This window comes from Peromyscus californicus, unplaced genomic scaffold (genome assembly GCF_007827085.1).
Source record: "Peromyscus californicus insignis strain IS unplaced genomic scaffold, ASM782708v3 Scaffold_8__1_contigs__length_139910024, whole genome shotgun sequence".
NCBI lineage: Eukaryota > Metazoa > Chordata > Mammalia > Rodentia > Cricetidae > Peromyscus > Peromyscus californicus.
Window position 1 is genome coordinate 124,946,339 of NW_026294606.1, and position 264,730 is coordinate 125,211,068.

Consider the following 264,730-nt stretch of genomic DNA (forward strand, 5'->3'; position numbering starts at 1 on the left):
TCTCAGAGCTGACAGAGCACAGCAGACAGAGGACCTGCCGCCCCCCCCCCCCCGCCCCCCCAGTCCTGCCGGCAAGAAAGATCACGTTTCCACAGATTCAGAGTTCCTCCCATGTTCTCCCTCCTCGATCAGCTGCTGTTTTTCTTTCCTTTTTAGAATGTGGAACTTTTTATGTCACCTCTGCCCAGGGGCCACACTAATCAGGTTGTTCAGGCTTTAGGGTCTGTGTTGCCAACTCAAGCACTGATTGGCCAGTTTTTAACTGAGGTAAAATTTAGTGAAATGTTATGGACCTTTAGTATAAGTCAAAGAGTTCTGACAAACATACACTTGGACAATTAACACTTTAGTTGGTTAATTTTCTCTTTGGGAAGGAGGGGTAAATATTAATTTGGGATAAAGCCCACATATGCCTGAATTTTTTTCTTTTGATTTCTAGGAAAACTTTTTGTGGTAAAATGTATATCACAGAAAATATGCCATTGCTGACATCCAGCACCTTCTCCTGCAACCACTGCCTAGCTCTAGAACATTCTCATCAGCCCAAAAGCAAGCCTTGACTTTTTGTTTCTTTGGCTTTTTCTGTTGATGACGTTTGACATAAATAGCACACGCAGTACTGTCCCTTTCTTTGCCCTTGGCCTTTGGTTTTCCACCCAGCACAACGATTTCAAGGTAGTGTGCATCAGACTTCACTTCTTCTTATGGCTCAGTAACGCTCCACCTGACCGGTGGCTGTGCCTTAGCCCATGCATCCACTCTTTCACTGATAACCTCTTGAGTTGTTTCTACCTCTTAGCTATTGGGAAAGTTCACGCGTGAATTTCGCTTGGCCATTGATTTTCAATTCTGAAAAGGGTATTATTTCATTTAAGCAGTTCCAGTGTGGCGTGGCATCAAGGTAACTGTGGCATTGAGGCCCGCTGGTCCATGGCCACCCCTGGTGAAATTGTCAAGGAGAAAATGTCCGCAGCGCTGATGCTGTGCTGGGTCAGCACTCTGTTCTTGAGCTGACAGCTTTGCTGGGTGCTCAGGAAGGGAAGTACACACAGATGAAGAACAGGAAGGAGGGGCCCGTGCCTTCCTAGTCATCAGAATCACAGACTTTGGCAGCGTTGCACGTGAAAGGCTTTCATTCTGTGTTTATGTCCAAAGCTCTGGCCATTTGACACACAGCAGCTTCTTAGTGCCTGGTTAGCATCCAGGCTGGAACGTGCAACAGTTATAAAGTGACAGCTGCCCACTGAGCAGTCTGGTGACAGCTGACGCCACACTGACTGCAGTGGGCAGACTGTAGGAGGGGCTAGAAGGAGCTAGGGGGGAAGTCTGGCCTCACCAGGGGAAGTGCTGCCCACAGTGTGTGTGTCTGGTAGCTGGGAGCTCCACTAACTCTCTGTCCTCAGACCTTTCCAAACAATTCCTTCCTCAAGCCCCAGAAGTCAAGGATTCAAGAGCTTCAAGAGGTAGCAATCCTAACTACCCATTCTCTCTGGGAATCTCGTTTGCTCAGAACACAACTACAGATACGACCTGGGATACACGCATGGGGGCTAGCAGCATCCTAGCTCAGCAGGTGTGTGCTGCAAGTCTTTCTCTGTCCCGCCAGCCAGCTCCCAAATCATGACATGAAGACTTCTTATTAATTATGAAAGCATGGCCGATAGCTTAGACTTGCTTCTGACTAGCCCTTACAACTTAAATTAAGCCATTTCTTTTAGTCTGCTTCTTTTACGTGGCCCGGTTACCTTTACTTTGTAATGCCCATGCTGCTTGCTCTGTGTCCTGGCATCTACTGGTGACTCCGCCCTTCTTCCCAGTGTTGTCTGTGCCTGGAAATCCAGCCTAGCTATTGGCTATTCAGCTGTTTATTAAACCAATCCTAGTGACACATCTTCACAACGCACAAAAAGATTATTCCACAACAGGTGTGTTGGCCAGCAAGGACTGTGTAGGCGACCTTCTCCATTTCTGTGGCTTTGGGTCTCCACAAACAGCTTCTTTTCCCATTGACCACCTCAGGATAGTCAATTGCATACAGTAGGCCACTGGAAAGTCACTTAGTTTCTTCAACTAAAGAACAACGTTACTAAAAGGCTGTACTGTTTAGGCTAAAGAGGCAATTGGTTAGTTGGTCTGAAGTACTTAGGAGGAGACCACCTGCCATCAGTAAAAAGAAAGAAAAGTATTCTTCTGCGGGCAAAGTGGGGCAGACATGCCTTACTACAGATGTAGTAGCTTCCTAGGCAGGGCTAGATGAAGCTCAGTGGTAAAGCCCTTGCCTAGCAAGTCCAAGACCCTGGGTTCCATCTCAGCACAGTAAATAAAAAATAATAATAATTAACTTCCTGGTCACCCTGAGGCTCCTCTAGAGGCCCGTAAATGGGAGAGATGTGAGAAGGAACAATGTCCCCAGATGCTCATATGTCATGGGCCATCTTGAATAGAAGATTATCTCTGCATCCTGGCTACTTTGAGTACACATGACCTGTAGCTCACCTGGGGGACATCCCAACTACAGAATCCTTAGGTTGTAATCATTACATAAGTGAGATCATGTAATCATTCATTCATGTACTGATCAGGAACCATTTATGGGTCATCCACTGTGTTTTGTCCTTTAACCTCTTTATACCTCAGCTTACCATCCTGTGAAATGTTGATGATGGTGATGGTGATGACGATGATGATGATGATGATAACGATGATGGAGTCATCATGAGTTTTTAATGACTTACTGTCATCAAGTACTTAGAAGAGTACAAAGAAGGCCTTAGAGATAATTCGGAGGGTGAAGGTGCTAGTCATCCAAGCCTCGAGACCTGAGTTTGAGGCCTGGAACCCCCATATAGGTGGAAGGAGTGAGAAAGTGGTTCCTTTGACTTCCATATGCACATCTTGTCATGTGGGCACATCACACACACACACACACACACACACACACGCACGCACGCACGCACTAATAATATACACTAATAATAAATGGGTATTTAAGTGGAAGGAGGAGGAGAAGGAGGAGGAGGCCCAGTACTGCATCAGCAATCTCTTCTGGTTTGGAAAAGGCTGCATGAGAAGAGACACTGTTGAGGATGAGATCAAGGCCTCCCCTCTGGAGTGGAAGATTTCCACTCTGAAGTGTCTATTAAACAGCAAAGTGGAGATTGTAGATCAGGAACTCTGATACATGTGCCCGGAAGTCAAGGGCTGGTGTATTGGAGATAGAATCTGTGGGCAAGTAGCATTTAAAGTCAGTTGCTATTTAAAGTCATGAAACTGATTGTGATTCCCAACGGAGTGGACATGGAGAGTAGACTCATCCTGAAAAGCAAGACCTGGGATGGCCTGAGGCTTAGGGATTGCAGATCTCAGAGACAGATGAACAAGGAGTCTGAGCAGGGGCAGGAGAAGGGGACAAACCCTGTGGAGCAGGGTCCTGGAAGTTCATGAAAGAGGAGCTTTGCAAGAATCAGGGAAAGAAGGTTGTCATGGGATGTGGAGACAGGAAAGTCGAGAGTTCAAGATCAGCCTCAGCATCATAACAAGCTCAAGGTTAGCCTGGGCTACACACAACAATGTCTGAAACAAGACCAAAGAAAGAAAAGGATCACAGGTGTGTGTCATTCCCTCTGAAAATCATTTTTAAAGTATTGAGGAAAGTGAGGAAGCTAATTCAAGTGGCTGAGCACACAGGCCACTGGTGTTCAATAGTTGATATTACAGAATCATTGATGAGCCCTGCCTATGATGAATACATATGCATGTAATTAGTATGGCATGCATCATTCTATATCATACTTGAAAGAAACAATATATGAGTTATGGGATGGACAGATGGCTCAGCAGTTAAAAGCACTGGCTGCTCTTCCAGAAGACCTGGGTTCAATTCCAGAGCCTACACAGTGGCTCACAATTGTTAGAAATTCTAGTTCCAGGGGAACTGACACCCTCTTCTGACTTCCCTGAGCACCAAGCACACATGTAGTGTACAGACAAACGCGCAGGCAAAACATCCACATACAAAAAATTAAATTAAAAAAATTAAAAGCACTGACTGTGTTATCATCATCATTATCATCTAACCAGGTGGTGCACAGTCAAAGCTGTATGTCTACAGATATGCACACACATACCAGAAAGCTAGTCACTCAATTTAAAACTCTTGCATGAAGAATGAGGGAGCCAGTGTGCTTTACTGAAGCCCCTGACTATCAATGGAGTAAAATAGAACTGTGTTCTGGGGTCATTCTATAAAATCAATGAACATAGTGTAAGCAAAGTTCTGACCCGTTGAGGTGTGGATGTAGAGTAGCCTCCCGACGGCTCCTGTGCTAAAGGCTGGGTCTCTAGCTGGTGGTACCACTGTGAGGTGATTGAACTGTGTGGGTGCTGACCCCCTCCATGGATGACCCATTGGTGACACGACACCGATTGGGCTATTAGGACATGGGTCCTAGTTAGAGGAAGTGGGTCTTTGGGCTGTTCTGTGAAGGGTATTTCTTCAACTTCCCTCCTTCATACCTTCCCGCCAGGCACCTCTGGCCTTGCTACAAGCCTGAGAATGGTGGGGCCATCAGAATGAAGGTTCCTCCTGTAAGCTGAATTCGTGGATGAAAACTGGCACCACACCTCTTTTCACTCTGCACCAAAAGGGACGAATGCTTCTGATGGGTGGGGTGGGGATCCCAGGAGGACAAGCAGTGGGCCCTGAGGCAACCTACAGCCAGGGAGCCAGGGCATTCTTAGAGGGTCAGGGTGTTCTTAAAGGGTCAGGGCACTCTTAAAGGGTTCCTCTGAGAACAGAAAGCAAGCCTGCCCATGAGAAACTCCCCACCAGGAGTTAAGGAAAGTCCTTCTCAGCAAGCTTTTAATTTTTTAATTAGATTTATTCATTTTATTTTATGTGTGAATGTTTTATCTGCATGTGTGTATGTATGTGCACCACATGCATGATTAGCACCCGTGGAGGTCAGAAGAGGGTATCAGTTCTGGACAGAGTGGTCTGTGCTACATGAGACCCAGTTCCAGATCTATCGGAACTGGACTTGCATATGGTTGTGAGCCATCAAATTGTGCTGGGAATTGAAGCAAGTGCTCTTAACCTCTGAGCTATCTTTCCAGCTCTATCTCAATAGTTTTGAAAGACCTGAATCAGAAAAAATTCCCAAGCTCTGCAAAGGGAATGTTATTCAGCATTGTTTATTAGAGAAAATGCTACATATAGATTGAAGTTTTCTATAAAGATTTAGTTTGAGCAAAATGTAAGACTAATTATTACCCTACAGACCCTTAGGTATGTTCAAGTTATTTGAGTAGGAAACATACCTGAATTTCTGCAGTGTTACACTTCAAACAGGTTTCTAGGTTTTGCTTATGTCTTGAAACAATGTTGCATGTAGCCCCAGCCCCAGGAACTCCCCATACAGACTGCCCTTTCAGGAACTTGCTGCACTCTCTGGCTTCTGCCTCTCAGGTGCTGGGGTTACAGGATTGACTCTCACTGGCCAGCCTGTCGAGCCTACTCAGTGAGCTCTAGGCCAAAGAGGGACAGTCTCGAAAAGAAAATGGTGGATGGTAGCTAAGGAACAACACCTGACATTGTTCTTTACCTTTGGCACATGCGCACACACACATGCATGCACACCCATACACATGGGTACACACACAGGCACACACATATACACACACAAATGCTGTGGATGATTGATTGATAAATAAAACACTGATTGGCCAGTAGCCAGGCAGGAAGTATAGGCAGGACTAGCAGAGAGGAGAATTGGGGGAACATGAAGGTGGAGAGGAGGAGACACCAGCCTGCCATCCAGGGAGCATCATGTAAAGGCAGCAGGTAAAGCCATGGAACATGTGGCGACATATAGATTAACAGAAATGGGCTGAGTATAAGAGTAAGAGCTAGACTATGGTAGGCCTGAGCTAATGGCTGAGCAGTTTAAATAATATAAGTGTCTGTATGTTTATTTTATAAGTGGGCTATGGGACTGCCGGGGCTTGGCAGGACCCGGAGAGAAAAACTCTAGCTACACACAAACAATCTTCCAGATCCTCAGGGGATCAGACCTGATTCTGAAATAAGAGAGCGATCAGTGGGATTGAAGAGTGGGGGGCTAGATTGTTTATCTGATGAAGGCGGAGGAGGAAGAGGAATAAGAAGAAAAAAGAAGAAGAGGAAGCAGCAGCAGCAGCAGAAGCCTCTGCAGCTAATGTTACAGAACAAGGAGTAAAAAACAGTTCTCCAGGGCCTGGACTTGTTCTTGCTTCCATTATTTTACTTACATATTTAGAAAGACTTATTCAGGGGCTGGAGAGATGTCTCTGTGTTAAGAGCACTGACTGCTCTTCCAGGGGGCCTGGGTTCAATCCCCAGCACCACACAGCAGCTCACAACAATCTGTGATTCCATTTCCAAGGCATTTGACCCTCTTCTGGCTTCCATGGGCACCAGCTACACACGTGGTACACAGGCATACATACAAGTCAAACATCCACACACATAATAACAATCATTTTTAAATGCTTGGTCAATATAGAAAGTTGAATTATTAATTGTCATGTGAGTATCTGTGTTTTCTGATGGTCTTAGGTGACCCCTGTGAAAGGGTCATTTGACCCCTGCCCCCAAAGGGGTCACTACCCACAGGTTGAGAACCACTCATCTAGCGTCACCTCTAGGACCGTCTGTGAGAGAATTTCTAGACAGGACTAATGAAGGAAAAGACTCACCCTAAATATGGGCTGGGGTCCTGACCGAGAGGAAAGTGGGCTGATCCCCAGTGTTCATCTGTCTCCTGACTGTGGATGCAATGCGGCCAGCAGTCTTACGTTCCCACTGACATGGCTCCCCTGGCATGACTCACATGCACTCTCAAATCGTGACCCAGAATAAACCATTTCTTCCTTCAACTTTTCCTAATACAGGGAGAATTTATTCTGGTTCACAGTTTCAGGGGTTGAGTCAATCATTGCCGGGTCCTACGTGCTCGGGCAGAGCATGGTGATGGCAGGAAAACGTGACGGCGGAAGCTGTTCACCTCATTTTGACGAGAAGCAGAGCATAGGGAAAGAGACTCAGGACAAGACAGACTTCCAAATACAGACCCAAGGCTAGGGAGGTGGCCCCGTGGGTAAGAGCACTTGTGCAATGCAAGCCATGAGGACCTTAGTTTGAATTCCCAGCAAATGCGGAAGAAGCTGGGTGTGATGCGATGCTTCATACTGGATCACTTTCCCTGTGTACCATCAGCCCCCAGGGGTAAGAGTGCTGTGGGATAATGCTAAATAAGAGCATCTTTTCCAGACTCTGATTCAAGATGAGGATTCATCTTACAGCCTACTGTCCACCAAGAAGGGAAGTTGGGGCAGAAACTCAAGGCAGAAACCTGGAGGCGGGAACTGAAGCAGAGGCTGTGGAGAAATGCTGTTTTCTGGCTTGCTCCCCAGGGCTTGCTCAGCCTGCTTTCTTATGCACCGCAAGACCACCTCCCCAGGGCTTGCACAGCTCCCAATGAGCTAGGCCTGCCCAAATCAATCATTAATCAAGGAAATGCCCAATAGGCTTGCCTACCAGCCAATCTTACAGAGGCATTTTCTCAATTAAGGTTTCTTCTCAGGTGACCTTAACTCTAACAAACATCTTGTCAGCATATACCCCATCCTAAGAAGTCTGTCTGCTTTCCCATAAGCCTCAGCCCCTTTCTGGAAGGTCTGAGGCAAGGAAGGATGGAAACTTTCCATCTTGGGTGACAGGAGCTTGTAATGGGACCTTTAAGTCTGGATGATGGATAGCTTTGCAGACACATCCAAGCTCTGAGTCCAGCACCCCCGCCCCCATGGTAGAGACTTGGCACATGCCAGCATACTTGGTGGATCAGAATGCAGGGAAGGCCTGCGCTCCAACACCTCCAGCGCTGCTGCTGGAGAAAGGGGACTGTGAGAGCACACTGACTGTGTGTGTGCAGAGCTCAAGCCTAGAGACAGGACAGGGTCCACTAAAACCAGGGAAGTGGAAGAACACTGCAAAGCCCAGCGCCTGCCTGTCTCTAGAAGGCCCACCCTGGGTTCAAGGGCATCTACTGGCAAGAGAAAAGGCTAATCTTTTTAAGACCGTAGAAGCTCTGAAATGCTATCCACCCTGGCTCTCAAAACCCCTTTACTGTTGATGCCACCAACAGTTGCTAAGAGACCAAGCAGGCTTACCGGCGCCACTGAAGGGGATCCCCAGGGTGCCATGCAGAACCAGCCCTGCCTGGCAGCTGCCTGGGGCTCTGCCCACATCCTCGTCTGTCTTCTGGAGCCAGAGGTCTCGGCCAGCAACCGGTGGCTGTTCTGAGAAACCACTTGCTTGGAGTGTGCTAACTGTGCCCAGCACTCCCAGAGAGCAGAGGCAGGCTAGAGGAGGGCCTCTCTGAACTTGGGCCTTCTTCTCAACAAAATGAGGATCACTAAACATCAACTGGCCTCCCAGGGTGATGGCTGGGAGTTCAAGTGATAATGGGCCAGAGAGAGGGCTCAGAATGTAAAGGTGCTAGCCACACAAACCTGGAAATCTGAGATGATCCTGGGAGCCAACATAAAGGTGGAAGAGAGAACCAGTTCCACAAAATTGTCTTCTTACCTCCACACACATGCTGCAACACATTCACCACCACCCCACCCCCCCAACCCCCCCCACACAATTATGAAAAAAATTTTTTATGAAAGTGATAACAAGCTGGGCAGTGGTGGTGCATGCAGTCATGTCTGGCTCTCTAGTTCCTTTACTGATTACGATGGCGATGAGGGGACTCCCCCAATGACTCATTAAGGTCTCTTCAGCTGTTACACTTAAAAAAAAAACCTTTGGGGGGGAGATTGAGACATGGTTTCTCTGTGAAGCCCTGGCTGTCCTGGAACTTGCTTTGTATATCAGGCTGAGCTTGAACTCACATAGATGGCCTGCCTCTATCCCCACTGGCTCCTACACTCTGTCCACTTCCTTCTCCACAGCATTCTCTGAGCCCTGAAGGGAGGGATTTGATGGAGGCATCCCATTTAGGACTGGGTGATATGCTTGGACTCTTTGGGGTGTACACCTAGGAAGTGGACTGTAGGGTAGTTCCAATTTCAGTTCTTTGAGAAGCCTCCATATGGATTCCTATACCAGCTACAGTAGTTTGCTTGCTTGTTAATTCTTTTTTAGCTTGTCAGTATTCTCCCTCTTCCTTGCAATGGTTGATTGCTTGGGTGTCTCTTGTAGAACATTCTGGCAGGCCACTCTTTGGAGGTTACTCAACTCTGATCTTATCCAAATTCCGCTGGCCAAATGACTCAGACCCTGCTGAAGTGGCCTCCCTCAGGCTGTGGTTTCCTAGCAAAATCCTTTTTCAAAGAAATCACCCAAGGAAGTTCACACTGTGGTGTGAACAGGCAGAGGCAGGTGAGCCTCAGGCGTGGAAAGTGCGCAGTGGTGTGTACAGGCAGAGGCAGGTGGGCCTCAGGCGCAGAAAGTGCGCAGTGGTGTGAACAGGCAGAGGCAGGGAGCCTCAGGCACAGAAAGTGCGCAGTGGTGTGAACAGGCAGAGGCAGGTGAGCCTCAGGCACAGAAAGTGCGCAGTGGTGTGTACAGGCAGAGGCAGGTGGGCCTCAGGCGCAGAAAGTGCGCAGTGGTGTGAACAGGCAGAGGCAGGTGAGCCTCAGGCACAGAAAGTGCGCAGTGGTGTGAACAGGCAGAGGCAGGTGGGCCTCAGGTCAGAAGGAGAAACCTGGGGCCTCCGAAGAGGCCTTCAGCCTTCACTCTATCTGTGGGATGGGATACTGGTTGTTGGTTATGGGAGTCTGGTGTGCTCTCTACAGAGAGGCACCACACAAGTAGTGCCTGGTTCACAGTAAATGTCCCCAGAATGCTTATTACTCAGTGCTTTTTAAACAAAATAAAAGCAGAACTGCTTTGGCTAGAACTGTTCGACAGAGGCCTTGGAGGGACATAGGGACCAATGTGCAGCACGGAACAGAGCTGGCTGAGGTGGGCACTGAGCTAGGGTTCAGGCCATGGCACAAGGTGGAGAGTTGGCCTTTGGGGAGGTTGCTTTCTCTCTCTGCCCCAGCTTCTCCGCAAGCTATCTGTAGAGAGCTGCATGGAGCTGCATCCTTAAGATGGCGCTGGCTTCCGCCCCCCGCCCTCCCAATGGCGAGCGCTCTCTATGTTAAACAACTCCTTATTTGGCCTGGCTTTAGATTTTGGCTTGCTAAGGCATACGTGTACCTATCCAGGAATTCCATGTGGCACATGGTGGCTGGTGGACTGAGACCTATATAAGGCTGGGGCGGGCTCTCCCTAGGGGTAGAAGAACAAAGGAAACAGATTGAAAAGGCCTGAATAAACAGTTTGAAGAAGAGCTCGGTGTTGTGTCTTCCTTGCTGGTCGAGGCGGACGTGAGAGCTATCCATCAGTAGGAGGGTTGAAAACGCTGTCGGGAAGCAGGGGCAGATTCTGGCTTGTCACAGTGATGGGTTTTGCCTGTGTTCTGCCATGTCAGGGTTGTTAGGCAAGCACCCATTCTGTGAGCTGCACCCCAGCCCTACAGGTTTATGAGAGATTTCTTCCTGCCGGGCCTTTGACTGCTTCAAACAGCCTCAGATTATGCACTTCTTAAGAGTTACGTTTGATGATCAATTTTATGTAATTCTGTGTTACACACAAACACCAAATTTTTCTTTAAAACAGGGTCTTGCTAGTGTATCTCAGGCTCACCCTGAACTCAAGATCCTCCTACCTCAGCCTCCCAAATGCTAGGAATACAGGCCTGGGCTACCACACTCTGCTCCTCTCGGATGCAGAACCCGTGGATGCAGAAGGCCACTGTAATACTTCGTCATAAAATTCTAGAAAATTAAAACAATGACAGCAATAGTTTATGGTAATTTTTGTTGTGTTTGGTTTTGGCACAGGTGCTGTGGGATGGTCTGTATGTCAAATGTGTTGCTGATTGGTCAATGAATAAATCACTGATTGGCAGTGGCCAGGCAGGAAGTATAGGCGGGACTAACAGAGAGGAAAATTGAGAGAACAGGAAGCTGGTGGAGGAGACACAGCCAGCCGCCATCAGGACAAGGAAGATGTAAAGTACCGGTAAGCCACAAGCCACGTGGCAAGGTATAGACTAATAGAAATGGATTAATTTAAGCTGTAAGAGCAGTTAGCAAGAAGCCTGCCACGGCCATACAGTTTGTAACCAATATAAGTCTCTGTGTTTACTTGATCGGGTTTGAGCGGCTTGGGACTGGCGGGTGAGAGAGATTTGCCCTGACTGTGGGCCAGGCAGGAAAACTCTAACAACACACAGGGACTCATCATATAGCCCAGGCTGATTTGAAACCTGCTGCTAAGCTGAGGCTGCCCTCAAATTCTTGACCTTTGTGCCTCTGCCTTTCAGGTGTTGGGATTATAGGTATGCATCACCACACTGGGCTCAGCTCATGATATTTCACATATCATCAGGTCACAGGCTGAGAGAGAAGGGTTCCCAAGAGTTCAAAGCTAACTTGAGCAGTGCATCAAGCCCCTGTTTCAAATAAGAAAGAAAAAAATCAGGCTACAACACCAAAATGAAATGTGAGGTAATACACGTGTTAGTTATCTAGATTTATAAGCGCCAAGGTGAACATATATTTGGAAAGCACTGTGCATGACAAACATAAATGATTTTTATTTTCCAGTTAAAACATTATTTTTAAAAGAAGCTAGGCCAAGGTGGGGGCACACAACTATAATCCCAGCACTTTGTAGCCTGAAGCAGGAGGGCCAGGAACTCAGGGGCAGCCTATGCTCTAAGCAATTCTATGCCAGTCAGAGGTACACAGCAAGATCTTACCACAGGAAGACAAAAAGAAGTAACAGAAAAGAAAAAAAAAGTCACATAACAGGGGCTGAAGAGAATGCTCATCAGTTTAGAGCCCTGACTGTTCTTCCAGAGGAGCAGTGTTTCATTCCCAGCACCCACATGGCAGCTCACAACTGTCTGTAACTCCAGTTCTAGGGGATCCAAAACCCATGGCAAAGCACTAATGCACGTAAAGATTTTTTAAAAATCACATAACAAAAGAACACACACATTTAGAATAACCACACAGAGATACAAGCACTGACTCCTTTGAGTCCATTAATACTGTTGGGCCGGGGCTTTTACATATTGAAAACATGCTACTTTGTGTTACGTTATTATGGATTTCTTTTATGTCTGTGTAATACTATGAAATTTAGATTGGGTCTTCCAACTGCCTGGTGTGCTCCTGGTAAGGGAGAGTGGTGAACCTCATCTTATTTTAGTTGTAGTGTTTGAGCTGGCCCTGTGCTGAGAGCCTTTGTGTACAGCTTCAGGATAGGAAGGCTCACTGGAAAGAGCTAATGTGATGGTCATTTGGGACTTTAAACCTTGACAGATGGAGCAGCTGAAAGTAGAGCTGATCACCAGAGACCAATAATGTGAGCAGTCGGCCCACACAAAGGAGCCGCCATAGATCCCGACAGGACGGGGCTGATAGGGTGGCTCGAAGGGTAAAGTCCTTGCCACCAAGCCTGAGAAAAATCCCAGAGACCCACATGGTGGAAGGAGAGAGCCAACTCCTAAGTTGTCCTCTGACCTGCACACACATGCACACAACCTATCCACCATACACATCCAGGTAAGTGTTATTAATTTTTTTAAAAACCTGTAACAGGGTAGGTTGGGATTGCTAAGCACATGGAGGCCTTGGAGGATGACTGTTTGAGAAGGGTCTGGAAGCTGTGGTCCCTCACAGGTGCCTTGCACTGGGTACTTCTTCATCCATCTTCTTTACAGTAAATCACTAGATGTGTCTCTCTGGGGTCCATGAGCTGTACAAATGAATTGATTAGCTCTGAGGAGGGATGGAGGAATGGAGTTTGTAGGCTTGTCATCAAAAGGGGGTTGTGGCCTTGGTAGCAGGAGGTGGGGGCATCAAGCATTGAGCTCTTCACCTGTGAGATCTGTCCCCATCTCCAGATGGGTGATGCCAGAACTGACTGGGCTCAAGGAAGCTGAGAGTAGGAAGGAATCCCACCTTTTTTTTTTTTTTAGTATTGGAGATTGAATGCAGGGCCTTGTTCTACCACCAGACTGCATCCCAGGCCCCACATCTTGGGATGAGCTTCTATTAGAAGCTTCTATTACAGAAGTCTTTTGTGCTAATTGTGATTTTAGAGGGAAAACAGATTTACTTTTTGTCTTAAGGTTTTTATTGCTATGAAGAGACACCATGACCAAGGCAACTCTTATAAAGGAAAAAATTCAACTGGCTTTGAGTTCAGAGGTTTAGTTCATTATCATCATGGTGGGACATGGTGGCATTCAGGCAGACATGGTGCTGGAGAAGGAGCTGAGAGTTCTATGTCTTGATCCATAGGCAACAGAAGGAGTCTGTCACACACTGGGTGTAGCTTGATTTCTGAGACCTCAAAGCCCACCCCTCAACCCTTGGAACACATTTCTTCCAACAAGGCCACACCTACTCCAACAAGGCCACACCTCCTAATAGTGCCACCCCCTATGAGCTTATGGGGGCCAATTACATTCAAACCACCACACTTCCCCACTAGGTCAGTTTGTATACATTTGACTTCAGAACAATAAAGGAGTTTTCAAAATATTTGTTATAAAGTGGAAACATTAACAATTATGTCAAGCTGTGGGAAGAGGTGGTATGGGGACATGGGTTGAGAACTTCCACTGAGGCAGAGACAGGATTTTAGATGTGAACCCCAATCCTGTCTTCTCTGGCCCTTGAATGAAACTCAGAAACCATCCCTCCCATGAACCTTGAACCAAGCCTGAGGAGGCCACATTAGAGCCAAAGACTGCTCCCAGGAGCCTCTCAAAAATGAGGTTCCAAACCCAGTGGGATTCACTAGCTGAGAAAACCCTGTGTTAAACTGAACACTGCACACAGGGAGTCTCCTGATGATGCTATTAGCTTCAAATGGCTTCCGGGAGGGACTCAGCTCAAACCGGAGCGAGAAGGGAGGGGGAAGCATCTGCAGTGTGTCCCTGGGGTTCTGATTGCCAGGGCAACTGTGGCTACTGGAGTGTGATCTCAAGGGCCACCTGGCTTCCCTGCTGGAGCTCAAATCCTACAACAAAGCATCTTAAAAGTTGGTCCCCTGACTGGAGGTAGTGGAGTCAGAGGCCACTGAGGTTACAAAGCAAGATCTATGTGTCCTGGGGACGCATGAGGAATTCAAAGACAATCTGTATTTAAAAGTAAAATCTGGCAAAATTCCTTTCTTTGAAGGGCCATCTTCAATGCTAATATCATGACCTGTCCACACTTATCTCATAGCAAAGTAGTTAGCAATCCTCTCTGGTCCCCAAACCTGAAAGTCTTGTGATGGAAGGAAAAGACATGAAAACAGACAAGTTTCACAGTGATGCGGACACCATGGTGACCATCCGAACTCGACACAGTGAGGCCACAGGACAAAGCTCTACCTGGAGAACTTCACCAAAGAGCTGACATTCCAGCTAAGCCTTGACCTGTCAGGGGTACATGTGGGAGGCGGGGGTGGGGTGGGGTGAAGGATGAAGATGGGTATGAGGGAAGGGCGTGCCAGGACAGCCATTTTGGAAAAGCTGATATCAGAGTGCCTCCTGGGAGATGAGTCCTGGCAGACAGTGATGTGGGAACAGCTGAAGAAGGCCAGATAACACATGCTGACCCACGAGTTCCACACACCAGAACTAATGCCCTCAGTGCCCATGTTTGCTGTTCGAGATGTGACACTCCAAACTGAACACAGGGAGGTGGGTGAATCGTGGGGCTGTAAGCTGGTAATCCATTTCAGAAGAGGCTGCGGAGACTCCCTTAGGAAGCCCACCTGTGTTGGGTAGACTTGGTCTTCCCTAGACTCCAGGATTATTCTGAGCCTCCCCGGGCTCCTCAAAGCAATGGTGTGTGCCCTAGACAAATGCCACCCGTGCAGGGTGACAGTACCTGCAAACCCGGTGTCTTGGAGGAAAGACACCTGCTTCCCTAGCACCCCTTGCCTCAGCTTTTGCTCATGTTGGCACAGACACAGCTCTCACCTTAAAGAGAGTAAGAGATCATTTATTCGGAGCTGACTATGAATGACTGTGGCTCAGGAACCTAGGTGCAGGTCACCTCAAACAGCAAGTTTGACATAAACGTGGTTATGTGAGCTTCTATTAGTTACTAAAAAGAAAGTCCCAAGTCAATGTGTTAATGCCAAACAGATTGATGAGTGTCGCAGGTAGGCAGGATATAGCCGAGTAGGAAATCTCAGCTAAGGTCTCGGGTGCTATCTGATAACATTCTTAGCTTTGGAGTTGCTGGAAGCTGGTGACCTATAGGTTAGTGTAGTTCAAAGATTTTTGACTGATAATAGGAGAATGTTAGATCAAACACAGAGGTCGGTAATGAATGGCTATGAGAGAGACAAAAGATAATTTGGTCCTGGATCTGCAACATTCCAACATTTCCAGCCAGGGAGTTCTAATCTGTAAGTCTGCCTATGGAATCTCCAGCACAGGTGTGGGGTTTTTGTTTGTTTTTGTTTTTGTTTTTGTTTTTTTTGTTTGTTTTGTTTTTCTGGAAAGGTTATTTTATACTACACGGCAAGAACATCACGTCAGGCAACTTTGGGTACTCACCTCCTTCTCAGAGTTGCCTATGATTTCTGGGGGGGAATGTTATCCAGTGATTGTTTTCAAGGACACAATGACCGAACTGTCCTCACAGCTTGTTATTGGGAACCCTCCTTGAGGTTCTATAGATAGAGTTCTCCTAGTGGGGGACACAGGAGTGCCCAGAGTGCCCCTCTGCTCCCCACCCTGGAAGCTTCAGGATTGCCTCTGACCTGAGACTCGGGCAGGGTTCAGGGGTCAAAGGTTTCCTCTCACACAGTCCTCTATTCCAGGGACTTCATGCCCCCATGTTAAGCAATAGAACAGCCCTTGATGCTTGCACAAGAGTGTAGACTTTTAAGTGCAAAAGAAAAGAGACTTTTCTCTCTCACTTTCATTGCTTCCCCTGAGGCATCAGGAATTCTGGGCTTAGCTGCCGGAATGAGGTCAAGGGTCAAACATACCACAGTTGGGTCTAGATATTCCCTGATGATGAAAACAAAGCCAGACTGTAACACAAACAAACAAGCAGATCAAAGCGCAGACCCCTGCGGCCCTGGCCTTGCTGCCCTGTGGCTGCCGGTCGGAATCTCCCCATGTGTCCTGGCTGCAGAGGGGACACTGCAGGACAGAGCTGGGCCCTCAGGTCAGTCTCTCTTGCTCTCACACTCCTTCCTGCTTCCAGGAATTGTGTTCCCTCAGCCACGACCCGGCTTCCGTGCCCAGGGATGAGGGAGGATGACCAGCAGGAAAAGCTGTCTTGCTTGTGATTAGAGCCAAAAATCAAGTTGTTCTTCAGGTTCATTTTTGACACTGAAACAAGACAAGACAAAACAAAAAGCCAGCCACGGACAGCCATCGCATCCCGTAGTCAGCCACCACCCACAAACCAAGAAACAGGAGCTGCATTCTGACCTCTTTGTCTGGGGCTGAAGGGCCGGGTCTGCTTTTCTACCCCTGTGCTTAAGGACTCTGGAGAGGAGATTTGTGTTGCCATGCCCAGCTTTCCGGTCTGCAAGGCTGGGGGGACAATGCGGCTTGAGAGGACTGCGTCACTAACGGGATGAGGAAGAACGAGGTGGCGGCACTCGGCCCTGCCCACAGTCAGCCCCATAAGTGCTGCCTTGAATTATTAGGTAGCCCTGTGAATTGTAAGTATGAAGCCAGCCCAGCTGCTTAATATGTTCGAGGCTAGCCTAAGCTACATAGTCCAAAAGTAGAAAATGAATTGTTAGTGGCAGAATTATTACTTCTCAGAGGGCCTTTTGAATTTCTGAGGAATCTGGCACTAAGGAACTCAATATTAAATATTTAATATTAAATATTAAAACAACAACAGCCAGGAATGGTGGTATACATATTTAATCCTAGTACCTGGGAGGCAGAGAGAAGCAGATCTCTATAAATTCAACACCAGCTTGGGCTACATTTTGAGACTCTGTCTCAAAAACAGACAGAGGGATAAATATCAGAAAAATAACAAATAAATAAATAACAAGGCTGGAGAGATGGCTCAGCAGTTAAGAGCACTGGCTGCTCTTGCAGAGGATCCAGGTTCGGTTCCTGGCACTCACATGGCAGCTCACAATTGTCTGTAACTGCAGCTCCAGAGGATCTGACACCCACTCCAGGCCTCCACAGACACCAGGCTTGTATATTGCATGGGTTCACACATGTAGACAAATACTGATGCACATAAAATAAAAATAAATAACATTTTAAAACCAACAAAAACAAAACAACAACTGCCTGGGAAGGAAAGGGGGTGTGGACACTTAAGTAGAAGGAGTTCTGGGGATTTCAGGCTGTAGGAAGGAAGCAGAATGACATCATGTAATCTATAAATACCAGCGTTGCCATCAAGTTCTCCCCCACCCCCGTCCTGCAGACAATGAACCTCCTCCCCTCCACCAGAGAAGCATGCTAGAGTCTCATCTTACGGACCCACCCACTCAGCACAGCCACAGGGAAGTGAGCAGAGCCGTGTCCACCAACATGGGACCAGGAGTGGGTACTGAGGCCCCAGCTTGGTAAGAAAGCATTTTAGGAACCTTCCTTGGCCACTCAGAGGAAGACCCCGTGCACTTGGCTTCCAGGGACTTCACCAAGTCCCTAGACTATCATCTGGGCTTTCGGGATTGGGCCTTTGCATCCCCTGCCAGCTGCTCAGCCTCCAGCTACTGTGACAGGGAAAGGAGGGGAAATCCCCCCCCCCCCCAGTCCAGAGCTGGGTCTGTTCTTAGCACTGGCCCCGGAGTCTATCTTCAGACAGCACTTTAGTCTAAGCAGCAGCAGTATACACCACCGCCACTGCTGCTGCTGCTACTGTTACTCTGATGTTTCCACTGAGTATTTATCACCGCCTGGCAGTTTGCTAAATGCCAGTACCTTGTCATGCCAGCACCAAAGTCCCCGAGACTTCCTCCAAGCCCACCCTAAGGCCATGTCTCAAGAAAGCCTCTGTTGTCTGCTGAACCTGTGGGTGTCAGGCCACTGTTGCATACCTGTTCTGTGTTGTACATGCTGTCACTGCCCTTAAACATGGAAAACCGGTTGGGAGTGAGAAAGAGAAGGTATAGTCTGACACAGAGGAGAAGATGGCACATTTCACTTGTTCCACTTTCTTTTTTTGTTTGTTTGTGTTTGTGACAAGGTCTTATTATATAATCCAGACAGGCTTCCAACTTGCCATCCTCCTGCCTCAGCCTCCCCAGCACTGGGATTTACAGGCACGCGCCACCACCGTTGGCAGCTGCTCCATTTTCTTGGCCATTTTGACCCGTCAACGGATGGCCCGTTCTTACTGGTGGACAGACAGTTGAGTGACTTACAGTGGACAGAGCTGTGGATGGATTCCGGGTGTGTACAGGTTGTGAGTGCCTTGAGGCCAAGGGCAGGCCACACACCTGCATTCAGAAGTAGACATTCAGACTTGACGAGAACTGATGCAAGACAGTGCCCATGTCCTTCCTCAAAGGTGACCTTACAGAGGCTTCTGGGCTACTTTCCATTCCTCCCTCCTCTGTGCCCCGTCTTGTGGGCTCAGAGGGAGAGATGCTGAGTGAAAGAGAGAAGAGAGTTAGCATGATAGCGCAGACAGGGAGGGGATACATGATCTGTAAATGGTGGACAATACATTGAAGAAGAACTTACAGGCAATTGTGCACTCAACTTAGAAGGCGACCAGAAAGCTTTTTGCCCCTTATCTTCCATTAGCGTTAACTGATGAGAGCGGAACGTGATTCAGTACTACAGAACTCAGCACATGCAAGGCTGTGGGCTAAAACCCTAGTACCAGAAAGAAAGAAAATAAACCTCTTAGGAATGTTTACCACTGATAGGCTTTCTACAACCACACGCTTGTTCGTGCTGTTCTTGAAATAAAACAGCCCACTATGGGGAAAGGTGGGTAGAGCCTCCTCCAGACACTTCTCATGTGAGCAGCCAGATGGACTGGAGAGCCTGCTGGGGTCTTCAGCTGAGGCAAGGGCTGCTGGAGCAAGAGGTGGGGACCAGGCAGAAGCAGCCTGCTCAAGAATACAGTGGCCTCAGTCATCTGCTCCCTGGGACTTACTCTTTTCTGTTTTCAACATCATTGTCCAATTTCCTTATTTGTTCACAAGATGCAAAACAAACACCCAGATGGGTCCTTCATTGTGGGAAGGCATTTAACTTGATTCAGGAGGGCGGCTGGAGTCTGGAGAGGTTGACTCCATGGTTACAGGATACAGCAACAAGCTCCTTCATAGGCTTTGTTTCAGAATCCCATCTGTTTCAGCTTTACCCTCCATCAAAGAGTCAGAGACAGAGATGTGAGGCAGAGAAACTTGGTGGCTGAAAGCAGAGAAGGACGCTGGGCTGAGTGGCTCTTGGGGGCTTTGTGATGGCTACCTGCCCCTCTGCTGTCATCAAGCACACTTTTGACTTGCCCCCCCCACCCCCGCACCCCCTAAAGGTGATCAGGAGAAGATCTTTATTTGCCACCTACCTTAGTAACTTCTGCCTTTTTTACCAGGGATATTTGTGTGTGTGTGTGTGTGTGTGTGTGTGTGTGTGTGTGTGTATGTGTGTGTGTGTTGTTTTTTAAGAACTGGGCAGATGACTCAGTAGTTAAAAGCATGCGCTGAGAAATCATGAGGACTAAAGTTCATATTCCAGTACCCACTTAACAAGCAGATAGTTGTGTAGAAGCCTGTACCTCCAGCTCTGAGGGATCTGATACCACCTCTGGCCTCTGAGCATGCACACATGCACACACACACTAATAATAATAATAATAATAATTATTATTATTATTATTATTATTATTATTATTATTATTATTATTTAAAATTAAATATGTTTTGGGGGGTTGAAATCTCAGTGATTAAGAACACTGACTGTTCTTGCAGGACCCAGGCTCAATTCCCAGCATATCAATGGTAGTTCACAACAGGGGATCAAGCATCTCTTCTGGCCTCTGAAGGATGGATCTTGTACTCATGTGGTGCACATACATGTACTCAGACACATATACACATAAAATAAAATAAATAAGACTGGCAGTGGTGGCGCAAGCCTTTAATCCCAGCACTTGAGAAGCAGAGGCAAGTGGATCTCTGTGAGTCTGAGACTAGCCTGGTCTACAGAGTAAGTTCTAGGACAGCCAGGACTACACAGAGAAACCTTGTCTCAAAAAAAACAAAGGCCGGGCGGTGGTGGCGCACGCCTTTAATCCCAGCACTCGGGAGGCAGAGCCAGGCGGATCTCTGTGAGTTCGGGGCCAGCCTGGACTCCCAAGTGAGTTCCAGGAAAGGCGCAAAGCTACACAGAGAAACCCTGTCTCGAAAAACCGAAAAAAAACAAAACAAAACAAAAAAAAATAATATTAGTAGTAGTAGCAGTAGTAGCAGTAGTAGCAGTAGTAAAATATTTATTTAAACTAAGTAACTAAAACAAGAGAAAGGAAGGAAGGAAGGAAGGAAGGAAGGAAGGAAGGAAGGAAGGAAGAGTTTTGTTCAGCCTACAGCGTTGGAGACTGAAAGCCCCAGTGCAGATGTTCCAGCTGCAATTCTCCTGAAGATCAGAGTGGGCTAGGAGCAAGGAAAGGCGCCTACTCAAAAGCACAGTACTCCAGGACTCATGGCCTTTTTACAGGTCGTTTTCACAGCACCCTGCTCTTGGGTGTTCACTTATCGTGGCCTTTCTAGTGCATGCTCTGTTAGTTACGTGTAGCCTAAGTGGGGAAATGTTTTTATACTTCTGCCAACCAACTTCTTTCATGTGTTAACTGTGGTGCGCTTTTTTCTGTGCCTACTCTCCTGGCACACAGGTGGCCCTGTCACATCTCGTCGGGGTTCCCTTGGCTGGGCACACATAGACAAGCAGAGTGGCTCTGCTGTCCAACAAGCTGCTGTCACCAGAACAAGCTCACTGTGGGAGGCTAGCCCTCCAAATCTCAGAGCCATGTCCTTGTCACTTCAGTACCTGTGCTAGCCCTACACCTTAAACGGTCTACCACCCCAGCCAGCATGGTCACACCAGGAACTGAGCTTCCAGCAATGAGCCTTTGGGGACAAGCACAGTAAGCAGTTGTCATGTTCTCCTTGAGGCATCAGAGGAGCAGGAGAGAATTGAGAAGTGGCCAGTTGGTCACTCACAGGTGAACTGTTACTCCGTGTTCTGTCTGGTCTGCTTGCCACTGGCCTCAACGCCTCTGGAGCAGCTCAGTCATGTGTTCCGTGCCTTGGAACTTGATGCTGTGAGGCCCCAGGCTGCCTGCCCAGCTCTGCCTCTCTACAAAGGTCTCCATTTCCCAGCAATTTCATCGAGCAGCCTTACTTTCTTGGTGAGGCATGGGGTTTGTTCTCCCTTCCTAACGCTCTGCTCTGTATTGCAAAAGGCTGCATTTCCAGATTTCCCAAAAGGGCTTTTATGTAGCTTTGCCTAATGGAGAACCCGCCTGAAGGAAGAGGGGGAGAATTGGGGCTTTTCCCCTGCTGCTCCTTCAAGTGCGTACCGGCTGCTTTTCCATTGCTGTGATAAAATATCACGTCTAACAGCAGCTTATAGAAGGAAGACTTTGTTTCAGTTTGTGGTTGCAGAGGGATGAGAGCCCATCGTGACAGGTAGGCAAGGCAGCTGGAGCAGGGAGCAGAGAGACCACGTCTTCAATCACAAACATGAAGCAGAGAGAGAGAGAACTGAAAGTGGGATGAGGCTACAAACTCTTAAAGCCTGTCCCCAGTAACCCATTTCCTCTAGCAAGCCTCCATCTCCTAAAGGTTCCATAACCTACCCCAAACAGCGCCACCAACTGGGGACCAATGTTTAAATACGAGAGCCTCTGGGAAGACATTTTCATTCAAATCACCACAGGGTGGCACATTCTACAATGGCCACGCCTGTAGCCCAGCTCCTGAGGACCACTCTCACCTCCACAGAGCCTGCTCCACAGGCTGCCTTTGCAGTTCTAGCCTCTGCTGGCCGGCACTACATTAGCCTGGGGATCTGGCTTTCTGCTTCCTGTGATGTGCTCTTCACTATGCCCCGTCGAACTTGCCATTTTATCCATTGTCTGCATAAGCAATTCACTGTGTTCAATTTTCTCTGCTGATAGATCAGAAACCTAGAGTTCTTTCTTCACTACTGACTCAGAGAAGAAGCGAGCCAGAGCTGAGTGTGGTGGTGTGAACCTATAACCCCTGCTCTCAGAAGGTCTAAGTTCAAGACCAGCCTAGGCTAGAAAGTAGATTCTAGGCTAGCTTGGGCTGCCAGAAAGACCTCTCTCAAACAAGCAACAAGCTAGATAAGGTAACACACATGTAGTGTACAATGTGACCTCTAAGAAGTCCTGCATACATCTATGGTAAGTCCAATGATTTGTTTGCAAAAGTCAGCTCATTGTCCCTGCTTAAGTCCTAGATATAACACAAGTGGAGGTGGGAGAATCAACTCTTCACAGGCCTCTTGGAAACCCAGGTATGAGTTCATAGTCCTGGTCTTGACCTTGCTCATTCCCTTCTCCTCTTCCCTTCCTGCTGTGGTTAGTTGAGACCAATGCCTTCCTGCTATTGTATTAGGTCATAACCGTCTTGGCAGGAGTGCAGATATTCTAAAGAGATACCTGTGTCCCTGTTTATCTATCAGACTACTGAAACACTGGACCCCAAGAAATTGGAATTTCCTCAGGAAACTCATGCTGAGAGAAGGAAAGAAGAGATGGGAGCCTGTTGCCAGCCATGGCAAGGACTAGTCTTCCAGGAAAAGATTTCACACAGTTCTGACAGTCTTGGAGTGGAGACAATGACAGCCAGTGGGTGGAAACACATCTATCCCAGGATTCCTTAGTTATGCTGTGGTGGTTTGAAAGAAAATGGCCCCCAAAGGGAGTGGCACTATTGGGCGATGTGGTCTTATTGGAGGAAGTGTGGTCTTGTTGGAGGAAGTGTGTCACTGCGGGGGTGGGCTTTGAGGTCTTTTTTTCAAGCTTCACTCAGTATGACAATCAGTCAACTGAGTCATACTGTTGTATGCAAGATGTAGCACTCTTGGTCCGGCACCACATCTGCCTGCATGCTGCCATGTTCCCCATCTTGAGGATAACGGAATGAAGTTCTAAAACCCATCAGTTAAACGTTTCCTTTATAAGAGTTGCCGTGGTCATGGCGCCTCCTCACAGCAATAGTAAACCCTGAGTAAGACATATGAATACCATTGCCTTCCATTTAAAGCTAACCCCATGTCTCAACCCTGAAGACAGACTTGCAGCGGCCACTGGACCTCTTTGTTCTCTTCCCAGTGTGGCCACACTGAACGCATCTTCTTTCCCTGCTCGTCTTCGTCTGTTTAATTGGCCTGCTGAGGGGGTGACAAAGCCTAGCTTGTCAGGACTGCCGGGGCCTGGGCTCTGAACCTCAGTTCCTCCTGCCACTGCTGCGAGAAAGCTCATGAGAACAACTTTAAAGAGGAAGGTCTCATTGTGGCTCCTGGTTCCACAGGACTCAGTCCGTGGCCCGAGCACTTGGGCAGAGCATCGTGACAGTGGGAGCGTGTCAGGGCAGACAGGAAGAAGGGGCTGGGCAAAGTACTGCTGAGGTCCCACGTCCTGGAGGTTCCAGAACCTCTAAAATATCACCACCATCTCAGGATCAGATCTTCAATATACTGGCCTTTGGGGATACCATATTCACACCATAGCATCTGGCTTATTAACAAACAAACCAACCATAATTTCTCACTTGCCTCACCTAGCATCTTGTTAACAACTAGAATATAAACAGACAGAGAGAAAACATAGTAGGACTTAATCTGAAACCACTTAAGTGGATGGTTTTATAAAGCCCAGTTCCCTCACGCTGTTTCTGAGGGTACCAATGAAAAAATTCTAAAGACGTATTTACTTTTGTTTTGTGCACATGAGAGGTTTGTCTGCATGTATGTATGTGCACCATGTGTGTGCAATTCCTATGGAGGCCAGAAAAGGGTGTTGGATCCCCTGGAAATGGAGTTACAGATGGTTGTAAGCTGCCCATGTGGGAGCTAGAAACTGAACCTGGGTCCTCTGCAAGAGCAGCAAATGCTCTTAACTGCCAAGCCATCCCTAACTTCTGAGCCGACTCTCCAGCTCCACCAGTGAGAATTTCACAGAGGATCTGGGTGGGAAAGTTGGGAGGAGAAAGAGAAGTGGGGTTAACGTTGAAGCTGGGACCCTGATGCTGTGCCTGCTGGGGATGAGATGCCACTTTTTCACTGAAAATGGGCTAAGATTAGAGAGAACCAGAAGTGAGTTCTAGTGGGGCAGGCCCGGGGAACAGAGGATCCAAAAACTGGGGCAGCCTAGGTGCCTGGTTCAAGTGTCTGTCTCCCTAAACTGATCCCAAGGCAGGCACACAAGAGAGTTTCCCAGAGAGTGGGATCTGCTCCCCTCAGGGTGGCCTCAATTGTGACATGTACTTTGTTTAAGAAGTGTTGTGGAATATTACTTTAACTATGTAAAAGTGTGTTACATTTGTTTATGCTGCATTTGTTTGGCCATATAAAGATGTGTTGTCTTTGTTTCACCTTGCCTGCCTAAGGCACCTGATTGGTCTAATAAAAAGCTGAACAGCCAATAGTTAGTCAGTATAGGGATAGGCGGGGCTGGCAGACAGAGAGAATGAGTAGAAGGAGGAATCTAGGCTCAAGAGAAGAGAACAAGGGAGAAAGAGGGGGAGAGACCTGGGGTCAGCCAGCCAGCCGGCCACCAGCCAACCAGACACGGAGGAAGCAGGAAAAGCAGGATGTACAGAATGAAAAAAGATAAAAAGCTCTGAGGCAAAAATAGATGAAGAGAAACAGGTTAAATTAAGTTATAAGAGCTAGTGGGACAAGCATAAGATAAGGCCAAGCATTCATAACTCATAAGAAGTCTCCATGTCATGATTTGGGAGTTGGCTGGTGGAGGCAGTGTGATGGCTGTGGGTTTAGGGTCCACTGATGCTGATGCCTGATGCTTTCCAAGTTCTAGTGTTTTCAAGAGCCAGGTTGGTCAAGGATGAGGGATACTGAGGCTTCTCCTGCCAGGGACAGCTGTGAAATTACTCCAACCAGGACTCATCAAACAGGGAAATGGAGAAAATGGCCCGGAGCCAGCCTTGACAGCATAGAGCAACAAATGGACCACTGGGCTTATCCCTTTCTATTTTGTGGCTCCGTGTGTGTGTCTTTGTGTGTGTGTGTGTGTGTGTGTGTGTGTGTGTGTGTGTGTGTGTGTGTGTCTGTGTGCCTCTATTTACTTTATCCTTTTTTTTCTTTTTATTCAGCCCATGGGATGGTGCTGCCCACATTCAGGGTGGGTCTTCCCTTATCAACTCATCCTCTCTAGAAACACCCTTACAGACATGCTTAGAGGTATATCTCTTAGGTGACTACAAATGCAGTCACAATTAACCATCACAGTAAGTTCATAGAGCAGGTGTACAGAAAATATGGAATCTTAGTTTTTCAGTGTATTATGAATACATACTCTGCAGAAAAATAAAGATGAGAAAGAAAAGCAGGGCTCCTGTCTCCTCCAAATAGGGAGCCAAGGCAGTGGCCCCTTTCCAGGACACCCCTTAACTTCCCTAAAGTAGTGCTTTGATTCAGCTGGTTCCTGAATCTTGCAACCAATAGCAAGGTCACTCCAATCTGGTGCCTGTAGATGCTCCCTGATTTGAAGCTAAGTATCTCCTCCACCTGCCCTTCAGATTGGTGACCACTGAAATATGACTGTTATTCTGACTTCCACTATCCATGCCACAATCCCTACCATGGTGGCTCTTCACACAATCCAATCCAGGCCTTTGATGGTTCACAGGTTCTCTGAGTCTTCTCACTGGGACATGGAGAAACACCAGAGTCCTCGAATGCCACACTTCAGAGAGCCACAATGTTAGACTGGTTTTTGTAGCTACCTTTGATGCTAGATCCTTGCCATCTCTCCTATGTCCCATTGACATTGATCCAAGTCACTGGACAACTTTCACAATAGCCAAGTTATAAAACCAGCCTGGCTGTCTATCAACAGATGAATAAGCAGAGAAAATATCACATACACACACACACACACACACACACACACACACACACACACACACACACATACACACACACGGGCAGGGGGTGGAGGGGGAGTTATTCAGGAATGAAATCATATTACCCTCAGGGGAGTGATGGAACTGGAGACCATTGTGTTAAAAAATCAGCAGCTTTAGAAAGACAAATATCAGATGTGCAGAATTATGGGGTGTGAGGGTGTGGGTAATGGGGTGAATATGTGTGAAGTGCCACATGCATATTTGAGTACATCATAATAAGGCTCATGTTTTCACAAACTCACTTTAAAAAAGAAAGTGAAGTTTTAAAATGGGCCAAATCAGAGAGCAGAGTTATCCTTTGGGCCAGCAGCCTCCCCAGATCATGTCTAGAGGTGACAAGCCTGGACCTTAGACTCATCACACACACCCTAATCCTCATTGGAAGCACAGCCCTGAGGACACAGGAAGCAGCAACCTTCCCGTACTCCCTCCAGCTCCCTTCTTTTCAGTCTTTTGTGGAGGAAAGGGGATGCTTCAGGTCCACTCCTGTGTGCCTGTGATTTCCGCTAAGCCACCTCCCCTCCAGCTCCTGTGTCACTGCTTCCCTGGTGGCAGAGGAGAAAACAGTACATCAGTAAAGGAACCTCATAAACACTGCTTCAAGAGATTACACTGGTGTGCAGTGAGCTGAGGTAAACCTGAAAAGAAGGACCATTTATTGTCAAGAAATGTGGGTCTCACGTGGCCCTGTAGGCAGGCAGGGAAGCAGAAGCAACAGGCCAGGCCCAACTCCACTCTCAGGCCCCTGTAGTAAGGAACGTGACATCTAGCCTCAAATATTGATTCCCATGGAAGAAACAGTTTGCCCATCTCAGGGCTGCCGGGGCATGGGATCATGAGGTACAGATATGGCTTCCAGGGACACCCTCCTATGTGTGGGAGTAGATGGTGTGTGGGTAGGTCTTTTAGAAAGCACAATGTTTTCTGGATTAGGCAAATGCCCTTCTAACTGCCCACTGTGGTGGGAACCAAATTATTCATGAAATAAGAAACAACCTTGTATGGGAAAAGTATCTGATAAAATGTTTTAGCCAATAGTGTAAATATGTAGCTTTCCAAATATTTCTACACATAATGATGTTGATTTAACTGTTTATTCTTTTGTGGTCTATCTATGTGCCCTGGCTCTCCTGCATAAGAGTCTGAAGGTAGCAAAAAGCGCTCATATCAACAAAGTTGAAAGCAAACAGTAGATGAATGAATTTAATCAAAATGAAAGGTTTTTGTGCTTCAAAGGACATTATCAAAAAGTGAAAAGGTAACCTAGAGAATGAGAAATAGGGCTGGAGAGATGGCTCAGCCGTTAAAGGCTAGGCTCACAACCAAAAATATAAGAGAAATAATACATAGAAATTTAGGGAAAAAATACATAGGTTTCAAACCCTGAGGTTTGGGATTCAGAATGTGTAAAGAACTCAATAAAGAAAAGAAAAACATACCAATTAAAAGTGGGCAAAGGGAATGGGGAGACAGCTCAGTGGGTAGAATGCTAGCTGTGCAAGCTTGAGGACCTGAGTTCAAATCCCCCAAACCCACATCAAAAGCCAGAAATGCAGCATACATATGTACACCAGCCCTGAGAGGCAGGGCATGGGGAAACAGAGACAGATGGTCTTGGGGTCTTGTTGGCTTGCTGGTCTTAACCAAAACAGTGAGCTCCAGATTGATTAGAGACCCTGTCTCAAAACCTAAGGCAATGAGCAATAGAAGAAGACACCCAAGTTGACCTCTGTCCCTCACACATGTATGCACAGGTATGTGGAACCACTTCCACATGTAGGCATAAGCACATGTATACACACACACACACACACACACACACACACACACACACACACACACACACAGGGTGGGAGTTGGAGAGAGAACAAAAACTTGAACAAATATTTATTCAAAGGCATAAAAATGGCCAAGATGCTCAGTAAAATTAATCACCAGGAAAAGGCAAATCAATCCACAGTGCACACCATCTCATACTTCCTAGAACAAGAATATTTTAGCTGGGCAATGGTGGCACACACCTTTAATCCCAGCAATCAAGAGGCAGAGGTAGGTGCACCTCTGTGAGTTTGAGGCCAACCTGGTCTACAAAGCAAATTCAAGGACAGCCAGAGCTACACAAAGAAATCCTGTCTCAAAAACAAATCAATCAACCAACCAAAGGGAAAAGAAAGAATAAGGATTTTGAGACAAGGTCTCCCTTTGTATTTCTGGCTATCCTGGAACTCACTATGAAGACCAGGCTGGCCTCAAACTCACAGAGATCCACCTGCCTCTGCCTCCCAACACTAGAATTAAAGGCATGCACTGCCACACCCAATTAAAATAAGCGTTTTATAATTTAAGAACTAAGTATTGATGTAGGTGTAACAGATTGGGATCCTTATGGGCTGTGGTAGGAATGTAAAATGGTGGATGTGCTTTGGAAAGTATGGGAATTAAAAAAAAAAAAAGTTAAACACAGAATTACCACATGACCCAGCAGCTCCACCTCTAGAACACCAGAGAACAGAACAGAGGGACTCAAACATATCACTAGAATTTCCCATGTCACTGGTCACTGTTCACAACAGCCATAAAATGGAAGCAACCCTCGTCACTAGATGAGGGGATGGATGAGTGATGGAACTTGAGAACATTACGCTAAGGAAAATAAGCCAGTTACAAAAGGACACATGCTGTGTGGTCCACTATGTAGCATGTCTAGCCTAGGGGAATTCACACAAAGTAGACTAGAGGTCACCAGGGGCAAGAGGGAGGAACTGAGGGGTTTTTAAAAGAGGTTCAGAGTTTCTGTTCATGTAAATGGAAAAGGTTTGGAAATAGACAATGCTGACAGCTGTGCAATGTTAGGAACTTCATTAACACCACGAAATTGTACCCTTAAAAGGAGGTGAAGTTGCCGGGCGGTGGGGGCGCACGCCTTTAATCCCAGCACTTGAGAGGCAGAGGCAGGTAGATCTCTGTGAGTTCAAGGCCAACCTGGTCTTCATAGTGAGTTCCAGGACAGCCAGAGCTGTTACTCAGAGAAACCCTGTCTCAAAGAAAAAAAATAATAGTAGGCAAAGTTATATGTCTTGTTGCTGTGCAGAGTCTGCCAACACTGTTTAAAGAAAGAGTCCTGGAGAGGGTGGATGCTCTATGGAGCAGGGCTGCACTGGACGCCCACCTGCAGGAGCCAGGCCTGCTACAGCGACCGTGTCTCTGGTTCTGTTTGCTCCCTGACAAGAAGCAAGCAAGCCTGTAAAGAGGAAGGAAGGACATGCTTGCCTGCATCCCTCTCATCCTGTAATTATTATGAAATGGAATGAAAAGCTAAGAAGAGATCACGTGGTGTGGCGAGGGTCGCTTTGAGTCATGCTAATGAGCTGGATGTGCTGGATATAGTGGCACAGGGCTGTGATCTGGGCTACTCAGAGGTTGGGGCCCGAGGGTCACAAGTTTAAGAGCAGCCTGGGCAGCTTAGGGAAACCATGTTTCAAACTAAAAATTAAAATAAAAAGGAGTGAAAGCCAGGGGGTGGCACATACCTATACTCCTCAGAGGAGCACCACAGGAGAATCTGGAATTCAAGGGCAGCCCTCAGTTCAAGACCAGCCTGAAAGACACAAGACTCTTCTACCACGTGGGTACTGTTAGGTCTCAAACCTGGACAGATGGCTAACTGAGGTGCCTATTTAACACACCAAAGTGGGCCTGGCCACCAGGTTCTCCCTGCATCCCTCAGTCCCTACCTGTTACAGGGTATGACTGGCATACACCACCCCCTACCCTAAATTACTCCAGCCCAGGGGCTGGGCTGCCCTTCCCTGAGCTGCTCTTCCCTGTATAATCCAGCCATTTGGTCACCCAGTCCCCTTTGGTCTACCCTTTCCCCTCCTGGCCTCTTGGTCTGGCTCTTCCCTCTCCTCTCCCCGCTCTCCACACATGGCCCGGCTCAGGGTCATATTCACTCTGGACTCTCCCAGATGTTCCTGCCTCTGGTCTATGCTCCCCCTTTGATCTACAATAAACCTTCTCCTCCACCATACCTAGAAGCAGTCATGCCCTTCCTTTATTTTATTTTTTTCCATGTAGGACCCAGAGATGTAGCTCAGGTTGTCAGTCCGAGGCAGGTTTTCTTTCCAGCCTTACCCACTGAGTCACCTCTCTGGCCTGAACTAGTTTTTAAGAAGTGATTGTTGGACTAGCATTTCTAAGATAAAAACACATGCATCAAATTACATTAACAAGACACAAAAAAATCTAAATTACAGAAATCTGCGTGTATCATACAGCCAAAAGATGACTGGTTTCAATGGTTTATTTAGTGAGACGCCAGGAGAAAATCGCACTGCTTGAGTTCCATTAATGCAATCTTGTTAGCAGCTGTATTGGGACCTGAGTCACACGTCACACATTTCACCCATCCAGGACGTACAGTTCAGGAGTACTTACGTATTTCTTTGTGAATATTTAGCGTATTCACAAAGTTCTGAGACCATCACCACATCCAACTCTAAAACTTCTTATTTCCCCCATAAGAAACTCCAAACACTTCAGCAGTCACCCCTCAGGTCTCACTTCAACTCCTCCCGAAGTCTAGGCAGCCACTAACCTTTCTGTCTGTTGTAGATCTGCTGACTCGGGGCTTTTCACCTAACAGTCATGAATGTGGTATTTTGTTTCCTTAGCTCAGTGTCTCTGGGGTTTATATATGCCTCAGAGTGTGGCAATGCTGTATTCTTTTTGACTCATGAATAATACCCCATTGCATGGGTAGACCACATTTTATTTATCTCTACATCAGCTGACAGGCTTACCACTTTTTGGCCATTATGAACAATGCTTCCACAAGCATCCACAAATGTGCACGTGTCCTCAGTTCTCACGGTACATACTCAGCCAGTGGATTGCTAGCTAGGTCATGTAGAAGCTGACTTGAGGAACTTCCAGAATGATTTCTATGGTGATATTTTATTTGTATTAAAATGTTATTTGTATGTTAATAAATAAAGTTGCCCGGGGATCAGAGCTATTAGCAAGCCATAGGAAAGCAGGGCAGTGGTAGCATACACTTGTAATCCCAGCACTTGGTAGGCAGAGCTGGGTAAGTCTCTGTGTGTTCAGGGATACAGCCATTATTGGATACACATTCCTTTAATCTCAATACCAATCATGGAAAACCTGGAGGCCTATACAGACAGGCCATGACGAGGCGGTCATGTGGTTGTGTTTACAACCAATGAGAAGGCAGAACAGGAACTCTATATAAAGACTTTAACACAGGGGTAGCTCTGGTTCGGAGAGGTAGGCCCACTGCAGGAGGAAGGGTAAGGTTTTAGCTCTTAGCTCTGACCTCTTGGCTTTCTTCTTTGCATTGGTTCTGTGTTTCTTATTTAATAAGAAGGTTGGTTACATCTACAGATTTCCAGAGTGGCTGCACCATCACTACTCCTCACAGCAGTGAAGGAGGCTTTCAATTGTCTGCACCCTGGCCAGCACTTGTTACTTGCCTTTTTAATTATAACCATCCCTGGTGGGTATGATGTGGCATCTCATGGTAGTCTTGACTGACAGTTCTCTAGTGATTGGTGATGCTGAACATCTTCCATTCTCTCTCCTTTCTAACTCTCCTGCCCTCATTGGCTGGGTCATCACCATTCTCCATGGCCTGGTGTGAGAAACCTCCCAACAGGTTTCTCCATTCTCTACTCTGTCCCCGGAAGTACAGTCTCAGGTGGTCACTTTCGGCCTCAAATGCCTCCCTACTGCCCACAGGGCAGAGTCCATGCTTCTGAGCATGGGATAGGAGATCATCAACTCTATGCCTTTGCCTATCCAGCTCCCTCTGCCTACAACCCCTTCCTTGTGATGTCTACCTTATTGACATTTACCCTTTAAATCTTAAGTCAAGAAGAATCTTCTAGCTGGGTGTGGTGGCACGTGCTTGTAATCCTAGCAGCCGGAGGCTGAAGCAAGATGATATCAAGTTTGAGGCCAGTCTGGACCATAGAGCTAGACAGAGTTTCAGATAACTAAAATGAAATGAATCTTCTGAGGAAGCCAGCCTATGTCACCCTCAGGCATGGCCTGAGTGCTGCATGACTCCTGGGGAGACCATTTCCATGGCACTAAGTCAGGGTCACCCAAGGACGGTCCAAGGGCCAAGCCCTTGTTTACACATTGTGTGTGGCTGTTTGGGCTGTGAGAGCAGATCTGAGGGGTTACAACAGAGCCAGACCTGGCTTGTAAACACAGATTTCTTCCTACCTAGTCCTTGGCGGAAAGTCTGCTGCCCTCTCTGTGTTAGTCAGCCTGTCATTGTAATAGAATTCCTGACAGAAACAACTGAAAAGGAGGAAGGATTTATTTGGCGTACTGGAGAATTGACATTTTGGAGCATTCAATCCATGGTCAGCCGGTTCCATTGTTTCTGGGCCTGTGATGAGGGACAGCATCATGGCAGGAGGGTGTGGCGGAACAGACCTGCACACCACACAACCAGGAAGAAGAGAAGATGAGAAAGGGGCCAGGATAAGAGCTATCCCTCTAAAACACTCTCCTCCCTCCAACTAGGCCCACTTCTGAAAGTTTCCACCTCCTTCGGACAGTGCTTTCAAATTAACCGAAAGATTAAGACAGCATCTTCATGGGCTACTCACCTCTGAACAGTTGGCCTCAGCATTGAGGGATTAAGCCTTCAATCCCTGAGCCCTCTAGAGGACACTTCACATCTAAACCCTAACACTTGGGTCTGTGTGACCAGTGCCCTGGAGTTGTGCAGTGGATGGCCCATGTGGATGGCCCCTAGGAGCCCCGCCTACAGACTCTTCTGGAGCTCTTTTCTAGCATTTACAGTATGGGCTTCAGTTTCTTCTCTTCCCCACAGATGCTGTGTTCTAAGTCTGCAAGGTCATCTTTGTATCCTCAGGATATGGCCTCGATCTGCAGTGTTTGAGTCACTGCACTGAGTTATAATTTTCCTGGATATTGCTGATAAGCCCATGAGACACCGTTTCAGGATTAATACAATCTCTAGGTAAAAACAGCATGGCATCCTGACAGTTCTCTCTAGACCTGCTGCTGCTGATGTTAAAAGCACTCCACACTCATGCATAACTAATTTGGCTCCACCCATTCCTCCTCAGAGAGGTTTTACTGATTGGAACATTTCAGTGATGCTAATGTAACCCCTGGGGTTGTTGGAAGATGTTAAGGATACCAGAGCACACCTAAGGGATGGGACACTGAAGTAAAGCTGACAGACAGCCTGACTCTGTGACATGGTGCCAGCAAGGGCAGATGAGGTGGAGTCCGTGGAGCAAAATCTCAGAGCTCTTGGTGGAGAGGGAGCCCGGCTGAGTTAGGACGAGGCTGCAGAATATGAATGAGTACCAGAGAATTGCCAAGTACAAAGGGCAGGCACCAGGGGAAACTGGCCTGTGCTGGGTACCATGAGACCTCTGACCTCCCTCCTCTCAACAACTCAAGGCTGCAACAATCTAATTCAGGTCCAATAAGGTGGTGCCCTTGTCCACACCTTTCCTGGGAAAGCCCGAAATCTACTCCAAGGCTCTTAACCCTTTGGTTGCAGCCTGCTGTAGGTCTTGATGAATGTTCACCCATCAACAGGGACTTCCATGGCCTTCTGTGGCTCTGCAGTGTTGCTAGGCAGGCACTAAGTTAAAGCGTCTCACCCCCCGCCCCCTGCGCCCCAAAGATAGGTTCTTGCTCTGTAAGACATGCTGACCTCAAACTTACAATTCTCCTGCCTCAGCCTCCTAAGTGCTTGGATGACAGACATGTAGGAGCACAGCTCGCTCTGTAGTTTCTTCTTCTTAACATACCCTCTACTTTGCCCAACTAATATGAATCACTCTAGATCTAAGCCAAAATATCGCCTCCTCTGGGAAGCCTTTCTGGATTCCTGCACCTGCTTGTCATGGCCCTTGTGGTGTAGCATCCTCTGACAAGACCCTTGTGTGGCACTTCCCACAGTTGATGGACAGAGCTGTTGCCTCGCCCCCACCAGAATGCCAGCTCTGGGAAGCCTGGGAACACGTGGGGTAGGTTTGTGTGAGCCATGTTGCTTTGTTTTCCTATTCAGCCTGATCCAGATGAGTGTCTTAGTGTCCATCTCTCTCCGCAAGACCCCTCCTTGAGGTTATCCTGGATGTTAAGAGTCCAGTCAGGTTTTCCATGTGCTTGAGGGAGGTAGAGAAAACTGAGGTCCCCTAGATCATTGGCACGACTCACAAACTCGATCTTTCTTCTACTTCCATAAACCAGCCCGAGAACTTACATGCTTTCAGCAAGGCATCTAAGTCACAGCCCCTCCCCTGCATGACCAGGAGTGGCATGGGCCTCCCAACCTGAGCTGCTAGGATCACAGCTATTAGCGACCAGATCTTCATTCAGAATGCCACAGAGCAGCAGGTGGCTCAGCCTTTGCTGCCCATGAGGGAGAAGGAGGCCCAAGAGAGCCCGAAAAGCATGGCACTGTCATGATAGAGAGTCATGGAGCAAAGAAGAAAGGGTCAGAGGTCAGACATATCCATATCACTGTGCTTCTAGAAGGAAATGGGGTGTTTTCCAACAGCCCTGAGACACTGAATGACAGGGATAAAAGAATTCCTTTTTATTGCAGATGCTTTGATAAAGTTAGAGTTTTGGTTTTTTGTACTTTTATCATGGGTATGTGTTGTCTAATCCCGACAGAGGTGTTGGCTTTTAGAATGGATTTTTTTTTACATTTATATATTTTTTGTTGATGAGTGTGTGTGCTCATGTGCCACAGTGCACAGGTGGAAGTCAGAGGACAGCTTGCAAGAGTCAGTTCTGTCCTCCTGCTATGTGGGTTCCAGGGATCAAACACAGGTCATAAGGCTTAGCAGCAGGTGGCTTTAACCACTGACGTATCGTTTTAATATGGATCTTACCATGGAGCCTATACCATGAGTCCTATAACTCACTATGGAGCCTACACACTGAATTGTTGTAGAATATTATTTTAAGACGTGTTACATTTGTTTATGCTGTGGAACATTCAATTAATGATGCAAAGATGTGTTGCATTCTTTTTCTTTCTTTCTTTTTTTTTTTTTTTTTTTTTTGGTTTTTTGAGGCAGGGTTTCTCTGTGTAGCTTTGTGCCTTTCCTGGAACTCACTCTACAGCCCAGGCTGGCCTCGAACTCACAGAGATCCGCCTGCCTCTGCCTCCCGAGTGCTGGGATTAAAGGCGTGCACCACCAATGCCCAGGCTTGTGTTGCATTCTTTTATGTTGCATTTGTTTAACTCTGTGAAGCTGTGTTACTGTGCCTGTGTAAAACACCTGATGGTCTAATAAAGTGCTGATTGGCCAATAGCGAGGCAGGAGAAAGGATAGGCGGGCCTACCAGGCAGAGAGAATAAACAGAATGAGAAATCTGGGAGAAAAAGAAGAGCAAGGAATAAGAGAGGGAGGAGGAGGACAGCAGGGGCTAGCCACCCAGCCACCCAGCCACCCAGCTACACAGCCAGCCACAGAGTAAGAAGGAAAGAAAAGGTATACAGGAAGAGAGAAAGATAAAATCCCCGAGGCCAAAAATAGATGGGATAATTTAAGTTAAGAAAAGCTGGTTAGCAACAAGCCAAGCTAAGGCCAGGCACTTACAATTAAGAATAAGCCTCCATGTGTGATTTATTTGGGAGCTGGGTGGCGGACCCCCCAAAGAGTAAAAGTAACCACCAACACTGAATCCTCCATCTTTTTGCCTTACTCACCCAATGCTGGGGTTACAGGCATGCACCACCACATCTGTGTTTTTTTTTTTTTTTTTTTTGACAGTGTTACTAGGCAGCCCAGGTTAGCCTGGATCTCAGAGCAACCTTCCTGCCTATCCTCTCACGTGTGGGGATTACAGATGTGAGCCACCATGTCTTGCTGGTTTTAAAAAATCAAAGTAAAGAGACAGGCTGGCTGCAGTCTCCTTACCCAGCTCTGGCTCTGCCCCGAGCCCTGGAGGCAGCTCTGGCTGGTACCCAGCACTGCAGTCCAGCTGATTGGCTGGGCAAGCTCCTCTCTCCTGAAGCTGTGGCTTCTATACCTTCTTGGAACTTCAGGCTGTCTTAACTTTCTCCTAAGTGACTCATGAGGGAGGAGTGTTTCTCAGCTAAGTAGCTTGCTGGCAACCTACACCCATCATTAGGGAAGGACTCACAGCTCCAGTATCCCAGATGTGGTCAACAATACCACCTTGTCAACAAGCCTGTCAGTGGGAGGGACTTCTGGCTTTCTGTTTTGATGATTTCCTTTGGGAAGTTATTGTTATTGCTATATTTTTTGTATTTGAACTTTTACTATGTATAAGTATTTGTTTTTCAAACAAAAATGTAAAATTATAAACAGCCTGAAAATCTATATGGAGCCAGTTCACTGCCACTGATTCTGCACAAGTCTTGCAGAAGCCCTGGGCCTTAAGTCACAGGCTGTGTAGGAGGCATCCTGGGGTTCAGGAACACAGACAGGCTAAACCAGTGCCGTGGGCAAGAGGCACCTCAGGAGACACTAAGTCGCAATACACTGGTCTGCCATGCACTCACGTGTTCTTGGAGCTTCTCTTCAGCATGTGCATGAATTCCACAAATTTCTTAAGAGCATTTCAAACTTCACTGTTGATTTTTCCAGCTCCATCCTGAGCACACATGTCTGGGTTAATTTGCCATGTCTCTTACTTTGGGTTGCTATGGCAAAGAGCCACGAAACAGATGGCTTATATATGACAAACTTATTTATCACATTTCTTGAAAGCTAGGAGGCCATGATCAGGGAACCCAGCAGTGTTGGGTTCTGGTGAGGGCCCTCTTTTGGGTGACTGACAACTTACCGTTGTATCCTTACATGTGAGAAAAAGGGCCGATGAGAGCTTCCTGCGTCTCTTATAAAGGAATCAGTCTTTATGAGGACTCCACCCTCGTGACCGAGTAGTCACCTCCCAAAGACTCCCCCCCACACACTCTCTCTTCTGAGACAGGGTTTCTCTGTGTAACTGCCCTGACAGTCCTGGAACTCACTTTATAGACCAGGCTGGCCTCGAACTCACAGAGATCCTCCTGCCTCTGCCTCCTGAGTGCTGGGATTAAAGGAGTACGCCACCACCGCCCAGCAGACTCCATCTCTTAATGTCTTATTAAGAATTAGGGTTCAGTGCCGGATGGTGGTGGCGGCGTATTCCTTTAATCCCAGGACTCAGGAGGCAGAGGCAGGCAGATCTCTGAGTTTGAGGCTAGCCTGGTCTACACAGCAAGCCCTGGGATAGCCAGGGCTACACAGAGAAACGCTGTCTCAAAAAACCAAAAACAAACAACAAACAAAAAAACAAAAACAAAACAACAGCAACAAAAGAGAATTAGAGTTTCAGCCTATACATTTGGAGAAGGGATGTAATTAGTTCATTATACCATGTGATTGAATCACATTCAGCTGGTGCTCAAACAAGATGTTTGTGTTGTGTGTGTATGTGAGGAGATGTATGTGTCCACACATGTGTACATCTACATGTAAGGAGTACATACTCGTATGGATGTGTGGGGATGCATGCATGTGAGCATGTGTGTGGGTATAGACGTGCAGGTATGAACATAATTGCATGTGGAAGTCAGAGGGTAGCCTCAGGTACACTGTACCTTTTGTTTGAGATTGGGCTTTTATGGCCTGAAACTCCACCAAGTAGGTTAGGTTACTGAGCTCCAGGATCCTCTTGTCTCTGGCTCCTGTCTCAACATTGTGGAGATTACAAACACAGGTTGCTACACCTGCTCTTTCTCTCCCTCCCTCTCTCCTCCCCCTTTCTCTCTCTCCCTCGCCCTCTCTCCTCCCTTTTTTCCCCCAGAGAGCCCCAGATGTTTTGATCTGGCCTCAGCTCTTACCTCCCTATCCACGCCACAGTTTGGCCCATAGCTATCTTTTCCTACTTACCCTTCTTTCTGCGCCCAGATCATGACCAAAACAAAGACTGTCTCATGCCTGAGTCACTGCAACAGCCCTTCCCTGGTTCCCTGAAGCCTCTTTGGCCTCTCTCCAGCCCTCCAGAACTTGGTGACTAGAATGGTCTTGCCCAGACACAGCCTAGTTACTTGTTTGCTTGGGCTCTTTTGGACTCCCCAACAGCTATAAGCTAAAATGGAAGCTTCATACCATGACGTAGAAGATTCCCCAGTCATCCTGTCTCCCACATCATCTCTCACACCTCCATGTGGACTCACACTGACACTTCGTGCTCACGTATCTCACCTGTGCTTACTTCTCCCTGGACTTATTCGCTAGAACCAGTTTCTTTTCTATTTCCGTACCTGCTCCCCAAATGGTGCCCACCAACCCTGTCTCCAACTCCTAGCAGAACGATAAAAGTTGAGTCCATCTTCATCAAGGCCCCCTCTACTTATTATTGGGGTGAATCACCCGTTTAATTTTTTTTCTGTACTGGTAATTAAGCCCAGGACCCTGCAAATGCTAGGGAGGTGCTCTATCATTGAACTACATCCTCAGCTTCCTCTCTGTGTCTCTGTCTCTGTCTCTCTCTAACAGCAATCTATCTATCTATCTATCTATCTATCTATCTATCTATCTATCTATCTATCTATCTATCTATCTACATAGAGACAGGGTCTCCTGTAACCTACTGGCCTCCAATTCATATAGTAGAAAATGACTTTGGGATCTCGAGCCTGAACAGCGGAACTACAAGCCTGTACTAACACGCTTGGTTTTATGTGATGCCGAGATTTGAGCTAGGGCTTCGTGCATGCCAGGCCAGCACTCTACTGATTGAACTACACCCACAGCTCCACACTACCCTTTTATTATTTTGAGTCAGGCTCTTTCAAACTTGCCCAGACAGGCTTTGAACTCACAATCAGAATCATCCTGCTTCAATCTCTTAAGAATCTGAGCGTGTACTACCACATTGGCACTTGGTTAGAAATTAAGTTCAAAACCAAATAGGGGCATGCTATCTGACAATGCTCAAAGGGGTCTGAGAAATGGTTCCAGTCAGTGTGGTTACTGTGGGGAAGCCCTGAAACATGCATAGAAGTCTGCCCAATCTATCTGCCACCTCTGGAGGACAGAGTCATGACCTCAAGGCCAACACTGGGCAGAAAGAGAAGTGTTAAGTGTTGCCCTGAGTTGATCACTTCTCTGATCGAGGGCTTTTGCGATTAGCAGTAATTAATAGGGCTTGGAAATGAGGAATGGTGTTTAGCTGGCTCTCAGAACATCTCATCCACTCCACCTTCAACAACCAACTACCTTCATTAGTCAACAATACATTTTTTTATCTGTTTGTTGCCTAATCCCACCTTTACAAAATTGTCAACAAATACTTGCAATTCTGAATTCTAAGGAACCCACGTTCAAATCCTTTCAGAGAAAGCTGGTGGGTATAGTCTATCTTAGTGTACTATTTAGGGATGGATAATTTTTTTGAGCTGGGCCAAATTGCTTTGGTTGCTAAGTAACAATTGGTTTTTAGTGGAAAAATTGGCTGAGGCAAGGATTGTGCAATGATATCCTTACCCTGGTTACCTCAAGGTATTTCCATTAGCAGAGGCTGCTGCAGAGCTGGCTGAGGAGGTTGGTCACATGTGTGGACAAACCTCTGTAATTAGCACTTAAGAGGTGTGGAGAGATGTCACAGAATTTTTGAGTGAGTGCCAAGGTGGGGCAGGACTACCACCCAATCAGGAAGGCTCCTGCTTCACTCTGTGAGTTCAAGGACAAAGCCCCTTTCCTGGATGTCACCCACCCTTGAACTCTAAAAGACTCTAAGGCACCTCACAGGTGCCTGTTGAAAACTTGAGGCAGGAATGGTGAGGGCAGAGAACACAACCCTCACCTCAGGATTGCTCAAGAGTGTGCACTATGACCCTTGGCCTACTTCTGATGGGTTGTTGCTTGTCAGGGACTTAAGAGGTGGAGCCACTGAACTGGCTGTCAAGGGTGACAAAGAAGCCTCCTTGCAGCAAGTGTGGACTTAGGACAAGTGTCACCTTGGAGGGAATGGAATGCGAAGTCTGCTTGTAGTATTCCAGGCCATCCCAAAGGCGTTGCCTGGCAAGGCTCTCAAAAGCTTCACCTAGCAAACAGATTTGTCTATTTGTTTTTATTAAAAGGAGGAAGAGGGCTGGAGAGATGGCTCAGTGGTTAAGGGCACTGAATGCTCTTCCAGAGGACCCACCCAGGTTCCATTCCCAGCACCCACATGGCAGCTGACAACTGTCTGTAACGCCAATTCCAGGGGATCCCACACTTTTTCCTGGCCTCTGTAGTGCACATACATACAGGCAAAACATTCATACACACTTAAAAAATCTTAGAAAAAAAAGAAAAGAAAAGGAGGAGCCATGTGTGGTAGTGGATACCTGTAATCTCAGCACTTGAGAGATGGATGCAGGAAGATCATAGGTTCTAGACCACGCTAGACTGATTACATAGAGAGACACTGCCTTAAAAGATCAGATACCTTTTTTAGAGAGGAGAGGAAAGAGAGGGGGAGCTGGAAGATGTGGGCTCTTCTTTTTCTCTCATCGGATAAAAGCATTCAAGGTGCCCAATCTGAAAATACCTCAGATTCTAAGAGTTAGCTATTAAAGGGAGATCTGGTTAGATCCACGAACACAAATGCTTCCCACGTCTAACATTTTAAATTCTCGTGACTCCGATCTGTTCCGAAGGCAGGATGAAGTGTGACTTTAGGTGGAGGCTGCACCCTTGCTGAGCTGGCGTTCTGAAGGAAGATGGCAGAGGCCTCTGCCTGTCAGCGTGAGTCTCCGCGGGTCTCTCCACAACCAGGGCAAAGGGGAACAGTTTCCCCGGGGAATTCCCTCTGGCCTCTTCCCTGTTCCCATCTTATCACATTGCTCTCTGCTGTGACTTTCAACCCTCCAACACCCCCTGCTCTTCACATGTCGCCTTGTGTGGCCCGCCAGCTCCAGCTGGTACCTTGAGCCCACACTCCCACAGCACACACCAGCTTACTCACTTAGTTCAAAGTTCTCCTAAAGCCACGTCTCAGCTTTCCTCCAGGTCTTGAATCCAACTCCAACTCCACCCTCCTCAGATGCACCCATTTCTCTGTGTCCCCCGAACAAGCCTCTCAGACCACGGATGTTCCCCACCTTCTCCAGCCTCCTGTGTCCAGGTCAAAGGCAATGTGCCCCTGCCTTAAATTCCACCTTTCACGGACTCACTTCTGCTTTGTTCCATTTCTGTGCCCAGCCACCTTCTCAATAAGAGGTCAGAGCTCATATGCTTTTCTACTTCACCGGGTGAGTGCTCTAGCCTGGAGCTACACCTGTGCCTCATTTATATGTGTGTGTCTATGTTTTATATATAGGTAATATTGTAGATAGGTAGGTAGGTAGGTAGTGAATGAATTTGCTTGCTTTCAATGGCGCTAAGGATGACGAATGTTAAACACACCCTGCTACCACTGAGCTACACCCCCTTCCCTGATTGAATTTTTAAAGAACTTCTCTTTTCTCTTTATCTCAGTCCAATTATTGATTCCCCACAGAATAATATGCCTCAGCGATACTAATCTCTTTATAAAACAGGGGAAAGGGAACATGATATTAGGATTTATTTTTGACATAATGAATTACATTTTATTTTTAGTGTTTGAAATTGCTTTACCATACAACTAAGTACGGATAGTTATTACATTCTGTCCCATGAGAACAGAAATCCCCTCAATGGTGCCAGGCTACTCTGCCAGGGTTGTGGAAGAGAATTCACATGTACTGGAGTGCCATAGAGTGGGCAGCAATGGGGACAGGGTGCACGAAAGGGCAGGACGAGGCTCCAGACGGAGGATGAAGGGAAATCAATGAGCTCTTTCTACTGCCGAGCTTATGCAACTCAGTTCTAATGGGTCTGTTGGCTGTGCCATCAAGTCGCCTTGTGATGGCCCCTGCGTCCACTTCCTGGCAATGCACAGACCAGAAGCAGAATGGATTTCAGGGCTGCCTGAACTTGTGCTGGCCCTGGATGCTGGCAGTGTGGGTGCACAAAAGTGCGTCACCAGAACTGAGCACGGGGTGGCTTGTTGGGAAGCATGGGAAGCTTGGCATATGACCTCACCTGCAGGCTAACTGGCTAGTCTATAGATTCACCGAGGCCTGGGAGACACAAGAGGCAGATTTTTATTTCAAGGTTAGCAGTGGCAGAACATCAGGATTTCCCCATCAGTTCCCCAAGCCCAGGGAACAAATGATAGACACATTTACAGCTGGTTATACCACAGAAGAGGCCCCCCAGAGCGAGGAACCTGAGGTCCTTCCCTTTGCTGGTCAGTGAGATGCATTTTCCACCTTTTGATGCTGTAAGCAGGCCTGCTTTTTGAAGGAGGCATCATCTCTGTCTTCAAAGGCTGCTCACCAGACAGACCCTTGAGAAGGGTCTGGAACAAGACAAACAGAGCCTCTCTTCTAGTGGAGAACTGTTCTCAGAGCGGGATTGTGTTTGTGCTGATGTTTTCTGTTAATCAAGGATCAGTGAGAGGGGTCGAGGGGACAGGATAATCAGGGTGTGACTATGAGCAAAGTGCAACACATCATGAAAATGTCATAACAAAACTCATTACTTTGAATATTAAATGAAAATAAGAAAAACACTGAGGAGTGGCAATAACTTCAGAGTGTTTTTGCTTGAGGAAGGAAGAAGGTCAGAAAGTCATTTGAGGAGACTGGAGGCAGGGCCTTCTGCATGCCAGGCTAGTATTCTATCACTACACTGCATTCCCAGCTCCAGGAACAAAATTAATAAATAAACTAAAAGTCTTTGAAAACATAACAAACAAACCCAAGTCAGAATTATCTGGCCATGTAAAAATCAGACAAGAGGCCAGATCACCTAAGGCAAAATCCTGGACTTTGTTTAGGTGTATAGAGATCTACTGGAAGGTTTAAATAGGTCTGGGGTCATGTGATAGAAAAAGAAATCGACCTACTCAAAGGGTCACCTACCTCCCTGTCCTCATGTCCTAGGCTTTGGGTTGTCATGAGAGTGGTCATATCCAGCCAGTCATCTTAAAATATAATCATAGACTGGCTCTGAAAGCAGATGTGTCCCAACATTGGCAGGGTGGGCATGCAGAAAAGAGACATGGAAAGGAGCAAGTTAGACTAACATTGCATTCTTGATGTGTGGAGTGTGAATGCTTCATAGCTGATACAACCTGCATTATGGAGCGATCATCAGCCTTTGGGAATGGTCATTTCCTTTACAGGGCAGTCATTTGTCTAGTGTATGAGACAGTCAACCTCTTATTCCAACCTGCTTGAGCAGTTCCCGCTGGGTTTCATGAACACTCTGGGTCTGAAGTGTGGACCACATGGTGCTCATGTCATAGACTGGTACTGAGGGTCACAGGATCACTGGGAGAGCCCTTCACTGCTAGTGCCCAGTCCAAAGCAAAGTTCAGTCTATATTCACTGTCACAAGATGGAGTGGGCCAGGGCCTGCTGTTGAAGGCTCAACTGTGAACCCTAAATACAAGACAGAGGCTCTGAGGGCCCCAGGGAGAGCAATGGGGGTTTGGGCTATTCTCTTCTGTCAGAGATTTGTCAGAGCCTAGGACTTGTAATCAAAAGTGATTGGGGAGGGGGCCATAAAGGCAGACACAGACCTCAATGTGAAGGGCAGCCCTATGGCCATCTAACCACAGTGGCCTTGGTGCAGCATGTGACATTTCCTGAAGCACGTTTCCTTACTTATGGAAAAGGGAGAACAGTCTAGCAACTGCATTGTCATGGCTGTGGTGACAGAAGGGGCCTTGCTTTTAATCTTCCTAGACCTCCCACCCTGTGAAGAAGTGCCTGAACACGCAGAACCAGGGTGAGGAAAGTTCCCTCATTTCATGGACAGATAAACTCAGGAATAAGGTATTTGCCCTGTCCAGCTCTCTCTGCCAGCTCCCAGACCTTGCTGGGCTCTCATCTCTGTGGCCCCCAGTGACCCACTTACTTAAGATGAAAGAAAGACTTTGAGACCCCCCCCCCCACCGCCGCAGGAGGATTGAGAAACTGTACCCCACGGGGAGTTTGTGAGCACCCCAACTGGGCCTGTCAGTTAGTTTAACTCTTGTGCTGACCCAGCCAGGATCCAGAGGGCACAGTAGTGACTGCCTTTTCGGCTCACCTGCTGGATTTTGTCAGTGCATATCCTTGTATTGAGTTCAAGGCCCTTAATATCTTTCTTGCTATTCCAAGGTCCTGAAGGATGCCAGGTGCATAATACCCTGCTTTGTCTCTTAATACCCAGGGGAAAAGGGGGACTGTTTAGAACTTGCACTCTCTTTCTGGTGGGATGGGAGGGGATTTAACATGATTCTAAGAAAGTCACATAAAGAGTTATTTGGAGGGTTCTGGGCTGGGATAGAATTCAGTGGTAGGGCCTTCCATAGCAAGCATAAGGCTCTAGTTCAATCTTCAGCACCGAAAGAAATTGAACTGAATGGAAGATCTTTCTTAACAAGACTTTTACCTACTCTGGGCTTTTAAAACCTCCCTGCCTCAGGCCTGAATGCACCTTGCATGGCTTTCAGGCCTTACCACACTTGCCATGCCAGCAAAGGACTGCTATGAATCTTTTAGACCCGTCTAGACAGTTCTCTCCTCCAGTACTAAATGTCAGGGGTTGGTGCCATGGCTATTCTTCACTGGATGCTTTGTTTTTGCTTTTGAGACAGTCTTAAGTAGCCAGGCTAACCTCAAACTCCATATGTAGTTGAGGTTGGACTTAACTCTTGAGCCTTCTGCTTCCACTTCCCAAGTGCTGGGATTACAGGCATGTACGACCACAGCTGGCTTCTTTTGCTTCTTCTTCTTCTTCTTTTTACATTTATTTGTTTACTTATGTGCCTCTGTGTGTGTGTGTGTGTGTGTGTGTGTGTGTGTGTGTGTGTATGTATGTGTGTGCCAAGTGCATGCAGTGCCTGCAGAAAGCCAGAAGAAGGTGTCAGATTCCCTGGAACTGAGTTACAGGGGGTTGTAAGCCAATTTTTAAGTTCTGGGAACTAAACCTGGGTCCGCTGCAAGGATCTCTGTTCTTAGTCCCTGTGCCATCTCTCCAGGTCCTCATAGTCGGCTTCTTTGCTAGGAGCAGTTTGTTTCCTTTGGCCAAAAACTAATTATGTCAGGGTGATGAAAAATAGTTCCAATCGGTCCACGTAAATATCTGCTTTTCTACTAAATTTTATCCTACCCGGTAGAAGTAAACAGAAGGAGGTTATGCTACTGATGAAAGACAGAAACACTTAAACCTAGCATGAGAATCCCCTAAATTCTCTGTCTTTAGAAAAGGATTTTGCTGCCAGGTGATGGTAGTGTACACACCTTTAATCCCAGCACTCAGGAGGCAGAGGCAGGCAGATCTCTGGGTTCCAGGCCAGCCTGGTCTACAGAGCCAGCTCCAGGACAGCCAAAGCTACACAGAAAAACCCTGTCTCAAAGAAAAAAAGGAAAGGAAGGAAGAAAAAAACTTGCCGACTGTGGAGTTCCATTCCTCTAACCTCAGGAGGTAGAGTCAGGAGGAGAGAAGTTCAAAATCACCCCGAGAAAGGCACAGACCCCATCATTCTTCGAAGTCCCCGCTTGCACCTGCTTGTTGTTCCTCTGGTTCTGAGATGGAACGGCTGGATGGAACCCCAATTCCCCCTGCTCTCCCCACCGCTCAGCTGACTCTCCTCTTCCCACTCTCTTGCCTTTCTCTGTGGCTCTTCCCTCTACCTCTACCTCTTGCCCTTTGAATTCTCACTGGCTTCCAGGTCAGCTTTTTGTTCTGATAGCAAATACCTGAGGCTATCCACCTACAGAAAGGTTCTTTTTGCTCACAGTGTTGAAAGCTTCAGTCTGTGATTGGTTTAGCATCGGGTCTCCTGGTGAGTCAGCACACTACAGTAGAGGTGTCTGGGGGAGTAAAGCTTCTCTGCTTGTGGTCAGAAAGTGAAAGAGATCAAGAGGAGGTGCCCTATGCCCTTCAAGGACACACTCACCACAACGTGGAGCCCCCTCCCTAGGCTCCTTGTGGTAAAGATTTCACCACCTCCCAGCAGGCCATGCTGGCACTAAGCATTTCTAACACGGACCTGCTCTGGCTTTAAACATCTGCTCTAGGTAGATGATGCCCAAAGCATACTATCCTCTTAACTTCCATATTCCACAGTTCCCTGCTCTTCGCTGCTGCAGTTCTCCACCTCAACCCCCCACAGAACACTCCCAAACCACATCTCCGTTCCCTCCCCCAACCCCATCACTGTTCCTAGTCACTGAGATTCACAACTTGGGGTGTTCTGGCCTTTCTCTCTCCTTATACATCTGTTCTGCTATGCTTGAACTTAAACCCATGTCCTCGCAAATTCAAAGCAAGCACTTTACCATATGGTCAAATCCCCAGTGCCTCCCCTCACGTGTCTGTTTTATTAAATAAGCATTTTATTTTGTTCCACCACCACTGCTGGGCTAATTTACCCCGGTCTTCTGCTTATCTATGATGTTCAGCTGGATCAGCCTGTCTTTCTGAGTTCTGATTCAGAGGGACATAATTCCCTTTCTTCTTTTTGTTCCTGATGCGGGCCAGAACCCACATATATTTTTAAACTCCCCAACTAGCCCTTTAGAGGCTTCAGTCTGTGATTGGTTGAGTGTTAGGCCAATGGTGAGTCGGCATATTATGGTGGGGGTGTATGGTAGGCATCCTTGTGTCTCTCTTGAGCTTCCTTCCTGGCTGTGTGGCTGCCTGCAACCATGTCTCTGGCCTCCATGCTGGCTTAGCTTCTCCATTCTCTTCCCTGCAGCTGTGAGAGCTTGCCTGCCTTGAAATTTTCCTCTTAAACTCTGATAAACTGTTTCTCAGGCTTCTGTTTGAATGTGTGTGTGTGTGTGTGTGTGTGTGTGTGTGTGTGTGTGTGTGTAATTAATGAGACTGAGAACCCTAAGAGGGGATCCCATTTTCCCCATTATCATATGATGGCTCTGCCAGGACTCCCCAAGATTTAATTCTTTAATTGGAGGAGAAAACGAACCTGTTCCTACACCCCTGGATGGCATCACATCTTTTCTGCTCAGCTTGTACAGATGAATCACAATACAGCAGGACTCTGTGTGGGTAACACCCCCTGCCCAGAACCTACCTGCCAATGGATTTTCCTGAGGACAGATTGAGGGATGGACTTTTCAGCTTGGTACCATACAGGTGTCACAGTGTGTCAAATTATTGTGGGTTAATGTTTAAGTCGCAGTAGCCTTAAAATTCCAAAACCTGGTAAAAACCCTTAAAGGTGTCTTTTTCTATTGGTGTGACTCTGGCTGGGTAAACTGCTTCACCTCTGTGAGCCTTTACCTTCTTACATCAGAATGGCGTTCTATATGTAAAGTCCTTAACCTTGTTCACATTAGACCATGAGCTACTTTGTTACTGCTCTCATTAGCCCATATAAAGAAGTTCACCTCGCCTAAGTACTGCCCTGAGGAGCACAACAGCAGTTTCCAAAGCTTCACTAGAGGATGTACCTCTGGGTTACTTTCCTTTGAAAATTATCTCTTCTAGTTACTACTCATCTGTACTTTGGTTTTAAAATTATCTTTTCTAGTTTACTATTCATTTGTGACAAATGATAAGATTTTCAAAGGCTTGTATCAATGTGTTTACTCTAGCAGAGGCTGGCAGGCTTTCTATAAAGAGCAAGAGGGTAAATATTTAGCTAAGGCAAGCTGTGTGGTCCAGGAAGCCAGTATTCAACTCTGCTATTGTAGCAAACTCCAGAGTGAGTGGATGGTTTGTAAATGAAGGGGTGTGGCCATGTCACAGTAAAACTTTACTCATGAACACTAAAAACTGCACCTTAAAGTCATTTTTACGTGTCATGACTATTTTTTCCTAACCACTTTCAAATGTAAAACCTCTTCTTGGCTAGTGGGTTGTTCAGAGCTCACGAGGCCTCTTGCTAACTCCTACTGTCGGGAGTTTTCATTTGAGCACAAAGCAGCGAAGTGACTCAAGAATTCTGTGACATGAGGAACAGTGCAGACAGTCTGTGGCTCTTCAGAATATTCTGACAGCGATTAAAATAATCAAAGAGACCAAAGTTGGATGTGGGATGTCCCTCCATAGGAGAGTGCTTGTCCAGCATTGCAAGGCCTTGGGTTTGATCTCTCACAAACCAAAGCAGAAACACCATAGGATGAAACACCATAGGGCGATTCCTTCCTGCTCCTGATGAACAGCGCACCCCTTCCCGTGTGCAGCTCCTCTCGGTGGTGGCTGGCTGGTGCCTCCACCACTGGGTTTGCAGTGTGGTTATTTTCTGAAAATGAGGCACTTGAAGTCTGAGCCAGACCCAGGGCTCCGTAAGTGCCTGACATATAACAAACACTCAGTAAGCATTTCTTAATCTTTTGCATCAGAATTGAAAGTAAGATCTGAACATGAGGGCTAGAGAGATAGCTCAGCAGTTAAGAGCACCTGTTATGAGTTACAGGGGACCTGAGTTCGATTCCCAGAATGACACAATGGTTTGCAACTATCTGTAACTCCAATTCTAGGGAATCTAACACCCTCTACCGACCTCTAACTGCACCAGGCACACACACACACACACACACACACACACACACACACACACACACACACACACACGTGGGCAAAACACTCATACATACTAATGTCTTTTTAAAAATCTGAAGATGGGTTTGGTGACACAAGCCTGTAATTCCAGAACTTGAGGCTGAGGCAGGAGGATTGCCAAGAGTTCAAGGTCCATCTGAGCTATATAGGGAGTTCAAGACCAGCCTGGACTATATATCAAGATAAATAATAATAATATTTGATGCCATTCCTGCCATTGTGTAACAGATCAGGTGGTGAGAATTTCAAGAACTAGACCAGGTTTTGATGGGGGTGGGGAGTGAAGGCAGCCACTCCTGAACTGGGCTCCCCCCAGGCACAGCTGCTCTATTTTTGTTAGACCTTCCGCAGGAAGCAATTCTGAATAGAGAGAAAAGTGTGGCCTGGAGCTTCCCACGCACAGGAGGTGAGCTATGAGCACGTGGAGGCCCGCTGCCGGTGCTCAGGGCCTCAGGAGAGCGGAATTCTGAGAAGAGCTGGGTTACCACGGTGCCCCAGTTCCAGCGAGTCAATCGGAGGGCCGCTGATGCAATCGGCTCAATCTCCCTGGTTCCCTACAGACGCACTTTGTATTCCTGCTCTCCCGGGAATCACTGCCCTTTCTCTTCTAGGCTTTCAGCAGCTCCCCTTGGCCCGCCAGAGTCCAAGGAGACAGCAATTCGAACCGCTCGGATTACCAGGTTTCATTAGGTAAGGGCCACTGATGCTGAGGTGGCCCAAATAACCTTCGTGGGACAGACATGGCTTTTCGAAGTCAGCAGAAGGCTTGCCAAATTGAAGAAGGTCAGGATGAAGTTCTGTGAATATCTATGTCTTTCTCTTTGGCACCAGAGAGGATTCATTAAGGGCCCTCAAAGTGCTTTGAAGTTTTTAGCTCTTAAGAGTTATTATTCTGGGTAATGGGAGGAGGTGAGGGAGGGGAGAAATAGAATTTTTGGCTCATTCAAACCATAATGATGTAAGCCTGAGCAGCATTTTCAACATATCTTTAAGGTCTACATTTTTATTAAGAAAGGGGACAAAGACAAGGAATGCAGCACACTACTGAAAAGTCGGACTAGTCAATGCCTCCTGTTTTATACCAGGAGTTGAAGCCAGAGTCACACAGACCAGGCAGTTGCTCCACCACTTCCCCACATCCTCATATTTATTTTATTTTCTTGGGGTCTTGCTCTGTAGTTTGGGCTGGTCTCAAACATCCCCATCTTCTTGCCTCAGCCTGCTGTTTGTTTGGGACTGGGATTAGAACCCATTCAACGGGACTGGAGCCCATTCAGGGGGTATGGAGAGATGGCTCAGTGGTTAAGAGCTGGCTGTTCTTCCTGAGGACCTGGGTTTAATTCCTAGCACCCACATCAGGCAGACAGGAAATCTGACACTCTTTTCTGGTCAACTAGTCACTGGCTCTGCTCCCGCCCCCACCCCCCATTCAAGGTTAACTTTATTAACACAGACAGTCTTGGAGTTTTACAGTGAGATCAAATATCCTGCAACAGGGGTGGCTTACAGTTAAAGAATGCAAGCAGACAAGGTGCTGGAGAAGGAGCTGAGAGTTCTACATCTTGATCTACAGGGAACAGGAAGTGAACTCTGTCACTGGGCACACGAGCACAGGAGACCTCAAAGTCCACCCTCACAGTGGCACACTTCTTCCAACACAAGGCCATACCTACGCCAACAAAGTCACACCTTCTAACAGTGCCACTCCCTATGAGTGGTGTACACCACCACACTGTATGCAGGACATAGAGAGAACAAACTGGAGCTGATCTAGAGGTATCCTCCTGTTGCCTGGCTTTCATAATGCTCTATAGACTATTAGGGGAGAAACGTCATCCATGGTCTGATCTAGCTGTGAACCCTGTGAGCTACAGAACCAACCTGTCAGGCAAGATGTGCCCACTGATGCAATAGTAGAATGACTGTCACGTGGGTAACTGTGGTGATTTGAAAGAAAATTGCCCCCAAAGGGAGAGGCACTAATGGGAGGTGTGGCCTTGTTGGAGTAGGTGTGGCCTTGGAGGAAGTGTGTCACTTTGAGGGGTGGGCTTTGAGGTCTCTAATGCTGGAGCTACACCCAGTGAGACAGACCACTTCCTGTTGCCTGTGGGATCAAGATGAAGCTCCTTCTCTACTCTCAGTTCCTTCTTCAGCACCATGTCTGCCTGCATGCCACCATGTCCCACCATGATGGTAACAGATTAATTCTCTGAAACTGTAAGCCACCCAATTAAATGTTTTCCTTTATAAGAGTTGTCATGGTCGTGGTGTCTCCTCACAGCAATAGAAACCCTAAGACAAAAACCAACCACTTTTTCCCCATTGCATTTGAGGCCTGTTCCATAAGAGCCTAGTATTATAAACATGGTCAAAAATCTCCCTATCTGGAGAGGTCACATTACTGTGATTTGCTATATGGTCATGATGTCTCTAATTGCCTTCTAAATATTTATGTTTCATTGATTAGTGTTACTCCCAGTCTTGGCGAGAGAAACTTCTGTTTGGAGTGGGCAATGGTTAACTCATGACCAATCACAGTCCTGAGGATCGGTGGCTATGCGTGCTCTGAATATCTATAACACTCCCTTCAAGGGCTGGAAACACTGTGGGAGGGGATAGGAAGAATGTAAGAGCTAAAGGATAGAAAGAAGTGCCACAAAGAGCTCTGTTTTGAATATGAATGGCTGTCATATTCATTAAGTCACAGTAGGAGTAGCCACCAGCACAAGATTGGCTTCATCAAGATTCCATTATGACCAGGCAGTGGAGGCTCACGCCTTTAACCCCAGCACTCGGGAGGCAGAGGCAGGCAGATCTCAGTGAGTTTGAGGCCAGTCTGGTCTACAGAGAGAGTTCCAGGACAGTCAGGACTGTTGCACAGAGAAACCCTGTCTCAAACAAACAAACAAAACAAACAAACAAACAAACAAACAAACAAAAAGATTCCATTAAGGATGGGGAAAAGTTTCACAAGGCCTCATTCCTGTCTGGAAAGCTATGGGCAGTTCAGGGCTGTTGGGGTAACCACCTATAAGTTGCCCTTTCTCCAGTCTCCCATTTTGACCCTAATTAAATGGGCTGCAAACCAACTATGGTGGTTTTAATGAGGATGGCCCCATAGGTCCATGCACCTGACTGCTTGGGAAAGGTTAGGAGGTGTGGTCTTTTTGGAAGAGGTGTCTCACTGAGTACAAGCTTGATGCTTCAAAAGCCTCCCCCATGCCCAGTACACTCTCTGGCTACTGCTTATAGATCAAGATGTGAGCTCTCAGCTGATCCAGCTGCCTGCTGCCTTGCCTTCAACCCATGGTCATGGACTCCATCCCTCTGGAACCATATGTCCCAAATAAACCCGTCTATACTTTGCTTGGTCATGGTGTTTTATCACAGCAGTATAGAAGTAACTAAGACACTAACCAACCAGCCAACAAATATGAAAGCAGTCAGAGGACTTGATGAGAAGATGAAGGGGCTGGGTGGAAGGGAGAAGATAACAGTGGAAAAATATATAATCAAGGTACATCATACATAAACATGAAATTATGAAAGAATAAAAATTTCAAAACAGAGATGACTTTGCCCCTTCCCCCTCAAAAGAAAAAAAAAAGACATTTGAAAAGTAATTGTCAATACCACTTGCCTGCCTGGAACCACCAAAATGACAAAATAATAAAGATGTAAAGGATTTTCTTTTCTTTTTAAAAATTTTTAAGATTTTTTTAAAAAAATTCTATGTTATATGTGTCAGTGTTTAATCTGCATGCATGTATGTGCACCATGTGCATGCCTGATGCCTGCAGAGGCCAGAAGAAGGTGTCAGATCCCCTAGAATTGGAGTTATAGATGGTTGTAAGCCATCACTTGGGTGCTGAGAATCAAACCTGGATCCACTGCAAGAGTAACAAGTACTCTAAACCACTGAACCATCCCTCCAGTCCCCTGTAAATGGTTTTCTAACTTCTTGCAAAATGTGTTGGCCAACACATAACCCTTTTCCCGAAGACATAGAATAGTATGGAAAACTACAGTCAACTATAGTCATGGGGGCATGCATTCCCTGACCATTCAGGAACTTCTTTTGCAGCTAGTTCCATTCTTGAATACCTCAATTCTTCTTTCAACCTCCCATTTGTTAAGAGTCTTTTTCTGGATGCTGTTTAATGAGTTCTTCAACCCCAGACAGTGAATGGATGGGGACAGGTGTGTCTGATAAAGGAAACATTGTTTCTGCTCTGCTTCAGGCATGTCTGACAAGCCTGGGAACTGCTTTTCTTTGCAGAGCTGATAGGAATCTGGGAGGGAGGAGCACTTCCCAGTTTCAGGCCAAGAAAGGCTCTGCTGTCTGGCTAGCGGCAGAGGGAAGTGTTGAGAGGAATGCGATTATGTCTCCAGGACCGTAAATGTGAACTCACAGCCATACATAAAACGAGATAACATAGCTGGACCCTTACCTGTATAATTCTAGCACTTGTGAGGCAGAGGCAGGAAGATTGCTGTGAATATGAGGTCATCCTGGGCTACATGGTGTAACCAGGGCACCAGAGCTAGAGAGTAAAACCTTGTCTGAAAAGAAAAAAATCCAGCCAGTGAGGTGACTCATTAAGAAAAGGTGTTTGCCATCAAGCTGAGGACCTGAGCTCATCCTCTGGAATCCACACGGAGAATGGAGAGAACTGGCTTCAGCAGGTTGTTCTCTGACTTGCACACATACAGCTTGCCAACTACACACTCACACACATACACACAAAATAAATTTAAAAATTAAAACAACATAAATAGGAGAAAAGGGGAAAGTGTCTTCCAGGGCAAAAGACACTGTAACTGCCTGGAAACAAGGAGCACAGGTGGGAGACCTAAGCAGGAGGTTGTCCTTGTGAGGCGATGTTGTAGTCACATGGCATCTGGAGAACATGTGACTGGTTCGGCCGATTTGGCACCATTATAGGGCTTGGTTCTTTTGTTTTCTTATTTGCTAAAACCTAGTCTTGCTATGTAGCCAAGGCTGGCTTCCCGCTTGATAACCTCCTGTCTCGGCCTCTCAAATGTTGGGAGGACAGGGGTGGGAGACCCTGTCTGACACGAACTGCTTTAAACGCATGCAGAGGACACCATGCATTGACAGTAGAGGCCAGTCAGCCAGTGGGCTTCTTTAAACACCAGTAATACATTCATTCCTCGTAGAGTCAGTGAACCGTAGTGGCTTGATGGAGGAGAGATTGAGTAGGTTTTCTAAAAATGGAGAGACTGCAGAGACCCTGGAAAACTGTTCATGAGTGTAGCAGCAAACAGATGAAATAAGAGCAGGATCTGTGCTTTGGAACAGGGTACTGCAGACTGCTGGGGCGAAGGCCATGCTGGCTGAGACACTTTGAAAGTTACTGTGGTGTCGCATATTGGAGGGATGAGTTTTGGGATATCTGAACTGTATACATACATGAAGCTTGAATTCACCTTTGTGCATGCTTGCGCTGAGGCAGGGTCTCATATATCCCAGGTTGTCCTTGAACTTGCTCTACAGCACAGGGGCGATTAAAGAGTTCTCAGTACGCCTATCTAGTCAGGTTTATAGGCATCCCAGGGTATTTGAAACTTGAATTTAAAACAGGTGTGGTAGCACACACCTATAATCCCAGCACTCAGGAGGACTGTAAGTTGGAAACCAGTGTGAGCTATTCAGTAAGACACTATCTCAGGGAAAAGGGAGGCGGGCAATGCAAGACCCAGTATGTTTATTCTGCTTGTTCCTACTTCATTTCTTAAGAAAATCACCAGGCATCAAAGACTTCTTGTGAGACAATGCCAGGAACTGTGTATCTCATCTATATTAACTATTCCAATAAAGATACAGTCATGGATGTCCGCTTTGTTCCTAAGAGGAAAGTGAGTCATTTCTGTCACTGGAGCCCTTCAAGGGTCAGAACAGGACAGGTGCTTTATATCCCATTGGAGATGTGATTGCCACTCAACAGGATCCTTAGGCACTCTTATTTTGAAGTATTTCAGGACCTGAAATGCCCCCATTACAACATTATTATTTACAAAATGCCTTTCTGGTCTAGAGATGCAACTTAGTGGTGTAGTTGGGTTTTGTTTTGTGTTTTTCTCTTTGTTCTTTGTGGGGGGGCCTACCACCCAGCTCCCAAATAATCACAAGGAGACTTATTCTTATGAATGGCCGGTCTTAGCTTGGCCTATTTCTAGTCAGCTTTTCTTAAATTATCTAATGTACCTTTTGCCTCCAGGCTTTTACCTTTCTCTATTTCTGTATATCTTTTCTTTCTTTCTTATTTTTTGTCTGGCTGTGTGGCTGGCTCCCAGAATCCTCCTCTCTTCCTTTCCTTGTTCTTCCTTCTTCTCTTCTTATTTATTCTGTCTGCCAGCCCCGCCTATTTTTATCTCCAGCCCCACTATTGACTGTTCAGCTCTTTATTAGACCAATCAGGTGTTTTAGACAGGCAAAGTAACACAGCTTTACAGAGTTAAACAAATGCAACATAACAGAATGCAACACACCTTTGCATCATTAAACAAATATCCCACAGCATAAACGAATGTAACACATCTTCAACTAATATTCCACAGCATAGTGGCACAGTGCTTCTGTAGCAAGCCAGGGGTTTTGGGTTTGATCCCCCAACAGGACAAGTAGTAAAATAGTGCTTTTCTACAGTATCATGGAAATGCCACCATCCATGTGGCATTTTACTTTAAAATGGGAAGTCCATTAACTTTGTGACAGTGAGGTTCATATCCTACCCATACTTATCACCTGGACTTAGCCAATCGGGCTTTTAAATCTCATTAGACCCCTGAGATGAAATTAATCTGATGAGATTAGCTTTGTATAAAAAGGAATCAGAAAAAGGAAGGAGAGAATTTTGGTTCCTGGAGGAGAGGAGGCTTGAAACAGTCAAAGGGAAAAGCAACAGGTCAAGAGGAAGAGGACTGAACAAATTCAGGAGGCAGGACTGCATCTGGGTGCTGATGTAAAAGTGCCCACACCTTGAGACTTGCCTTCCTCTGGCGTCTTTGGGAACGCTCTGTCCTGGGTACCCAGCAACTTCAAAGACTCCAGTCATTTATAAGGTTCTTGGCTGTCTGTCTGTCAGCTTCAGTCCAGACAGCTGTTGTCATTTTCAGATGGACAAATGCTATTGGGAGAAAGGAGGGGTAAGGTGTGAGGGGCAGAGATGCCCTGTCTTTGGGCTGGCAGGATCTCAACGGCAGCTTCTCTTATTCATCTTGCTGTGTTTAGAAAGACCAAGAGATTGGGGGTGGGGTGGGGCTCAGGGACTATGTCCCACCCCAGACCGGCTAGCACGCTCTTTCCCAAGCCTGTATCCAGGTCCAGTGCCTGTGAAAATGCAAAGCTCACTCCTGAACTGTCTCTATTTTCTCTTACAAAGGAATTGTAAGTTTATTGCAAAAAGTGAAAGAAAAACAGCTAGTTTTAAAATATTTTTTCCTTACTACTGGGGATCAGACCCCGGGCCTCAACAATTCTAGCAAGTGCTTTACCACTAAGCTAGAGCCTCTGATAATTCTGTAGTCTTTATAACTTATTGAGACAGGGTCTCGCTATGTACCTCTGGCTGGCCTTGAGCTGGATATGAAGATCAGGCTGACCTTGAACTCAGTGATCTGATGGCCTCTGCCTCCTGAGTGCTAGGATTAATGACGTTCAGCACATCAGTCTCACTTTTGTAAACAAAGTCTCACTGGTAATTGAAGAACAATGTGGGGCCACAAGAGTGAAACACCATTCCTGGCTTGTCACCTTTTCTGTTTTATTCCTGCAGTTCGTTAAGATTAGAGCTGTAGGCAGTTTGTTGTTGTTACTTTTGAGACAATGTTTCATTCTGTGCTGACAATGTAGTCAAAGCTGGACTTGAACTCTTGCCTCGGCCATGAACCATCATTATTTAAAATTATATTCCATAATTCCATTTTATAGTATCTAGTTATGCAGTAATGATATCGACAAACCTCAAAATGTCCATTCCAAAACAAACCCTTTTTGGTTAATTTAAAATCAGTTTACCTGTGACTCCAGAAAATCTGCCTTCATGTAGCCACACAGGGCTTTCCTTCAGGGGCAAGGGACTTGAATTCTCCTTGAATTCTCGATCCCTGTTTCCATGCTTTCTACATGTGTTCTAAGCTCTTTCTATTTAAAGAATGTGTCTTGTGATGAGCACATCCCCTTAATCCCAAGCAGAGGCAGGTGTCTGAGTTCGAGGCCAGCCTGGCCTACAGACTGAGTTCCAGGGCAGCCAGGCTACACAGAGAAATCCTGTCTTGAAAAACAAAAACAAGGATGCATCTTGCTTTCTGCTAGAACCTTGGAATAGTAGTTAGGACATTGAAGCTGCCTTTAATTTAGTAATTTAGTTTTTTTTTTTTTTTAGACAATGTCTTCAGTGATGATTCATTTATCTCATTCTCCCAAGTACCGGGTCTACAAGCATGCTCCATTGTGCACTACCTGGGTTGGATTTGGATCCTGACTGACATCTAGCACCTTCTAGGTTTCCTATGCCTTACCTGCTCTAGCAGAGCAAGAATGGGAACAATAATGGTAGTTATTTCGAGAGGGTTTCTGTTTTTTGTTTTGTTTTTTTTCCTCCCGAGATAGTTTCTCTGTGTAGCCCTGACTGTCCTGAGACTCTCTGTGTAGATCAGGCTGGCCTTGAACTCAGAGATCTGCCTGGTTCTGCCTCTGGAGTGCTGGAATTAAAGGTATGTACCACCACTGTTCGGCTTATTTTATGGAGTTTTTGTGGGACTGATGAAGTAAAATGTGAATCTGGCACTGAGGTGTAGTAGCATTTGATATTATTTTCCTGTGCCCATCCCAGATCACCTAAAAAAGATTCTTCTCTGTGGCCACTTCCTGGTTTAGGCTTTCATTTTGTTGTTTTCTCTCGAATTTCCCCCATTTCTTCTCCCCATCAGCTTCTTTGGCCTCCCCAAAGAGGAGGCTCACACTGTTTTGTCACCAGGCTGAGTACTGTCCCTTAGGAGCCACAAGTGAGCACTTTGGTCCTCAAAGCACAGCATCTCTGAACTCCACTGGCTTTGCAGCACCCCAGGGCCTTATGCCCTCCCTTCCTCTGCCCACCCCCTAAGAAAAAAAACCCAGTGGAGAAGTGGACAGCCACAGGGTTGTCTTCTGACATTTTTCTTACTTCATTAGTGTCCCTACAATTTCCAGGCTCCCTCCAATCTAATTCCTTATCCTTCAGCTTTGTGCCATACACCTATGCACTCACATCCCCGAGTCAGGCACCTTCTTTGGGGATTTTTTTTCACAGCAGTAGGGGTATGTTTATGAGACTAATGTTTGTGTCTCCTACAAGATTATAAATACTTCCTAAGTGCCCAGCCAATGGTTCTGTATTCTCAGGACTAGCGTGGTGACTATCATTTGTTCAATGAATGGGAGAGTGAATAAATATCTTCCTATTTGGTAAGGTCCGTGACTAAGCACAGTGTATGATTATTTTAGACAGCCTTCGTAAATAAATATTTGTTGAAATGAACAAGAACCCTACTAAAATCTAAAATCTTTGTGGACCTACAGAACACAAACTCTTCATCTAGCTTTTGGACTTTGAGGACCAACATATTGGGAGTATATGGTGCTTTTGGCTAAAAACACCTTAAAAAAAAACTTTGTCAACTAGATGTGCTAATGGTCCCAGAGGAAGGCCACAATAAGAAAAATATTAGATTGAGAACAGAAGTATCAACGCAGGCACAGACTACATATATGCTGAGGGAAGCTGAAAATTCTGCCTTTGAGCACAATCTGGGTTCTGGCTGGGGCGGTGTTTGTGCTGATGGTTCGGCTGGGAGGAGACTTTCCTGAAATCCCATATAAAAAGTACTTTGTTTGCACACAGCATTCCATTCCTACAGTTCTTCCCTGGAAATCCACTCAGGAACTTGGTCAGACTCAGGCACCCATCAAAAGTTGTAACTGGGACTGGTGACATGGCTCAGCCCTGCCACCAAGGCTCACCACTTGCGTTCCACCCCCAGAACCCAGAACAAGTTGTCCCTCTGACCTCCACACACACAGCCTCACACCACAGGATCAAATGTAAAGGCTTCACCCCTTCACCCGCAATTGGGGAGTCTCATCCTAGGCAAGAACTCCTCACGAACACATCCTTAGCCCTGAAGATGAGGTTTTCATTTTATTATTTTAGATACAGGGTCTCACCGTGAAGCCCTAGAACTCTCTACATAGATAAAGACCGGACTGGCCCCAAACTTGTGAGGATCCCGTTTCTGCTTCCCGAGTGCTGGGGGTCACAGGCGTGCTCCACAGTGCCTGGCTCCCATTTTTTATTTTATTTTATTTTTTTTAATTTAGAGCAGCAGGATGGACAGTCCCCAACGAGGAGCTTCCTAGACGAGAGGGGATGTAGAAGAAAAGGCGTGCTTCTAACTGGCCAGCTTCCAACTAGCCTACCGGGAGGCGCGGCCCCCTCTTCTTCTAGGAGTGGGGTCGTGGCAGCCGCTACAGGCCGCGGGCCCGGGGAAAGGAGAGGCGCAGCCCCCCAGAAGGGCCGGAGACCGCACAGCCGCCTCGCGGGTTTGCTCGGGGCGCAGCTCCGGTAACCGAAGCGTCCCGACGCCAACCGCCACCGCGGGAACCAGTACCGCGGCAGGCGCGCGGGCCGCCGCCGCCGGCCGCCTCTGCGCCTGCGCGGCCGTGGGAGGCCCCGCCCCAACGGGCTCTCGGCGCGCGCCCGCTCATGGCGGCCGCCGCAGTGTGTGGTGTTTAGCGGGCGCGCGCGGCGGGCTCGAGGACGCGCGGGGCGGCGGCGGCGGCGGCGGCAGGGGAGCCGGGCTGCCGGGCGGGCGCGCTCTCGAGGGCGGCGGCCCAGGGTGTCCCGTCGGTCTCGGCGCTGGGAGAGGTGGAGGCGCGGCCCGTGGCGGCGGCGGCGGCGGCAGCTGGCGACCGGGCGCGTTAGACGGGGCCGGGGTCCGCGGCGCGCTCTCCGCCCACAGGTAAGCGGGCGGCCTGGAGGGAGGAGCCGGCGGCGGCCCGGGGAGGGCCGGCGGGTCCCTCGCGGAGCCGCGGCGCCTTTGTCTCGGCCGCCCCGGGCGGGCCCAGCCGAGAGCGGCCGTGTGGGGCGGCGGCGGGCGGGCGGGCGCGCCGAGGCTCCGGCCCGCGCCCTCGCGCAGCCTTTGTTGTGCGGCCGGGTGGACGGCCAACATGGCGGAGGTCAGCCGCGCGCTGCGCGGGCCGCGGCCGGGCCTCGCCTCGGCGGCTCCGGTCGGGCGGCCTTCCCCCGGACCTGCGCCTTCCTTGTGCGGGGAAGAACGCAGCCTCCTCCCTTGTTTATGTCGCCACGAGCGAGCGCGCGGACGCCCGCCCGGGCCGCTCCAACCTTTAAGCATAAGCCTTGCTCCGCCCAGCTTCCTTTGCGGGATAGTTGGGGTCCTTCCTCCACGCTCCCAGATACAACTTAGTGTGCACGCCCTGGGCCGCTGCGGAGCGCCGGTTCCTGGAAAGATAGGGAATTTGTTTACCCTGGCAGGAGTCACATTTGTGCATTCGCAAAATGAGGCCATGTAGTTGATTTGTCAAAGTCATGGAAGCCCCGAGTGTGGATGTAGGACAGGGATCTTAACTGCTCTTCCTAGCCTTGAACATTTGCCATTTCTTGATAGGCGACTGTCAAGGGTGAAATGTTAACTCGTTGAAGCGTTAGGAGCACGGGCTCCGAACTCTGCTCTCCTGCTTTGAATCAAATCCTGCCCCACCGGTTTGTGACCTTGGGCAAGATTCCTAATTTCTTGGGTGCTTCATTTTCCTATTCTGCAAAATGGGTTTCATGGAGAGTATTTACCTCAAGACTGTTGAGAACTGATGAGATGGGAAATAGTTGAAGTGCAAAGAGCTCTTACAGTAAGTGCTCAGCAAATGATTACTGCTAAGGCTCTTGTCTCATAAAATACGCTTAAGTTGTCTTGGCATGGATGCGTTGAAAGTACGTAGACCAAAATATTTGGAATTATAAATCGTTAGTGCTTGAGTTTTGTTGTTAAATGAAAGGATTTTAGGGGACAGAATGACATACTTTCTGAGATGGTGAAATTTTGGGACTTGAGTCATGGGGATATGAATTGGTAGATACAGTACATACATTCTGGAATTTGGAAAGTCAAATAGATTAAAATGAAGGTTCCTTTTGGCAGTTTTAGATTATGGATCAGTTCACTTTCAAGGACTTCAGTTACCTAACTTGGAAAAGTAGGACAGTGAATCCCTTTAATTAGTGTGGTTACCTGTGGTGTCACCGTCTCCTTCAGAAGCTGCTGTGACAAATGGAATGACATAGTAACTGTCACAGAGAGATTGGCTCACGTGGTGGAGAGTGTATTTACCTGTGGGATAAGTTTGTGACTGGTAGATTTTCCCAAAGTGGATTACATAAATTACCCATACTTTTTTGTTTTGGAAATTTAAATAACAATACAGACTTCTGTAAATCTGAATAGGTTAGGTGCAATTTTGTTCAGACCTTTTTACTTAATGTGGGTTTTGCCAGATTTGTTGTGTATTAGAATTAATTTAAGAGACCCCTTTTGGCATCTTTGCAGCATAGCTTTGTAACAGTATCTAAAACTGAAATACAGTGTAGCAAATTTGGGGAATTGCAAATTTGTCAGGATAGTGTCTCACAAAAAAAAAATTACATTTAGAAACAAATGTAATTCATTTTGCATCAGAATATCTGTTCTCTGAAGTCTTCGGGAAATTCCTACACCAGAAAGCTGGGTTTGGTGGTAGAAACCTGTATTCACATTACTTGCCTATGATTCCAACATTTGAGAGGCTGAGGCGGGAGAAAAGTTTTAGACCAGCTAGGGACGGACGGACACACACACACACACACACACACACACACACACACACACCTCAAAAAATTGCTATATTCTTATTATCTGTAATTCAGAAAAATATTCTATTTGGCTAAAAGTAGTAACAGGAGAACTAGCCAGATTTGCCAGTGATTGGAAGAGTAGAGTTTTGTTCTCAGTGTGTAAGTTATTTTGAAAACCAGTCTTACATAATGAAGGTAACAGAACAAGTTGAGTGACTTTGCATAGTTGTAGATGACTTACATCTAGTTGATACACTCCACTTTAAAGACTGGACATTCTCTTAGCAAGATCTGTTGCAGCTCTTGAAATAAAAATAGGGATTTCTCCATGTAATCTGTAAAATATTTAAATGTTTGATGTATTTCATTTAGACCTTGCCTTCAACCAGATCTGTATGAGAATTTTAGAGCTCACCCTTCCCTAGAAACAGACAAATATGGGAAAGAAATTTTCTTATTTACAATAAATATAGTTACTGGTAATCGTCTGAAGACAGAGGCCAGAAGAGGGCAATCAGATCATTTGGAGCTGGAGTTACAGGTAGCTGTGAGCTCCTGACATGGATGACTGAGCTGGGGTCCACTGGAAAAACAGCAGATGCTCTTAACAGCTGAGCCTTCTCTCCAGCAACGCTTTAGCCGTTCCTATGGCTGCCTAGTGTATCAGTGTACATGAGCGTTCTTATTAAACCTATGAACCCGACTTGAAAAGCCTTCAAGATGGAGTCCCAAGTTCCTTGATGTGTTTAGTAAGTACAACGCCTTGCCTGAGCTGGCCCCTACTGTTGCTTCCTTGCCTTATTGATGGACTGTGTGCTTCCAGGTCCCTCTGTTTCTACTAATTTCATAATAGCCTAGTCATCATTAGCTGAGCTCTTCCTGGACTCCCCACATTGAATTGGGTGCCATCGCTCCATATTCCCAGAGTATTCTGCTTGTCTCCACTGCAGTGTCTCCTGAGCTGCTGGTTTTCTGTGTAGTTCTCTGCTTCTCCAGATAGGCTGTGATGTCTTTGCGATTTGGCTTCGTTTGCCTGCTTGTTCAGCACTACGTTTTCATATAGTTGGTGCTCAGTAAATCAAGGCTAAATGACTTACATTGACTTAAATAGACTTTTCCAGCCTTACCCCAGCATGGCATCTTCGTTCTACTTATTCAAACTAGATTGTTTTGTTCTTGAATACTGTAGGTTTCTATAGTGTTTGGTGGTTGTGTGTAATCTTCAGTGTCTGCTTTTGCTACTTTGGGAAGATTAGTTTCTCTGAGTCTTAGTTCCTAGTACTACTATGTGAGTAGCTGTTAAATGTATTACTCTACCCACCACCCAGGTCCTACTGTTGAAGTACCATTGTAATTGTGTAATTAAAAGGACAGGCCATTAAGAGTCAGACCTGGATGTGTCTTTTTCCCTGTCATTTGTCAGTTGTCTAAGATCCTTGAGAGCAGAGATACTGCCTACATCTGCATTAAAAAACACAATGCCTATACACACAGCTTAAATAATTAAGATTGCAGTAAGATATTTCTAAATATTAGTCTTACATTTGAGTGGAGAAATAAAATTACAAGTTATTTTATGTCCTATAAAAGGAGTCACAGGTACTGAAGTAGAGACAGGGTGGGAGGGACAGCTGCTGTTTGGGGTGGTAACGTTTAAAGGAAGATGAAGAACTGGAGCTAGCCCTTTGAAGCAGGGGAGCAGCCTAGTAAAGGTCCTTGAGGCTGGAGAATTTGGAGTGTTTAAGAAGCTGGGAGAATGCCACTGAAATGAAATGATGGATTGAGGAAGTAGGTAGGTGGTGGTGGTGGTGGTGGTGGGGTGTCCAGATTTTGTTGAGTCAGCAAGAAATGTGAATTTTCAGAGTCCCAAGGAAACTCATAAAGGTTTCCTTACAAGGATAACATAATCCACTGACTTTTAAAGATTGCTTTAAACTGAGTAGTGGTTGTGGTGAATGCCTTTAATCCCAGCACTAGGGAGGCAGAGGCAGGTGGATCTCTGAGTTCGAGGCCAGCCTGATCTACAGAAAGAGTTCCAGAACAGCCAGGGCTGTTACACAGAGAAGCCCTGTCTTGAAAAACCAACAGCAAAAACAAAAACAAAAACAAAAACAAAAACAAAAAGAGGTTGCTTTAAGGTGTTTGGAGACTTTAATTTCTTATAATCCATGATAGTTGATTATGACCTGGATTAAAGTGCTGGCAGTGAAGATGAACAAAGTGGATGGATTTCAGATATTTTTTGATAGGTAATAATAACATATCTTGCTGATGGGTTGACGTGAGAGGTAGGAAAAGGAAGGAATGAAGACTTCTGGCTATAGTGACTATGGGTTGTGTTGCCACTTGTCAAGATGAAAAAGACTGGAGGAGAGGATGAGCCAGGATGGCAGTAAAATTCAGAGTTGTCATGTGCTTGAGTTGAGATGTCTGTGCAATTGGAGAGAGAAAACACAATAGGCATGCAGTGGCTTAGAAGCCAGATGGGGGCTCTTAGTGCATCGTTGTGTTGGAGAGACCTGGTTCAAGAGGGAAGTGTAACATTTAGAAGCAAGAAGATAGCAGGTAGGATTCTTCTTGAATTCTCAAGGAAGAGAAGTTAGCCTGTAGGCTTGATGGAGAGAAGATAAGGTAGTTTTGACTTTGGTGGTTTCTGCTGTCTTTTCTGAAAGTAGGAGAGGTGAAACCCTCAGTAAATGCAGGTACTGTATGTTGCAGGTCAGAGGTATAGACATGGGTTGAGCATCTGTGCAGGGTGAAAGGAGCTGCTTGCTGTTCAAGGAGATCCTAGGAGAATACTAAAGTGATTGAATGATGCACTTTGGTTCTTAAATGTATGCTTTCTGATCGACATTTTACATAACTACATATAGAAAGGTGCTCAAATCATGTGCAGGCCTTGAATTTTCACAAAGTGAACCCCCTCTTGTAACCATTCCCTGGAGTTAAGAACATTACCAGAACAAGAAACCCCTTTTCCTCATCTAATTACTGCTCCCGACAGGAGGCACCTCTTGTCATTGAATGCCAAAGATGGAATTTATTTGCTTTTGAGCTTTCTATGAATGGATTAATGCTGCATGTGCTCCTTCCCATCTGTTTTAGTTCTTGAGTTTGTTCCTGACAAGGTCACCAGCCAAATGGCATAGCATCCCAGTACTTAACACATCTTGTGCGTCCTTGCTGTAAGTCAACAGAAAGTGCAGCTTGAATAATGCTGATAAAGTCTGACCAAGTGATTCTGACTGGCAAAGACTTTTCATTAAGTTTAGGTTTTTTTTTTCTTTTCTGTAGATTTTTTTGTTTGTTTGGAATAAAGGTTTGGGCACATGAACCAGAAGGAGAAAAACGAATCTATATTTATAAGCAGAGACTGCCAGTGACAAATACGTCTTTCCCTCCTTTCGCCCTCTTCTCTTTCCTTTTTGGTTTTCTGTGAGATGTTCTTGCTCTGTAGCTGGAACTTTTGGAACTGGAGTTATAGGTGGCTGTGAGCTGCCATATGAGTGCTGGGAACCAAACCTGTGTCCTCTCTGCAAGAGCAGTAAGTGCTTTTAAGCACTAAGCCTCTGTGCAGCTCCCAGTTTATTGAAGATTTTCTCTTTTACAACATTTATTTATTTTCAAATTATGTGTCTTTGTGTGGGTTTGTCTATGAGTATGCTGTGCCCTCAGAGCCAGAGGAGGGCGTTGGATCTCCTGTAGTTGGAGTTGTAGGTGGTTGTGAACTGCCCAGTGTGGGTGCTGGGAGCTGAACTCAGATTCTCTGCAAGAGCAGACATGCTCTTAACCATGGAGCCATCTCCAGCCTCAGCCATAAATATTTTAAAGTTAACTTTGTTGGCCTGACTGAAATTGGCATTTCCCATTAAATGTTAGGTAACTGTTAGTAACTGTTGAGCTGGCTATCTCAAAAGGAGTTGGTGCTTATAAGTCTTGGTATCTTACAACTTGATACTTGTGATGGTAGGTACATTTGCCCCATGCCCTCTGTGCTAATTCTATTCTAGACTTTTCTTCCCTCTACTTGTTATTGTTGTTGTTTGGGGTACTGGGGAGAAGTCTAGAGCCCCAGGCATGCTAGGAAAGTGCTCTACCACTGAGTTTTGTTCCCAGATACCTTACCAATTTTAGCAGTAGATTCACATTTAAATCACTTTTTTTTTTTCTTTTTGAGATAGGATTTCTCTGTGTAGTCCTGGCTGTATGGGACTGTATGGAACTCAATCTATAGACTAGAACTCACAGAGATCCACCTGCCTCTGGCTCCCGAGTGCTGGGACTGAAGGTGTGCTCCACCACGCCCTGTTTAAACCACTTTCTTGAGGAAGAGCTGCTTTTTAGCTTAGTCCTTTTTATACATGTTGTAGGTGTTTGTGTTCATATACCTTTGCCAACATGTGAATCAGAAGAAAGGCCCTTGGAAGAAAATGTGCTAGATCACAGAGATATACACTTAATATTGTGGCATAAACTGCTTAATTGTGAGCACCTTTTACACAAATATCTCCCAAAGAGTTGGAAAATTCCCTACATTTTTTGCCAGGAGTTAAGACAAAAATCTTTGAAAACAAATTTATGTATGTCATTTCTTTACATTTTGAACTTTCCCTTTCGTTGAAAAGTTTTATATATAGTGTAGAATTCACAAGGTTTTTGTGTGTTTCTGTTTTGTTATGAGACAGGGTCGTACCATGTAGCCCAGATTGGTATAGTCCTGTCTGGTTAACTTACAGCAATTCCTCTGTCTCTGCTTCCCAGTCACTGAGATAGCAGATGTGAGCCACTATGCCTAACTTCTCAAGAGTTTTGTTTTGCTGTATTTGGGATAGAACTTAGGGCCTCTCAAATGCCAGGCAAATGTTCTGCCACTGAGCTTTACAAAAGCCTACTCACAGCCCCCTACAAGGGTTTTGTTTTTTTAAATTCATGTCTTTCATATTTTGCCTGCTTGCACCAGGTATATGCCTACTGCCTGAGAACAAAAGAGGGCATTGGATCCTCTGGAACTGGAAATACAATTAGGAGCTGTGCTCTGTGGGTGCTGGGATCCCAGGTCCCCAGGGAGAAAAGCCTGTGCTCTTAACCCGGAGCCATTTCTCCCACTCTCTACAAGGTTTCAAAAGAGGGATGACTCCCCATTTCTTTTTCAGAAACAGCTAGGCTTAGTTGATTATTTTTGTACTTATCATTGTCTATTGATTTCCTGCTGTGGATGAAGTGAGAGCCCTTCCTTACCCCCCCCCCCCCCCCCCCCCCCCCCCCCCCGCCACCCAGCCTGGCTGGGAAGGTTGCTTATAATTGCATCTATATAGTAGACGATGATTTTCCCCTTGCACTCTTAAAGTTGTATTTCTTACAGTTAAAACCCTCTTTTTATTTTAAGCTTTACTTTGTTTTCTGTGCTTTACTGTAACTGTCACCACATCCCTTGCTACTTTTCTAAATATTCAAGTTGCTTGCAGGCTGCAGACTGTAGGTCACTGCCTTCTCTAGTCTAAGTTGTCATTCTTAGAGCCCCCTGTACTGCACTGAATTTATTTTAGGCTCTGTTTACTGCAGCCCCTGTTCCTTCTTGCTTCATTTCCTTGAATTTGAAGAGCTTGTCCAGTTTCCTGAGAACATATGTAGAAGAGGTAGTATTTCAAAACGTTGCATCATTATTTTGCTCTCAACACTTCCAGCATAGTTTGATCTGGATAATTATTTTCTTCAAGAATTTAAAAAGCAATACCATATTGCTTTGTAACTGGATATTCAAAAGTGCAGTGCTTCTGTGCTTTCTACTTACCCATCCAACAAATGTGTTTTGAGGTGATGCTTTGTGTACTAAGTCTTGTTTTAAGTATTTGAGGTACGTCATTGAACTAGACAAATTCCACCTTCCAAATAAGGGTGAATGGGCCTGGAGCAATTAACATAAGTAAATTGTATAGTATATAGAAAGTAATGCAGTCTAAGGAATAAACATTAGAGATGCCTGGGAAGTAAGGAGAGAAGAAAAGAGGTGTAGAGGTTTTAGGAGTGCACAAAAGAGGGGTTAGTAGTCAAGGCACAGGGTAGGTTCTTTTTTTGTTGTTGTTAAAAATCTTTTTTATTACGTTTTAGTGTGGGGGTGTACACATGTCCATGTGGCATGATAATGTGTGTGTAAGCAAGAGGATACCCTGTAGGAGTTGGTTCTTTCCCTTTCACTTAAGTATGGGTCCTGGGGATTGAACTCAGGATTGAACTGTCCTTGAATGAGGACCTTTTTTTTTTGTTGTTAATTTTATGTACATTGGTGTTTTGCCTGCATATATGTCTGTGTGAGGATGTCAGATCCCCTAGAACTAGAGTTACAGACAGTAACTAAGTTGCCATGTGGGTGCTGGGACTTGAGCCCGGGTCCTCTGGAAGAGCATCCAGTGCTCTTAACCACTGAGCCACCTTTCCAGCCTGCTTGAATGAGGTTCTTGTTGCCTCATCCTCCTGAGTTGCAGACATGCCCCACCATGCTCAGATGAGGTTACAGTTTAAAATAGAGAAACAAGGTTGGTCTCATCTAGGAGGTAATTTATGAATGAAGATTTGAATCTAGGAGAAAAGTGTTTGAAGACAGAAGGTCCACTGAAACAACCTAGCCTTGTCATGGAAGAGTGAGGAGAAAGAAGTGATTGATACAGAGTATTGCAAACACATCATCATATTGTTTAGGCCTTACAGGCCATTTATAGGATTTTAGTTTTCAATCTGTATGTGCAGCCATGGGAGGATATGGAGAAGAGGAGTGAGATAATGTGATATAAATTTGAATTGGACTAAGCTTGCTGTGCTTGAACATATTAGTGGATGAATGTGGAAGCCAGGTGAGAAATAGTGTCTTAGGCCAGATGGTAGTGTAGAGATGTTGAGGAATGGTTAGATTCTTACATGACTTTTAAGGAGAGACACTAAGATTGACTGGTTGTTTTAGGTATATGGTGTAAAAGGGGTGACTTAAGTCTCCTGATCTTCCGCCTCTTCCTCTCATGTGCTGATATTACAGACAACTTTTTTTTTTTAAATTTGGGCTAGGGATATACTTTTTAAAAGTTATTTTTTGAACTTATAATTAACATCATTTCCCCCTTTCTCTTCTCCCTCAACCCTTCCGTGCACCCTTCACTTACTTTCAAACTCATGGTCTCTTTTTCTTCAATTGTTTAGTTGTGTGCATTACATAATATATAAATAAAACATGCTCAGTTTGTATAATGCTAACTCTGTGTATGATCTCAGAGTTGACCACTTGGTATTGGATAACCACTTGTGGGGGAGACTTCTTTCCTGGGAACAACCATTTTTTTCTCCTTTTAGCATTCCCCCATTTGCCTGTAGTTCTTTTTCTAGGATTTAGGCTCCCTGTGAGTTTTCCCACTTCCGTGTTAGCATGTCCAGTGGTGGTGTCATTGTTCGGATCTTGTTTAGGTAGCCATGTTGCTGAGACTTCATGGGTGTAGCTTCCGACATTTCTAGGAGACACAGTCTCTCGGAAGACTGACACACTCTTGTTCTTTGTCTCTGAGTTTTTCCACCCCCTTCCCTCTTATCCCGTGATCCTTGAGCTTTAGGTTCAGGAGTTCTGTTGTAGATGTGTCAGTTGGGACTGGTACCACATGATCTCTTGTTCTCTGGATTTTGGTTGGTTTTAGTTTGCTGTAATGGTCAGTTGCAAAGAGAATGTCCTTTGATGAGGGTTGAGAACACTTATCTGTGTATAAGGAGAAATACTCAGAATGTAATTAATTAGAATGTAATTAGGAATTATGTTGATTTAGTAAAGTGGCGCTGTAGGTTCTTCTCCAAGATCTACGATTTTACTAGCCCTAGGTGATTGGCTAGGTTTCCAGTCCCAGGCATGATTTCCCTCTTGTTGAGTGAGTCTTAAGTCCAATTAGAGAGCTGTTGGTTACTGCCAAGGTAGTCATGCCACTGCACTCTGTGGTTACTGTGGTTCATGGGTGTCATAGCTGTGTGGGAGTATTGGATGCTTCCTTCCTTTGGAAGCCTGCATGGCATCTTCTGGTACCATGAATGCTAGTCCTCAGAGGAGACTTTCAGGTCAGATCTAGTTCAGGTCCTCTGGGTCCTGTGTCCAAAGTATATGGTATCTTCAAAAATAGGGATTTAACCTTGCCACCTCTGTGAGGCAACCAAGGACAATAGCAATAGCCTGTAATGTTTTGGGAGTCTATTGGACAACCCTGACCAACAACTCCAAAGGTTTCATGCATGGTGTTGGGATTTTTGCTAGATACGCTGTGGTTCTTGTGGGAGCATTGTCAGCCCAGAAGGAAAAATTTCATTTAAACTATATATGTATATTTATACACAGATTTATATGTATTATGTATAATTTCAGTAGATAGATAATAAATGATTCCTTACGACTTTCTGACAGACTTCCTGTTGTTTTACCCTCCTGTAGTTTATCTCCCTCCTCCTCCATAATTAAAGGCCCTCCCTGTTTTTACCATTTCTTCCACAAAATCACTTATAATCTGTTTCCTCTTTGTTGCTCTTCCTCCCTCTCCCCAGTCCCCTCTACTTTCCTAGTTTCTGAGGTTACTCCAGGTTTTATACTCACATCTGAAGCTTTGAAGTTAGGAGCCTCGGCTGAGAGAGAACTTGCAGTTCACCTCTCTCAATGTGATCTTTTCTAGTTCTATCCATTTACCTGTCTAGACTCTGGTGAAGGATGTACGTAGAGATACAAATTAAAATTCTTGGAGAATTTAAAGAATCATACAAGTTACCAGTGTAAGAAAAGGTGCCTGTGGGCAACTCTGACGTTCAGGAGTTAGGAGAGAAAATGGGTAATCAAAGGATGATGAAAAGGATAGAAAGTCATCAGTTAGTGATTAAAGTTTATAAGGAAGGAGACTGATCTGTAAACTGTCACATGTTGGTGACAGTTCACAACTTGCAAACAAAATGTCCTGAAATATTGGATACTGTGTGCTAAATTTATGTCTTAAGGCAGTTGTGGAATGAGCTGGTCAGCATGCTGGCAGTTGGTTCTGGAGGTCAGAATACCTGGCTGGGGATCCGGTTTAATTGATAGTATTTTTGCCCAGCATGAAGCTCTGAGTTCGATCCACAGAACTTCATAAAACTGGACATGGTGGCAGGAGGTTCAAGAGTTTACATAGTGAGTTAGAGACTAGTCTGGACTACATGAAACTCTGTCACACACACACACACACACACACACACACACACACACACACACACACACACACAGTTTTATTAGAGAGCTAAATGTCTAGGCCAGTTTGTCTCATTGAACCCAGAAATAGTTCAAATTCTGGTGTTTCTTTGGATTTGGGGATATTTGCGTAGACTTTGTGAGTTAAGCATTTCTCATCTAGAAATCTGAAATGCCTCAAAATTAAAAAGCGTAAGTGTCATATCATTTTGGATTTTAGATTTATTGATGCTTTGTGTGTGTCTAGACAGCCTGTTGGGGGTGAAGACTACCTAAAATCAGCATATATTGCATTTCATGTGTGTCACTAAATATCAGAACACAGCAGAGAGTTCACATAGCCTAAGTGGAAAAGGCAAGACCTTCAGGTGTCGAGCATTAGTCAGTTGTCTGACTTCTCAAAACTTTCTTGAGATACTGTGGTTGTAACAGAAAAGAAAATGGTTGTAACACATTTATTTTTCCCGGTAAATGGGAAAGGGAACAATCTATTATGGTATTTCCCTATATCTGTCATTTTTGTCACTGAAGTTTCATTTATCTGTGATCACATGTCTCAAAAATATATGGAAAATTCTGGAGAGAATACATGAATTTCAGATTTGTACGATGGAACCACTTGAGTCATGAATTACCCTCATCTAGAGTGTCCATGTTGTATATGCTACTTGGAGCCAACTAAGTTATCGTACCATCTACCAACATGACAGACAATCTTGTCATGGCATTACAGTGAGTAAGTCTGAATAGTCCTTGTTTTACTTAAAGTGGCTCAAGAGGGCTAGAGAGAGAGCTCAGCAGTTAAGAGCATTGGCTGCTCTTCCATAGGACCCAGGTTTGAGTCCCAGCACTCACGTGGTAGCTTCTGGCAGTCACTCCAGTTCCAGGATGTCTGAAATCCTCTTCTGGCCTCCATAGGCAATAGACACACACATGGTGCAGAGACATACATACAAGCAAAACATTTATACACATTGAATTTTAAGAAAAAGAAAATTTAAACACTAGTTCAGAAATCTAAGAGTTTTATTACTGGTGATTAAGATCTCGAGAGGGTAGAAACAGCTTTCTTTAAATGAAAAGATCAAGCTCTTGATTTAATAGGGAAGAAAAGTTATCAGAGAACACATAGAGTAAATTACTGGTAGTCTCTTAATTGTGCCTAATTTTAAATTAAACTTTGTCACAGGTCTGTATATAATATATATGTATATATGTATATGTACTACCCCAAACCACAATATATGTAGTGTGCAATACTGTCCACAATCTCTAGCATCAACTGGGTTTTGGACTTGCTCATGAATAAGGAAGGAAAAAGACTCTATTGGTAAAGTGTTTTGTTTGGGGGATGCTAATACTTCATTTTTGACATTATGTAGACAAATTGTGTGTGCTGTGTAGCAGAACTGACTACAGTGGTGAAGTTATGACTGTACCATTCTTACAGTGAAGTCTGAGGTTTGCAGGGCTCCACGTACTTAAAGCACTCAGTCCTGATGACAGTCATTTAGTTCTCCTTGGTATAAGCTAATAATGACAGATCACTTTTCCTTTGGCTAAGAAAGACAGTAGGAAGAGGTTTAGGGGATTCACAGTGATGTAACATTTAGCAGGCTTACTTCTGTCTGCAGTGCCCTGTTTGGTTGGTTGAGTTTTTGTTTGTTTGTTTATTTGTTTTTGAGACAGGGTCTCTATGTAGCTCTGGCTGGCTGAGAACTCACCTGCTTCTGCTTGCTGGGATTAAAGGCACAAGTTGTTATGATGCCTGGTTTACATGCTCTTTTGATGTTTCAAAGGGATTCCTTAAAACTTACTTTGTCTTTCTCATCTTTCTCATCACCCATTCCCCTCCCCCAAGAGAGGATGACTATGCTTCCTTTACAAGGAAGATGGAAATCTGGTATTTTCTTAGCCTTCTCCAGCCTGACTATATGTATATACTTTCTTCTGTTGATATGGAAGAAGTTCCTTTATTTTCTCAGGTACTGAGAGTTGTGCACAGAGTTGTGTACCTGCTCAATCTGTCTTTTTAGTTTTTGAGACAGGATCTTACTAAGTTGCCCAGGCTGGCCTTGAACTCAGTTTTCTTGTCCTTTTGCTCAGCCTCCCATGTAGCTGGGATTACTGGCCAGACTCAGCAGGCCTGGATATATGGGGGAAGTTCTCTCTTCCAGCAGTCTGGTTCTTAATAAGAATGTTACTGCTTTGCTGTTTCTTGTGCTCTCTCTCCTTCCCTGTTTACTGAACTCTAATGCTTGCAGTATTCTGGTATCTCCTATTTAAAGACAGAAAAGAAGTTTAAAGTTTCAGCCTTCCAGCTACCATGCACTTGCTTCTCTTTATGGTCTTCTTAAGTGCTACTCTCAGACCACACCCTCCTCAACCTTCTGTGTGACTCTACTCTATTGTATCTCCAAGGCTGCTTTTGATGAAGTCCCCTCTAGGTGTTCTGGATTGGGGCTATTTCCTTACCACGTGATTACTACCTTGCTGAAGGGAGTAGGGTGAAAGACCCCTTTTGCTTTACTTTTAAGAACCTGAACCTCAACTGGGTGGTGGTGGCCCACACCTTTAGTCCCAGCACTCGGGAGGCAGAGACAAGCGGATCTCTTTTGAGGAGAGCCAGGGCTACACAGAGAAATCCTGTCTCAAAAACCAAACCAAACCAAAACCAAACAAACAAAACCCAACAATTACAAAGCCCTTAACTTCTATAGGTAGGGGTTTCATACCTACCAAGATCTCCCGCCAGCACCAGTTGGGTATCCTGTAATTCAGTTCTATGCTGTGTCTCAAGTTTGACCCTATAGGTTAAGCTCTGGGTCTAGAGGTTCGAATGTCATTCTCAGATTGTAATTTACACTTCTGACCAACAATACATTATGGATGGATATAAAGTAGGGTTTACAGGACTACTTTCTCTGATTTGGTAGTTAGCTCGGGTGGCTCACAGAACTCTGTTACATATTTTGCTGATGTTCATTTGTTATAAATGATACAAATAACATACAATGAGCAGCCAAGTAGAAGAAATGAATAAAGCAAGTTAGGAGGGAAGGGGCTCTGTGTCTTCTTGTGTATACCCTCCAGACACTTCTTCCTGCTTCTTTTTCTGAAAATTAAGCCCTATCCTTCTGGGATTTTTATGGAGGTGTCATTATTTAAACATAGTTGATTAAATCTCTGGCCTTTTGCAGTCAACCCTACCTTTAGCCAAGAAATTCTCCCTCTTTGAAAAGTCAAGTTTTTGAGTGACAGAGTTGTATCCATGGCCACCAGCTCTGTCCTCTAGCAAACCTGTAACCCCAGATATCAGCCATTCATTAGCATACAAAGATTTCAAGGATTTTGGCCCTCCCCTCTTGCCTCTCCAAAGTGCTGATTAGGGATTGAATCCCTGTGCTGGGCTAAGACTTCCATTTCTTGTTAATTATTTGATTAGTTTGATTGCTTCAGTAGTAGTTTTCTTAAAGATTCCTTCTATCACTGTTATTTGAGTCCTTGCATAGTTATGTCTGCTTATTATCATTTTACTATCTTTTTAAAAGTATGAATAATATGAGTTTCTTGAAGAATTAATTAAGATAATTTATCCTAACAATGATGTACATGTGAGTTTTTTTTAAACTTTTTTGTTTGTTTGTTTTGTTTTGTTTTTGAGATAGAGTTTCTCTGGGTAGCCCTGGCTATCCTGGAACTCTCTCTGTAGATTAGGCTGGCCTTCTGAGTGCTGGGATTAAAGGCCGTGCATCAACACTGCCTGGCTCCTTTTCAGTTTTTATACTTTGTTATGGCTTCCATGTTACGGTTTTCCATGTTACAGCAGAACTGGCTATACTTAGGAGTTCTGTGAAAATACAGAAGGCTTGCTGGTGGAGCACTTCCCTGGAATATTTGAGAGCCCTGTGTTGCTGGACTCAGGTTCATAGAATATACCCCATTATGCCAGGTTTGGCCACCCATCCTCAATAAACCAATGAAAAGAGCCAAATTAATAATGAAAAGCAGGGGCTGGAGAGATGGCTCAGCAGTTAAGAACACTGGCTGCTCTTCCAGAGGACCTCAGTTCAATTCCCAGCAACCACATGATGGCTCACAACCATCTGTAATGAGATCTGGTACCCTCTTCTGGCCTTAAGGCATACATGCAGACAGAACACTGTATACATAAAAAATAAATAAAATCTTTAAAACATAATGAAAAGCAGAAAGGGGGATTTGTTCAATGTAGTCACATTGGGAAGAGGAATAAAGATAAGTTATGCCTGTCCCCAACTAGAGTTTAAAGGGAAGGGGACAGATATACCTAATTAAGCAGTGTGGCCAGGTGGCCAAGGTATTGCCTTATCATTGCCTCTATTCCTTGTCTTTCCTCCAAGGTCTTTTGACAAGTTGTAAATCTTTCTGTTGGAGACAAGATTCTCCTCTTGTTGTACCTCAGTGCCTCAGGCAGTTCCTGAGGAATTCTCATTTTGGGGGATCGGTTTCTGTAAGAGAGGCACAAGCATGTCTTTAGACCTGCCAGGCAGGCTGGTTATGCGTGGGTTAGATCCCCAGCAGTACAACATATAAAACCAAATGAAACCTAAAAGACAGAGTCCAGCTTCAGACCTTGCAAATTAGAATCTATGTTTTTTTTTTTTCAAGACCCTTAGATGGTTAGTAAGCACAGTGGGCTTGACAACCATTGTGGTCTAGGGATGGACTCTTTATTTTCTTAATTTAAAAAAAATTTTTTTTTTCGAGACAGGGTTTCTCTGTGTAGCTTTGCGCCTTTCCTGGATCTCGCTCTGTAGACCAGGCTGGCCTCGAACTCACAAAGATCTGCCTGCCTCTGCCTCCCAAGTGCTGGTATCAAAGGCGTGCGCCACCACCGCCTGGCTGAGATGGACTCTTTAATGAACACTTCAGATGCTGGGATATCTCATTGCTTAGATGACTTACTCTTAGTTTGTATTTTATTTATTAACCATATTGCAGGATCTCTTTTTTTTTTTTTTTTTTTTTTTTTTTTTTTTTTTTTTTTTTTTTTCGAGACAGGGTTTCTCTGTGTAGCTTTGCACCTTTCCTGGAACTCACTTGGTAGCCCAGGCTGGCCTCGAACTCACAGAGATCCCGCCTGGCTCTGCCTCCCGAGTGCTGGGATTAAAGGCGTGCGCCACCACCGCCCGGCTGCAGGATCTCTTTTACATAGTACCTATGAGGTTCTGATCAGGTATTTTTCTGAAGTGGAAGCCTCAATAGGGAATCTTGGAAAAAGCAGATGCTTCACAGATTTGAGTTGCCTTGTAGTGATGCCTATGTTCTTTTTCCATATCAGCTTTCTGTCAGGCTCTTTTCTTGACACATACAAAGAGACCCAAGGACAACCCCTGTCTTCAGAAACACCTCCTTTGAGAATGAGTCTCATTGGCCTGGAATGCACCATTTTTGCTAGAATGACTGGCCCTGGAGCTCCAGGAATCCTCCTTTCTTCATTTCTCAGTGCTGGAATAACAAGTACTCCCCTACACTTGGCTTTTTATGTGTGTGAGGGATTGAACTAGGTCTTCATGCTTGCAGAAGTGAGCCATCTCCATCATGTTTAAATATTTTAATTCAAACCCATAATATAAAGTGTAAATTCATAATTGGATAGTTGCAATTTTATTAGCATTTTTTGCCACTTAGAATTTGAACTCAAGGTTTTGCATCTGGTAGTTAGGCATGAGATCTACCATTTGAATGAAAAAAGAAATAAAAAAGGAAGGACATGAATGCTCCTAGGCATGGTGGAGAAGGTTTATTGTAGATAAAAGAGAGAGCATAACCAGAGGCAGGAACATCTGGGAGAGTGAGGAGAAGGGGTGAGGGGAGAGCCAGGACGGTAAAGGATAGACAAGGAGTGAGTACAGGGTGGAAGGCAGGGGACCAACATGGCTGGATTATGTAGAGAAGGGCAGCCCAGCCCCTGGGCTGGAGAAATTTAGGGTAGTGGGGCTGGGGAAATTTAGGGTAGTGGGGCTGGGGTATGCCAGCCATATCCTGTAACAGGTTGGGACTGAGGGATGCAGGGAGAACCTGGCAGCCAGGTCCATTTGATATGTTAAATGGGCACCTCAGTTAGCCATTTGTCTGGAGTTTGAGACCTAACATCCCCTCCAGTCTCTTTGTTGCTAATCAGTGATAAGGGGGACACAATCTTTTCTGTGACTACTTCCTGCTGACATTGGGGTGTTGGGGACCCAAGACAGTTGGAATATTGGCCAAGGCCAGGAAGAGCAGGGTGCTTCACTTGCTGTCCAGGCTCTATGGGATCATCTGGGGCTAAGGAAGTGCAGGCCGCATTGGAGCAGTCTGTGAGGCTGGACCATCAGGGGCCAGCTGCTTTGGAGCTGTCTAGGATGCAGAGGCTCAGGCTGGTTGGAAAGTCCGTCTGAATGAAGCACACGGGGCTGGTGAGTTTGGAGTAGTTTGCAGTATTTAGGTGATTGGAGATCTGCTGAAACAGATAAAATAGGTTAGGGACAGAAGGTAAAGTTAAGAATTTTAGGGGGAATTTTTAAAAATAATTTATTTTTATTTTATGAGTATTGGTTGGTGTTTTGCCTGCATGTATGTCTGTGTGAGGGTGTCAGATCCTCTGGATCTGGAGTTACAGACAGTTGTAAGCTGCTATGTCGGTGCTGGGAATTGAACTTGTGTCCTCTGGAAGATCAGCCAGTGCTCTTAACTGCTGAGCCATCTCTCCAGCCCCTAGGGGAAAATTTTTTATCTAGGGTGTACATTTGAAACTTTCAGACCCATGGTCCTGGTAGTTGGAGGACTGGATTCCCAAGACGGGAGGGGGGGGGGGGGATCGAGAGATCCCACTCTCAGGAATAGGCAGGTAGAGGGAATTAAGGAGTACTTGAGTCTGTTTGGCCTGCAAGTGGTGGATTCGATTCTATTCCCTGAAGCCATTACCTAGATGGTTGCCCTAGGCTCCTGTGGTCTCAGTGTTCGTAGGTCTTTGTCATTTAGGACAGCATTTAATCTGTAGCTGCCACATAGAGCAGGCTTGGCCAGACCCAGGTCTGAGAGATGTTCCTGTGGAGAAGGACTTGGGGGATGACCTCACTTTGACCAGGCAGAGTAGAGCAGTTAACCCAGAAGTGTCCCTGGCAGCATCAAAATAAAAATTAAGCCATAAATACAGCCCATAGGGAGACTGGGAACTTTTCTGATCCTATATACTATAAAAGTGCACTGTTATAGAATATCAGTTTTTTGTATGACTTAGTTTATCCAGATAGCTAAAGCTTAACAAGGTGAGCATAGACAAAGAAGCTAGACAGATATTACTGTGATCCTGAGTAGACCTTAGGAATTTATAAACCTTATTTGTCAAATACACCTTATTTATCAAACATATGTTGTTACTTACCTAAATTTTCTAGAAGCCTGGGGTTGAACAGTTAGCAAAGACATAAGTAGTTAGGTATAAACCTCTAAGTCAGCTTTTGTTAATCTGAGTAGACCTTTATAACCTTAAAGTTTTATCATCATGATCCATACCAATCCACAATATTTTGGAGACCTGTTATTTCATTAGAAAGCAGAAGGCTCAATAGGACTAAAAAGTTATATAGGTGTTGCCTTAGTTGGTTTATACTATGTGGTCATCATAAGATGGTGGATAAGTCCCCTGGCATGTACTTTTTAACCTTAGTAAAATGGATGCCAGCCACATAGCTGTTACTTAAAGATTTATTTATTTATTATGTATACAGTGTTCTGTCTGCATGTATGCCTGAAGGCCAGAAGAGGGAACCAGATCTCATTACAGATGGTTGTGAGCCACCATGTGGTTGCTGGGAATTGAACTCAGGTCCTCTGGAAGACCAGCTAGTTAGTTCTCTTAACCGCTGAGCCATCTCTCCAGCCCTTAAACATTTTTTTTTTTTTAAGATCTCTTTTTTTTAAACAGGAATTGAATCCAACTGGTCAGTGATGGTGCACACCCTTAATCCCAGTACTCGGGAAGCAGAGGCAGGTGGATCTCTGTGAGTTCCAGGACAGCCAAGGCTACACAGAGAAACCTTCTGTCTCAAAAAACAAAACAAACCAAACAAAAAAACCCCCCCCAAAAATCAAAACAAATTGAATTGAATCCAAGTTGCATATACAGTATATTCTAAACAAGAGTTGAATCACACACACACACACACACACACATATATATATAGTAAGTTGTAGCAAATTAAGATTGCCTATGTATAGATTTTTAATTACAAGCCTTTTGTTAAAAGTTTAAAGCCAAGTTTTGTTACAGATTTATAGGTTTCTTTTTTTTTTTTTTTAACTATACCCAAAGAACTTACAAATCCTGAGATAGGATTTACAGCATAGTTTTAAGAGATTTTTTTTGAGAGCAGAGCAAAGAGAAGTTATAGAGATAAAGGTTTTTAAGAGTAGGAAGTAGAAGGGTAGAACAGAGCTAGTTTAGATATAAGAGATTTGGGGATCAGTTGTTTATGCTGTGGCAGATGTTAAGATTGGTGAGAATTTGGAAATCAAGTGTGCCAGGTTTTGGCCATTGATCTGTACTGAGGCCAAGCTGTTTATAGTCGGAGGACAGGAGGGTGGTGGATGTTGAAAACTGAAACTTCTCTGGAGGAAATTTCTGTCAGCTCCAAGAGGAGCTGAGAGAGCGAGTAGTGGCCCAGAGGGGCTCGGGCTTAGAGGGTTTAGAGACTGTGCGGGAGGAGGAGAGGCCTGTGAGGACTTAAGGAAGAGACAGAGCAGGCAGCTCAAGAGGGGAGAGGCAACTTTAGGAGGGAGCTGAGAGCAGAAGCTGTGGACTGTAGACGGGAGCTGAGAGATAGCAGGTAGGACTGAACGAAGTTCCTAGGGGGAGGCGGGAGAAAGCTAGCTGAGCTGAGGTGGATAAAGAGTCTTTGTGACAAGAATTTCCATCCAGGGCATCCTCAGGGGAACGGGAAACTTGTCAAAGAGAAGAGTGTTCCAAATCACGAGGAAAGATGTCCCTTCCCACGTGACTGGGGCCCAAGTAGGGCGAGAGGAGCTTTCTGGCACACTGGTGTGGCTTTTGTAGTAATTGTTATGATACAGCATGCGGGAGGCCTTGGTGGGTAGAGCCAAGGTGGCCATGGCAGGTGAGAGATGGAGATGCCATGCAGACAGCGCTCAGTGAAGAGTTTGATTTGGTGGGGGGAAGAGAGAGGGGAGAGAGAGGGTGAGAGCGAGGGGGGAGGAGGGGTTTTCTTTTTTAAGGGGACTTTACATCAGGACACAGGGCAGCCTCAAGGGGCGGGTCAGAATACTAACAGTAATAGTAGACAAAGCAGGCAGCTTGGGGTGGCACTTACCTGGTAGAGAGATGAGAGAGCAGGGAGAAGGGAGACCCAGGTGGATGTGGCAGGCCAGAGCTGAGAGGTGTTGAGGCGAGTGCCCAGGTGGGTGGGTGCCCATCCCAAGGCTGTCGAAGGCTCTAGGAGTCTGAGATTCATTTCTGGCGTAGACAAGGAGAGGCATGGTTAGAGCATGTGGGGTTGGGGGAGAAGTAGGGAGAAGGCAGACTGTAGATGTGGGGTCAAATTTGATGGGTGACAGGAGTCAGCGGAAACAAATGATCCCTACTTAGGAGAGTCAGGTCAGCAGCCTGGTTCAGAGCAGCCGAGTTCCTTGGAAGGGAGCTCATGTATGCTAGTCCCGGCTTTTGGTACCAGATGAGTGAAAATAAAGAAATAAAAGGAAGGACATGACTGCTCCTAGGTATGGTGGAGGAGAAGGTTTATTGTAGGTAAAAGGGGGAGCATAGACCAGAGGCAGGAACATCTGGGAGAGTCCAGAGTGAACATGACCCTGAGCCTGGCCTTGTAAAGGAAGGGGAGAGCCAGGAGAGTAAAGAGTAGACAGAGTAGAGTGATTGGTGGGAGGGGGCGGGGAGAAGGTGGGGAGTAACCAAAATGACTGGATTATATAGGGAAGTGCAGCTCAGCCCCTGGGCTGGAGAAATTTAGAGAAGGGGATGGAGTATACCAGCCATACCCTGTAACAGGTAGGGATTGTGGGATACAGGGAGAACCTGGCAGCCAGGTGCCACTAAGTAGGCACCTCAGCCATCCAATTGTTCTGGGTTTGTTCTCACACCATTGATCTATACCCTCATCATTATAGCTTTATAGTAAACATGTAATTTCTTAGAAGAATTTTAGGGAATTAAGAAGAGGTGAATAGTCTTTGCATTCTTTCGTTTTTTCCTCTAAATAAAGAATGCAGGGCTTGGAGAGATGGCTCAACAGATAAGAACACTTGCTGCTCTTGCAGTGGATTGTTTTCCAGCACCCACATGGTGGTTCACAACGCTCCAAACTCCAGTTCTAGGGGATCCTGTGCCCTCTACTGGCCTCTGCTGGCACCATGCATGCAGGTAGTGTACATATACACACACGCAGGCAAAACACTGATACACGTTAACACATGTGTACGAGCTGCAGACAGAGCTCAGTTGCTGGAGTGCTTGCTTAGTGTTTGCAAAGGCATGGCACCACGTAAAAGTAGGTGTGGTGCTGAGCGGTCCCAGTACTCACTAGAAAGAAGGTGGTGGAAGATGGATGATCAAAAGTTCAAGGTCATTTTCAGGCTCTTAAAGTTCAGTGGCAGTCTAGGATTAATGAATGAGTGAGTCCTGACTCGACAAAGAAACCCCCAAAACAACAACAAAAAACCCCAACCATGGCTAAATGCCCTGAAACTATTAAGAGAAAATTAAAGGCATTAATTAATACTGTTTTCTTCCATGTAGATAATAGCTATTTAAGCTTTCTGCCAAAAATGGGCTTGGTGTACAATTTAGAAAGTGCAGGTTGTATTTCTGTTCTTAAAGATGTTTATTGTAGTCTAGTATTAAAGTTAGGTGGAAGTAATTGAATACAGTAAAGGTGGGCAAGTGATTGGAGAGTTGAAGTTGCTGAAAGTGGGTAAAACCCATTGTATTGGAGGCACTCACTGCCAGTTTTTGGTTGTATTTGAAGGTTGTCCTAAAGCATGATGTAATGCCAGCGGAAACCTTTGAAGCTTCAGCTGACACCATCCAGGTCTGAAGTGCATAGGACTTTATGGGGCAAGGGTAATGCTTGTTTAAAAATAAGGCAAGCTACTCCAGATTAATGAGGCCAGTTAAGAAAGCTTTCCCAGAGTGGGATGAGAATATAATCTCAATTCGGAGGTAGAAGTAGAGTCTTATGTGTCCTGAGTGTGTTTACGATTCTTACTGCACTGGAAGGGGGCGTTTGAAATATGCTGGCACACAGTGGCAGAGTTAGAAGTGAGGAAAATAGTAGCTGAGGCCTGTAAGTATTGAGTGAGTTGGGGAGAATGTCTTTCATTCCATGCAAACTTGAGAATTCATAGGATGAAGTTGGCTTTAGGAGTGCTTGCCTGGCTGCACATTTGCCTTAGTCCCTGTATGTTTCCTACCCTGGAGCCTTAAGAAAGCACTGAGATCCTGATTTCTGGAAACATGTTCTACCAGACTTCAGTGCTGCCAAGTGCACAGGCTTCATGTTGCGGGTGGCGCCTGCCAGAGCTGCTCAGGTGGTCTGTGGGGCGGGGCTTGGGGCAAAGTCCGCCCCTTCACTAGGCCTGCCAGGTGTTAGAGCCTAAGCAGCAGGACACCAGAGCCGCATGCTGCCTTCTGCTGACCACCCAGTTTAGAGTTCATTGGAGGTGTTGTCCCTCCTGGGGACAGGCCACCCTTGAGCTACTTTAAGACTGAATGGAAGTGAGCAGCCTTCTATGCTTAGGAGCCAAGGGCCCACGAGGGTCCTCTGGTGCAGGCTGGCTTTGTGGATTGCAGGAACCTGACGCCTCGCTTCTCATGACCTGGAAGCTGCCTGCACCCTTTCTGCATTCCTGGAAGGGAGTCCTGCTCACATGCTTGCCAACAGTTAGGACCAGGACCAGGAAGAGGAAAGGTACGGGCATAAAAGCATCTGTTCTCAAGACAGAAACTGGACTGTGTGAATCCGTAGATTCTGGTTTAGGCCACACGGCTGTGTCTGGCTGTGGGGTGGGCAGTGAGGGTTCACTGGAGCTTCAGCAACTCCAGGTTTAAATCTAGCTTCAGGTGTGCCACGACTTCTGCAGACTTGTCCTTGGTTTCTACCTTGGGCTGCTGCCTGGTCGGAGAGTCTTTGTGACTCAAGATGGAGCCACATTCCACCCTTCTAACTTGGGAATGGTGTAGCAGTTTTCTGTACTTCCAGCCACATTTTGTTTATCATGCCAGTAGAAATCAGTGTGCTTTCTCCAATGTTTAGAAGGTAATAAAAATACGTTGTAACATGACCTGAACTTACGCTGATAAGTTAGAGGAATTTTGCCAGGTCAAAGCACCGGGCTAGTGTTTTTCTTCTGAACTTGGCTATATTGTGTTTAAATATAAACTGAGCTAGCTCTTTGATGTGACTGAGGCTGGTTTCAAGGAATCACTTTCCAATTACTGTGTTCCTTTAAGTGAGCCACACTTACCATGGTGGAGTAGGTGGGAAACTGATGGCTTTGGTAATGCCAAGCCCATTGTTTTACAAGTGATCTAAAATGCATAAATCATCTGCATAAAGAATTTGCTCAGATGGAAAGTAGATTACAGAGTGCCCTTTTTATTGTGACACCTGGATCACAGGGCTTCAGATGATGAGAGTTGATTCATGTTATATTCTTCCATAGCAGAGCCGTTGTGATGAGTTTTGTTATACTTTATGTATGTGTTGGAGATGAAACCCGAGGAACATGGGCAAGCTAAACATTTGTTAGTCTTTTTTGTCCTTTGAACTTAAGAGTATGCTTTAGTAACAAAAGATAAAAAATTAAACCTCCAATGCTGCTCTTAGCTCCCTTATTTATAATGTCTACTGTCTACTGCAATCCAGAAATCCGTTTGTATTGACTTGGTTACATTTATAACTATGGTTGTTTTTGAAACTTAAAAGGTCTTTACAACAGGACGGTTATAACTAGGAGGAATTACTATATTAAGTATTTAGTCTCAGAGAGTACACTGTTAGGACATTGATCTTTTGTCAGCTTCTGAGATCAATTATGACCTGCCATATCCCTCAGAGGCAGAGTCCTGGGGAAAGGAGCTTATTGTGCTTGATGCTCACTCGCTGGTCCTTTCCAGATGACCGAAATCGTGTGTATAGTTGGTGTGTGCTGCAGCCGCACAAGGGAACTGAAGGGGGCAGAGAGTTCTTTGCTTGTGGAGTCTGCCCCTCATCCCCATCCAGTGTTTGTGTTTCTGTGGTGCTTTTACCCTTATTTCCTCCTATCTTTTGCTGAGTTCCCCTTCCCCTTGTACGTTATATGAGATTTGTGCTGCAGAATGGAAGCAGAACAAGGACTTTCTTAAATACCAGAGCGATCACTCACTGAAGGATGCCTCTCTACTTCTCCCTGTTTCTCCAGCCTGGAGGTGGGCACTGATTGACAGGAAACAAAATGATGCTTAGCTGATTCAAATGAAGACCTAGTAGATAGCTGCAGGTGGATAACGGGATGATAGCTCTTCCTTTCCCTCGGCCCTCTGAGCCCCATTCCCAGAACACACCTCTCCAGAAGATGCTGTTCACTGCTGGGAAGAGTTGGTCTGGCTCTGATAGTCTTTGGCATATGAAGTACATAGGACTCAAGCTGTAGGTCCTGAAGCTGTGAGAGTTAACTCAGACCTGAGAAGAAGTAGACAGAGAGGGAGACTCTGAGGAGAAAAAGTCAGGCCAAATAAGTCTTCTGTTGTATTTAAGGTCGTCTTCTTTTAAAGAAGATTTATTTCCATTTTATGTGTATGGGTGTTTTGCCTGCATGTATGTCTGTGCACCACATGTATGCAGTGCCTTGGAGGCCTCTCTTGAACTTCCATTTGGGTACTAGGATTTGAACCCTGGTCCCCTGGAAGAGCAACCAGTGTTCTTAACTGTTGGGGCATCTCTCCAGCCTTGTATTTGTTCTTTTTTTTCTTTCTTTCTTTTTATTTTTTCCCCAAAATGGGATTTTTCTGTTTAGCCCTGGCCGTTTTGGAACTTTCTCTATAGATCAGGCTGGCCTCAAACTCAGAAATCCATGTGCTTCTGCCTCCTGAGTGCTGGGCTTAAAGGTGTGCATCACACTGCCTGGTTACATTTACACTTTTTGTTTGTTTGTTTGCTTGTTTTGTGTGTGTGTTTTGTTTTGTTTTGAGACAGGGTTCTTCTGTGTAGCCCTGGCTGTCCTGGAACTCAGGCTGGCCTCAAACTCACTGAGACCCATATAACTCTTGTTTCCCAAGTGCTGGGATTAAAGGTGTGTGCCACTGCTGCCCGGTTGCGATTCTTATGTAGTCTACCCGAAGATTTTCAGTACTTGTTTTAAACAGCAAGGTATTTTAAGTGTGCTATAGAACATTTTGGAAATATGGTTTACTTATTATATAACTCTAATAAAACTCACCTTTAACATTAATTTTTATTTGTATATAGTTTTAAAACCATATTTATTTAACTTTATTCTTTTGCTCATGATAATTTTGTGGGATATTTTACAAGTGTTTATGACATATATACATTATTTATGAATGTGTTAAAGTTATAACTTTTTCTCCTGCCTCCTTTTATTTTCTTGTGTTTTATTACAGAAATGAGCCGTCAGACTGCTACAGCATTACCCACTGGCACCTCAAAGTGTCCGCCATCCCAGAGGGTACCTGCCCTGACTGGCACAACTGCATCCAACAATGACTTGGCGAGTCTTTTTGAGTGTCCTGTGTGCTTTGACTATGTGTTGCCACCCATTCTTCAGTGTCAGAGTGGCCATCTTGTTTGTAGCAACTGTCGCCCCAAACTCACATGTTGTCCGACCTGCCGGGGCCCATTGGGATCCATTCGCAACTTGGCTATGGAGAAAGTGGCCAATTCAGTACTTTTCCCTTGTAAATATGCCTCTTCTGGATGTGAAATAACTCTGCCGCACACAGAAAAGGCAGAGCATGAGGAGCTCTGTGAGTTCAGGCCTTACTCCTGCCCCTGCCCTGGTGCTTCCTGTAAGTGGCAAGGCTCCTTGGATGCTGTCATGCCCCACCTGATGCATCAGCACAAGTCTATTACAACCCTGCAAGGAGAAGACATAGTTTTCCTTGCTACAGACATTAACCTTCCTGGTGCTGTTGACTGGGTGATGATGCAGTCTTGTTTTGGCTTTCATTTCATGTTAGTCTTGGAGAAACAGGAAAAGTATGATGGTCACCAGCAGTTCTTCGCAATTGTACAGCTGATAGGAACACGCAAGCAAGCTGAAAATTTTGCTTATCGACTTGAGTTAAATGGTCATAGGCGGCGATTGACTTGGGAAGCGACTCCTCGATCTATTCATGAGGGAATTGCAACAGCCATTATGAATAGTGACTGCCTAGTGTTTGACACCAGCATTGCACAGCTTTTTGCAGAAAATGGCAATTTAGGCATCAATGTAACTATTTCCATGTGTTGAAACGGCAATCAAATATTTCTGGCCAGTGTTTAAAATTTGCATTTGACTTCACAGAGAATAAGGCACCCATCTGCTTGCCAACCTAAAACTCTCCTGGTAGGTAGAAGCTAGACACATGAAGGTAAATAAAAAGAAAGGCTGTTAATACAGGAAACAGTTGCATGTAGTAACACTAATATATTTAAAAATAATTCAACAGTAAACCACTGAAAAAATATATATATACCCAAGATGGGCATCTTTTGTATTAAGAAAGGAAACATTGTAAAATATTTCTGAACTTTGTGTTTGTTGTAGATTGATTGTATTGTTGACAACAATTTTTTGGGGGGTGTGTGTCTGTGCACACATGCGTGCACGTGTGTGGTTGGTTTTCCTTTAACTGACAAGCCATCTGCGTGGTCATAGACCACTGCTTTCCCCTTGTGAGTCAATACATAGTGCTGCTGTGTTTTTTGTTTTGTTGGTTTTTTTTCTTTTTTTTGTGTGTGTGTATTTGCTAATTTTTATTCTAGTTTTTCATGAAATAAATTTGACTTTCTTTTCTGTAATTCAGGTTTTTCTCACTTTTGTACCTTTTAAGTTAGTGTCTTTTTGATATTCATAATTGCTTATGTCAAAAGTTTGTGTTCAGTACATACTTTCTTTTCCTTCAGTCAATTTATTAGAAATATTTTTAATTCAGCCCTTTTGTGAAAATAGGAATTCCAGAAAGGGAAGGTGATGTGAGAGCAGCTGTCACAGCTGCAGCAGGTGTAGGATGGTCTTGTCTGTGTGAGTCACACCGTCAGGCTTGCTCTTTGAAAGGTTAGGTTAGGGAGTAAACTCTGATTTATATGACTATTTAAAAATCAGGCTTTTCCTCTCTTCAAATGTCTTGGGCAAATCACATGTTTAAATTGGTTCTTGCATTTATTGGTTTTGCAAAAGAGTGCATCATCATACACAGTATTTGTAATTAAAGTAAATCATTTGTTTTTAAAAAAAGGCAGTTTGCAAAAAATGTTTTTGGTCTTTTATAATTCTCATTAAAAGATTATCTGGCAAATTAAAAAAAAATCTTAATGTGTTTACTTTAGCTCTAGGTTGGTTGGTTTTTTTTCCCCTGGAGCTGAGGACAGAACTGAGGCCTAGCACTTGCTAAGCAAGCACTCTACCACTGGGCGATATCCCCAGCCCCTGGCTCTAATAAATAGAGCTCTTTGATAAAGTCCAAAGGTATTTTCCTGTTCCAGTCTGTATTTTAGAGCAGAAGATTGTATGCCACCGTTTGAAGTGCATTAGTTTTATTCTGAAGCACAGAAAAGACTAGGCCCCCCCCACTCCTGTTTTGATTCCCAAAAGGACATTCGGAGTATGGCTAATTAATGCTGATCACAGTTTTCCTTTATAAAAAGTAAGTTGTTTTATTATTTCATACTTCCGGTGGTAGAGTCTTGACTATATAGCCTGATTGCCAAGTTCCTATGTACCAGTTTACCTTTACCCAACTTAGCCAGCTATCTGACCCTGGGCTCAGTTTCCTAATGTGTTAATTATGATGAGTATGTGAAGGGTTAAATGAGGAACTAGTACTTTAACCTGAAACAGTGCTTCATACAACATAAGCAGCTAGCCAGTGTGGGGCCCTGGATTTTGCCTTCAAGTGTCATGTTCCTAGTTACACTCAGGCACACAGCAGAAATCTGCCATTGATAATTTTGTGTTTTCCTAGTGGGTACCCCAAGCTTAGAAAGTCATTGAGGATTAATTTGCATTTCTCCTTTATCCTATTTCCAATTCTGGATTATGGAGCTTGGTTCTGTTAGCCATTTTCAGTACAGGTAAGCCTTCTAGTGAATTGGTTGTCATGTGCTTATAGAGCTATATTTGGGGTGAAAGGAATAGTTTAGCCACAGATTACAACTAGATTTTTATTTGCATGAAAATTTAGAAAAGCAGCTTATGTGTATGTTGAGACAAGGTCTTGCTAGCCCTGGGAAGGCCCTGAATCCTACATCTCACCTCAGTCCCTCAAATGCTATGATGACAGATAAGATGGCTGAAAAGCAACTGAGTATATGTCTGGGGGAATGCCATTTTTGGTTTCACTGTATTTTGCCCAGACTTTTAACATCTCAAACGGCATATCCAGTAGAAATCCATACTGTCCTCCATGAAGTGAGCTGACTAACATTTTTATTTTACTAGTTAAATGCATGTGCATGTTCTTATACACAACATTTTGAGAATGTTGATTGGTTATTTCTGTAACCCTTAACACATACATTGATCACCCTAGACTTCACCATTTTGATGGTCTTGGGAAGGCTGGTCATGGTTCATGCTTATAATCTCAGAGCTTGGAGGCCACGGCAGACTCAAGAGTTTGAGGTCAACCTGCTCTACACAGCAAGGCTTTGTCTCGAAAACAGAAAAAAAACAAAAACAAAACTTAGACCTTTTTTTTTTTTTGGGGGGGGGGTTATTATTGGGCTTGAACCTAGGGCCTCTGCTTAACCCACAAGCAAACATTCCACTGAACTGAATCCCTAGCAAAAACATTTTAGAAACTTGACCACTCACTGTAATCTTAGCTGATATTTTGTTGTATGTCAATATTTTTTATTTTTGCTGCTTACAAATTAGCCTGTACATTCTAATATCTATCTATCTATCTATCTATCTATCTATCTATCTATCTATCTATCTATCTATCTAAATATGTTTTGGGCATTAATATTTTAAAAGTCTTGACATTTTTAGCAGTGCTCTCTGGAGAGGCTTCAGTGGGACCCACAGTTGTGAAGGACTTTGTTTACCTTCTGTTTTTGCTAATTTTAGCAAGTGAAGGCATATTTTATGTATATTTAGCAGCAGGTAAGGCTGACACATTAACATTTATTAGCTATTAAGTCTTTATATTCTTGACCCCCACAGGTGAGAAATGTAGCTACATTTCTTTTTTCCTTTGTGATTTGGCATACAAAAATGAACTCTTGTCTTTATATTGTTTGTTAGAATGGATAATTTCTGTTGTGCCCTTGACCCTCTTAGTATCTTTCAGAAGTTTTATGGGTAGGTATACATGATCCTCCTTGATTTTGTTCTTTTGCTTTTAATACTCCTGTTTGTGTTGCTCTGGATCAAACTAGGGCCTCTCATGCTACACCCCTACCTCTTAAGCTTGAGTTTGTCATACTGAATTAAGTCCTGGACCAGTTTAGTGTGTATCAGTGATTGGTGGAAGTTTACCTTTGCTTTAATTTTTTAAACTGTGTGTACGACTTGAAAGCTCACATTTATGCCATGTACACTTAGGTGACTTTAATTCAGAAAAAGTGACACTCATTTCTCATTTTCTGTCCTCAAATAATTCCAGAGCTCTTCAAATTCAGGAACATCTACAATGATGATAAATAAAATGTAGAATTTTATTCAGATTCCTGAAAGGAAAATCTAGTAAGTAATCCAAATTTAAAAATAAAAAGTGGGCTGGAGAGAGGAGTCAGTGGCTGAGAGCACTAGCTGCTCCTCCGAAGAACCTGGGTTCAGTTCCCAGTGCTCTTGTGGCAGCTTACAACTGTCTGTAACTCCAGTTCCAGGGGATCTGATGACTTCTAGCCTCCATGAGCACCAGACATGCACATGGTACTCAGGTATATATACAGGTAAAATACCTGTACACATAACAAATTGAAAAAAACATTTTTTTTAAGTTACCAAAACAAAAACAAAATACCCACAACCAACCCAACACTGGATCAAACTAAATATACCTGGGGTCAGTTTGTGACCATCTCGTTAGTTGGACAGAAATAAGATCAGAATGTAAGAGTGCGTAGAGCTTATTACTTCCTGGTCCTGCCACTGTATGCATTATCTGAAAAAGGTAATCCCAAACCAGCACTTGGGAGGCTGTAGGAGGAGGATCATAACATACCACTGCATAGGAAGTTAAGCAGCATGCCTGGGCTACACAGACCCTGTCTCAAAAAAAAAAAAGGTATGGATAGTGTGCACTGAGCAGTATTCCATTGTGGGTGTGTAAAACACAAGAGTTCTCAGTGTCTGACTTGCCCAGGTAAGCTGGTTACATCATTTACCAAAAGAAACTCCTATTTTTCAAGCTGGCATTACCCAAACAAAAGTGAGCTTTCATACAAAGCACTATAGTATATCTGAAGTGAATTATTATTGAAAACAAATTTTTCCTAGAATTAAAATCCTTTTGATACCTCTTTTATGAAGCCAGGTCTTGAAGTGCAGCTCTGCAGCATTGGCTAGCTTGGAACTTGCTCCGTAAGACCTTGGATTCTCAGCATTTGGCGGGGATTAAAACCATGCCCAGCTCATTTGTTGTTTTTAATAAAGAATAATTTTCACTGTAAGGAGAAGTACTTTAGCGTTGGATCTTAACCATCAAATCAGAGACTGAATAAGCCTACTTCTCTTGTCTGAAGGAGCTGCTAGGGGTTTCCCAGGGAGGGCCTCATACCTTTGGGTCTGAGTAATGTGATGAACATATTATTTCATTAAACAAAACTAGTGAATAATCCTAGCTGCATTTTGTATTTGGAAGAATTGTCAAAATTAATACTTTTGTGTGACTGTCAAGACTCTTACTAATAGTGTGGTTTACTTCATGTAATTTTCATAGGGGAAGACACTAAGTGCTTTTGTCCTCTGCAGGTGACGACCTGATTTGCGTTGGTTTTGGTGGGGGAGATGTGTCTTGACATGAAGCATCCTCCAAAATGGCTGGTGTCAAAGGCTTGACCCCGATGATGGTATTGAAAAGTGGGTCACTGATAACTACATCAGTGGATATGTTGATGGCTGAATAGATTGTTTGGGGAGGGCTAGTTGGAGGAAGTTATGTCACTGGGGAATATATTTTGGAAAGATGCATCTTGTCTTTAGATCTTCCTCTCTGGCTCTTCTGCTTCCAGCTGCCATGAGGTGAACAGCTTTATTCTGGCATGCCTTTCCTTCCCACCATGGTGTTCTCCTTCAACGCAAGCCCACAGCGATAGGGCGGGCAGCTCAGCTGTGGATGGCAACCTGAAACCATAAGCCCAAAGAAGTCTTTTTCTCAGGTTATTCTGTTACAGCAATGAAAAGTGACTGTTCCTTCATCTAGTATTGGAAATGAATGGTAGACATCACTAACCACCGTGCCCAGATGGGAATCGATGTACTCGGTGACTGCCTCTGACTTGGGAGTTGGTGCTGTAAATGAGACCCTTGTGTCCCCACTTTTATGAAGAGGGTATGTGGTATGGCCACAAGTTGGTTTGTATTTTAGAGATTGAAGCCATAGCCTCTCCAGTGCTAAGCAAGCATTCTACTGTATTATACCTCTAGTCCAGAATACAAATTTTAATTGCTATCAGGGAAGAGGAAAGAAAATAATGTTTTAGTATATACACTGACCTGGTGTTTTTTTAAAGATTCATGTATGTTTTATATCATTTATAATCTGGTATCTTACTTATAGTCACTGATTTACCAATTGCTATTAAATATTTTAGGAACAACTAAAACAGAAGGTATTTGCCCCTAAATTTGCATATAGATTATTATGTGACTCAGGACCTCAGAGTCTTATTTTGTAGTACATAGAAAAATCCAGAGGAATGATAAATGGGCAGAACCAATTGAAACTGTCCTATAAAGCTGATAACCAAGGTACTTACAGCTTTGTTCGACTTTGATACCTGAAAACTTATGTGCATGTGAGAATTCCAAATGGTATGGCCAAGGTAGAAAAGCTGGAGCTGGGGCTGGAGTTGGGGCTGAGGTGTTGTTTAGTATTTAGTCCCTAGTACATGTACACACATACATACGCATGCAGAGCCAGAAAGTTGGACAGACTATCTCAGTTGTTTGTGGCTAGTAAAGGACAAAAGCATTTCTCACAGATCTGGAGGCGGAAGTTGGAGGTCAGGGTTGGTGAGTTGAATGGTGGGGGCCGAATGCCCCTACGTGTAAGATGTCGCCTCAGTGCTAACCTGGTAGAGAAGTATGCCCATACAAAGTAACTAGCTAGTTTTCTTGAGCCCTTTCCTAGTGAGAGTGGAACACATGCATTTTGGGAAGGCATTCTGATCAGAGCACCACCACAAAAGTTCTACTTCTGCGCACACATCCCAAAATAATTAGAAAAGCAGGGATTTGTACCTTCCTGTTCATAGCCAACAGTCACAAAACAGTAGAGGAATGGATGAACAAAAGGTGCCATATGTGTACAGTGGCTTGTTCAGCCATAAAAAGCATGATACATGATATAGGGATAAACTTGACCACTTGGTAAGATGTCAGACAAGGAAAACAACAACAACAACAACAAACGAAAAACCTTCAAAGCCTTTAGAATAAGGAAAATGGAAGAAGAGTGGTTACCAGGTCTGCAATTGGGGGAATGAGTTCAGTTGTTTGTGCTGAAAAAAATCATGGACAGTGGGAACACTGAATGCCACAGAGGTCCCTGAATAAAATACTTGTAAGTGGTTACAGTGGTGAATTTTATGCACATTTTCTCAGATCAAAAACTCCTCCTTAGCAAACCAAAAACAGTGTTAGAAAAACCAAAAACATACTGTTAAATCCCAAATGGCTCCTTTCAAAAGGAAAGATGGGCTGGAGAGCCAGCTCTCCAGTTGAGAATGCTCACTGTTCTTGCTGAAGACCTAAATTCAGTTTCCAGCACCCACACCAGGCAGCTCACAGCCACTTGTAACTCCAGCTGCAGCTGCAGGGGATCTGAGTCCCTCTTTTGGCCTCTTCAGTACCTATATGCGCGCGCGCGTGCGCGCGCACGCACACACACACACACACACGCACACACAGATGGGCACAAATCTTTTTAAAAAAAGAAATACATACTTCAAACAGCACAGAAGATGGCCTGTGAAGTGTCCTGTGCAGGTCACTGCTGATGTCTAGGACCCAGAGAAGCTGGAGCTTTAACATGTTCTGTCAACACCTCAGGCAGGTATGAGGCAGAGCTCGATGTTCCTTCATTCCTTGTGTAAGATTACAGAGGTTGGTACCTCATCAAGTGCTGTGAGTGCCCCAAGTAGTCCTGGTTTGGCATTTCCTCCAGAGATTTTTAATTAGCAGGCCTGAGCAGGGTTTCAGGTAACTTGTATACCCCATTCTCATCCAGGAAGTATCAAAAGTATCTTTATAATAGCTCTTACATTTTGTAATGTAAGATTCTGACTCCAGAATTAAAATTGCATTGTTTACATTGCATTCTGTTGAATCAGCAATAATACTATTATTTCACACATGAACATGTATGAAACGGATCCAGAAAGCTAGTAAGTACAAGGGGCCTTTATCTTGGTGCCTTGGGCTGAGCCATAGGAGAGGACAGTCATGGGAAGTTGATGTACTTGGGATTTGGCATAAACAAATGATTCCAAGTTTAGGGATCATCCCAGAACACAGCTGCTCCCTTGGGCCTGTAGTTTTTTTGAGTTACAGGAACCCGAAGCCCTTGTGTTCCTGTAATGACTGCCAATACATGCCTCAGCTTAAGACCTGTACTGTCATGTGTGGGCCTCATCCTAGACTCTTAACAAGAACAGTTGCCTAGAGTTTTGTCTTTGCTAGATTTCCTTCTAAGTGATTGGTTACAGGATCCAGTAAAGTGTATATGGGTCTCCAGAGTTAAAAGTATATGTCAACTGTTACTTATTCTGAGATAGGGTCTCCCTGTGTAGTCCTGGCTGTCCTGAAACTTGGTGTGTAGACCAGGCTGGCTTTAAACGTCAAGAGATCCACCTGCCTCTGCCTCTGCCTCCTGAGTGCATGTGCTACCACACTTGACTCACCCAGTTATCAAGCACATCAGACACATCGGAGGGATTCCTAAATCTCTACTCCACATCTCTGAGTTGGATTCAGGTCTGTAGTAGGCCTGATAGTTGACATTTCTAGCAAGTTTTTTTGTTCTGGGACCACAGAGAACCTCTGTTGTGTATCTTTTCCAGGGACACCAATCCCACTGAAGACCACACTTCAAGTTTTAATTCTTTATTAAACTAACATTGCTGTAATAAACATCAACAGCTACTTGAACAGACCCATTGCTATTTTGATTATGTCCACAAATTAGAGATATTTTGCTTACTCTTACTGGTGCCTAAAACCAGCCTTACCAGGACCTCCTGGCACCTCATAATTGAAATTCCAGCTGAAGTTGGGGCTTAAAGTTTGCTGTCAATGAGACCAGGTCTGGTCTTGACAGTAAAGCCACCATCAAAAGCTGCATTTAGAACTTCATCCAGGCAGCTTGCTGTGACAAAACTTAGATCCTGTCTGACGTTGCTTGGGATTTCTTCAAGGTCTTTCTCATTCCTCTTGGGAATTATGACATGTTTCAGCCCTGCTCGGTGTGCTGCGAGTACCTTGTCTTTAATTCCCCCCACCTGTTAGTGAGAGAAGACAGCTGTCAGGGGTTATTGTCTGCCAAGGGGATCTCCTTTTCACTGAACTATCACTGGCTTAGATATTCAGCCCACCTCCCATTTGTTAATAGTATGAGTTGGGATGCCACTAAAAGGCTTAATGGTAGCCTATTTTAATGTTTGTGTTACTTCCATATTAAATATTTTTAATGAGAGAAAATCTGAAATTATGATGGCTGTGGATACCTTTAAAAAATACATATATATGTCATTGCAACCTTGTATTTCGGTTGATTCCGTGGCAGCATTACATTAGCTTTGTTATACTATTCTTAGCTAGAAGAAAGGATTTTGGAGATTTTCGCCATAAAGAAATGACAAATGGAGGAAATAAATATGTTGATTTAAATGTTATATAATGTGACCTGTATCTTAATATATACAATTTTGTTTTTATAAAATAAAGTTTTAAAAGTTAAATGAACAAACAGAACTGGTCTTACAGAAGAAGCTCAATTGCGTTATGAGATCATTGCCTTCATTACCACAAAGCAAAGACCTTTGTGCCACTTAAAAATGAGAACACTCCAAACTAGCTCTGGTGGTTTTTTGTTGTTTTGTGACAAAATCACTGTAGATTACCCTGGCCTTTACTCATAGAGATCTGTCTGCTACCGTTTCCTGCTCCCAAGTGCTGGGATTAAAGGCATGTGACACCAGGGCTGGCCCCTCTTGTGATCTAAAAACAAACAGAAAGCTATGCCCCCGATGGTTCCTTCACAAACGATGGGGTCTGATTCCCTTTCCCTCCAATGTGAACCTGGCTTTGTAACCTGTCTGTAAGAAGCATATGGAAGTGATGCTATGTGAGTTTCAACACTAAGGCATAAAAAGAAAGCTCCTGCCTGATTGTTACCTTGGACCACTTGCCCTAGAGGTATCGAGGTATCATGTTTGAAGTTACCTACACAGACTGGGAAAACCCGCAAGTGAGGACTTGGGCCTCCTATGCATCACACAGAAGCAGGTCCCCCGTTGAGTCACCCAGGTGACTGTGGCCTGCAGTCAAGACCCTGAACCAGAAAAGGGCTAAGTTTCCCGGGCCTTCCCACATGGGCTCCAGCCTAACTGGCTAGCTTCCTTCTTACACAGCTGTCACCCTGCCCCAGACTGCACTTTTCTGGAGTGCTGCCTTCAGAGAAAATTCTGAGACAGACTGCTTCCTTCCAGTGTGAAATGTTTGTTTTTACACTCACACTTGATTGACACAGACACGATATATAATCCTGTTACACTGTATATCCACTGTTACTCAGTGAGCTGATATATAATCCTGTTACACTGTATATCCACTGTTACTCAGTGAGCTGATATATAATCCTGTTACACTGTATATCCACTGTTACTCAGTGAGCTGAGAACTCCTGAGAACATCTTGGCTGCTTGGTGTAGTCTTTCCACTCCAGGACATGCTCTGTTATTTCTTTGGTTATTTGTTCTAGTCCGTCTTCCTGTTTGCTCTAATTCCTGTCAGATGTTGGACATGTCAGACTGATTATACTGTATATTATTTTCCTAGTCATTCTTTAACCACACTCCACCCATAAGATTCCCTTTTATTTCAGCCTCAGCAATTTTTTTAAAAGTTCTACCACTTTTCTTCATACTTGCATGGTTGAATGAAAATCTGGGGGTACAATAGTTTCAGTGGTTTTCCAATATTAGGAATTGAGCTGAGTCTTACATGCAAGGCTAAGAAAGTCCTCTGCTAACTGAGGCCTATCTCTGGCTCCTTTTTACTTTGAGGCAGGGTCTCACTAAGTTGCTCATGCTGCTTCAATCTTCCTGAGTTGCTGGGGTTTTAGGTGTGTGTGCCTGGCCCCTTTAGTGTTCTTAACTGGCAATTCTATAATCTACTTTCATTCATATTTTGCAGAGTAAAGAACATTAGCTCTTTTCTTTTTTCCTATGGATCTGTCAATCTTTTGTTTTTGGTTTTTGTTTTGTTTTTGGAGACAGGGTTTCTCTGTGTAACAGCCCTGGCTGTCCTGGAACTCACTTTAATTCAGTTTCCATTTCTATGCTGCTAGTTTTGCTATAAATCTTGCCAATTACAGTAACCTAAGATTTCTACAAGGTTCTAGAATGTCTCAAACAAACTTCAAGAAGTGTGGGTTGAGCTTAAAAGCAACCATCTGACTTTATGTACATGCAAGGCACTTTAACTGCTAAGTAGAGAGACTGCAGACCTTGATCTTCCTATCAACCACACTAATAAATCTTTTTAGATGACAAGGGAACATGGAGAGAGTCAGGTTTTCTTTTGCTTGACCCAAAGTTTAAAATATAAATTAGTTACAGATTACATTTTTAATGTCTATTTTAAACCAAAGTTTTTACAAAAATAAGGCAAACTACTATTCATGTAAATTTAAAAATATTAATTTGAGTAAAAATGACAAGCACATGAATGTTTTCTATACTTACTGGGAGAACAAGCCCTCTCAGAGTAATTTCCCCAGTCATGGCTACATCTGAACGCACCAGCCGCCCACTGAAAAGTGAGGCGAGACAAGTTACTATGGTAACACCAGCAGATGGTCCATCTTTTGTGACAGCTCCAGCTGGGAAGTGCAGATGGATGTCTGTGTTGTCAAGAAGATCAAAACTTCCAAAAGCTTTAAAAGGGGGGAAAAAAAGGGGTTTTAATGTAGAAAAATTAAACACTTTTTTTTCTCTGAATAAAACCAAACACAAAAATGGATGTTTTGTATAAATGGATCCTTCAAAAAATATTAGTGGATAGTGTACTTAGAGTGAGGTCTGGACAGAAAGATTCATTCTAAGTATGATTTAAAACAAACCTTTGCTCTTGTTTCTAGTTCAGGCACTAAGCCAGATAGCTCTAACATGATCACTAGTCTCTGTAGGCATTCAGAAGCCAAGCCCTAGACTTTACTGAATGGGTCACCTTTGTCACACACTCTAAGATGCTTCCTGGATCATGATCCTAGCGCCCTCCTTCCCAGCTGGGTCCCCACAGCCACTAGGCCATGTACCATTAGTCAGGTGGTATTTCTTTGCATTGCTTCGAAGCCAGCTAATGGCGAGATGGGCAGACTCCTTCATGACGTCCCCGAGCTGGCCGGTCAGCGTTAGCTGGCCTTCACCGTCCATTCGACTTGCCTCCACGAACATGATTTTGCCACCCAAGGGAGTCCATGCTAATCCTATTGCCACTCCAGGCTGACTCAAACGCTCAGATACCTTGAAGGAAGAAAAAATGATCAGCTATATCAACATGAAGAAATTGTTTCCAGAGCATTTAATTGTACTGTCCTCTAAGATTCTGCCTTCCCAGGGCAAGCTTAAGCACTAATCTCTGAGAACTTGGTACCTGACATTATTTGGAGTCATACCTCTTACTACCCTGCCACAGAGATACGTACACTTCTTATTTAGTATTTACCGGATGCAGTTTAGCTCTAGAACATGGGTGAGTCACTGACTTCCAGAGCTGGGTCCAGTTATATATACCTTGACTTTCAGGAAACAGTCCTTCTATCAGTGTGCATGCCTCAGGGAGCAGAACTCCTCCCCCTGACACTCAGCCGAGAAGCAGTAGCTCTCGAAGGCTTTCTACTTGCTACTGCAGAAACACTGCCACTCCTTAGTGATATCCTAGACTCGGGGCATGGGACAGCCCTGTGCTGCGTGGCTGCAGTTTAAGTAGAGCTGCTTAGCTGGGATTATGAGTCTAGGTGATAAACTATAGGTTTAGGTTGACATACCCCAGGTAAGAAAATGCAAAGTAGCAGTTAAAGACAGCAGTGCTAACTTTGCTGCACCCCCATGTCTCCAGACTGCCCATTCTGTTGTGTCACCCGAGTCAGGAAGTAAGTACAGTATGTCACCCAGTACCAATCCACTGTGAGGTTTCTCCACTGTCAGGTACCTGTGTCACTATGGGACAGCAGAGACTGGCTGGCTTCTGATAGAAGACTGGGTGCTCACACCGTCTTTCTCTAGCAGGTGTGTGCAGAGAAAACTGTGGCATCAGGGGAGCCACTGGGTAGTCACCTACGTTAAGAGCTAACTTTGACCTTTCACTTCACAGGGAGACAGCAGATTTAGCTAGCCATGGGCGGGCACCAGCCCTGCTCACCCACAGTCACTTCCTCTGTGCTGTATTTAATGAGAAAGATGGGAAAGATAGGCCAGTGCTGTTTAAGAACAAGACAAATAGATGATAAAACTGTTCACAATCTTAAAAAATTAGTACAGGATCAATTTTCTTATTCTTTTTATTGCATGGCTTCTTTCCCTGGCTGGATGAACTAACCCTAAAGAATAATCTTAAGAATGCAAAGTCATCTTTAACACAGTAAGCCACAATTATTAATTAAAATTTTATTAGCTGTCAATCACATTCTTACAGCTGAATCCTCAAAACTATTAACCATGTTGCTTCAAGAAACCAGGCAAGGGGATGGAGAAATGAGTCAGCAGTCAAGGTCACTTAGTGGTCTTGTAGAGGATCCAGATTCAGCTACTGGCACTCACATGGCAGCTCATAGCCAGCTGCCTGTTAACTCCAGTTTCAGGGCATCCCATCCCCTCTTCTGGCCTCCACAGGCACCAAGGATGCAAGTGGTACGTAGACAAACATTCAGGCAAAACACCCATACACATAAAATTTAAAAAGAAAGAAACCAGACTGGGGAGATTATGCTGAAAGTAAAAGAGCTTGCTCTGTATCTGATGTCCTGAGTTCAATCCCAGGCTCAAGTAAGAAGCTGAGCATGGCAATGTGCATTTAATCTCAGCATTCCTACAGGCAATTGGAGGCAGAGAGGGAGAATCATGGAAGCTTGCATACAAGTTTGTAGCTGGAGATTTCTCCAGTCCCGCCAGGCCCACAGCCACTCAGAACCAAGTAAAAACACAGAGGCTTATATTACTTATAAACTGTATGGCCATGGCAGGCTTCTTGTTATCTAGTTCTTATATCTTAACCCATTTCTATTAATCTAAGCCACGTGGCTTGTGGCTTACCAGTACTTTACATCTCCCTTCTCATGGTGGCAGCTGGCAGTGTCTCCTGAGTCAGCCTTCCACTTCCCAGCATTCTCCTCTTTCTTTGTCCCACCCATACTTCCTGCCTGGCTACTGGCCAATCAGCACTTTATTTATTAACCAATCAGAGCAACACATTCACAGCATACAGATATCCACAGCACCAGTTAGCCTGATATATGTGATGTCAAAACCAAGAAGGACCCTGCTATAGTGTAGGCGGGACAAGAGAGACACTGTCAGCTGCCACCATGTAAGATACTGGTAAGCCACAAGCCACGTGGCAAGGTATAGATTTATAAAAATGGGTTAATTTAAGACATAAGAACTAGATACCAAGAAGCCTGCCTCGGCCATACAGTTTATAAATAATATAAGTGTCTCTGTGTATTTACTTGACTGCGGGACTGGCGGGTGAGAGAGATTTGTCCTGACCGTGGGCCAGGCAGGACCAGGAAAACTTCAGCAACACCCTGCCTCAAAAACAAGGTGGGAAGGCAGTTATCCTCTGACTTCCACATGTATATCATGGCATGCAAGTGGACTGGCATGCCTATGTATGCATGCACATGCACATACATGGCTACTTTCCTAACATTGTCTGCTTGAGAATCTTGGTATTCTGGGCAGGAGACTGGGAGATTGTTAACTGGAAGAGTGGGTGTGACCAGGCTGAAAGTGTCAAGACTCATAGTAAGTGGAGACTGACCTGAGGCGGAGAACAGTGACATACACAAGCAGGAGAATGAAATTATGATCAAACAGCAGATCCCTGTGGTCAAGGTTAGTACAGTTACCCAAGGAAAGACCAAGACTTGGGGTCCTGAGATTTTGTGTTCTCACATAAAACTCAACAATCAAGCTCATGGGGAGCCCAAACATCTCTTAAATGCAATCCTAAATCCTGGCCCCTCTACAGAGCAAGCTGTGTTTTACAGTGTTTCTTAAGAAGTGACTCAACAAAACAATTCAAAACCCTGTTTACCCATTATTACTACTGATTTGTGGAGTCAGCGGTTCTATCAACTAAGACAGGTGGACACTTGAGGTTTAGACTGTTTTCTAGGGCTGGAGAGATGGCTCAGCTGGTAAAGGTGCTTGCTGCCAAGTCTCATGTCCTGAGTTTGATTCACAGAAGAACCCATATGATGAAAGGAGAGAACTGACTCCCAAAATATGTCCCCTGACCTCCACATGCATACTGTGACATGTGCCTGTGCACACACACACACACACACAAAACCTTTTAAGAATGTTTTTCTCACTGGGCAGTGGTGGCGCATACCTTTGATCCCAGCACTCGGGAGGCAGAGGCAGGCAGATCTCTGAGTTTGAGGCCAGTTTGATCTACAGAGAGAGTTCCAAGACATCCAAGCGCAGTTAAGGCTACACAAACAAACAATGTTTTTCTCACTATGCGCCAAAGTAGAATAAGAGTATCTCAGGTTCATCCCTGCCCTCCAATGCCTTGTGCGTGTTAGGCAGACAGTCTACCTCTGAACTCTAACCCCAGCCCTCAAGGAGATACTGCCAATTATGCTACATGCAGAAAAAGGAAACATTTAACATGTTTAAAGAAAAGGTTATTGGACACTAGATTGGGTCTCTTAGTGGCATTTCTGCTGAGTTGTTTCTTCAGCCCTATTGGTTTTAAAACTTCAAATATCAACATTTAAGAAGCATTTGTAAAAGCCGGGCGGTGGTGGCGCAGGCCTTTAATCCCAGCACTCGGGAGGCAGAGCCAGGCGGATCTCTGTGAGTTCGAGACCAGCTTGGGCTACCAAGTAAGTTCCAGGAAAGGCGCAAAGCTACACAGAGAAACCCTGTCTCGAAAAACCAAAAAAAAAAAAACAAAAAAAAAGAAGCATTTGTATATCTAATTGTGGCCAAGTTGATATTGCTTTTACCTCACATGACTAAAATAATGGCATCTTCAAATGTGCAGAGTTCTTTTGACTCTTTTAGTTTAGAGGAAGACTTGTGGACCCGCCAAGATTTTACAGTCACTCCATTCCTTTCACAAAGAGCCATGGTGTCCTAGTAAGGCCCTGGCAAACATTACAGGAATATAAATGGGAATGTGCCCCAGGACTGATAGACCATGGACAGATGAAGAACGTGGAGCAAGTGGAACAAGCCACAAGTGCATCCACAGAGTGCCTGTTTCTGCAGGGGCCCTGGAGAGGCGAGGTCCCTGTCTGGGGAGAGGGACAGCGTCAGAGCAGACTCTTAGAGTAAGAGTGGGCTTGCAAACCGCCTGCTGGAGTCCTCCTTTCCATTCAACTGGTAAAGCAGTCCCAGGTAACAGCTCAGAGCTGTTAGGAAAAGAAAGCGACACCAAGGAGCACTGCTAAGCCATGTGTACAGCTTTTCCTTTCTGTTCTTCCTGCTCTTTCTCTGCCAGAGCTCTTGGAACGGCAGAAACTCAACATCAGCTGGGAAGGGTTACGACAGAAACAAGTATCAACTCTGTTTCAATAGTTCAAATTCTCAGAACTGCTGGAATGAGCTTTTTCTGAAGTCTAGAGAAAGTGGATCAGAACATGGGATCAGAACCCCTGTCTTCACTCACAAACTCACTGACTCTAACAGCGAGAAAGATTAACTACTTTTCTCAACAAAAAGCTCAATTTCTTTAAAAGCTTTTAAATTCAAATCCACGGTATCTTAAGAATTCAAACAGCCCAAATGCCTTGGTTGTATGGTTCCAGTTCAGATTTGCTGGCAAGAATAAACAAGGACAGTTCTGGTGACTGGGAGCTTTGTCGGGGAGGCTCGTTACCTTCGACAGCCACTTCAAAAATTAATACGTGAGCAAGGAAGATGGGTGCAGGGAGTGTTTCTTCTCCCCTTTGCTTGTGAGCCCTTGGGAAAAACCATCATCTCTGGTAAGGATTTTGAATTTTTGCCTTATGCATGTTTTAACAGATTCATTTTCTAGACATCTTTACAAAGCTTTCCTAGGAACTGTGAAAGCACCCTGAACATCTAAACACCCCCAAACATGTCATGATGCCTTCAACATCCTATTTTATAACCTATGTCCATCTGCTGCCTCAGCTCATCCTGGCTCTTAGTTCTTCTGTGAAGTAGGAAAGGGAAAAGCAGAAAAGAACAGTAATAGGGTGAGCCCAGCACTTGGTTTAACCCCAAAGGAATTATCCATGGGTCAACAGGCTCCTGAAAGACACTAGCAGCTGTCTGACACTAAAGGTGGATTCTTGCTTTCAGACAGTGGGGACCAGGCAGATTCCCTGCCTCTTTCCCAAGCCCTCAGTGGCACAAGACATCCTTGATTAAAATCCATACACTAGAAGACGGGATTCTCTGCAGCAGCAAATCCACTAGCATGAGCCACTCCTGAGATGGAGCGGATGACTAAATCAAGCCAGCCTGGCTGCCCAGAAGAGGACATGACCAGGGTCTCTTCCCTTACAGATCCACACTATCACATGTAACAGTACACAGGGAAATTTCCCATTTAAGACAGAACTTCAGCCTCAGAAACCACAATTCTACTTGCCAGATACCAAGTAAGCATCCACGTAAATACAGTTATGAGAATTATCACCTCTAGCTCATATAGTGGTGGCCCCAGGATATCTTTCAGAGCGTGGAAGTCGATCAGAATCGGCATTTCAGGTGGCAGGGCCAGGTCCGCAGTGTCAGTGATGGATTCAGGCTTCGCATCTTCTAGCACGTGCTCTCTGCAACCTAAGAGAAACATTTCTTTACAAGTTCTGAGAGAGCTGCCAGTTTGAAAATCCATTAGTAGTAAAGTGCAATTGGAGGCATGGTGGATGCCATCAGTTCAGTTCTTTATGCACTTAGGGGCAGAGCCTTCCTTTACCTGTGCACAAGTGGAGACTCAGTCTTTCAGAGCCCTTAAGGGAGTATCTGCAATGCCTTTACTTGTTTACTGTCTCTGCCCAATCACAAGAGGCAAACTGGACTGTCTTCTTTTAAAATATAAATTCTCTCACTGGGAATAATGTTTGGTTGAGTGTGGTGGCTCAAACCTTCCAGCAATTGGGAAGCCGAGAAGGAGGGCTGCTGAAAATCCCAGGTTAGCCTGGTATACAAAATAAGATCCTGTCTACAAACAACAAACACCTTCCAAAGTAGTAATGTTGAGGCGGGCTAGGTAAAATGGACTATATCCCAGCACTTGGGAGGTTCAGGCAGGAGGATCACAAGTTCAAAGCTTGCCTGGGCTAGAGAGGGAATTTAAGAGCAAGCTGGGCAACTTAGTGAGACTGCCTCAGAAACAAAAAGTCGGGCATGATGGCACACGCCTTTAATCTCGGTACTTAGGAGGTGGCAGGCAGACCTCTGTGAATGTGAGGCCGTCCTGGTCAGGACAACAAAGGCTATGTAGTGAGACCCTGAACAGTGTAAATAGAGAAATAAGTAAATAAGAAAGGAAAGCAGCTGGGGAAATTTTCACTGGGAGTGTGCTTGCTTAGCGTATATGAGGACTTAGTCTCAAAACTTGCACACTAGGAAACAAAGCAACAAGGAACACCAGGCACAATTCAACTACTGGCCCCAGAGACCAGAGGCTGAGGGTGTGGACACAACGTCCCTTAGTACAGTTCTGTTGGATCGGTAGAGCCTGGGCCATAGGACAAACTCAACTCCCTCTTGAGGAGTTTGATATGGTGTCCCATTTTCTTATATGTTTTTGGAGATAGGGTTTTATTACATAGAATAAACTGGCCTCAAATATTCATTCTCCTGCCTCAACCTCCTGAGTGCTGCCATTACAGATACGTGCAACCATTCCTGTCCAGGTGTCCTGTCTCACTATCTAATGGGCAATGTAAACCTGGAGATGACAGAGCCCTGATGGTCTATATACGGGTTTTGTTTGTTTTTTAAACACAGGGTCTTGCCTTGTAGCTTGGTTGGCTTCCAACTCATGACCCTTTTGCTTCACTCTGAGTGCTGGGGTTGAGGGCATGTGCCATGGTACCTAGCCAGCAATGGCTCTTCTGTATGGATAAAGCTCAACTTTAAGGTTATTACCTGCCCATAAATAATTGGGCATGCTATAGCGGAAGATGCAGAAGCCTAGTTTGAGGTGCTTCTTCCCCTGGAGCATGCTGCTTGATGATAAAGTAAAAAGTACCTATTTTCATTTGGGTTTAGCACATGGGGGCTGGACCATGCTGAACTCAGAGGTTACCTCTCCTATCACCTCTCCTCAGGTGAAAGATATTACATGACCTGCAATCAGACCTAAAAGGAGTTGAGGTTTAAAACTGTAGGGATCAGGGGAGCTGGAGAGATGGCTTAGCAGTTAAGAGTACTTGCTGCTCTTGCAGAGGACCTGGATTGGTTCCCATCACCCATATGGCAGCTTACAACTTTCTGTAACTGCAGTTTCAAGGGACCCAATGCCTCTTCTTGCCTCCTTGAGTGCCAGCCACATATGTGGTGCACAGACATACATGTAGGCAAAAAAGGCAAAACCATTCATACACATAAAAAATGAAGGAAACAAAACAAATCATCCCCCAGCCCCCAAATGTGTATGGACTGGAGAAACAGCTTCATGGGTAAAGGCACTGCAGCCCATTCTGACAGGTTCGATTCCTGGGCCCCCACATGGTCGTCTGACTTATGTATGCATGCAGGTGCACATGGGCACACCCACAATTTGTAAATCAGTACACATATTTTAGACAGGCTCTCAATGTATAGCTCTGGCTGGTGTGGAACTCGCTATATCGACTAGGTGGCCTCAAACTAAAAATTAACTGCCCTTCCTGAGTGCTGGGAATAGTGAATGGCATGTGTCACCAAGCTGGGCATAAAAACGTTTTAAACACTGTAGGAGATTGTGCCTCTGCTCTGTCTCATAGCTCTTGTGCTGCCTGAGTCACCTGGAAGAGGAAAGGGCAGTTGAGGAATTGCCGGCATCTGATTGGCCTGGAGGCATGTCTGTGGGTTTGTTTTTGTTAGGTCTCAAACCAGGGACAAATGGCCCAGGTGCCTATTTAACATATTAAAGCTGGCCTGACAGCAGGTTCTCCTAGCATCCCCCAGTCCCTGCCTGTTACAGGGCCCTCCTGGTTGGCACACCCTGCCCCCTTACCCCCTTACCCTTAATTTCTCCAGCCCAGGGGCTGGGCTGCCCTTCCTTAGATAATCCAACTATTTTGGTTACCGGGTCCATTTTGTCTACTCTTGGGGCCTCCTGGCTGCTGCACCTGGTCCCCCTCTCTTCCCTCTCCCTTCCCTGCCCCTTCTCCTCACATGGCTCAGGGTATGTCCTCTATGAAGTCTCCCAGAAGTCCCTGCCTCTGACTGTGCTCTCCCACATATCTACAATAAACTCCACCACCATACCTAGGAGCAGTCATGTTCCTTTTTATTTATTTCATTTTTTTCATTCAGTTTTCCTTATTAATGTTTGATGTGGGAGGGCCCAGCCCACTGTGAGTGATGCCACCCCTGAGCAAATAGCCACGGATTGTGTAAGAAAGCAACCTGAGCAAGCCCTGGAGAAGACCCAGTGAGCAGCATTCCTCCACAGTATCTGCTTCAGTTCCTGCCCTGACTTCCCTTGAGGCTGGGCTGTGATGTGCAAGTATAAGCCAAATAAACCCTTTCCTCTCTCAGGCTGATTATGTCATGGTGTTTATTACCGAAAGAGAAAGCAAACTAAGACACCAGCCTTGTGCTCCTTTTGGTCTTGCCTTGATTTCTTCTGCTATCTAAGATGTACTTAAATTGTCTCATCCTCCCAGTGAAAATGATCACTGTGCACACAATTAGAAAGATACAGTGATTACAGTCAGCGAAAATCCTACGTTTATATATTTTCATTTTGTTACAATTTTCCCATTTTTTCTTTTTCTTTCTTTTACTCTTACAGGTCATAACATTAAGACTTTTTGTTTCATTAACTTCTTTTCTTCCAAAAATGATTACCAAGTATGCATAACAGCAGCAAACCCTGAATTTAGTCTCTAATGCTAACTGGAGTCATTATGAGGGGACCATTAAATGACACAGTGTGACCTGAAGGGTAAAGGCTCTTCTGGCCTTCTCTTTACAAATGAATCATGGGTAACAGAGGAATGAAAATAAGACTTGCAGGCAAGTTGATAAAAGAACAAGCTGAGCTATGCAAGGTCCTCACTACCTACTTCTATGGGGTTCTAAGAATTGAAAAGAAAATCTTTCTAGATTCCACAGTGCGATGGACATGTACTGGAAGTGTGGAGTCTTCTTACTTACACGCTCATAACTATGCCTGTAATGCACAGGATCTTCCAAGGTTTGGCTCAACATATACTACAAAGTCTTTTTGATCTTCCTAACTTCCTTCATAGCACTTCTTACACACTTACACACACACACACACACACACACACACACACACACACACACACACCACACGAGAGCAACTGTTGGCTTCTCTGAGGCTTGTGAAATGGCAGACTTTCTGCACGTGACTGTTTTCAGCTGCATTTGATCTTCGAGGAGAAGAGAAAGCAGGTGTCCCTCGTTAGCTGCTGGAGAAAGCACTCCCTGCTTCAGGTTACTACACCCAAGAGTGCAAGGAAGTGCCTCAGACAGCTGCCAGCTGCCAGGAAGTGCTCTGTGGGCTCTGCTGAGATGGAATTGCTGTTGTTGGATTGTCACAGAGGGGATAAGGCCACACAGGGTGGTGTGGGGGATCAAGAAACCATTATGGAGGTACTGCCTTGGGACAGCCAACCTTTTCCAAGTGTAGCCTTGGACTCAAGGCTCTGTACACAGAAGAAGGAGACCTTTCTACAGAAAGGATGGCCCTTTATGCACCAGCAGCTACTATAAAAATCCAGTGAGCTCAGAGCTAATCTATAGTAAAAACGTTCCATAATTAAAGCATCCAGCTTTGATCACCAGCACTGGCCTCTCTCCTTTCTGACCACTGGCAGATGGAACCAGCCGCTCCTACTGCCCTGGAGCCGTCTCCTCCAACTGTGAGCCAGAACAAATCTCTGCTCCTTTAAATTGCTTCTTGTCGGGTACTTAAAATAAAACTGGTCTAGCCAAGTGGAGCTGTTGGGATAAACATGACTATATGGTTTGTAGCTTTTTATAACTGGCTTGTAGAAGAAATCTGGAAGAGTTTGGAGTAGTGGCCTAGAGATACTGTAGAATGCTGTAAGCAGAGGTACATGGGCTATTCTGATGGACGCTTGGGAACTAGAATGTGAATGAAATAGGAATGTGGAGAGAGAGCTGGGCTCATGGGGTTTCAGAAAAGATCAAAGGCTACTGGGAACTGCACTAGAGGCCATCAGTGTTACATTCTGGCAAAGAATGTGACTGTGTTCTGTCTGTGTCCTGAAACTTTGAGTAAGGCTAAAGTAATAAACAGTTTTTGGTGGAGGAGATTCAGAAACAGCATGATATCCAGGCCATTTATAACCAGACAAGCAGGATGATACTTCTAAAAACATGCAGTTTGGTGTGGAAAGGAATATGAGTAAGTTTAAAGTTGTGAACAGAGTTAAAGCTGTGGCCAGGGATGGTGCTGGCAGTGTGCACAGTGGTTAAAGAGTTGAGTGCCACTGAAGACAGCGGAGGGACTTGGCACTTGCATGGTACTGAGAAGCTGTCTTGAGGTAAGACCTCACCCACAGAGAGCGCCAGCATGTATCAGTGCAAACCCATCTGAAAAGAGAATGACTGAACAAAGGAACTTCTAGGACACCCTACAGGACCAGGACTACTCAGAGAACCAGTCCCAGGCAGAGGCCACTAAAGCTGTGGCCCAAGGGAACTAGGTTAAACTAGTGGTACAACTTGGCATCATCTATATGGCACTGGTCTTGCAGGCATGCAAAATGTAAGAATTATAGGACCATGGAGGCTTACACCAAGGTTCCAGAAAGCCACCAAAGCCAGATTCCCTGCATGGAGCTCCTGAGTAGGCTGTGTGTGAAGCTGTGTAAGTGAAACCTAAGTTGTAACAGAGACCTCAAGACACCAGAGACACAGAAACATTAAGCTGAGGAAAGCTGCTCTCAGAGACTAATGCAACTGTGGTCAAGCTAGCTGCACAACTTGGCAATGGCACACAAATAGCACTTAGCAAGTGTTGCATTACTGAGGAGGTCGTGTGGGTGTGCACCAAAGGTCCAGAAAGCTGCTACACCCAGGCAATATGTATTAAGGTTGGATAATGAACTCTAATCTGTAAGACTTCACTTTCTAAGTATTCCTGTAAAGGAAGAAACCCTTTCCTCCCCAAGATGCTTTCAATCATGTTGTTTATCATAGCAACAGAAAGTGAACTATCACAACACCTATACTCCTAGCACTAAGGAGGCCGGCGAGGCATGATGACAGCCAAGAATTCTAAACCAGCCTGGGTTACATGGTAGTTTGAGGCCAGCCATGATGGCTACATAGCGAGAGTCTATCTTAACGAACAAAACAAAATAAACAAAATCCCCACAACTCCTTCTAATAAATAACCTGACACAATTTAAAATTGTTTTCAAAGTGTCTGAAAGTAGTATACAAAAGGTTTTTTGAAACAAGATTTAGGTGGGAAATGAGGGGAGGGTGTAATTTCATACAGCACAACACACACACACACACACACACACACACACACACACACACACACACACGTGCTGTAGTCCTATCTCTGGTTTCCAAGTCACCCTTGAACAAAATTACTTTACCTCCTTGCATTTGTTTTTCTAATCAAACAAAACAAAAGCAGTCGCAGCGCCTCCAGAAGACAGGTACTGAATGACACTATTAGCTGCTTTTCAGAGTCACAATCATGACATATTTCTAGAACTCAAGTGTTCTACCCCATTACCCTCTCATTACAAGAACAGAAAGTGCTCTCTACAACTTAATTCTATCCAGGAACAAACAGGGCTCTGATCACAATTACACAATTGTTTCCAATTATGTAAATTAAACATATGTAAGAAAACAAGATGTTAATACTCAAGACACATCTATACTTATTATATATTGCCCAATATTTAATATGAATGGTATCTATTAAAGTTCTCGAAAATGACAGGAGCATATTATTGGAAATAACAGAGTATTCTGTAGTAAAGTTCTACTAAACAGGGGATGCAAAGAAAGGGTATGAAAAAAAAGTGACTTTTCAACTTAGTGTAGCTGTGCCCACAATTCACTTCCTAAGTATTCCTTTCTTATTTTCCATTATTTAATGTTTGCACTTGCATATTATGTATCATGATGGTTTTGCTTTTGTTGGTATTGTTCAGTTAGGTTTCAGAACTGGTATTGATGTTCTTCCACTTAGGTTTTTCTCCTCTCTCTTATCCTTAACCCCTCCTCTTTTTCCTTAATTAAAGCATTCTATAGCTTTAACAATCCCTAATAGCTGTGCACTTCAACAGTATCCCAGCTTTCTCTTCCTAGCTGCTTTACCCAGTTCACTTTTTTAAATGTAATACTTAACCTCCATCTTTACCCACCCTCTCCCGACCCTTACACCTCCCTCCCACTCCTAGTCTACGATCGGAGTCTACTCCACACTGTCCTTGGCTCTTCATCTTCGCTCTAGCAGCGACTGAGGTCACACGAGCTGCTGTCACTGACCGGTTTGCACCACACATACAGAGTGGGAGTATCCAACAGCTGGGGTTGACCTCACAGTCACCATTCCACTCAGGGAACAATAAAGAGGTTCCACCAGGGACCCTGGGCTCTTGGACTAAGGAACCATTTTCTGAACCAAACACTCTACTCCACCACATTAAAGTCCCACATGAACACTGTAAATATGTCAACTGAAAGAATATAGCTGATAAAAAAAACAAGCAAATAAATAACCCCATATGTGTACATCCCTAGGCAATAACATAACATGAAAACTCAAGCCAACTCCAAAAATTACTAATCCAACAGTAATGGTGAGAGTGAGTTAGATGAAATGCCAGCTAAAGAACTCAACAGAATGACCATAATAATTATAAGGGTGTTCAATAAAATAAAAGAAGAAAAGAGGTGCCTGTTTGAGAACCAAAGAGCTGAATGAGACAAGGAAGGTGACACACGCCATCAGAGAGGAGTTATACAAAGAGCTGTACTGACGGCAGACCACGTGACATGGTGGAGATGAAGGAAAAACCATTAGTCAGATAAAAGTCTCTGGGGAAAACATCACCAATGACTGGATCAAGGGAAGGACAGAATACCTGAGCCTGACGACACGGTAGAGAAACTGGAACCATCCAACAAGGACAAAGATAAAACAATAACAAGGTGCCAGCAGGAATTCCAAATACACATGGCATGCAGAAAAGACTGAATCTATGGATAATAGACAAAGATTTAGAACAGAATATAATTCCATTATATTCTTATATATTATAGAAGATAAATATAATTCTAGGGACACAGAAAACCTTAAAAAGTCCTAACAGGTCAGGCATGGTGGTATATATCTTTAATCCCAGCACTTGGGCGGCAGAGGCAGGTGGATCTATGTAAGACTCAGGCCATTCTGGTCTACATAGCAAGTTCTAGGCCAGCCAGGACTATACAGTGAGACTCTTTCTGTCCTAACAAACAAACAATCATCACAACAAAATTTCCCAGAGTTTGGAAGAGATGCCAATCCACACAAAGGAGGCATTTAGGACAGCAAACAGTTAAGACCAGAAAAGAACCCCCTCTGTCATATTATAATTGAAACACTAAATATACAAAACAAAAAGTATACAGGAAGAAGCAAGCAAGAAACACCAAGCCACAGAGAGGCAAGCCCATCAGAATAGCAGCAGCAGATTAATTAGCTAAAACTTTAAAAGTCATGAGAGCCTAGACAGATGTATTTCAAGTTCTGAAAGACAATAACTACCAACTCAGACTACTATGCCTATCAATTTTATCTGTCATAATTGAAGGAAAAATAAAAACTTTCCATGATAAAAATAGGCTAAAGGAATGTATGAACATTACATCAGCTGTATAGAAGTTACCTAAAGGAGTCATTTGGACTGAAGAAAGAGAGAAAAATCCACCCACAAGGTCACTGGAAACAATAAGCCATGCTAGAATAATAGTTAAGGAAGGAAAGAAAAGGAATAAAAACCCAAATACTACAAAAATCAACAAAATAACAGAAATCAATATATAATACTAGCTCTTAATGGTGTTAATTTCCCAATCAAAGACAGAGCAGTGGAATGGATCAAAAGGCAGGAACCATCTTTTTGCTGCCTCCAAGAACACATCTAACTATAGAAGACAGTACTACCTCAGGGTGAAAGGATGGACAAAGGTATTCCAAGTGAATGGACCTAGGGAACAAGCAGGTGTGCCACTGTCCTGATATGTGACAAAACAGGCTTCGGAAGAAAAGATAGCCACTCAGTATTGATTATGGGAACATTATGATTCTAAACATATGCCCCTAAACAGGTGGACTCAATTTCAAGGAACAGTTATAGTAGCTATAAAGCCACAGATTAAACCTTGCACAATAATAGTGGGTGACTTTAGTACCTCATTCTCATGAACTGACAAGTCTTCCTAACAAAAAATAAATAGAGGGACAGGAGAGATAGCTCAGCAGTTAAGAGAACTGGCTGCTCTTCCAAAGGAGCCAGGTTTGATCCCAGCAACCACATAATAGCTCACAACCTTCTATAACTCCAGTTTCAGGACATCTGACACCCTTTTCTGGCCTCCATGGGCACCAGGCACACATATTGTTTACAGTATATATTCAGGCAAAACACTCATATACATTAAGTAATATACATTTTTTAAATTAAAAATAAATATGTGAATTAAACAATTATAGATCAAGTGGACTTAACAGTCATTCTAGAACATTCTATTGAAGCACTGCAGGATATACATTCAGAAGCCCATGGAACTTTCTCTAAAATAAATCATGTTTTAGGACACAAAGCAACTTTCAACAAATACAGGAACATTGAAATAATTCCTCATATTCATGACAATGGAATAAGACAAATCAACAGCAGGAGAAACCCCAGAACACAGACAAACTCCTGGAGATTAATACCCTACTGAATGATGAGCAGGTCCCTAAAAAAATCAAGAACAACAACAACAACAAAATCTTAGAATCAAATGAAAATGAAAACACATTTCAAAACCTATGAGATACAACAAAAGCAGCCCTAGGAAAAGAGGTTTACAGCTCTAAGTGTCTACATTAAGAAATCAGAGAGGTTACAAATGAGTAACAGTGAATGATCCACCTTAGGGCCCTGGGAGAACAACAGGACAACCCCCAAATCAGTCAACAGAAAGAAATCAGTAAGGTCAGGGCCAGAACTAATGATATGGAGACGAACTTTTGTACAAAGAATCAATGGAACAAAAACTGATTCTTTGGAAATATTGATAAACCCTTAGCCAAACAAACCGAAAGAGAGAGAGAGCAGACCCAAATCAATACAATTAGGGATGAAAAGGGAGCCATTATTTGAAATACCAGTGGGATTCAGAAAATCATTTGGTCTTACTTTGAAAGCATATATTCTACCAGATTGGAAAAATCTCTAAGAAATGAGATTTTGAATTTCTAGATGCATACGACCTATAAAAACTAAGCCAAGTGGAGATGAACAATTTAAACCAATCTGTAGCAAGCAGTGCGACTGAAGCAGTAATTAAATGTCTCTACACTGAAAAAAGTCCAGGCCCTGATGGAGTCATAGGTGGATTTTCCCAGACCTTCAACGAAGAACTAACAATAACATGTCTAAAACTAGTCAATAAAATAGCAAAGAAAGGAATATCACCCATTTCCTTTTTTTTTTTTTTTTTTTTTGGTTTTTCGAGACAGGGTTTCTCTGTGTAGCTTTGCGCCTTTCCTGGTACTCACTATGGAGACCAGGCTGGCCTCGAACTCACAGAGATCCACCTGACTCTGCCTCCCGAGTGCTGGGATTAAAGGCGTGCGCCACCACCGCCCGGCTCCATTTCCTTTTATAAAGCTAGTATTACCCTGATACCAAAGATAGATAAAAAAGAAAAAAGAAGGGAAATTTCTCTGATGCACTTAGATGCAAACCTTTTCAACAAAATACTTGCAAACTGAATTCAAGAACACGTCAAAAAGATCATTCACCATGATCAAGTTTGATTTAACTCCAACTATATGCTGGGATGGTTCAGTACATGTAATCAATAAATGTTATAAATTATATAAGGTCAAACATGGCTGTCTCAATAGATGCAGAAAATTAAACATCCCTTCATGTTAAAAAATTCTGAAGAAACTCTAGCCAGTTGGTAGTAAAGCATGCCTTTAATCCCAGCACTCGGGAGGCAGAGACAGGTGGATCTCTTTGAGTTCGAGGCCAGCCTGGTCTACAGAGTGAGTTCCAGGACAGACTCCAAAGCTACACAGAGAAACCCTGTCTCGAAAAAAGAATTCTGAAGAAACTCATAATAGAAGAAACACATATGACACACCCACAGCCAACATCCCATGGGACTGGGGAAAACACAAAGCTCCTCTAAAACCAGCAACAAAGGAGGCTCTCCACACTCTCCACTCTCATACAATATAGTACTGGAAGTCTTAGCTACAGCAGTAAGACAAGAGAAGAATAAACAGATACAAACGGGCAAGGAAGAAGTCAAAAGTGCCTCTCTATTTGTAGGTGATATGATTCTGTATATTATGTATATAAGACTCCATGCTCCAAAGACTCTACTAGAACTCTTAAAACTGATAGCAGAGTGGCCAGATACAAAATAAACACACAGAAATCATTAGCCTTCATATACATCAATGGCAAACAAACTGAAAAGAAACCAAGGAAACAATCCCATTTACAACAACAGTCTTAAAAATACCTTGGAATAAACCTAACCAAGTATGTGAAAGACAGCTACAGGAAAAACTTTAAAACACAGTTGAAAGAAATTGAAGAGAACTGGACATAGTGGTGTATGCTTTTAATTCCAGCATTTGCAAGGAAGAGGCAGGTGGATCTCTATGGGTTTAAGGTCAGCCTGGTCTACAGAATGAGTTCCAGGACAGCCAGAGCTATATAGTGAGACCTGTCAAATAATATTGTGAAAATGACCATACCATCAAAAGCAACATACAAATTCAATGCAATCCCCAACAAAATTATGCCATTCTTCACAGAATAGGAAAAACAATCTTAAAATTAGTATAGAACCACAAGAGAATAGCCAAAGTAATCCTGAGCAAGAAGACTGCTGGAGTTAACACCATACCTGATTTTAAGTTATATTACAGAGTCGTAATTATAAGACAGCATGGCTAGTCAGGTGAGATAGCTCATCTGCCACTTCAGTCCCTACAGTCAGGACCTACATAGTGGAAGGGGAGAACCAAACCCTACAGGTTGTCCTCTGATGTTCACATATGCCTCATAGCATGTGTGCACCCACATATATACACACAAAACAAACACAGTAAAATAATGTTTAAAAAACATGGTACTGTCACAGAAAGAGACATATAGATTAATGAGTAGATAGAGGCCTAAGATGTAAGGTCACTAAACTACAGCCACCTGGTTTTTGACAAAGAGGCCAGAAATACACTAGCAAAAAGCTAGCATCTTCAATAAATGATGCTGGGAAACTGGATACACATGTAGAAGGATGAAGTTAAATCCTTATCTCTCACCCTTCACAAAACCAGCTCTAAGTGGATCAAGGGCCTCAGCATAAGACTTGAAACTGAAACTGCTACAGGAAAAAGTAGGAAGTACATTTCAAGACACTGACTTTAGGTGAGGACTTTCTGAATAGGACCGATAGCTCAGGAAATAAAGCCAACAATCAACAAATAGGATCTTAAAAATCCCAGGGCTTTTGTACAGCAAAGGAAACCAATAATCAAGAGAAGAGACAGCTTACTGAGTGGGAGAAAATCGTTTTCAGCTTTGTATTTGACCAAAGATTAGTGTCTAGAACATACAAAGATCTCAAGAAACTAAACAAACAGCTCAACAAAATACTCGGCCATAGAACTGCCAACCTGGAAAGATACTCCTAAGGATGCAATAGTAGCACTTATATCTTGGCAGCAACCAGCAGCTGACTAATTAGACTAAAGACCTGCTCAACAAGAGGGAAGTCATGCTTATTATTGTAGACCTAGCCAACTACCTGTGGCTGGTAAGGTCAGGACCCTAGAGGAGAACCTACTACTCCCACTTTTCTGAAACCAATTCAATTTCTAACTGCATTCTAAGTATTTATCCTTATATACATAAATGAGTGCAGCTCTCACCCCTTATTGAAGAAGCTTCTTTTTGCAGCAGATGGAGACTATTACAGAAATCCACAATTGGTCAAAATGTAGAGACCATCTGACTATAGGGTGCCCAGCTAGTAGATACATTTATAATACAACCTGCATACCTAAGGCTCAGGGAACATTGAAGAGGAGGGAGCAGAAAGATTGTAGGAGCCAGAAGACCAGGGTGTCTACTGTGATAGTGTCTTCTATATATGACAGGGAAGCTATACTCATGAAATCTCAAAAGTATGGGTGCCTAAACAAGACCTGCACAACATCACCAGTTGGCATGCCAACATGGATGGGTGTGATCTCACAAGGCCCTGCCCCTAGATGAAGAGCTATAAGCAATTAATGTCTTGGAGAAGGAGAATCAGTCTTCTCTAAAAATGAGTCCCTTGATAGGTTACCCAATCCCAAGAAGTCAGTTAAACACACACACAAACACACACACACACACACACACACACACACACACACACACACACACACACACACGAACACTAAAAGGACTCAGGATGCATTTATATATTTATATATTCATATGTATGTATATCCATATACACACATACACACAGATACATACATACATACACACACACACACATATATATATATATACATATATACACACACACACACAGGATCTCATATATAGGATCTCATGTACATACATACATACACACACACACACACATATATATATATATATATACATATATATACACACACACAGGATCTCATATATAGGATCTCATGTGGATCCTAGCTTCAAACTTTTATATCTCTGGGTTAAACTTGGACTGATTCATAAAGGTCAGGAAGCTTTAAAAAAAGAAAAAAAAAAGGTCTATGAGATAGGAAGGGAAGACACCTTAAGGGATAAGGGGACAGCACACACATGTGCTGTGGAAGTAACAGAGGGAAGACTGGGGGGTTAAAGGTTTAAGCAGGGGGAGGAGTGGAGGGAAGCTAGTCAACACTAAGAATTTATGAGAAACCTTTACTGAAAGACACTACTTTGTAAGCGAATTAAAAATATAATTATAAAAAGGAGTTTGAATACAGATGCACTGCATAGATGGACAATACAGAGGATTCCAGAAGACATGGGCTACTAAATCAAAATCGCAGTGTCAGTCAGATGTGGGATACCTCCCTTTGAGTTACTGTTAGGGAGGACTCAGAGGCCCCCCAAACAACACAGGCTATTGTTATTGCTCATGGTTGCCCATCATAACTAGATGCTAAGACCCCATTGCTGATGACATGACGTATTCTTGTTCTAAGACAGAAAAATCAAGCTGGAACTGATCTGAAAACTTCCTCCCTGTTAGCTAGTCTACATAGTGCCAGTAGATACTACGCAGGCTGCTGGGGGAGAAAAGTCACCAATGATATTATCTAATGGTGAACTCTGAAAGCTACAATACTGGCCTGGTTAATCCTTTGCCAACTGGATGCAAGTGAGAGTCATTAGGGAAGAGGGTACATCAATTGAGAAAATACTCCCACCAGATTGACCCACAGGCAAGCCTGTGGGCATTTTCTTGATTAATGACTGATGTGGGAGGGTTCATCCCATTGTAACAGTATCATCTTTGGGCAGGTGGTCCTGAGTTGTATAAGAAAACAGGATGAGCAAACCATAGGAGCAGACCAGTAAGCAGTGTTCTTCCATGGCCTCTGCCTTAGTTCTTGCCTCTGGATTCTTGCCTTGAGCTCCTGCCAGGATGTCCTTTGATGATGGACTGTGATGTGAAAGTGGAAGTGAATCAACCCTTTCTTCCCTAAATCGCTTTAGGTCATGGTTTTTATCAGAGCAATAGAGAACCCAACTAAGGCTACCAGGAGAGTTGTGTGTCAGCGCAATAGTGGCACAGAAGTTATGGGATGCCCAGCGACTTTCTGACTGGATTTGAGGCCTGTTCCACAGGAAGGGATTTATGCCTGATACTGTAAACCTAATCAGAAGTCCATGGCTTGGGCAGTGATAGGCCTAACAGGTAACCTACCACTGTCGCTTTGTTAAATGGACATATTGTCAAACTTATTTTTACGTTCACAGATCTGGGCTTTTCTCAACCTTGGCCAGAGGAGCTTCTTTTGCAATGGGTAGCAGTTAATACAGAAACTCAAGACTGGTCAAAGTGCTGAGTATAGTGATTGTTGCATGCTCAGCCCTAAACTGAACATATGTATTAATCTCTTCTACTCAAGACTCAGGGAACACTAGGTAAGGGAAGTGGAAAGAGTGTAAGAGTCAGAGGAAGGGAGAAGTGCTGTGAAATGCTGTCCTGTGGACATGACATGGTCACGGCACTCTTGAACACACTGCAGCTGTGGTTACCCTCACAAGATCAAGCCAAAGAGATTGGTCAATGGTCCAGCAGGCAGCACTAATTGGACTCCATAAGGTAAAGAAGAGGATGTGAAAACAGGAAGGGGATGTATTGGAGGATGCTCTAGAGGGTTAGAGAGGAGAGCTGGGGAGGATATGATCAAGATACATTGTATACACATATGAAATTGTCAACAAATAAAAGATGTTAAAAAAAAAACCAACAACACGAGTAGCAGAAAAGCTAGGTCAATCCCATCCCATAACTTTTTCCTCCCTGCTTCAACTGGTTTGAAACCAACAGTTTCAGAATCCGCTCCAACCTATCAAAGGGTTCTTGGGGAGAGGAGAGAGGAATGAGGAAGTATTAGACAGAAATATAGACCTAGACAGAGAGAAAGTCAGAGACGCAGGATAGCTTCAGGAGGGCCCTGGGTCAATACCCAGCTGCCCAGAGATTTAGTCTAATGGGCATTTTATATACTGCCAAGGGGAGCGGCAAAAGACCTCCCCCTTTCAAGATCAAAGCACAATGTACAGTCAAGTAGACTCTTTTCAAAACACCTGGTAAACACGCCCGTGGCCAAATCATCCCATTATGCAGCCCTGCTGGGTAAAGCAAGCTCAGATTCTCTGGCCTTGAGTGAGGCCTTACTAGGGAGCCTCTGTGGGCCCTCACACAAAAGGAAGTTGAAGTTTTTAAAAAGTGACTTACTATCTTCAGATAATCTTCAAGCCCTTCTGATAGGTAATCCAGACTGTTCTGAAGTTAATTCAGGATATAGCCAAGATGGTCAGAGGAAAATCAAGGTACCGAACTGCACTAAGGTAGCAAGGAAGCACGCCGCGCAGGGTGCTCCAGTATGGATGCTGGGAGCTACAGATGCAAGGCGGAGTTGGAGGTGGGTGAATTTCCCAGAGACCAGGCACACTCTTGAGCTGTCTCCAGCTACAGACCCCTCAGGAAGAGAGGTGAGTTTTTCCTCAAGCAGCTGTCAGCTACTGAGAGACTTGAGGTGTCCTCTTCACCTTTTCCATCACTGAACATGATTTTGATGAAAAGCAGGTCCCAGAGCTATCGAAAAGTCATGAGAAGGGCAAAGAAGGTTCTAGAAATTGAGGAAGGGGCTGACAATGTAACTTAGTTGGTAGGGTGCTTGTTTATCATGCATGCAACCCTGGCTTTGATCCTAGCACATTAAAAAAAAAAAAAGTGGTGACACATGCCTGTAATCCCAGCACAGGGGGTGAAGGCAGGAGTAGCCAAAGTTCAAGGATTCATACTTGAAGGGTCCAGGAATATAAAAATACAAAACTGTAAACATAAAAATAAAAGCTGACAGTCATCAGCTCTAAAGGTTAACTTCTAACAATGACTCTGTTTACAGTCAGCTCCTCTGTCAACAGGCAGGGGTTAACTTTTAACCATCTTGCCCCTGATAGCCAAAAACTGCTTGGACCAAAGTTAACTTTTAATAGACGTTTCCATGTGACTCCTAGAACGCACCCCATGCCTGATGCTTTCCCCCTTACTATAAAAAGGGGGCCAGAACCGCCTCCATTGCCACAGCCTTGGAATCCTGAACACTGGCTGTGGTCTCAGGTAGCTGATAAGCTTTTGTGCACCGCGGTGATTTTTTCCCCTCCTTTGTTTTTTCTGTAATAAAGTTTGCTTCTGGTTTAATAGACTTTGGTGGTTTGTCCCCATTATTGTGTGACCCCAGACCCAACATTTTGGTGCTGAAAACCAGCATTTCTCATAATACTGGGTTTGGGGAGGGTACCCCAGTCTCTGGCAAACTTTATTCTACTGGTTTTGGTCAAAAGGTAAGTTTTCTGTATCTGGTGTCTAGACAAAACTGGAGCTAAATAAGAGTAGGTGGATGCACCAAAGACCACTGAGCTGGAGGGGATGAAGGATGCTTCAACCCCTCTTCTGGCCATTGGGTTGCTTAACTGCAACCCTTTGGGACCCCAAGCTCCCTGCAGCGTTCTTCCTTCTGATTGTCAGATAAATTTTATTGGGGGACACAAATAAAATATCACCACACTTAAAAATTATTTTTTATATAAACTATTCAAGATTATCATCTGGTTCATATTTAGACCTAGAAGAATCAAAAGTTTGATTCTGGTTATAAATCAAGGGGAGTGAAGGGTCCAGGAATATAGAAATATAAAATTATAAACCTAAAAAAATAAAAGCTGACAGTCATCAGCTCTAAAGGTTAATTTCTAACAGTGACTCTCTGCTTACAGCCAGCTCCTCTGTCAACAGGCAGGGGTTAACTTTTAACCCACTTGCCCCAGATAGCCAAAAATTGCTTGGACCAAACTTAACTTTTAATAGATGTTTCTCTTTGACTTTTAGCATGCATCCCATGCCTGATGTTCCTACATTAGTCCTAGCATGCACCCCGTGCCTGATGCCTTCCCCCATGGCTATAAAAGGGGGGCCAGAATCCACCTCTATTGCCACAGCCTCAGAATCCTGAACACTGGCTGTGGTCTCAGGTAGCTGATAAGCTTTTGTGCACCGCGGTGATTTTTTTTTTCCTCCTTTGTTTTTTTCTGGAATAAAGTTTGCTTTTGGTTTAATAGACTTTGGTGGTCTGTCCAACATACTAAGTTTGAGGCTAGCCTGTATTACATTAGACTCTGTCATTAAAATAAATAGGTGAGGTAAAGAGAAAGATGATACGGTATAAAACCTCAGGAAATTGTAGCAGGTCTCTAAATGCCCAGAGAATCACCTTTGAAAGAAATCTGTCATTACAATGGTGTCTCCTTAAGGTGATCTGTCCAAGCAGGTGGCCTGTCTTGGGGCTGGGAATCAAACCCAATGCTCCCACGAATGCTAGGCAATTGCTTCACCACTGAGCCCCACACTGAATTGTCACAAGCTCAACACCTGTGAACAAAATCCCTGAAAAGAAGCTGTGTCTGGCTATGAACAAAAACCTCCTGGAAGGCATTTCTGTGTCTGCAGAGATCTGTGGGCTGATCAGAATCTCAGTGCTGCGAAGATGGGAATTTTGTAGGTTCAGAGACTAATGATTTTATCTTGAGCTAGTTTTGGCATCTGGAACAGCCATCCCTTACCCCACTCTGTATCTGAACTAACACCTTGTGATATTAAAACAACAATAAAACAGAACAAAACCAAACCACCACCAACAGAAAATTGGTAGAAGCTGTTAACAGCAAACACTAGCTTCCACCAATCCAAGGGCTAAGAATGTCATCAGATAACATCTTGGGCCTATAGAAAAGTTTCCCCGTTGTAGAATATTATTTTAAGGTGTGTTACTTTTGTTTATGTTCTTGAACGTTTGTTTAATGATGCAAAGATGTGTTACATTTGTTTGATTAAATAATATTCACCCGCAGTCAGGAGGCTGAGTCAGCAACTAGCTGACAGGAAGTGGTAGGGAGGAGCCAGGGGCATACGGCTTTTCAGTGGGGCCTGGGGGAAGGTCAGGGGCTTTTTGGGAGATGCAAGCAAGAAGAGGAGGTGAGTGACTTGCTATTCAGCCTCTCTGAGGGGCAGAATTACACCTCAACTTTTGAATCTTGAGTTCTTTAGAGGAACAGAGATTTAGATAAATTCCCTTGGTAGCTTTGAAAGAGTCAGAGCCTGAGGGAACGGAATCCCCTCAGGCTGCGGCCTTTTCATGGGAACTGCTGCTGGTAGTGGCAGAGTTGCAGTTGCTGATTAGCAAGTGGTGGCTTAAAAGGCAGCAATGGTTAAAAAGACAACATTTCCCCATCTTGATGTATCTGCCTCTGTGATGTAACCACCAATGTATTTTAAAGTTGGCTTGATTTATGACTTCCTTTGTTCTATACAACTATAAAAACCCTATGAAACTGCTTCTACATTGGAACATGGAATTTAGGGCAACATAATCTATGTTCATGGTCACTCAGAATGGCTCGAGAATAAACTATCTCTTATTCCCTTTAAGATAAAAGCTGTGGTTGGTTGGTTTATTTATTTATGACACACCCAAAGACAGCTCTAGGATGGATACCTATACCTGCACTCCATCCTTGCTGGGGCAGAAAATCCTAGTTACCATTTGTTTTTTTTCTCTACACTGCTTACCCAGCCCCAGTTCCATAAGTTTAAAAGCTACATTTTGTGGTCTTTGGGCATAATCTTCCAGAGATTATGAAAGGTGTATCTGTTTCCAAAGAAAGCAGAATTCTAATGGCTGTTGGGCAGGCGAAGGCTGAAACAATAGAATGTACAAGAGTACTGAACACAGTTAACTACAGCTAATAAGAGAGTTCATAGACAAAGGTAATTTCCATAGAAATGTTACTGTTTGTGTCATACTAACGTGATGTCCTTAGGTGACAGCTTTCTGGTAACACCTAGGTCACTCCTGAAGTTAGGGAATTTAGGAAGAACTGGGAACTCAAGAAGCACATGAGAGAAGCATGATATTTAAAATCTTAAAATTTGGGCTAAGCTGGTCCAATTCTCCATTTTGTGCCCAGGGAGACAGACCCTGGGAGATGAAACATCTCACCCGAATCCAGAGCAATCATAGATGTATCAGGCCTTGACTCCCAGCCAGACTGATTTTCACAGTCCAGTCTAGAAAATACACCTGTAGCCCAGGAGTTCTTTGACAAGGCAAAGAGTGGCAAATCTGGAGACTAGACTATCTGAGCTGAACGTGGCAGTGTGTATCTGTACTCTACCTACAGACAAGGCTGAGACAGTAAAACCACTTCAGGCCATGAGTCAGAAACCAGTCTGAGCAACACAGACAGAATCCCAGTTGAGCAAGAGAGAAGACGGAAGACTGCAGGAAAGATTTTTTTTTTTATTGTGCTGGGAATCGAACTTAATGCCCCATGAATGCTAGGCAATTGCTTCGCTACTGAGCCACATCCCCCAACTTCTATAAAGACTTTTTTAAATATAAGGCGAGCATAATGAAGACACGATGGGAATAGGGAGAAGCAGAGTGCTAGGGAGGTCCCCAGGAATCCACAAAGATGACTCCACCATAGACTACTGGCAATGGTCGAGAGGGTGCCTGAGCTGACCTATTCTGGTGATCGGAGGGCTGAATACCCCAACTGTCATGATAGAACTCTCATGTGATGAGTGACTGATGGAAGCAGATGCAGAGATCTACGGCCGGGTCCCAGGCAGAGCTCCAGGAGTCCAATCAACAAGAGAGAAAAGGGATATAGAGACCATGATTGGAAAAAATACAGGGACAACTAGCCAAACTAGTGGAAACACATGAACTGTGGACCAATAGCTGAGGAGCCCCCATGGGACTGGACTAGGCCTTCTGGATAAGTTAGACAGTTGTTTAGCTTGAACTGTATAGGGGGCCCCCAGGCAGTGGGACCGGGACCTGTCCCTAGTGCATGAGTCGGCTTTCTGGAACCTACTGACTATGGTGAGATACTTGGCACAGCCTTGGTGCAGGGAGGAGGGGCTTGGACCTGCCTCAGCTGAATGCACCAGGCTCTGCTGACTCCCCATGGGAGACCTTGCCTTGGAGGAGATGGGAATGGGGGTGGGATGGGGGAGAAGGCTGGGGGGTGGGAGGAGGGAGGACAGGGGAATCTGAGGTTGATATGTAAATTGAATAGAAAATCTCTTAATAAAAAATTTTTTTTAAAAAAGACCTTTTTAACTGAAAATAACCAGTACAAGTGGTATCAAAACATACCTCTGCGCCAGGTGGTAGTGGCACATGCCTTTGATCCCAGCACTCTGGGAGGCAGAGGCAGGAGGATCTCTGTGAATCTGAGGCCAGCCTGGTCTACAAAATGAGTTCCAGGACAGCCAGGACTGTTACACAGAGAAACCCTGTCTCTAAAAACCAAAAACTAAAAAACAAAACAAAACAAAACCTATACTGTAGTGGATATCTATTCTATCTATAACCTTGAAGTACCTGCCCTGCTGAGGGCTGTCTTTCTGTACACTGTGAATATATGTTGTTTCCATTGGTTAATAAATAAGCTGCTTTGGCCTATGGCAAGGCAGCTTAGAGGCAGGCAGAAAATCCAAGGAGAGAGGAAACAGAAAGGCGGGGAGTCTGGAGAGACACCAGCCTGCCGCCCAAGGATCAACATGCCAGCAGCACACCAGTAAAGCCATGGAACACGTGGCAAAACACAGATTAATAGAAATGGGTTAATTTAAGATGTAAGAGCTAGCTAGCAAGAGGCCTGCCATAGACCATACAGTTTGTAAATAATATAAGCCTCTGTGTGTTTACTCGGGACTGTGGGTAAGAGATATGTCTGGACTGCGGGGTGTGGGAGTGAGGTGAGGGATGGGGGGGTGGGCGGAGGGGGGCGGGGTGGGTGGGGTGGGAGGATAGGGGGTGGGGGGAGGGGTGGGGAACCCGAGAAATTAACAGCTACAGTGGTCCTGGGGCTACCCCTAAGACCTGAGATGTACTTAAGCTCCTTCTTGCTGGGACAGACTCAGGTGGAAAAACAGCATGGGACTGTATCTCAGCCTTCCAGGACCCTACAATAAATCTCCCATGCTGTAGTGAGTCTTTCTCCCTAATAAATTCCTTTACCCTTTAAGCCGGCTCCCTGGATTTCTTGTGATACTATACCTCCGCACTTCTTTGACTATCACTAGGTGAAACCAGGAAAGACTTGGAAATAAGAGAAGGGTTTGTGGTCTGTTTACCCTCAAGCTATCTACAGCTTTCCATCTATCTTCCAATTCTGTTAAACTGCATAAATTGTTAGAAATAAAAATAAATTGTGTCTGTGGGGTACAGGTGGCCCCTCCCACTCCAGGAAATAGGCTTTGTTAACAAAATGATTTCTGGTTTCAGCACTCCCACTTGCAAATATATTTTTTTTTTTTTTGGTTCTCTACTGAACCAGAATGAAAAACCTTACAGGTTCTTTCAACTGATGAGTTGTCTAAATCTTCGACACATCAACCTATTTATACACTAGTAATGACTTTAATTACTAGTAATGACTTTAATTATATAGGAAACATTTTTTTCCCTTAAAGAGAGGTAGATTTTTCTGAGTAGACTGCTCAGGGATAATCTTTTTGTACACTGTAAAGATGTATCTCTCTAATGCACCTTCTGATTGGTTTAATAAAGAGCTGAACGGCCAATAGTTAGGCAGGAGAGGATAGGCGGGACTTCTGTGAGAGATAGGAACTTGGAGAGGAATCTGAGCCATGGGAATTTGCCAGCCAGGTATGGAAGAATGGGACACATTTGATACTGAGCAGAGGTAACGAGCCACGTGGCAGCATGTAGATGAATATAAATGGGTTAATTTAAGTTTTAAGAGCTAGTCTGGAACAAGCCTAAGCTAAGACCAAGCTTTCATAATTAATAAGTGTCCACGTTATTATTTGGGAGCTGGTGGTCCAAAGAAAGGCCTACTAAGAAAGTCCAGCTACAGTAAACACTTTTTAACTTCTAAGAACAATGGATGTAGTTTGGGTTTTAAAAATTTAGGGGATTGTTGACATGGTAGCACACTGATTCCAACACTCAGTAGGCAGAGGCAGGAACAAGTCCTCTGGAAGCTTGAGGCCAGCCTAGTCTACATGGTGAGTTCCAGGCCAGCCAGGACTACAAGGTGAGGCCCTGTCTCCAAAAGGCGTGGAGTAGGGGAGAAGGCTCAGTGGGTAAAGTGTTCACTGTGCAAGCCTGGCAACTGGGTTCAAATATGTAGAGCCCACAGAAAGGCTAGACTCAAAGAGTGACCATCTGTAGCCCTGCATACCCCTTTGGGGAGATGGGAGGAGAGACAGAATTGTGCATAGAGTAGTGAAAATGAATGAGACCTTGCCTCAAACAATGTGGAAGACAAGGACCAATACCTAAGGCTTTGGGGGAAATTCTCCAAAATGTTCAGCAGAGGCGCAATTGCTTTTTCACTCCACCTTCAAGATGCTTCATGGTCAGACAACCTGGCGTACAAGTCCAGCTCTTTCATTCGCAAACAGACGTTGGGAAAGTTCCTTTGCATCCTTTGCTAGAAGCTGCTTTTATTAGAGTAAAATGTATAGCTCAGCATTCATCATTTTAACCATCAAATGAACAATCTGGACACATCAAATACACCCACAGTGATGATACAACATCATCATTATCTATACCCAAACTTCCCATCATCTTTAGCATAAGTGAACCTGTTAAACCAGTGGTTCTCAACCTTCCTAATGCTGCGACCTTATAGTACAGTTCCTCATATTGTGGTGAGGAACCATAAAATTATTTTCATTGCTACTTCATAACTATAATTTTGTTGCTGTTATGAGTTATAATGTAAATATATGATATGCAGAATATCTACTATGCGACCCCTCTGACCTGGTCATTCATCCCCAAAGGGGTCTCAACCCATTGGTTGAGAACCACTGTATTAAACTATAATTATCCATTTTTCCTTCTCTACAGCCCTGGTAACCATTATATTTACATATCATATTGTTTCTCAATTCACTTGATGATAGACACTTGGACTGTTTTTGCCTTTTAGCTTATGGAAATAATTCTGCTATGAACATGACAATATACATATCTGTGTTCTTCCCTTCAGGTATATGCAGTGCCCAGGAATAGAACTGCTGGATTACTTTAGTTCCATTTTTAATTTTTTTGAAGAACTGCTATGTTCTTTTCAAAGTGACTACACCATCTGACAGAAATGCAGAGTTGTCCTAATTTTTCCACATTCCTGCCAACACTAACATGTCCTTTAAAAATTATTATAGTGACCCTACTAAGCATGAAGTGGATCTCACTGTAGTTCTGATGTGCATTTCCTAGTGAATTATGGTATTATGCATCTTTTCATGTGCTCATGGACCATTTGCACAACTTCTTTAGAGAAATAGCCAGTCAAATACTTGGCATTTTTAATTGGGTTGTTTCTATGAATTATGTTTTGTTCTTTATATGCTCTGGGTATTAATTCTTAATCATGTATGACTTACAAGTACTTTCTTTCACTGTGTAGACTTTGTTCACTTTCATTATTAACTTTATAAATTTATTTTATGTGTGAATATGTGCAGATAAATGCATGCCATGGTGCATGTATGGAGGTCAGAGGACAGCTAGCAGGAGCCAGGGGTTGAACTGAGATTGTCATGCTTGGTAGCAAGGACCTTTACCCCCTGAGTCACCTCACCAGCCCTTCTTTCAACTTTCTAAAAATTGCATCTATTTTATGTACCATTTATTTATGTGTGTGTGTGTGTGTGTGTGTGTGTGTGTGTGTGTGTGTATGTGTGTGTATGTGTGTGTATGTTTACCATACTGCATATATGAGGATCAGAGGACAACTTGCAGGAGTCAGTTGCAGGAGTGGCAGCAAGCATCTTTACTTCCCAAGCCACCTTCCCAGTCCAATACACAAAATTTTAACTGTGATGATAGTTCATTTCTCTTTTTTGTTTCCTGTTTCTGGTGTCATGTCTACAAACCCAGTGTCAACTATAATATCATTAAAAGTTCTACCAGGGTTCTTTTAAAAATATGGTTATAGTTCTTCAGTTTAGAGCTTGGTCCATTTCGAGTTAACATCAGTGTTAAACATCCAAGTCAAACTTTATTCTTTGGTGGCATGTGGACATCAAGTTTGAACATCTCTTGTTGAAGAGAGTCCTTTCCTAATTAAATGGGCTTGGATCCCTTGCTAAAATACAATTCATCTGGTTAGCATTTATTCTTTGTGTCTCCATTCCATCACATCCATCTGCACTTCTGTTCTTAGGCCAGCATCATACTATTTCCACTCCTACAGCAGTGTAGCAGGTTTTGAAGTCAGTGAGTCCAAAGTCAGAAGAACTGCAATGTGAAGTATAATATATCTTGCAATTCCATTCCTACACACAGTGCATATCTAAAGAACTGCAAGTGGGGACTTCACGTGCATGAAGCATTACTCTCACAAGCCCAAAGATGAAAAACCACTTTTTTCTTCTTCCCCAAGACTTAGCTAATCTTTCTTTCAATTCTATGTGATCTGAAGACTGTCTTTTTCATTTCTTTTAAATAGGCTACTGTACATGCTTATAACCCCAGCAATTGGGGGACTGAGGCAGGAGAATTATAAGTCTGAGGCCAGCCTCAGTTGCAGAGTGAGATAGTAAACAGTTTCAAAATCAAAACCCCAAACCAAGGCAATTGGAGTTTGGAAAGAACTACATTGAATGTGTGTATCACTGAGGCATCCTAACAATGTTATGTTTCCTGAGCACAGGACTCTTCAAACATCTTTTCAGAATAACTCACTAAACCTGTCTGGGCCACACTCACTCTGTAGTAACCCCTATCAATTGCTGGTGGTATATCCAGTAGAGCAGCTGTGCTAGATAGTTTCTGTCAAGGGGATACAAACTAGAGTTACCTGGAAGAGGAACCTCAACTGAGGAATTTCCTTTATCGGACTGGTCTGTGGGGCATTTTCTTGATTGTGAGTGGTGCCACCCCTGGACAGATGGGCCTGGGCTATATAGGAAATACTTGAGCAACCCATAGAAGGCAATTCAGTAAGCAGCACTCCTCCATGGTCCCTGCTTCGTTTCCTGCCTCCAGATTCCTGCTCTGAGTTCTTGCCTTGGCTTCCTTCAGTGGTGGACTGTGATGTGGAAATATAAGTCAAATAAACCTCTTCCTCCCTCAAATTGTTTTTGGTCATGGTGATCATGTTTTTGGGGAAGACTGTGGAAGGATTTTATTTTATTTTATTTTATTTTACAATACAATTCAGTTCTACATATCAGCCACGGATTCCCTTGTTCTCCTCACTCCCGCCCCCCTCACCTTCCCCCCAGCCCACCCCCATTCCCACCTCCTCCAGGGCAAAGCGTCCCCTGAGGACTGAGATCAACCTGGTAGACTCAGTCCAGGCAGGTCCAGTCCCCTCCTCCCAGGCAGAGCCAAGTGACCCTGCATAAGCCCCAGGTTTCAAACAGCCAACTCATGCAATGAGCACAGGACCCGGTCCCACTGCCTGGGTGCCTCCCAAACAGATCAGGCCAATCAACTGTCTCACCCATGCAGAGGGCCTGGTCCAGTTGGGGGCCCCTCAGCCATTGGTTCATAGTTCATGTGTTTCCATTCGTTTGGCTATTTGTCCCTGTGCGTTATCCAACCTTGGTCTCAACAATTCTCGCTCATATAAACCCTCCTTTTTCTCACTAATTGGACTCCTGGAGCTCCACCCGGAGCCTCGCTGTGGATCTCTGCATCCAGATCCCTCAGTCATTGGATGGGGTTTCTAGCACGACAATTAGGGTGTTTGGCCATCCCATCACCAGAGTAGGTCAGTTCGGGCTGTCTCTCGACCATTGCCAGCAGTCTATTGTGGGGGTATCCTTGTGGATTTCTGTGGGCCTCTCTAGCACTTTGCTTCTTCCTATTCTCATGTGGTCTCCTGAAAGGTCTAGAACAAGAAGAAGCAAAGTCTCCCAGGAAGAATAGACGCAAGGAAATTATCAAAGTGAGAGCTGAAATCAATAAAATAGAAACAAAGAGAACAATACAAAAAAATCAATGAAACAAAGAGTTGGTTCTTTGAGAAAATCAACAAGATAGACAAGCCCTTATCCAAACTAACCAAAAGACAGAGAGAGAGAGCATCCAAATCAACAAAATCAGAAATGCAAAGGGGGACATCAACAACAGACAATGAGGAGATCCAGAGAATCATCAGGTCATACTTCAAAAACCTCTACTCCACAAAACTGGAAAAATCTAAAAGAAATGGATAATTTTCTGCATAGGTACCACATACCTAAGTTAAATCAAGACCAGATAAACTATTTAAATAGTCCAATAACCCCTAAGGAAATAGAAACAGTCATTAAAAGTCTCCCAAGCAAAAAAAAGCCCAGGACCAGATAATTTCAGCGCAGAATTCTACCAGATTTTCAAAGAAGAGTTAATATCAATACTCTCTAAAGTGTTCCACACAATAGAAACAGAAGGAACATTACCAAACTCCTTCTATGAGGCTACAATTACCTTGATTCCTAAACCAAACAAGGATACAACAAAGAAAGAGAACTACAGACCAATCTCTCTCATGAACATTGATGCAAAAATACTCAATAAAATACTGGCAAACAGACTCCAAGAACACATCAAAACAATTATCCACCATGATCAAGTAGGCTTCATTCCAGGGATGCAAGGGTGGTTCAACATACGAAAGTCCGTCAATGTAATACACCATATAAACAAACTCAAAGAAAAAAACCACATGATCATCTCACTAGATGCAGAAAGGCATTTGACAAAATCCAACACCCCTTCATGATAAAGGTCTTGGAGCGATCAGGAATACAGGGAACATTCCTAAACATAATAAAGGCAATTTACAGCAAGCCAACAGCCAACATCAAATTAAATGGAGAGAAACTCAAAGCAATTCCACTAAAATCAGGAACGAAGCAAGGCCGTCCGCTCTCCCCACACTTATTCAATATAGTACTTGAAGTTCTAGCCAGAGCAATAAGACAACATAAGGAGATTAAAGGGATACAAATTGGAAAGGAAGAAGTCAAGCTTTCCCTATTTGTGGAAGGATTTTTGAACTTTGGGCTGGAAAAGCCATTGCTCAAAGCTTAATGAACTGTTATAGGAGCCTGAAAGAAATGTTGAAAGACGTACAGATAATGGAGACCTGGCTTGTAAAGTTTCAGAGGGAAGCAAAGACTCTAGCAGGGCCATTCATGTGATATACTGTAACTGAAACTTTTGCTTTCCTGTGACACACGACGCTGGTAACTGGGGCTGATGCTGGATAACTGGGACTGAAGAATAAGCTGAAATTAATGAGACCACAATAAATGAGGTGAAATCTTCTGGGGAGTGTTTCTTCAGGGTCAGCACAGAGAAGGTGTGGTCCAGAGTGGGTCATGGATGCATCCCAAGCTGGCATCTGAACTTGGTCATGTGTACGAGTCTCCCACATGGTACTGTTCCCGGTAGCATGAAAGCTTCAGGACTGAATGGGTTATAGAGAACCACTAAGACTTGGCACTTTAAGTGATCAGGAGAGGCCATTGATGAAGATACAGCCGCTACTGCAGCATACTGGAGATGCCAGGACCATGCAATGACCACCAAGGACAGTGACGGGTGTGGAGCAGAGCTGAGACAAGCTGTGCATGCTGTAATGACTGAGTCTGAGAAGTGGAACTGCCCCAGCCTTTTGGAGCCCAGAAGACTGTGAGTCCAGGCTGTTAGGCACTGTGCTGTTTCCCCGGTTAGGTTGGGTTTGGTTTGATCTGATTAACTACATTCTGGTTCTTCTGTTTTAAAATAAGTATGTAACTTATTTTGGATTTCACAAGAACTCATAGTTAAAAGCCTGGAGTTTTAAAGAGGACTTAAGACTTTTACATCATTGGAAAAATTTAAAGACCATGGGACTTTTAAAAGTTGGTCTGTGTTTTATATTATGATATTAACATAAACATGAGATCTTGGGGACAAAGACAGAAAATATTAAGGCTTAACAGTATGTGTTAGTTTGTGTGTCAAGTGGTTAAGGAGTCAGTTGTTAGTTTTTGTCATCTTGAGACAAACTGGAATCACCTGGAAAGAGAGAACCTCAACTGAGGAACTGCTTTTATCAAACTGGTCTGTGGGAGCACTTTCTTGATTAATGCTTGATGTGAGTGGTGACACCCCTGGACAGGTAATCCCGGATCGTATAAGCAAGCAAGCTGTGCAAGCCACAGAAAGTAGACCAGTCATCAGTGTTCCTCTGTGGTCTCTGCTTCAGCACCTGCCTTGAGTTCCTGTCTGGCTTCCCTGGATGATGGACTATAACATGGAAGTGTAAGCCAAATAAGTCCCTCCCCCACAAGTGCTTTTAGTCACTGTGTTTTGTTGGAGCCCACTAGGTTTCCTAGTGGCTGTACCCAGCAGGACTGCATAAGAGGTTGACTAGGCCACAGGCCTGGGGACCAGGTGTTTGTAAGGGTCTAACTAGCAAGGGGGAGGTCTTTTGCTCCACCCCTTGGCATTGTTATAAATAGACCTTTGGAATAAAGCTCTGGGCCGCTGGATAAGGATCCAGGCTCACCCGAGTCTATCCTGTGTTTTCTCTCTGTTTCTTTACTCTCTGTTTCTAACTAAGTCTCTGATCCCTCAATCCTCAAGAGTTCCTGGGGTAAATAAGTGTGGGGGCTGGTCTCCCACAGTGTTTGTCATGGTAACAGAAAGCAGCTAGGACAGTAGCCACCTTAGAGCTGAGGGTGTCATTCCAGGACTTCAGGAGTCAGCAACAGCCTTTTGGTTTGGGGGTATGATTGCCCCAAAAGCCCTTCAACGGATGGCTTTAGAGCAAGTTTCCACTTGGCTGTCCTTTGACCCTTCACTCACCCCGGCAGCATACTTAGGTCTCCATGAATTTAGATCTTGTTTTGGCATGGAGAGAAGGATATACATGGCAGCTATAAAATCAAGTAAGTCTTTCAAAGATAGTTGAATCAACCCTGTTGCTGGTTGTTTTTTACTGTTTTGGGGGGCCCGTCACCCAGCCCCCAAATAAATCACTCATGGAGGCTTATTCTTAATTATGAATGCCCAGCCTTAGCTTGGTTTAGTTTCTAGCCAGCTTTTCTTAGCTTAGATTATCCCTGTCTACCTTTTGCCTCTGGGCTTTTCCTTTTCATTCCCTGTACACCTTTCTTCATTTCTTACTCCGTGGCTTGCTGTGTAGCTGGGTGCCTGACCCCTGGGGTCCTCTTCTCTGGCTCCTTAATCTCCCTCTCCCAGATTTCTCCTTCTATATATTCTCTCTACCTGCCAGCCCCGCCTATCTTTTCTCCTGCCTTGTTACTGGCCGTTCAGTTCTTTATTAGACCATCAGGTGTTTTAGACAGGCACAGTAACACAACTTCACAGAGTTAAACAAATGCAACATAAACAAAAGTAACACATCTTAAAATAATATTCTACTGCACAACCCTGCTTTAAAAAGTGAGATAATGGGGCTAGAGAGATGGCTAAGCAGCTAGGAGCATATACTGCTCTCGCAGAAGTTCAGCTCCCAGCGCCCACATGAGGGTAACTCCCAACAGTCTGTAACTCCAGCTCAAGGGATCTGAAAACCTCTTCAAACCATGGGTACCCTCATGCATGTGACATTTACTTACACAGACACAAAAAAATAAAAAAACAGTTCTTTTAAGCCCAGCCTGGTCTACATAGTGTGTTCTAGGGCAGCCAGAGCCAGCTAATAGAGAGACCCTGTCTCAAGCCTCCCCCATGAATCTTTAAAAATTGAAGTGATTAGAGCACTTCTCCAGCGTATGTGTGAGGCCATGAGTTTGAGCCCCAAAACATTAAAAAGAGGGAGGGGACTGGGGAGATGGGTCAGTTAATTCAGACCTTGTTTTACAAACAGGACAACCTGAGTTTATGTTCTCAACACCCATGCAAAGCTGGGTGTGGTGCAGTATCTGTAATTCCAGCAGACAGGATCTAGCCTAGTGGTGATCTCCAGGTTCGGTGGGAGGCTCTGTCTCAAAAAATAAGGTAGAGAGCAACAGAAGAGACCTGACGCTGTCCTCTGGCTTCCACAGATACACGCATCAGCAACACCCCTTCTTTTCTCTCTCTCACACACACGTGCACACACACAATTTAAAAAAAAAATAGGATATAAGTACCTTTGTTATTTTATAAGACAGCAGAATTAGATCTCTTAAAACTAGACCATCAAATACAGGAGATATGCGAGGCTCCTCAGTGGAACCCAGAAAGGGCAAAACTGAATATTTTTAAAAATCCGAAAACCCAGAATATATCCAACTGCATAATTTGTGCGGTCAGTTTCAGGTTAATCTTTCCAGAAACCCCTTTTCACAACTGAAGGAAGCATGCCAAAGGAAATAAGAGTCAAGTTACTAACCAGGGGGACTAAGCATTTGAGCCTGAACACTTTTAAACTTTTCCTTTCCTTTCCTTTCCTTTTTCCTTTCCTTTCCTTTCCTTTCCTTTTTCCTTTCCTTTCCTTTCCTTTCCTTTCCTTTCCTTTCCTTTCTCCTTTCCTTTCCTTTCCTTTCCTTTCCTTTCCTTTCCTTTTTCCTTTCCTTTCCTTTCTCCTTTCCTTTCCTTTTTCCTTTCCTTTCCTTTTTCCTTTCCTTTCCTTTTTCCTTTCCTTTCTCCTTTCCTTTCCTTTTTCCTTTCCTTTCCTTTCCTTTCCTTTCTCCTTTCCTTTCCTTTTTCCTTTCCTTTCCTTTCCTTTTTCCTTTCCTTTCCTTTCCTTTTTCCTTTCCTTTTTTTTTTTTTTTTTCCTTTCCTTTCCTTTTTCCTTTCCTTTTCATTCCTCCCTCCCTCCCCCTCCCCCTCCCCCCCCCTTTTTTTTTGAGACAGGGTTTACTCTATGTAGCCCTGGCTGTCCTGAACCTTGCTCTGTAAACCAGGCTGGCCTGGCCTGGAGGATCCTCCTGCTTCTGCCTCCCTAGTGCTGAGATTAAAGCCATGAATCCTAACACTGGCTTTTTATTTTTAAATAAAATTTTTTATTTTTATTTTTAAATAAAATTTTAAAGAAACAAGCTAGCCATAGGGCCTGGGAGACAGTTTGGTGGAGAGCTTAGCAAGCAAGGCCTGGGTTCCACAATCACACGGAAATGATAATCATGATCACAATAAACAACTTAAAAGGCTGGAGAGATGGCTCACAGGTGGACATCTCCAAGCCCAATGACCTGAGTTTGCTCCCCAGACCCACGGAAGGGGGAGACAACAATTCCCTCAGATTGTCCTCTGATCTCCACTGGCACTCAGGGGCATGCATGTATGTATGTATGTATGCACACAAAAAAATAGTGCAATAAAAATTAAAAAAAAAATCTTTAAAAATTAGCAGTAAATGGAGGAATCCATGGATTAAATAGCCAAAGAATCTTCATGCTCATAATAATTTATTTTCTTTCTGTTAATATTTTCTTCATTAATACAACCTAAATATTACAAAGTATGTTTTATTTCTGCTTGCTCACTAAACATCTGACACAATAATCATTGTAATACAGCAGAAAGTTATGACTGTGAGTCACATTTCAATTTGAGTAACAATTATGAATATAAAAAAAATCTGTAACCTTCCTTTTCATTCATATGAATTTAGATGTCAAAGTAAATTATTTTTTGTTTCAATTTATTACAAGCATTTTTTAAAGCTACAGTAGCTACAAAAACTGAAGTTCTGCTGACATAAACTTTAGCAACTGGCATCCAGATAATGCGGATGGGAATGTAAATTAGGCCAGAGAGTATGGAAATCAATATAGGGGTCCCTCCAACATGAAAAGCAGAACTGCTACATGACACAGCTCCGCCCTGCCCGGATGTTTACCAGAACCCAAGTCAACACCCCACAGAGGCACCTGCACACCCTTGCTGCAGCACTGTTCACAATGGCCAAGGCCTGGGATCAGCAGAGGTGCTGTCAACAGATGGATGGATAAAGATGGATGAAGTTGGAGAAAAATGAAACTGTGGTTTAAACATGAGATCATCTTTGTGGATTTCTGTGGGCCTCTCTAGCACTTTGCTTCTTCCTATTCTCATGTTGACCTCAGTCTGTGCGGAAGGCTTTGCCCTGGAGGAGATGGGAATGGGGGGGGGGGGTCGGGGGGAAGGTGAGGGGGACGGGAGGGGGGAGAACAAGGGAATCCGTGGCTGATATGTAGAACTGAATTGTATTGCAAAATAAATTAATAAAAAAAAAAAAAACATGAGATCATCATAATAAGTGAAATAATTCAGACTCAGGAAGAGGGGAGGGGGGAGGAGAGGAAAAGGGACAGCACAGGTGGGGAGTATACTTATTAAAATATTAACACACTTGAAATGAACCGTCCTTATGAAACTCAGCACTCCCTGTGACATCAATAGATGTGTCTACTTCAACTGTAGACGACATGCTTGTCACAAGTTCTATTCAGTTTGCACAGCATACAGCAAGCATTCAGCAGTGCTAGCTGACCCAGTGACTGAATGAACCAACATATTCTAAGCCATATGATTCTGTTTGGCACCAGAGGAATCTGTACCCCAGTTTCTCAAAGAGTTTACAGGAGTTACTTAACAAAACTCATTTTCTATAGTGGAGATTCAGAAAATATTCTCAGACAATTATTTGGATTAGTTTAGCTGAAAAGACCATGCACAGTATTTAAAAAATCCCAGTAGAACCTTAAGTATTCTTGGAGTTGAGAGAGGCTGGATTTCCTTTTATTGCAGTGCCCTATATATCCCATCTGCATAGATAGGCAAACACTGTGCTCCTGGGCCAGGCCAGTACCCATACAGGAACAACTGGTAAATCAGTGTAAGCGTCGCCCTCAGAAGGAAATACTTAGTACATCTTCACAATACTGGCAGGTGTGAATAACAATTTTCACTTCAACATTAGAATACTGTCTGATTTTAGATGTTCAGACACAACCTGCTGCCACCAAACACAAAGTATTTACTATAAGAAGCTATCAACACTGGGCTTAAATTTTATCATTTTAGTTTGTAGAAGGCCACAAAAGCCTTTACTTTACCAGCAGGCAGGCCAAGTGACTTGAAAAGTGTCCCTGAAATCCATAGTCCCCACAGTAACCTCAGGCCCTTGACAGTGGCAGATTTTCAATTGTTCTGAATTACCAATATAATCGAAGAGTAGGAAAGAATTGACAAGATGAGGAACATTTTTAACACTGAAAATGTGAACAGAATCAACACTTCCATGCCCTACCAGTATAACTTGGGTCTTGAGTAAGAAACTTCAGTGTTGGCTAAATCATTCTCCTGATAATCAAAGTGTCTCAGACTACAATGACTGTTGACTCTTACAGCTTTTCAATGGCCAGACTTGATGGGAACAGGTAGAGTTCAAGCTACATAGTCTGAAGATTAGGAAAATGGAGGTCAGCTTTATTCAGCCCCCGTCACACAGAAATTGTGACTTGTTACAAACTTACCATCAGATCTAGGCACTACTTTAGAAACTAAAGCTCACCTCTGAGTCCTGAAGCATTCCAAAATAAGCAGTCAAGGCATGTGCTTTATGGTTTTGGCCAATAGAGGCAAATACACAAATTATTCTCTTTATTCTAAATCCAACCAGAAAGAAAGGCATGAAAGGTAGGTTAAAATATTTGAGGACTTTTCTATGTAACTAGAAACCTTCCAATTAATTTCACTTCACTAAAAATAGTGAAGAAAGGTATTTTTTAAAATAGATTTATTACTTTTATGTGTATATGAGTGTTTTGCTTACACATGTCTGGCGTCCAACGTGGTGGCAAGAGTTTCCACCTAAAACCTGAGTAAAAAGATTCTAAAACGGAGCTAAAAACAGCTCCTAGTTGTCTCTTTTAAGCTAGCGGCAGCCTGCGTGTTTGAGCTACTATGGCGGGTTCCTGGTGTGCATGCTCGACCTGCAGTATGGCGGGAATGAGGCCTCTGCAAGTGGCACATTAAGCTGTGTGGTGGATTTAGCCTTTGCTAGTACAAAACAAAACAAAACAAAACAAAAAAAAGAGGTTTCTGGGCTACACGCTGCTTTGATAGAAGCATAGACCCACTATTTCTGAGAGTTGATGGCTCCCAGAGCTGGCGGAAAACGTATCACCGCCATGTTGGGAAGCTGAAGTGGGCGGAGCCAGCAGCGCCAGCACCGTTTCAGGCTTAGAAGGCTGCAGTTCAAAGCAATAGGCTCAAGCTAATATAAAAAATAAGCCATGTAAAGATGGCTACCACACAAAGAATCTGGATTATGTTCTCTTTGATATTCGTAACTACAGAAAAACATTTGATTACAAAAGCTGTTGAGTTATGCCAAAATGTATATTTTAAAGGTACCTTGACTTCAAAATTTGGATATAAGGATATGTTGCTTTGGAAAGGAGGCTCTGCTTTTGCTTCCACAGAAAGCCAGAGGCTATGGATTTGTTCCAGATTAAGACACATCAGGTTTGACCTGCCAAGACCACCTGAAAGGTCTCTGATGACACCATAGCCCAGATGATCCAACATCCAGAACCGTTTCAAGGCAACTGGCTCAGACGATACACCCTCATGGACTACTTCATAACCCTAAAATTTTCTTTGTTTCCCCATAAGATACAGTGCCCCCCTCCAGCAGGAAGTAGTAAGAGAAGCTACGCCCAAATTCCCAAATTATATGTAATTTTACTTTGTTAAGGTTAAAACCTTCCTTTTTTGAAAAAAAAAAGGGGGGGAAGTGCTGTGGGATGTTCTGTATAGCAAATGTGTTGCTGATTAGTCAATAAATAAAACACTGATTGGCCATTGGCTAGGCAGGAAGTGTAGGCGGGACAAGGAGGAGAATAAAGCTGGGAAGTGGAAGGCTGAGGCAGAGAGACACTGCCAGCCGCCATGATGAGAAACAGCATGTGAAGATACCGGTAAGCCACGAGCCATGTGGCAAGGTATAGATTAATAGAAATGGATTAATTTAAGCTGTAAGAACAGTTAGCAAGAAGCCTGCCACGGCCATACAGTTTGTAACCAATATAAGTCTCTGTGTTTATTTGGTCGGATCTGAGTGGCTGTGGGACTGGCAGGTGAGAGAGATTTGTCCTGACTGTGGGCCAGGCAGGAAAACTCTAGCAACACATGTCTGTCTACTATGTGTGTGCCTGGTGCCTACAGAAGTCAGAGAGGGCAGGTCTTCTAGACTAGAATTATAGATGGCTATGAGTGACCATGTGTGTGCTGGGAAGTGAACCGTGGGTCCTCTGCAAGAGCAGCAAGAGCTCTTACCTGCACTGCCGTCTCTCCAGCCCCATGAATGAAGTTTTTATGTCTTTAAACAAGAACAACGAAATCCACACTGCATGCCATGCTGACAAGCAGTCTCAATTTCTGCTAGAGATTCATTCATTTATGGGTGTTATAGACTTTCTTCCCCTCACGGATATTCAACAATGGTCTAAACCTATTCCTACTGCTCTGTGTCACAGAAATTTCTACTATCTATTAACACCCAAACACAGGATTTCTTTAAAATTCTAAACAAACTAATTAATCTCTGGGAAATGGGGCTATATCAACAGAAATGAAATATATAAAAACCTCAAAAGAGCAATAAATTGTGCTCCCTGGCAGCACATACACTGAATGGATTAGAGATGATTAGCATGGCCTCTTATTAAGATCCCTTCTCAGAGGGAGACACAGCAGAGTCTACCATTTCTCCTATGGTTCCAATGACAAACCAAGACGTGGTCCACCCAAGTTCACTCTGGGGAGCCAATGAGTCTGCTGGGCTTCCTTACAGTGCCCGGGTTACTTACGGGGTGTACGTGCTCCCACCCTGCCAAGCCACTCCTGGAAAACCTTCACGCAGCAGAGATGAAGGCTCCAGCATCGGCACTGATGGAGCACCCCTTTCCTAGTCCTCCCGGCCTATCCACTCCAGCCCCTCCTCCAGGCCGCATGCAGTTCAGGCAGAGTTGCACACGAAAGGCAGCAGGAAGCAAGGAAGTGTGACGGAATGTCTCAAGATGGTGGCTGCTTGGCTTGGAGGACAGTGTCTGGCTGTTTGTCTGTCTGTCTCTGTTTCTCTCTCTCTGGTTTCTTGAGACAGGGTTTCTCTGTGTAACAGTCCTGGCTATCCTGAAACTCACTTTGCAGACCAGGCTGGCCTCGAAACTCAGAGATCCACTTGCCTCTGTCTCCTGAGTGCTGTGATTAAAGGCGTGTGCCACTGTGGGAGACCGCATTATTTGGGGTTGACCTATGTGAATTGAGATGCAAGAGTTGTTTGCTCTATGATCCTGAACAGGTCATCTCCCCAGATAGGCAATTCCTGTTTCATAAAATAGGGCAGGTATACCTAACTTTGTGAAGTTTTTATGATGTGTGGTGATAAGGCATGTAAACTGAATAGCACACAAGTCAATGCTCAAAAAAAAAAAAAAAAAAAAAAAGATATTTAAACCTGGCCTTTGAACACAGTTCAGTGGTAGAGTGCTTACCTAGCAAGTATGAGGTCCTAAGTTCAATTGCCAGCACCAAATAAAGAAAAACAAAAAGTCTAACAAGGGAGGGAGGCAATAAAACAAACAAGTAAGCTGGTGGCAGAGGGTCTCTTGGATGGCTCCCAAGCAGCCTATCCCCACCAACTAGTGTTCACATCTTTATGAAGTCAGCTCCTTTTCACTGCCTATCAAAGAACGTGGTACCAGTATTAGGAAAGGTTGTCCATTCTGCCTCTGGCTCTCCCTACCTCTCTTACATAACATATGACATCCTCACTGTGAGAAGCCAGCTGCCATGTCCTAAGCCCAGAGAGAGGCCCCTGTGGAAAGAAAAGAACTCTAGCCAACAGTCAGCAGGGAACTGGGCTCCATTAACAACTGTGAGTGAGCAGATATCCCCAAGGTGAGCTTGCAGCCTCACTACAAAACTTCAGGACAAGCCTGAGTCACAGCTACTCAACCACCCTCCCTGCTCCTGGATTCCTGATCCACAGAAACTTCGAAATAGATACTTGATAAATAGTTTTAGTTTGCTGGGTTTACAGGGTAATTTGCTACAAAGTAACTGATAAGTAATTTGAAATTCAAAAGACAAATCTTGCAACAAGTAGATAAAAAGGATTTAGCAAAAAGTTACACAAAGCACAAACCTTACCACCTCCAAGTATCATATATACTGTTTTTTATTTACTTTATGTTCTGAGACAAGGTCTCACACTATTGCCGAGGCTAGCCTCCAGTTCCTGTCCACCTCTGGCTTCCCTCTTCTTAAGCACTGGGATTATGGGTGTGAGCCAAGGCACCTGACTATATATATTCACTATCCTCATTACCACATAACATACTTATGGCAATAGACAGGAGGATGGAAATCTTCAAATTTGGAGACTAGTCAGAAAAGAAGTTGGAAAAAGTCCCCTGATTTTCCTGCAGGCCAGCCTCCTGTTCTGGTTAGGAAGGAGCCACACTTAGAACATCTAGCAGAGCATGTTTTCACCTGAGAAGTCAACAGCAGGAAACCGCTACAAAGAACTCTGACAGCTAGCCGCCCACCGGAGGACCAACTCTTCCTGCAGAACTGGAGCCTGAGAGGAGCTACCACAGCTAGTGGGGTGAGGAATGACACCGGAAGTGCAGAGCAGCGCTCCTTGAGGCCATCTGGACCCTGTCCTAAGTAAATGAGCTCAGGGGGTGGGTTACCTTCCCTTCACCCACTCCATTCCTGCTTATAGGCAAGAATTAAAGTGAATGAATGACAAGTCGTAAGGTACAGAATGAAAATCTTTTATTCTGATGTATTTTAAACTGTGAAGGTGCCTAGAAAGGAATGAGGAAAGATATTAAATATATTATTTACCTTAGGCCGAGTCACTGTAAGTACACCTTCTGGAGGACAGTGGGACTAATACAGATCAAAATACACCTCAGGCAAAACAGGATCTACACCGAACTACACAGCCTGTCCTCAAAAGTCCAGGATTCTGTGCCCAGCATAGGGCTCAGAGGTTTATTATGGGAGGACAAGGCTGTCTTCACGGAAATAAAATCCAACCACCAGTGTTTCTCTCTTCGAAAGTACAGCTCTTATCCTCCTGTGGACTGGGTGGTCAGCTGTTAACTGAATGAAGGAGGTGAACTCAGTGTCAGCTGAGGAGTACTGTGACGGGACTTGGGACTCACACCAGGGTCACTTACATGCTGTCTTTTGACCAAGTGTACACTCTCAGCACTGAGCTACAACTCTCCAGATCCAGATGTATTTCTTTTTCGCTTTCCTTACTTGGGGATGTGGGCTAGAATTGCCATACCTCAGAATGCTTAGAAGACGAGCTGTGTTTTCAGTCTTGAAGGGACTTAGTTAAAGTAACTATGAGAAGTCAAATTTGTCAAAACAGAGTTGACATCATTGACAAAGAAGCTAGAAAACTTGCACTGAAGTCCTTCCCTAATGTGACTAGCTCCTAACTGGAGCACGTTCAGGGTGGGATTTCAGAAACTCGGGAGGAAAAATAAGCAGAAAGTAAAGGCCCAACCATACTCGAAATTGAGAACTCACAAGTGAGGGGTCACATCAGCAGTCAGAACTGCATTTTTTGAGAATCACATTCTAGAAGATCATAGTTTAGGAATAAAGCTAATCAAGAAATAGAGTAGTCCTACAAAGTCTAAAATGAAGTCTTGGCAGTATCAAAAGTGGCCTGCTAGTCCCTAGTGATTTGTGAAGAGAAAATATCTCCCTTTTTAGAGGACAGTGATTGCTATAGCCTTTATATTTTCCATTATAAGGAAAAGAGAAAACAAACCAAAAAGAAAAAAGGAATCGTAAGAAACAGAATAAATTATAGAAGGAGGGTGACGATGATGAGGAGGAACAGGAGGAGGAAGAGGAGCAGGAGGAGGAAGGAGAGGAGGAGGAACAGGAGGAGGAAGAGGAGCAGGAGGAACAGGAGGAGGAAGAGGAGCAGGAGGAACAGGAGGAGGAAGAGGAGCAGGAGGCACAGGAGGAGGAGAACAAGAAGCAACAGGGCTGGGGACAGAACTCAGCGGGAGAAGCGCTTGCTTAGGATGTGAGATCCTAGGTTCAACCTGCAGCTCCGTACAAACAGAAGATGTGAAATCAAGTAAAACAAAACAGAAACAGAAAACAACAACTCCCCCTCTCCCCAACAACAGCAGCAGCAGCAGCAGCCATAAAGGGCAGGTGACACAGATAGACTCACAGCTGGATCAGATGACAGACTGATCAAAGATACCCTAAACCCATGCTGAGTATCCAAGAAAACAGGGAAAAATGGACTGAAGATGAAAAGCAGCTGGGGGTGATGGTGATGCGCACCTTTGATCCCAGTACTTGGGAGGCAGGGGCAGGAAGATTTCTGAGTTCAAGGTCAGCCAGGCCTACAGAGCAAATTCCAGGACAGCCAGAGCTACACAGAGAAACCCTGTCTTGAGAAACCAAAAGAGATAGATAGATAGATAGATAGATAGATAGATAGATAGATAGAAGAATCCATTATGTGAAAAAAATATATATATAACATAGATAAACATATAGACAATTAAATGGGCATTCCATTGGGACAAATATATGTATATATACATATTCACACATTTGTAAATAAATGGCCATTTAAAAAGCAGAAAGCACAATTTATGAAAACAATAATTCCATATGTTTAAATAGCAGAAGTCAGCAATTATAAACTGGAATAGAGGGCAACAAAAAATATACAAACTGAATTAGACAGCTAAATTAATGGGAAAAGAAGGGGTTAAGAGACAATATAGTTTTTCCTCAGAGTCCCAATGGGGAAGGGAAAAAACAAATATGAAAAAACAACTGTCATAAATTTTCTAAAACTGATGAAAAAATCAGTTCACACATTCCAAAAGGTTGGGAAATCCTAAGATGAACAAACATAAACAATATCTATCAGACCTGGTGGTACAAGCCTGAAATTCCAGTATCTCAGGAGGCTGAGGCAGGAGAACAGCAGGCTCAAGGGCAGTCTGGGCAACTTAATAAGACCTTGTCTAAAAACAAACAAACAAGAACTGCAAAGAAAAAAGAAAACGAGGCAAGATGTAGCTCAGAAAGAGAACTTGCCTAGGGTGTGCTCTATGTCTAGAGCTCTATGTCCAACCTCCAGACCTGCAAACAAACGGACAAGTCACACTTTGTCACACGTCTGACATGTGTCTGTTCCCAGAATCCGATGGCCAAGGCAAAGTGTTTACTAGAGAGCACGGGAAAGATTTATGAATGGAATCAGGATCAAAAAGAACAATTTCTCTGCTAAGGAAAAGCCTTACCAGGCATGTACGTCATTGAGCTCACGTTGCACATAAGAATAAGCAGGCATTTGTCTAACTCCACAGAGAAATACCTAAGCATGTAAAGCTGAACACATGGAATATTTGTCTTAGCAAATGACAGGCAAATAGCAGAATAAAACTTCAGTCATGTATTTTTATTCTTCAACCCAACTAATACCCCAGGAAGGAAAAAACTGAATTTGGAATGTCCTAATGCCATGTAGAGAAACAGGCAATGCTTTCATGAAAGGTCCTGCTTCACAGTCGATGGAAGCATCAGTATTCTTCTGTCACTAATCAACTCTGTCCCTCATCTGCCTCCTCAGATCCCCCATTGCTATGTGGCCAATTTAATTGTCTAAACAATCCCACAAACATAAAGACGCTGCTCACAGACCAGCGATGCTGGGTCTGCTCTAGAAGTTTGTTAAAAACACTGCCAGTTTCTGCCTGTTTTGAAGCTCGTGGCCCAAAGTTACTTTTCTTCCTGGCAGTAACTCTGAGTCCAGCATTATTTCTAACATTAAAAATAACTCACCCACTGAATTGCTTGAAGTTTCTGAAACAACTGTTTTAAGCAAATAACTTCTACTTTAAATAAATCATTTTCTAATAAAAAACGTTACTGAGCTCCATTTGAACTTTCTGGCATGAAAACCTCATGCAGTTTCTTTTGCAGAAATGTTCCTTTTGGTTTGTTTGAGGTCATAAATAGCACTTGTTATAATTATATTATATACTGTATATGTTATAAATATAATATTCCTTACAATTATTCTATTAAGTCTGGAGGATAGTCATTTCTAGTAACTCTATGTTTCATGATATCAGAACCACCCAGGGCTGTGTCTGTGCTTCTGATAAGAATTATAGCCCAAGTATTTGAAACATAAATGTCTTCTTAATTATGAAGATACATAGGTACCTTAGGTGACAGCTGAACTACTCAATTTTGCTTAGCTACCTGATCATGTATAAGAAGACCCATAATTAAAGAAAATAACAACAAAACCCAAGGGAATATTCTCATTAAAACCGTATGTTCATAAATAGTTCACAAGTTTTTTGAACAAGTTCTTGAACATTTGTAAAGATAATCTAAGCACAAATATTAGAAATATTAAATATGTATATATAAACATTAAACTGCATTATAGCTATGGAAAATTCCATATGTATTAATGTATTAAAAATTCTAAAAACACCATCTAAATCTTAAACATAATTTTCTGAATATGTTAAATGGACACATTTCATTTTAACTTTTACTTTCTATCATCTCACAGATATAGCAAAAAGGCAGAGGTTTAGATGGCTGAGGGCTGAGCACACTGGAGTACAGGAAAAGCATAGCTCCGAATTCTAAAGAGGCAAGAGAAAGAGCTATCCACGCTGCTGCATGGCCTTTTGTGTTCATAGGCCTAGGACAGGTTTTCAAAACCACAATTTCTACAAAGTGTAATCTGAACATGTCTTTATATTTCCTCTATTAAATTCTACTAACTTTCTACTAAAACAATCAGAAATGAAAAAGTACAAACTCTTAAGAATAAGACGAGAATGAAGATACCTGATAAAGAAATGCTGACAAAATTTTGGAAAGTATAATGTAAACAGACAAAAATACAATGAAAATTTAGCCGGTTAGAGAGAGCAGAAACCTCAGTGTCTACAGCGTTAGGCAGAGTGATCAACAACAAACTGATCTGAGCCATGAAATTCTAAAAAGACTCAGGAATTTGGAGAATGCCGGAAAGTATGGGTGAGAACTGACCTTGCCTGTTTATGCTGCTATAACAGAATGCACAGACTAGGTCATTTATAGTGAATAGAAATGTGTTTGACTCCTAATTTTGGAGACTGAGAAACCTAAGAGCAAAGAACTATGTCAAGGAGGGCCTATGTGCAACATGGGAGGAAGAATCACATGACAGAGAGCTCCTGAGAGACAGAGGTGAAGGAAACCCAAACTCATCCATTCACCAGGAATCGACAACTGTGAAATGTAATACACACTTCCCCAAGATAATACATTAATCCCTATAAGGGAAGAGCCCTCTAACTCATCAGGATAGAACTCGGAGTTTGTGGATCCTATGCAAGCGCACCACCACTGAGCTACATCCCTAGTTCCTCATCATCTCTTAAAAGCCCGACCTCAGAACACTCATTAGAGGTGAAGTTTCCAATATATGAACTTGGGAGACACAAATCATACAAAAGACAACAGAAGTCTTCTGTCCTTATAAGAAACAACTGGACTTCAATATCCATACTCTACATACCATAACTATATTGCTCCAATTCAGCTAAAGTGGAGGTTATTCTCAAGAGAAAATGAACTAGTGAGGCCCCAGGCCAAGTGGGAGCAGGCAAGATTACACAGAACCAAGAGGATCACGTGAGTACCTACTCTTCCATGCACTGAAACAACATCTGGTCTACCACAACTACCACAGAGTGCAGCTACTCTCTCCCAGTCACCTACCTGCATTCTGGAAAGAGTTCTGGAAATGGTAGAACTCTAATATATCTGTTTCCTATGCAGCAATTTTCAATTCCTTATTGCTACATGTTCACAAAAGCAAGTTTTGGGGAATTACATAACAACATACTGTGATGAACTGAAGCTTAAGCTTCTTAAAGTTCTGGGGCAAGAAGGGCACACATTTTCACTGGGAAGCAAAAGAAACACGTGCATTTGGATAACTACAGTAGGAACAACTCCCCTTAGAGTGTCACCTCCAGATTACTGGAGGGAAGTTTATATTACATTTAATTGTGTGCCTATAAAAGAAGCTGTGTGAGAAAAACATGTGAATCTCTTCTAATGTACAGGTATGTTTTGGCAGACTTGAACAGCTTACGTTTTTTAAAAAAATGTAACATCATCATCATATCAGCAGCGGCATTTTTAAGACAGGCTCTTGCTATGTAGACCAGGATGGCTTTGATCTTGCATCAGCCTCAGGAGTGCTGGGATTACAGGGGTGTGTCATCACATTTGGCTTCTAACAACTTTATTATAAAGAATTTAACAATTGCCTGCGCTTGTCCAAAAAGAGAGCAGCAAACCATGTGTAAAGTGTACACTACGGCAATCTGGAGAAGGTTACTATATCATTAAAGTAGTAACATTGAAGAATACTGAATAATACTGTTATTTGCAAAAACAAACAAAAAAAACCTCTCGAAACCCATCACATCTTATGTTATTCCAGCTTTACTTGGACACCACCATTTCAAGGACTACCTGATACTCTCCCTGCTCCACACTCAGCTGATAGTACCATTTACTTTGCGCTGCCCGACTGACAATACCAGGACCAGGCCACAAACCTTCTCCGTCAGCCACATCAGAACGGTCCAGCTTGGCCTCCTTATGCTGTCCTTCTGCAACTTTCACAGCAACGGCCCGGCAAATGGCCCCAAACTTTCTGTCCAGAGAACGGACTCCTGCCTCTCTGGTGTATCTGTTACAAAGGAAAACATTTTACTTTTGGATAAACACCACCTGTAAGTAAGTAAAACAGAAGCAACCACTTCACTAAAGAAACAGTGTAGATCTGAAAATGTAGATTTTTAAAAAATGCTAACTTCTCCACACATAACACATTTCATTAAAATTAGTGGTTTTTAACTATTAAGGTATCTTTTTGGCCACAGTTATTTCCTTTACATACATTATATTGAACTGTTACCCTTTATCGAAAAGCAGAGCTTTGGCCCTGCAAGCTTACACACCTAAAGTGAACCTGGCAGTATGTTACACACCACTTGTTTCTTGGTGTATATTAAGGAGCTTACTGGCTACAACTTGTCAGTGTCATTTGGTTCCAAATGTACTGTTCTTGAACTACTGCTGAAGGGATCAGAGAGACTGGCCAGAGCTTGGTGACACCTGCAATCCCAGCACTTGGAAGGTAAAAGTAGAGCAACCAAGAGTCATCCTCATGGGCTGGAGGGCAGCCTGGGCTAACTGGTATACAAACAAACAGACAAACCCTCTAAAACCTAAGACAGAAATAAAACCAACCAACCAACCAACCAACCAACCAACCAACCAACCAACCAACCAACCAACCCCCTCCAAATCATAAATCAAGAAAAGGTTAATGAATTGAATAGACAGTTCTCTCCTAAAGGAAGAAACACAAATGGCTAATAAAGATGTAAGAAGTGTTCAACATTCTCAGCCACCAGGTAATGCAAATTGAAACTGCACTGAGACTCCATTTCACCCAATTAGGATAGCTGTCATTATGAAACAACAAATCCTAGTGAGGATACAGGGATGCTGATGAGAAGGTAAACTGTATGGAAGTCAGTGTATTCTAGTGGTTCTCAACCATCCTAATGCTGAAACCCTTTAACAGTTCCTCATGTTGTGATGACTTCCAACCATAACATTATTTTGTTGGTACTTCATAACTGTAATCTTGCTACTGTTATCAATTGTAATGTAAGTATCTACTATGCAGGATATCTGATATCTGACCCCTGTGAAAGGGGTCACAACCCACAGGTTGAGAACCACTGGTGTAGAGGGCCCTCATAAAATCCCAACTAGAATTACCAGATGATCCAGCTATACTACTCCTGGGTGGATACTTGCAGGTCTGTAAGTCAGCATGCCACAGAGATGCTTACACATCTGTGTTGATTGCTGTTCTACTAACAGTAGCTGAAACATGAAAACAACCTAGGTGTCCATCAACAGACAAAGAAAATGTGGTTCATAGACACAGTAGAATTTTATTGAGTGGTAAAAAAGAATTAAATTATGACAGAGGAGAAATCACTCAAGTTAAATGAAATAAACCATACACAAAAAGAATAATATGTTTTCTTCAAATATAGAATCTAGAGTTGACTCTGTGTGTGACATAGGACAGGGGAGGGGGGGAGGACTCTGAGAAGGGGAAGGGGGAACAAGAGGTGAGTATGGAGCTATGCCATAGAAGCAGAAGGGGACCATGAGGAGAGTAAGGGAGAACAAAGTATGAAGATATACATGTATGAAAATATCACAAGAAGCTCATTTCTTTGTATCCTAACCAGAAAATTAATTTAAAAAATAACTAATGTGGCTCCCCCTGCATCAGCTTAGTAACAGAGCTGGATGTAGGGCTGCAGGATTCCACGGCTCATTCAAAGAGACAGCAAACCAGAAAGGTGAAGTCTTAAAAGCAACCAACCCCAAGGCTTCATCAGGTGACGTAAACACTATCACTGATCTGTGTCCTCAGCCCTCAAGAAGTGGCAGAAGAGGAACATTCAGTTTGAAGAAGTGTTTGTAGTGTAGAGACCTGAAAGTGCTTCTGCTAACTTCAGAAGGATTAAGTTTCAGAGGGTTCACATGTCTCTACAAGACAGGAGTATACATTCACAGGACAGTGACTTTGAAAACATGCAACATTCAGGATTCTCACAAGGAAGTGGAGCTCAGTAAGTACCTAAGAACTACAAGGTTCAAATCAGGTTGGCACAGGGAGGGGAGGGGACAAGGATACCAAGGGCCATGTCTACATTGACCAGCAACAGATGAAAAGGTCTGGCCATGACCTTTGGTCTCCTGTGTCTGGTAACTCAGTACCTGGAGCTTAAGAGGAGCAGTGTCCAGTGCACTGTCTGGGTTGTGCTCTGTTTTTAAGTATTAAAACAGTAAGACTGCTCAAGAAAGTCCCGAACGTTTACAGTGTTTACCATCTCACGTTTTGAGCTAACAAGTATGTAAGGGGCAGTGATCGGGAACTACAAATAATGAACTCTTAAGCATCATTCTCAGAAGTAGATAAGCCACGTGTCTTCTCACTCACTCCCCCTTTTCAGATATAGACACTATCATAAAGGTTCATGTGGCTTGTTAGAAGTCCAGAGGGATGTCACTGCTGGAAGACATTGGATAATCACTCAATTTATTTCTTCTGGCATTATCCACATAGTTTAAGTCAAAACAAATTAAGAAAAAGGAACTCTTGGGTTAGACTTAGTCCTACTTTCTGTAAATAACTAAATAGACCTAGAAGAAAGTTGGCCCAGATCATAAGGCAGTCAGAAAGGCCATGCATGGAGAGAAATTTCACATTTCCTGAAAACAAGTTACTAGGAAAGGGTTGCTGGAGTTCTTGGCAGACTTAAAATGTTGGATGATGCAATCAATCTGTAATAGTGAGCCAGGAAAACTGTAAGAGGCTATGGCCAATATAAATTCCCAACAGGGTCTATTTTTCACTCAAACACACGACCTATAAATGAGATGAAGCAATACTCTACTCTTTTGGGGGGAGGTGGGAGAGAGACAGCCCTGACTGTACTGGAACTCACTCTGTAGACCAGGCTGGCCTCAAACTCAGAGATCTGCCTGACTCTGCCTCCCAGTGCTGGGATTAAAGGTGTGCGCCCCCATGGCAGCCTCTACTCAGGAAACGTATGTGGTATTTGTCATGGGCTTAAGCACTCTGGAGCAGACTTGGGAAATTCTCTATTGCTCCAGTGTGAAGTCTCAGCATAAAAAACTCCAAGGATTATTATTATTATTTTAGTCTGTCAGACAAGAAAAGAAAAAGATGAACAACATAAAATGGTTGTCTGAAAGTAGCAGCTTGACTTGTTTTTGTTTGTTTGTTTGTTTGCTTTGTTCCCACCCTGAGACAGGGTTTCCTGTATAGCCCTGGCTGTACTGAAACTTGTTCAGCAGACCAAGCTAGAACTGGCCTAGGACTAAGGGATCCACCTGCCTCTACCTCCCTTTTGGGATTAAGGGTGTGAGCCATGACTCCTGGTTTTGACTCTAGTTTTTAATGTGCATAAAGGAGCACTTCTATATTTTTCATGAGTTTGGTTCTTAATCTATTAAATTAACCCTTAGTTTGCCATTGTGGCAAAGTCAAAGTTCTGGCTCTATGAAGACCCTTTGCAACGAAGACAATTCTACATGGTTTTGCTATGAAATTCCTCCTCATCCAGAGCTAGTCACAGCTACAGCAATGCTTTCCATTTGCTAGAGGAATTCATGTTCTAGAATGACAGTTAAACATTTCTTCAATGCACAGACTTTCAGCAAATTATTGGCATGGGGAAAAAAAATCCCATTTTCAAGATGACTAACCTGGTAATGATGGCCAGAGTGGTAAGTTGAGGGATCTGAATTTGCTGAGGAGTCAGGCCGTGTTGTTCCAGCTGCTTAGGGATCAGGTGCCTGTGGGCAATCTCTATCTTCTCCTCCTGTGTATATCCTGGAGAAGAAGAGACCTGGTCTGTAATTATCGGCCAGGTTTCCACAATGTCACATCTTGTTTGGTTTTTAAGCTTAATTTACTTTATGTGTGTGAATGTTTTGGCTGCAAGTATGCTGGTGCCTCATGTGCATGCCTGGTGCCCATAGATATCAGAAGGGGGTGTAGGAGCCTTTGAAATTGTTGTTACAGTTGGTGGTGAGTCACTACGTGGGTGTTGAGAACCAAACACAGGTCATCTGTAAGAGCAACAAGTGTCCCAAACTGCTGAACCATCTTTGTGGTCCCTGCCACAAAATTTAATGAATCAAATGCAGATTCAGTAGACCTGAGATTTAGAATGAGCTTAAGTATTCTTCAGTACTGTAGCAGAATACGGAAATATATACTAAATCAGTTTCAATTTTTACCTTCACATTTTATAAAAATATATATTACATATTTAAGAGACTATGTTCTTATTACTAAGAACCCCAATGAGCTTAAATTCTGTAAGGAAAAGAATCCCCCCTAAACTAATGTACCCTCTCTGTCTAATAAACATGGGCTGATAAAGCATCTTTTGGTTAGGAAGAAGAGGCTTGAAAGCATCACGCAGGCTAGAGGACAGGACCGCATCTTTCAAAGGAAGAGGCAGCATCCCAGAGCCACCTCTGTAGCCACGGTCTTCATCACTTCATTTCACAGCAGTGCAGTGCATGGACTGGCTGCCTCATGTGTAGATTCTGGACAACTGAATCTCCTTCGTTTACTTTAGTCTTATGAATACACAAAAGCAACATTTTACTTCACCACATTTTAAAACTAAGTAAGAGAATCTACAAGGTTTGCAGGTAATTGAGAAATTCAATTAACATTTACTGAAGAGTAAAATGTAATTTGAATGTAAAATATATTGCTACATTTACATTTTGAATATATTTAGAGTCTACCCTATTTTCACTGGAGTACTCATTGATGTTGGATCTCTTTTAAGACAAAAATAATTTTGACTAATTAAATAAAGTGAAAAGGTTAGGATCTGAGTCTAACTAAAAAGACAAGAAGACACGGCTGAAAAACACAAACAACCGTGCAACTATCTGACATAATCAACTGAAGGGAAGAGATTGTCTGAAAGTGCCATGAGCTTTTTGATAAGAGTAGGGCCAGCGTCATCTAGGAAGAGTTACTACAGTCAATTACTGTGTAATATATTCTCAGAAAAAAGGGAGAACCTTCAAAACCTTACAGAGAGATAATGCTGTATCTGGGTCTAAGACATTGGCTTTGTAGAAATGAATCCTTTTCACCTGTAATTTTGAGAATTGCTTCAGAAAATAATGTCTGACATTCTAAGAAGCAATCATCCCTGAAGGCAGCATTGGAGCCGAGTGTGAAGTCAACACTGACTCTTGCTGGATGTCTTCTAGAACACACACTGACTCTTACCTGTCATGGTACAAACAAACAAACTCTTGTTTGACTCTGGAGCTACAGAAAAGATGGTCTATACACTCTGCTCCGAACTTTGGAAGATTATAGTGACAGATGAACTTCTGGACAAATGAAACTCCATAACACAACTAATTTTAAAGGGTATGCTCCAAAGTGTGTGCGTGTGCGTGTGCGTGTGCATGTCTATATATTTATGAATGAAGTACCTGGAACCTGAATGATCTCCATCCTGTCCAACAAAGCTGGTGGAATAGTAGCAGTAGTGTTGGCAGTAGCTATGAAAAGAACTTGGGAAAGGTCAAAGGCCACATTTAGATAGTGATCTGTGAAGTTATGGTTTTGTTCAGGATCCAACACCTAGGAAAGAATGATTAACATTTAAACAAACTTAGTTACAACAGAAAGTTCCACAATCTAAAACCCACTCAATGTATCAGCAAGGTTGACATTTCTGTTCAACAGAGTTAGCTGATAAACACTGGGATAACAAAAAACCCTGATCTCCCCATATCCTATATCCTTTAAAAAATGTCACAAGTTCTACTGTCAAAATAACTAGAAACACAGGCGGGCATACCCACACAAAGCCACAAACACCACACTGCCGAGTTCTGCCCGCAGACCTCTCTACTACCAGCTCCCATGGATCACAAGCTACCTACCCTGCAGAACCACTTTTACTTTTGGTAACACAGCTGTCTTAGTCACTATGGAACATAAAGTAAATATGCAGATTATTTTAAAATTCTTAGGTAAATTAATAAACAGTAGATATCTCTTCAGACATTATCTGAATGTCTGGTATAAATTCTTTGCCTGGAAGGGGAATGCCAAATGAAACAAACTTATACAAATTGTCACTGTATATTGATGTAGCACAATGAGAAACTGACTTCTTAAAACACCATTAGACCTAAAAAAAATTAGTTAACCTGATGCAATAGCTAATTTAATAGCTAGTATTAATTATGTGGTTTAATTTTTTTATTTTGGATATGTGTACACTTGCATGCATGTGCACCACAGCATGCTTATGGAGGTGAGAAGACAGCCTATGAGAATCAATTCTCTCCTTTCATCACATGGGTCCAGGTGGCAGCAGGTATCTTTACCAGCTCAGCCATCTCTGTGGCCTCCTTAGTAATTAGTTTCTTAAAATGAACAACTTTGTATTAAAGAGATAATCTTCAGGTTATTGCTCATGTACTTCAAGTTACAGGCACTCATATGCACAAGTTACACATGACTATAAGCTAGTTAAACCCTCAGGCATGTCCTAAACCTTCAACATATTTTCACTCAGAACTCTCTAGGGTTGATATACATATTCAAAATGGAAATTGCATGACTTAATATTCATCACAGGCCAGGTATGGTGGTGCACGTCTTAAATCCCAGCACTTGGGAGGCATAGACAGGCACATCTCCGAATTTGAGGCCAGCCTAGTCTACAGAGTGAGTTCCCAGAAAGTCAGGGCGACCCAGGAAAAAAAAGAAAAAAAAAAACACACCAAAAAATAAAAAGAAAAGAAAAAAGAAAACAAACAAACAAACAAAAAAATAACACAAACCCAAAATATCAAATTTAGTCTCTTAAAATGTTCATTGTAAGTTCACCATAAAATAGCTTTTTCAAGACAGGGTTTCTCTGTGTAGCTTTGCGCCTTTCCTGGAACTCACTTGGTAGCCCAGGCTGGCCTCGAACTCACAGAGATCCGACTGCCTCTGCCTCCCGAGTGCTGGGATTAAAGGCTCGTGCCACCACCGCCCGGCCTGATTTTCTTTTTAAAGTCACACACACACACACACACACACACACACACACACACACACACACACACACACACCAGCTGATTTTAATTCAAAGCCTTTTACTTGGAATCCTGAATTTCAGAAACTCATTGTATCTTTCTAGACTGCATTTCCCAGAAGATCCTAATTTCACATTTTTATAAAACACAATAATGTTTAATATTATAAAAACAATAAAGTACTTTCAATTCCCCCAAAGAAAGCTCTAATAGTATTCTTGGTGAAGAATAATCACACTTTCAGACTGTTCAGATGAAGTAATATTTTACCCTTTAAAAACAAGACAGTGTGTGTGATGGCTAATATTGGTGTCAACCTGACTGGATCTGCAACCAACTAAAGGCAAGTCACCGGGCATGCCTGTGGGATTTTCTTGATCAGATTAATGGGGCAGCAGCTCTGGCCATGGAAGAAGGAAGCTTTGCTTTGTGCTGCTTGCCCTCAGTCTTGACGGCAAGTTCATCTATCCTGGTACTGCATTTCTTCATTGACATTGGGATGAGCTTCTTTGGGTTCCAATATAAAATGAAGACCAGTAGCTCTCCAGGGATGTTCCAGGCCTTCAGTGCCAGATTGAGACTGAGTGCTCAGACATCTGGCCTTGTGGGCTGAACAACTATTGGATTCTTGGCTTCTCTAGTGTGAGACAGACATTGTTGGACTACCTAGACCATACCTGTAAGCTAATCTGATAAATCCTCTTGTAATATATATAAAATACTCCATATGGGTATGGTGGCAAGTGTCTTGTAATCCTAGGCTAAGTGGGAAGATCACTGGAGTCTAGGAAAGGAAAAGGATTATAAGGGATTTAGGTGATGAGAAGAGAAAGTTAGTAGCCCTCAATCTTTTATTCAAGAAAAACACCAAGGGAGGTGTTTTTTAAACACCTTTTTAAAGCTCCAGAAATACTAATCAATAACATAGCAGAAAAGAATTTCTAGTAACTACTTCTCAGAGTAAGCCTCAGGGCAAAGTGATGAACACAGAAGAACAGCATTGCCCTTTGCTCTTGGTCACCACAAAACCTCTGCTTTTTGGCCTACTTTAGTGCCAGGGCTATCTGTCTCTACAGCTCAGCTGCATATATGGTTGGCTTTCCTGGCTGGTTAGAGCAGTCTCTTCCCTTTCTGCCAACTTCTACATCAGCCCTACGAACAGAATTCCTGTCTAACATGGCATGCCTGGGAAGTATGGAAGAAGCTGAGATGCAACACTTTATTCCTTGGAGGGTGAAGTCAGGGGACAGGGATGTGACCTGTGTGTGTGGAGAGTGAGGTATCCATTGAGAAGTGTTCTTCAATAATGTTTTCTGAAAAGAGGTGAACTACATTTTTACAGGCAACATTACACTGACCAGAGATGGCTTGGTAATCGCCATATTGAGGTATGATGGTATAGTTATCCATCTATTATCATTTATAAAAAGCTATTCCTTTTAGAGATAGGAACTGAAATATTTACAAAAAGACACAATGCCTAGATTTTGCCTTAAAATCTTCAAAATCCTAAATACACAGAAAATATGTAACATATATAAGATATAAAGGTTAACAAAGAGACCACTGTGAGTCCTCTACCCAGGTGGGTACACATTTGTTTTAGATGTTTAGATCAGCGGCCACAGAGTAGAAAATGACCTCCTACAAAATACACTCATCTTATTTATCTGCAGATACTAGGAAGAAATTGGCTTTCAAACAATATATAAACTGAAGTGATGCCCTCACTCAAGAGCACCCCAAGTATGTTAAAGTGAGCAGAAAGCCAGTGGGCAAAGCTAGTTATGGTGTGCTCACTCACCTGCTCTCATTGTAATTTATGCATCTGGCACATGTGTGCCAGGTTAAGCATTCCTAGAAACTAAAACAGACATGCAGAGAGTAGTTTTAAAAGATGACTGCAACATACCATTAAAGACAAAGATTTGAACAAGGAAATAACAGAGTTGGCATTTTTCTTTTAGAAATAAGTTTTCATGATAACATTATGAATTCAAAAACAATTATTTAATTAAAACACATTGGCTTTATTAAAAATGCATCATACATACAACACACACACACACACACACACACACACACACACACACACACACACACACACACATTGTGATTGTTTGGGCATAGAACTTTTAAGGAGAGAGTAAGGTTAAAAGAGGTTGGGCATGAGGTCCCAATGTTAACTAACTGGTATTTTTTCAAGAACAGGAAGTCCCCAGCAATGCATATACACAGAAGACAGACCTTCAGAAGCCACAGAAGCTCTGGGAGGAACGCAACCTGTCAACATCTGATTTTAGACTTCCAGCCTTCAAAGCTGTCAAGTTTTTAGAAGCCAACTACACTAGTATTTTGTGTGGTGGCCTTAACAGATGACCCATCCTTGTTTTATGTAACATGTCTACATGTGCATGTATGTGAGGGCATAATTTTAACATGTTTTATGAACAGAACACATAGAAGCTAATGGCACAGATCACAAAGAGGCTTCAAATATGAAAATGCTTAAAACACAGCTCAAAAACAAATCCTTGAAAAAGGTAGTCTGAAGATACATATTATCTAAACAGGAGATAAACCACAATAAAAATGTCAAAAGCAAGCACTGAAATAATTTAAAACTCCAACGGGATGAAGCAGAGCCAGGAACTCCCAAAATCTGCTCCTCCACAAAAGCAATGAGTCATCCCTCCAGCAAAAAGGTCCAAATCGACCTCCTTAGACGTTCCATTCCGACCTGGAATCACCCAAACGGTGTATATTCCAGAAAAACACTGGATCCCGCCAAGTGGCTCAAGTGTTGTGATATTAAACTTGTTTTAACTCCACCTCCCATGTGCAAGGTCCTAAATTCTATTCTTGGCATCACACACACAAAACAAAACAAAACACTGAAAAAAAAAATGAGGGGATAAGATACACATTGGTTGTTTTGTTTTTTGTTTTAAAAGTCCTGGTGTATTTACTACTGGCAATCAAGAAAGCCCTGACTGTGCCACATACGATCAGAAAAGGCCACGGAGACCCTTTCTTGCTGCTTCCTTTAGAGTGGCCAGTCAGGCACTTGACTGTAAAGTGGCCCACAGCCATTCCTCTGCACACTGTCAGTTGACTGTCTCCCTTCTTGTCTGCTACTTCATGTGACCCAGGACAAGACTGCCCTTCTGTCTCATGGTGCCCTCCTTGCCCTCAATTTGTTAGCAAAAGCTGAACTTATTCTTACTGTGGTGGTATATAAGCTTTGTGCCTTTCAGTTAAAGGAGATAGCCCAGTGTGGTTTTTCCTAAAGACATCACTGGGCAGAACACAAGTCGGTTCCCCAGAGCCAGAGGGTTGGATGTTTAAGGAGGCATACACTGGTTACAGGTCAAACGAGAGCCAGGGAGTATCTGCCAGTGCCAGGCTTCCTGTGAGGGATACGGTGGGGGATCAGTGAGCTGGGTCGCAGGCCATCCCCCAGATCAGAAGTGTTCTGTGGAAGGTAGTACACAAACACTTGCACCCAGCTTACTGAAGTTTTGTCAGGACCCTTAATTCAGGTAGAGGATCTCAAAACACTAGCTTTTCCAAAATTTAATTATTTGTAAAAAAGGACTCTAATAACACCAAATTTAAGAAATAGTTTAAGTAACGTTCTAGGATACTATACTAAGCACTGAGGTTGTAGTAAGTTACTAGTTGAGGATAAGTGCTGAGAACACGGGTCTAATGTCTACTAGACACACATGCTTTGCCATTTCCGTCACTTTACACGACTTTCCAATTTCTCTTGCATCTTCTTTGGTCCACCGGTCACTCAGGAATGTGTAATTTCCATGTATTTGTGACTTCTTCCAGTTCCCACTGCTGACTTCTAGTTGCTGTGATGCTTTAGGAGAACACATCCTATGCTTTCATCCCTTTAACTATATTGTGGCTTCTTTCACGAGTGGCACATAGTCTATCCTGGAGAATGTCCCTGTGAGCTTGAGAAGATGTGGATGCTGCCGCTGGTAGAAAGTGCTCCACAGAGGACCACAGGGCTTTCTATACCTCCCCCCCCCCCCCCCCACCGGTTTCCAGCACAACTGAAAGTAGGTGGTGACGCCGCTATCGACCATTACTGGTCAGCGGGCTACTTCTCCTGTCTATCAGTTCTGTTCCGAGTGTCTTGGGGCTCTGGTGTGTGTGTGGTAGTGGGAAAGACCACTGTAACTTCCTGGTCGATTTCCCTTGTTAGGAAATACTGCTCTTTACAACCTATTTTGTTTGATGTTAGTATAGCTACTCAAGCCTTCCTTGTTGCTACCTGCTTGTAGGTCTTTTGTGTAGTTCTGCTTCCTGCTGCCTTGTGTTTTTGATTAGTCACTTCCTTACCCCAGTGAAGAACAGCTTTGTTTCCTCCTACCCCCACTGTATTGTTATTAAACATATTATATTTTCATATGCATATCACACACACACACACACACACACACACACACACACACACACACACTGTTCTATAGAACTGCTTTTTAAACCAGTGAGGAGGAGGAGAAGAAACCTTTCTCCTCTCTTCACTAAGGTAATCCCTTCACTGGTGCTTTTGTTTGTAGTTTTGAGTGGCTCACTCTCCATCTAAAATTCTCCTTTTGTGTTTCCTGTAGGGTGAGTTTGCTTAAAGTGAATTCTTACTCTTTATTTGGGAATGCTTTTATTTTACTTTCAAGTTTGAAATATGGTTTTGTTAGGTTATAAAAAATACAAGAAGTTAGGAGGGTGTAGGAGGATAGGACTGGATTTAGGAGGATAGAGGGAGGAATGGGGACTGAATATGATCAAGACACATTGAATGCATGTAGGAAATTCTAAAAAAAAGTAGTAAAATTATTTTATTTTTAAAAAGAACCATGGTTTCTTAACATTTCTTTTGTTTTTGATGCTTAATTTTTAAAAAAATTGTATAGCTGACAAATTACAGATGTACATATTATTGGGGTACAAAGTGATACTGTGATTTATGAATACAATGTAAAATAATGAAGTCAAACTCAGTTTTTAGAAATTCATTTTTTGGGAGACTTTAGCCATTATTTCTTTAAACAATTGTTCCCTTTTCTTCTGTCCTATTATACATGTGTTCGTGTGCTTAATGATATCCGACATTTTCCTGACACTTCAGTAAGGTTATAAAATTTCAAAATCAATACAATATATCTAGATGCGTTTTGTAAAGATAAAGCTCTCTGGTTTAGTTGGAGTGGGCAGCTTACATCACTCTTGGCCTCCTCTCTCTACTTGTGAATGGAACTGCCCATCATAACTTCAGCTGGGTACTTCTCTTTTCACATGGGACTACTGAAGCCACTGGTAGGTCCTTACAGAGACGAAAAGATGGCAAGTGTCAGGGTTTGAGATGTTCATCTCAACGATTCCCTGACGTGGTATCTCTTAGGATGGCAGGAGAGTAAAGGAAGTGTTGGGGATTATTAAGTCAGTCGTGGGTTCATACTGTAATTCTCCGACTCTTAAGATTTTCATGGAAATGCAGTCACTACTGAACTCTAGTAGTGAGAGTGTTAAACTGGAAATGAAAAAGAACAAACTGCTAGGAAAACAACTAAGAGCTGTTACACAGCCAGCTGTTACACACTTGTACATATCCAGGTGGCAGTTGTACACAATGTGGATAATAAGAAAAGAGAGATAAAAATAAGAGAAAGACAGAGCTGGGCAGCAGAGGCACACACCTCTAATCCCAGCACTGGGGCGGGGGAGGGGGCGCAGAGGCAGGTAGATCTGTGAGTTCGAGGTTAGCCTGGTCTACAGAGTGAATTTTAGGACAGAGAGGGCTATACAGAGAAACCTTGTCTTGAAAAACCAAACCAAACCAAACCGAAAAAAAAAAAAAAAGAAAAAAGAGAGAAAGACAGAAAAGCAACAGGCTAATGAGAACAGCATGACTTTTTTTTTTTTTTTTTTTTTTGGTCTAGTTTTCAAGGATGCCTTATGAATTGGAAACAAGGATTGCTGGCATTGAAAATTAAGAATTGACAACAGAAGACCTTGTTCCTCTAAGTGAGTTTAGTTTGGCTGTTCAACACTGTCTCGATGAAGAGAAAGTTAGAAAAAGCAAGCATGCATCATGTTCTGAACTTCCCTTGTAAGACCATCACTGGAGCCACTTCTGGAACATGTGCCCCTTCACTTACACACATCCCTCCCAACACCAGAGGTTTATTTTCTTAAGGAAAAAAACCAGTGTTGTTTTGTTTCTTTTCTGTTTGTTGGCCCATGAGACACTGGGCACAGCTGAGAAGAGCAAGTTCTGTTCTCCGAAGGCTCAGGAAACTGCACACACATAGATGCTGAATACAGTGACACCCTAGACCGTCTCTTGTTTCCTAGTGCTGGCCTTCATGCTCAAGAGAGCCAGAGTCTTTTCTGAGGGAAAGGAAATCCGGGAAGAAAGACCTCACTGGGGCTGGAGAGATGGCTCGGTGCTTAAGAACTTGCTGCTGGCCAGGCAGGTGGCATATGCCTTTAATCTCAGCACTCGGAAAGTAGAAGGAGGATCTCTGAGAGCTTGAGGCCAGCCTGGTCTACAAAGCGAGTTCCACAGAGAAATGCTATCTTGAAAAACTAAAAAACAAACAAACAAACAAAAGAAAAGACAAGACAAAGAACTTACTGCTCATACAGAGGACTGTTTGATTCCCAGTGCCCATGTCAAATAGCTCATAACTTATAATTGCCTGTGACTCCAGCTCCATGAACTCCAATGCCCCCTTAGAGTCTCCAAACATGTGCACACACACATACAGATAAATTAAAAAGTAAAATAAATCTTAAGGGGGAAAAGAAAACCCACAGTCCAGCAGATGACCCCAACGTGACTGCAGTCAACACACTCCATTCCTGTGTCCACAGCTTTCCAATTCTTTGCTATTAAATATGAATGCAGAACTGAAACTTTACAGACATCCAATGAAAGACTCTAACACGATATATATATCTCAAATAGTTTAAGAAGAAGGAAAATTATTTTTTTTAAAAAATCTATCAATATCTTTTTCACAGAATTACCTCTATATATCAAAATCAGGATGCTAGAAAAGAATATGTCGAGATGTTTTTTGAAATGACTAATAAATGAAAAGTTTCATTTTTTTAAAAGATAAAATTGGGTTGGGCAGTGGTGGTACACACCTTTAATCCCAGCACTAAGGACATAAAGGCAGGTGGATCTCTGTGAGTTCGAGGCCAGCCTGGTCTACAGAGTGAGTTCCAGGACAACCAGGGCTGATATACAGAGAAACCCTGTTTTGAAAAAAAAAAAAACAAAAAGAACCTCCTCCCCCCAAAAAAGATAAAGCTGAAGACGTTCTCATAGAAAGTAGAACAAAAAATAAAGGGAGTGAATAGCAGGAAAGAAAAAACATGACAATTAAAGACCCAACGTCTCTGGGGCTGGAGAGATGGCTTGGTGGTTAAGCGCACTGGCTGCACTTGCAGAGGATCCAGATTCCCTTCCTAGCACCCGCATGGCAGCTCACAACCATCTGTAACTCCAGGTACAGGCATCCAATGCCCTCTTGTGGGTACCAGGCACAAACATGGTATATGAACATATGTGCCACCAAAACTCATACACATGAAATAGAAATAAAAATTTGAGCTCTAACAAAAGGATGGAAAAGTTATCAATAAAAAAATTAAAGAAAATCTTCCAAAATGAAGGACAAGAAAAATTCAAGGATTCTTTAAAGAATCAGCAAAAATGTTTGGGAAGAGACCCACAACAGGCAGGTTATTATGTAGTATATATAATGTATATAAGGTTATTATACATGGATGTTAACGCATATATATGATATATATTATAAAACTGAACAACACTGAAATAAAGAGAAGATTCTGAGTTTTTGTAGAGAGCAAAAAGCCTTGTGCACACAGATAAGCACTGGAGAAGCCAGGAAAGTTAAACTCACACTCCTTTTTTAAAGGAAAGAGATGCTTAGCCTCCTCCTGGAATGCTGGGAATAGATGTAGTTTACAACCTGGTGATTCTTTGCTGTCTGATGGGCCAGCCTCTACTTGTATCCCCCAGAATTAATGTTTTACTCATCCCAGACCCTCTCTCCCTAGAAACTTGAGCATTACTTCTAGACCATAAAACTCATCCTTGTGAGAGATATAACTTGTACTCTACAAGCACTTAAGTGACTTCTATGTTAATTTATGGCCAGGCCAAATCCCCACTGCCACAAGGATTACGTTTACCTCAGTCATTCTTCCTAGACCTGTGGTTCTCAACCTGGGGGTTGAATTGCCTAAGACTATGTAAAACACAGGTATTTACATTACAATTCATAACAGTAGCAAAATTATAGTTTTGAAGTAGCAACAAAATAATGTTATGGTTGGGGATGCCCACAACTGAGGAACTGTATTAAAAGGTTGCAGCATTAGGAAGGTTGAGAACCACTTGCCTTGAGCATTGTTCCTGAGTCAACAAGAACCCTTCTTACAGAAGAAGCCATATGCTCTTTGTAAAGATCCTCAATGTAAACATGTCTTAGGCCTCAGAAAACATTTCCCCAAAAGTGTGCTATGCTTAAATATGGCAAGAGCAAACGAGCTGAGGCCAGACTTGAAGTCTTGACCCAGCGCTGGTTCTCTACATCGGGCTGACGAGTTTCACTCTGACCTCAGCCTGACTGTTTGCCCTGCTGGCTGCGCTTCCACAAGTCTTCTGACAGTAAAGTAGGATAGAACTGAGTGACTTCAGGCTTACCAACGGCAACACTAGAGCCCAGAAGTCACTGGAACAAAGGAAAACCCTTCAAAGAAATTATTCCCAACCAGAATTCCATGCGTGGTCAAATTATCCAGCAAGTCTGAGGAAAACATGAAGATGCTTTAAAATTTACATTTAAAAATATCACCCAGATGAGCTTTCTCCGGAAACTCCTGCTGAATTAACAACACAGAGTGAGGTAAACCAAAACACGGCCTAGGGAGGCAGGAAATTCAACATGGTGGGAGTGAAGGACCTCACAGGGGAGCTTCATGTACCACAGGGAGCAAACAGTTGGTTCCGACTGGAAGACTAACAATGGTAAAACCTAGACACCTGAAGTGCCCGACTGTCCCGAGAGCGGAGCACGAACTGTGAAAGTCAACACAGATTCTCAGAGCAGCATAAGCAAACGAACAGAAGAACACAGAGGACAGGTGGTGGGTTAACTGCATGGTCAGCGGGAAAAGCACCGCATGATCTGTGAACTGAACAGCCAGTCAGGAGCTAACCAGAGAACAATCTATAAAGGAAGAAGTGGGATCAAAAGAGTAAAGGCAGACTCCCAATTTGCTATAGCAGTCTGCACAGAGGAATGAGGTGCTCTGCAGGTTTGAACCCCCTCTCTTGCCCCTCCCTGTCCTCTACTTCTGTCTTCAGGATCTTGCTACACAGCCCAGCCTGACAGTGAATTCAATCTTTTTACATTAGTCTCCTGAGTAGCTAGAATTACAGGCATGTACCACTATGTCTGGCTAAGTCAAGAGATTTAGAAAATGGAGCAAATTAACAAAGCCTTTTAGAGGCTAAAGTACAGGAGTAGGATGGGGCCTAGGGAAAGGGGACTTCATATCTTCTTCCTGCAATAAACTTACTACTTAAGTCTGTGAACAACAAGTATGCTGTAGGAATAATCCTTCTGTATGCTGTGAATTTGTATTACTCTCATTGGTTAATAATAAAGCTGTTTGGCCTATAGCAAGGCAGGATAAAGTTATGTGGGACAATCAAACTGAGGACTTGGATGAAGAAGGGCAGAATGGAGGGAGACGAGAGTGAGTCACCCAAGAAGCAGATGCTAGAGGACCGGTAAAGCCACAGCCACATGGCAATATATAGATGAATAGAAATGGGTTAATTTAAATTAAGAGCTAGTTAACACTAAGCCTGTGCTATCAGTCAAGCATTCTGTAATTAATATAAGCTTTTGTGTGGCTATTTGGGACCGAGTGGTTGGGACAAAAAAACCTCCACCTCTGCTTACCCAAGCATGTATAAATTTTGTTTTACTTCATAAAAATTAAAAAGGAAGACATCACAAAAAGGAAGGAATCTTTGATTTTTATGTAGATGTCAACCAGCTTCAGACTTCGGTCTGTGCTCCACCATTTTTCTTATAAGCAACTACACACCAAGATATATGTGACTTGGGTATGACCTATGCTCATTCATTCATACTCAAGTATGATTTCATAGGGAATTTTCTAGACCTTACCTCAAGCAGAGCTGCTGCGGGATCACCCTGTAGGCTTTTACCCAGCTTGTCAACTTCATCCAACAGGAACACTGGATTGTTAACTCCCACAGTCTTCAAGCCATTGATGATTCGACCAGGCATGCTGCCCACATAGGTGCGCCTGGAGAGACACAGAGAGCAGCAAGGTCACGGCAATGATGAGGCAAAGGGCAACACCACTGAGGAGGGAGACCTTGGGACTGGGACGTCCTCAGTTCTCACCAGCACGGGAAGAAAGCTCTATGTACATAAAAGCACTACCATAATTATGATGTGTCAAAAAGATGTTCGATTCAATTCAAATTTTCTGCTTGATTCTAATTGCGAGTTGCCCATGACATTGGAAGAACTTTAAGTCATATAGTTCTGCTTGAGGGAGAGAGATGGAGAGAGAGATCCAAATCTCTACTTTTTAAACACAATAATCTGAGGTAAACAGTACTTCTATCAAGACTCCATTACCCTGGCCTATTCCTGCCCCATATGCACTAAATGGCATAACTCAGTTCAGTCCAGTATTACTGAGGGAAAATGTCAAAGGCTGCGTGTCACATGTGAATCAGAATCATTACATAACCACAGCAGATGTAAAAATGTTTACACAACAAAAAGAGGCCTCTGCCCAGAGGGGGCCAGCTTTCTGCAGCACTCTATTGATTTTATTGTAGCCTTGGTGCCTCCACCAGGCACAGCAGATTTTGCTTCTGAAAGGGCTTCAAGGGCAGTCTGCCTGGAAGAAAACGCTCAGCACTAAGTGGAGCAGCAGCAGTTACATCATGACCCACACAACCACAAAGCCCATTTACAGAGCAAGCCTCCGCTCTGCCACATGACTGCACAAAGTAGGACAGAACAAACAGAGTGACCTTTGAAAAAAACAAGCAAGCCCGAAAAACTGTCACGGGAACGGCTTTTTCCAGGGGAGGTGAACAGTACTGAAGCTAGCTACAATAAAGCCCTTTTACAATAAGAAATTAGCACATTTAAGGTTTCAGAATGGAGCTCTGGGGATGTAGAGCACTTGACTAGCAATGCACAAGGCCCTGGGTTTGATCCTTAGCACTACCTAAGCCAAGCAGGAGGATCTGAAGTTCAAGGTCATCCTTGGCTCTATAGCAAGTGAGGTTGGCCTGAGATACACGAGACCTTGTCTTAAAAATAATAATAATCTTTGTAAGAGCCAGCAGTAATGGATGACTCCAAGGGAATAGTGTCTTCCAGACACAACTGAATTGAAGCACGTATGAACTCAGAGACTGTGGCAGTATCCACAGGACTTGAACAAGTTCAAGCCAGCTCAGAGGGGGAAGTGGGTATGGGCTACCACACATCCGTAACTAAGAAGCTACCTGCAATTGATACCCACTGGCAAAGGGAGAGTCAGTTTTCTCTAATGGAGTCTCCCTCAGTATAGTGACCACACCTCAGGGCAGGCTCCATGCCCAGGAGTAGTTAGCCAACACAAAATAAACTCAATAGTATTTTGGAGACCTTTTGTCTCATCATGCTCTGTTTGGGCAGTTTTGTCTCAGTCTTATTGGTCTTTTGTTTGTTTATGCTGATTTTCATGTTTGTGGTTTGATGGGGGGTTTTGTTTGTTTGTTCCCTTTTTTGTTTTCTTTTTGCCTTTGTTTTGAGAGGGCGAGAGAGAGAGCATTAAGTAGGGTGGGTACAGAGGTAAGGAGGATTTGGGAGGAATTAAAGTGGGGGAAAAACACGATTAAAAAATATATTGTGTGGGAAAAAATTTAACAAAAAGTTTAAATAGTAATAATAAATAATAATAAATTTGATAATGGAATACAAAAAGGAGAACATGAGAAACCACTAAACTTTTTCAAATTCTTTCTCTAGTGAATATAGACTTGCCCCTACTCTGATTGTTTAAATGTAGTAGAAAAGAAAATTATTAAAATTTCAAATTTTCTTGCTTTTCTGGTTTTGATAAGATTTCAAAAACAGGTACTTACAATCTGTACCTAGAGACAGGGGAGAAAATGATATCCCAGGACTCTTTCTAGAGCAAACCAACAGGTTCTTGTTATGGCCCACTTTCCCCCAAAGCCCGCAGAAAAGATCCAAACCCCTCTGTCTAGAATTAAGGGTCATCACAGTCTACCTGCTAACTATGGTGGTATTTTATTTGTACTGAAATGTGATTTTAATTGTATGTTAATAAATAAAGTTGCCCAGGGGTCAGAGCTATTAGAGTCATAGCAAGAGCATGGCGGTGGTGGCGCATGCCTTTAATCCCAGCACTTGGTAGACAGAGCTAGGTAGATCTCTGTGTGTTCAAGGATACAGCCAGCATTGGAGACATATGTCTTTAATCTCAATCCCAACCATAGAAGACCTGGAAGTTTCTACAGACAGGCAGTGACGAGGCAGTCACGTGTTTGGGTTTACAACCAATGAGAAGGCAGAACAGCAAGACTATATAAAGACATACACACAGGAAGTAGGTCCTTTTTCGGAGAGCTCTCTTGGTTGAAGCAGGAAGGGTAAGGCTCTTAGCTCTGACCTCTTGGCTTTCTTCTCTGAATCGGCTCTGTGTTTCTTATTTAATAAGACGGTTGGTTACATCTACAGCTAGCAACTTCCCCAACAGTGCCAGCCTTCTCTTGCTTCATTCATAAACAAGATCCACAAAACCTGTAGGGGGTTTCTTTACAGTTCTTAACATCATGTTCTCTGCTACGGTAATAGACATGATTTGAGTGTTCTTCGAGGACCCATGTGGTAAAGCTTTGGTCCCCAGGTGGCAGTATCAGGAGTCAGTGAAATTTTTTAAGTAGGGTCTACTGGGAGGGGATGATATTTCTAACAAAGGGATTAAGATATTTCTAATAAACTATGATTGATTCTTAGAAGAGGGCTATTAGAAAGGAGTACACTGTCTTCAAACTTGTGCCAGGCTTCCCGAAATCAGTGTAACCACTTGCTCCAGTATTAGCTCCAAGGATGTGACACAGCCAAAGAAAGCCCTTGAAAGAGGCTCTCCAATGCTGTTTGGATTTTCAACTTTAAAAACTGTGAGCTAAATACATGTCTTTCCTTGACTGGTTGCTTGCCTCGGGTATTTCATTATAAAAATGAATTTTTTTTTATATCCAGTGTATCCAATTTACTATGTACCCTAGGGTAGCCGTGAATTTGGGCTAGTTCTTCTGCCTTATCCTCCTGAGTTACAGGCATGGGCTGCCACCATGCTGAATTTCCAAGAGTTCTCAGAGACCTCTCCTGAACACGTCTCCCACAGTAATCTTCAATAATGCCATGCCTACAGCGCTGACCGGCTCCACAACTCATCTGATTCTTACTTATGACCTAGTTCAGTCTGGATGCTGTAACCTCTGAGCACTGAGCAGACTGCTGACAGAGCATAGCTAATTCACAGCAGTTACATTCTGCTCCCTCAGATACTCTAAACCACCACTGGTACTTTGGGCAAATTATTTGACCTAAGATTCAGTTTCCTCACCTATAAAACAGGAACAACAGTGCCAATGCCAATCTCATGAAAACTTGGGAAGAAGCCATTAGACTTTGATCAGCAACCACGACTTAAAGTAGAAATCAGGACAACTGAATTTGAGCCTGACTTTAATTTCTGCTTTGTGAAAACAACTCAAAAAATGTCTTTTGAATAGCACCAGGCACACACAGTATTGTTAATGTTTCTCAGCTGAAAGTGACATCTCCAAACTCTGGGCCACTAGTCTAAAATGAAGCCAAGAAGATAACCATCACTATCAGATCGAACATGCAGGGATCCAGTCACCACTGTTTGGGTGACAAGTCTGAATGACACTACAAAGCTCATATGCCACTGCAAATGTCTACGTGACTTCACAACAAAGCAGAGAATCCCCACATTACACAACACCCAAATCTGCCGAATTTACTGACACTCTGAGTCTGAGGCTCGAGCTTCACTGGGGAGTATATTCCTTTCCATGAGCAGAGAAAAGCAATGATTTACCATGAACTGGTTAGATAAATGATTATTTGGTGGAAAGAGTAAATACTACGTCTAGTTATTAGAGGAGAAAACTTCTAACATTTTAAAACTACCATAGAAATGTAGCAATCAAGTGTCTATATATGCTCAATTTGTTTGCACATGTTTTTCTATTCAGGACCAACTTTTGTCACATAAAACGTTATGGCAGGACAAGTAATTCACTGACTGAAGATGCAGAATATACTTTATTCTAAGAAGCCTGGGGAATATGGACTTGGATAGTGAGAATTCAGACATACACAAAATAAAGATAATCTCTCTCAAACCTGCCAAACAGTAGTCATTTCTCAATAAATCAAACATATGAAAGTGTCCTCCGTAGAAACCACAGAGGCGGGAAATAAGTGAAAGCTTCGAAGGCTAGCCTTGCCTCCCTCTATGTCCCCAGCATGGTGTGTAAGTGTGTATGGAACATCACTCCCTGTACATCCCCACAGCGTGCCAGTGTGCATGGAACATCACTCCCTGTACATCCCCATGGTGTGTAAGTGTGTATGGAACATCACTCCTTGTACATCCCCAGCACGGTGTGTAAGTGTTCATGGAACATCACTCCCTGTACATCCCTAGCACGGTGTGTAAGTGTGTACGGAACATCACTCCCACAACCAACTCAGCCTCAGAGCACAACTATCAAGAACTGAAGCAAACATGTTCATTTAAAAACCTGAATTCTGGCTGGAGACAAACCTCAATGGCAAAGGGCTTGCCTGGCATGTGGAAGACCCTGCATCCAACCCTATCACCATAATAAATAAGATAATAAGTACAGGGATTCTATGGAAACATAGCATAGTACCCCACTACAAATTTTGTGTTTATGTATTAGCTAAAAATCAAATTTGAAGAATGCCTGGCCCACTCTCTCCTCTTTATTCATTCCAAATAGTGTTGCCTGCATTTAGATTGGGGCTTTTCACCTGAGTTAACCCAACTGAAAACCAACTTTGCACACATACCCAGAGGTTTGTCTCCTAGATGATCTAGATCTTGTCAAGTTGACAGTCAGTACTAAACATGGGGGCGGGGGGAGGCATGAAGTAAATCTCTTGTGAGAGCTATATGCAGAGGCAGGTGGTGAGGAGGATATGAGCACACCAGAGTATGTCTAATGTACTTCAGTAAAAAAAAACATTAAGAACTTACTGATATGGCTATTTTTACTTCACAGAAGAATAGATGGTTTATTTACAACTTCTATTTCAGTTACAGATGAAAATTTATCAACATTAGAAGTTACAAGATTTTCTTTTCATCTTGTTTTAAAACTGAGTCATCTTGCAATGACAGACCTTTATTACCTGTACATGTAGGAAGCAAAGTTATTTCAAAGACTCAATAATATCAACAGTGGTTTGAGATATAATGCAGGGATAAGGTTTTTTCCATCAAAGAACAACAAATAAGAAAGAGACTTATGGCTGTGAGTTGGCTGGGTTGTTCAAGTGCTTGCTGAGCAAACAAGAGGACCAGAGTTCACATGTCCCGAGACCCCATGCAAATGCCAGGGAGCACGGCAGGTTGTCTGTAACCCCAGCCTCAGAAGGTAGAGACAGACTGCTGAAGCAAGCTAGCTAACAAAACTAGTTGAACTGGCAAGCTCTGCTCCAGGTCTGACTGAGAGATCCTGCCTCAAAGAACAAGGTGGAAGGGCAACCGAAAAAGATTCCTGACAAGAACCTGGGGTCTCTACATGCACATGCACTTATACACATGTGCCCATACATATGAGAATACACATACACACACAACACACACACACACACACACACACACACACACACACACACACACACACACACACACACATACACACACACACAAAGACAAAGAAGTCCAGACCTATGCAAACACAATTTCATAAACTTCATCCTTTAGGAAGTTTTTCTACTACATTCCTGATAACTCATTTATTTAAACACAAGAACTCATCAGCAGTAATGGGCATTTTGTGGCTTATAGACAGAAAACTATGCACAGAGATAAAACTGCATGAGTGAATTAATGGCTATGGTTTACTTCATTCTTCCTTTAAGCCACTAGGAATAATATGAAGAAAACAACAGGCTCCTTTGTAGTGGGTAGCTGTTCCAGCTTTGACCTTGAAACACTGCCCCTAGTGTGGCAGCAAGTAAGTGCCACCCCTGCCTATGACCTGCCCTGCGGTGTGGCCAAGAGGAGACCCCTTAAGACCCAAGATGCATACGTGTTCGCTCTCTTAGCTCCTCATGGTCCTGGAGGCTGGATTTGCAGACCAAGTCAGAGTTTCCCAGAGAACTATGCTGGACTACACCTCATCTCTCCTGGATCCTGTAATCAACCCTTTATTGGTTGTAAGTTACCCCTGAAATAAACCTCTTTTAATTACCAGATAAACTATATGGAATTGCCTCATTAGTTATAGCAATACTCCTTTCATCAGATCATTATTTTAAGACATAAATGTAAGTCAAGTCTTTCTTTTTCTCCCCATCTCCCTCTTACCTCATCATTTTTTAACTATTAAAAACACAGTCTTTGGTTGTTTTTAAAAATTGATCCCTGACTTAGTAGCACCTTCCTTTTCTACAAACAGGTAATACTAGCAAATGGTTGGAATCCCATGCATGGAAAACAGTGATGAAGTGAGGGGCAACCCAAAGCAACTGTGTTTCCTCTTCTCAGACTGCAGAGTAATGGTGCCCATTTGGAGGCTAAGGAAGAACAACTTCCCATCAATGCTGATTGAGTGCATGTGACCAATACTCAAAGCCCAAATCTGGGTGCTTCCTAAAGGTTTCCACTGTCACATGGATTACATGTTCTCAGGGGACACCCAGAGCTGTGGTCTACCCTGGACTGTTCCTTCTGCCCACTTCCAGTCACATCCAGTTCATAACTGGGCTGTGGACTCACACTCTGTCCTCACATTCTCCATTCTTTAGCAAGCACACCCCACTGTCCATGAGCCTCCAACAGGTTTTAAGAGAAAAGCTGTCACTGGGTTTAAGTGCTCTACATTTGTCCCCAGCAGCACAAGGAAAGATTGCTGTGTTGTTCAATAAACTACAGAAGATACATGCCTAGAATATAGTTAAAGTCAGACTGAATTCATAACCAAACCTAAATATCTTTTGGAGGGAGGGGACAGCAATCACATTCTCTATCTGTACCATCCATTTCTAAATGAACTGATAGCTACAATTTTAGGCAACGGAAACCATAAATTTTAATTTTCAGTAGATTTAGCTTTCAATACAATCATACAATACACAAAGTATATTCGCTTGAAAATTATTGACAAATTTTATTTGAGAGCAAAAATTTAGAACTGAGATGTGTTTAAATTCAACAATGTTGTTAAGAAATGATGAGACCCTGCATGTCTGCAATACCAGCATTTGGGAAGTGGAGGCAGAAGGCTCTTCAGTTTAAGGTCAGCCTTGACTACATAGTAAGTCCAAGGCCACTCTGATTTATATGAGACCCTCATCTCAAAACATACAAAAAAAATTAGTGGCAAGACCCATGATAGTATATATTCACTACTAGGCAAGAGACATTTTTTTCATAATTCTGCAATATAAATAATAATACCGAGCATAGGACAAATGGTTTGAATGCAATTTAAAAATCAGATTAAAGTTTATAGGAAGTCATATTGAAGCTTATAAACTTATACTCGTCCTCCTGAGAATTTACATTTAAAATAATAACAAAGCTAACATCAGAACAGAGATGTATTTAAATCCAGCAAAGTCTGTAAAAAGTGATGAGACCTTGCATGCCTGTGTGCTAGGCACTGAGCATTACAGAATTACCAGCACCAACGGAGGAAGAAACAAAGACAAACTCCTTATCAACCATGTACATGCAACAAAAACTCCCTAACAATGTCTAAACCCCATCAGACATAGTACTGTGCTGCACTAAGAAAGGAAATAATCCAAAATGAGAGAGTACAAATCAAGTCACTGGGAAGGGGCAAGCCTGGTGAGTTTTGTAGTCAAAATCGATTTCAGCCTCCAAATTTTCTGCCGCTGGTCCACAGTGAGGGTGCCATTTCATTATGAGAGTGAACTACAGCCCCTAGTGGCACCAGTGAGAACAAGACTGCAGGCAACAAAAGAATCCTTTGAAATTGTCAGAAAAATGACCCAAATCAATTCTCTGGCCTGAGGTGTACTTTCAGTCCTTATTAGAACCTTGCAGGCTTTTCCTTTTATGCATAATCTTATTTATGAACAAATAAAAGAGAATAATTTTCTTAAACAGGCCCAGGTTGGTCTTAAACTTGGTATACAGCTATGGCTGGCCTTGATCTCCGAGCCTTTCCACCTCCCAAGTGGTAAGATCACAGGCATGGGCCACTCAGAAAACAATCATTTCTCAGAGAAAAGTTTCCATCATTACCTAAGGTCAGTGATCCCTATGAAAAAGGCCACTGGGAAAATCAGGTGTTAAAAAATGCGTCATATTCTTTCACCAGCAGTTCAGGCTTTCCATGTTTCACATTTTCTTCATGCCAGGCTCTACCACTGAGGTACACTGCAGCCCCCCTCCCTTCTCTTACACACATATTCTAGGTGTGTTCTCACAGTTTGCAAGTGCCATGGAGCCCTCTGACCACAGAGTACAGATCTGGGCTTCCCTAAAGCTCTTCCAATCAAGTCAGCAGGGAGAACCACAGAGCCAAATAATGGAAAGGAAAGATAAATCTGATTATAATAATGTAGGTTAATCAAATATAACACTCTTTTAGTCTATTTTTTTTTTAACAGAAAGTGGGTCCAGTGTGTAGGGTAATCAGTGATGGATATGCTAACTTTTTTCCTTAGTGAAGCCTGGTTTTCATAAAAGAAAGACTGAAGCCAGAGCAAATTTGCTCTCAAAGATTACTCACCTCCTCATATCTGCCCATAGCACTATAATTATTCTTCTAAAGGCTAAAAAGTTACTGTCATTACTTAGGTAATGTTCCAAGGCCAAAGTAAACATAAAGGCGGCTAAATGTCCAATCACATTCAAGTCAGACTGTAGAAAGCTGAGGCATACACTAGTTAGCCCCCTGTACAAATGCCAGTTAAATCACGAAGCAGAATCAGAGCTGAGGCTGAGGGAAGTGTTTTACCTGTGTCCTCGAATGTCAGACTGGTCACACACGCCCCCAAGTGCAATCCTGTGGAACTCTCGACCCAGAGTCTTGGCCACTGATCTCCCCACACTTGTCTTGCCTACTCCAGGAGGGCCAACAAAACAGAGGATTGGGCCCTTCAGGTTGTTTTTCAGCTGTCTGACAGCCAAGTATTCCAGAACCCTCCTCTTCAATTTTTCCATAGCATAATGGTCATTGTCCAGAAGAATCCGGGCCGCCCGAATGTCCAGGCGGTCTGCCAAACAATCCAATAGAAGTCATTTTAGCACTTGGAACTTTTAAGTGAAAGAACTCTTTTCAAGCTTTGCAAGAGCTTAAATATTATTCAGAAAATGATAAAAAACAGACTGGATCCCTCTAAGTCTTCAAATAGATTATGCTAGCTAGGTTTTTTTAGGGTTTTTTTGTTTGTTTGTTTGTTTGTTTTGTTTTGTTTTGTCAACTTGGCACAACCTGGAGTCATCTAAGAGGAGAGAACCTCAATTGAGAAAATGCTTCCATAAGACTGAACTATAGACAAGCCTGTGTTGCATTTTCTTGAATGATGACTGATGTGGGAGAGCTCAATCCATTGTGGGTAGTGCCACCCCTCAGCTGGCAGTCCTGAGTACTATAAGGAAGCAGAATAAGCAAGCCATGAGGAGCAAGCAAACCAGTAAGCAGCACTTCTCCATGGCCTCTGCATCAGCTCCTTCCTCCAGGCTCCTGCCCGAATAACCTGGATAATGGACTACCGGCTGTAAAATGAAATAAGCCTTTTCCTCTCCAAGTAACTTTTAGTCATGGTGTTTATCACAGCAATAGAAAACAAGGCAGAGCCCTCCATTGTGTTTGGTTATTCTATTTAAGATTTAGTGTCTCCAGAGATGCTCAAAAAAAGAGAGACCCCTGCCCAAATCACATAATTTGCAATGATTTTCCATAGATACATTATTTCTTTGGGGGATACGGTTTCTACATAATGTATTGTGCTGGCATTTTTCCTTGGGGGGAGGAGGGGTGGTGGGCAGAAGGATGGCTCAGGGGATAGAAGCATTGCTGCACAGCCTGTCACCCCAGAACCCACATAAAGGTGAAAGCGGAGAACCAACTCCACACAGTTGTCCATTGACATGATCCCCTCCACGTAATAACAAAAACTTTAAAACTTAAAGAGTATTTTTTCATTTCAGCAGTAATATCGTATATGCCCTCCCCCAATTTAGAAACTAATAAAAAAGAAGAAAGCAGTTACCTCTAATCTGTTCTCCTAACAGTCTGGTGTGTTGTCTCAGGTGGTGTGAGTGTGAGCATACATACATATTTTTCAAAATGAGATTTTAGGAGGGCTTCTGTAAAATGCTTTTCTTTTCTTCCCCATTTAATGTTAGGCAACTTTCAATAGCATATGTACATTTCAGCAACACTTTGTGGCTACTTTGTAGTGTATTATTTAATCATCCATATTCATTTAACCATTCCTATACTGAACTGGGCTCAAAAACACATTAAAAGACTCGTATGCATAACCATGTAGGATGTTTTACTGAGACTACACAGGTAGTTTAACATACACAAATCAATAAATGTACTACATTACATTAGCAGAAAAGTCATATGATCATCTCAATAAATGCAGAAAAGCATTTGACAAAATTCACTTTCTTTTTATGATAAGAATTCAGCAAACTTTGGGGTGGAAGCTGATGACTACGGAGGAGGCTAGAACTGACGCAGGGTAAGGCACCCAAAGGCAGGCAGCCCACAACACATGGGCCAAGCTATGGGAGCAGGGAGGAGGCTGGAACTGACCCAGGTTAAGGCGCCCAGAGGTACTAAGAGAGGAAGTATAATTTTTTCTTGGTGTTGTGGCCACTGGTATGTTGTCAATGCTTCAGTGGACAGCCCCACACTCATGTGCACAGGGGCAACACTAAGCAGGTTCAGTGGGTTATACAATAATCAAAAAGTATAGCTTGGGTATAAAAACATTCACAACACTGGGACAGAACAGAGCCCAGTAATAAACCCATCCATATATGGCCAACTCATTTTCAGTAAGGCTGTCAAGATGTGTACTGGGGAAGGATAGTCTCTTCAAACAGATGCTGTAGTGAGAACTGGATAGAGCATGCAGATGAATAACAATTCCTAGAGTTGTTTTTGGCAAGGATAATTTTGAAAGTGACATCAACAGCAAGTCATAAAATGCAAAATCAAGAGCTGGGCATGGTGTGCATGCTTATAATCCTAATATTGGACAGGGGGAAGGCAGGAGGATCCTCCCCAGCTATATAATGAGTTCCAGGCCAACCTGGCCTACATAAGACCCTGTCTCAAACAAGCAACAAAACAAACTGTAACAAGTGATACTGAAAATGTGGAGAAATGGGAGCCGTCACACACTGCTACAGGAATGTGAAATGGTATGTCCAGAATTAAAACAGTACAGACATTTCTTTTCTTTTGGGGGGTGGTTATTTCAGCTTACACTTTCATATCCCATCTACCACTCAAGGCAGTCAATGCAGGAACTCACAGGAACTAATGGAGAGGCCATGGGGGAGTGCTGCCTCATGGCTTGCTCCCCACAGCTTGCTCAGCCCGCTTTCTTACACACCCAGAACTACCAGCCCAGGGGTGGCACCACTCACAATGGGCTGGGCCCTCCAACATCAATCACTAATTAAGAAAATGCCGCCGGGCGGTGGTGGCGCGCGCCTTTAATCCCAGCACTCGGGAGGCAGAGCCAGGCGGATCTCTGTGAGTTCGAGGCCAGCCTGGGCTACCAAGTGAGTTCCAGGAAAGGCGCAAAGCTACACAGAGAAACCCTGTCTCGAAAAACCAAAAAAGAAAAAAAAAAAAAAAAGAAAATGCCTCACAGGCCTGCCAGTCTTATGGAAGCATTTTCTCATCTGTGGTTACTAATTCTAAAATAACTCTAGCTTTTGTCAAGTTGGAAAAACAAAAACAAAAACCAGGACAGCCTGAAAATAATAAACACCTAAGAAATTAAAAAAAATAGTTTGGGGGATTTTTTTTTGTTTCTTTTTTAATCAGGGTCTCATGCAGCATAGACTTGCCTTGAACCCGCCATATGGACCTTGAGCTATTATGTTTTGGCTGCTGCTTCTCAGATGCTGTGATTACAGGTGTGTATGCCACACCTGGTACCGGAAGACGCTTCTAACCCTTTTCTTTCCTCTCACTTCCGGAATCCTGGACACGTTTTCAGTAACTGCTGTGGTGGTCTTGGATGATACAAAGGCTTCTTAACAATTAAAAAATAAACCTATGAGCCAGGGAGTGGTGGCACACTCCTTTAATCCCACCAGTTGGGAGGCAGAGGCAGGTGGATCTTTGTGAGTTCAAGGCCAGCCTGGTCTACAGAGTGAGTTTCATGACAGTCAGAGCTACACACAGAGAAACACTGTCTCAAGAAATTAAAAGCAAACAAATAAACAAACAAACAAATAGATAGATAGATAAATAAATAAACCTACCATGTGACTAAGCAGCCCCACTTCTGGGTATATGCATAAATGATTGAAATCAGGACCTTGGAGAATGTCTACATGCTGACATAAAATGCAACATGATATTATTTACATTACCCAAGAAATAAAAGCTGTTCAAATGCCCACTAAGATGAACAGATAAAGAAAATGTGGTATACCATGTAACTATTATATTTAACCTTAAAAAAAGGAAAATCTCATTACTTTCAACAGAGTTCATTACACTAAAAGAAATAAGCCAGAAACAGACACATAATGTATGCTTTCATTTAAAATGTGGAATTTAAAACTCTTAGAAGCAGAGTATGATGGCTGTCAGGATCTTGCGGAAGAGGGTGTGGGAGGGTGATAGAAAAAGAGTCTCAATTTTCAGTTAGACAAATGTAAGTTCTGGAGCTCTACTACACAGTACAGTGCCTAAACCTAACAACACTGTATGTACTCTTCAAATATACTAGAAGGCAGAGGCAGGCAGATCTCAGTAAGTTTGAAGCCAGCCTGGTCTACACAGTGAATTCTAGGACAACCAGAGCTGCACAGTGAGACACTGTCTCCAAACCAAACCAAACCAAACCAAACTAAACCAAAATTTGTTAAGAGGGCTGGAGAAATGGCTCTGCAGTTAAAGGCACTGGTCACATTACCAGATGACCCAGGCTCAATGCCCAGCACCCACACAGCTTTTCACAACTGTCTATAATTCTAGTTTCAGGGGACTGACAAACCTCTCCTGGTCTCCCTGGCACTGCATGCATGTGATACACAGACATACACATAAAATGTTGTGAAGAGCAGCTGTCACATGCTTTTATCACCTCTCCCTCTCCAACTCTGCTTCTCTATCACACACATGCCAACCAGAAGAACACAATGAATGGGAGTCGACTTTGGGAAGTGATAGGTATACTTATAGTGTAGGTGACGGCGATAATTTCATGAATGGTATTTTGAATTTCATCTTAACATGTGTGCAGCTTTTCTATGTCACAATATCTCAATAAAGTGGTTTCAAAATGACAAAGTAAAAATCTGTTGCTGTTTGTTTTTTGAGATGGAGTTTCCCAGTATAGCCCAGGCTGGCCTTGAGTCTAGAACCCTGAGTGTAGGAATACAGGCAGGTACCATCATGTCCTGCTGTGCTGTGTAAAACGAAAATCGGCAGCATCAGCTTTCTGAGTGACCCTGAGACTGACGGACAGGTGTCGGTGTGAGCTCACCGGTTGTGCTTTTGTTCCACGGCAGCTCCACCATAAGTTCCAAATAATTTCTGGTCAGAGCGTATTCAGGCATTGACTGAGGCATTTTTTTGAGTCTGTGGGGAGAAAATATGTAGCCAACAGGTTCAAGAACACAATAATTCCACAAAAACAGAAAAAACAAGCATGTTTCCTTATCATGTATAATTGAAAACCCTGAACAAAGGCTTTAAAGAGCTAGTTGACACGTTTATATATTATATATTATATATAAAAATCAGAATATATATATCAGAAAATGGATGCTCTATTAAACTCCAAGGTTATCCTGAATGTGCAGTGCACTGCATGTGTGTACAGACTAAATACCCATACAAGTAAAAACTTAATAAAATATATCCTATTTTGTTGTTGCGGTTTTCCTGTAATTTGCCTATATAAGGAAAAACTGACAGTCTCCATGCCCTGGAGTTAATTAACTAATTCACTGCAGTACTGGGGACAGAACCTGGAGCCTTGTATGTGATAGGCAAGCATGCGACTGCTGAGCTACAGCCCCAACTCTCCTCTGGCTTTATAATCCAATGAGAAATGAAATAACAGAGCTGGGATACACCAGCTCAGCAGCAGAGCATGTGCTTACTGTCTACAAGGTCCTGGGTTAAACCCTTAGAACCACAAAACAAACAGACTCCTGACATGTGAACGAAATTGTAACTAAACAAAGAAAATTGGCCAATTCTTTTAGACACTGGAAATGCAGCTACAATAGTTAGGTGTGACAGCAGAATACAAGCAGAACAGATAAACCACCTCTTAGTCTTTGAAGAAAAGATTAGTGAAAGTGGAGTTAGTTTAGGAGTATTAACAATATTTTCACAGCTGAGCATGGTGGTACATGCCTATGCTCTATTCACTTAGGAGGCTGAGAAAGGAGAATTGGGTTCAAAGCCAAGTCCAGTCTGATCTACACAGAGAGATCATTTCCAAAAAAGCTGATTCCAAAAAAGCTGAGAAAAAGAAATGTTTCAAGATGTAACCTATACAAAACAATGAAGAAAGAGGGTGAATTCCACCAATCACAGCTGAAATCAAGAGTTAGGGAGGTGGGGCTGGAGAGACAGCTTAGCAGTTAAGAGCATTTGCTATCCTCATAGAGGACCAGGGTTTGATACCCAGCACCCACATGGTGGCTCACAACCATCTCCAATCCCAGGAGATCCAATGCTCTCTTATGGCTCCTCAGGCACTGCATGTATGTACAGGCTAAATACACATACAAGTAAAAAAATAAATTAAAAGAAAGAAAGCAAAGAATTAGGAAGGTCAGAAAGACAAAAGTTGGCAATGAAGTAATATGTATAGGTAGCCTAAGAACTGATCAAGCATAAGAAAACGATCAGTGAATAAACAATATGCAGCTTTCAGTCTGTGACTCAAGGTAGCATAGTCAATTTTCCACAAGCAGTAATTTTTAACATTAGCAGCAAGCAAAGTGAAAATACTAATGAACTTTTTACCTTTTTATCTCTTTGACACAGACTTTATGAGCCTGCTCCGGCATACTTGATGTTTTTATTTTTTTCTCCAGCATGACAATGTCATCATTATCTTCTTCCTCATCCTCATCTTCTAAAGTCCCTGGGATATGTGTAATCCTTCTGATGGGGCGTATTGCTATAACCTAAGTAGAAAGGATACGTCAAAACAAATTGGAGCTGATGCAGGAGGGATAAGAATTAAAGGGCAATCTAGGCTACAAAGTGAGCCCTGTCTCCAAAATATTAATAAAACAAAACAAGAAAGGAGAGAAAAAAGGAGCAGTGAGGGGGAGGAAAAGGGGGGGTGAGAAAGAATGAGAGAGAGAGGAGGGGAGAGGAGAGAAGTACTAGGCTAAGGTAGGCCAGGATGGGTGCTACACAGACACTTCTATGGCTTTTTTGAGTATCTTTAGGAAATAAGGTTCAGAACTACTGGGAGGCAGGTGCACACATTCATACTGTAGAACTTAAAAAGCAGACCAGCATAAAATGGGCAGGACTGTCAGTGCACACAACAGCTAAAAAGTGTCTGCAAGAAACACCAGGAAGCACAGGTGTCTTCTGCACCTAACTGCCTGGCTGTTTTCTCACACGCATCACCACCTACACTCAGTAACTGCCATCATTCTCCCGCATGCAAATTTCTCTTAGCATTCCCAACCTTTCCACAGTAATTCAACTTCACCTGTGACCCATCCTGGGTGAGTGCTACCTTGCTTACTTCCTTCTTGTGATGTTCTGCTTCTCCAGCAAGGGGTTGCTAATCCCCTCACCCCCATCAGTTACACTGCTTCAGTAACTTCTGGCTTCCAGTCCATCATGCTCAAATTGTTCTTTTTCCAACCCAAACTCTTTTCTGTGCCAATTCAAACAGTCTTTCCCTTCTCAAACGGTTTTTATTTATGTTTTCTTTTCCCATGATCTCCTCCCCTCCCCGGAGAGACAGGGTTTCTCTGTGTAGCCCTGGCTCTCCTGGAACTTGCTTTGTAGACCAGGCTGGCATCAAACTCAGAACTTGCCTCTGCCTCTCGAGTGCTGGGATTAAAGGCATATGCCATCATCACCTGGCTTTTCCCCATGATCTTATTATCATATTTTAAAAGTACTGTATGTGTTCTTTGAATTACCAACTCATTAGTATCATGAACTAACTCCAACTATTGCTAGACAAACATGATATACTAGCATTTTGGGAATGTTGTTAAGAACTGAGATGGGATTTATATACTAAAAAAGAATAAAATCTAGGCAATAAAATGAAGTACTTTGATACATCAAGATCTTCTGAGAAACAGTGAACTTTTGTCTTCTCCTTTTCCAAATTCTTCTCAAGTGTGTTTGTTTGTGAGATAGGGTCTTGCTATGTAGCTCATGCTGGCTCCCATCTCCTTCACTCAAGAGATCACCTTACTTCCAGCTCCCTAGTAGCTAGAAATACAGACATACACTGACTTCCAAGTTTTTCTTTTCTCAATAGAACTTAATCTCATATTACAGAGAAAGAAAGAAAATGTAATAAAAGAATGACTGGGTATGGTGGCATGCTGGTAGCTATTAAGAATATACAACAGGAAAAAAAAAAGAATATACAACAGATGGCAATAATTCAGGTGTTGACCCATCAGAGGAGTAACCCTCTGATGGAGGAATCTCATCAGCAAGGCTTATAGGACCACAGACTCTGACAACCAGTTGCTTCTGTCTGTAATTTTCTCATGTGCCATTACATTTCTTCTCTAATAACAGCTATGTGCTGTGGGGTGTCTTTCTGTGTGCTGTGAATATGTGTTGCACTGATTGGTTGAGAAATAAAGCTGTTTGGCCAATGATGAGGCAGAATAAGGTTAGGTGGTACATTCCAAATGGAGAGAGAGGAAGAGGAAAGGGGAGGCGGAAGAGACGCTGAGACCTGCCACCAGGAGAAGCAAGATATGAAAGTACTGGTAAGCCCTGAAGCCACGTGGTAACTTATAGATAAATAGAAATGGGTTAAGTTATAAGAGCTAGCTAGCGAGAAGCTTGAGCCATAGGCCATCCAATTTATAAATAATATAAGCCTCTGTGTGTTTACTTGGGACTAAGCAGCTTCTGGACACAAGTGGGAGAGATTTGTCCTGACCATGGGCCAGGTGGACACAGGAAAACTTCTGACTACAGCTATGGGTACTTTCCCCATTGCTTGTGTGTTTATCTCATGACTATATTTTCATCTACTGGGCACACATATAGCTGTGGATGGTCAGGAAGATGATTTCTGTTCACACTATATAATTCTGATGAATAGAAATAATACTCAGATATTTTTCATAATTCAGACCGAAATAGGAAAATGACAGTACAGCTACAAAGCAGCTTTTTCAAATCCAAAATAAACTAGTTGCCCCTGGAGATGAACTGTATAAAGACAAATTCCCAAGTGTCTGTTTGTTCAATCAAAGTCAGGCACAAAACAACATCAACAACTGCCTTTCTGAGCATACTCCTAACCTCAAGGTTTAGCCAATTGTTTATTGTTTAAGTCCTGAATTTCAATGTCACTCTCTGTCTGGGAACCCTGACCACTTAGAGCTACGTGCCTGCCTCACTCACCATGCCTGGTCAGTGTGACCTCCCTAGCCTGAAAGAAACTGTGTGACTTATCATGTGTTATTAGAATGGGTCAGACCCTGTATATGTAACTCATATTTGTTCAGATGTTAGCTGTTAAAGTTAGTATGATGTGGGTGTAGAGAGAGGTGTGTAGAGGAGAGAGATGTGCGTGTAGGGGAGAGATGTGTGTAGGAGAGAGATGTGGGTAAAGAGAGATGTATGGAGAGAAGAGATATAGCTGTTGAAGGAAGTATGTGTAGAAAGAGCTGTGTAAAGAGCTGTGTAGAAAGCTTCTGTATAAAGAGCTGTGTAGAAGATGAATAGCTATGTAGAAGAGAGAGCTTATGTAGCTATGTAAAAATGAGATGTAACTATGTATAGAGATGTGTGACTGTGTAGAAGGAAGATGTAACTGGGGAGAGAGATGTAACTGTGTGAAAAGAGATGTAACTGTGTGTAGAGATGTATGACTGTGCAGGAGAGAGACATATGTATGTAAAGAGAGATATGTAGCTGTATATAAAGAGATATAGCTGTGTAAAGACAGAGAGATTTTCAGAAACAGACTTTTTAAAGATGAAGTAAAAGAGAAAGTTACCATCAGAAAATATGTGTTTCTTTATTACCCCTCAGACAGAAAGTCTAGCCCTCATCACATTCATGGATTTTTTTTTTTTTTTGCATACCATGGGTGCTGCCTGGAGGCTGGTCCTCCGGGAAGCATTCTCATGTCTATAATCTTACAGAACAAAAAAGAAAATGTAATAAAAGAGCACTAGGTATGGTGGCACACATCTATAATCTTACAGAGAGAGAAAAAAATGTAATAAAGGAGTGAGCTTGGTATGGAGGCACATGTCTATAATCCTGGTACTCTTGAGGCTAGAGAAAGAGAACTGCTGTGAGTTCAAGTCCAGCTTGGGCAACAAAGCAAGACACTGCCAAGAAAGGAAAAAAAAAAAAAAAAAAAAAAAAAAAGAAAAGGTAAAAAAATATATTTACCCGCTTGTCATCATCTTGTTTGGGTTTCCGGGTTTTCTGAAGTAATTTCAGGCCTTCAATCTGTCTGACAAGCAGAGGTATGGTCATCTTGAACCGATCCTCCAGGCTCACAGCATCTAAGATCTAGGAAATTCGAGTCAATCAATAGCACTATCCCAGAAGCACACACTCTAAACATAGCAGGTAGAACCATGACTTAAGTCCTTAAATTACAAGAAGGGCAAAACTATAATCCGAATGGCCCTGGCCCTGCCGGGCCCTATCAGGGTGGTGTGGCAGTGCCTCAGCAGTTACCACTGAGCTGCTGAGGCAAAGCTGTCTAAGGAGCAGATCTGAGGCACTCTGTGTTGTTGTGGGCCTCATCTCTAGCCCTGCCTGAATCTCTTACCTCCCTGCCACTTTGGGACGTTGGCCACACTGGGCCAGCCAGTCTCCTCCAGGGAGCTATGGGATGCAGCCACCCTGCCAATTTTCAATGTATGCTCCTCTAAACTAACAACTAAACTAACCTCAACAATTCCATTAACAACCATGATAGGAATCATGCTATAGCATAATTAACTATATTATCAGTCAAGTGGAAATGAGCAGAATTGTAAAAAGACACAACCAAAATATTGATTTTTATTTGAAAATGTCATATATCCCATGATCAAGAACTAAACATATAGCTAGGCTTGGTAACACAGGCCTGTAATCCTAGCTACTTGGCAGACTGAGGGACAGGGATGTCAAGTTCAAGGCCTTCCTAGACTAGAGTGAGTTCAAGGCCAGCCTGAGCAACTTAATGAGACACTGTCTTATAACACAAAGTAGAAAAATAGGGCTGAGCATATAGAATGGTAGTAGAATGTTTGCTTAGTATGTGTAAGACCTTGGGTTCAATCTTAGTACTGAAAAGAAAAAAGATAACTAAACATAATTGATTTCAACTGTTTCTGAAAATTAGTCTATGTATATTTTGGGTCTCAGCAAATTCTAGGTTCAAAATACTAACTTATGTATGTGTCTGTGTACATATGCATGGTATGTGTGTGTGTGTGTGTGTGTGTGTGTGTGTGTGTGTGTGTGTGGTGTGCATGCGCACATGTGCATGGAGGCCAAAGGAGTCAATGTCAGATGTCTTCCTTTATCTCTTTCCAACTTATCTTTTGAGATAGGATTTCTTAGTGAATCCAGCACTGGCCAAGTTTGGCTAGACACTCGCTAGCCAGTGGGCCTCCAGGATCCATAGTCTCCTGAAGTGCTGGAGTTGTAAATGCACACTTACCTTCATGCCTGAGTTTAACATGAGTGCTAAAACTCTGACTCAAGTCCCCATCCCTGCATAGCAAGCAAGCACTTTACCCACTGAGCAATCTCCCCAGGCCCAATATTACATTTTTCTGTAGCTAATTAACAGCTCTCAAGGACAGCCTGATCGGCAGCTGCTCCACCCCACTCCTCAGGACAACGTGCTCACTAATAGTGCAGCCAGATGACTCCAAAGCATGCCTGCTCTCTCCTGCTTCTACCTTTTGAATGCGTATCAACCAGTGCCGTTGAGGACCTGAGTTTGGATTTCCAGGAACCTGTAAAAGCTGGGTGTGCTGGCTCACCTCCAAAACCTTAACATGTGGAGGGTAGGGGAAGAGCCGGGTAGATGTCCCAGAGCTCACTGTCAGCCAGTCTGGCCAACCAGAGAGCTGCAGGTTCAGTGAGGGACCCTGTCTAAAGAAGTAAGGTGTAAAGTGATGCAGAAAGACATCCAATGTCAATCTCTGACCACCTCCCCATACACCCCAAATATGTGACATTGAAAGAAAAATAAACTTAAATACAAATTAAATATTTACTTTAAAAAATCATTTTTGCTTTCTCTGTTTTCACTAACTGACCACTACTACTACTGATTGTACCCCAAGCACTGGTTGTGTAAACACCAATGTAAACTCTGTTTTCTCTGCTTTTGATCATGAGACACAGTCTGGCTGTGCAGTCTAAACTAGCCTTGAACTGCTGATCCAGAATGCTGAGATTACAGGTGTGTGCCACCAGGCCTGGTAAAAATAACCACCTTCGAAAGTCAATTTGTATTCTTTCTTTCCACCCCACTTCCTCCTCCTCTTTTCTTGAGAGAGGGTCTCATGTAGCTAAAGTTGGCTTTGAACTCCACATGCAGCCAAGGATGACCCTGAACTTCTGATCTCTCCGCCCTTACCTCCAAATGCTTGGATGACAGGGATGTGCCATAATGCCTGGCAGAGGTAAATTTTTTTTTTTAAAGTAAAAGCATTTTAACTACTTCCTTGAGCCACCAGAATGTGTTTATGAAGGTGAAAGTGTGAGCACTATCCAGATCTATTCCAGAAGGGCACAGTACCTGGAGCTTCTCTTTGTTGCTTGTTCGAATAATTGAAGTTAGAATGTCTGGAAGAGCTTCCCTTGGCAGACTATCTAAAAGACGTCTCAATTTAGCAACGGCAGGGACTGACATATCCAACATTTCAACCAACTAAAAGGAAAAAAGAGAGTCTAATGAAATCAAGCAGTGGCATTTGTGAACCAAAATAATCAGATTTTCAGCAGGTTTAATGTTTGGGTCTGCATCTTTTGTCTTGAAAGATCACTGATTCATACACGGCAAACATTTCACAGGCCACAGAAGAAACAAGTACTTCACAGAATGCACATCAGAGGGCCTGAGAGATGTCTCAGCAGATACAGGTGCCACTCTCAGGCTTGATGACCTGAGTCTGACCCCCAGGATCCACGGTAGAAGGAGAAAACTGACTTCTGAAAGTTGTCCTCTGACCCCACACACATGCACAAAAAAATAAGTAAATAATAAAATATTTTTAAATGTCTATGAATGAAAAGCAAAAATGGCTAGTAAGCATTTAATACTAAATTTTATACAAAGCTTTATAAATTTGTTCTATGACTTTAAAACTCAAATGTATAACAAGCTGCAAGAAGAATATGATGAACTCCTTGTATTCCTCATCTAGATTCACTAATTCTTCCTATCTTGTGACATTGCTTTCTCTCTGTGCACTTCCCAGACACACTACATGCAAGCTGCAGGCATCATGCCTCATGTTCTTAACAAAAGAACGCTCTCTTACATAACTACAATATAACAATTAGATTCTGGAAATTGATAGTATAGTTGATGCTAACATGACAGCCAATTACTAGTTGAAATCCTGATTTTTAATGTACTATTTAGATTAATTAGTCTGCACACTGATAATTTAGTTGGCGAGCACACACAAAACAAACAAAACTTCCAGGCTGGAATACTGTAATAGATTAAGCTGAAGATAAGCTTCCAGCAACTGTTGTAGTCATCAGGACAAATAACAGTGATTCCCTTTTCTTCTGGGTACACAGTAGGCCTGCTCTTCCTCACCTCCTCTGAATACAGAGGCAGCTGCAGTCTTGTGCTGATCTTTGAAAGTAAGAGGCGTATCAATATTCCTTCTGGGCAGAAACACTAAGTCACTGAAAGACTTGCCTGATTTCCTGTTTCTATCTCAGCATAGGGAGGATATCTCGAGATTAAATCCTGTCTACCTTGGTTCTTATGTGACATGAAAAGACAGATCATTACACCTATAGCTTTAGGCAAAAAACAAAAAAAACAAAAACAAAAACAAAAAAAACCCTTTATTATTTGAGTTCTGTTTTGTGGCTAATTACAAAACTTGGTTCATACTAACTAATTTATAAATGATATATCAATCCTCATGTAACCAACTCTAATAAGATTTCATAGGCCAGTAATAATCAAACAGCTCTGAAAACACTGTAATTTGGGGAACTACCCATACTTTCCAAGAATCAAGAGGATTAAAGTACAACTAGATACAGTTGGCTAGGCAGAAAAAAATACATAAAAACAAACAAACAAACAAGCCATTAAAAAAACACACAAAAATTCAAAGAATCTTGTTTCCAGGAATTCACTGGTAGAAAACGAAAGTTAAAATTCATCCCCGGCCTTGTGACTAGAAGCTATTTGCCCAGCACAGTGTGCTGCTCATGCAGGATGGCCAGCACAGTGTGGAGCTGGGGTCTGTGGGAGAAACAGGACTGTAAGACAATTTCACACAAGACAAGCACTGATGGCACACGGCTGAGCAGAAGGGGGAGGAACAGCAACACCACACAGCAGTTGGGAAGCACATGGAGTCTAAAATTCAGAGAAGAAAGCGGGAACAAAAAGCAAAAGTCACAAGAAATAATGTAGGGCTTTTCTGTTAGTCAGCGTGCCCAGAACTATTGATCGCTACATAGTAACCAGAGCTGAGGCAAGACAGGCCTAAGATACTGTATGAAGGGCCTTACTTAGTTAGCATTGCTAGGAAATCTGAAGTTCATCCTACATGTTTTCCTCAAGAGAACCCACCCCGGCTTTGGACACATCAAGACAGCTCTAGCACTGAGAGGCACTCTCAGCCTGCAGGGCTGCTGTTTTGGAAGAGAGGCTCAGCAGGTACAATGAGTCAGGGATAAGACTCAAGAGGCAGGTCTCCCTGTGCAGCCAGAAAGGAAGGTGTTGCAGGGAAGCCAAGAGAGGCACTCACTAAACACACTCTCACAGCCTAACGAGGACAGTAAGGTGAGTGACTTTACTGCATGCACTTAATTAAAAGTACATAACACAAAAATAAAACACTGATATAAAAGTAAAACAAAGTGGAATATAGACCAATCCAGAAAAAAAAGGCAGAAACTAAATCTGATTTCCCTACAAAAAGTCTTCTAATGTCACTGTAGAATCTTCCCATGTTTAACAGGTTTTTGTGGACTCAAACTGGGGAGAAGTAAAGGCCAGAAATAAGGCTACAGAGCTGCATCCTTGTGTGATGTGGGAACCATTCTCCCCCCACCCCTCTGCACATCAGGAGTATATAAGCCTGCCTGTACCAGTTCACATCCTGGAGGTTCTTCCTTCCAGTACATTCTTCCTTCAGCCCTGAAGTTTGCATATTACTTTGAATGACCATCAGATGCAAACGCCACAGGCTGTGCACATCTGCTCCACACTTCGGTCACCAGTGGTGTCTGAAATCAAGACCTTAGACACCAGCTAGTCCTCACAGACTCAGTCAGGGTCAGTGGATTACACAAATAGAAAAGTAGAAAACTACATTTGATGATACCATTTTGCATTTTTATTACAGTTTTAAGTAAAACTAGGTGGAGAGAGGAAGTTTTTAATCTAGGGTTGACCAAAAAACTGACATCTAGAATTAAGGAGTGCGATCCTTCATGCATAGTCAAAGCATGCGTCCCTCCTGGCATTCTGGCTAGACAAAAGTGCAACCATTCTTGAAGTTGGTCCACTATGGCTTCACCCTTCCACAGTCACGAACCTGGGTACTAGGACTGGACCTGAAACAATATAACTGCTATTACTCTGGCTGGTGTTTTAGTGGCAACTCTGTGTTATTTTCTTTTTAACATTAAGCACTTAGGTTTAACAGATATCTGGTTGGGAGGCACTGGGGATTATCAAGAAACTGTGGTCATATCGTTTGTAACACATTTAGAAAGAGTTGGCCAATATGTCCAGGGTGATTTAAGTACAAACCTAAGCAAAAGAAAACTGGAATACACTATCAAAATACCACAAACCATTTCAATATATGCAGCTTTACAGCCCAACAGCTTCTCCACCTAACAGAGTCACCTGATCTCAGGGCAGCAAAGAACCAAAGGGGAAAAGGCTTTAAGGGGAAGTGGAAGCCACCCACTTGCACTGCATATCTGTAGAATTGCTCAGACAGCTCTCCCAGCTCCTCCCTGGTTTTGCAGGTGTTGGGAAATTCCTCAAGTCGGTCCAGCTGCTCCACTTCAGCCACAGGATATGGCTTCTCTTTTAATACCTGTACAATCTGGAACCGGCACAGGCCTGTGATCAGCAAAGTATAGTGTGGCTTAGGCCAATTACTGCCCACAACCTGAACTGCCAGGGCAGCTGTTCCAATCCTGAAAAATACACAAAACATTGGCATTACATTTAACAGGGCAAAACAGAAATTCCTTTCAAAAAGTGCTAATGTAGCCAGGAGGCAGAGACGGGGATCTCTGAGTTCAAGGTCAGCCTGGTCTAAAGAGCAGTTCTAGGACATCCAGGACAATACTGGAAAAACCTCCAACTCTGACAAAAGTGCTGACTTTCCCAGACTCAGAAAGACAAATATCATGCTTTCTTTCACGTACAAAATACAGACTTAAACTTATAGATATATGTGTACACCTATGTCTATAGCATATAAAAGCAGAAAGGGAACACTGAAGGGGAGAAAGAAGGCTAAGAAAGGGAGCGAGGAGGGGGAAGCAAATAAGAACAAAATATAGTTATATGCTGTGGGATGGTCTTTCTGTGTAATGTGAATATATGTTGATCCAATTGGTTAACGAATAAAGCTGCTTTGGCCTATGGTAAGGCAGGATAAGAGCCAGGCTGGAAATCCAAGCAGAGAGACAAGGAGAAGGTCAGACACCATCAAGCTACCCAAGGAGCAAGATGTCAGCACACCAGTAATGCTACAGCCACATGGTAAAATATAGATCAATAGACATGGGTTAATTTAAGATGTTAGAACTAGCTAGCAATGAGCCTGAGCCACAGACTAAACACTTTGTAATTAACATAAGCCTCTGTGTGTTTATTTGGGATGGAACGGTTGCGGGACACAGGAAAACTTCTGGCTACAGCTATTATATGCATGTATGAAATGACAATGTCACAGTGAGTCAGGCATGGTGGCACACACCTTTATTCTCAGCACTCAGGAGGCAGAGGCAGGCAGACCTCTGAGTTTGAGGACAGCCTGGTCTACAGAGTGAGTTCCAGGACAGCCAGGGCTACACAGAGAAACCCTGGCTCAAAAAAACAAAAACAAACAGAAAGAAAATAAAATTTCATGATACCCATTACTTCATGTTCTAACTAAAAAATTAGCAAAAGATAAAACTCAGAAATGTCTGCTTTCCTGATAAATTCTTTTAATAACAAAGAGGATCTAAAGTATGAATTTAATATTTCTGTACTTAAAATATCATTTGGTATGTGGTCTATTAGACTACTACCATTTAGTGAGGTACAAAGCACATAATCTTACTTGGTACTTCTTTTAAAAATGAAGTATAAATTCTGTTGCAGGATATTTGATCACACTATGTGAAAATATGTCTGTTTTATCTCACTTGCCTAAGGCATCTGATTGGTTTAATAAAGAGCTGAATGGCCAATAGCTAGGCAGGAGAGAAAAGAAGGGACTTCCAAGCAGAGAGAGGAACTCAGGCATGAGATGCAAGTGAGATACAGAGGGAGTCGGATGTATAGAACCGAGGAGAGGTAAAGAGCCACATGGCAGAACACAGATTAATAGAAACAGGTTAACTTAAATTATAAGAGCTAGTTAGGAACAAGTCTAAGCTAAAGGCCAAGCCTTCATAACTAATAATAAGTCTCCATGTCATTATTTGGGGGCTGGCAGTCCAAAGAAAGTCCGACAAGAAAGACTCGCTATAGAATCCCATATATTTGGATTATTTAAATATAAAAATGTAGGAATAAAAGTTGTTGGCAATTATTTAACTCAATTACACCAAGTAGGAATATCTGAATACCATTCTGAAAGGCCAAAACATAAACAGCACAAATGAATGTCCAAATCAGTTCCAGTATTGCCTCTCCTAACATCAAGCCAATTATCTCCAACATCAACCTGTCACTTAGATTTATATGCACTTAATCTTGAAATGCTCCACATGGAAAGTAAATACTCCCAAGTACGTACTGCAGGACTTAAGAGGAGTAAAGGCATGTGTCCCAAGAATCCTTAAGCCTAGTTATATGTGGCAAAACCCCACTGAATGAATTGAAATGTTTTAAGTTTTAGCTCCTTATCAGATATATTTCTGATCAAGTCACATGCACATGTAATACACAGAAAGAAAGTCTTATGTGCAGGGCCAGGAAAATAGCTCAGTGGGTAAAGGATCCTGCTACCAAGCCTGCCAACCTGAGCTCTATTTCCAGGACTCACAAGGTAGAAGGAGAAGACCGACTTCTGTGGGCTGTTCTTTGACCCTCAAAAGGATACTGTGGCGTATGTACAAAATTCCCTCTAACACACAAAATAAATGAAAAAAAATTACCCAAAATAAAGCAAAAAGCTTCCAGATCCCAAGCTAGAATATTTTATCCCCTAAGGGAAGGTGGTAATCTCAGAACGAAGCTAAAATTAACATGACACACTGTCTTGACATGCTGTGATAAAGCATCATGACCAAAATAAACTTGGGGAGGAAAGTTTATTTTATCTTACAGCTTGTAGCCCATCACCCAGGGAATCCATTGCAGGAAAAACAAGGCAGGAACAGAGGCAGAAGCGATGGAAGAGTGCTGCTTACTGCCTTGTTCCCCATGGCTTTCTCAGCCTGCTTTCTTATAAAACCCAGAACCACCAGCCCAGGAATGTCACCGCTCCCAGTGAGCTGAGCCCTTCCACATCAATTAAGAAAATGCACTACAGGCTTGTCTTTGGGCCAATTTGGTGAGGATATTTTCTCAACTGAGGTTCCTCTTTCCCAAATGAGGTTCCTCTTTTCCCTAGCCTATGTTCAGTTGACATAAAATTAGCCAAAACACCGCACTCTGGGAAAATGGAAAACTAGACTTCTGTGGCTAATTATCTCAAATGTAATGAATCGCACACAAACAAATATGGTGACTATCTCAGTAAACTTGCTGATTTGTATATACAGCAGATTCCCAATTACTTCTTATAAACTCTGTTGGATTATATACAACATTCAGTCTTCTGGCTTGCCTCTCTCTACTTTATATAACGAAGCAAAACTAAAGAGATGAGCCAAACTGAAACCCCCAGATTGAAAGACAAATTTAATTATTTTGTCTAGGTCACTGATAGAATTTTACACTAAAAATGAATTTTCTTACAAAGAATATCCATGTATACATATATACATATATTGAAAGGAATATGTTACAAACCAAACCAAGTTTAAGCTGGGCTTATATTATACCCCTCAGGCTCCTAAAGGGACAAAGATTTAAATGTGTTAATTGATTCTTTCTTGAACTCACAGAGTTGACAAGAACATTTTTAGAAATTATTGAGATCCTGCCTCTTAGTTTCCTTCCCAGGGGCCCAAAAGAGACACTACTAATGGTGGGAATAATCTGCGGGAAAATAATCTAAGTACATCAGGTTCTTTCATCTGTCTACTTTATTCCTCTGAGATTAAATTCTATCTATACAGCTTCAATTCTGTACTTATACTTAACTCCCCCTGTCCCTTCTCCTCTTACCCTCTCAAAATTCCAACTCTTTTCCATCTCTGTCCTCATCTTCATCCTTGTTCTTCTCCATTGTGGTTCCTTCCTGTTCCTCTCCCAGAACAGTTCTCTCCCTTACCAGCATCCTCCTACAATACAATGCAAAGCTTCCAAGGTCCCTACAAGAGCAGTGATAGTCAGTTTCATTTGCAACCCCAAAGGGGAGTGAATAGAGGAGATGGGGTCAGATAAGGCCTGGAATAAGTCAGAAAGGGAATTTGTGCTCAAAATATATTCTTATAAGTGGTTAGGTGAAATGTTACAAGTCTATCATAAATGTGTTCAAACTACAATCTTACAAGTGGTTAGGTAAAAGAGTCTATAAGTCATTAAAATAAAATTGCCTCTATATTCCTATGCCACCATATCCTGGCAGGGCTGGGTGACTCTGCTGGGAGCTAGGAAAGCTGCCTCATAGCTACATTGTACCTGGTATGCAAAAAGAACCTTTTGTTCTGAGTCAATTGCTCTGGAATGCCATTTGGGCTGTGAGAGAAAGGAGGGTATAAACTTCATTTGCACAAGAAACAAAGCTATGCACCTGTCTCCTAGGCCGGTGTCTCCAGAAGGGTGTTTACCTTAATTCAGGAGACTGCCGTTTTGGCCTAGTATGCTTGAGAAGAATTTCAGGTAAAATACACTGTTAAAAGTTCTTGGGGAAGTTATGAACACACATGAAATTCATAGCAGGAAACAGCTGCTATATTAAAAGCTGAATAACACTAAATACTCCTTGATATTTGGCTTAATCCTCTGGAAGAATGCCTTAATTTTTCCAGATTCAGCTTTACCATATTCAGCTGAATTCTTACTACAATCCTGCAGCTCATAACAGAACATGTGCCTTTTTATTACATTTATATATATATATATATATATATATATATTGCGTGTGTGTGTGTGTGTGTGTGTGTGTGTGTGTGTGTGTGTGTGTGTGTGTGTGTCTGCATGCGTACATTTGTGGAAATCAGAGAACTTGCAGGAGTTGGTACTCTCAGTCCATTATGTGTGTCCAGAACTGAACTCAGATTCTCAGATTGATTGTCAGGTTTGGACGCAAGCACCTTTACCCACTGAGCTATCTTCACAGCCCTGAATATATGCCTTTCAAAGAAAAACATGACTTGTGGCATGATTAGACACTATTGGTATTATTAAACATGATACCTGATAAAGACACTTTCAGATAAAAAGTATTGTGGAAAGTTTAATTCTATTTTAGGCAAGTTGCAGCATCTTTTTGCAGTAGCCTGAGTAAGATGTCCCACATATTCCTGGGCATTTGTATACTTAGTCCTCAGTTGATGAGGACACTCCTAGGTATGGCACTGCCAGAAGTGTGTCACTTGGGATAGGCTATGAGATTTCAAAGCCTCCTGCCACCCCCAGTGTTCCCTCTCTATATCTCAAACCTGCTTGCGGTTTGAGATATGAGCACTCAGTTGTTTCTGCCACCATGCCTGGGCTTGGTGCCACACTTTCCCATATGATGGTGATAGACTATTATCCCTCTGGAACCATCAGCCAAAATAAACCCTTCCTTCTATAAGTCACCTTGGTTATGATGTTTCATCACAACAGTGAGGTCGTAACTGAACAGAAGTTGGTACCAAGGACTGGGCTATTGCTGTGACAGACTTGATCACACTGTTCCTTGTTTTTGGCGAATGGTAAAGAACATAGAAATTTGGACTAGGGAATCAGTTGAACATTGTAAGCAGAAATCAAGGTGCCATCATCTTAGAAGACAGTAGTGCCAAGAGTGATGAAGACTGGAGGCCAAACTCAAGAAGTTTTCGAGGGGAACAATATTAGCAACAGGGCTAGAGGGCTGTTGTGGATATTGGCAAAAAGTGTGGCTCTTTTTTGCCTATGTTCTAAGAACTTTCCTGAAGCTAAATTAAAAAGTAATGGAATATTTCTTTGGTGGAGGAGATTTCAAGACAGCCTAGTATTGACTCTGTCACATGGTTATTAGTAATTATACTTATTCAGGACTATAATGAAGAAAGCGCAAGTGGAACAGAAATAATACAAAAATGTATAGTTTGGAGAGAAAATGGCCACTGGAAAGCTTAATGTTACAGCCAAGGCTTGTGCTAGAAGAAAGGCTGAACACTGTTAAGATTAGTGTCATTAAGGATGGGTCAAAGCTGCATTGGAATAAAGGGAGGAGCATCCTTAGGGCAAGATTCCACTCAGGTAAGCTTCCAACTTATAGAAGGAGAAGACCTAAGGAATATTCTGCTCTTAGAAAGGAACAACAAGTAAAAGCTGCTCCAATTGTGATTTAAGAAGCCAGGGTACATCCCAAGCTGGCAGCTGAAGTTGGAAGTGTTCACGGGCTCTGGCTTTATAGTCATAAGGGATACATGAGTAAAGAGATTGTGGAACCTTCCTCTGTGGAATCAGAGAACCACTGAGGCCAGACATGTGACAGGGAGTCCCTGAATGAAGGCTCTGAGAGGCTATCTCATGAACCTGTGAAGTTGAAGCCTGAGTTTCAGTGGAGACCTCAAAATGTTGACAATGCCAGGGATGTGGGGTGTCTTCCAAGGAGAGCTGCATACAGGGTGAAGAACCAGCCTAGGAAAGGTTAGAAATGTGTTGTAGGCAGCAAAGCTGGAAGGACAGAGCCATCTAAGCCCTTTGACACTGGATATGAAGCTAGAAATTTTGTTGTTGCCCTGCTGGGTTTTGGTTCAATATTTCCTCACTATGCCCTAATTTATCCCTATTGGAAGGGTAATATATATCCCCTGCCATTGTATGTTGGAATTATTTAATTAGCTTTTTGATTTTACAAGGCATTGCAGTTAAGAGATTTCCTTGAGTCTCAAAAAATTTCAGTCTAAGACTACAGGGAATTTTTTTTTTTTTTTGGTTTTTCGAGACAGGGTTTCTCTGTGTAGCTTTGCGCCTTTCCTGGAACTCACTTGGTAGCCCAGGCTGGCCTCGAACTCACAGAGATCCGCCTGGCTCTGCCTCCCGAGTGCTGGGATTAAAGGCGTGCGCCACCACCGCCCGGCCTACAGGGAATTTTTAAGTTGAACTGGAAGCACTTTGCGTTATGATATGGCCATGAGACTCTTGGGGCTGGGGAGTAGAATGTGGTGGTTTGAGTAAGATGTCCCTCATATTCTTGGGCATTTGAATATTTGAACTGCAGTTGGTGATGCTGTTTGGGAAGGCTTAGGAGGTATGGCCTTGCTGGGGAAGTGTACCACTGGGGGTGGGCTTGGAAGTTTCAAAGCCTCCTGCCATCCTGGTGTGCTCTTGCTGTTTCCTTGTAGCAGGCTTTCTTTGGGGCCACTAACCAGCTCCAATCATGACATGGAGACTTCTTATTAGTAATGAATGCTTGGCCTTGTTCTAACGCTTGTTCCACTAGCTCTTGTAACTTAATTTAACCTGTTTCTTTTTATCTACAAAGAAATTTTGAAGCTCCCAGTTGCCATGTACCTTCAGGGCTTGTAAAACATCACAGAATGTTATTCTACATGAAGTCTGAGTAGGAGGGCTATGGTTTGTATAATCTGGAAACTGCCTTGGGCAATCCAGGAGTTCCAGAACTATCTGAAAACCCCTTTGTACAGTGGTAGAAAAATGGACCACTCAAGAAGGGCAGTTTTCTACAGTGAGAGCAGAAGGGAATTATCTAAACTGTGCCCTATCTACCAAACACGTGATCTTTGTTGTCACTGCCATTTCCACTTTACTAAAAAGCCCGCTATTCATATTAGAATTCACAACCCTCCAAGTCTTCTCTGTAATGACGCCAGTTCATTTCTGCCCATGCTGAGGAAATGTAGGGATCTCCTCTCCTCTCCTCAATCCTCTTCTATGAAATCTATGCTTAAAACTACCTGTTCAGAGAGCAATACCTCCATGGGGGTATAGGTGCTTTCCAGCTATAAAAAGCTTCCTTGAGTATTATTTTGCTATATTCCCTTTATAACTAAGAAGGTGCCAATATGTCAATGTGACAAATGAGTAATTGAGAACCAAAACTGGGAAAATAAAGTGGATACCCATAGTTACAAAGATATTTGTTAGCAATGGAGTTCCTGGCTTAGGTCCTATGACAGCTGTCACTCTATCTCACCACAATGGATGATATGAATTTGCACTATCAGGAATTATAAAAATGAGTACTTATTAGTGTTGTTGGTTATTTTTTTACTCTTTTTAGGGGCCCGCCACCCAGCTCCCAAATAAGCCATACATGGAACCTTATTCTTAGTTATAAATGCCTGGTCTTAGCTTGGCTTGTTTCTTGCTAGCTTTCCTTAACTTAAATTATCCCATTTATCATTTGCTTCTGGGCTTTTATCTTTCTCTTTTTCTGTATACCTTACTCTGTGGCTTGCTGTGTAGCTGAGTGGCTAGCCCCAGGATTCCTTCCCTTCTCTGGTTACTTCTTTTTTCCCCTTCAAGATTTATCCATTCTTTTTCTCTCTGCCTATCACCCCTGCCTATCCTTTCTCCTGCCTTGCTATTGGCTATTCAGTTATTTATTAGACCATCGATGTTTTAAGACAGGCAAAGTAACACAGTTTCACAGAGTTAAACAAATGCAACATAAACAAAAGTAATACATGTTAAAATAATATTCCCCAACATTTCCCCCTTTCTGTCTAAATAAAAAGAAAGGTTTTAACTTTAACATAGTGAAACTATACACAACAAAACAGTTATCAAGTAAGCATTAATTTCCAATATTCTGTCCATCTGTAGTTAGCATATTCAGAGAAAATAATGCATTATCTGTTTTATCTTAGTGAATCCAAAGTTTTATACCTAATTTACTTTCTAATTTATACCTAATTTAATTTCATATCTAAGGAAAACTGCATAACTATAACTATCTAGTTGTCAACTCCATCAAAGACCCCAGAAGGATAATATTATTTGAGGAAACAAAAAGTGCACTGCAAACAACTTTCAAAACTCTAGCAATGACAGAGATATCTGACTGCCTGGACAGTCACCCAGAGTTCCTTCTACAACATTGGGGCATCTGTCTTCAGCCTACAGGCCTAGAGTATCAGGCAGACTTCTCAGTGAAGCAGGAAATTTGAAGGACTATCCTGCCTTGTATTGGCAATGTTCATCAGTCGCTTTTCTCTGTGTCCTGCAGAGTATCTGGCAGACTCTTCTGTGAAGCAGGAATTTTAAAGATCTGTCCTGCCTTGTTTTGACAAAGTTCAACAGTCTTTTGCTTGTGTGACCTGCATGTCCAGTCTGCACAGCACATTGTCAGCATCAAAGGCAAGAACAATTTCTTTGATCAGTGGCTAACGTTACCACAATGAAGCAAATTCCTATGGAGTTTCTTCAATGCCCATCATCTCTGAAGTAAATTGGTGCACCCAGGAACAGATGTGTCTCATTGTCATGAAAAACTTCAAATCAACAAAACATTTTAAATGCCATATTCTATAGGTCTTTGTAGTATTTGAAGGCTATCTATCTAAAATATATCTATTTTAACCTAGAAGACATACCTAACATATCTATAAATTTGATTGTTATAAATGACTAACTACTGACCTATGTTTCTTGATTGTCCTATATAGTTTATAATGATGATAGCTTTCAAAAATGAGTACTTTACCTTGCACTTTTAAGTGAACTGCATAGGTACAATACCTTAAACAAGAGTAGAAACATATATACAATATGTGGTAACAAAAACAACCTTAGATTTGGTTCAATATACAAAAAATCCTTTAAACAAGAGTAGAAACATATATATAGTGTAACAAAAATAACTTTAAATTTGTATCAAGATTCTATATTCCTCTAAATGATAACAAACATCCATAACCCACCAAGTAGTCAAAAACCATTGACTCTCCCCAACACTTAGGAATGTGGGCATAGTTTTCTCTAAACTGCTTCCTGCTGTCTGTGGGCAAAGGCATCTTTAGGGGTCCTTGAGAAAATTCTGAGATAATGACCAAGTCCTGGGAAGACCAGCAGTAACCACTGTTGATAGATATCACCTGTCAAGATTCAGGAGGTCTCCCATGATCAAACTTGATCCATATTAACCCTGAAGGAATCCACAGCCTTCCATCCCCTGTGGGAACAAAACTCCAAAGCATTTTTGATTTCCATTTGACAAATGTATTTTCTGACTTTTTAAAAGTTAAGGCATTCCTAAAGTTTATAGGCTGATTTATTTCAACAGTCCCTCTTTCAATTCCAGGTCTCTTTGCAGCTGTCCTTTGCTTTTCAACAATCAAAAAATTCAAAATCAACAAAATAACAGGATCCAGACTCCCTGTGTATTTCTCATCCTACATAGCTTTTTTCTTTTACTCTCCTTTAAAGAATTTATTTTATAAACTATTCATTTTTTTTCTATGACTATACTGTAGTGGGTAGCCATTCCAGCTTTGATCTGGAAGTTCCAACCCCCATTGAGACTTCGGCAACTGTCACGCCTATAAGGCGGGGCCAAGGGAGGCACCTGAAGACCCGAGATCTGGATGGGCCAGCGCTCTCTCTGTTCTGGGACCCTGAACGGTGGAGGTGGACCGAGCAGAGCTCCAGAGAACACCGCTGGACTGCGATACACCTTCCCCAGACCCCGCGACCTACATATCCCTTAATTTGTAAGTTATGCCATTAAACAAATCTCCTTTTAACTATGTTAATAATTTCACCAATATCTGGTGCTCACGTGGGGTAAATTCCAAAGGCCTGGGTGGCTCCCACCCTCAGCTTCCTCCCCGGCTGGCAGGTACCTAAACCCGCCTGCAAAGTTCCATATAACCAGGGAACTCCTACACAGTTCCATTCCCGAAAAAGGGAGCAGTCCAGTCTCAGTTCCCTAGCTTAGCCCCCAGACCAGCAAAAAAACGCTGTGAGTGAGGATTCCCCTGCTCCCAGAGTGCCGGCTCCAGCTCCCCACCATCTGGATTCCTGCCTTTAGCTGCGGTCAGCCAAGGTCGCCAGCAGGCCCTGCTTTGGAGCTGTACCAACGCCACCTTCTGGCTGAAAAGTCCTACTACACCCCCAGACCCGCAGAAAGGTAATATAGGCAAAGCAGTGTCTTATTTCAAGTAAAAGTATAATAGTTATTGACTTAAAAGACTGTTTCTTTACCATACCCTTACAAGAAAACAATAGAGAAAAATTTGCCTTCACAGTACCTAATTATAATAATTCTCAGCCAGTCAAGAGATATCAATGGAAGGTCCTCCCACTGGGAATGTTAAACAGCGCTACTTTGTGCCAATACTTTGTGCAGAAACCATTGGAGATAATTTGTGTAAATTTTCCACAATCCATAATTTATCACTATATGGATGATATCCTATTAGCTGATCCAAAGTTAGATATATTAGAAAGCATGTTTAAAGAAGTAAAAAAAGTTTTGCCTCACTGGGGACTGCAAATTGCTCCTGAAAAAATACAAAGAGGAGATTCTATTAATTACTTAGGATATAAGATAGAGCTACAAAAAATTAGACCCCAAAAGGTACAACTAAGGAGAGATCTATTGAAGACTCTTAATGATTTTCAAAAGTTATTAGGAAGCATTTCCAACTTACTGAGTATCATGGGAATACCCAAAGATGGACTGCAGAATTTGGCTAATACTCTAGAAGGGGACAAAGAATTAAATAGTCCAAGAGAATTATCAGCCAAAGCTGAGAAGGAATTGGCTCTAGTAGAAAAGACAATTCGAGAAGCACATGTGGATCGTGTGGATCCAGAACTTAAATCCATTCTTGTCATATTCCCCTCCAGACATTCCCCAACAGGTATTTTGATGCAGAGGGAAGATATTATATTGGAATGGATATTCCTACTACGTAAACCAAATAAGAAATTAAAGACTTATATAGAAAAGATCTCTGATTTTATTCAAAAAGGTAATTTAAGACTTTGCCAGTTGACAGGAATGGACCCAGCAGAAATTGTAGTACCTTTAACTAATGAGGGAATTTCATCACTATGGAAAGATAATGAATACTGGCAGAGAGCCTGCAGTAACTTTTTGGGAGAGATTAACAATCACTATCCCAAAAGCAAGAGAATAGAATTCATAAAGAAGACTGAATGGGTCCTTCCTCACATTGTAAGAAAAAAGACAATTTCTGGAATCCTCACATTCTATACTGATGCAAATAAATCAGGGAAAGCAGGATATAAATCAGGAGACTTAAGTAAAGTGGTACAAAGTCCATACAGCTCTGTACAAAAGGCAGAACTGTATGCCATTCTTATTGTACTGATGGACTTCACAGAACCCCTCAATATAGTCACTGACTCTCAATATGCAGAGAGAGTTGTTTTACATATTGAAACTGCTGAATTTATTCCTAATAATACAGAATTAACTTCATTATTCATACAATTGCAGGAAATCATCAGAAAAGGGAACATCATATATATATATAAAACACATATCAGATCCCATACAGGTCTGCCAGGACCTCTAGCACAAGGTAATGATGAGATTGATCAGTTACTAATAGGTAATGTGCTAGAAGCCTCAGAATTTCATAAGAAATACCATGTAAATAGCAAAGGTTTGAAGAAGGATTTCTCCATTACTTGGCAACAGGCTAAGGATATTGTGAAAAAATGTCCTACTTGTTCCATCTATAACCAAACTCCATTACCTGCAGGGAGCAATCCAAAAGGTATAAAAAGAAATGAAATTTGGCAGATGGATTTTGCAGAATTTGAAAGATTAAAGTATGTACATCATACCATTGATACCTATTCAGGATTTCAATGGGCAACTCCTATGAGTTCTGAAAAGGCTGATTTTGTGATTACACACCTATAAGAAGTTATGGCCATCATGGGAATACCGTACAAATTAAGACAGACAATGCCCCAGCATATGTCTCCAATAAAATGAGACAATTCTTTGCTTATTACAATATAAAGCATGTTACAGGTATACCACACAATCCCACAGGCCAAGCAGTCATAGAAAGATCCAATCGAACTTTAAAGGATATGCTAAATAAACAGAAACAGGTAACAATGACTCCTAGAAATAGATTGCATAGTGCTTTATTAACCTTGAATTTTCTCAATGCTGACGAGAAAGGAACTACAGCTGCAGAGAGACATTGGACGACAGACAAAACTCCTGAGCTAAACCAACCAGTTTATTTCAAGGATGTGCTGACCTCAGAATGGAAACCTGGATATGTTCTACGCTGGGGAAGGGGTTTTGCCTTTGTTTCTGCAGGAGAAGAAAAGCTATGGATACCAACAAAATTAATAAAAATTCGATTCGAACAGGAAAAACCCCTTGATGAGGAGAAGTAAAAGATCATCCACCAATGTGACATCTCTACAAGTTGTAAGAAAATTTTAACAATCAAAGGTTGGGGTAGGGTTCTGTTTTTGTCTTTCCAGGATAATGGAAATACCCATCTTCCAAAAATCATAAGGCCTTGGATATCCGGATGTTTACAGCAGAAAGAAAGAATCTATTGGTACCAATCTACACATGGTAAAATCTCACTGTCTAACATCTATCTCTCTATCAATCTAGTAAAGTTGTGGTTCCAATTCAATTATAAGCCAAGCTGGCTTTGGAATTGGCTCACTCCTCTAAACCCAAGCATATTGCTAAAAGAAAAGTTTGAGAGATTCTTCAGTCCCATATCAGAAGAGCCCTCTGAGTGGGACAGAAGAAAACCAATAAAAAGGTTTGTCTTCTAGATTCTAATTCTCTCCATGCTTACTCTTGATTTCTCAGAATCCTTTCTTACATGCTATGTCCTCTTTAAATCCAAACCTTCCATTTTGATAACAAATAAGTTTTTCCAATTGCAATCTTGGAAGTCTCCAGAAGGAAGATGGGGCCCCAACAACAACAACTCTACCCAATCCAGAATGATGCCATGGTAAGCATCATCATACTATACTTCTTGCCAGAATTTCAGATAAGCTTACCCATTACTCTAAGACTTGCTGCAGAATCTACAGCTAGTCTAACTGAGATTTAACTATTTGAGCTTTCTTGCAGCACCCAACTGAGATAATATCACCCCCTAAATAGCAGGAAGCAATTCTAAGAAAACAATGCCCCTTCTCCCTTAGGTTTCATAATTCTCAGGGTTATGGATGATGGTTATAGGGTTGGGGATGGAAGAAAATATTAGACTCAATATTCTAAAAAAAAAGGGGGAAAAGAAGAAATGGAATGGGTAGGTATAAGATATTATGGTAGATTATTGTATATACTAGTAAACAAATTTAGTAAAATAGCAGCCTTAGATAATTTGCACTGTTATGGATTCTTATATGTTGATCCAAATGTAAACTATTTTTATATTCCTGTTTAAGATAATTTTATATTGATACAAATACAGAACTATATTTGTTATAATGTACATGTATTTCTACTCTTATTTGAAATATTTGTATATTGATACAAATGTAAATTTATATCTGTCATACTTTATGTATATTCTACTTCTGTTTAGGATATTCGGTATATTGATATATATTTAAGATTAATGTCATATTGCATATTGCACTATATATTCTACCTCTGTTATAAATATCTGTGTATTGTCACAATTTTGAAGTCATCATTCTTTACCACACATTTGCTTATAGACTGTTTACCTTGTTTACGTGAAGCCTTAGTCCTTAGGTTATTTCGGTAGATAAGACTTATAGATTTATAGTCACCTATGCTTGTCATCTCTATAGTTACGTTAGTTAGGTTATCCAGATTTACAGATACATAGGTCAGATGGACAGGTAATCTTCAAACACTTCATAGACCTAGAGAATATGGCATTTAAATAACTTAGAATTCTGTTGACATGAGACACAATTGCTCCTGGTTGCACCAATTTGATCCCGAGAGAATGTTGGGCTTCTAAGACATTTCCATTTGGAAGTTTGTCTTCTTGGCACAAAATGGCCTACTGGGCAAAGAACTGCCCGTGCCTCGACGGCTGACAGTACGAATGCAATGCTGTCCTTTCTGGACAAGTGGGACACAAGGAAAGCGACCACTGTACTCTGCCAAGACAGGGTAAGATGGTCTTTCAAAATTCCTGCTTCTGAAAATGGTCTGTCACATACTCTAGGCCTGTAGCCAATTTGAATGCACCAACAATGCTGAGAAACATTAGGTGACTGTCCAGGCTGCCAGCTGTCTCGGTCTACTCTTGCAAGATTCCCAAAAGTTGCTTGCATCCATCTACCCTTTCTCAGGTACCATTATATTCCTTCTCAGGTCTTTGATGGGATTGAAGATTAGCAGTTATAGTTACAACTTAATATATATATATATATATATATATATATATATATATATATATATATATATATATATATATATAAAAAATCTTAGAACATATTAAGTATTAGATTCAGGTACTTTAGGATAGGACACCTTTTGGAATGATCTTTGTAACATGCCATTTACCTATGCTCTATACTTCTCTGGATTTTAGTATGTGTTTCTTGCTTGATATTGTTTGCATTGGCTGTAGTTCCATCTTATCTAGGTAATTATCCCTCATTATTCCTGGACTATATTTGATAACCATTCCTTTGTATATAGTCTTGTATTAGGTTAGAACCTTCTTATTTAGACAAAAAGGGGGAGATGTAGTGGGTAGCCATTCCAGCTTTGATCTGGAAGTTCCAACCCCCATTGAGACTTCGGCAACTGTCACGCCTACAAGGCGGGGCCAAGGGAGGCACCTGGAGACCCGAGATCTGGATGGGCCAGCGCTCTCTCTGTTCTGGGACCCTGAACGGTGGAGGTGGACCGAGCAGAGCTGCAGAGAACACCGCTGGACTGCGATACACCTTCCCCAGACCCCGCGACCTACATATCCCTTAATTTGTAAGTTATGCCATTAAATAAATCTCCTTTTAACTACGTGGAGTGGCCTTAATAATTTCACCAATACTATACCCTTTTTCTTTCTTAAGCCTACACACTGTAAAACACACTGGAACCTGTTTAAAGGTTTTTCCATCTGAACCTGCCTTTACTGAGGATCTTTAGTCTTTCTGACCATATGAGCAAACCTTTAAACTGCTAACCTATACCTGGATCCTCTCTGTGGTTCTCTCAGCAGGCTCTGACTACTTCTCAGGTCATAAAAGCCAAGCCTAAAGCTCACAGCCTGCTCAGAGGTTTGTGACCAAAAACTGCATTAAATCTTCCTAACTATGGAAGCCGGTACTTGTGTTGCTAGAAGTGGTTTTTACTTAGCTTGTCGTTTCTAGTTTCTATTTAGCACTAGAAGCTGAACATCACCTTAAAGGAGCTGTGTCCTTTTTCTCTTTTTCTTTCTTTTTTTTCAAAGCTTTCTCAGCCACTATGGAAATTTGAGCGCCATGTTGGTACACCAAAATGTCGCTGTTTGTTTTTACTCTTTGCTCCTTGGGGGCCCACCTCCCAAATAAACCACACATGGAGGTTTATTGTTAATTATGAATGCCCAGCCTTAGCTTGGCTTGTTTCTTGCCAGCTTTCCTTAACTTAAATTATCTCATTTATCTTTTGCCTCTGGGCTTTTATCTTTCTCTATTTCTGTATACCTTACTCTGTGGCTTGCTGTGTAGCTGGGTGGCTGGACCCTGGAGTCCTCCTCCTTCTCTGGCTACTTCTTTTTTCCCCTCCCAAATTTTTCCTTCTATTTATTCTTTCTGCCTGCCAGTCCCACCTATCCTTTCTCCTGTCTTGCTTTTGGCCATTCAGTTATTTATTAGACCATCAGGTGTTTTAGACAGACAAAGTAACACAACTTCACAGAGTTAAACAAATGCAACAAAAACAAAAGTAACACACCTTAAAATAATATTCCCTAACATATTAGCATAGTGTCCTGGCTAGTTTTATGTCAACTTGATACAAGGTAGAATCATCTGAAAGGAGGGAACCTCAGTTGAGAAAATGCCTTCATATGATCAGGCTGTGGGCAAGCCTGTATAGCATTTTTTAAAATTAGTGATTGATGTGGGAGGGTCCAGCCCATTGTGGGTGGTGCCACATCTGGGCTGGCAGTCTTGGGTTCTATAAAAAAAAAAACAAAACATGCTGAGCAAGCCATGTTGAACAAGCCAGTAAGCAGCTCCCCTCCATTACTTCTGCATCAGCTCCTGCCTCTAGGTTCCTTCCCTATTTGAGTTCCTGCCCTCACATCCTTTGATGATGAACAGTGATATGGAAATGTAAACTAAATCAACCCTTTCCCAAGTTGCTTTGGTCATGGTGTTTCATCACAGCAATAGTAACCCTAACTTGGACAGGTAGCTTCTAACTAGGTAAGATACAGAAAATACAGCTTTAATGACACAGTGGAGACAGTTACACATCTCTGGGAAACATGATTTTACTTTTGTGTTAGTGGCACACTCTTAGCTTTGTTGCCAGTGATGATTTCTTGAAAAATTTATCATTATTAATAACTATTTAGAAACAAGGCAGGATTCTATTAGAACAATCCCAAGTTGTATAAACTGGAAGAGATGTCTGTTGCTACAGGATAGTTTATTGTCATCTTTTCCTAAAACATTATTTCCAAATGTCAGACATCCAACTTGCAAACAGACCTTTCGTAGGAGAGCAGATAAAAACTTTGGAAGATCTAAGTAGACCTTCAGTACACACCTGTTAATATAAAACATTAAATCTAAAAATTTCATTATCATCAGATAGTGCTTCTTGGTGTCTAAGAATATTGATGGGTACAAATAGGAGTAACATAAGGGCAATGGATCCTTCCAGCTGTGGAACTATGTATCTGCTGAAGTCTGTATACTTAGTTATATAAATCCCAAAGAAAATAACTTAGGGCCTCATAGATGAGTAAGAAAGACTACAAATAAACAGGGTTGAGGGATTAGCACTCTGAAGAATCCATGGCATCCATGGGCCCTGAACAAAGTTAAGTTGTTTGTTTGTTTTACTCTTTTGCTCTTTTGGCTCTTTGCTCTTTGGGAGGCCCGCCATCCCCTCCCCCAAAACCATACGAAGGCTTATTCTTTCTTATGAATGCTTGGCCTTGGCTTGGCTTATTTCTAGCCAGCTTTCCTTAACTTATATTATCCCATCTACCTTTTGCCTCTGGGCTTTTACATTTCTCTATTTATGCATATCTTTTCTTTCCTTCTCACTCCATGTCCGGCTGTAGCTGGATGACTGGTCCCTGATGTCCTCCTCTCCTTCTCCTCTTCTCTTTCCTTGATCCTAGATCTTCCCCTCCCATATTTCTCCTTCTATTTATTCTCTTTGCTGCCAGCCCCATCTATCCTTTCTTCTGCCTTGCCGTTCAGCTCTTTGTTAAACCAATCAGGTGTTTTAGTCAGGCAAAATAACACAGCTTCACAGAGTTAAACAAATGCAACATAAAAGAATGCAACATATCTTTTCATCATTAAACAAATATTCAAGAACATAAACAGATGTAACACATTGTCAACTAATATTCCACAACAGGTAGTGAGATGGCTCAGGGGTAAGGGTACCTGCTGCCAAGCCTTGAAGATGTGCGTTAAATTCTGGGGACCTACAAGGTGGAAGGTGAGAAATGACTCTCCAAGCTGTCTGATCTCCACAGGTGCTGCACAGAGTACATGTGCTCACCCCCAAGTCACACACACACATTTACACACACTCACAAAAAAAAAAAAAAGCTTTTAAAATGTGAGGCTGAAGAATGAATGACACTGTGAAAATAGTATTAAATGATTGCCTATTTTCACTAATGAGACAGGTAATATCACACAGGAGCCACTAATTATACAATTCAGCTAAACAAAGAAATACAGGCAGTCCTTAGGTGACATGGAAGCCAAGATCCACATTCCTTTTAAAAAGCCTCCTATGCAGTAACATGCCTATATACTAAACATGAAAAAAGAGGCTGTAATTATACAATTCAGCTAAACAAAGAAATACAGGCAGTCCTTAGGTGACATGGAAGCCAAGATCCACATTCCTTTTAAAAAGCCTCCTATGCAGTAACATGCCTATATACTAAACATGAAAAAAGAGGCTGTGCTACATAGAGAAGCCAGCAAACAGATGGTAAGAAACACAGGAGAGCAAAGTCCTTGGGTACTGGGGCTGGTCACTAGGAGACTGTAAAGGAAATCAGACAGGAACAGAGCCCTCCATTCTCCTCTGGTCATTACTAGCATCCAGAAAAGGAGGTAACTGGGAAGGACAGATCTGTGTGCAGAAGCAAGTGAACACTAGATATCTCAGTGTTCTTACTATTAAAGCACAAAGCGTTTTGAAAGCCATGATAGAGAAAAGACTCCAGAATCTAGTCTGAGGAATATAGTACAATCTTTCTGTATGTAAACTTCTCAAGTAACAAACAATATTTCTGATATAGCTATGACATAGTGAGTTCTTACAATGCAGAAACTCTGTAAAGGTTTTTACAGACACATTCTAATTTAAATTATTGGACTGGGTGTGGCTCAGTGCTTTTCTCAGCATGCTAAGACCCCAGATTCAATTCCCCCAGCAATGTAAGCAAACAAACCAACAGCACTGCCAGTTAATTTTGAATTACCTAAACAAAGGCACATATGAATGTTAAGACTGCACATCACTTGTCCTATTACTTAGTTTCAAGCAAGGAAAATTTAGTTATTGTTATTTGCAGTTATTTATGGGAAAGCAATTAGTAATCCTCAAAAACCTTGCCAGAATAAAACCTCAAACCTAAAATATGACTAACTCTACTTTTTAAAAGATTTTTTAAAAATTTACATGTACATGTGTGTATCTGGGGGAGGGCTATGTGCACATGTCAGGTGTATGCCAGTGCCTGCAGAGGCCAAAGAGGACATTGGATCCCCTCAAGCTGGAGTTACAGGCAGTTGTGAGTGACCCAACTTGGTGCTGGGTAAGAACTGGTAAGCCACCAATCAGTAACTAAGAAAATGCTCTATAGCCTGCTCTTATATAGAGGCATTTTCTCAATTGAGGTCCCCTCCTTTCAGATGACTCTAGCTTGTGTCAAATTGACATAAAACTAGCCAGTACAACTGACCTCTTGTCAGCTGACACGCAAACATATCACTGTTAAGCCATAATCTTTCCTTTCTTGTTCATCCCCAAGATCACACATTAACAACAAAATCACAATATAGAACATTTTAAAACTTCAAAAGTCCCAGTCTTTACAAATTCAAACACTTTAAAATTCTCTTTAAAAATTGGAAGTTTCTTTTAAAATCTAAAATCTCTTTAAAAATTAGTCGTTTGACTGTGGGCTCCTGTAAAATCAAATATAAGTTAAATCCATTCTTACTTCAAGAGGGAAGAACGAGGGCACAATCACAATTTGAACAAAGCAAAACTAATCTCCAAAGGTATAAATAACACAATGTCCAATTATCTGGGATTCACTCATGATCTCCCAGGTTCCTCCAAGGAGCTTGGGTCACTTCTTCAGCACTGCCCTCTGCAGCACACACAGCTTGTCTTCTAGGCTCTGGCTGGCTCCACTCCACTGATGCTACTTGTATGTTTCCAATGGTTCCACACTACTGTTGCTGCTCTTCCTGGTGGTCATCCCATGGTATTGGCATCTCCAAAATGCTGGGGTCTCTTGTCCATCTGGGCTCCACTTTCACCAATAGCCTCTCCTGGGCTCTCTTCAGGTACTCCAGCCCTGGCACACAGTGCCAAGCCCTAGCTGCTCTCCATGACCCCTTCATGCCTTCAAAACTAGTAATACCTGGCTGACACTTAAACTACCAAGTTCAGTTGCCACACCAAGGTAAAACCTTGGTCACCTCTGGAACACAGCTTTTATGTTCTGATTCTAAGGAAGCACTTCCCAGAAGATTTCATCTTAATGATGCTAGCCTCTTCCTAATCACAACTGACTCTTCATTCAGCCCCAGCTGGCCAGCATCCACTGTCCTAGCAAAGCAAAGGTTTTAGTTTAATGGTTCTGGCCTCTTGTTAATTGCATCCAGTTTTTCTTCAGCTCCAACTAAGCAGACACCACAGATTCTTTACACAGAAGGCCCAGTAGAGTTTTTGCTTTCCTCTGAAACTTCGTAAGCCAGGGCTCCACCATCTGCACTGCTTTCAACATTCTAATCTTCCAAATTCCCACAGAAAAGCTCACCAAACTTTGAACACTCAATGGCCTTTCTAGCCCCAAGTTCCAAAGTTTTTCTGCACAAAACACCATGGCCAAAAGCAACTTGGGGAGGAAAGGGTTTATTTACTTACACTTTCATATATCAGTTTATCATCAAAACAGTTAGGGCAGGAACTCAAGCAGGGCAGGGACCTGAAGCAGGAGCTGATGCAGAGGCCATGGAGGGGAGCTGCTTACTGGCTTGCTCCCTGTGACTTGCTCATCCTGCTTTCTTATAGAACCCAGGACCACTAGCCCTAGGGTGGTACCACCTACAATGGTCTGGGCCCTCTCACATCAATTACTAAATAAGAAAAGGCTCTACAGGCTTGCCTACAGCCTGATTTTATAGAGGCATTTTCTCAATTGCAGTTCTCTCCTCCCAAATGATGTGGTGGTTTGAAAGAAAATGGCCCCCAAAAGAGTGGCAATATTAGGAGGTATAGCCTTGTTGGAGTAGGTGTGATCTTGCTGGAGGATGTATGTCATTGTGGAGTCGGGCTTTGAGGTCTTGTATATGCTCAAGATAACTGCTCAGAGCCTCAGACCATTTCCTGCTGCCTGTGCAAGATGTAGTACTCTCAGCTCCTTCTCCAGCATGTCTGCCTGCACACTGCCATGTCCCACCATGATGACAATGGACTAAACCTCTGAAATTGTAAGCCACCCCAATTAAATGTTTTTCCTTTATAAGAGTTGCTGTGGCCATGGTGTCCCTTCACAGCAATAGAAACCCTAACTAAGACAGAAGTCTATAGCTTGGTCAAAGTGACATAAAACTATCCAGCACACATTAGAAATAAATCAAGCTAGACCTGGTAGCACAGGCATATAATCCTGACTACTTGAAGGGCTGAGCCAGGAGGACCACCAGTTCAATACTTGATTGAGCTACAGAAGAGTTCAAAGCCTGTAGGTGGAGTTTTTCCTGGGGACTGCTGATCAACTCTGTTCTGCCAGCTGCTCTCAAATAACCACACAGAGACTTAATATTAATTATAAATGCTCAGCCGATAGCTTAGGCTTGTTTTTAGCTTGCTCTTATAACTTAAATTAACCCATTTCTATTCATGTATGTGCTGCCCCAGGCTTGTTTACCTCATCTACACACTTCCCTTACTGCTCACTGAGTCTCATGGTGTTTCCTTTTAACTCCCGAGACTCCACCCTTCTTCTTCCCACCATTCTCTCCCCACCAAAATTCCTGCCTCCATCTCAGTCAATCAGATTTTATTAACAATGAGAGAAACGCATCTTCACAGCATACAGAAGGTTTATTCTACAGCAAAAGCTGGCACAGAGTACTTAGTGAGACTCAGTACCAAAATAAAAAGTAAAAAAGGGGCTGAGGATATAGCTTAATGGTACTTAGCAAGCAGGAGAACCATGGGTTTAATCTCTAAAGCACTCCTCCCAGAAAAAATAAAACAAAAAAAATCTAATCATGAGAACTTCTGCCTCAGCTAAGTGGTTGAACACAGAATGTAAAATTATATGGGAGAAATAAGCAGAAGTTTAAGGAATGAGGTAATATGTTGGGAAATTAGTGTCAAATATAGTATGTTGGAATAAAGTACTGAAACTTTAGTGTCCAACCCTATTTAGGCAACAGCCAAAATAGATCAAATGGAGGCAAAATATTTTCATGATGATACAAAGTTAACTACCATTATTTAGTTGTTGTGGATTTGTTTTATGTTTTACTGTTTGCTTTGTTTTTAGGGAGCTATCAGTCTCCTTTGAAAACATGAAGAAGAGCTACAACTTTTGTCAAAGTAATGTAGTCCCACTTAAGTAAAAATAAGGCATTCTAACCCTTATCAAAATCCATTCAGAATCCAGGAGTTCATAATTTGAAAATAAGGAGGGGAAGGAGGTTCTCCACACTGGAGAAATGCCTTCAGTACAATATATAGAGTATGAACTTGAGAGAAGATCTTGAAGATAACATCTGCTAAGACATACTATTTATACTTTAGTACTGTCCAATAAAAATACGAGCCACATCTGTGATTTTAGTATCCACAAATAAAGTAATAACAGGTGAAATGGTCAAAATATTAGCATTCCAACATTTACTCTTTGTAACATTAATCAAAATCTTTCATGCTTTCTCAAAGTCTAGTGTGCACTGCACATTTATGACACATTAGTGTGACCAACTGCCCTAAGCTGCCTGGGGTTGACAGCCTTTCTGGAACACAGCCACTCCAGTGCTAAAACTCATGTTAGACCAGCCACCCTTCAAGTGCTCTAGATCCATAATCACTGTACAGTCCAGGGGAGCAAAGCCATCCATCAAGCATGGTGCAAAGCAGTCTACACGGATGGACATCCTTCGTAACACACCTAAGAGACAGATGCAGTTTCAAAAACGCAGAGGAAGAGCCAAGGCACCGGTGAAATCACAGAACTAGGGCCAGTGCACAGGGCAATCCAGTAACAAGCCCGGGCCCTAAGATAAAAATGCTAGGAAGGAGGAAAGGGGAGATGAGAGGCTAGAAAGGTTGAAGGGGGAGACCCCCAAGGAAAATGCGAACAGGAAAGGCCCTTCAAGGAAGAGGCCACTGGGGGTGGAGAAAATGGGTAGCATAAAGTGTAAAGCAAAACTGCGCAGGAACTTAACTGCTCAGTTTAGGCATGGCAGGAAAAAAAAAAATCTCTAGACTTATACTGTTTCAACTGGAGAACATGACAGGAGGCCGGTTAAAAGGAAAGAAAGGGCACAGGGTGAAAGGGTACAGGGTGAAAGGTGGGTGGGGGAAGGGAGCAACACCCAGGGAGAAGGGAGGGGCCTGGGAAGTAAACAGCACTGGCCTATGGCGCTGAAGGGGGCCGGCCGGGTAGGACCAGGATTCGAGTCAGATTATCAACAGCAACAGGCAGGTAATCAACAGCGGAGTTTCTACCCATGTCAGGTATTGCTCCGTGAGTTATCTAGCTCACTAACGGTCCCTGGCTAAAAGCATCACTCCCACTTTTCACGGGAGGAGGCTGAGACACAACCATGCACGCAGGCCGCCAGGGCGCGGATGGGGAGGCCTCCGGGTGCCCGGCGTACCTGTGCAAAGGTGGCAAGTCCTGCACGTCGCTGGCCGGGTCGGGCGTGTTGGGGATGACTCCTAGGATGGTGCTCTGCAACGACGTACCCTTGAGCAGGCGGCTCCGCACCAGCTGCAAGTTGCGGGCCGTGTCCACACTCGTGCGCATGGTGGAGCCGGGCAGCAACACACCTTCGTGGGTCAACAGCAGCGGAAGGCGGCTGGGGATCTGGATGGGGCTCACGGACGACATGGCGACCGCTGTTAGCACAGGACTGTCGGGAGGACTCTAAGCGGCCTATGCCAAGGCTGTGGAGCTCACCACAGACAGCGCACTACGGCCCGCCCCCGGGCCTGAGTGCCGACGCTTCCGGCCCCGCCCCCCCCGCCCCTTCCCCAGGCCCCTAGGCCGAAGCCCCGCAGCTTCGGCCCCGCCCCCAGGCCCATGTGCCGCCGCTTCCGGCCCGCCCACAACCCTCCCAGAGGCCCGAGCGACTAGGCTTCCGGCCTTGTGCTATGGCCCGCCCCCAGGCCGAAGCGTACGGCTTCTGGCCCCGCCCCCAGGCCTGGGTCCCTCAGTGTCTGGCCGCACCCCTGGGCTGGTCCCTCCACCCGAACGCCTCCGCTTCCGGCTGGCGGAGAGACCTGGCGCGCCCCCTGGCCCAAACTGCCGCTGCCCTCTGCAGAGTACCCATGCCAGGTATTGCCCCGTGAGTTATCTAGCTCACTGATGGTCATTGGTTAAAAGCGTCACTCCCACTTTTCACGGGAGGGGACTGAGACACAACCATGCACGCAGGCCGTGATGTGATGCCAGAAGTTGAAACCGGTATGCAGTCAGCGCGAACTGTGCCTACATTTAGATTCAAAAGGAGTGTGGAGAAGGAGCGTATGTGAACGGTGTATACTAGAAGTATTTTTTAACCTGTTTGTTGAATAGATGTTAGATTTTAACAAGTTTCATACACCGTTCACCCGGTTTTCCCTGTTATATTACACAATCCGGGTTCATTATCAAAACCAGGAAGTTAGTATTAATTACCATTACCTAATCCAGAGACCTTCCCTCAATCTTCTGGCTTTTACTACTGTCCTTAATTTTTCACTTTGCCTATCTCCGAGATCTCCTGAGTCTGTGACATTGCTTCCATTTTGCTTTATCTTATTAGTATTTTAAACAGATACTTTAAAAAATATAGAGATGGCTCTTTATTTTAAAACCATTTCACATGATACAGTGAGCCTGAAGCTTCACAGGAATCCAATATTATTGTCGTTTGTAAATGAGGTAAATTCCAAACAGGCCAACTCGGCACTCTTTTTTTTTTTTCCAAGACAGGGTTTCTCTGTGTAGTTTTGGTGCCTGGCCTGGGTCTCACTCTGTACGCCAGGCTGGCCTTGAACTCACAGAGATCCACCTGGCTCTGCCTCCCGAGTGCTGGGACTAAAGGTGTGCACCACCACCGCCTGGCTTAGTCACTCTTAATAACACAGTTTAGTGAAGGTTGAAGTTGGTTTCCTTTAAGCAGCCTTGCAGATTGACTGACATACTGTAGATATTAATAGCATATGATTTGATAACATTTGGCATATGTATAGACTAGTGGAGCCATCACCTTGATAAAGATAGAAACATACCGGTCATCTCCTGAATTTCCCTTATTCTTCTTCACTATCTCTTCCACTTTAGCCCTACCCTGGCCCCTGACACCTTGTAGTTATGGTATTATAAAAAAAGTTTGTGTCTTATATATGAATTCTTTTTTCAAAAAACATAATTTCTTTATTGATTCTTTGGGAATTTCACATCATGCATCCTAATTCTGTTCACCTCCCAGTCCCCCATATCCTCCCCTCACCCCTGCAGCACTCCACAATTAAAATTAGAAAAAATCAAACTAAGCCAAACCAACCAAACAAAAAACCTTTTTGCTCCTCCGTCTTTCCTGCCTCTCTATTACCTCTTCATTTGTCCTTGATGGCATTGGGAGCTACAGTATGTCACACAGTCTACCCTTTTGTCCAATCAGCTTTACTAGCAAATGTTCACTCCAATGAGTCATTGGTCTGGTTCAAGGCCTCTGGTTTCTGGTACACCATCGTCACTGGATCCTCACTGAAACTCCTCTGGCATGTCCCAAGGCTGCCCAAGTCATGGAAATCCTTCCGGTATCGTTCCATAGGACAGGTCCCTTTAAGAGGTCCAGCAGGTCCTAGATGGGGTGGATGTTTGGGTGGGCCTGCGTGGTAGTTGAGCTGGTCAGTGCAGGCCACTGGGGCTGCCCCCTCAGGTGATTGGTGGAGCCAGCTCCCCTATGCCCATGCCATCACTGTCAGTTCTCCCTCACCTGTGATGAGGGGTGGGGCCATCTATCCCAAGTGTGTGTGTGGTGGGCAGCTCTCCTGTGAGGGTTAGGGCCAGCTCTCTTACTACAGTGTCCAGGGAGAGGCAGGGACAGCTTTTCCTGGGCCAGCAAAGGGTGGGGCCAGCTCAGCATGGCCCTCTGATTTCATCTCCCATGGTTCCTATGGCTTCCTGAGGCAACACAGGCCACAGATATCAACACAAACCCCAGCTGCAACTAGACTTCAGACCCAGACACAGCCCTTGGCAGCAGCTCCTGCCTAGACAACATCCTGGCTCCAGGTGGAAGCACTAGCCACTCAGATCAGGATGGCTTTGGTGGTAGCATGGCCCCTGGACCCCAACAAGGCCTCAGGTTGAAGCCTGGACGTCAACACAGACCCCAGCTGTGGTAGGACCACAGACCCAGACATGGTTCTCAGCAGCAGCCAGGTCTGAATGTCACCCTTGCCCCAGGTGGCAGTGCGGGCCACTCAAGATCGGCACAGCTCCAGAGGCAGTGCAGCTCCCGGACACTAACATGGCCCCAGACATGGCCCAGACTAACATGGGCATCCTCGTGGCCTTTGATGATAACAGGAGCCTCGAACATCAACACAGACTGTGGCTGCAGTAGAGTTATGGACCCAGACATGGCCCTCAACTGCAGCTCTGGCCTGGACATCACCATGGCATTAAGCAGATACTTTTTAAAGGGCATTCAATTATTTTGTAGAAGGTCTTAATTTGGGTGATAGATTCTAGGCTGAGTCACCGAGGTCGAGGAAGGATATACTGGTAGCTGGTGATCTTGATTGATCTTGATGGACACACAGATCCTGGAGCATGCCTCTGGGTGTGCATTGTGTAGTATATCTTGAGATAGACTCTGAGAGTGATATGAAGACAAAATTTGCATGGCCCGGGTCCACAAGAGCTTATCTTTTCATTAAGAGTCTCTTCTGGAGAGTAGAGGGCCCATACTCTCTGAGACTTCTGGTGTCTTTTTAAAAATAGTACCAGAGATTGGACCAACAGCTTTACACATGCTAAGTATTTTAATGAGGAATCTCTGTGACCATCTTAAAATCCTAGGACCTATTTTAAAAACACTTGTTTAATGCTTTCTACCATGCACACATATCCTAAAAGCAACAAACATGTAAGTACTACTTGCTGGACTTATTTTATGATTAGTAAATTAATTATATTTATTTTATTATGTATTTATTTATTTTGGTTTTTCAAGACAGTTTCCCTAGCTGTACTGAAATTCACTCTGTAGACCAAGCTGGCCTTGAACTCACAGAGATCTGCCTACCTCTGCCTCCTGAGTGCTGAGATTAAAGGCATGTGCCACCATGCCCAGCTTTATTAGTTTCTTGGTTTTTTGAGACCCTCCTCAAAAAAAAAAAAAAAACCCAACAGAATAAATAAAAAGACTCCAAACCAAATTGCCTAAAAATTAGGGTCTCAGTTGACTGAAAGATTCTAAAGAAACAGTGGCTGGGGTGGGTGAGGGAGGAAACATGTCAGAGGACCCCATGCCTCAGCAAGTACCCTAAGTGGAAGGAGAAACCATCTAGAAATCCAGACCCACTTGAAGGGGTAGACGGCGGCGGCGGCGCTAGTGGCTGGCCGGGGCTACGCGGGTATACAGCGCTAGTAGCTGGCGCTAGATACTGTGGTGGCAAAAGAATCACAAGCCATGGTTACCTTTTTAGAGCTTTATTAGGAGAAGGAGAGAGAGAGAGAGAGAGAGAGAGCCAAAGAGACCCTGAGACAGAGACAGAGCGAGTGCAGAGAAGGAGTACAGAGAGAGAGCACGTGGGAGCACACATTCGCTTTTTAGGCTGGGACGCAGTCGCAAGCTGATGACGTAATAAGGACAGACTCCTTATACCACTGTCCCAGGCCCAGGGCCTGCATGCCATGGAGAACAAGGTGAAGGCTTCACAGCTTTACTGTGGCAAGAGTTGGTGACAACATCTTAAATAAGGGGAAAGGGGAGTTCTATATGTGAGATTTCATTCCCCCTTTCATTATAAAGAGAAGGAAGAGACTGGTAGTTTGAAGTAAAGAAGAAAACAGATTTTTACTTAATGGGGAAAACACCTAGAAATGACAGACTGCCCCCCCAAAAGGGCCAAGTTGAGTTGTAAGCAGATGGCCTGAGGTGGTCGGCTGGGAGGTGCCAACCTTGGGGGCTGCAACCTTCCTGGTGACTGCAGCTGCAGAGATAAAGAATAGGAGGAGGCACAGACAGGGGAAGAGCAGCCTGAGGGAAGCTCCCGGGGGTGCTGTCTCCCTGCTGCTGGTGGGACTCGGGAGTGGAAAGAGACCAGGACTGTACTGAGGCCAGATGGAAGAGAAATTGGCATGCTACGACAGCAAAATAAAAAAACCAAAAAACAAAAAGAACCCCTTCTCTTCTCTATAATGAATCCCTTTCTAGTTCCACCTCTCTCTCTCTCTCTCTCTCTCTCTCTCTCTCTCTCTCTCTCTCTCTCTCTCTCTCTCTCTCTCTCTCACACACACACACACACACACACACACACACACTAAACTTTTTTTTAAAAGTGCATGGCCCTTGGGGCTGGAGAGATGGCTCAGCAATTAAGAGCACTGGCTGTTCTTCCAGAGGTTCTGAGTTCAATTCCCAGCAACCATATGGTGGCTCACGACCATCTGTAATGAGATCTGGTGCCCTCTTCTGGCCTGCAGGCATACATGCAGGCAGAACACTGTATACACAATAAATAAATAAGTAAATCTTTAAAAAAAAATGCATGGCCCTCATAAACATCTTCAGAGCTGGCAGGAAGGCCTGCTGCCACTTGCCCTGGGCACTTTTCTCACCCTGTGGTAGACCCGGTTTTCAGAACTATACTCTGCTGGGGAAGGGTAATATGGTAAGGAGGAAATAAGTAAGGTTCTTGAGAAAACTTAAGCTGCAGATTGCCTGGCTCAAATTTGTAATCCTTACCTTTGTCCCTCCCCCCTACCCCCATCATGGTGAAGGGAAAACACAGGGCTGAAAACAATTGCTTCCTCTCTGTTCTATTCCCAGTCACAGACTTCGGCTCCGGCTTCTTCCTGAGAGGAAGTTAGGAAGCCAGGGAACTTTTCAGAGTCCCGGGGACTGAAACTCTAGAGGGATTCCTGTAGCTGGCCCAAGAAGCTGGACCTTACTGAAATGCAAGGGGATGGGCCAATTCCAGTCAGGGAGAGATGAGCAATTCACCTTCTAGAAACAGGACCATTATCCACACTTGCGCTTCATCATTGTTTATTTGGATTATTTCCTGTACAGTTAGTTTCTTGAAAAAAACTGTAGAGGAAAGAGTCATACGAAACTCTTGGAGCATTAGTTTGCAGGTGTGTGTGTGTGTGTGTGTGTGTGTGTGTGGTTGTTGCTGTTTTGAGATAAGATTTCATTGGAGTTCATACCTTCCTGCCTCAGCCCCCAAGCACTAAGATTACTTACAGGCATGTACCATCATTGTGGCTGTCACTGCTGGGGGTATGAATATATCAGGCCACCAGATTATGTTTCAGCTAAAAAGCAAAGGAAACTCTTAATTTACTTGGTCTCTCAGAATCTGTTCTTCTTATGGGATGTCACTTGCTGATTAATGCAAGGAAAGGAAATGTTCAAGCTTAACCACTCTAGGATCTTTTCTGGTTCAGTGATAGAATTAGCTTTGTTAAATATGAGCAAAGGGCTCAGAGCAGCCAGGGTCCTGAGCTTTTTCTACTGTTCTAGGCTTTTGCAGGCGATAACTGTGTTTACCTGGCCCCCGCCTGCACTGTCATTGGAGTATCGTGTGTAAGTTTTCAGGTATGCATTTTGGCTCACTCACCTGATTGTTGCTGGGCCTCACCTCTCCCACCTCTGCTGGCAGTTTACCCCCTCCAAGATATTCCTATGATCCCAGGTGTTCACAACCTGGGAAATCCCTTAGGCTCACCCACACTTCTGACTTCTTTCATTCTCTCTGGTTGTTTGAGACAGGGTCCCCTGTAATCCAGACTGGCTTCAAGCTTGCTGTGTGGGTAGGATGGCCTTGAACTCCCAATAATCCTGCCTCCATCTCCCAAGGACTAGAATGAACCACCATGGCTAGTGACTTATTTCCATCTACACCACAGGAAAGCTAACAGCCACACAGACACAGCAATATCAGTGCACAGAGCACCTAGGAGCAAATTGTGAAGGATGCCTTAGTGGAAGGAACACTTAGGAAAAAACTCACCATTACTTTCTATTTATTTATTTATTTATTTATTTATTTATTTATTAATTATTTTTTCTTCTTTTGGTTTTTCAAGACAGGGTTTCTCTGTGTAGTTTTGGTGCCTGTCCTGGAACTCACTCTGTAGCCCAGACTGGCCTTGAATTCACAGAGATCCGCCTGGCTCTGTCTCTCGAGTGCTGAGATTAAAGGCGTGTGCCACCACCGCCCTTTCTTTTTAATTAAAAAAAAAATTACCAGCCAGGCGGTGGTGGCGCACGCCTTTAATCCCAGCACTCGGGAGGCAGAGCCAGGCGGATCTCTGTGAGTTCGAGGCCAGCCTGGGCTACCGAGTGAGTTCCAGGAAAGGCGCAAAGCTACACAGAGAAACCCTGTCTTGAAAAACAAAAAACAAACAAAAAAAAATTACTAGTGTATGTGTGTGTGTGTGTGTGTGTGTGTGTGTGTGTGTGTGTGTGTATGTGTAGCTGGAAGTTTTCCTGTGTCCTGCTTGGTCTGCAGTCAGTCGCTCAGACCCAAGTAAACACGCAGAGGCTTGTATTAATTAAAACTGCTCAGCCATCAGCTCAGGCTTACTACTGACTAGCTCTTACACTTAAACTCAGCCCATTTCTGTTAATCTATATGTTACCACGTGTTTCATGGCTTTAACTGTGTGCCATTACATGCTGCTCCCTGGATGGCGGGATGGCGTCTCTTGACTCAGCCTTCCTCTTCCCAGAATTCTCCTCATCTGCTTATCCCACCTATACTTCCTGCCTGGCTACTGGCCAATCAGTGTTTTGTTAAACCAGTGTACAAAAGCATTATTCCACAGCATGTGTGTGTGACGTGATGTCAGCAAGCATGCCGCCACACTCATGCAGAGGTCAGAAGGTAACTTGAGTCAGTTCTTGCCTTCCACTTAGTTCAGACAGGGCCCCTCTCACCTCTGTCACTGTGAAGTGCTCTGCAGGCTAGCTAGCCTGCAAGCTTCTGGGTGAGCCTTCTGTTTCTGGTTCCCATCTTGAAGCAAGAGTGCTGGGATTACAGATGCATGCTGCTTCATCTGGCTTCTCTACATGCTCATGTCGCCAGGCTTACATGTGCTTTCCTTGGCTAAGCCATCCTAGCAACACCAAGTCACCACTTTTATTAATTGGGGTGCTTGGAGAGCCTGCTCACAATGACTTGTGCTAACTGATCACCAAAACAAGAAATTTTGACAAGTTTAGTTTTACAATACAAATATTATCTTTAAAATAAACTGTATTAAACTTAGAGTTAAACAAATTATAACAAAAACAAAGGTATCAGGTAGGGCTGCTTCTTCTCCTCCTCCTCCTCCTCCTCCTCCTCCTCCTCCTCCTCCTCCTCCTCCTCCTCCTCCTCCTTGACAAGATTTCTCTGCGTAGTCCTGGCTGTCCTGGAACTCACTCTGTAGACCAGGCTGGACTTGAACTCAGAGATCTGCCTGCCTCTGCCTCCTGAGTTCTGGGATTAAAGGTATAGGCCACTACACACATCTATTATTTTTAGTTTTGAAGCTCACATTTGCGTGGTAGTAACAGGTAGTATGGAGAAGGTATTATGTGCTGTTGTTCCCAGTTCTATATTTAGTAGAGTCTATTGCTTCCTTGAAATCAGCCACTGTGGGAATATTTACATGACAGAAATTGGTAAAGGATACATATAAAGACTTATTATTATTTTGTTAATTATGTGGGCTTAATCAGGAAGTGTAGGAAATGTTAATGATATAAATTAATTCACAAATACGTTGTCTATAGCTGCCACAAGGTAAGTAGTTGTGGGGGGAGTTTCAGGCTTAGAAACTATTCAATAGTCCCTAGGGTAATTGACAAACAAGTGCAAATACAACCAGCACAGGTCTTTGGCATTTCACTTTTCTCTTAATCATTAATGTAGAGCAAAATTTCAAACAGCCCCCAAACTGGACTCCATACACTGTGCTAGTTAGTCTTGATTGTCAATGTGATACACTTAAGAAGAGAGAAACTCAGCTGAGGAATTGTCTCTACCAGATTGGTCTTTGGACATGTCTGTGGGGCATTCTCTTGATTGCTAATTGATGTAGTAGGGCCTGGCACACTGTAGGTGGTGCCACCCCTGGGTGGATGGGCCTGGGTTATACAAGAAAGATAGCTGAGCAAGCCAGAAGAAACAAGCCCATAAGAAGCATTCCTGTACGGCTTCTGCTTCAGTTCCTGCCTCAACCATGGACTATAACCTAGAGGCCAAATAAACCCTGTCTCCTCAAAATTGTTTTTGGTCAGCGTTTTATCACAGTAACAAAGAAGCAAATTACGACACTGACCATGGCTTGTAGGTTAGTTACAGACACCTTGATCAATGCCAAGGATGGCTTGCCAGGGTGCATGACTTGCAATCCAGGCTTTCCTGCCTTTACCTCTCACCTATCTCGATCCACTGAGAGTCTTTGTGTATGAAGAAACCTCACAGGAATATGCCAGCAGAGTTTCAGTGGATTGGGTCATATTGGTTTTTGCCTCAGTATGTCTATGATCTAGGTTTCTCATGTAACCAGAAAACTGGCCCCCACCCCCACCCTTGGAATCTTAATCACAGAATGAACAGTGCCCTCTCTTACCTAAAACACTCTCTTTTCCCAACATCCCTGAAGGGCCCACATTCTACCCTTATGCAGCAGGTAAACATAGCCTAATACCATAACAGGGAAGTCTGTCTTCCTCAAGCAATCTACCAGAGTTTTTGTGAGCTGTTAAAGGAAGGAGGATGGGATAAAGAAAATTAGATAATCTTCTCTCAAAATAATGTGTGAGTTTGTAGTCTCTTCACTTGCAGCATAATCCAATCTGAATGTCAAAACCTGTATCTGGATTCCAGGACTTAAACCCTAAATTGCATAGACTCCAATGCCAGGTGGAAATACCAGGCTCCTGGTAACCGAGGCAAGCCTCCTACATCATCCTCCCAAGTTCTGGGACAGCAGGCTTTCCACCATGCCTGGCCAGGAAGACAGCTTTCTGAATAGGCCTCTGATGAGTCAAAAGATAACACAAAAGATGGAAGTCTGGGGGGCAAAGTGGGGATGGTAGCTAGAGAAAGGTTTCCTAAGTGACTGCCCCTGAGGCTTGGGAATCGAGGCCAAGCACATTCCCAGTAGAGAAAAGAGTAGATGGCCTTATGGCAATGATGTGTGTAGGCTTTTAGGATTAAATGAGTTATAATGCCTACTTATGACACATTTCCTATGGTTTGTGCATATCTGACTATCTGACCATCTCTAGTTCTGTATCTATGCATAAATCATCTATTCCATTTATTTATTTGTCTGCTTATAATACATATCTGTAAAATCATTGCCAGCATAGCAACTTGGACCTCGATGATCATATCCATCTTTCTATTTGCCTATAATGGCTACTATTTTTAAACTGACTGAATCTAGGCTCACCTAGAAGACAAACCTCAGGCAGATCTATGAGAAAGTCTCAGGATTGGGTTAACTAAGGTGAAATTATGTGTGAACAGTACCATCCCTGAGGACTCTGAGCTAAGTAAAAGAAAGCAAGTGGAGCACGGTGTTCATCTCTCTGCTTTGGAGGACACAATGTGACCCTCTGCCTCCCATTTCTCCTGCTACATCTTCCCCGCCTTAATGGCTGTATCCCCTCAAACTGTAAACCAGAATATCACCCCCATAAGTTCCTTCTTGTTATGTATTTGGTCTCAACAACAGGAAAGGAAACAATCCTCTTCCCCATATCTTACTTCTTATTTATTTATAGTTAAGTTTTCCTCATATCTCTTTCTTATTTATTTATAGTTAAGGTTTCCTCATATTGAAACACATAACATCAAAACAATGTTGAAAATAAAATATTTATATATACTCTCTGATATGGTCATTTCCTCGTGTGTGTGTGTGTGTGTGTGTGTGTGTGTGTGTGTGTGTGTGTGTGTGTCTGTGTGTGTCTGTGTGTGTCTGTGTGTGTGGTGTATACGTGTGTGCAGGTACTTGTACCTATATATGAGCACATGGAGGGCAGAGGGAGAAACTGGTGACTTCCCCTGTTGCTGTCTGTCTTATGCCTTTGAGAAATGAACTTGCTGAACCTGGGGCTCATTGTACTTTTTGCTAGGCTTGTGGCCAGCAAGCCCCAGTGATCTCTCTGTCTCCACTCACTGACACAGTCTGGGGTTACCAGCATCTTACTTGGGTGCTGGGGACCCAAACTCAGGCCCCCATGCTTACACAGCCATCTCCCTAGCTCTTTGTTTACATTTTTGAGTCAAAGACATGGTTTATCCTGACCATGTGTTGAAAGAAAACAAATAGGGTAATGAAATGATGCAGCCAAGAAGCCACAGGTCTGGATTCATGCCCAGAGATCCTCCCTGCTCCCAGCTCCCAGCAGTCTTCCCCTAGGGCTGGCCTGCTGACTGGCCCTTGGAGGTCTTGAGAGAAGTCTGTAGGCAATGTCTGGGATGCTACATGTGTTGGTCTCAGATTCTTTGACTACTTGTTTGGTTGACAAGCTGCTCCCGTTGACATTGAAAGGCTTAGAATACAGATGCCTAAATCAGCATCTGTTGTCCTGTGTCATGTATGTGTCATGTACAATGCCAACTCATGAGTACCTGCTCACCCAGCCCTGGTCTCTCACTTCTCTTCCCCAATTCCATGTTCAGGTTAAGAGCATCACCCCAACTTTCACCCCAGTAAGACCACTGCTTCTTCCTCTGATGCTTCTACATCAAATGGTCCAGCCCTGGATCAATCTGTCTACTACCTATCTCGTGTCCCTCTCTTCCCTGACTCTGCTGACACTGGCAATCTATGATCTTGTTGAACAGTTCTCATTGATACCCAAGCTCCCTATCCCTGCTACCCCACTCAGTTCCACCCTGCCTGCTGCCTTCCAGGCAATCATCCCAGAGCACAGCTCCCATTTTGCCACTGCTTCGTGAAGACTCAGAAATTTCATAGAAGAGTTCTAAAATATCTTTTGAAAATAAAAGCACAACAAGCCTCTGGCTCAGCAAGTCTGCTGCTAGATATTTAATGTGTAGAGATTTCCACCCACGAATACAAAGAATCACACCCAAGAACATTCATGTTGTGCTGCTTATAGGACAAAAGACTCAACACAATCAGTGTCCATTGCCAGAGTACTTGTTAAATAACCTATGGTGTCACCTTACAGTGGAAATCTAAGAGCTCTAAGAGCTATCTGAGTAATGTTTTTTGTTTGTTTGTTTTTTTGAGCATAGTCAGGGCCCTATACAGGCTGTCTGGTTTCCAATGGAAGGTGAATCTTCTATTCTTCAATCTCTCTCTCTCTCTCTCTCTCTCTCTCTCTTTCTCTCTCTCTCTTTGAGACAGAGTTTCTCTGTGTAGTTTTGGTCCTAGATCTTGCTCTGTAGACCAAGATGGCCTTGAACTCACAGAGATCCACCTGGCTCTGCCTCCTGAGTGCTGGGATTAAAGGCGTGCACCACCACCACCTGGCAGCTTTCTAAGTAATGTTAACCAACCATATATCCCATATATTGTATACACGTGTAATCCCAGGAGGCAAAGATGGGGAGATTTCAGTTCAACACCAGCCTGGACTTATACTAAGTTACAGACTAGTTTAGACTGTGTCACAAGACCCTGTTTCAAAAACAAAACCACAATAACAACAAAAGCCAAGAAAAAATCCCTAAGTCTAACAATTAAAAGCAACATTCAAGTACTTATACTGAGCAATACATATATATATATATATATATATATATATATATATATAAAAATTGTTTCTTTCTTTCTTTATTACATATACAGTGTTCTGCCTGCACACTGTATCTCATTATAGATGGTTGTGAGCCACCATGTGGGTGCTGGGATTTGAACTCAGGACCTCTAGGAAAAGCAGTCAGTACTCTTAACCATTGAGCCATCTCTCCAGCCCCGATAAATTGTTTCTGAATAAATAGATAAGATACCAAGCTAACGACTGCTTCCTAGAAAAGTAACTAAGAGTCAGGGATGACAGGGAGATTTCTCTGTTTGTCTTTGCTTCTGCTCGCAGGTTTGCAAATGGTGTGCATTGGTTTAAAAGAAATGAAAGGAGGAAAGAAATGAAAAAGGCCTCTAGTGTTTACTACAGTACAAGATCAAGTCCACATATCCTAGCATGGAATTCAATGGCTTTCCTTTTGATACTTGGGATGTCTTCAGTGGCCTGACATCCAGGCCACCTGCTCCTTTAAACACCTCCAAGTGCTCCACTGCTATTCCTGAATCAGGTCTTGGGGAAATGACTGAAGTGGGTGGAGGTAGGTACTACAGCTCAGAAAGGGTTCTGTGTTTAGGCTGCCTCCCTAGAAGGCAGAAGGACACTAGCTGTTCCTTTCCCAAGCAGTCAATCTTTCCCAGAAGCCACTGCTTTCAGGGCAAGGACAAGACTCTCCTCCTGGAAGAGAAATTGGGACTTGTGGTGTAGAGAGAGGCAGCCTTGCCCCACAAAGCTGAGGAGACTCTGAAGAGGAAGGAGGTCATGCTTGGTGTCCTGTTGGCCAGCACTTTTTCTGGCAGTAGGAGCATAGCCAGGGCCCTGCACAGGCGGTCTGGTTTCTGATTGTAACACTTCTCTGATAATTTGTTCTTTACAGATACTTTAATTCACATAAGAGCCCTCTTCCAAGATCAAGTTGTATTTTTCTCTCAATTTTACTGTCCCAAACTAGCTTAATCTACTGAGCACTGCCTACATTACATGCAAACTGTGATTCTGGCTATGTGAACTGGAGTGTTTGGGAGAGCCCCACATGACCCCAGGAGGGTCCTCTTATCCTTCTTTTAGAAAACGGATTATAAGCAGGCGGTGGTGGCACACTTGGGAGGCAGAGCTGGGCAGATCTCTGTGAGTTTGAGGTCAGCCTGGTCTACAGAGCGAGTTTCAGGACAGGCTCTAAAGCTACTCAGAGAAATTCTGTCTCAGAAAAAAAAAAGAAAGAAAGAAAGAAAAAGAAATGGGCTTGTGAATCACTGGGGACAGAGAGCTCAGTTCTCATATGTAAAGCTTTTCCTCCAATGGGAAGAACAGGTCTCATCTATAAAGTGGTATTAGGCTACTGCCATTCTCTGGCTGCTGTGAGGTTTGAATGAATGAACATATGTACAGAGTACTTTGTATAGTGCCAAGCTTAGAGCTATGTTACTCCAGGAGAACAGTGGGCACTGCTAAGAATTTGTTGGATGAGTGAATTTAATGGGGGTGCTGAAATTTAGCAAAGTCAAGCAGCTTGTCCAAGATCACAAGGAAGTGATCTTGATGCACAGCAGTGACAAGAAAGTCTGCCACTACTCTCCCACCTTCAAGACAGGGTCTCTTGTAGCCCAGGCTGCCCTTGAGCTCATACCCCTCCTGCTTCTGGCTTCTGAGTGCTGGGATTACAGATTGGGCCTTGTCCAGCCTTTGGACTCTTCTCTACAGAGACCTCAGTAGTTCATGGCAGTCTAAGACTTAAATGCTGGTCTCTGCATCATCATTGCCTGTGTGAGGGATGGGCCCGGAACTCCCTGCCATGCCAATCTCTCAGGGGACCTTGTATGATGCTCAGTAACTTAGATTTCTGCCCTGGACTCCTAACTCATCAGGTACCCTGTGAGTTGACCTTGCCATTGTGGTCTCTGTGAAGCCTCAAGCAATGGCAGCCCGTCTGTTGAGTAGTGTACAGAGTATAAACATTTTAGATGACACCCCAGCCCAAGTTGGTGATTCAGCAATAGAAAGGTGCAGTTAACAGATTGAGTCAGAATGAGGCTTAAGGCAGTGCAGGAGAAGCTAGAGTACAACTTTGTGGATTTTGTTCTCTCCTTCTACCTTTACATGGTTTCTGAGGATCAAACTCAGGTTATCTGTCTTGTGCAGCAAGTGCCTTTATCTGTTGAACCATCTTAAGAGCTGTCACTTTTTAATTAACTAAAAATCATTTCGTCTTTTTTTACTGAGCTAATTTGAAAAATCTCTTTTAAGTCTCAGGGGTGTTAGATTATCAGATGTCCAAGACTGTGGGCATATCTTGGTCTATACTAGGGAAGTCCTGTCTGCCACATCTGCCCACCTGTTCAGTCACAACTGCCCACTCTTGCCTTGTAGACATGCTATTTTTGGGTAACTATCTGCAGATTGGGACCTGTGGTATTAACCTCTCAAGATCTGGCTCACTGCTGGGAGAAGTTAATCTGGACTGGAGGGAAATAATCTGGTTTCTGGTGAAAGACACTGTAGTGATTTGTATGAGAATGGCCTGCATAAGCTCACATGTTTGGATACTTGGTCCCCAGTTGGTAGAACTGTTTGGAAAGGATTAGAAAGTGTGGCCTTGGTGGAGGAGATGTGCCACTGGTGGGTGGGCTTTGAGGTTTCAAAAGCTCACACCATTCCCAGTTAGCACTCCCCCTCGTCTCTCTCTCTCTCTCTCTCTCTCTCTCTCTCTCTCTCTCTCTCTCTCTCTCTTTGCCTCCTACTTGCGGAATAAGGATATAGCCACTCAGTTACTGCTTCAGCACCATGCCTGCCTGCCTGCTGCCATGCTCCCCACTATGATGGTCATGGACTCCAACCCTCTGAAACTGTAAGCCCCAGTAAACTCTTTCTACTATAAGTTGCCTTGATCATGATGTCTCTTCACAGCAATGGAAAAGTAACTAAGAGACATTAATCCATCATGAAGGCAAAACCCCGGATCCAATTTCCTCCTATGAGACCCTACTTCTTAAGTCCCAACCACCTTTCAGTGCCATCCTGTTGGAGACCAAGCTCCAGCACATGGATGTTTGGGGGTGGGTGACACGTCTAAATCATAGCATGTAGAGAATGTCATATGAACTTGGATTTCCTTTGCTGTCTATAAGGGATCATAGATTGGTAAAATATGTTGTAGCTAATTTAAAAACAAACAAATTTTAAGGTTTCCATTATTTTCAAAAATGTATGGGTGGACCCCTGGTTTTCAAGTTACAAAGAAAGGGAACACTCCCCAGGAAAGCGAATTCCCATGCTGACTTTTGCTTGTGGAGGGTTGTGCAGTGATATGGTTGCTCTGGATCCAGGCTTTCATCAGGCAGTTCTCCATCAATCGCCCCAAGGACTGCATTTTCTTTCTTCCTTTTTAATTTATCTTCTTGCCTATTATTTTTGCATTTTAAGGAACAAAATATTAGGATTTAAAAAGGTTTAGAAGATAATTCTTGAAAACCCATATACCTACCAAACATATCAAATAATGAAACATTTATTCCATCTGAAATTGATCCATTCTCCACTTTCCAATCTTTCTCTGTGGTATGTTTCTGTAAATGTGTTCGCAGTTGTACAGTATATGTATAAATTTCCAGGTGTGATAAAGTTCCTTTTGCATATGTCTCAAAGTTTATATATTGATTTTTTTGTTTGTCCTTTGGTAATTTGCCTTTTTAACTCAGCATTTGAGCTCTTCCATATTTAATACACTTTCTTTTATATAGTTGTTATTTTTTGAGATTCTTGCTACATTATCTAGTATGGCCTCAAACTTTCAACCTCCCTACCTTCATCTCTAGAGTGCTAGAATTATAAGCATATGCCTCCATGCTTACATTCTGACATGTGAAGATTCTAGAATATACTTCTTTAGATGAACATGAAGTTGTTCCCATTTTTCTCTTTTACAAAAGCACTTCAGTGTGCTTCCTTGTACATCTGCTCTGTGCATATGAGAGAGAGTTTTTTAAGATTTTATTTTTATTTTATATGTCTGTGCTTGCCTCCATATATGTATATGTATCATGTGCATACTTGATGCCTCAGGAGAGGGCATTAAATCTCCTGGAATCGATGTGACAAATAATTGTGAGCCACCATATCAGTGCTAGGAATTGAACCCTGGTCCACTGTAAGAGCAACAAGTGCTCTTAACTGCTGAGCCACCATTTCAGTCCCCTGAGAGGCTTTCTAAAAGGCAGATTTAGTTGAATTGTTGGTTTATAATTATCCAAAAATCTTCTTTATAAGTAGATGGCATCAGATATTCTTTAAGTAGTGGTAGTAAGTACTCTACAGCCTCCTCAACATTTTTCTTTTAATGCTAGGATGGAACCCAGGGCCTCACACTCTTCAAGTGAGTTACAGCCCTCAGTCTTAGCATTCCACAGCAGCATTGTATGAGATGAGTCTTTGCCTTTGATCATCACCAACACTTGCAGTTGCCCAACAAATGTTTGCTAACGTTATATTTAAACTCACATTTTCCTAAAGAATAATGAAGTTGAACACCTTTGCATATCTTTTAAAAAGATCTTATTTCTTCAGACTGTCCCATGATTAGAGTTTTGAGATGGATCATTTTGTGAGAAGATGGGGGTGTCTGTGAAATGAGACCACCCAGAGAGGTAAGAGGGTGGGGTGGGAGAGGTAATGGGGTGGAGATAGAGGCATCTGTTACAGAAGCTTCAGGAGAAGCCCCACAGGTTCCTCTCCCCTCTTAGGCCTGACACCTAGTCTACCAGGCGACCCCTTTGTTCTAGCTCTCCATGGAGGCCTCTACTCAGGTGACTCCCGCCCTAACTTTCCACAGTGCCCCTTCCTCTACATTTATGCCTGTGCTTTCTGTCTAGATGGGCTGCAGTGCTGCCACAGGAACACCAAAGATACAGGTAGCACATGGACAGGACCTCGTGGGCAGTGCTGACAATGGTGTAGGAAAAGGAGACTGCTGACACTTTGGAGCTTCTGGCATTTCTTCCTAACCTCAGCTTGAGTGATGTACAAGGTCTTCTTGATCCCTGTGTGCACATGGTCTATAGCGAGAGCAGCTGAGCAACCAAGGATGCACACTGTAGAGGCTAGGAGGCCTGGAGAATCCCAGAAGTGAATGTTAGGGCAGAGGCCAAGCAGGGATGACTTGGGTCTGAGTGGCTGCAGATTTCCTGGAAATCCTGATAATCAGGTCAGACCAACATGAATCCCACCTCCACCACTGTCCTTCCTGAGAATGTTAGAAACCCAAAAGGAGGGTGTTGCTAGGACTTCTGACTCCAGAGGGGGAAAGGTTATCAGGAGGCATCCATTTTCTTCTTCTCTTTACCCACCCTGTGCAGAACTCCAGATACCAAAGAAGAGGGCCATAGAGGAAAATTTCAGAAGTGGGAATGTCTAAAACTACCACATGTGGACAGCCAGCGGTAAGTTGGGCCTGTACTGGACTCCAGGCATGGGGCTGTCATAGCTGCCAAACATAGGTCAGACAGAGCGTGTGAGGACATGTGAAATGAGAGACCTTGACTTGCACAGCCCCAACCACACTCACGTACAAATTTCTCTGACCTGAGATAGCTCTCTAAGTCATTTTTTCACTGGTGCTCATTGAGATGCCATGGTAGCACCATGGTGCGCTTCTCCCAGCCCCAGCCTCTACAAGACCTGAGTTTCAGTTTCTGTTTAGGTCTCATTTTCTGTTTTAGTTTTGGTTTCTGATGAGGTAGGTGAGGGAGATGTTGCATACCAGGCATCATTCAGCACTTACAGCTCCAGCCAATCAGAAGCATACTAGTGTGGCTGCTGCTTGCTTGGCCAATCATGTTTAGGATGGCCTAATCCCTCCTGGTTGTCTATACAAGGAGCCTGCAAGCTTCTCTGGGGGTGGTTGTCATTTTGTTGTGTGGCTGACCCCTGTATGCAGGAATCCTCTTGAGAAATAAATGCTCTTGCCTTTGCATATGTGAGTGATGGTCTTTTGTGGGGTGATCTGCTGATCCTAACATTTGGGGGCTCATCCAGGATCTCTTCCTCTGAGACTCCCCCATCTCCGACACATTGAGTGTTTAAGGAACCTGGCTGGTAAGTGAGAGCTCTCTGTCTTTATTCATCTCTGTTACGTGTGACTTTGTAAGGCTTGAGCCGATCCTGGAGGCCCGGGTGAGCCAGGCGGACGTGCTAGTGGCACCTGTGCCAGGTGGGTGAGTTACATCTCAGACCCACCTGAGGGGGACTGGGTCCCATTGGAAATTGAGGTGGGACAGAGCAGGTTGCTCCTGCCAGATAGGGCATGCTTACAGAAAGAGAGGCCATTGTCCTGATTTTGGTTCTTCTTTGTGTGCCATACCAGTACATTGTCGGGTGTGTTATATTGTCTTTCTGGGTTTTTGTCTTGTGACCACTTTAATTCTCCTAGAAGAGATGGGGCAGACAACCTCAACCCCTTTGAGCCTTTTTCTGAACCACTATAAGGACTTTCAGACTCAGGCCACCAACCTGGGACTTGTTGCCTGGAAAGAAGGCTCTCTATCTTTTGCAGGAACAAATCGCCAACTCTCAGTGTAGGATGGCCTGAGGAAGGGACATCTGATCTCCCCACTATCTGCCAGGTGAAGAAGGACATAGACTATGGGTCATCAGGGCACGGAGATCAGGTTCCTTATATCACTACCTGGCAAATGTTGGTTGAGAAGTCCCCAAATGGCTAAAACCTTTTCTGCCACCACCCCAGGCGATAGTTGCAGTAGTGACAGAAGAGAAACAGAAACCAGATGGGGAATCCCAACCCTCGGCTCCTCTTTACCCTGTCTTATCCCCTCAGGAGGAGACCTGGAAATTTTCTCAACACCACCCCCTATCAACCTGAGGGCTGTTAGGGGAGGCTGGGGGAGTCCCAGGAGGAGTCAGGAGTCCTCCTTACATGTGCACCCATTTGTAGAGGGAGAAGCTGCCAGCAGAGGCTGATTCAGGCAGCAGCTGGTCCACTGGCCCTTTGGAACTAGCGACTTATACAATTCCTCTTCACCATGGAGGAAAGAGAATGAATCCTGGCTGAGGCCTGGAAATTGGTCCTAGGCACCAACAGGAGACCAACCACAAATCCAGAACTAATCAATGCCAGCTTTCCTTTGATCTGACCTGAATGGGACTTCAAAACTGAGGAAGTTAGTGAGAAATTGAAGGTCTACCACCAAACTCTAACGGGGGTGGGGTGGGGGGGGTGGGTCTCTGGGCAGCTGCAAGGTGGCTCACAAATTTATCCAAAGTAAGTCATGTATGTCAGGAGCAATATGAGTCACCAGGGGCCTTTCTAAAGAGACTCATGGAGGCTTATTGGACCTATATGCCCTTGGACCCAGAGGCACCAGAAAACTGACTTGTGGTTAGCCTGGCATTTGTCAATCAGTCAGCTCCAAACATCTGCCATAAGTTAAAGAGGCTGAGGGATTCAAGGGTAATAGACTGGCAGAACTCATAGCTGTGTCTGAGAAAGTATACAACAATAGAGAGACTCTTGAAGGTAGGCAGACTCAGGGGCTGGCTAGGATCCTGCTAGCAGCTTCAGTCAACCCCAAAGCAAAAAGACAGGATTTAAGGAGACTGGCTTTTGGGGGTTCAGCATGTAGGGGGAGGGATGTGAAGCAGAGACTGGGCAATAGACCTCATCTACAAAAAGACCAATGAGCCTACTGCAAAAAAAAAACAAAACAAAACTGGAATACTGGAAGAATGAATGCTCTGAATGACAGGGCTTGGGGAACAAGATACTAGAGCTGGGAGAACTGAGTGATTGAAGGAGATGGGGCTCGGCACCCCTCCTCAAGCCTTGTGTAACCCTAAAAGTGGAAGGGAGACCCATTGACTTCCTGGTGGACACAGGAGCATAAAACTCCATCCTAAAACAACCTCTGGGCCAAATATCCCAAAAGAAATCATGGGTAAAAGGGGCCACAGGAATGAGCCATCATTCATGGACTACCCAAAGTTTGGTGGATACAGGGAAGGGATGGGTAATTCACTCTTTTATGTTCATTCCTAAATACCCATACCCCTTGCTGAGGAAGGACCTGCTGACCAAAATGGAGACTGACATCCATTTTGACCAGGTTGGGTTCATGGTGACTGACCAAAAAGGGGAGCCCCTCTATGTTCTCACTATGGCCCTCATAGATGAGTACAGGCTGTTTGGAGATCTCCCAGAGTGGAAAAGAGGTGGAGGGGCAAGGAGCTTGCTACAACAATCCAGGAAATTCCCCAAGCCTGGGCAGAGATTGGATAGGGTCAGGACTGGCCAAACACTGGCCCCCTGTGGTGGTACAACTGAAGGCCAGTGCTATACCATCCCACATCAGACAAAACCCAATGCCCAGAGACACTAAGCAAGGGATTGCCCCCAACATTAGATGCCTGAGATGCTAGGAATCCTTGTCTGGCACATCCATATCTGATGGGAACAGCAAAAGTCATAAGGCCAGCACAGCTGCTTGACAAAGATCCAGCAAAGCTGAGGCACATGATAGCTGCCATGCCACCTTTGCTTTTCATCTCCACCTGTTGCATACTTGGGATATTTTTTTTGGTTTTTCGAGACAGGGTTTCTCTATGTAGGGATACTTTTAATATTTGTACAATTTGGGGACATTGGATTGATGGAAAATTTCTTATGAATCATTTATGTCTTCTCCCAGGAGTACTGCTTCTAAACTTCCACAGGAAAGTCCCGAACATACTATCCCTCCTGCTTTTAGGGAGATGTCCTTATCCACTTGAAGGTCTTACTTATACTTTAGAGAGTGTGACACCCATAAAGAAGCCAGAGGTCTCTTTATGAGGTTATGACATATTTTTGAAACATCTGTCCCTCAGGAACAAGATACTCAAAACAAAGTAAACTTAAAAAGGTCAACAAGATTTGGTGGGCTAGAGGAGTTGGCCACAGATCAGATTGCAAGTCTCTTCCCACTATACACTCAGACAAATACATGGCATATACAGCAACAAAGTTAGATTAGCTGAGGTTACCTCTGAGCTACACAGAGACTTATATTGATGAGCAAAGAATGGAGTGGATAGATGATAAAAGAATGAGGTGTCAGGACCTCCTTTTCTGAGAAAAGTTAGTACATGCAGAGTCACTGTAATATCATATGACCAAAGAACAACAGAATGCCAGGATTATACTTATAAACAAATTCTATACAGATATAAAATATAAACATTGTGTTATGACAGAATTTGGATAATAACTGCAGCAGCTTTGGCCTGAAGATATTTCTTGGGCACTCTGACCATTAAGAGTTAATAATATACTGCTTGGGACATGGCAATATGCCCTGGCTGGCTTGAAGATTTTGTTTTGTTCTGGTGTCCTTGTAGCCACAAAAGCTACTGGCCTGAGAACAGGCTGTCATGTGTTCTACATTCTTAAAAATTAGGTTATAGGATTAATGAGTAAAAATGATAACTCTGTTTATCAATGATGTTAAAACTTGAGGGAAAAGGATTAGAAATAATAGCTCTGTTCTGTCATAATTTATTAATGACTAAAGGATGAGCAAGAAGAAGTGAAATACATTCCCAAATACAAAAATAATATGATCTGTGTTTTGGAATGACATGAATCTATCACTGCTTACTAAATTCTGTATAAAGAAGCACCCTGGCTGCTAGTCAGTCAGGCTGGAAGATTCTCACCACCACCATGGCCTGGCTCACCTCCTTTCCCCAACAACTTTTTACATCCTCTGCTGGAGATAGCTCATGGCACTTGTCCCCTGCCAGTTGCATGGATTATAACCCTGCTGCCAGTCAAAAAGCCCAACTCCACTGACTATAGGCCTATGCAGGACCTCAGAGAAGTAAACAAGGGGGTAGAGGACATTTATCCCACTGTGCCCAACCCATATACCCTTCTTAGTACTCTGCCACCCGAACAGGTTGTCTATACAGTGCTAGACCTCAAGGATGCCTTCTTCAGCTTGGCCTTGGCACCAGCCAGTCATCCCTTTGCCTTTGAATGGTCGGATCCAGACAATGGGTTCAACAGACAACTGACCTGAACAAGGCTTCCTCAAGGATTCAAAAATACTTCCCATTCTTTTTGATGAAGCCCTACACAAGGATTTGGGTGAGTACAGATGGGTCCACCCAAATGTTAGTCTGTTACAGTATATGGATGACTTGCTGATTGCCGCAGACTCTTTAGAGACCTGTTAGACTGCTACTGAGGGATTGCTTAAAACTTTGGGGACTCTGGGGTACTGTATGTCTGTGAGGAAAGCTCAGCTCTGCCAGACTGAGGTAACCTACCTGAGGTACATATTCAAGGGGGGTAGAAAATGACTGTCAAAGGCAAGAAAAGAGACCATTCTAAGAATCCCCTGGCCCACCAACTGTTGGGAGATGAAGGAGTTCTTGGGGTCAGCTGGATTCTGTAGGCTTTGGATACTTGGGTTTGCTGAATTGGTTAGACCATTACATGAAGTACCCTGGGGAAGGACTCTTTTAGAACTGACTGAGCAAATGGAAGGCCTTCAACAAAATCAAAACAGGCTTGCTAGAGGCTCCATTATTGGCCTTGCCAGACATCACAAAGCCATTTTACCTATATATGGATGAAAAGAAAGGGATATCCACAGGAGTCATAACCAAGACTCTCGGACTCTGGAAGAGGCCACTGGCCTATTTGTCAAAGAAGCTAGATCTGGTGGCAATGGGATGGCCCCCATGGCTCCACATAATAGTGGCCACGGCCTTGCTGGTCAAGGACTTGGACAAACTGACTCTTGACCAGGCCCTCACAGTAACCACACCACATGCTATAGAGGGGATCCTCAAACATCCATCTGAAGATGGCTGACCAACACCAGGCTGACTCACTAGCAGGCTTTGCTTTTAAATCTCCCTTGAGTCCAATTTACCGCTAGTAGTACTCTCAACCCAGCCACCCTGCTCCCAGACCTAGATGGCCCTCTACATGACTGCCAGAAAATCTTGAGCCACCTTTCTTATTAAGCTCAGAAAATGGACCTGCCTTCAGCTCATGTAACCCAAAAGCTAGTTAAGGTTATAGGAACAAATTGAATGCTTCATTGTGTCTATCACTCCCAGGGTTCAGGCCAGATAGAAAGAATAAATTGGACCCTAAAGGAGACCTTAACTAAATTAACCCTTGAGATTGGCAGTGACAGGGTATCTCTCTTTCCTTTCACTCTTTTTCAGGTTCGCACTTCTCCTTACACCCTGAACTTAATCTCATTCAAGATAATGTATGCCAGACCTCCACCCTTATTACCCAACCTTAAGGCAGAATTGTTTGCTGAATTTGATGACCAACAGTTTCTTTCCTCCATATGAGTCTTATTCCAGATGCAGAAACAGCTTTGGCCCCAAAATACATACAGTCTATGAGAAGGCACCTCTGCCTGCTTCTCATGGGTTCTAGCCGGGGAAACTTGGTGATCATCAAAAGACTACATGATAGACAGCTAGAAAAGCAACAAAATGAGTGATGATATGAGTTGCTTTTTAACTAGTCACCCTGGCTAACAACTCTGGTATCTGCTTTGGTCAGTCCCTTTGTCCTTCTGATGCTGGCCCTAACTTGTGGACCCTGAATAATCAATACTCTGGTCAAGTTTGTCAAAAAATGGGACTCCACAGTGCAGCTGCTGGTTCACAGATGTACAGCAGTACAAATCACTAGATCAGGACCTGGTAGGCCCTGACACAGAGACATCTCTAGGATTTGAGATGAACCACTACTCAAGGAGGGAATGAGAGACTACGGTAGCACCATGGTGGACTTCTCCCAGCTCCAGCCTCTACAAGACCTGAGTTTCAGTTTCTGTTTTGGTCTCCATTTCTGTTTCAGATTCAGTTTCTGGTAAGGCAGGTGAGGGAGATATTGCATGCCAGGCATGATTTAGTACTTATAGTCCCAGCCAATCAGAAGCATATTAGCTGCTTGCTTGGCCAATCATGTTTAGGATGACCTAATCCCCTCTAGCTGTCTATAAAAGGAAACTGTGAGCTTCTCTGGGGGTTGTTGCCATCTTGTTGTGTGGATGACCCCTGCATGAAAGAATTCTTCCCTTGAGAAATAAATGCTCTTGCCTTTGCATACATGAGTGGTAGTCTTTTGCAGGTTGATCTGCAGACCCTAACACTCATTGTTCCTGTGTTTTCTAGACTTTAGGTCCTGTACCTCTGCTGAGTAATGAAACCCACTAGACAGATAAGGAATACATGGCATGAAAGAAACAGGAGAGAAAAGGTCCCCAGCTCTGGCCACTGAGGGGCTTTGATTTCAGTGTCAGTTTAGGTGTGGTTTAAATGCATTCAGCTTCAAAAGGAGGTGATGTTACCACAGTCAGCATAAACACTTAAAAAATGATTTGCTTATTTTTATTTTAACTGTACCAATGTTTTTGCTTGTATTTGTGTCTGTGCACAGAGTGTTTGCCTGATACCCATGGAGGCCAGAAGAGGACATCAGATCCCCTAATACTGGAGTTACAGATGGTTTGAGCCACCATGTAGGTGTTGGGAATAGAAACCTGGTCCTTTGGAAGAGCAGCCAGTGCTCTTAACTACTGAGCCATCTCTCCAGCCCCTCAGCATGAACACTTTCCAGGCATTCCTGGAACTGGAGACTCAGTAATCCCTTGGCTCTTATGAAACTCATATACTTGATGATGATTTTCACAATGTTACCCACAATGTTTAATGCTTTTGTGCATATGTTGTCTTGATGCACTATACAATGAAACTTCATTAAATGTGAATTTAGGGCAGCAATTGTATCATCTATTAACTTTTAAAGTCTTTTATCTCCTCTTGTCAGACATTATCAGTAACTACATCAGAGATGTTGGCAATGGACAAAGAAAATTACTTTAACATAGTTTTTACTACTTCATATAAATCTCTTATTCTAGTGCCTCTTAATGACACTAAAGAAGCCATTGATTCAGCATCAATGCCTCTTATTAGGGACAAGTTTAGCCATCCATATTTGTGGCATCGGCACTGTCATCGGTCATCACAGCACACATTTTAAAATTTAAAATTGGTTGCTCTACACAAAAGCTTCTTTAATACCTGCTCCAGTTTCTTTACTTTGCCTGGTTATCAGCCAGTGAAACAAACTGAGTTGTAGAAATAGTTTCCTTTCCCAGGGCCTATTGCATTGGTTACGCTCTCCACATATTGCTTAGTAAATTCACCATCACTAACATGCTTTGATTTTTTTTTGCCCTCAAATACACTAATACATAACTAGTTTTTAAAATTTTTTTAAATGTAACTTTGAAATTTTTGTTGTTGAAAAGACAGACTCTTTTGCTTTTCTATTTTGTCCACATAAAACAATCCTTGAGACACACTGAATTAGGTGGAATGTTTTTACTTTTCATGCCCTAAGTGTAAGTGTTTGGAAATTGGCACAAATTCATCACAAATTAAGCAGAGTATCTTATGATTTGCCATGGCAATAAAGTAACCAGTCTCTCACTTTCTGTGGAACAATATCTTTCACCTGCAATTTCTCTCATTTGGGGTTCTGTTTTCTTTTTGAGAGGTTGTAGGAGCCATGTTGGTGAGTCAGGAGTTAGTTTTCTGTAGACAGTAGGGACAAAGGGCTTGAGGTATAACTATACATGGCTTTTAGAGACCTGAGAGCAAAGAGAGCATTATTTATTAACAGCCAGCAAGATGTTAGCCAAAGAGACCAGCAACTCCAGCAAGGTTGGAGACTAACAAAGCTGGCAAGGGTCAGAGGCCTGCAGATGAGCCAGGACAGCAGCCAAGAGAACAAGTCAGAGGTGGACAGATGGGGCTTTAATGTGTGACTGCCCCCTAACTGGGTAAATGGTATGAAAGCAGTGTATCATCATCTTGTCAGCTAGGCCAGAGGGGCATACACAGAGTGGGCCCCTCAAGCAATTCCAACAAAAATTGTCTCAGTCTTTGTGTAGTTTTTACCATAAGCCTCTAAATAGCCCCAGGTGAGCAACTCTGTGGTTTTTCCCTCCTTAAGTTCCCCCATTCTCAGGAATTCCTCTCACTTTCTCAGGGGACTGCTCTGCTCACTCCTTCTCTCCCTGCATCTTTACTCCTCATCAACATAAGATAAGAATTTGAGGCTGTCATCTCTGCTTAACCTTTGGTGACCACAGATCACCCAGTACCATAGTCCCTAGGTAAAGCCCACCTGGGCTGAGAGAGGCCCCTTCAATGTCAGAGGTATGAATTTGCTGGGATGAAAAAAAAATAATTGATGGGCTAGTGGGATTGCTTACCAGGTAGAGGGACTTCATGCCAAGCTCATGACCTGAGTTTGATCCCAAGTTCCCACGTGGTGGAAGGAAAGAACTGAATTCTGAAAGTTGACTCTGACATGCTCACCATGGCATGCCTACATTTGTACACACACACACACACACACACACACACACACACACACACACACACACGCTCGCATGTGCGCATATACACACATTATACAAAATAACAGGCAAAGGTCTTTATTTATTTGGTCAGGACAAATCTCTCCCACTCACGTCCCCCAAGTGAGCACACAGAAGCTTATGTTAATTATAACAGCTTGGCCATTAGCTCACGCTTATTACTGACTAGCTCTTACACTTAATTTAACCCATAATTCTTATCTGTGTTTAGTCACATGGCTTGGTACCTTTTCTCAGTCTGCCTTGTCATCTTGCTTTCTCTGTGTCTGACTGGCTACTCCTGACTCAGCCTTCCTCTTCCCAGAATTCTCCTTGTCTGCTCACCCTGCCTATACTTTCTAATTGGCTACTGGCCAATCAGCATTTTATTAAACCAGTGTACAAGGGCATTATCCCACAGCATTTCCCCTTTTCTGTCTAATCAAAAAGGAAGGTTTTAACTTTAACATAGTAAAATTACATACAACAAAATAGTTATCAAGCAAGAATTATAGTTACAATATCTAGTCTATTTATATTTGGCAAATTTAAAGAAAATATTCTATCTATCCTATATTTGTGAGTCTAAGGTTTCATATCTAACTTATTTCTTATCATAACCAACGAAAATTATAACTATCTAGTCTTCAACTACATCAAAGACCCCAGAAGGGTATAATATTACCTAAGTAAACAGGAAGTGCTTTGTAAGCAACTTCCAAAAACCTGGAAATGACAGAGACAGCTGCCTGCCTGGATAGTCATCCAAAGTTTCTCTGTAACGTTGGGGCATCCATCTTTAGCCAATAGCTCTAGAGTCTTTTAGTCACTTCTTCCTATGTCCTGTAGAATGTCTGGCAGTTTCCTCTGTGAAGCAGGAACCTGAAGGATCATCTTGCCTTGCAAAGTTCAGTGGTCACCTTCCTATGGGTCCTGCATGTCTGGTTTATACAACATTTTGTCAAGTAGTCCAGGCAAGAACAGTTTCTTGCCCAAATGGCTAACTTCTGTCATGAAGAAGATAAACGTCACCACAATGTATTTATTTATATATTGGTTTTCTGAGACAGAGATTCTGTATATAACAGTCCTGGTTGTCCTGGAAGTAGACCAGGCTGGCCTCAAACTCACTGAGATCCACCTGCCTCTGAATGCTGACATTAAAGGCATACACCACTGCCTGGCTATATTTTTTATTATGCAAATTAATTGGTAGGAAGATGAAAAGCAGGGCCTGGGTCCCTGTACATATTAGCAGCTGCTGCAGTCAGAAGTGGAGAACCAATTGTAGAGCATGGTGGGTGACATTTCAGTTGTGTCCAAGGTATGGTAATACCTTAATCAAATAAGAATTCTTACCTGTCTTCTAGATAACATGAAATGCCTACCATTCATAATCACTGTGACTTGTCGGTATTTTGGCTCTTTTTTTGGGGGGGTCCTCCACCCAGCTCCCAAATAAATCACACACAGAGGCTTATACTTAATTATAAATGCCAGGCCTTAGCTTGGCTTAGTTTCTAGCCAGCTTTCCTTAACTTGACTTATCCCATCTACCTTCTGCCTCTGGGCTTTTCCCATTCTCTCACTTCTGTAATCTTACTCTTACTCTGTGGCTTGCTGTGCAGCTCCAGGGTAACTGGCCCCTGGAGTCCTCCTTCTCTGACTCCTAGCTCCTCTCACTCCTCCATCTCTATTTTCTCCTCCCAGATTTCTCCTTCTGTCTATTCTCTCTGCCTGCCAGCCCCGCCTGTCCTGTCTCCTGCCTTGCTATTGGCCATTCAGTTCTTTATTAGACCATCAGGTGTTTTAGACAGGCACAGTAACACAGCTTCACAGAATTAAAAAATGTAACATAAACAAAATTACCACACCTTAAAATAATACTCTACAACAGTGATTCATTTGCCAAGTCATCCCATAGAAAGGGTAGCCGATATTACTGTTTCTAACAGTGAACCATCAGAATCTATGGAAGGGTAACTCTCCTCTAGAAGTCAGGGTGCCTGACACGTGCTATCTCATAGTGTCTCCAGCATGCTGTGAGGCTGGCATGACTGTCACCACATTATATGCAAGGGGGAGGAATGGCACAGACATTTGGTGACTTATCTGGGGTCCTACAACCAGAAGCTGGACTCTGAGCTGGGATTTGAATTCAGGGCTCTTCAATTTTACCCAACTCTTCTCAGTCTTTCAAGATGCTTGAGGTGGGTTCACCCAGTGAGCTAATAGCCTGGGGTAGCTAAGCATCTCTCTCAGTAACTGCTTTTCCTCCTTCCTGAGGCACCCACCCATGCATCACTTCATCTCCCTCTCAGGTTGCATGTCCATTGTGACTTCCCTTCCCATGGTGGGATCATTCTTTCTCACTACCATCAGTGTTTAGTGGCTGAGATGTTTGTTGGCTGCTCCAGATGATGGGGTAGGCTGCATCTTTGGGGGATTTTTGCAGTGGATTTTCTTGCTCCCTGAGGCCCCATAGGGCAGTGCCAGATCTGAGAGCTATTGGAACAGAGGTATGCCTGGCTTCTCTCCTGGTCCTGGCCTCCAGCTTTGCAGAACAGGCCTCTTGGGATGATTAGGAGGTTTTTGTCCACAAGCACTCCCTGGGAACCTGTGCATCTCTCTTCAGGGAAATTTCCCTCTGGCTTGGCCTTTGCCTCTTTAGTGAAGCTTTGTTTAAAATGTGCTCCGGGGTAAGGGTAGAGCCTTGGTGTGCTGCATGTGTTAGGTAGTTTTTATGTTCCTGACCATACTCCAGGCTAGGCAACCCTGTTCTCTCCTTGTCTGTGGAGACACTGTCTAGAGAGGCTAAGGAGCCCAGCCTAGGACCTGAGGAATACAACATTCTGAGCCGAAGCCAAGTTTTTCCACTTAGTTAACTTTGGACTTGAGTTCTAAATGGACAGGACAGTGGAAGCCACATTAGCTATTTAGAACTTCCAAAGACTTAATGTTGCCCGTTAGAGGCTTCCATTACCACTGGAAGAGCTGGAGGAAACAGAATGTGGTCATCAGTGACCAGTGGGCAGAATGAACTGAAGTGACACGTGGATGGACAGACACCAGTTGGCAAAGCCACGTTTCACACATTCAAGTTGCTATGAGGGAGTAAGGGCTTCTCCACGACCCTTCACCTTTCAGAGTCCCCATCGGCTCCTCTCCTTGTCAGGCTCTAACCTGGAGCCAGACTGGCAAGGGCCATAGGGATTTGAGTTTCTACTTTGCTTGTATCACAGTGAAAGGGAAGCCACTGAGGCCCAAGGAATGCACAGTGGAGGCCTAGTCCATGGTAGGGCAATGGGGAAGTTAAGCAAGGGAAGACAGCCTATATACTGTATGGGGTCCAGGATATGTATTCACCCTCTACCAGACCCTCCATCTTGTACAACCTCAGGGAGAAGGATGCTCTCCCACTATATTTCTCTGAATGCATATGGTCTGGACCTCTTTTTTTTAAATGTCAATGGCAACCAAGAGAGCAGGATGGTGGCAAACCCAGGTAGCACACTAGTCAATCCTTGGCTGTACAGAGCCTCAGTCTTATGCCGATAACCTGAGAGGACCTGCTCCCCAGACATCTTCAGCACTTGTCTACCACTTTGCACAAGTTTGAGGGTGTGGTACAGGCATGGAGCTGGGCCCAGGCTGACTCCCAACCTCCCCCAACTTCTATTTTTTAGTTAACACATTTTCAGGGCAGGTTTTGTTTTATAAATAAACTGATTGAAAGTATAATAATTCTTGTACACCCTGCCCCACCTTGATCTTTTTGTTTCTCTTATTCTCAACATCTTGCAGTAAAAGAACATTTGTAAAAGTTAGATAACCAATATCAGTATGTTCTTAAGTCCATTGTTTATGTTAGGGCTCACACACAGATTTTGGCTGCAGTACAACGACATGTACCCAGCATTTTGGCATCATAGTGAATCATTCCATTGTTCTAAAAATCCTGTGTTTGACCTTTTCATCTCTCTCTCTCTCTCTCTCTCTCTCTCTCTCTCTCTCTCTCTCTCTCTCTCCTTTCCCTCAGGTCCTTGTCAATCAACGACAAGTTTTCTCTTCCCCACTAGTTCAGCCTTTTCCAGAATGCCACAGTTGCTGATGATTCACTGGGCTACTGGGCAAATAAGAATGAAGACAGCTTTTCAGCGCTCTCTTGCTGCTGGGAGCATGAGTCTAAGAGGTCAGTGTCCCTTGACATGGTCCTCCTGGCTGAGCACTGTCATGTATAGCTGCTTACAGTTGCCCTTAGTTTCATTCAAATTGATGTGAACACCTGCATTTGACAACCGAGAAGGCTGACATCCCAGGTATATTATGGTCAGAATTCATGTGCTTGATACGGCCATAGCATCAAGCTGTCCATGGCAGCACACCTTCTCTTGGAACTACCATTCTTCACTTACTTATCATCATCAAGTATTACCAGTGCCAGATTTGTTAGTGGTCATTGGGCTTATGGTTGTGAGTGAACAATGCAAGAAGAGGTTGGGACATGGTGGGCTTGTAGTCAAATAGAGGAGACAGTGTTGAGAACAGGCCATTGTACTATGGTGTGTGTTTACCACTGGATGGGGCACAAAGCCTGAAGGAACAGGTGGGGCATTCAGCCTCCATTTGGGGATGGCAGAGGAAGTTGTGGGGAGGGCCCAGGGTAGTTTCTTGAAGGATAAATTGGGAATCAACCAGCTTGAGGTTGTGTCAGAAATCAACAAAAATAAAATGTTTCCTAAGTGAACGGAGTTCAGAAAGGCTGAGACTCAGGGTGTGGAATAGGGTTTGACGGTTTGAATGAGAATGCCCTGCATAGCTTGGGCATTTGAACACATAGTTCTCATTTGGTAGTGCTACTTGGGGAGGTCCAGGAGATGTGGCCTGGCTGGAGGAAGTATGTCACTGGGGGTGGGTTTTGAAGTTTCAAAACCTCGTATTGTACCCCGTTCTCTCTCTTTGTCTCCTGCTTTTGGTTCAAGATACAAGCTCTCAACTTCTGCACCACAGCTCTGCCATCATGGACTCTTACCCTCTGGAACACTATGTTCAAGTAAATTTGATCTTCTATAACTTTCTCTGATTATGCTGTTTTATAACAGTAATAGAAAAGCACGTAGAAGCTCCGATAAGAGTACCCAGCAAGTAAGGAGGGACCCATTGTTCCTCACAGTCTGAATGCAAGTTATGTTTATGTGAAGTTCAGTCTTGGGAGGATGAAGCAAAGATTTTCATCACGTCTCAGCCAAGCCAGAAACAGGAGGAGAGATCCTCCTCAAGGCCTGGGATTGGCACCTGTGCCTAGTGGCTGAGGTTGACTTCATGGTAGGGTTAATCTTAGTTGTTAGCATCACTGGATCTGGAGTCAGTTAAAAGGCTAGTCTCTAGGCATACCTCTGAGGCTTTTTTTTGTTTGTTTTTTGGTTAGGCTAATCTACGTGAAAGGACCCACTCTTCCAGTGGTGGCCCAGATGTAAGTTTTGAGGGAAAAGCTTTTTGCTTTTTTATTGCTTGCTTTCGAGTCTCCTTGGTGAGTTCATTTACCCTGTTTGTGAACTCATCTACCCTGTTGTTGCTGCTGCCCAACTTGATACCACCCTCTGCTGACACCAGGACATAGCTCTTCCAGCCTTCCAATGTGGACCCAAAACCAGTGGTTCTCCAGGGACCATCTAGGCTGTCAGTGCTGGATTGTGCCTGCTGACACATTGAGCATCACTGGCCAAGCAGCTATGGGGTTCCCAGCCTGTCCAGTGTGAAGAGAGCCATAAATCCCCCTGTACTACACATCCATTCTGTTGGTTCTGTCCCTCAGAAAGCCCTGGTCACCACACCAAGGTTCTGAAGTAACCAGTACCTAAATCTGTGACACTTGTATCTTAATTTTGAAAAATGTTCAAGTTTCTTTCTATGAGAAAATGCTCTGTATTTTCCTTTCTCTAGTTTTTATATGGTTTTATTGATGTTTAATTCGCCTTTGTAGTTTTAAATATTCAAAAGTAAAGACTAAATCTCTGAAAAATCAGCTCAACTCCAAGAATGGCGGGGGGGCAGGGGGGTTAACCAGCTAACAACTCACCCTTCCCTTTGGCACTCAAAAGCAGCGAGCATTCCTCTGCGCCCTCCTCACTGCCTGGGACAATCCTTAGTCTGCCAGGTTCTCCACACACAGATCTAGCAATACTCTTGTGCTTCTATTGCCCCAAGTCCCAGGAGTGCTGGGAATCTGAGGGATTGGCCTATTTGCCTTTTAATTTCTTCTGGTGATTGTGAAAATTCTGATTGTTATAACTCAAGTATTTAACAAAAGATCTTAGAAATGAAAACTAAGATTCTAATAAACTAAATACATTCAGAGGCATCAGAATCAAAGTGGATTTTAACCTGTTCTTGACCCTCCTGTGTCCCCCTCCCTCCTGAGAAAGCAAACCTAAGGGAGAGCTCTGCTTGGTCAGCAGGACCTGGACATTCTCAAGGAGAGCTACTTGAAGTCACTCTGTGACTATAGTAATGTGTCTGTATTGAGTCAACACCCCTCTTTTCTGGCCCCTTTATTATTGGCCTTGATAGATACTCTTCGCTTATATTTGCTCCTGTTTTCTGCTGGCCAGACTTTTTACCAGTGTGACAGAGCATTTGACCCCAACAACTTTAGAGAGGAATTGTGTGTTTTGGGTCACAGTTCAGAGGTTTCAGTCTGTTGTTGCGGGAAGGACACAGTGGAGCAGAGCAGCCCGCATCACAATAGCCAGGAAGCAGAGAAAGAGAGAATCAAGGAAGGGCCTTTGGTGAGACAGAGCCTTCAAGGACCCATCCTCGGTGACATTCTTCCTTTCGCACCCCCCCAATTGTCAGACTCCATCAATGTATTAATCTATCTATTAAATCAAAGAACTTAAGATCCAATCACTTTCCCGAAGCCCATCATCTGGCAGCCAGGTCTCCCACGTGAGCCTGGAAAGGGGATTTTATGTATTCAAGCTGTAGCACTTAAATAATGGATTGAGAAATACTTTCAGGAATGAAGATGGCCAGTCTGTTGGTGCCATGGCCTAGGGGTAGGGGAGCCTAGAGACGTGATCTTGAGCAAATGACCAAGCCACTTCCCCTCCTCTACTTCAGTGGACCAAGGACACCAGACTAGATGTTTACCTTAGCGCCCTTCTACAGGGAAATGTTCACTGATCTCCCAACAGCCTCTTGGCTATTGGCTGTTAGAGGTCACATTGACATGTGCCTTAAGAAGGGCCAGTCACAGGTAAATTCAGCTCGGAGCCCAGGGTCTGTGAGATTGCAGTGGCATTGAAGCTGCTGGTCTTAAGCAACCCTGGGTTAATTGTCCTATCTGTATGATATACTGAGAGCTAATACTGATGGAATACTTGCCAGGAGAGGAACTGTTCTGAGTCCTTCCCATGTTATAGCATATGGCATGCACATCGTAATATTGACCTTTTAAACCTGTACAGCTCCTCGGGGTTTAGTGTATTTTTAGAGATGCTTAATCCTCCCAATTCCAGGAAATATATTATCACTCCAATTTTATCAGGGGGGACCTGGAGACTACAAGGGAACACACAATTAGTTAAAGATGAGGCAGCAGCAATTCCTGTAGCAGGTAAGAGGCTGGGTAAAGGACTCCAGAGTCTCTCCATGGTTTCACTTGCTGTTCTACAGCCAATGGACTTTATCTTGCACCTCTTCAGAGCCTGACAGAACAAGAAGTCTTTGTCAAGCCTCTAACTAAGTCTGTGGTCAAGCTCATAGTCCTGCTGGGCTCTGTCCCTGCATGTTTCCAACCTTGTCCCATGAGTTACTTGGACACAGCTCAACACACCAGCCTTGTACTGCTTGGTGGGGACCTGGCTGAGCTGAGCTAGCGCCTGTTGATTGGCGCTATAAAGCATTACTAATACTTCTCTCCGTTCTGCTTTTCATTTTTAGATCATGTTCTTGTTCTTAAGACTTCAAATCCTAGCACTTGGGAGGCAGAGACAGGTAGATCTCGTTGAGTTTGAGGCCAGCCTGGTCTACAAATCAAGTTCCAGGACAGCCAGAGCTACACAGAAACCTTGTCTGGAAAAACAAAACAAAAAACAAAAAAGACTTTTTTTCTCTGCCCACTACACTTGGCTCTATGGTGTGCTTTGATCTTGCAAGGGGGAGGTCTTTTGCGCCTCTCCTTGGCATGTTATAAAAAACCCTTTTCAACAAAGGATGAGGCTGTTGGGTATTGATCCAGGCCCTCCCAGAGCTATCCTGTGTTTCTGTCTTTCTTCTCATGGACTAGGTCTCTCTTTCTACCTAATATTTCTTATCCCTCTCTCCTCTTCCTAAGAACTCTAGAAAAGGTGGGAAAGGTAGGAGCTGGACTGCCATGGACTCCCACAAAACCCCAATGACTTTATTTTCTATTGTGACTTTTTCAACTACAGCCAAAGTGAAAACGGTTTAAGTGATGGCACCCAACACAAACATTTTTAAAATGAGTAAGACATTTGTTTTAAGTTGCATTTTGACTTTTTTTTGGTAAGGATGTATGTTGCATGTTTAACCATTATTAACTAATATTGAAGATTTTGGTGTAGTTTGCCATTGAGTTACATCCTGGGCTCTCAGTGTTTTGAGACAGGGTCTCTTCATGTATCTCAGACTGGCCTCTAACTCAGGATCCTCCCCCTCCCCTCTTCTCCTCTTCCTCCTGAGTGCAGAAATCTTATGGATGGGCCACTGTGAGCTGGCTATTCCATCTCTGGGAGACCTGGCTATTGGAGATGACAGCGTTTAGAACCAGGAGGAAGCTGCAGTCAGTTGCTAAATAAACCATGTCTGAATGGAGAGACCTGTATCCTGGGGTCCTTCTGTGCTTGTCCACCTTCCTTTCATGGATGCAACTGTAAATACAAAGTGTGCAAAGAACACCATAGGTCTGTTCCTATGGTGCCTGGCTGCCCAAGAAGTGTTCCCTGTTAGAGCCTAGCTACCTGGTCCAGTACTGCGGACTAGCACTATCCGTGCTGGCTGGTTTTTTGCTAGTTGCTGTGGTGATGTACTGTGTACCCTAATAAAATTTGCCTGAAGATCAGAGAACAGAACAAGCCATTGTATTAAACATAGGTGCCAGGCAGTGGTGGCACACACCTTTAGTCCCAGCACTTGGGATTTCATGCCTTTGCTCCCATTACTTGTGAGGCACACACACCTTTAATCCCAACACTAAGAAGGAAATAATATGCTTAAGCAGAGAAAGGTATATAAGGCATGAGGAGACAGGATCTAAAGCCTTTTTGGCTGAAGGTTTTTTGGCTGGAGAGCTTCAGAGATATTTAGTCAGAGGATTCATGGAGTTGGTGAGGTAAGACGTGGCAGTGGCTTGTTCCTTTGTCTCTCTGAACTTTCAGCATTTACCCCAATATCTCACTCCGGGTTTTTTTTTTTTTTATTAAAAGACCATTTCAGAATTCATGTACCAAGTTGCCATTTGTCTTTTTCTAGAAAAGCAAGTGTAAGTGTCATGTGAACTTGGCGACTAGTGTCCTAACAAAGATGGTCATTTGTTATTCATCATAAAATAGCACGCACATTTCCGTAGTGATCCCTGACATGCCCCCTCAAAGCTCTACCTGCACATCTGTCTGCTCTACTCCTCCCCCTTTGCCTGAGCTGGTGGTCAAAGCCATAAAGCCTTGTATTAGCTAAGGGCTCTAACATTGAGTTACATGCCCAGCCTAAAAGCAACTTTACTTTAAAAATGTGCTGTCAATAAACAAACAAACAAACAACAAACAAACAAAAAAATGTGCTGTCTACCATGTGTCCACATCCTGTGTTTCTTGATAAATGTAACTCTTACGTTTTCTTTAGCTAATATTTTAAAACAATTCTAAGATTATTAAATCATAATGTACAACTGAGAGTAACCTTGAAGAAGATTAAAAAAATCAGTTAAGACATTATTTTTTTAAAAAGAAAAAGGGCAGGTCATTGTGGCACATGCTTTTAATCCTAGCACTTAGGAGGCAGAGGCAGGCAGATTTCTACAAGTTCGAGGTCAGCTTGGTCTCCGGAGTGAGTTCTAGGACAGCCAGAGTTACACAGTAAAACAGTGTTTCAGAAAAGAAAGCATCTTACAGGGGAACTGATAGAGAGGAGAAGCAACTGGGGTCTGTGCAGGGACCAACAGACAAGAGGGAGCAACTGAGACAGACAGTTTGGGAAAAGTAGGATGGTTGTTTGACTAATGCTTACATTGGCACCAACAGGCAAGTTAAAAAGCTCAGCCATCCAGCCAAGCACAGTGGTGCACACTAGTAATTGCAGCATTCCGAAGGCTTCGGCAGGACTACCAAGAGCTCATGCCAACCTGGACTTTGTACTGAGTGCCAGGTCAGCAAATGCTGAATGGTAAGACCATGTCACAAAACCTTCCCAAAAGCTAAATGAATCTCTTCTGCAAAATGGTTGGTTTTCTCCAAGCTATACAACTGTATTAACTGTTGTAAAATGAAGAAAATTGTTATAGTATTAGTAGTGAACCAGATTATAACATTTTGTATTGTAAAGCCTGTTTTCATAATAATTCTGTTTATGAGTATGCACAGTAAAAATGGGAACTCTGGTGATAAAAAATCTTGTGGTGTGCATGGAATGTTATATATGCATACTCAAGAATGGCATTTGATAAAATGAAATCATATTTTCTTTTCCTTAAAAAAATATTTGGGCCTGGGAGCCCAATGAATTTCAGCTAACCAGAATCCTGGCTCGTGTTCTGTTGGCATAGGAGAGAATCCAGGGTGGGACAGACAGAGATTTATTCATTCTGTCTACAGAGGCCCTGCCATGTGCTCAGCCCCCATCAACAGGGTAGAGAATAAGGCAGACATAGTCAGGCCAGGCATTGGCCTTTGATCCAGGCAACCGGGAGGCAGAGACAGAATTTGAAGCCAGCCTGGTCTACATATTGCATTTCAGGCTATCCAGGGCTATAATGTGAGACCCTGCCTCAAAAACAATCAGACAAACCAATAAGCAAATAAGCACAATCCTTGGCCTGAGGCATAAAGCAGGAGGAGAGGCAGAGACAGGCTGGAGATGGGGACTGGAGTTGCTGTGTCGGGGAGGACACTTGTAGAGATCCTGGTCATGTGAGCATGAGCTATGGAAAGAGGTATGTCATGCTGAGGAACTGAGGATGCAAAGACGCATGCAGGGACATAGACTTGAGGGCCAGCCAAGCGGCTTAACACGGGAACCACACTGTGGTCAAGTATGCTGTTTTAAACATGGGAAAGCCTCAACATGAGGGTGACTCATTGCCATGGAACGGTCTGATGCATGGAATGTGGAGAGGTCTGTGAGGGAGTGCAAGGGTTGTGGCAGTGTGCTGTGTAAGCACCGTGTCTGTGGCTAGTGCCCACTCCAGTGATAAATGAGGTGGTTTTGTTTGGGATGTAGACCAACACTTTCTGTTTCAGTAAACAAAAACTTTATTTGATTTTTTTAAAATTTTATTTACTTTTTTTAAGTGAGTCTTCTGGCTAGAGGGCATCAGATCCCATTACAGATGGTTGTGAGCCACCATGTGGTTGCTGGGAATTGAACTCAGGCCCTCTGGAAGAGCAGCCAGTGCTCTTAACTGCTGATCCTTCTCACCAGCTTATTTGAATATTCTTTAGGAAAAACATGTAACTAACACATCAGACTCATTTTTATAATTTGGGGGGAATATTTAAATGTTAATTACAGAATATATTAGTCCAAATACAGGAAACACATTATTAATGAAGATGTTGGAGCCAGGAGTGGTGGTTGCATGCCCATCATGCCAGAACTTGGGAAGCAGAGGCAGGAGAATTATAAGTTCAAGGTTAGATTGGGCTACACAGTGAGTTGCTGTCACGTGTGTTTTGATTTGCAAAGTTCTGAGGGGTGGCATGTGAAAACTGGACATTGGTAGGTCTTTCAGATAGAAGGGTCAGGAGAAGGCTAATTCATAGGAGCCGAGAAGAGACTTCAGAAACAGCAAACACATTAGCAATTGCTAAGTTAGACTAGATCAGCATTTTAACTCCTCTGAGCTTAACAATGTGGATAATGAAAGGCTGGGGAGGAAGGGATAGAATGCTTTTGTCGGGAGAAATGATGGAACTTAAGGAGGGGACACACATAGTGAGGACAGACCTTGGGCTCAGCCAGTGTCCCCAGATGTGGACGACTCCCTTCTCTGCCCCGCCCTGTTACTTCATCTTCTCAACCTTGGAGACTCCCAGACAGGCTCAAGGTTCCCCTGTGGGAACAAAACAGCAATCTCAGACCCTCATGCTCCTGCTTGAGGGATTGCTTCCCTCCATGCTGCTCACACGCAGATCCTGGTGTTTACTTACACCACACTTGGAAAGAACAGTCAGAGATTCCCGGGCTAGGTTGGGAGTGAAGTTTAACTATGTTTCTTTAGGAGTGACCTCTGTGCCTTGGGGCCTGAGTCTCTCCATGCCCTAGCGCTAATAGGTGAGAGGTGGCATAGATTAGAGTGGCCAGTCAAGGCTCATTGTTACTGAGCCCACAGGAGGATTGTAGGCAAAGCACTGTGGGGTTCTCAGGGCCCCCTCCCCCAGGTTTACTCATTAACTTCCAGTTTGTAGCCTTCCCTCTTCTTGGCGTCTCCTCAGCGTGGAGAAATTATTGGGGTGTGCCAAAGCAGTGTCCTTGCTCTTCAGGAGCCCCCTGAGGTGAACTATGTCTGCACTGGTCACGTCTTGTAAAACATGCCTACACATGTAAAATTCAGAATTCAGCTACATAGATTCCTGTGCTGTGCTCACACTCAGATCTGAGTGTGGCAACATCTACATTTACCAGGAGCACTTAGCTCAGTATCTCCTGAGCTTTGATTCCATAAATCCTGCCTGGGTCCTGGTGGGACCCTGCCCAGGAGGGCAAAGCTCAGGGGCTGGACAAGTGAGCTGGAGCCCTTTGCACACACAAAATCACTCCTCCACTGTGGAGACATGTGATCCCAAGCCAACTAGATCAAAGGCCATAGATTCACAAAAGAGCAGCTAATGAGTCCCCTGAAGGTGCCCAGGAACTGTCCAGTCAGGGTTTGGCCTGGTGCAGTTAACGCTAACCATTCTGCATGACATCCAGCAAAGTGGCAGAGGATGTGTTGTCTATAATGTACATATTAAACCAGGCTCCAGACCTGTGACCAGCTGTTTGACTTGGAGTAAGTTTGCAACCATTCTGTGCTGGGGATCTTTACTATACAAAGATGGTAATTCAAGTTCTGAAATCACAGACGTGTGAGGAATACACGTAGAAATCAGGTTGGTACATAGAGAGAACATCTACAATACTGGCTTCCTGAGACCAGGTGTTCCATGGATAGCAGCCTATCGCATACCCTTCTTCCAGGCTGAGGGAGCATAAGCATCTTGCCCATTCTTCATCTCTTTTACATACACTGACTCACACATTTGCACACATGAGCACACACATAAACACCACCAGGATGGAGCTGTGCAAAGTCTTTTAGGACTCTGACGAGATGTGCCAGGACCTGGAAATCCTCCTGGGGCTGTGTGAGACATGGGCCCAGAGGACAGAGATCACAGAACACTGTACAGCACGGAGGTGGAGGCGCAGTCTGGCAGAGAGGACAGAGCTCCAGTTCCTTCGTTTGTTCAGGCTTCTGCTCAGAGGTGCTTCCTCCCTGTGGGATGCCCGAACTGGCCTCTATTACAACATGGCATAAACCAAGTCATGCTTTCCCTGTTCTCCAGCAGTCAGTAGGACATGGAAGATGTCATCTTGTGTCCTGAAGGTATTAGCTAGTTTTATATCAACTTGACATAAGTTAGAGTCATTTGGGAAGATCCTTGAGAAAATGCTACCTCCAGATTGGCATATGAGCAAGCCTGTGATGCATTCTCTTGATTGATGATTGATATGGGTGGTCCCAGATCACTGTGGGCAGTGGCATGCAGAGGGCAAACAGTCTTCGTGCACACAGATAAGCACTGGAGAAGCCAGGAAAAGTTAAATACACAAGCTTATCGCTTCAAAGAAAGATGTTACTTGTTTTCCCAGAATGCTGGGAAAGAATGTAGTTTCTAACTGGTGATCTATTGCTATCTGTAGGGCCATGCTTCACCTGTATCCCCCAGAATTTATGTTTCATTTATCTCAAACCTTTCCCCTAAATCTTGAGCATTGCTTCTAGGCCATAAAACCCACTCTTATGAGTGACGTCACTTGTGCTTTACAATAGTCTAAGTGACTTTTATGTTATCTTAGGACAGGCCAGTCCTGACTCCCTCAGGCGTTATGTTTACCTCATTCTACCAAGACCCTAAATCTTGGGCACAATCTCTGAGTCAACAGTACCTACTCATCTTTGTGAAAGATGTACTTTGTAAAGACTTTCAAAGTAAATATGCCTTAAGCTCTGCTATATCCACAGGACTGAGTTAATTTTTATCAGAACCTCCCCCCCTCCAACATTGTGCTTGGCTTAAATATGGCTAAAATTAACAGCCTGGTGTCAGACTCTGAGTGTTTGAACTAGTGGCTGATTGTCTCTCTGCAGGTTGTAAAGCCTTCAGGGACCCTCCCACAGTCTACCCCTGGGCTGGTAGTCCTAGATGCTATAAGAAAGCAGGCCGAGCCAGCCATGGGGAGCAAGCCAAAAAGCATCACCCCTCCATAGCCTCTGCATCAGCTCCTGCCTCTAGGTTTCTGCCTTGAGTTCTTGCCTTTGATGATGGACTGTGATGTAGAAGTATAAAGTATAAATAAAATCCTTTTCTCTCCAAGTTGCTTTTGATCATGGTTCGTCACAGCACCAGAAACCCTAACTAGGAAACCTCCCAGGAGCCAGGTGAACTGCAGACACTTCAGCAGACATCAACTGGGCCTTCTCTCACCCAGATCAGTTCTGAGGTCATCTGCCTGGAGTTAGTGGCAAACTGTGCAGGTGGAGGACCCAGGCCCAACAGGGATCCCAACCCAGATGCTAATCACAAGCATCACCTGTGACCTGTATTCTGACCAGCCTGTTATAAACTGAAGTTACTTTAAAGTCCTCATTAGGTTTCATTAATTTTCCCAGGGAACTTAGGGAAACACCTATGTCTACCACTTCATAATGAGCAATGCACAGGGCAGGCGAGTGGGATGCAGTGCAGGGCTCCTACACCCTCTTCGGGATGTACCATGCTCTAAAAGTTGCCCCAGCTCCACCTTTCCCTGGGAGTCCCAACCTTTTGGACTTCTGTAGAAGCTTTATTGTGTAGCATAGTTGATTCTGTCCTTAGCTCCTGGTGATCAGCTCAGCCCATGTTCCTCTCCTCTCCCAGGAGTCTGCAGGGTACAGCCGGAAGCCTCAAGCCTCTGATCTCGCCTTGGTTTTCCAGTGATCTCTCCCATCTTGAAGCCACCTCGGGCCCTAGACTCTAGCCACTCAATGACATTCTTAGCACACTGAACATTCTAAAGGGGTTAGTTTTTGTCTGTTCTCCTAGGTAACTCTACATCCAGTGAAGTTGACAATGAGGATTAACCACCACACCTGTAAAATGTATCTAAGAAGGCCCACCTACAAGGAGAAGGATGGAAGGTGGGGGGAGGGGGCTGCCCGAGGCTCTAAGCTACAAACATGGGGGTTCATTTTTTTTTGCTACCTATATCATCAGTGTTCTGGATTCTAGTTATTTTTTAAAAAAACTTTAAATATATATTTATTTTATATATATATATATATATATATATATATATATATATATATATATATATATATATGGGTGTTTAGCTTGCATATATGTCTGTGAACTATGTGTATGCCTGGTATCCACTAAGGCCAGAAGAGGGTGTTGGAACCCCTGGAAGTGGAGTTACAGATGGTTGTGAGCTGTCATGTGGGTGCTGGGAATCGAACTCAGGTCCTCTGCAAGAGCAGCCACTTAACCACTGGACCATCTCTCCAGGCCCAAGGACGCTAGTGCTTTAGGGCGTCACAATAAGTTAGCAAAGTGTTCTGTGTTGTTAACACGGGTTCCTACAATGTGTATTTTAAGTGATTATGGGGTGAAAAGTAACTCATTACGTGATGTCCCTCTGACCACACAACCAGCAGTTTGGCCATTTGTGGGCTTGGCTGGGGTTGGTTACGTACCCAGTGGCTGGGAGCCGGCAGATCCATAGAGCCTGGGCAGAGGTTTATGTAACTATTGATTTCCTTTTTTTTTTCTCTCTCTTTAAAAACAAGATGCGTGTCTTTGTGGCTCCTTTATACATGGAAGGAACAAGTTGTTCACTCAGGTGGTCACAGCAGGAGGATGTCACGTTCCAGGAATATCAGCTGACACCCAGAGGTGATACTTTTCATCCTTGATGGCACCATTGTGACTGCTGATCTGGGCTGTAAGAAAGTTATTCATGGCTTTGAGTACTCCTGGTAGCAGAGACCCAGCTCTCTTATCCTCTCTGGATTCAATGTGATTGAGAAGGGTCATGGAGGGGTATTACTCAGGTCTGAAGGATAGGGGAATATGGGCTTCCCTGGTGAGGACTCACAAAATGGAGAAACACTGGTTTCTTGCCCAACGGGCAAGTTCTCCTTGGGAGTGGACCTTCTGGCTGATGGGTCCCAAATAACAGTATTGGCATCTGCAGCACAGGCCTAGAGTACCTGTGTGTCACACAGGCTAGCCTTTACTATCCAGTTCTGGTCTTGGGGACCATGAGGCAAGTGCATGATCAAAGACCAGTCAGGTGTGGAGGATAGCATGTGTCTCTTGGCTTGCTGGGCTACCCAGATTGATCTGACTCACCTCACTAAGGTATTGTTGAAGACTGGACAAGGCTATGATATACAAGGACACTAGCAAATCACAATATCCCAAACAAAAGCAAGGCATAGTTTAATTAAAAAACAAAAACCAATCCAAAACAAAAAACATTAGCATGCTCAGTACTCCAGCAAGCAGTGTACTGGGACACCATCCTCTTCAGTGTTCCCACGTGACGTATTCTCGTCTCCCTGGTCGGGAGCTGAGATATAGTTAGGGCACTCTGCACAGGAGATGTATCAGGGTAGGGGGAAGCAGAAGGAGTCCAGGCAGGCCAGCCACCGGAGCAGCTGGCACTGAACATTCCAGCATCTTCACTATAACATCTGCTTCCTTGGAGCTCAATTTGGGGACTGAGGTTTTCCAGCTGAGTGCTACTTCTGATAGTGCATTCACTGTAAAGGGGCAATGGCGGGAAGGCGGGAAGATGGGTGCATTAAGACTGGTCTGATTCAGAGCGATGGCTTGGTTTTTTGTTTTTTTTTTTTTTTTTTTGTTTGTTTGGTTTTTTTTTGTTTTTTTTTTGTTTTTTCGAGACAGGGTTTCTCTGTGTAGCTTTGCGCCTTTCCTGGGACTCACTTGGTAGCCCAGGCTGGCCTCGAACTCACAGAGATCCGCCTGGCTCTGCCTCCCGAGTGCTGGGATTAAAGGCGTGCGCCACCACCGCCCGGCGATAGCTTGGTTTTTAAGAGCAGTTTTAAGAGAGTTTTTTACTAGCTGCTTTTCCAGAGAACCTAGGTTCAATTTCTAGCACTCACATGGCAGCTCACAACTGTCTGTTACTCCAGTTCTAGGTGATCCCATGCCCTCTTCTGATCTCTGTAGGCAGCAGGCATGCATGTGGTTTACAGACATACATGCAGGCAAAACATTCACACACATAAAATAAATAAAAGAGTCTGAGAGAGAGAGAGAGAGAGAGAGAGAGAGAGAGAGAGAGAGAGAGAGAGAGAGAGAGAGAGAGAGATTCTTAGAGGTGAAATGTTAAACTGACTCCCAGCCTCCATCTTTCCTCATCCAGCCTATTTTACTGGCCTTTTCTGAGCTGCTACCAGGTCTAGACACTGTGATACCTACCAGAGACACTTTTATGAAGCACATTTTCTGTCTGGGCATGGTGGCACAGACTTGTGATTCTAACTCCTTGGGAAGCTGAGGCAGGAGGATAGCAAATTCAAGGTCAGTCTTGGCAACTGAGACCCTATCTCAAAATGAAGAAGAACCTGGGGACATAGCTTTGTGGCTGGCACTTGCCTGGCACGCATGACGCCCTAGGTTCAATCCTCTGTACCATGGGGACATTTCCTCTGCTCCCTCAGGAGCTTGTATCACAGTCTAGAAGGGGGCTTCTGTGTAGGTATAAGATCTGATGAATTGCAAGGTAAGATGGCAGCTGTTAGATCATCTCTATGAGACTTTGCTTAGGGAACCAGGGTGAGAGAGTGGCACTGCCTGAGTCCCCATGGATGGGGGACTGCTTACGTAAGGTCTGGAAGAATAAGCAGGACCTTTCATGTCAGTAAAAGGGAGAAAATCTTCATAGGGGAATGAGCAATATGTGCACAGACTATCTGGGGATTAGATACATCAAAGTCAAACTTGGTCAAATCTATTGTGATTTGGTATAAAGGGCAGTAAAAACGAAAAATTATTGAGAAATTATTTGTGCCATACACATGATTTAATATGCTGTTCACTGCCACGGGAGGCTGTTTGATTTTGTTCACATTTCCGTTGAAGAAAGCGACTCCGAAAGGAGGCACAATGAAAGATTAGACGCCGGCCTAGCACAGTGAATTGGCGACGATGCACCCCCTTGTGGCAGGAAAATGTGGAGCCAAAGCCAGAATCCTAGAGAGCTAGGTGTCTGCCCTTACTGCCTTGGTCTTTGATTCTAGCCTGGCTTTCATATAGATTATGCTTCTGTGACCTTGAGCAAGCCATTTAGCACATATAAACCATCATTTCCTTATCAGCGAGGTGAAAGGGTTGTCGCCATCTTGAGGGAGGGGTGCCCGTGAAAAAACACCAGAGAACATAAATAAAACAGCACACAAATAAGGCATTGTGCTTGCTTCATTTTTCAGGTCGCGGAGTTTGATAGGCCCAAGGTCCCTCAGAAGAACCCCAGTCACTGCTTGCAACCCTCCTGGCAATAGCCAGCTCTTTGCTCACCCAAGGAGACATGGAAACTTCTTAGAGGCTGGCGGCCAACTGCAGATCCATGGCCTCTTGTCTAGAGATGGAAGGCAGCAGAGCTGAAATGCAGTGAGGGGAGCAGGGATTAAAAAAAAAAAAAAAAAAAAAGGAGAAGCAGGCAGCAAGACATGAACAGACCGCTCTGGGGTTCCTACATCTTAGGACCCCAGCCCTTTTTTGACACGGCGGGGATCTTCACAATAACGTAAGAGCTTGCGGTGTCCTGGCTGCACCAGAACGGTTGCCAATGACGTGTTCGTTTTGTAAACAAAAAGACTAAGAAGGGAAAGCCTCATGTTCTGCTTTGTATGTCCCGTATGCTTTGCTCAGTTTCAGGAACCAGGGACTCCTCTGGGCTGACTCCCAGAAGGACACTTTATTGGCTCATGGAACAGCAAAGTCCAGAAAATGTTCTGGGTTGGAGCCAATGTAGCAAGGACACTTGAAGACACTGTCTTTCCTTTGGCTTTACTTCTAGCCACCTTCCACTTCCTGGTGGCATCATAGTGACCAGAAGCCCCAGGCTCATGGCCTACCCAGTTCAGCAATTCCTAGTCAATGTTTCAAGTGAGGATGCATCTCGTTGGGTCAGCTCAGTCATGTGCTCACCTCTGAACCAATCATGTTAAGCGATTAGAAGTTGGATTTGCCAGACTCATGTCACATCTTAATTTCTATGCAGGAGGATAGGGTCAGCTTCTCCAAGTCACGTGGCCTGGATAGAGGGCTTGCCGCTCTAAATTGAGAGGCTTTTGTTACAAGAAGGCTGAATGGATATGGATACCAGCAGGCCCCTAAAGTGTGTTTGTAGACACTAATATAGGAAAAGAAATGATTTCCAACTTCTAGACAGATCTCTAGGGAAACACATTTCAGAGCATATTTTAATTTGTTTTCAAATTATGCTCTCCGAATTCCCCAAATATCACAAGAAAAATGAATCCAGTAAGCCAATCGTCCCCACAGTTTCCCACACTGGGATAGAGCTGGGGATAAATGATATCCTGCCTGGTGGTGGGTGGTTTTGGACTCTTGTGGCACTAAGTAAACAGTAAACAAGTCAGCAGGCTATTCCAGAGCAGCGCCAGGTGTCGACAAAGAACTGAGATGAGGTTCCTTAGAGCTTGCTTCCCTGGGGGAGACGCTGTAGAGGTTTTCTTGGGCCTGCAGCAAACAAATATTTACTTAGATAAGAAGGACAGGGTCGGAAGCGTGCTCAAGGCAGGAGGAACAGCTTTGCAGGAGGGCTATGCAATCTCGGGAGCAAACAGCACCATCCAGACTGAAGACAGGGAAAGGTTCTCATGCCCTTCTGCCCCGAGGCATCTCCAGTGGCACCTTTTTCTCCTTCAAGGCATCCCCTGGCAGTGAATGCCTCTTCTCTCTCAGCAGCCCTTTCCCTAGGTATTTTCTTCTTCCACTCGGCTTTCTTCTTCCTTTGCTTTCTGACTCCTAAAGGGCAACTGAAGCAGCTAGTGCCATCTCATCTTGCTTCTACTGGGCCAGAGTTGCCTGTTGAAAATTCCTCCACTCCCCGGGCCCTGCCCCTCTCACACTTGATGTGTGGCTCTAACCTGCTGTACCAACAGGATGCCTTCCCCAAACAGCAGTCCACCTTTTCACACTTCTTCCTAGGCACCTTCCTAGCCTAACGTAGCCATCATGTTTTCCTCAAGTTGGCCAGCAGATGGCAGGTTCTTCCCAATAATTGCATGAAGGCTCCACTGACTCAGAACTGCAGTGATCTACAGAGAATCCTCCAGCACAGAAAACCCAGACCCCTGAGTCAGAGGACAGGAAAGAGGCCACTGCCACTGATCCACAGGGTCCCTCCCACCTTCCCGTCCCTACCTCCTCCAGCAGCCTCTCTTTCTGGACCCATCTCAAAGCCAACAGCAGCTAAATCAGTAAAGGTGAATTTATTTTAATTAATTAAAGTAGGGTCTCATTCTGCAGCCCAGGCTGGCCTTCAGTTTGCTCTGTCACCCAGACTGGTTTCAAACTCACAATATGGTCGAAGCTGGCCTTGAACTTGTAGTCTTCCACTCTCAACCTGCATGTGTCTGAGGTTCCAGGTATGAACCACTACATCTAGCAGATAGCTCTCAAAACCAAAACTGTTTCCATCCATGAGATACTCTGGTGACAATTCTTAAGACTGTCAAATCCTAACTAAGGTTAGGTGGCAGCCTGGTGGCATAAGCATTTGAAAGGCAAAGATGGGCAGCCTGGTCTACATAGTAAGTTCTAAGACACCTGGGGCTACTGTAACATGAATCTTAAACAGTCTTATGAATAAAAAAAAACCTGGAGCCAGATATTGGGGTAAAAACTGAAAGATCAGAGAAGCAGAGCAAGCCAGCCACAAGTTCTTACTTCAACGAAATCCTCAGTCTCAAGACAGTGAGTTCCTGTTTCCTCATGCCTTATATACCTTTTGTCCTGCCATCTTTCTTCCAGAGATCCAGATGGCTCTCTGTCTCCAGAGTGATAGGATTAAAGGTGTGTGCCATCACTGTCTGGTCTCTATGTCTAATCTAGTGGCTGGGTCTGTTCTCTGATCCCCAGGTAAGTTTTTTTTTTTTTTTTTTTTTTTTTTTTGGTTTTTCAAGACAGGGTTTCTCTGTGTAGTTTTGGTGCTTGTCCTGGATCTTGTTCTGTAGACCAGGCTGGCCTTGGACTCACAGAGATCCACCTGGCTCTACCTCCCAAGTGCTGGGATTAAAGGCATGCGCCACCACCACCCAGCCCCAGGTAAATTTTATTGGGGTACACAATATATCGCCACAGGCTACAATAGCAAACTCTATCTCAGAAAAAAGAAATCCTAACTCTTTCCCCATTTTATCCCCTTGTTTCATCTGTAAGTCTGTGGACTTCAACCATGTCAATGCTAGAAGCAAACTCACAGATTGCCAATCTGGAAGTTTCCCTGTGGTCCATGGGCCTGTGGGCTAAAATAGAAAAAGAATAGAAAAAGAAATTGAACTTCAGCATTTTCCTTTATTATAACAGAGGTAACCAAACACATCATATCTGTGCCCCTCATGTGTACAGTCCCACCAATGGGCATTCTCAAATTTTATTTAGTTGCCCAATTTTCACAACTCTCACATGTATTGATGCTTTGGACTTTTGGTCAGGAGACCTCCTTCTAGATCATGTTACTTAGTGTATCAACACAACAGACTATGTTTCATAATATTTAGCCTTGCTTTTTTTTAAATCATAACCTGTTTTAGTATAGTTGGCTATGTGTAGTTTTATGTATCTTGTCTTGGACATTTTAAAAACTATCCTGAAAATATATTGGAGTATCAGAGAGGCCCAGAGCATGGAAAAAGATTAATAATAACATTCATCTAATTCATCCTTTTGATCTGGTAGAGGGACCCTGACTCTGGCAGAAGAAGTGTCTTCCTCTGAAGCCCATCATTGGCTTTGATTGGCTTGCTTGCTATCTGAATTTAAGACAGAGGAGAAAAAGACAGAAGGGATAGGCAAGCAGCACAACGTAGGGGCGTGGTGACTCTAACGGCCCATGTCCTGCTTCCCAGCTTCCCATTCTGTGTTATCGGCCCCTCCTGCCTTTAGCTGGGGATGGGGATGGGGTGGTGGGGGTGTGGTGGGGATGGTGTGGGTGTGGGATAGGGATGGGGTGGTGGGGGTGTGATGGTTGGGGTGAGGGTGGGGTGGACCTCCCACAGGCTTCCCTTCCTCAAGGGAAAAAATATCAAGGTCTCAACTCTGCTCCATGGAGGACATTTTTCAGGGGCTACTTAGCTTGCTGCTGGGAACTTGTCAACACTTGGCCCAGGACCTGGTCCTTTTTCTGGATAGTGTGTCTAGCAATTGACAAATCCTTTTATTTTAGATATCCTTGGGCTCGAGATCTTCAGTTTAACAGTATATATTTAGAATTTTTCAAAGGATGAGAAATATAACAAGATTTCCTTCCTTCCTTCTCTCCTCCCTTCCTTCCTTCTCACCCTCCCTCCCTCCTTTCCTCCTCTTTCATCCTAGCATCTTGCTTTGTATCCCAGGCTGACCTCATTGTATCCCAGGCTGACCTGAAGCTAATGACCATTCTGGTTCAGTCCTTCTTGCTGCCAAGTGCTGAGATGGGGTGTGCCACTGTGCCAGGCTCTATCGAGGATGCCCGGCTTTTCTTACCATCCTGCAATGCATTCTTGTGCTCTTTCCACTCTCCCAGGTATGCTCATTCAGCTGAGTCTCTGCTCCCTGATCTAGGATGAGCCCTGGTGGGTGCTGTGTGAGGTGGGAGCTCATCTCTTTGGGAAGACTCCTTTATGCAGAGACCTACAGCCCCTCTGTATCATTCTGCTCCAGAATCTGACCTCAAGATCCCATCTTTGGTACCCTTTGATGTAGCACCAAAATATTGTCTTAGTAGAAATCCATCTCTGCTCTGCCTCGCATGAAGATGGGGGTTAAATTCAGCATCCTCCATTGGTAAGCATGCTGTATCTGGATTTGTTTGGAAGACTTGGAAAGAGAGTCTGGCTGGGCTTAGGAGGCACCCTGAGGCTGTTGTGAAGATGAAGCAAAGGGCTTTATAAATGTCAAGTGATATTATTAGCAGCAATTTGCATCCATAGAGGATGGGGGAGCACATGAAGCCAGGCACTCCAGGCATGTGTAAAGAGAACCTGCCCCGAGTCCATCCCCTCGGAGCATCCATTTTACTACCCAATTGTCCAGTGACCACACTTCTACCTCCCTTCAGGGCAAGGAGAAAAACATCAGGTTTATTGCAGGCAGAGAAATACAAGCGAATTTCTTCAGGAAATGTAGAAGCCAGAAACAGCCAGCAGAGGGAGGAATCGGCAGGAAGAAGCAAAGCTGAGACCTGACAGGTCTAAAATAGAGCAACTGCTCCTGTGGTCTGTGGGGAACATATTCCAAGACCCCCCCAGTGGAATCCTGAGACAGCACCTGGCCCTGAGCCCTCTTTTGTATGATGCTTTCCCTCTACCTACACGTGATAAAATGAAATGCAGGAGTTAGGCACAGTAAGAGAATAACCACAATAAAGAATAATAAAACGGAACCATTCATATACCGTAATAAAATTGCCAGCATCACAGCTCTTGCA

The 264,730-nt window shown here is 43.5% G+C and overlaps 2 protein-coding genes across 4 annotated transcripts; one reads left to right on the forward strand and one right to left on the reverse strand.

The window, feature by feature from the left end:
• The first annotated feature begins 59,779 nt into the window (after positions 1–59,779).
• Positions 59,780–93,027, forward strand: Siah1 (siah E3 ubiquitin protein ligase 1). Of its 2 annotated transcripts, none has more exons than XM_052728215.1 (2): positions 59,780–59,913; positions 85,682–93,027. In XM_052728215.1, exon 2 carries the CDS (start codon positions 85,684–85,686, stop codon positions 86,530–86,532), a length of 849 nt encoding a protein of 282 aa, XP_052584175.1. In that variant the 5' UTR covers positions 59,780–59,913; positions 85,682–85,683; the 3' UTR covers positions 86,533–93,027. The 2 variants fall into 2 exon arrangements, with proteins under 2 accessions (XP_052584175.1, XP_052584174.1); XM_052728214.1 differs by lacking the exon at positions 59,780–59,913 and adding an exon at positions 80,958–82,988.
• A 1,514-nt stretch (positions 93,028–94,541) lies between these two features.
• On the reverse strand, positions 94,542–214,125 carry Lonp2 (lon peptidase 2, peroxisomal). Of its 2 annotated transcripts, XM_052728212.1 has the most exons (15): positions 213,765–214,125; positions 189,949–190,183; positions 186,567–186,698; positions 184,205–184,327; positions 180,593–180,756; positions 179,094–179,188; positions 174,356–174,614; positions 165,201–165,342; positions 153,337–153,487; positions 151,567–151,693; positions 147,795–147,928; positions 103,579–103,721; positions 97,991–98,198; positions 97,419–97,609; positions 94,542–94,952 (listed from the first exon to the last, which is right to left on the reverse strand). In XM_052728212.1, exons 1-15 carry the CDS (start codon positions 213,995–213,997, stop codon positions 94,731–94,733), a joined length of 2,559 nt encoding a protein of 852 aa, XP_052584172.1. In that variant the 5' UTR covers positions 213,998–214,125; the 3' UTR covers positions 94,542–94,730. The 2 variants fall into 2 exon arrangements, with proteins under 2 accessions (XP_052584172.1, XP_052584173.1); XM_052728213.1 differs by lacking the exon at positions 189,949–190,183 and having other exon boundaries at positions 213,765–213,873.
• Between the last annotated feature and the right edge of the window lie 50,605 nt (positions 214,126–264,730).

Bases quoted from the DNA above. Each gene is read 5' to 3' on its own strand.
- Siah1 (XM_052728214.1), top strand. From the start codon at position 82,790: ATGGAAGTGAGCAGCCTTCTATGCTTAGGAGCCAAGGGCCCACGAGGG. The intron at 82,989-85,681 runs GTACGGGCATAA...GTTTTATTACAG, and splicing joins CAGGACCAGGAAGAGGAAAG to AAATGAGCCGTCAGACTGCT.
- Lonp2 (XM_052728212.1), bottom strand. From the start codon at position 213,997: ATGTCGTCCGTGAGCCCCATCCAGATCCCCAGCCGCCTTCCGCTGCTG. The intron at 147,929-151,566 runs GTTAGTCATCTT...CCTTTGTAACAG, and splicing joins ACTCTGGCCATCATTACCAG to ATACACCAGAGAGGCAGGAG. The intron at 103,722-147,794 runs GTTTGTGGCCTG...TGTTTCTCTTAG, and splicing joins TGATGTGGCTGACGGAGAAG to GTTGCAGAGAGCACGTGCTA.